General features: G+C 39.2%; 3 protein-coding genes across 4 annotated transcripts in view; 1 reads left to right on the top strand and 2 right to left on the bottom strand.

Annotated features, from left to right (window-relative positions):
* Window positions 1–42,313: 42,313 nt before the first annotated feature.
* Window positions 42,314–194,226, bottom strand: ARMC4 (armadillo repeat containing 4). 2 transcript variants are annotated; one of them, XM_012803301.1, is made up of 19 exons: window positions 194,003–194,226; window positions 186,058–186,215; window positions 183,755–183,947; window positions 182,745–182,851; window positions 181,741–181,877; window positions 179,199–179,315; window positions 169,846–170,069; window positions 167,907–168,014; window positions 166,951–167,098; window positions 145,178–145,324; window positions 144,581–144,790; window positions 140,176–140,418; window positions 139,012–139,122; window positions 137,083–137,237; window positions 134,223–134,465; window positions 109,890–110,004; window positions 91,109–91,297; window positions 89,325–89,546; window positions 42,314–42,744 (listed from the first exon to the last, which is right to left on the bottom strand). In XM_012803301.1, exons 1-19 carry the CDS (start codon window positions 194,224–194,226, stop codon window positions 42,631–42,633), a joined length of 3,165 nt encoding a protein of 1,054 aa, XP_012658755.1. In that variant the 3' UTR covers window positions 42,314–42,630. The 2 variants fall into 2 exon arrangements, with proteins under 2 accessions (XP_012658755.1, XP_003786779.1); XM_003786731.2 differs by having other exon boundaries at window positions 167,922–168,014.
* On the top strand, window positions 191,508–191,939 carry LOC100961297 (transmembrane protein 258). Its single transcript, XM_012803303.1, has one exon. It carries the CDS (start codon window positions 191,543–191,545, stop codon window positions 191,780–191,782), a length of 240 nt encoding a protein of 79 aa, XP_012658757.1. The 5' UTR covers window positions 191,508–191,542; the 3' UTR covers window positions 191,783–191,939.
* Window positions 194,227–244,396: 50,170 nt separating the features above from the next.
* The window catches only part of MPP7 (membrane palmitoylated protein 7), a 129,488-nt gene continuing 126,340 nt past the window's right edge, over window positions 244,397–247,544 (bottom strand). Inside the window, exons 14-15 of the mRNA XM_012803300.2 lie at window positions 246,556–246,699; window positions 244,397–244,582 (exon numbers count right to left, since the gene is read on the bottom strand). Coding sequence (XP_012658754.1) covers window positions 244,403–244,582; window positions 246,556–246,699 — 324 coding nt within the window. The 3' untranslated portion in view covers window positions 244,397–244,402. The remainder of the gene's footprint in view (window positions 244,583–246,555; window positions 246,700–247,544) is intronic.

Here is a 247,544-nt window from a genome sequence, read left to right as displayed (position 1 = left end):
GCTCACAGCAACCTCCAACTCCTGGGCTCAAGCGAGTCTCCTGCCTCAGCCTCCCAAGTAGCTGGGACTACAGGTGCCCGCCACAATGCCTGGCCACCGTCTTTTTTTTTTTTAAACATGGATGAGAGAGATGATATCCAAGCCCTGTATATACTGGACAGGAAATTGGACATCCTTCAATGTTTTTAATAAATAAGTTAAAAAATGCTATAAGAATGTGCATCTATCAGCTGGTTTTCAAAATCTGAATTTTATTTAAATCAATCACACCATAATTGTACAGAAGGAGATAGGTTTTCCTATCAGTGAATAGTACTTCACAAAATGACGACGATCTCCAAAGACTTTTTTTTTTTTACTACAATAGATTGTTTGCATAAAACAGAGAATAGAATATATAAGTTCAAGTTTACCCATTCATCAATAACTCCCTAAATCAAAAGCAAGATTTTTTTAAGTGTGTTGATTATGGTGTAGGTGGTAACAGGTAACCTCCACACATCCCTGGTTCAACATAAAAGACATGTGCTTCTCTCTCGTGCAAACAGTCTGGAGGGACAGGGTTGTCCAGGTTGGGTGGTCAAAAGACCATGTAACAACCTGGGTTCCTTCTGTGTTGTTGCTTCTATGGTGTTGCTGACATTGAAATTGGCTTGGGTCCTTGTCCACAATTCAGCCTGCAAGAAGGAAATTATGAGTGAACTTTTCTAGAACTAGAGTATAAATGTTTTAACACAATAACTAAGTAAATGACACAAATTCTATGTTAACCAGTTTGATGAAAGTATTTCAAATTGTATATGAAAACACTACACTGTACCCCATGTTTGCATTAATGTATACAGCTATCATTTAATTAAAAAAAAAAACAGAGAAAGCAATTTTGTTTTAACTATCTGAGGCAGAACTTCCAGAAACACTTCCATTTACTTTTCACCGGCACAAACTTAGTCCAGTGGTCAACTAGCCGCAAGGGAGGCTGGGAGTCATTCTCCAGCGGGGTGGCCTTGTAAAGGGAGGGGAGATGGAAGGTCAATTAGCTACCTTTAATTCTGTGTGTGTGTGTATAAAATAAGCTTGCCTAAAAGTTTTAAAATGCTGTTTTAAGTATGACAAATGAAAATCTTACACTAAATACACAGAAGGCACTCCAGAAAAGAGCCTTAGTGGTTTTATTGAGTTTTTAAAGAATAATCAATATGTAATCCTGATGCTGACTGCTCAGGAAGAATTTATACATAACCCAAATACAAAGCGTGTGTGTGTGTGTGTGTGTGTGTGTGTGAGAGGTTATTCATGTGAATCAGTTTTAGCATAGTTGGCTTTTTGAAGAAATATATACTCTAGCAGCCAAAAATAACCGTCTTGGGCTGAGCATAGTGGCTCACACTTGTAATCCTAGCCCTCTAGGTGGCTGAGGTGGGTAGATTGCTTGAGCTCAGGAGTTTGAGACCAGCCTGAGAAAGGGTGAGAATCAGTCTCTCCTAAAAGTAGAGAAACTAGCCAGGCATCGTGGTAGGTGCCTGTAGTCCCAGCTACTCTGGAGGCTTAGGCAGAAGATAGCTTGAGCCCAAGAGATTGAGGTTGCTGTGAACTATGATGATACCATGGCACTCTACTCAGGACAACAGAGTGAGACTCTGTTTCAAAAAAAAAAAACACACAAAACCTGAAACAAAAATAAAAAATGAAAGTAACTGTCTTAATCTGTTTTGTGCTGCTATAACAGAATACCACAAACTAGGTAATTTTTAATGAACACAAATTTAATGGCTTGTGGTTTTGGAGGCTGAGAAGTCCAAGATCAGGAGGTCAGCATTTCGCTTCCTCATTACATGGGGTCAGGAGAGAGAGAAAGAGAGATTTGCAAGAGGGGACAAATTTGTCCTTATATAAATAATCCACTAATTTAATTAAGGAATCCATTCATTTGTTCATGAGGAAAGAACCCACAAGGCCTAATCCCCACTAAAAAGTCCCACGTCTTGATACTGTTTTAATGGGAATTAAATTTCAACATGAACTTGAGAGAGGACAAATGATTCAAACCACAACAGTAACTTAATATTTTACAGGCATTTCTCAAGAAACATTAAAGGAGATTTGTGTGATAATCCGCAGAAATATTTTACAAAATACCATCTCTATTCCACACTTCCTTCAAAGTCTACATTGGGTCCAAAGTCTCCTGGCCTTCCCCAGTTCTCCCCACACCAGTCGAGCGTGGCTTTTCTGTCTCCTCTTTCCTGCGCACACCTAATGCTCTTTCTGATTCCTATCATTTTAGAATTGGGCTTCTTTTTATAGTTTCATCTCTGCTTTGCTCATCAGGTGGATTCTCCACCAAAAGAACCCAGGGCTGACCCAGAAAGCAAATATCCTCTCCCTTTTCTTCAAGCATCTCTGGCTCTCCCAATCTCCTAGGGTTGCATTGCAAAAATACCAAGAACTAGACTGGCAAAGAAAAGAATTCTTCAGATGGTGGAGGATGGGCAGAATCCACGCAGACGGGAACACATACTTACATATTAAAACGTCTTGTTTCCATCATCCATATATCATTAAGGGCTCAAGTGAGGATAATGTGGGCTGCTATAACTCCAAAACAGATGGAAAATCTCTCAGTTTAAAAATACTCGCAAAGCTGGATTTATACAGATGTTCTACCTGAAGGCAGAGCTGTACAAATTAATGCTCACAGTGGACTAAGAAACTCTAATCTATAAAGTGAAACGGGAAGGGAAGGAACTGAAAATTATTGAGCACTTACTCAAGTACTGTGCTAAGCTCTTTAAACAATGTCATGTCATTTAAAACCCCCAATAACCCTTCAGATCAACGTTCTCGGCTTGGGGATCTACAGACCATATCCTCAGTAGTCTGTGAGTGGTAAGATTTAAAAATGCTTGTGTTTCATGTTAAAGATGATATTAAAGTGGTTTACGTGAGCATATTCTGGATCATCAGGAAGATTATTTTATAATCGAACACAACCAGAGAGTCACACAAAGTAGCCCATTGTGCTATTTTAATTGAAGTAGGCTAATCATAAAGGAAAATGGGCAGACCCAATATGTAAATGACCCATGTATTCATTTTATGCATTCTGTTGATGGAAAAGTTAAATTATTTTTACTCTGTAAAAAGATTTAAGGAGGTTTATTCTGAGCCAACTTTGGGGACCAGACCCGGAGCCACACCCAAGAAGCCTTGAGCAAGTGGACTCAAGGTGGTAGGGTTACAGTTTTATGCATTTTAGGGAGACAGGGATTGCAGGTGATCCCAGTACATGAAAAATAATACATTGGTTTGGCCCCACAAGGTGGGACATCTGGAAGCAGGAGCTTAGAGGTGATAGGTGGGTTTAAAGACCCTTTAGCTGACAAGTGGCTGAAAGAGTTAGGCTCTGTCTAAAAGACCAGGAGTCAGTGAAAAGGAATACCTTAAGATAAAGGGCCTGTTAATTGGAGATAAAGTACTGGGCAGACCCAAATGGTTTGTGATGTATATTGAAGACCTGCAGGTAGGTCTTGCATAGCCTCAGGCCTGTTGGTGAGTCAATAGAAATGAGAAGAGAAGGGGAGAGGGGTAGAGGTGTCTGATCTCCTTTCTCATGGCCAGCAACTCAATTTTAGGGATCCTTTTTTTTTTTTTTTGCAGTTTTTGGCAGGGGCTGGGTTTGAACCCGCCACCTCCCGGCATATGGGGCTTGGTGCCCTACTCCTTTGAGCCACAGGCACTGCCCTTAGGAACCCTTTTGACCAAGAAAGGGTCTAGTAAGTCAGTAGCAAAGGAGGGAGCCTTAAGATTTTATTTTAACATAGTAAAAAAAAAAAAAAAGACTTTTAGTTCACAACTATGAGGCCTTTTTGCCAAGTAGAACTTATGGTATATGACATCAACGATGGCTTTGCAGGAATTCAGATTCAACTAGGGATAAAAGAGTTTAGTCATCATCTGGCATAGGTAGTAAAGTCATATTCCAAAGAAGATGCATCCTTGTGGTATCATAGTCATATTTTGAGCTATGGTTTGGTATAGCTAAGATGATACTACCGTATTAATACTATTTCGTGTAGTTTTGTTATTTTTATGAGTATTTTTACAAATTTTTGAAATTTATCGTAGTGTGGTTCATTAGGTTATTCTTCCCAGTTTTTTACTGTCTCTCTATTATAGATTTATACAGCTAAGCCCCTTGACTGTGACTTTACAGTAGGTCTCATTAGAGAAGATGGAATGTTACAGGCTGGGACAACGTATACCATGTGGCAGAGATTGAATACAACCGCCCTTTCAATTACATAGAAGACAAAACTTGTATCTAATGAACTTGTGGCATCAGGCAAGGAGGTTCTAAATCAGAGTGTTGATAAGGTGAACAGGCTGCAGTTTCCTACATTTAAACAAGTCTAACAAGAGATAACCTAGAAAAATCAGCCAGTGTGCAAGCAAAAATTGATAGGGGATGTAGGGAGCATAGGAATTCCAGAAGCTGTGGTGCCAATAAATCAAGCTGTTTTTCATTCTCAATCAGCGAAATATAAAAGTGGAGAAGAAAAGTACCTTGCATTTGAAAGACCTACCAAAATAACCTCAGGAAAACGACAAATTCCAGGCACAACCTCATTAAGACAAAAACCAACAGTAGATACTTTTCCCTGGACAAAACAACTTCGAGAAAAATAGCTGAGTAAGTGTTCTCACTGATGTCTGATGCTCCCAAAGTCCTTGTAATAAAGTTTAGAGAGAAAGAGACATGCCTTGTGAGGTATTACCAGTGTGGCTTTTGGCACAGGGAATTGCCTGTAATTAACTGCATGGAAAACCAATGGGCTTTTGTGAGAGCTGTGTTTGCAAAAGTGCTGCCATGCTAAATTAAAAGGGACTGACTTTGAGAGGCAGAAAAGAGCTCTAGGCTCCTATCTGGCCACAGGTAGGAAGGAGGTAAGAGAGCTGCTCCTACCTGCTCCAATACAGTCTGTTCTCCGTATCCACAGGTTCCACAAAGGCAGATTCTGTTGGGGTCCTGCCCTGGGGCAGGGTCTGCTAAGATCTGTGGAACTGGTGGTGACCGACTGAAGAACATTCTTCCTGCAGATTCAACCAACTGCTAATGGAAAATATTGGGAAAGAAAAACAACAGAAAATGAAAATACAACCATAAAAATAATAAAAAAGAATGTAGTCTATCAACTATTTATATAGCATTCATACTGTTTTAGGTATCAGAAGTAATCTGGAGGTGAATTTAACAGGAGTCCCAAAGCTCTTTGGCACCAGAGACCAGTTTCATGGAAGACCATTTTTCCATGGAAGGAGGAGGCATTAGATTCTCAAGGAGCACACAACCTGGAGTCCTCACACGTGGTTTATAGTAGGGTTTGTGCTTTTCTGAGAATCGAAGGCATCTGGTGATATGACAAAGGGGAACTCAGGTGGTGATGAGAGAGATGGGGAGCGGCTGTAAATACAGAGGAAGCTTCCCTCACTTAACCACTTCTCACCTCCTCCTGTGTGGCCCACTTCCTAACAGCATGAGCTGGTAACAATCCATAGCCCGGAGGTTGGGGACCACAGACTTAAAGTATATGAGAAGACATATACGTTCACCTGCACAGCTTACATGCAAATACAATACCATTTTAGACCCAAGGATTTTGGTAACCAATTCCCATGGATACTGAGGATATGAGTATACTCTTCAGATGTGGCCAGGAAGGCTCAAAGGAAAAGGAAGCTTGCGCCAGAGACGGAGCTGAGCTATGAACGATGATGGACTGGGGCATTATTCCAAGGAACATTCCTTGCCCCAGCAGGAAAAATGGTCAATACTTTCATAGTAGGATTTCATAATTCCCATGGCCAGTGACTACTAAATGCCTTTCCATCTTCCCTTTTTATATAAGGGTGCTCAACGCTATTCCCCACCCTGTTTCACCACTACACGTTGGGTGTATGACAGAATTTTTTGCCTTTTTAGTTTATGAATATCTGGATCAAGACGAGCTACCTCTGGCCCCAATATAAATCACGAGATCCTGAAACTTTGAGCCTCAATCACAATTGGATAAGGCTTTTGGCGCGTCTTGAGGGGCAGAGGGAATATATGGAATATGCTTCCATTACCAAAGCAAAGCGAATGATTATAGTCTAAGGGAAACTGTGATGGACTGAGCTATTCTCAATTTTTCCCTTCCCCCCATGTTTATAGCTCCATGCTCTTTACTGTGGGACTCTGCGGAACCTCTACCTGCAAAAGCACAGCATACTTCTGGGCCCCACAGAAGCTGGCCTTGGCTGGAATATTAAACATGACTCAAGAAGGGGGTTTTAAATTTGTATTTGTGATGTGACTTGGCCTCTGCAGTCCTGTACACAGGGGTCCCCGATCTCTGAACCATGCACAGATCAGTAATGGTCTGTATTCTGTTAGGAACTGGGCTGCACAGCAGGAGGTGAGTGGTGGATGAGACCGTGAGGCTTCATCTATATTTACAGCCGCTCCCCATCACTCACATCTCTGCCTGAGCTCCGCCTCCTCTCAGATCAGCAGCAGCATTAGATTCTCACAGGAGCAAGGATGCTACAGCTCTATGAGGTGGAGCTGAGGCAATGATGCCAGCACTGGGCCTGTCTAGTTGCAGGGAAACAAGCTCTGGGCTCTCACTGATTCCGCACTGCTGTGAGTTATATAGTTATTTCATTATATATTACAGTAACAATAATAGAAATAAAGTGCACGATAAATGTAATGGGCTTAAATCATCTTGAAGCCACATCCCCAAGTCCTCGTAAAAATTGTCTTCCATGAAACTGGCCCCTGATGGCAGAAAAGGTTGGAGACCACTGCTGTGATACGTCATTTACTGCAAACCCAAACACAAACAGCCATGCCTCATGTTGCTGGTAATTCCAGAATAAAGGCAGGGAGCAAACCCAAATCTTCCTGCAATTTGGTGCTAGTCCTCATGTAGCTCAGTTGAGATGAGCCAAACCCCACTGTGAAAATGAAATACTAATATTGGTGTTTGTAATTTGCTGAGATTTCTGGATGATCTCAGGATTGTCAGTTACACAGCATTATCTCCATAGTAGTTGACTGATACAACTGGTATAAGCATAAAGAATTCATATGTTTGTGCATAGCTCAGCAATATTAGCGTTAGGCTTTTTCAAAAAAAGTTTTCCATAATTAATTGAGTCTTAGAAATCCTGCTTTAGAATAGTTCCCCTTAATCCCATTTTATAGATGAGTAAACCAAGGCAATTCAGTGAGTTTTGTGGCTTCCTTAAGCCATAGAATCTGACTTGGCTTGCCTGACTTCAACATGAATATTCCCTCTCTTCCTCCCTCCCTCCCTCCCTCCCTCCCTCCCTCCCTTCCTTCCTTCCTTTCTTCCTTCCTTCCTTCCTGACAGTCTCTTTTCGTCGCCCTCGGTAGAGTGCTATGGCATCATAGCTCACAGCAACCTCAAACTCTTGGGCTAAAGTGATCCTCTTGCCTCAGCCCCCCAAGTAGCTGGAACTACAGCCACAACGCCTGGCTATTTTTAGAGACAAGGTCTTGCTCTTGCTCAGGCTGCTCTTGAACTCCTCAACTCAAACAATCCTCTCAGCCTCCCAGAGTGCTAGGATTACAGGCGTGAGCCACTGTGCACAGCCCCGTGTGAATATTTTCCTACTATACATTTTGCTATCTCTTTTTATCAGTTTTCGGTGGCTTCCCTTTTGTCTAGGTGATGAATAAATTAAAATTCTATGTAGGAGCTACAGAGAGCAAAAGAAAGAAAAACTTTTTTTAGAAAAAAAAGAAAGGAAAGGAAGATAGAAAAAGATAAACGGCCAAATTCAGGTGATAAAACCTCGCAGAATTACAATAAGCAAAACTGAGTGTCTAAATCCAGTGAGTTAGTTTTACCATCAAAGGACCGACAGACAAAGCTCGTGTGTCTGTGCTGTTAGCAGACAACTGCTTTCAAAATGCTTCAAAAACTTGCGACCATCCACCAATAAGACTGATATGAACATCAAAGTCTGCAGCCTGAAAAAAAAAAAAAAGCGGCAGTGGAAGATCCCTGCAGAATTAGGCCTAGAATGAAAGGACTTTTGGAAATAAAAGCACAGATTACAAAACAAGTAGATTCTTTTAATGTTCAAGGGAGCTTTTCTTTTCTTGTTTAAGTTTTCCTCATTGGAGCATAATTTGAGTAGTTTCAGATGTTAATCACATCACGGAAGGGAGGGAAAAACCCTCCTGAGTATTATTTTTTCATGTGGCTCAGTGTTAACAGCCCCTTTTAAAAACTAGAAGAAACTCGTAAGTTCCCCGGGGTAGTTTTTACACACCGTCCATTATTTGGAACCCTGTTGGCCATCCGGCCAGGATGGCGAGGGCTTTCTGTCCCTTCAATCATTGCCTCCTTTTGGTGGGGACAGACCCTGAATGTTGCAAACCCTTCCTGTCTGTGTAGAGATGGGGCTGTGGTGACTTCTGTGCTTCTCTCAGTGATCAGCAGATAACGAGAACGCGTTTTCTTACGAGTGTAACTTCCTCAAAGAATGTTGCAGGAGAACCAAAGTAGGAAAGAAAAGAGAAGGGAAAACTAGTAAGAAAAGGAGACTAAATTCTCTCCCTTGGCCACCTGTGCCCAGTGTTTTTGCTTCAGAAAACTACCTCTTGATTTCTGAAATACACGTCTCTCATAAGATGCCCGCTTCTTAACTCCTCCTGGGAAGAAGAAGCTTCCTCTTTCCTTTGACACACGAGGCCACAGTTGCTCTGAAATAATTTTTTCATCAGAGGATGGTTACCTTGTGGACAGGGGTACCGTTCAGGAATAAAAGCAAGGCTGTCAAGGCGGCCGTTGTAGATGCAGACTCAGTTTCCTTAGGAAAGGTCACTCTGTCGTTTCGAGATTCACTGATGGCCTTGGGGGATAGAGAGAGCAAGTGTTTAGAAAGGGCAAGATTTGTTCTGGAACACCATGAGGACGATAACACTTCGGACAAATGGCACTGGTAGCAGGTCAATCTAATAAAATGACAGATTTTGTGGTCAACGTTGAGACGCACGTGGGCATTTTTGTGATTGATTTCCGGGTTGATCCAGGGCTGTGGGTGAGGCCATGTCATTTTCATCTTTTCCTGCTCTCCATTCTTCTGACTCCTTTTCTTGGGGCACTGATCAGATCCCCTGTGTGGTGGGGTAAAGGCAGAGAACAGGCCAAGAGTTGCAAGTTTTGGAAGCAGGGGGGGTGTTCGTCTCCTCATTCCTGGTGTTGCGGTCGACTCTTTAAAGAACATCCTGAGCTTACAAGATATTTGAAACAAGCTGATAGGAGCAAAATGGGTATCAATGCTTATTTTGCCAATGTTGTGAAACATTTGAGTTTATTTGTTAAACGTCTAAATACTTTTGAAAGATTCAAAGAATGGCTAATAGTTTTTCGTTAAACTAGACTCTCTGTGGTCTCTAAATTTGGACGTGAACTGATAACTGATATACACCTAACAAACTGCGACCTGCTACAGAAACATAAATCTGAAATTAACACTAAAATCAGCTACGCCTTGTATAGATCACAGTAGCTAACCTTATCTTTAGTCATTCATGTCTGGTTAGCTATGACTCAATCTTAATTTTAAAATTACAGGCCGGGTGTGATGGCTCATGTCTGTCATCCTAGCACTCTGGGAGGTTGAGGCAGGTGGATTGCTTGAGCTTAGGAGTTCAAGACCAGCCTGAGCAACAATAAGACCCCATGTCTACTAAAAATAGAAAAACTGGCTGGGAATTGTGGCAGGTGCCTTTAGTCCCAGCTACTCAGGAGGCTGAGGCAAGAGGATGGCTTAAGCCCAGGAGTTTGAGGTTGCTGAGAGCTATGATGCCAGGGCACTCCACCTGGGGTGGCAGAGTGAGACTCTGTCTCAAAAACAACCTAAAAAACAGACAAACAAAAAAATCAGAAAAATCATTCTTTTACCTTGTATTTGCTAATTTATTTATTTATTTGGTTTTTTTTTTATTGAATTGTAACTATATACATTAATGCACTTCTGGGGTACAGTGTGGGGTGGGGTTTTCACACACAATCCGAAATACTTCCATCAAACTGGTCAACACTGCCTTCATGTCATTTTCTCAGTTAGCTAATTTATTTTTATTACAAAATAAAACCTTCTCATGGAAAAATTTCAAGTGATACAGAGATAAATACAAAGGCACCCTATAGAATTTTGTTATGGAAGCATAAATAGACTAGTACAAGAGTTTTCTTTAGAATTGATGAGGATTCTCTAACCTATAGTTACATAAAACCCAAACAAAAGTAGTAAACATTAAAGGCATTTAAAAATTTTTACCTTTCTTAAGAATTTTAGAATTTCCAAGAATATCAGGGCAAGGTAATGCAGTGCCTTACAAATGAATAAGGGGCCTGGATTCCTTCATTGTTTTGATCACCAACTCTTTTGAGATCTTCTTGTCTTTCCTCCTAATTTCAAAACTGCTGCCACATTTCCAGGTGTCTCATTCCCACAACTTTTTGAGGAAGAAAGGGAGGTATTTGTGACTTTTTTAAAGGAAGGAAGGTTGTTCCAATCCTCTGAAACATATATAGATTAATGTCTCACTGTCCAGAATTGTCATAAACGACATCAGCATCTTTCGTTTGCTTTGGTGAAGATTTACTCTTAGGTAAATAGGAGGAATGAGTTCAAGAGATCTGGTGTACAATATGATGACTATAGTTAATGTATTGTATTCTTGAAAATTGCCAAGAGAGTAGTTTTAAGTATTATCACTGCCACCAAAAAGCAATGAGTATATGGGTGATACATGTCTTAGTCGGCTTAATTTAGCCATTCCATAGTGCTCCAATATTTCAGAACAATATGTTGTACCTAATAAATTTAAATAATCTGTATTGGTCAAATAAATAAATAGATTTACCCTTGGAGCTGAGACATCCGGTTTTCTCTGGAAGGCTGGCTGCATTAGTCATCAATTACTGCAGACCACCACTCCTACTCGATGCCCTAAATATAGCAGATTAGAACAACAAACTTATTATGTGGAATACTTTGGGAGAGTTGGAATATGAGGATAGATTAGTTGGGCAGTTGTTTTTCCAAGGTCTTTGATGAGATGACAGGAAAGATATCAGATGTGGTGGCAGTCATTGGAAGGCTTGGCTGGGGTGAGGGGATCACCTCCCCAAATGGCTCACCTATGTGTCTGTTGCCTGGGAGCCTCGGCTCCTTGCTGGCTGCTGGCTGGGGCTGTAGCTAGCTGTTGGCTCAGGGAGCTTTAGTTCCTTGCCATGTGAGCCTCTCCATAGGGCTATGAACAACATGGCGGCTAACTTCCTCTCAGGCAAACTCTACTAGAGAGAGCAAGGCAGGAGTCGCACTGCCTGTAGTGACTTCTGAATCACCTACTGTCATTCCTGATTTTTTAGTCAGATGTGAGCTACTAATTAGGTTCCAGCTCTTGAGAGCTTATTTGGAGGTTGTAGCAGGGGGAACACAGTATTACTCGTATACCCTTGACTGAAGAAAGGTCCTCGTCTGTCAGGGAAGGTCCTCCTCTTTGAGCGCACAGCCCACCTCTTAAAGAGTATAAGAATTTGTGCATGTAGGCTTGGTGCCCGTAGCACAGTGGTTATGGTGCCAGCCACATACACCGAGGTTGGCGGGTTCCAGCCCAGCCCAGGCTAGCTAAACAATGACAACTGCAACAAAAAATAGCTGGGCGTTGTGGCAGGTGCCTGTAATCTCAGCTACTCAGGAGGCTGAGGCAAGAGAATCGCTTAAGCCTAGGAGTTTGAGGTTGCTGTGAGCTGTGACTCCATGGCACTCTACCTAGGGCAACATAGTGAGACTTTAGGCCTCTCCTTTATGTGCTTGAAGTTACAAGAAGTGGGATCTGGTAACTATCTCTCTCTGTGTCCTTTTTTTCTCAAAAAAAAGAAAAAAAAAAGAAAAAAAAAGAATTTGTGTATGTATTTCAAGACCCCCACAATCCTCATCAGAAGAGCAGTGAATAAAGGTGGGGTTCATTGTTTTTTCTACCTTCCGGTCCTAATTTGCTGAGCTTTTAAATTTTTAACTGTGCATATTTATCAAAAAAATTTCTCAAGTATAGACATAAGTTTTTCTACTTTAATCTTTTAATCTGTTTGATTAAATGATTAGATTTTTCTAACATTGAAACACCTCGTTATCAAAAGGATGTAGTCTTCGATGTTGTAATGTATTACTTTTTTGGTGCCTGGCTAACTTGATTTTGCAACTTTGTTCAAATTTCTTCTTTATTCTTCTACTACCCTCGACAAAGTTGGTATCTTAGAAAGTATGTTAGCCTTCTAAGATAATTTGGGCCGATTCCCCTCCTTTTTGCTATTCTCTGAAAAACAGGCCCTGTCGAGCTGTTTCTCTTGCTGTTTTTGTTACCCTGGTTCAGCATTATTTTTTGGCTGGGGGGGAACTTTTAATCTGGAACTTTATCTTTCTTAAGTGTGTGGAATGTTCTTCCACTACTTCCCCTCCCACCCTCCAATAATCATATTTAATCTTTGACTCCACAAGAATGCCACAGTTTTAGTTCCTCTTCTTTATTGAGAGAACTGGTTTTTAGGCTTTATTCTGGCGAGAACTACCACAGAAGCTGTGGTATTTTAATTAGGTTTCTCTCCAGGAGTGCCTGGCTCACTAGTAGTCCTGGGGGCTCTAACTGAAAGTTCTTGAAGGGAGGATGGTCCCTTGCTTTTTCTGGTGGGCCTCTCCTTTATGTGCTTGGAGTTACAAGAAGCAGGCTCTGGTTTCTCCCCCAAATCCCATCTCCTTTGTTTTGTATTCCACAGGATTTCTTCACAGTATCTGGTTTGTTGATGAATTGTTCTGCCTTGGTTTCTTGCACTGTTATGGATTCATTCCTTTTGCTGTTTATCTCTCTCTCTGTCTTTTTGTTTGTTTGTTTAGACAGAGTCTCACTCTGTTGCCCTGGGTAGACTGTCATGGTGTCATAGCTCACAGCAACCTAAAACTCTTGGGTTTGAGAGATTGTCTTGCCTCAGACTCCTACGTAGCTAGGACTACAGGTGCCTACCACAATGCCTAGTTTTTCTGTTTTCAGTAGAGACAGGGGTCTCCCTCTTGCTCAGGTTGGTCCTGAACTCAATCCACCTGCCTCAGCCTCCCAGAGTGCTGGCATTACAATGTGAGCCACCCTGCTGGCCCTGTTTATCTCCTTTGAAATTTCTTTTTTTTTCCTTTTCCTTTTCCTTTTTTTTTTGAGACAGAGTCTCACTATGTCACCCTAGGTAGAGTGCTATGGCGTCACAGCTCACAGCAACCTTGAACTCTTGGGCTTAAGTGATTCTCTTGCCTCAGCCTCCCAAGTAGCTGGGACTATAGGCACCCACCACTATGCCCAGCTAGTTTTTCTATTTTTAGTAGGAAAGTGTTCTCACTCTTGCTCAGGCTGGTCTTGAACTCCTGAGCTCAAGCGACCCATGCACCTCAACCTCTGAGAGTGCTAGGATTATGGTCATGAGCCACTGTGCCCGGCCGACCAATATTTTTAAAAATACACATTTTATTATGCTTTTCACCCCAAAAGTGATACATACATATGATAAAAAACTTAGAAAATGAAGCAACATAAAAAGAAGGGGGCAAGATCTATTGCCCAATCACCTCAAAATAATTTGTTTTATCGGCCTTGGAAGCTCTCCGATAATCTTATTCAAAATATATTCCATAATCATACAGTACACATATTTGCATATCTTTTTATTTAGTGCTACCCCATAAGTCTCTTTTGCTGTTATTACAAGTTTTTTTTTTTTTTTTTTTTTTTTTGCAGTTTTTGGCCAGGGCTGGGTTTGAACCCCCCTCTAGCATATGGGGCCAGTGCCCTACTCCTCTGAGCCACAGGCGCCGCCCTGTTATTACAAGTTTTTAACATAGTGCCAGTTTTGAAACCACTGTTTCCACGGGTCTAAAATCTTGATTTCTACCTGATCATGGCCTCTGTGTTCCTTATAGCGCACAGTTCTTCTGCTTTATACCGGGTTCTTTTCTAGTCCTTGGATTATGTTTCCTGTAACCAAAGCTGGTGCACTTTTTATCTCTCTCTGTCCTTCCTACCACTCTCTTTGCTGGTGTATTTATAGAGTGGCGATGTTGCTTCTTCACCATCTGTGGGTCTATTAAGCCTTCCTCTTTCATCTCAATGTTGGTGAATCATCTTGTTCCCTTCGTACTCGTCTGACACCTCGGAACGTTGAGGGCTGGGTTTGCTGTTCTGGGTGCTTTTTTAAGAGCTCGAGGTTCTAGTCCCAGACGGAAAGCTCAGTGAGTACCAGGTCAGTTCCCTTTAGTGCGTGAGTTCTGACTGTTTTTCTCTAATTTGATGTAAAGCCCTGCCGTGGAATTCGTTCCATCTGGCAATGGCCTTTCTGACTCCCTTCTGACTCCCTCCTTTTGCTTCAAATCCTTTCCCCCATTCAGGAATGGAGCATTTCTGCTCAGAGTCACTCCTGTCACTTCCCCCAGAAATCCTGGCAATTTTCACATGTTTCTCCCCCTTCTTTTTTTTTTTATTTTAAATAATAGGTTTATTGAGATATAACTCACACACTACAAAACTCATCCTTTTAAAGTAGTGAGTCAGGGTTTTTTGGTATATTCGCAGAGTCGTCCAAGCATCACCCCTATGTAACTTTGGAACATTTTCATCACCCCCAAAAGAACCTCTCCACCCTTCAGCAGTCACACCCACTCTCCCCTCCACTCTGCTCCTCAAAAGCTGCTCTTTTTCTGCGGGTTTGCCTACTCAGGACATTCCAGATGTCCTTTCATTTGGTGATTCTTGGCTTCTTTCCCTCCATCTGATGTTTTCAAGGACTATGCCTGCCCTTCATTTCTTTATTTTTGAATCATACTCCATTGTACGGACATACCACATTTGGTCTATGCGTTCATCTGTTCACAGGCATTGGGGTCAACCAGATACTCGTTGGTGAATAATGCAGCAATATCTCAGGGGTTTGAATGGGGAAAACAATCTCAGGAGTTTTGGTCCCTCTAAGAGGGAGTAGGGACAGGTGGGAGGGCAAGGAGTGGTGGAGATTGACTCCCTTGGGCTTCTCCACCCTCCTGGGCCTGCGCTCTGACTTGCCTTTGCTTCTTTCTCCTTTGCTCTCTGTTCTGGTGAAGGCTTGTTTATTGCTGAGCCTTTTTTCCATCCCTCCTAGTCTGGGGCCCTTTTCTCCGCAGGAGTTTGCTGCTTTTCTGTCTCCATCCTCTCCTCCTCTATCCCAGGGTGCCCCTCCCAAACGGAATAGGATTATGGAAACTGCCAAAGGTTTCATCTGCTCACCTTCTTTCTCCCTCTCACCTCTCACTGCCCTGAGATGGGCGTCAGGAGCTCACCTGAGTGACTTTTTGGTCTCTTTTTTGTCCTGACTCCCTGCTTCCAAGTACTGTTATAAGAAGTTGGCCTTCTCTCTTTGAGTGCTGGGATTTGGTTACTTCCGTTTTTTAGCTTTTTTTTTTAAGGTATTTTTGTTGTTGTTGTTGTTGATTATTTTTAAAGGGAGGGATATTTTGCGACTGGGTTTCGCTCTTTCCCCGAAAGTCTGTAGGGGAGTCTCAAAAATTATTACCAATTATTTATTTAATTGCTGCATAACAGTCCACTGAGTGAACATAACATGATTTATTTCAGCACTCACCTGTATTTTTGGGCATTAAATTTGTTCCCATTTTTGGCTATGATAAGCAATGATAGATGGAGAAATTTTGGCAAAAACTCTTTTTCATTTTGAGATCATTTTCTTGGGCTAAAATGCCAGATGTATAATTACCTGACCAAAGGCTGGAATGATTTGGAGGTCTTTGAAACATCTCTGGTAAATTGTGTCCCCAAAAGATTGCTCTAATGTGCCTACCCACCAGCATGGGGTTATGATCGAATACTTGCTTTTATTTATTTATTTATTTTGCAGTTTTTGGCCAGGGCTGGGTTTGAACCCACCACGCTGGCATATGGGGCCGGCACCCTACTCCTTTGAACCATAAGTGCCACACTGAATACTTGCTTTTATTAAGACAAAACAACCAAAAAAACATATAACTAACTGCTTAGTGTTAAAATTTAAAGCACTATGGGTTAGAATATAGTTATAATTGCCTTAAGCATAAAAAGTGTGAAAAGATACTGGCATCTTAAAAAAATCTATGTATTTTTTGATTGTTAGTGTTTATTTCAATCAAAAAAGTAGAAAGACACTTGTATCAGTATTATTGAGTAAGTTTGGATATAATTAAGTAGATTTTTCAGGATCTTGCCTTTAACTGGGCCATTTTTTGTTTTCAACAGTTTTATCAAGGTGTATATACATACTGAAGTACGTAACAGGCCAGGCGAAGTGGTTCACACCTGTAATCCTGGCATTCTGGGAGGTCAAGGTGGGAGGATTGCTTGAGGCAAGGAGATCGAGACTAGCCTGAGCAAGAGCAAGAACCTGTCTGTACTAAAACCAAAAAAAAAAAAAAAAAAAAATTTGGCTGGATCTGGTGGCAGGGAACTGTAGTCCTAGCTACCTGAGAGCCTGACATGAGAAGACTCCCGGAGCCCTGGAGTTTGAGATTGCTGTGAACTATGATGATGCCACTGCACTCTACCCAAGGTCACAGACCAAGACTCTTTCTAAAAGAAAAAGAAAAGGAAATATATACTGAATATTTTAAAATGTACCATGTAATGAATTTTGACATGTGTATACATGGGACATCACCACAGCAATCAAAACAATGACTATTTCCATCGCTTCCTCTTGGCCCTTTGTAATCCTCCATATCCTGTTTGCTTTTTATCACTGAAGATTCACTTGCTCTTCTAGAGTTTTAAATAAATTTAATCATAAATTAAATATTCTTTTTCTTACAGCCTTTCAATCAGCATCATTATTGTGAGAGCCATCTATGTTGTTGCATTTCCAATTTGGGGTCATTACAAAAAATTGCTATGAACTTTGCTTACAGGTCTTTGTATAAATGTGACTTTCTCGTCTCTTTGGTAAATCCCCAGAAGTGGGATGCCTGGGTCATATGGCAAGTACATGTTTCACTTTTAAAGAAATTGCCAAGCTGTTTTCCAACATGACTATGCTACATCCCATGTCATACCAGCAGGGCACAAGAGTTCCATTTCCCCCACATCCTCGCCAATACTTGATGTGGTCAGACTTTTTGAATTTAGATATTCTAATTCTAATGGGTGGGTAGCAGCGTCTCACTGGTTTTAATGTGCGTTTCTCGCCGTTCTATTCTGATGCTGTAGAAGCAGGAGGGTATAGTGGGACTGTTATGTGCCTTTATAGTTTGGTACCTTTTGATAAAGTATTTAATATCTCTATGCCTTCCTTTACTTATCTAAAAAATGAAGATAATGAAAACTGGACTACATATTTGGACATGGTTGTTAAAATTAATGGACTGTGAATGTAAAATGCTTTGCAGTCTATATAAGTGTTAGATATTATCACGATGGTGGTTAATTTGCTGCATGATTTTGGGCAAATCATTTCAACTTATTTGAGGATTCCTTTCCAGTTCTATAAATTGAGGATCTAAATAAAGTAACCTCTAAGTTTCTTTCAAGTACAGAAATGTTCTTGTCTAAAAAATATACTGATGTTTCAATACCACATATGTAAAACATATATATGGAAAAGTACTCTTTAATGTGAAAAAAAGATTGTTAAACATTAAAAACCCATGCATACTTCGTACTTTCTTGTTATCTTAGCTATGACAAATTTTAGAATTCTAACATAGAGCTGTTTTTCTGTGTCTAATGTGGAGGTAGTAATAGATCCTTTCTTTTGTTTCTATAATTGATCTGAAGAAAAATCAATTTTAACATTTACACAGGAACTCATCTCCTATATTTCAAAAATTTAAAACAATGAGATCATTTCCCTAAACCCCATGCAATCAGTTCAAAGCATTTTTGCAAAGTTAATAAACCATATATCTGGTTATTCAGATCAGGAGATAGGCCAAATTTGGGGGATGGCAAAAAGTCTAAGAATCAGTTTTATTTGAATTTGGCTGTTAATGAATTTTAACTTCAAGGAACGCTTAGCCAAAATTGAGAAGACCAAGGAAATTATGGTATAGATTTATTAGGAAGAGGCTGGGTTCCTTATTTTAATAACGTTGGCCTAAACATCTATTCATTATGTAAAATCAGGTAAACAAATAGTGAAATTGGGTAGAAAAGCATCTTGAAGTTGATTTTTTAATTATGAAGACACTTGAGAATACAGATGGTTGTACTGAATTAATGTATTTCTTAGTAGTTGACCCAAACACATATTTATTCCCTAAAAATTTCAGTCGATCTATTATGATACAAAACTGGTTGGTTTAAAATGTACTCACAGTTACATGATCTTTCTGCAGGTCTTCTTGAATGCCTTGCAATTTATCCATACTTTATGGGTTTAGCAGCCACATTTTAGGTTGAAAGTAGGAGTTGGTTTCTGCTTGCATGTTCAACTTGACAATGTCACACCATTGGTTTCCCATTTCTGTTTAAAAACTGTCTTTCTAACTTTTTATTTCATTGTATGGTTGTCTGTCTTTATTTCCTATAATCTATCTCAGGCCTTGAGGGTATGGTGTCTTCCCAGAAGTTTGGGACTACAACGATGACTCTAGTTCTTCCTCTTTCCCTATATTCAAACCTTTTGTCCTCAGTCTGCCAGTGGGTGGGGTGACTGCTCATCTCTCAGCCAGAGGACTTGCTCTGGCTGATGGGATTCTCCTGACCCAGCACAAGTGAGGTTGTGAAAAGGGCTTACAGGTGTGACTTGCCACTCTCTGCCACTACTGTGAGAACATCTCTGGGCTAGTCTACTGGAGGATGTGAGAAGTGTAGGCAGAACCGAGTCATCCCACTCATGCCTAAGGACTGGGATCAGAAGATGGCTTGCAGACCCCATTGTAGCCAAGAACATCAGGGCCACTAAGCCAGTCCTCACACCATTCCAGACCCCAAGTCAGGGGACACTTACCCCTCTCTGATAGAATTGGTGGTTGTTTGTTATGCAGTGTTATTGTGACAACACATAAGGGCATATTAACTAAATCCATTACTTAGAAAATCATTTCTAAGTAACTTCTCTTCATAGTCATAAAATTGTTTTTTTTAACTAAATGGAATTTAAAAGTATAGTAGTCTAGAACAAAAATCTATAACCATGATCTTATCAAATCTTGCAACTACATCCAAATCTCCTGTACTGTTGATAGTAAGAAAAATTTCCACACCTACATTGACAAGATGGATTTATTAATATTAGGCCTGGAACGATAAAAGCCAGAGTTTGGTGCTTTGCTGGCTGAAAAAAAAAATCAGATAGGTTTCGTATAGAAAAATGGAGTTTCTTCATTAGTCTGCAGTGCAATGAGAATGGATAGCTCTTAGGCAGTGTTTCTTAACCCTGGCTGCATATTAAAAACACTGGGGATGTGTTCTAAAAATATCTATGCCCAGGCCCATCTCAGACCAACTGAATTACCATCTCTGGGAGTGAGGCCCAGACTATAAATTGTTTGACAGCTTTCCCAGGTGTTCTAATGCACAGCCTGGGCTGGCAGATGCTATCCAAAGACGAATGATTACATTATATATAGGTGATAGCTTTAAACATTCCAATCTGACTTCAAACAGCAGGCTTCTTGCAAAAAATTTAGCACTGAGTTGACTTGTTTGCAATCACAAAATTCTGGTGCCTTTTCCCTAAGTGTGTTCCCCAAATGTGGATTCTAAGTAACTGGTGCTGGAAACTGGAAGCACCCATTGGGTGTCCCTGCTAGGGAAACTGAGAAGTTCCCATTTGGTGGAAACTAAAGAAAAGTTCAATCATGTATGTATGCATGCTAGCCACTATTTTGATTTATAATTGCATTAAATTATTTATGTGCTTAATATTAACCTGTTTAAGGAATTTGTGGTGTAAAACTCTTAGAAAAAAGTACTCCATGATTTTGGTGTTTTGTTTTATTTTGGTTCTGTTTATCACTGAAAGCCCTTATTGGAGACAAATTAATTATTTTTCTTTCTTCTTTCATGCCAACACAGGTGTAGCGGGATAATTTTTTTTTGTTTTTTTAGTTAACTTTTGTGATCATGGTAAAGACCAGAAAACAAGTTGAGTTAGAAACAGCTCTGATGGAGCACAGGCACTGTATATAAGATAGGTGTTTCTTGGCAGTAAAAGGTTACAACTAAAAGTCAAATCCACAATGCTTGATTCACAGGGAGTAGTTGGTGGCTACAGCAGATACTGCTAATTTTACTTAAAAGCATTCTTAAAAAAAATGGCATTAGACTGTTTTGGTTGCGCTCATGGCCACTCAGAATAAAGGAGATAATTTTCCAGCCTCTCTTGCAGCTAGGTCTGACCATGTGAATGTGCTGAATTGGGTGGGAGATATGTAAAAGTGAGATGTGTAACTTCTCAGATTTGTGCCCTCCTTTTCATTTTTCCTCCTTGCCATGAGATCATGGATCTTGTGAGTGTCTTGGAATATGCAGACAAGGGCATTACTCTAAAAATGGCACAACACCACAGAGAAGGTGTGTGGATACGTGATAGTTTTGCAGGGTAGAGTAAGTACCAATTTGGAATTTTGTGCATTGGAAAAAAAAAAATCTCCCAGATTCTGTATTCTAATTTTACCTTCAGCAGGATCTATGCTTTGTATTCTTGAATAAATATTGTGATCATCCTGGAAAATGGAAATACATGTGGAATCAAATTATAGCCAGTAGTCCTAAGCCATTCTGTGTGCTCAGTGAACAAATGACCATCATGTATAATATTCAGCTCTATCACATGTTTAAAATGAGAAAAGGCCTCAACTTCAATGAGAAATACTGTATCACATATTTCGGTTTCATTAAAAAAAAAAAAAGTGCCAGAAAAGACCATTTCTAAGATTTCAAGTGGCTTGCTCCAGTAGCATGTCTTGGCAGTATTTTTGGCTTTGTTAGTAGCCTGATTCTAATATATTAGAGCCAGAAATTCACTCAATTTTTAATGTTGGAGAGAAGAAGTTTTCTTTAGAAAATAAACTGGGTGAAAACAATTTATCGCTCTGTGTATGACTTTTTAAAAACACCAAATACTCAGTTTTCTTCCTCATTTAGAGAAAAAATAACATCATGTTTTTGTTTACTATTCTGTAAAATATAGAATGCTCTCCAGAATCAAACATAACCAGAGAACAGAAACCATTTACTACTATCTCCCAAGTCAAACCATGCAATTGTCCAGCTTTTAAGTGGACAATTATAATAAGAAATTTCTTAGCAGGAAATTTCTTCATAATTTCAATCCAAATATCCGGAGCCCTTTGTCAGAGGCATAAAACATTCTCTTACAGCTCTGATGATTTATAATGGTGCATTAGAATTTTCTTATCTAATGAAAAAGAGAAGAAAAAATTAAATTATTTATGTGCTTAATGTTAATCTGTTTAAGGAATTTATTTCTTAAACCATTTGGCTATGGCAACTGATCTAATGCTTTAGCTGTCTATTTTTGAGATGAATTTAGATTTTTAGTAAGAGGATGGCAAATGTTTAAAATCTGTCTAACACTTACATATGATTTTTCAAAAAAAAATTCTCATAAATCTTTTTTAAAAAAATTACTCAACATAGATAGTCCCTACGGACATAAAAGGTTCATTAAGAGGGTTTTGTATTCCAAAAGTTAAAGAAAAACTATTCTAAGTTATCCTTTCTCTAGGATTTGCATTTTCAAATGTTTTAGGGTCCGGGTTCTCTCCTGGGGTCCATGAGTCCACTGAAATGATAGTGAAAATTTTGAAGCGTGTATCTTATCTTTTTTTTTATTATTATTATTTTTGGATGGAGAGCCATAGTTTTTATCAGATGCACACAAGTGTCCCTGACCCCAAAATACTTTAAAGAGTCTATAAGATACAGAATAATAGATACTAAATAAAAGCTTAATATAACCTTTCTCTGTGGCATTAGAAGATTAAAACAGCTTAATCCAATCAGAATCACAAAAGCAGAACATTTGTTGCAATAGTCTATCGTTTTCAAAATCTTATTATTTTTCCTTATTTCTGCAATCTTGCCTGTTTTCTGTGATTGGGAAGCCAGAACCTTGTAAAGGGTGCTGCATGAAGAGTATAGCTCAAGACTGGAATAAGAGTTTGATGTTTACTGCATCCAAGTCCAGCTGTAACTATGCTACACTCAAGAGATGGAGCAATATAATCTTTTTAAGCTTGAAAAAACAATGATGCATAGCCAAATACTTTGAACTGTTTGCTTGTTCAAGAAGAAATCTATTTCAAGATTTGATTACCACTAACTCAGACGACTTTTTCATCACTAAGTCCTTTCAATTCCATATCATGTGTTTCAAATTTTGTCTGCATAACTTATTTTTGTTCTACTTTTCTGTCAAAAACAATGTGGAAATCCCAGGTTATATAATTGAGGTCTTGGAGAGGCAATATACATCTAGCCAACCAAAATAAAACGAAAGCTATTATCGTGAAACATGCTTAGGGAAGTCTATCCTTTGTTCGGTGGAGAGTGCCAACATTTGTGATCTTAGACTGAAGTCAAAGGGAACGAAAATGGGTTTTCCTTAATGCCACCATGTGCAAAATCATTCTTTGCCATCACAAGATGATCTGTAAAAATATTTGTGCATTTCTAAATACCCATGAGAAGAAATCAACTTTCAATGTAATAATAAGGTATTACTTTTATAATTTACCTGGAAGCTGAAATCATTCTACTCACCCTTCATACTTGGGCTTATTATCGTCCCTTTTAGACAAGTAAAAGCTTTGTTGCAAACTCTCTGTATAAAGGATCAATGTTGAAATGTTCATTTCTTCATTCTTCTTTCAGAGCAAGTTGAGTATACAATTCATTTGAGTTACTGCCAGAAGGGAGATTTTGTGTGGCTTTGAACTCATGTCTTTCCTTTGTATGGGTTTTAACTTCATGGATGAGGGGGTTCTATCAAGAAGAAGTTGCTAACATGCAGAATTGTGAATCTAGTGGTAGATCTTCTAGGACCTGGGTTGGCAATACTTAGAGAAATTTAGATTTCTTTGTCAAGTGGGCGGTGGGGGTGGTGGGGGTGGGTAAAGCCTCTTCTGACAGCCACCTGACTAACATAAAGAAAATGTCTCTCTGTGGGGTTGTAGTGCCAAAAGGCTGACCATTACTGGTCTGGCTATTTGTATAAAACTGCCACAAAAATGCTTAATAAAGAGAAAATGAATGGCATATGGACTCTAGCTGAGACTTCATGAAAACATCCAGGGAAAGATAGAACAAAGGGCAGTCTTCCTAATATCCCGTGGAAGAAGTGAAATGTTTTCCTAAGTTTTTCTGTCAATGTCAACATTTTGGATGGAAATATGTTGTGAGAACAAAGACAAGCCCTAGTTTTCTCAGAAGGAATTTTCCCTTCAAATAATCCTGCATGAGTTTTTAATATGTAGGGTTTATATTGTCAATCAGTCCTGTTTCATACTTTTCGATATGATTTCATTTATGACCCGTGAATTATTTAGAAGTGGGTTTTAGAATTTCTAAGTGGCTGGTGCTTCATTGAGGATTGCATTCAATCCATAGATTGCTGTGGGAAGTAAAAAAAAAATAAAAAATTAATAAAATTTCTAAGTGGATTGGTTTCTCGGCTATCTTTAGCTATCGATTGCATTTGTAATAGTATTCCTTTGCTTTCGTTGAGTTGTGTTTTGTGGTCAAGTATGTGACCAATTTTTATAGATGTTCAAGATGGGCTTAAAAATATGTATTTACTATGTTTTGTTTGTAGGACTATGCATACACACAGTGTATCTATGCAAATCTATATCAATTATGTCAGGCTTAATAATTCTGTTTATATTTTCTCAATTATTACTAAATTTTGTTCTGCTCAATCTGTCTTTGATGAGGACATGTTTCACATCTTCCACTATGACCTAAAAGTATAGATTGTTTATATTCTGTATTTATATTTCTGTACACATATATATTTAGAGACTATTTATATTGTATTTATGCTTATTTTTTTCCATGTATTTTGAGGCCATATTTTTAGGCAAATACAGAATCAGTATAATCATGCTTTTGTGGTGAATTTATCATTAAGTAAAACAAGTCTTGGTCCTTAATAATACTTTCTTTGTCCTTCAGGTTATTTGTCATATATCAACTTTCCTTTGGTCAACATTTATCTGGTGTTGTTATCCACAGGGGTTGCCCACCCAGAATCCATTTATCCCCTATCCTTCCCGTAGAACCTCAGTTTTGTTAAGGTAACCCCCTCTTTCCCACATAGCCAATTATCTCAGGTGAAGATTTCCTTGGTCAGAGGGTGACTCCATAACATTTTTTGTTTGTTTATTGGGTATGAGGGCAAATGCTGGCCAAAAGGAAGTATGCTGGTAGGTAGAAAATTTCTGGAAAATTTCCTTCATCTGAGCAAGCGCCTTAGTCTCCCTCTCCACTCAAATAGTGCTATTTCTGCTATGACACTTGAAATTGCTGTAACCATCTTGCTATAAGCCAAAAATGAAACCAACATGGGTCATGTCAGAAGAGAGGGAAGGGAAGAACTCAAGTCTTTCATGCAACCATTACTTAATTTACTTTTGCATATCTTTTATTTCCATGTGTAACTCTTGGTACCTTATGTAAACGTAATACAGTTGAGTGGCTTTGGACCCAATAACATTTATATATTTGCTCTTCTGTCATCTTATTTTGCTATTTTCGACTTCTTTGCCATTTTTTTTGCGTCTATCTTTGTTACCCTTGGTTTGGTTTGCTTTTTTTCTTCATAATTTTCAAAAATTACAACCTTCACTCTGCAAGTCGTTGCCTTTGAAAATAAGAAACATGTTTGATAGTCAATGCTGTTTTCATAAAAGGGAAAACTGATGCAATCTAAATGTTACCAAGAATTAAATAAATCATCGTGCATACCGATATTGAAATGTTTATAAGCAATTGAAGTGGGACTATTGATGTTCACCTGGAAAATTTTCCAAAGCATACTTCTCGGTGATAAAAGCAGTGTGTAAAATGGTATTTACAGATGACCTTTCATGGTTTCCTTTTGCTTGTTTCCATTCCCATTATGATGAACAGAAATGCTACATTTCTGCCGTGTGGACTCTTCTAGTTTCCACAGCTAGTTTGAGCTTTCTCTAATTTTTATATCCCTTCACTCATATAATTGGCCACGGTGGTCATGTAAGAACTAGGGTTTCTACCTTCCCTGCAAGCCCTTTTTTCTTTGTACATCCACATTATATTTCATTCAAGTGTTCCTTCAATAAATACTAACAATCACTTAAGTGTCAGGTGTCTAATTGTAAGGCTAACAGTAGTATACTCAAAATCACAAAAGGGAGACAGGGAGATACATGGGTCATTACGAAGGCTTTGAGATACACGAAAATCAGGAAATGTAAAATCCACTCAGATGGAGATAAATGAAACCCTCCCAGCAACACGGACAAGCTGAGCAAGTTGAAACTTGCATGGGCGCCGCAGAAAGGACGCTGTCAACTGGGTTTCCTAGAAGTGAAATAATGGACCATAACGTGATCTGTCTCAAAACCTTCATTAGTGAGTTACGTGGAACTGTCAAGAAAATGAAAACACAGTAAGGTAGCTTTGACTGTGAGTGGAGAGCAGAAATGGTTTCTCATTCATGTATTTGTTGAGTTTCAACCAAATAAGTAGGGTAGGAACCATGATACCGGAATTTCGTCTTCTCTCCTGGTTGGCTCGCCAAATCTGATACTGGAGTTTCAGGTTCTTGGTCTTGGTGATTTGAAGAATAAATCCATGGACCACAGATCAGTGGTAAGACAGAATTTATTTACAGAAAAGAATATAAAAACACTAAAGTTCCTAGTAGGGCGAGAAAACCCAAGTCGGGAGAGAAAAGCTCTCTCTGTTTCTCTCTCCCTGTCTCTCTCCATCTAGGGGTATATATAGGTGCATGGTTCCTTCTATATGAGGCCAGGAAATGAATGGACACAGTCCCTTCCACCGGGGCAAGTGAATGAATGTATTAATAAATGGACACAGTCCCTTCCGCTGGGGCAAGGCAAATGAATGCATTTATGAATGGGCACAGTCCCTTCTGCTAGGGACAAGGTGAATGAATGCATTAATGAATGGACACAGTCCCTTCCGCGGGGGCAAGGTGAATGAATGTATTAATAAATGGACACAGTCCCTTACACTGGGGCAAGGCGAATGAATGCATATGAATGGGCACAGTCCCTTCGCTGGGGCAAGGTGAATGAATGTATTAATGAATGGACACAGTCCCTTCCACTGGGGCAAGGTGAATGAATGCATTTATGAATGGGCACAGTCCCTTCACTGGGGCAAGGTGAATGAATGCTTTATGAATGGACACAGTTCTTTCAGCTGGGGCGAGGTGAAGGAATAGATTAATGAATGGACACAGTCCCTTCCGCTGGGGCGAGGTGAATGAATGCATTTATGAATGGGCACAGTCTCTTTCACTAGGTTAATGAATGGACACAGTCCATTCACGGAATTGAGTCTTAGGAAACTTACATGAAATTGACCTAGGCATAGGAAATGGGGTTCCGTATTTAGTCCTAAGGGTAAAGGGAAGGAGACACCAAGGCGCAAGTGTCTCCCCAGCAGTTGTCTGATCCCTTTGGCTACTGGAGCCTCCAGTCTGGGAGGGAGGCTCCCCTTGCCCCCTCTGCTCCAGCCCGCTGGTTCCTCTGCCGGCTGCGGCTGCGCCAACACTGCCAAGGCGGAAGCTGCGGGTCCTCCAGCCGAGCTTGGCTGAACTGGCTGGGGCGCCACCTGTCCTGTATCCATCAGAGAAAAGTTTTAGCACAAGATTAGGAAATCCAGAGTTATTTTTAAAATGTGAATCTTACTCAATAACTTACCAAGAGAAAAAGATATAACACTTTAAAACCTTAGAAAACCAAAGCCTAATTTATTATCTCTCTGTACCTTCTCTGTAAAATGTGGTGATAAATATCAACTTCTAGGTCTAGCCTGAGGACTGGGTGAATATCAGTAAAATGTAGTAATAAAAATATTGTTACGTAGTATAATGACCTGACATATTACCTATAAAATAAGGACATATCAGATATGCCTGATACTGCTGTACTTAGTTTTCATATGTTAGCTCCCACTGACACCTATCAAGTAGGTGTAATTAGTCTTATTTTGCAGATGAGGTTTTGAGGCTCACTCTAGACGTTTCCTCTAAGATAGAGAAATGTTTTTCTAGACATTTCAGAGACATCAAGGGTAGGAATTATAAAGAAAAACTCTTTGCAGAGCAAAAATCAGCTTTTCTTCCTTTAAGAGTGTAAAAGGCATCTTCCACATTTATTATCAACCGCCAAATTTTATTAGAATGAAAGTAGAATTTATTCTGACCATAATTAATATACAGAAGACCTGAATTTGCCTTGAAATGTTTTCAGTGGTATGAGAGACAGGTGGGCATTCACATCCCTATGAATCCAGTGATTACATTAAGTTAGAACGCAGATGGCCGCAGAGAAACTATTTGCACTTTTAATACATAAAACTGTTGCTTTTCTTTCAGGCAGAAGTTGGATAGATCCCGGCTGATGTTCACTCCTTAAGAATGTTTTCTTTCCTTTCTTTAGAAAAAAAATCTTTTTTCTTAGACATTCATGGAAAACTGAGAATGTTTTCAAACCTGCCACACTTTGCTACATAGTAGCCTTGTTTCTGACTATTGCCCTGTGTATTTGCCCAACCCAGAAGAGACTCCTAAAAAGGTCCATTCCTGCTTCTCCTCCATGGCCCAGAGGCATTTTACAGACCCCTCTCCTCCGGACACTTAATCCATTAAAAGTATCAGCCATCTGGTTTGGGTGAGATAGAGCCCCCCACATTCCAGTCTCTGTATCTGCAGTTCCCAAACCCTGGGCTGCAGGTAGGTACCATGTTCCGTTAGGAACGGAGGGCATAGTGGGAGGTGGACAAGCAAAGCTTCCACTGTATTTGCAGCTCCTCCCCATCATTCACATCAGCACTTGAGCTCTGCCTTGTGCTGCGTCAGCAGAGGCATTAGATCAGCGGCTCTCAACCTTCCTAATGCTGCAATGTATTTTCATTGTTAAAAAGGGGTCGTAACCCACAGGTTGAGAACCGCTGCATTAGATTCTCATAGGACTGCAAACCCGCCTGTAAGCTGCATCCATGGGAGGGATCTAGGTTGTGCACTCCTTATGAGCAACTCCCCACCCCCTTTCCATCTGTGGAAAAAATTGTCTTTCATGAAACTGGACCCTGGTGCCAAAGGGTTGGGTTCTGCTTCTGTACATAGCCTGAGTAAATCAGCATAAATCCCCTTATCAGTGCCTGTTTTTTCAGGAAAAGACTCACCTAGGCTTAACTCAATCTATGTGGTAATGATCTGAGTCAGTTTATTCGGTGTGAAGACCAGACAGTGTGAAGGTGTGAGATCTGGAATTGCTGCAGCCATTTTGTGACCATGAGGAAGCCAGCTGAGAAGAAAACCAACATAGACAGAAGGACATGGCCAAGATAATTTCAGAGAAAGAGAATTTCAAACCCTGAGCAAACTCTACCTAAAGATCACTTTATCTTTGGTTTGCATGAACCAATAAATCATTTACATGAGCCAATAAATCCCTCTACTCCCCCTACCCTTTTTAAGACAGGGTATGACTCTGTTGCCCCGTCTGATGTGATTACAATTCACTGCCTCCCCCATGCTCTTGCCTCAGCCTCCCAAGTAGCTGGGACTAGAAGCATTACTACAGTGCCTGGCTAATTAAAAAGAAAATTTTTTTTCTTTTTCTTTTTGTAGTGATGAGGAGTCACTACGTTGCCCAGGCTGGTCTCAGTTCCTGGCCTTGAGTTATCCTCTGGCCTCAGCCTTCCAAAGGGCTGGGATTACAGGCACGAGCCACTGTGCCTGGACAACTTCCCATTGCTTTAAAATCCATTTTGAGTTAGGGTTTCTGCATTTTAGTTGACGCTGATTGTGGAGCCAGGCAACAGGCCTGCGAAGAAATACTGTATGTGAAATCCAGGACTGGTTATTATTCAACTGAACAGCAACGCTGTCCGTAGTAACTGGGTTTTTATTAGTGCTGCTGATTAACAGCTTCCCGATGCCTTTCATGTCTCCCCCACGCTGCCCTGATTTTCTTGCTTTTGATGTGGTCCCTGCACCTTTGGGTCCCTTCCTTTTGTTCATCCTTGGTGATCTGGTTGGACATCTTTTCATGGTTCTCTAATTTGCTTTTCAGAACTTTGCACAGTTCTGCTTCACTAATTTGGCATCCTGTTCCCTGTCCCGCACTTCCCATATGGTTTGTTCACCTGCCAAAAGTGTTTGTTTAAAGAGCATCCAGATCTCTGGACTTCTCTCTTCCCATTACGTCTTTTGTAATTTTTTTTTTTTGCCAGTGCCCTAAAACGATTTGTTTCCCCAGATCTGATTATTTTTTCCTCATCAGCGTCTTTCCTTTTCCCAAGGAAAGAAATGCTGTGCCTTTTTTTTTAATTATGACTTTCACAGAGGTTCAATACTCTTAGTTGTTTATGAACTCTGCTATTATTGAAAATTGAGTTAAAAAGTTAAAAATTGAGTTAAATGCCTTGTGAGGCATTTTGTAACACGTAATCATCGCCAGTGCTTTAAAGTCTATTTCACGGTTTGTGTTTTCCCAGCACATATCAGCGTAGTTAGAGAACTGTCTGATCACCACCACGTAGGATGCATGTTCTTATGTAATTTTACATGGGATGAATTAAAATAAAGCAGAGGTAACTACGCATTTATATCGTTTGCTTATCTCAAAGACAGTATAATAACAAGTTTCGAAGATTAAAAAATTAAATGACCACCGTAATTCCAGGAGCAAAAATGATTATTTTTTAGCACTTGTCCACACCAATCAATGAAAAAAGCAAGTGGGCTGATAAAAGAAACTCCTAATCTAACCTCAACACACTCACGCTTTTTCTATATATTCTGGGGAAGAAAAAAAGCCAGAAATTCTAAGAGGTGGCTGCAAGACTCTCCTGAGGGGAAAAGACATGTATTTTTAGTAAAACTAACTTAAAGACTATTTTGGTTGCGGAAAGAGATTGTCTAGGAGTTGTCCTGCAGGTCCTCGCCCCAAATCTACCATATGCACACTTCTTTGCAAGGTGACCGGGCTGTAGCTCCCTCCATCAGGTGCAGACACTATGACTTGCTTTGGTTGATAGAGTGCAACAGAAGGCATGATCTGCCAGTTGTCCCCAGGGTTCAAGAATCCTTGCACGCTTCTGGTTGTTCCCTTGGGGAACCCAGAGCGACCTCCACAAGCCCAGTCCAAACTCCTGGAGGATGAGAGAGTGCATGGAACGGATTCAAGTCAGCACAGGTGTCCCAGACAGGGCCCCACATATTCAAAAGCCCAACCAACCAAGCTAAGGGAACTCACAGATGACAGCAGGTGCCCAGCTGAGTCCAGTTCAAATTGCTGCACAGGAGCTCAACAAACAGCTGTCTGTTGGCAATGGCTCATTAAGCAACAAGAGCGAATCAATACAGAAATACTTAAATCTCTGAGGATAGCGTTGTGGAGGGTGCTGGGGATGAGGAGAAGGTGTGCAAGAGGAAAATAGATGGTGAGGAAGAAAGAGCCCAGTGACGAAGTCAGTGAGAGGTGCTTGGTTGTGAGAATGGCGGAAGACAGGAGCCTGGTGTGGGAAGAGAGTCAAGCTTTCTTAGTCCTGCTCCAAACCTTAGATCATCATTAAACTCCTACTTTGGAAATTAAACAGAAAAGGGCAGTTTCATGCCTGAGATCACAAGGTGATGAAGGGAGGGAGGAAAAGGGAATACTTGGAAGAGGGGAGATCAGACAGAGTTGGAAGTCTGATCAGGCAATAGGCAGGCTCGTGAGGTACCGTGGAAATATACGTCCTTCCCAGCAGTGCCTGGAAATACCGGGAGGTTGCTGCATTTTTCACTCTGTGTGGGTTCAAGCCACGTTACTGAAACCTTAGCAGATAAGGTCACGCCCACAAAGCACGGGACTGGGAGCTGACATCAGCTGACCCAGACCTTCTCTCTTCCACACATTCTGTTCTGTATTTTCACTTGTATCTCCATGGAAGCTGGCTGCCAGGGCAAACGTGTGGCCCACCAGTTGGGTTCTGACCATCACAAGTCATTGTCATCGCTGATTTTGCTTTTCAGAAATCTGGAATGAGGGGAGAAATCACAGACGCTAATCAAAGCCGGGCAACAGCCAGGCAAGTCTGAAGTTAAAACTCAACTCTGGGACTTAGCTGAGGGGAACAAGACAACCCAGACGAGATGTGGCAGCAGGATGGTTTCGCATACTCGTGGAAGAGAAACCGTTTGGTTTGCAGGATTGTAACAGGCAATATTTTGAAATACCATCTGATGTATTTTTTTTTTCCTCCTTAGTTATTTCCAGAGTTGGTTTGCTTATTTGTTAGTTTGGTCAGTTGGTTGTTTTTAAAACCTTGCAGGCTTCCCTCTGTTTAAGCCAAGAAGCTGAAGATAATTTTTTGCAGCCAAAAGGGAGACGGGATGCCACCCAGAACAAAGAAATCCTTGCTCAGCTGGGAGTTTCAAACGAGATTTTCCAAACAAAGTGTGCAAATAAATACTAGTTTCCGAAAACGAGACTTGCAAGCAGGAGTAGAAAGTTTTTCTCTGACCTCGTAGAGCAGAGTTTTTATAGAAAGAAGCGGGGTTTGGAGGATTGGCCTCAGAGGAAAAAATGAAAGAGGAAAACGGTTCAGAAAAGTTCCTGCCACGCAGAGGGGTGAAAAAATCCTCTGTGTTGGGAGGAGACGCCTGGGAGGGCGAGAAGGGAAGGAAAGGGGTTGGTTGCAAGAGGATGGCCTACTTTGGAGCTGGAGGAAATACAAAATACAATATCAGAAGGAGCCTGGAGGGGTTTAAGCCTCCCAAGGAAGGTCCAGTCTCAGCATAGTACCATGTCTGGCCTGGCTGAGGGAGATTTCTAAGCCAGTGAGCTTAAAGCTGCCTGTTAAGTGCCCATGCATGATTTTGTGGGGCAGGGTGAGCAGCTAGCAGCTCCCAGCATCCTGGGAGAGCCAGCAGTGTTGAAACCACTCAGACTCCAGAGGGGCTGGCGTCTCAAAGACAGGCATCCGAGGTAGGGGCTTCTAGGCTTAGATCCATGAGTGACACCAGGTATCAACACAGGTGCCCTCAATGCACTCCAAACACCAGCTGTGTGTCCTCAGCCACCAACACAATGCCCTGTGCCCAGGAGTGCCCAAACGGCCTTCAGGAAGGCCAGGAGGATGAAGTTGCAGGCTAGTGATGCGAGGGCAAGCAGGGTAGCAGAATGTTCTCGAAGGTTCCTACACTTCCCTGTGCTCCAAGACGCCCCCGCCCGGGGTGGGGGGGCCAGGAGGGAAAGCGGCACGGAAGGAGAGAATACTTGCTAATACTTGGCAAAGGGAGAAAAACTCCGAAAGATGTAAGCAGTCAGCCAAAGGGAGCTATTTTTAATCCAAAGAGGCTAGACACTTTTAATTGGCAAAGTCAAGTTTTTCACCCATCGGTGGAAAGACGTGTAAAAATTAAAGGAAGTTACGTAAATTTTTTCACATCTGAGTCAACATATGTGAATTCTTTCTTTCTTTTTTTTTTTGGACCAGACTATGTGTAGAATATATTTGAAGGAGAATAGTGGGAGGTAAAGACTGGGGAGGTGGGTTGAAATTGGAAGGAATTGAGGAAAGGGAAATCAAAGACATTCATGTTAATTTCCTCGGATCAAGTGAAAGCCCAGGACGCCATCTGATAAACTGCGAATCAAGCGAAGGTTTTTTTTCAGTGCTTCTAAGGAGTTCCTCGTTGCTTCTCTGTAACACCAGTCCTCTGCCTGAACAGCCTAAATAATAATAATAATAAAACTTTCTGAGAAAATTATTAATAAAATTATCCCCAAAGGGAAAACCCCATATAGAGACAGTGCAGGGAAAGTCTGTTTTGGCTCCTGAGGGCCCTAGAGTAGGCTCTGCGTTAGAACTCCGAGTAGCCCAGCCACAAGCCCTGGCTGGAACCCATCTGCCTCCCACATCTGCCTTGCATATTTCGTGACACTCACAGGCCGAGAAGAAAAGACCCTCCTTTCCTTTACACCTTCCAGTTTGTTGTTTTAGCTCCTGATTAGTTCAGTGGAAGAGAATAATCCAAATAAATCGGCCTCGGAGATTAAAACCCATTAGCTCGTCTTCTGTTTTAAATCCACATCAGCAGCTGTTTATTGCTTCAAACAGGACCAAATAATCAAGGTGATCCCTTAATGTTTTGCACCTTGCCTTGGAAGATTAGGGACGACCATCAAAGCGCGAGAAAGCAGCACATCTGCTGCAAAGAAAAATCTGGGGCCAGCCGTGAGATCGTCCCCACATGTGTGCAACATCCAAGCAAGATGAGGTTCGCTGGGCGCCACAATTTTCTCTGCAACTGAAGATGGTGGATAAGCAGACAGCAAGTATTTGCAAGCAGTCAAGGGACCGGTCTGGCTATCCTTATTATTGGGTAAGTCTGGATTCGGTGCACAATGCAAATTGAGTAAATTCTCATGGCAGCACCGCACCGGAGAAATATTTCTCACAGCTCAAGCACGGTCTTTTCAGAGGGCTTCAGCCTCTTTTTTGAAAAGTGCTTAATGGCACACAGGAGTTGCAGAAAATTCATATTTGCCTTTTAGCACAGTCTAAATGTCAGGCAGCAGAACTCTTGAGAGTCAAGGTCGTTTTTTCAGGTCATCTGGGCATTTAGGAGTGGCACAGTTGCAAGACTTTACTGTGGTTCCCAAAGCATGACTCTCCCTTCTGAAATTCCTAATTTTCATTCAGTGAATCACCCACTGGGAAAACTTGGCTCATTCAGAATTCAAAATAGACTGAACTGACTGAAGAAGTGTGTGGGGATTGTCTCAGGACTTCAATACCCTTGGAATGACAAAATGGTTGGTCACTGGGCATCACCCAAAGAAATAACGAAAACGCACATAAAGGAAGCAACTGTGTTGATAAAAGAAATCCCTAAGCTAGTCAAGTGGATAGACTAAGACTTGTCCAACATGGTACCCACTGGCCATATCTGACTGCTGAGTAGTTGAAATGAGGCTGTCAAACAGGGAGTTGAGCCACCCAGTCTACAGTATTCTATTATGGCCCCCTAGTAGACTAATCCAGCTGCCATATTGAAACTTTGGGAGATGGACTATAAAAAATGAGTTTCTATTGAATAGTCATAAGATCTGGCAACAACTGTCTGAAGTTGAGTAGTAATTTGTCTGTGTTCTCCAGTTTGCCACAGTCTCCACCACTCCCATGTGTCTCCCAGACATGGAGGCTGAAAGTCAATGGGCAATTGTACTGCTCACTATTTGAACTGTGCTGTACATTCAAAATACATGCCAATTTTCAAGACTTAGGGCACAGAGAAAATGTATTATTAACTTTTATATTGATTCAATCTTTAGATTCTAATATTTTAGGTGCCCTGGGTTAAATGAATTAATTTCATCTGTTTTCTTTTTCCTTTTTTTTTTACTACGACTACTAGAACATTTTTAATTACAGCAGAGGCTCATTTTCTATTTCTGTTGGACGGTCCTGCTCTGGAGGTATAGCAGGGTTGCATGGAGGTAGAGCTCATTTCATAGTTGTGGACTCATTCTCTAAGGGGCAAGAAATCAACATTATTGGTTACTTTTAAGACTTAGTTATGCCAATTTTTTCCCTAACATTTTATTCTGATACTTTTTATTCTTATTCCTTAGTCTTGGCCCCCTACAACTTTAAACAAGGCTCAATGTAGCAAAATGTTTATTGGTCTCATTTATTCTCATAATCTATTCATTGTACCCCTACCAGGTTAACTTTTAGGAACTCTTTGAATAGTTTTTTGGTTTTTTTTTTTTTTGTCCTCATGCTTAAAACCCAGTGACTACAGTCTGAGGAATTTGCAGTTTTGGGCTTCCCAGTGATTTGGATTCAGTAGATTGGGACAGGGCCCGGAACTTTGCTTTTTAACAGGTACCTAGATTGGTTTTATGCAACAGGTCCAAAGAATACTGGCCTGTAGGATTAAGCTCAGGTTTCTCAAAGTAATTCTCGAGATGTTTTTAACCTTCTTTATCTGGCCTCGGTCCAATCTGTCTTAGGGAGGATGAGAACATCTATTCTGAGAGAACCTCTGGAAGCAAATAGGCCACTGTTCTGAGCCGTTCTGGTACTTACCTACATGAGGCCAGGAGTTGGCCTGAAAGACGTCTCTGCTTCTGTGAATCCTCTGACCCCAAACTTACCATTATGATTGTTTGCATTTCAGAAGAATTTTTCTGAACTTCTACTGGATTCGGGCCAACCTCCCCAATGCCTTATTTTGTAGCACTGAGATCATATTGTGCATCTACACGGACCAGGATAGTTTTGACACATGTCCTTCTTCACAAATTATGTTCTTCAGTGTTTCTATTGATCAGCTCCAGGTATCTTTAGGGATGCTAATGTCAGGACTTAAACCCTTACTCTAATAAATAAAGGCGATAACATTGCAGACGGGGGAAATTGAGGCCATATCAGATCCAGAGTTGATTTTCCTACGTGGTGGCTGTTATGCCAAGGAATTCTGGCCTATAGGATTGTGTTCTTTCAAAATATATTGAAGCTCTAACCCCAATTTGACAGCATTTGGAGACAGATTTATCTTAAGGTGGTAATTAAGGTTAAATGGGGTAATAAGGAGAGAGCCCTATTTTATAGGACTGGTGTCTGTATAAGAAGAACGGATATCAAAGATTGATATCTCTCTCTCTCTCTCTCTCTCACACACATAGAAGTCCAGGTGAAGATGCAATTAGGAGGTGGCTGGCTAAAAGCCAGGAAGAGAGGTTGCAGCAGAAACCAACCTGCTGGCACCTTGATCTTGGACTTCTCACCTCCAGAACTGTAAAAAAAAAAATATTTTTCTGTTGGTTAAGCCACCTACTCTGCAGAATTCTGTTATGGTACCCTAGTAGACTAATCCAGCTGCCATATGGAAAATTTGGGAGATGGATTATAAAAAATGACTTTCTATTGAATAGTTGTAAGACCTGGCAACAACTGTCTGAAGTTGAGTAGTAATTTGTCTGTGTTCTCTAGTTTGCCTCAGTCTCCACCACTCCCCTGTGTCTCCCAGACATGGAGGCTGAAAGTCAATGGGGGATTGTATCACTCACTGTTCAGAATAAAAACCAAAAACATGTCTAGCTTTCTTGTCCTAGATTATTTGGCTGGTACTTGTGGACATTTAGGTTTGTAACTGCAAATGTAAATAACTTAATGGCACAGGTCAATTTTTTTCCAAATAGTGAGAAGGGATTTGCTTTTAACTCTCCACACTCTCCTATCTAAATTCCTTTATGATATACACACAGTTTTCCTTTATGAGCAAGCCAAGCAGCTACAGCTTCTTCAAGTCTATAAGAACCATACTGATATACACTAAGATGTCTTTCAATCATGAAAATAAATTAGGACATAATTCTAAACTGTAATGACAAATCTTAACTCTGAACCTCGCAGGCCAATTATGTAATTTGTAAAGGATGTCTTTTATCAAGTAATAAATCAGGGTGACATGAACGAGCAAAAGAAAAGCTTCCTTTTGTCTTGACAGAGGCAAATAAAGAATAAGTCACTTTTACTTGAAGATTTGAAAAATAATGGATCGGGAGTAGAAGGATTCCATTTGTTAGAAGATTTCAAGTCAGCCACGACCATTACACATCAGCAGCATATTGAAATTATCAACTTTACATCTTGCACTTATAGAAAGAGAAGCATAAAGTATTTTAAGAGTCAGAAAATATAATGACTATTTGTCAGAGAAAACGGAAGGGGAAGCTGGAGACTTCCAGCTTTTATAAATGTGGGAATGAGGGGAAATTAATGTGATGATTAGAGCATAAAGAAATAGCACAAAGGGCAAAAACCAAGAGGTTTCAAAGAGAACACGAGTCGGTGATTCTGTCCTATATTTACTTACTAGTTGGCACATTTTGGTTGGGAGTGTACTTCTCTTGGATCTCTCCAGGCAAAACATAGCATGAGACTTAGTGAATCACAATATTGTACATCGTAGGCATCCACACTGGAATACACAAACGAATGGGTCAAAAAAGTTTTGTTTTCTTTAAATAAATATTGTATGATGCAATCTATTGACAAAAAACAAAGAAGGACATGGTTGGAATTTACGTGGGAGACGCTGGCGTCTGTTTCAATTGTAGGGACTTTGCTATAAGTAGTTGCAGTTCAAAGCTATTAAACACGTGTATTTTATAGATGCAGAATATTTTGACGGTGTTTCAGATGTGGAGCTGTTTTTCTCATATCGAAGAACGAACTCTTATCTTACGTATGCGCTGTGTATCCCATTTTCAACCTGAAGATTTCCTTTTTAAAGCTAGCGTTAGGAAATAGGAAGAATGTCTGCCTTGGAAGTTTCCAAATGATAAGAAAATAAAATTAATTGGGAGTGTTTTTATTTTAGGAAAATCCAGGTTCACAGTGAAATAGATTAGGAGACCCAGATAAACAAAAGAGGAAATAAAAATCTCATTCCACCTTTTAGAAATAATCACTCATTTACACTTTGGCGTATATGAAATCAGGTCTACCCTTTTCTCTGTGACTAGCTGTGGCATATAATTTTTTAGATGTGCTTGTGCTATATATACTGCTTTTTTTAATTATATAATTCCATTTATTTATTTTTTTATTAAGTCATATACACATAGATCATGAATTACGCTGCTTTAGAATAAGCTCTTCAATGTAACAATATATTCTGAAAAGTTTTATGTCATTATCATTCTGCAACACATTTGCATTATGTGTTATATTGTATCGTCATTGAATTAACCCAAATTTTCCTAACATTTTTACCATTATAAACAATAGTGCGGTGGATCCCACTGCAGATAAATCTCTGGGTATAACCCAAAAGGCACAGAAAAATTAAAATGCTTTTGATATGCACTGCCAAATTGACCTTGCAGAATGATTCTGCCCTAAATGGAACCTGGTAAGATATGAGCATCTGTATTTTATCATTTCTCCTGTATTTTAAATGCGATCATAGGTACAAAATACCTAATATAATGCATGCATATAGTAGCATCATATAAAAGTGAATTTATTTCCTTTGTACTCTAGTCTTATTTAGGGCGAGTTTCATGGTTTACTCTTAAGTACATGTGGACCCATTTGATTTTGGGGGGACATTTAATTAATGTGAGGCAGCAAGAGTCTTAAATAAGTGAATTTCCTTATTGTTTTCATTGAATTACAGGAATAGACATAGCCTATTCCATTCCCAAATCTTTATGAAATGAGATTAAACCCTTTAAATGCAATTTGGACTAGAATATTTTCTTTCTCTTGTTAGCCAAATCCCATCAGGTTAGAAAAAGAAAGAGGATTTACTTACAGCTCTGAGTTGGCTCACCTACCACCAAGATTCTCATTTTCCTAAATCGAAGTAAAGTTTCCAAATATTTTGAATGATGGTCTCTCAGTCTCATGTGGATGCCTTAGCCATGGATAATGGCAATGCTGGACTCTATCAGAATAGGGCCCTAAAGACACAGCTAACTTGACATTGACTTTCGGAGATGAAAAAAGATTTTGTCTAGTCTTTATTTCATTTCATATCTTTGTTTACACACATCATTGCATAGAAAATTATAAGAAAGCTAAAAGGTATTAAAAATTATCTCACTATTCACAGATAACTCATTAATCCAGCATATATATATAAATCAAATCAAACAGATTATAAGCCTCATACCTATTATCTTTCTACCTTGAACTCTTTAAAATCTATGTAAAAATAAACGTGTATTAACATTAGTTGAGTAGTGCAAATCTCATAATCAGTTTCCCTTCCATACATGTCTGTGTTTTCTAACTTTATGTAGATAAAATTGTTATTTTATAGTAAAAAATGGAATTATTGATAAATGGGTATCAACAAAACTGAGCTAATATTAGCAAAAGTAGCAGCAGAAAAAAAGTAAGTAAAAATGTTAATCTATTTGGGCTCACATAAATTTCAAATATGTTTTCCCAGACATCTTGACGTTGGTTACAAGACAACATAATAAGAAAAAATAATTTTGCACATATGGTACAGTATTCATGTATTAAGTGGTCACAAAATTGGTTAGAAAAACCACCAGACATAAAAAGATAAGAAAGAAAAAAGAAAAAAAAAACCGAACAATTTCCCCAAAGCGTATTCTATTGGTCAATAATATACTAAAAATGCTTAACCACCTTAGTAATCAAATATGTGAAAATTAAAGACATGTTTTTGCAATTAAGGTAACAGCATTAAAAATAACAATCATGCTTGATTTTACAATTGGACCAAGATTTTTTTTTTTTAAATTTTCTCTATACATGTACATGTGTTTATTTGGTTTCCACTTTTTGCCTTCACAAAATTAAAGAGGCTTCAAATGTAATAACAATAACAATGTTTAAGATAAGGACTAGAAACAAAAACCTCGCAAAGAACAAATGAAGATAAATACATTCAGAAAAGAAATCAGATGATTGCTGCAACAAAATATTGAGCAATAATAATAATAATGCAAAAAAAGTAACATTCACATTGTCAGATTAAAGTATGTCTGTCTGAAAGAGGAGGAGGGAGGGGTGAGGGAAAGGAAAAAATAAGAAAAGAAAATAGTGACTAATTCTCACATAAATTGGATTTAATTTTGACCAAAGTACATTCTTTGAACAACAATTTTTAATTCAACTTGTTAATATGTTGTTTAGGATATTGCATCCTCATTTATAAGTGAAATATGTTTGTAATTTCCCTTTATAATAATATGTTTTTTCCCCATGTTAATATCAGGTATATCCAGATGAAGTAGAATGATTTTAAAGTATTTCTTCTTTTTCTATTGTCTATAAGATGTGGCATGATCTGTTTTTCGGAAAATTATCTTTTATTTTTACTTATAAAAATAAATATTCTCTATTTTCCGAGACTTAAAAAAAAAAAGAGAAGTTAACTGATGACTCTATATGGAACCCCAGAGTCAAAGCATTCTATGAAAAAAAATTCTTTAAAGAAGTAAGTCATTTTTAGGACAAGCCATCCTGATAGTAGCAAAAGAACATTGACTGCAAGTAGGAGGAGGATTGTGGCAAGGATTTCTAAAAGGAATCCTTGTAAACTAAAGAGATTGGAAGATCAAAGAATATCTATTTAAAATTCCTTCCACCTTAAACCCCTTTCAAACAGAAACAGACATCCATTACCAAGAAAGTATATTGTATTCTCTGAGTGTCTCAGGGAAGAATAAAGCCTAAAACTTTATTCAATGAAAACTTACGAGGAATTAAGGTCATCAGTCTTAAACAGATCAACATAAATATAAACACTTCACACAGAAACTAATGAAAAAACAGCAAGGGCGCCCACATCCTGCGGCACCAAAACAATGGTGTGATCTTTCCTGGGTGTGTATGTGTGTCTGTGAGATTTGAGATTTTTCTAGCAAGAGCGTGCTACTTCATAAGAATAAGCCCCAAACTTGACCTTGAAATTCAGCTTCTCATTTGTTTACTCGAAAGATGATATATTTCTGGTGTTTAAGAATGAAAAACAAATTCTCCCTTAGAATAGACAAGACAGCCTTGACGTTAATATTCTCTGTTTCCAAGTGCTGAGATTCTTTTAAAATGGCACTGCGGCCTCTGTGTTATGCATTTATGAATTATAAAAACAGAATCCCTACGCTTCCTTCTAGCAAGCGCTTTGGAAAGAAACAACCCCCCCCCCCCAACATTCTCAAGGTTCTTTTTGTTGTTGCCTGGTCTTGGTTTTGTGTCCTTTTATTCCTAAGACCCACTCATTCAAGAATATTTCCAAATCTGAGGACAGTGATAGAATCTTCCTTTAATAATAATACAACCGGAATGTGTTTATTCATGTCCCAGGGCTGTCATCATCTGTGGTTTCTGATGGACTTTTCATGCTACGGAAACAAAGCTAAACGATGATTTTTAACATCAGAAATGTCTACGGTTGAACGTTAAAGGATTTCCTCTATTGGAATTGGAATTCATCGCTTAGGGAGCATAATACCATTTGCTTGTTCATATTATCCTCTTTCCTAAGCTCCTTTGAAAGGCAGTGAAGATGAATTGGTGTTTTATAAAACCTATGAATTCTTAGAAGCACTTTGCCTCTTTTTAATTGGAGCCTCCATCCACTGCTATCGTTTTCATCTGGTTCAGCCTTTTCGTTTCATACAAATTATTTATATTGAATTCAATTAAGCTTATTATCTTCTTTGAATTATGACAAACATGCAGGATCTAATATTTTTCAATAAAACCCCTGTGATGGCTTTTTAACGCATTTACAGAGATTTTTCAGTTTATGGAGCTGAGGCACACGAAACGATTTTTCTGGCTAGTATTGCCATGCCCTGGACACAGAGTTCCCAAACATTTCAGCACACCGAGGTTACGTATGTGATTCTTTTAAATGGGTTCTCATGTTTCTAGAACCTGATAAAACGCTATTAATCTTTTGCAGCCACGTTTTAAAAAGTACTTCGTGTGCCGAAAAGAAGTTCAGAAATTCAAAGCAATTGTACGCGAAGCGATATTATCCTTTTTAAAAATTATTTTTATTTTTTTGGATATGATCCTTACATCCGCATAAATTTAATTTCTTTCAATAAAATGCTGGTAAATCTCCGCAGGAAATAAACTTTTAATAAAACTCGTGGCTCTGGGAGTCCACGAGTCGAAAATGTCTTTGCGTTGCGTGATTTGGGACAGTGACTGTTAGACATTATCTCCTGAGATGTTTGGTAGTATTTAGGAGAAAATTGGGGTGACCTCGGGATAATCTCTCCAGGTCCAGCTGCTTAAGTCTAAATCCTGTTTAATAACAGTTTGTGAAATCAGCACATCTCGGCACTCTGTCGTGCATTGCGAGGGATCAACGGCTGTGATGACAGGACAGTTAGATAGGTTTAACAGAAAGGGAATTCTAGAGACATCCGTGAGGGGTGACGAAACAGCAGATGTGAAGGTCGTATCCTTTATTAAAATCACCACAAATGCAAAAGCATCACCGAAATAGATGGATATCCCGTAGACATGCTTAGAAAATGATCGCGCATTTATTGGCTTTACATTTTATTACATAGCAGATTCCCGAAACATTAAACAGAACAAACATACCCGTGCAATTTTCACACGAAAAGCATCGTTTGCGCTTTCAATTGGTGTGTTTTCATTAAGACGGTTTAAAGGACTTGCTAAAGATGGTTTGGGATTTAGGTTTCCAGGCCACGTCCTGTGTCGTGTAAAATTTGGTAGCTCCGTAATGTCAAGTTCACATTTCAAGTGTATCTTGCCTTTTCTGTGGCCAGAGCCAGCCTGCGGATGTTGGATATGCAACCAGCCGCAGCTTCCTGGAGTTCCTGATCGGGGGACCCGACCATAGCCAGGAGCAGCTGTCACCCATAAAAGAGGAGGAGGAGGAGGAGAGAAACAAGAATAAAACCATTAATCCACAGACATAGAGTGAGGCTCTGAACATAATTTTTAAACAGCAAACATTGTGAAAAGCCACCAATTCCAGGCAGGCAAGTGCTTAATCAGCTGCAGGATTTCTCATGCAATTCTTACCTTTTTCATTTTCCGGCCCATTTCCCACTCTCCCTTTTCTTTGGGCATCTAACTGCTATGGGTTCTGCTTCTGAATTTTCCCTTGCATCTTTCCTGGCTTTCCCCCCTTCCCAGGGTAACCTGGTGTGAGAGAGAGATGGGGATTCACATCCCTGCGAATTCAAAGCTTCTGCTGATTTCCATCAAACAAGATGCCGTTTCTCCTTCTTGGGGGGCTCTCACAGCCGTTTACTCAAAGGTCTGTTGTCCCACTTGTATTTCCCCCTTTTAAACAAATATTTGGGATATTTTCTGCCCAATGTTAAGATTGTAAATGCTTAAAACTTATAATACAATATCCAATACACAGCTGATGCCAAATAAATATTGAATCCATGAATTAGAAGGTTTAAAATCTAGCAATGCTGGATCTAATGAATAGTTCTGCCAAAAGTTAATTTGAATCATAGACTTTTTTTTGATACCGTAGTATTTGAGGACAAATGTGGATATTACCAGCCAATGAAGATGATTTGATAAGCAAAAGAAATACGGGAAAGAGAAATAGTGTGAAGAGCCTTAAATATGCCAGGTGTAGGAGTTTGGCTTTTGTTCTGTACATAATAAAAAAGAGGTTATTATTTAGGCACTTTAATCAGGGAAGTGACATGGTTATATCTGCATTTTAGAAGGGTAAGTTTTTTTTTGGCTGGGGCTGGGTTTGAACCCACTACCTCCAGCATATGGGGCTGGTGCCCTACTCCTTTGAGCCACAGGCGCCACCCTTAGAAGGGTAAGTTTTACAGCCATTTATAGAATATGGACCACAGAGAAAAGCAGTCCATATTCTAGTGTGACTAAATTAATTTAGTTAAATCAATTAACTAACGTTATTATCATTACTATCATTATCATTAATTCACACTAGAGGTGGTAAGGATGGAATAAAATCTAAGGATCGTGAGGAAGGAAGGAATTCAAGGGGTATTTGGGGACTAAATACCTACTCAGTGCATGGCCCAAGAACACATCATGATTATCCAAATAGGAGGAAATTAAAATGGTAACTCACATCCTCAGCGCTTCTAACACAAACTCTGCCTCTCTCTCCTGACTTTATCTTTCATCTTCCCTTTTCTAAGAACTCCTTTCCATCATCATTGAAACACACCTTCTCCATGTTTTTAAGAAAAAACAGAAAGACATCACTTTGACTCTTTTTTGTCCCTCCATAGGCAAATTTCTTTAAAGAGCAGTTGTCTGGCCTCACGATTGACAGCCTTAAATTCCATCCAGCTGTAATCCCAGCTACTATGGAGGCTGAGGCAGGAGGATCACTGGAGTCCAGTAGTTTGAGGCTGCAGTGAGCTCTGATTACAATCCTGCATCTAGCTGGAGTGACCCTGTAAATAATTAAATACATTTTTTCTACCCAAACATGGGTTTCCCCCATGTATTTTCCTGTATTGATAACAGACGTCATCCCTTGATTGCTCATGCTGGAAATCGTCCTGCCTCACACTCCCTTCCTCATCTTCCCTCCATCCAACTCATAACTACATTCTTGCCTTTCAGCTGCCCACACATGTGTCAAAGCCATTCCCTTCTCTCCCCTGCCACGGTCATCACCCTGTAAAGACTGTCCTTGCACCCTGTCTTGTCTAATTGGCTATTCATACAGTATCTAGAGTAGCTTCCTAAGTTGTGGAATTCACCAACAAGAGGCAAATGACTGAGAGAAAAAAGGAAACAAGACGTGATCAGTCATCTGAGCTTCAAGAGAAAGAAATGGACTGTTCTGTGTGAGGGAAACAGGGCAGCGTGGGGGAGCTCGTGCCTTGTGAGTTTGGGACTGTTTGTCTCCAGCATTGCTGGACAACCTTGTAGGGTTGTGATTTGCTTGAACAGCCACGTGGTCTGAGCTGGGCGGGAAGGGAAGTAAAAACAGGCTACTAATAATTGGGATAATTGAGAAGAGAGACCTCTAGGGAGCAGGGAAACAGTTTTAGTAGATCAGAGCATAGGAAAAAAGGGCGAAAATAAACGTTCTAGTCTAAGAGTGAAATGTCTGGAGTTGAGGATTTTACAGATAATGTCACTCTGAGCATTGACAGGGTCCAGAGTGTGGCCCCTGGAATGTGGGTCAGCATATGATTGTTAGGCAATTTTATACAGATGCTCGCATGCACACACACTTATGGTCTAGACAGCGGACCCTCCATAGCTGACCATTCCCAGGTCTCCTTAGGCTGACCTAATTTGCAGAGATCAGCCGTGCACCACCTGTACGTATCGGCACAACAGGCCTCATTCCTTACGTTGACCACCTTGGTTGCCCAGTTTGTGATAGTCCCTTGGGTGGTCAACTTACAGAGGCTCTACTGTCTTCTCATTCTTTGTCTCTCTCTCTCTCTCTCTCTCTGCAGCAAGAAGAAATAATGAAGGAACAGTGGGCAGGAAAGACAGAGTAGCCACTTTCTTGGTTACCCCAACACGTGGCTTAGATGTTTTTGCACAGCAACCCACGCTTAAGTCCCTTTCTTAACTTGCAACCTGTAACTCATGATCCACTTGTAACTCACGATCAGTTCAGTATTTTTATTAATCCATTTGTTTATACCTTGCTTTACTATACAGAAACTTTTTAAAGCAGATGTAACTATATGAAGTTGAGACTATTTTTCTTAAACATCTATTTCACACAGTTCATCCAGCATTTATTTTTTTCCAGTTTTTGGCTGGGGCTGGGTTTGAACCTGCCACCTCTGGCATATGGGGCTGGCGCCTTACTCCTTTGAGCCACAGGCGACGCCCCATCCAGCATTTTTCATACACGCACAGCTTATGCACTGACATCCACTTTGCTCATGTCCGCCACTGTACCCTTTCTTACCCCCATGCACTGGGTGCTAACATAATCCTGGAGAATTCATTCGTCCACATCGTTCTTTAACGGTTCAATGTGAGCAGTCAAGGGAGCCTGATAGTAACACTTCTCTATTCCCAGCTGGGCCTAGCTTTTCCTCATGTCTGCTCTCCAATCTTTAAATTACTTCTCATACTGAAACCAAACATTCCAACCAATTTCTTGGTACTTTATATACTTAATCCCTTGAGGGTTCTTGCAAGTTATTAATGATTTCCTTTTACATGACTCATTTTGTCCCTTTTTCCCTTGAGTAGATGATTCATAAGGGTTTGTGGGTCCTCTCATTGGCTCCATTGTCTTATAAAACGTAGCACCAAAATTCTCCCTGAAAGTCTAAATCATTTTTGTGGATAATCTTACTACGTTAATTTTGTTACTATAGCCAGGCCATCACAAGGAATGTCAGTTGCCTGGAGACCCTTCTGGGCCCTGTATTCGAGGGCCTGCTGCTCCTCTAAAAGCTTGATTTCCACAAGCAACTGGGCTATGGAAATAATCTCATCTCTGATTGCCCAATTCAGGGTGGCCATAAATTCCGTGTGCGACTCTCTGGTCACCCTGTATTTGCTTTTCAGGTAACTGAAGGAAAAACATTTGCCAGCAACAGCAATTCCACCTACTGACTACCCCCAGGGCCGCCCTCCTTGTTTCCACTCTGGTCTCTAACACCCTTCACTGACAGATGTCATCAGTGTGTTGATTCTGAAGCCTTGGAAGAGGTGATGTGGAGTCCTACCTGCAAACCCCAGCTATCTGAGAAGGGAGCTAGACTAGTAGACCCTTGTGCCTTTGAGCTCCTTTCTGGAAAAGCCACTGCCAGACAGTAGTCATGAGTGTAGGTTTTGAGGCTACGACATCTTGGATGTGGGTCCTGCCTCTTCTGTGTACTGGGCCAATTATGGACTTGCTTAACCTACCTGCTCATGTGTGTGTGACAGAAACACCTTCCTCTGAGCAGCACTGTGAAGATGAATTCCACATACACCTGCAGTAAGTCAATGTCGGAACACCTGCATTCACAGCCTCTTCCCAGCCTTATGTCCTGTGGACTTCCCTCCCCTTCCTGCTCTGTCTGCTTATTTCCTAAGCCTTCCACATTCTACAATGTGTGAAAGAGATGAGTGGATGGAGAATTCGCACTGGTGAGGGCAGAGGATTGAAAAGAACAACAGAAGGGGAAGGAAAGGAAAAGGAGTAAAGAGGGAAGAGCTTCCAGCCAGTTTTGAAGAAAGAGTTTGAGGGGCTTGGAGTAGAAAGGTTATGTTAGGAGCACTCTGGGGTGAGAGAGACATCCTGAGTGTCAGAAGGATAAGGAGATTTAAGAAGTTAAGTGGTGTATGATGGCGCTATTTTCAAGGTAGTGTGGAACACAACTAGATTGAAATTATTTTCAATTGCTATTGGGCTGCAGGCTTTTGTCTCTCTGCCTGTGTTTCCATGCAGGACTTGACCTTGAGGCCGCCTGGCTGCCTATGGGTTATGCCTTTGAACTGCATAGCACGGTTCCCCAGAGGCAAAGCAAGAGTTGGGTGCGTGGTATTCATTCTCACAGTGATCATTTCACAGTTCTCAAGTCTGGATCTGGCATTTATTTCCTGAATAGTTTGGGAGGAAGGAGAAATTTTGGCCCTGTGGTCAGTCAAGCTCCAGGCCCCACCTCATCTCTGGTCAACCTCCCTGGGTACCAATGACCCAGGCTCCAGGTGGCACTGGCTGTTGCCACAGCACCCTTGGAAAAGAATCCTTGATGCGATGCCTGTCAAAACCAAACCTGGTTTGGTCCATTCCCTTCAGACCTAGTTGAGGTTCTTTGTTCCCCACTTGGGCTTTCCAAGAGTCAGTTGTGTTTATTCCCAAACTCTTGATGCCAGTTACATAATTTCACATCACTCATTGAACCATGAGTGTCAATGAACTATGAGCATTAGTCTTAATGTTTGGCCTACAAACAAGGGTTGTTGGGGAGACCATCTTCTGTACATTCACATAATTTTTGTATTAGAAGAAAACGTTTCATCAGCGCAGGTCACTTTTTTGTGACTCTACCAACAACTTTTTCTTTTACCTGACTGACATAGTCTTGAATGTACCAAGAGCACTACTCCTCTTTGGGGAATTTATTTTGCCTAAGTTTCTTGCACTGACCACGAGGCTTCATTCAACATCCCGTTAGGGTGGCTAGTGAAATTTCAGTTTAAAAATTAAACCAAGACAGGCCAGGAGTCCACTGTTTTAAACACTGAAAGGGTGGGCAATATTTTAAAAAAGATAAATAGATAAAAGGAGCAAACACGTGGCTTAGAACAGCACAGGTGGTGGGCAGTGAGAGTTGCTTCCTTAAATTTACCTTGAATGACTCATTGGTGTCAAGCCCACAGCTTACCTAACATTTGCATAATGTGAAATGATTTTATTAGCTACCAAGCTAACTATGTACCAGGCACTGTGATTTATTCACTACAGCTGAATTTAGCCTGCTATGTCCATTTTATTTAGCCAGGAATATTCTCAATCAAGGGTATAGAGTTGGAAGTCTAGAATTTTCTGTGTGCTCATGGGATGAATGGCTTGATATTTGAGATGTACTTCCAGGACCCTCTTTTGGTTTCACTGCAATCTAAATTTATTGTTTTTCCTGAGTTTTACTTTATTGTTGATGAATGTTATTTACTGCTTTGTTATCTACCCAGAGGCTATGCATTTAATGCAGTTTTACAGATAGAATAAGGATACACTGCTTTCTCAAATCACTGTCTAAACAATATGTACTATATATGAGACTTGGTTTTGAATCAGCCCTCAGGAATATGTTTTTATTTTTCTAAGAGCTTCATAAGCAAAGGAAGGCACACAGAGGAATGCTTTAAAACTAGTACAAACACCCACATAACAGAAACTTAGTACCAAACTTGACTTTGGTGGGCAGAGAACAGGGAAGAACAGTACATGTTTTCAAATCAGTAACTTACGGAGCAAGGTGAAGGTCAGGTGAACTCTATTTGTGATAATTATTAATACTTAAAAGGATTAGGTTTCTTTTTCTTTCTCTGTTTCTTTTCTTTTTCTTTCTTTTTTTGAGACAGAATCTCACTCTGTCACCCTGGGTAGAGTGCCTTGGTGTCATAGCTCACAGCAACCTCAAACTCCTGGGCTCAAGCCATCCTCCTGCCTCAGCCTCCCAAACAGCTGGGACCACCATGCATGGCTAGTTTTTCTATTTTTAGTAGAGATGGGGTCTCACTCTTGCTCAGACTGATCTCAAACTCCTGAGCTCAAGTGATCTATCTGCCTCAGCCCCTCAGAGTGCTAGGATTACAGGAATGAGCCAGCACAGTGTCAAGGAGTCAGTTTCTTAAGAAAGTGAGATGCAAATTTGGTACAAGTAAATACAGTAGAACCTCTGTAAGTTGACCACCCAACGGACTGTAACAGACTAGTCAACACATGGAGGTGGTCAACATAAGGAATTAGGCCTGCTGTACTGATACTTAATGTGTAGTGCTTGTCTAGTCTATGAAAATTAGGTCAACTTAAGGAGGTGGTCAGTGTAGGGAGGTGGTCAACTATGGAGGTTCCACTGTATGGAATTGGTATATATTTTCTTTAGCATCTATCCTTTGATCTACAGACGTATTTCCAACTCTAAAGGCTTTTTAAAATTTAATATTACAAGGGGGGAAACACCTTGGGTTTACCTCTTCCAAGTGACTGTTCTTTTCAAAAACTTTCTTTTTAGTCCTCAGGTGAACACACCCAAGGACTTCACATTTATTAGGAGTTTCATACATACATTGATGGAAAACTAGCCCCCCTGCCTTTTAAAACTTAATTGCACAGAGCACTTTAAAACGTCATTCAAACAAATAACATTTTACAACGTTGGAGGGAAGGAGAGCGTGGAGACGGGCAGAACGAGCGGTTTGTGGACTGGGCTAACGCGAATGCTTCCGCATGCGTGGGAAGCTTTGATCTTCGGGTTCATGCCCTCGGTATGCAGCTGTGACCCCCAGTTCACATCTCCTGGAAGGTGAGACAAAGGTAGCCTGGGAATTGGGGCCTGCATTTCATTTTTCCTTTCCCATTTAACAGTTTACGATTTTATGTAATACTTCAGTTGTATGAAAAAACATGTACCCATTTGAGTGATAACAGATTTCCTTGTGGTTTGACTCGACATTGTTTGGGTGAAACACAGACTGGAAATATGAGTTTTAATTAGAGCCGGATGAGCTTGGAAAGACCTGCACACCCAGGTTTTTTAGGGGGTGTTCCAGAAAGACCTGGAGTTCCTAGAGCTCACGTGAACTCTGAACCCTCCAGCATCAGTTCTCCGGTTTCCAAGGCATCGGTGGTGTGGTTGCAGCTGCGCCAATGCAGAAGCCAGGATCAAGAAATGCACTGGACTCTGCCCATGGAATGGCTCCCCAAATATTCGGGTTGGCTGGGGCTCTGCCGCTGTTCCAACGGAGACTCCACCACAGTTTCGTTCACATCCAGACTCTGGGTCTTGGTAATTCATTTCATATGACAGCTCACTAAAGCCAGGGCCCTCAGATCATATTTAACATTTGCTGGTCGGGGCAAAACCTTGGATTCTGTTTGGGCCAGAGAAAGGAATCCAGGGGCTCGCCTTTCAGTGGTGGCTGTCCTCCTCAAGGTGACAAGTGTGCACACCATGCTTATATGCCAGCAGAGGTCCATGTTGGCAAAACGTGGAAGTGGGTTCTGATACTCGACCTACTGTGTTTTCCCCAGAATAAGACCTACCCCAAAATAAGTCCTAGCAGGATTTCAATGCATTTGTTAAATATAAGCCCTACCCCGATAATAAGACCTAGTGATGGGCGTGGCTATGCAGTATATCTATGGGCATGGCTATGCAGATACGCTGCATAGCAGATAGCTGCTTAGCCACCATGCTTTTGCCCACTGAGAAGAAGATATCCCCTGAAAATAAGCCCTAGTGTGTCTTCTTGAGAAAAAATAAATATAACACAGTGTCTTATTTTCAGGGAAACATGGTAGCGGCCTTTCTGTGCAGACGGTCACTCGTGTTTGACTAAGTGCGTCCTCTGGGTTTGCCCCTGCTTGTTTTGTCATGAGCCTTCCACTAGGGAGCTTTGGTACCCAAACAGACCCACAGACATGGGATTGGAGTGCCAGGTCTGTAGTACTGGGCGAAGAAATGAGATATATAATAGAAATAGCACTACTGACCACCTTCTAAATACGCGAGGAATGGAGAATGATTTCATCACCAGGCCGAGTCAGGACTGTGCGACTCTGCTAGGCAGTCTACATTAGAGGAAAAGGAAGGGACAAGTTTCTGCATGCCCAGAACAGAAGCTGATGGTATCAATGGGAATGGATTCAGGTTGCTCTTCAATTTTTAATTCTATCAATCCAAAGAATTGTGGTAGATGACACGTGCATACAGGGGTTTCCTGGTTAAGAACACTAAAGAAATGATAGAATAAGGAAGGATAAGAAAGATCTATGTGGACAAGGTTGCTTAAAAGTGCTTTTTTTGAGAGAGAGAGTCTCATTGCGTCATCCAAGCTAGAATGCAGTGGCATCATCATTGCTTGCTGCAATCTCAAACTCCTGGGCTTCAGTGATCCTCCAGCCTCAGCCTCCTGAGTAGCTAGGACTACAGGCACTTGCCACCATGCCTGGCTAATTTTTTCTATTTTTAGTAGAAATGGGGGTCTCATTCTTTCTCAGGCTGGTCTCAAACTCCTGAGCTCAAGGGACCCTCCTACCTCGGCTTCGCAGAGTGCTAGGATTATAGGTGTGAGCCACTAAAATTGCATTTTGCCATTAGAGACATCAACATGCTGACGACAGAATATTTTTTCCCCATAGATTATGCCACATACTGATTATGAGTTCATGCTTTCAGTTCAGTCTGAGTTCGAACCCTGACTTTACTTCCTCCCAATTGTATGTGATCTGGGGGTTGCTCTTTCTAAGCCTCAGTTTTCTTATCAGTAAAATTAGGATTTTTAATAGAACCTTCTTAATAAGATAGATGTGCAGATTAAGTGACATATTTGATGTAAAGTGCTTGTGCTGCATGCTTATCAATGATAGTTATTATTACTCTTGTTGTTGTTATCTTGAATTGGAGGTTATTGTTGAATAGAGACATCAAAATTTGCTGCCAGCTCATTTTTTCTCTGCTAAAATTGAATTGGGTTGATTCAAATAAGCAATTTTAGTCTAGTTATACTTAAAAGTAATATATTAACAGAAGGCTTGTGGTATCCTGTTAAGTGGGCAAAAACCAAAGTCAAGGCATTAGAACACATTTCTACCTCCCTGCTAACAGATTGGTAAGTTCTTATTCAAATTAAAGTTTTCCGGATCAGTCTCTACTCCAGAAGAACATAAGATGCTGCTATGTTTTGAATGATTGTCCCCTTCTATACTCCTGTTGAAATCTAAGTGCCATTGTAATACTACTGAGAGGTGGGGCCTTTAAGAGGTGATTAAGGGCTGGGCATGGTAGCTCATGCCTGTAATCCTAGCACTTTGGGAGGCCAGGAGTTCAAGACCAGCCTGGGTAATAGTGAGACCTTGTTACTATGAAAAATAAAAAAAATTGGCTTGGTGTTGTGTCAGGTGCCTCTAGTCTCAGGTACTCAGGAAGCTGATGTAGGAGGATTGCCTGAGACCAGAGTTTAAGATTGCAATGAACTATGGTGATACCACTGTACTTGGTGACAGGGGAAGACCCTATCTTCCCAAAGGGGGGTGGTTATTAACTCGTGAGGGCTCTGCCATCTTGAATGGATTAATGTTGCTATACAGAGAGTAGGCTTCTGATAAATGGAAACATTTGGCCCCTATCTGCTCCCTATCTCATGAGCTTGCTCTCACCTAATCTCTTTCCACTATGGGATGATACTTGCCAGAGAGAGATCAACCATGCTTTTAGACTTCCCAGACTTAAGAACTGTGAGAAATAAATTTCCTTTCATTATAAATTATCTAGTCTGAATGCATTAGATTTGGAATGTCTTTGCAATGGGAAATAGAAGAATAGGTAACTGTTTCTTCCAAAGATTTATTTGTTTGTTTTTATTTGTTTTGGTCTCAATCTTCCAAGTTCCAGATGTCCTTCTGAGGTCAGTTACTTGTTGGATGACTGGAAATTCTGAACACCTACAGAGAACTTGTTGACTTTGCACTTTACGACAGGGTGCTCTGGGTGGTCTACAGGCTACTCACAATTGTATTCTCTATGGAGACGCCAGGTTGAAGGCTGCATAAAGCAGCCCTCACTTGCTCATCAACTCAGGAACACTGGTTGGGGCTGTCTCCATCTGGGAGAAGGGACACCCTTTTCTTCCCACAAAATCTTTACCTTTAGTAGAGCATCTATGAGTTTGGACAATTAAGTTTGCGAGCTCATCCTAGAAAAAGTGCTACATACTCTACTGCTGAATATCACTAAGGTCACCTTTGAAGTACTCCCCTTAGGAAGCTATGCACTGACACCAGCACCTAGTCCAGCCTTCAAAGCAAGAACTTTTTACTAGGATGAGCTCATGAACTTAACTGTCAGACCTCTCGTACAACAACGACTCTGATGACTATTCTAGAAAAAGAATTCCAAAGTTGCTTTGAATGGTGGACTAAAAGTTGGCATTGGTGCATAGCTCCCCACAGGAGTACTTCAACAGTGAGGTATGTAGGTATGTATTCAGCAGGGAGGTATGTAGCACTTTTTCTAGGATGAGTTTAAGAACTTAATTATTCAACCTCGTACACCTTGGAGTGGCTGCTCTATAGACAGATGCTGGGTTGGGAAGGGGGGTATTTGTCTGTGTAGAGCTGGGGAAGGCCCAGCCTTCCTCCTTGTAACTTTGACCTTCAACCCTAGCAATCAGCACTAAAGTGTTCCTATGTGTTTTGAGGCTTCTGTAAATTTGTTTGTTCTCAGCTTTGGCCACTGTTGACTTGAATTTTGATTCTTCAGGTCTGCTAGGTAGTTGCCATTCTTCCATTTGAAAATTTGCAATTTTTTTTTTTTTGAGACCCAGTTTCACTCCGTTGCCCTGGTAGAGTGCTGTGGCATCATAGCTCACAGCAAACTCAAATTCTTGGGCTCAAGAGATCCTATTACCTCAACTTCCCAAGTAGGTGGGACTACAAGTGCCTGCCACAATGCCCAGCTAGATTTTCTACTTTTAGTAGAAATGGGGTCTTGCTCTTGCCCAGGGTGGTCTTAAACTCCTGAGTTCGAGCAATCCACTCATCTCGGCCATTCATGAAAATTTGCAAAATTTTGTTGCTATTGTCTCCTCTACAGTCTTTCAATCTACCTGTCCTTGTCAGTCTGCGTGGTTTTTAAAAATTTATTTCTTTGTTTGCAATGCCAATAGATTTCAGAAATAGTAAAATTAGATTCAGGAGTTAAATTTGCTGCTTTATCTGGAGCAATGCATAAGTTTCCTGCAAACTCCAGGAAACATGCCCTTTAGATATCAACTCTGGATGCAAGTGCCTGTACTTAACTTAGGTTTTCTCCCCTTCTTGACAGATTGAAAGTCTATTGGATTTTCTGTGGTCTATTGTTAGATTGGTTTTGTTGAGAGAATATTCAGGAATAAATTTCTTGGGGGAAGGTTGTATATATACAGGAGTCCAACAGAGGAGAATGAGGTCAATTTAAACGTGACTCCTTCAACATTTACATCTCCAGCCATCAGCTAAAGTGAAGACCATCTAACTGCCTGCTTGCCATCTCCACTTGCATATGAAAACGGCACCTCAAATTTCACATGGACAAAGCTGAAGTCCTGATCCTTCCATCCATACCTGATTCCCCATAGTCTCCCTTTCTTAGGTAATGCATTAACTGCTGTGCGAGTTATATTTAACTCATGCTCGTTTTGAGTCTCATGAAGCATATAAAATTCACATGTCTCTTGACCAATCTTGACCTAATAAACCATTGCTGCCCCAAGGAAAAACCTTTTTTTCCCCAGTATGGCAGTCAGTAATGGTGACTCTTCTTCACACAGATGCTTGGGCTGAAAAGCTTGGCGTATCTCAGCACCTCTCTTTCTCTCGTACCCCTTATCTAAGCCATGAACAAAACCTGCTGGTTCTACCTTCAAAATATACCTAGAATCTGACTTTTTCTCATGACCGTCATTGCTGTGGTCTGAGCTGTTATCATCTCTTGAACTGAATTTAATGAGGAGGCCATGTTTTTGATATACGAGAAGATCTGAGGCTGAGTTTAAAGGTATGGCCTGGAAAAAACTAAAACACTGAGAGTCAGAATGTCTGAGAAACTTCCCTTCTAGTTAAGGAGAGAGATCAAAGAAGAGAAAAGACAGCTAAGTGGTCTTCCGGGAGAATGGAGGCCTGGTTCAGAAACGGTCTGGGGACTTTTTAAAAATGAAGACGTCTAATATTCAGCTTGGAAGCTGTTGGCATCACTGCTGTGTATTTCTCTGTAGTCCCTCCAAACGTTTGATTTTTTTTTTTTTTTACTTTACATACAATGACCTTATAAAAATGCTTCTGTTTTGGTTTGTTTGCTGTTTTCATGATGAGAAGCAGTTAGTGAGGAAGACTGATAAAAAAGGATTGAGTTCCAAATTTAGGCCAGCTCCAGGCAGGACACACACCAGGATGGGATAATCCATAACGTGGGTCAGGTTCTCAGAAGGTGGAGATGCCTTGTGGTGTATCTCCCCTTAATTATACTTTGCCTAGGAAATGGGAGGTAGAGGAAGACTTGAACCCACGTTTCCTATACACTAAGGGAAATAGTAGCCTTCATTAACACCTGAGTGCTAAAGACAGTAAAATCTCTGCAAGTTGACCACCCAGGGGACTGTAACAAATTGGTCAACATGCGGAGGTGGTCAACATAAGGAACTAGGCCTACTGTAGTGATAGGTACCTGGAGGTGCATGTCCGGTCCATGAAAATGAGGTCAACTTAAGGAGCTGGTCAGTGTAAGGAGGTGGCCAACTGTGGAAGTTCTATTGTGTATGTTTTTCTGAAATGTGAATAAAACTGCCACTCAAAAGTACATCTCATTCTTACATAAAGCAAGACAAAAAACATATTAACCCCTGACCTTCCCAATTCTGTTGATCTTTACCTCTACTCCACATTAATTAGTCAACCACTCTTAGGGTTTACCTGGACCTTACAAATACCAGTGGTGGTCCATTCCTGTCCCTCATTGCTGTCACTGGAAATTCTTGGCTATGGGATCAAGTACATAGAACATGCTGATGTGTCTTCACTGTCTTCCTGCCTGGCCTGCACCCTATGGTCCGCCAAGTCAACTGGCTTTTTGTTGCCGGGTTTAACTCACAGTTCTCTACCATTCTTCTAGCCTACTAAGAGTACAGATTGAAATCCTGCCTCTCAATTAGGCTTCTAGATCACACACACAAGCTGGGCAATGGCACATACATTCATAAGCTCCATTCGCATTTGGGGCCCTCCGCTCTGCCTGGCAATCCACCCAGGTGTCTGTCTCATCAGCTTTCACTTTCCCAAACCAGCTATTTAAAATCTCCTCTACTCTCCTTAAATTACCTAACCCACCACTTCAGTTCCTTCAATCTCAGCATATGTCTTTGCCTCCTACTTGGTGGGGAAAATAGAAATCACGAAAAGGGAAATGGCCCAACTCCCGGCCGCCACACGTACAGATTCCTAGCGCAAGTGCCCGCATCCTTTCCGCCTTCCCATCTGTCATGTGGAAGAGGTGTCTGTCCTCCTGGCCAAACTTGTCTCCTTGCCCTCACACTCTGCGTTCTCCAGCCTCCCTCTCCACCTCCAAGGGAAGCTCACGCTTTCCGGCATCTTCACTGCCTCCCCTCGCCTCCTTCCTGCTCTTGGCCACCACTTAGCATTTGAACACGCCGTTCTCCGCAGTCTCAGAACAGAAACAAAACAGAGAAACAAAAGGAGAAGCCACCAACACCTCCTTCACCTCCCCTTCCAGCTACCAGCCTTGCTCCCTCCTTCTCAGCCAAACTTTTCAAAGCGTGACCTCCACTTGTTGCCTCCACTTCCTCACTTTGTTTTCAAGGTCATTCATCCTCCCTTTGCTATGCTCTGAGGGGACGCTTTTGGTTCTTGTCTTACTTTCCAGTAACACTTGCCCCATTGGTCATGATCTTGCAATTAAAATACTCTCTTCTCTTGACTTTATTAAAACAGCGTTTTCCTCAGAGAAGGTTCTGTTCATGTCTCTTGCCCACTTATAAATGGGGTTGTTTGCTCTTGTTGATTGGTTTGAATGCTGTATAGATTCTAGTGATCAGCCCTTTGTCAGATTTAAGGAGCTGAAGAACGTTCTCTTTAGTAAAGTATTACAAGAATGGAAACACAAGTATCCAATGTACTCAATACAAATATGAAACCGACAGATAAGCAACTGTACACCAACATGAGACAAAAACATAATAACTCAAGTGGGGGGAAGAGGAGATGAGGGAGAAGGGAGAGAGGAAAAGGGAAAGAAATTAGTAAGCTCTCACCTATGGCCACGATGTAATCGTTTTCCCCTGGGTGAAGGGCTCAACTACAACCTGGACTTTACCTAACAAATGCAAACAATATAACCTAATCATTTGTACCCTCATATTGATCTGAAATTAAAAAGAAAGCCTTACAGTAAACAAGGAAAAAAAAACACATTTTCCTAATTTATTGGTTTTAAGATTTCCCCCCTTTAACTCTAAATGCTTCTTTTGTGGAATCCTTTTTCTGAGCCCACCATGTCCTTCTACCTTCTTGTTTTTTCTCTACTCTCTCAAGGAAATGTCATCCACTCTCATTATTTCATGAACCATAGCTCTCAAATCTGCCCATGGCCTATTAAGAACCAGGTGCACAGCAGGAGGTGAGCAATGGGCGAGTGAAGCTTCATCTGTATTTACAGCCACTCCCCATCAGTGGCATCACCGCCTGAGCTCTGCCTCCTGTCACATCAGAGGCACTGGATTCTCCTAGGAGCAGGAGCCCTGCTGTAAACTGCACATGTGAGGGATCTAGGTGTGGATGAGGGATCTAGGTTGTGGGCTTTTTATGAGACTCTAATGCCTGATGATTTGAGGTGGAGATGTAATGTGCTTGAATCATCCTGAAAACATCCATCCCTGCTCCATGAAAAAATCATTTTCCATGAAATTGGTTTCTGCTATGCAAAAGGTGGAGGACTGCTGTCTTTAAGGAGATGTGCACCTACCAAGCGTGTGTGTGTGTGTATATATATGTGTTCCACATCTCTGTTTTCCAACATGTGCAAGCAAAGCCATTGTGTCCCAGATGACCTCCCCTTTCCCTCCACAAGCAGATTCCTTCTATCATCCATAAATCCAGGGTCCAAGCCAGACATTTTGGCATCTCTCTGCTCTATTCCTCATTCTTCACATACGCAAAGTCACCGAGGCCTATTGTTTTTACTTCTCAACTGTTTCTCGAATCCACCCATTTATCTCCATCTTTAGTCATATGACCTTAGTTACAACCACTATCGTCTCTCCCTGCACTACTGCCTAATTTATTTTCCAGCCCCATTCCCACCCATTCTCACACCAGAGTAACTTCTAAAAGGCCAATGGGACCCACTGACTCCCTGGTTCAAAATATTTCAATGGATCTCCAGTGCAATTTCTAATTCCCTCAATGGAAGCACAGAGGTCTTCTTCCCCAGGCTCCAGCAGATATTTTCCCCTTCTGTACATCTTTACCTCCAATTTTTTTTTCTGGTGAACATACATTACTTGTGCTACTTTAAGAGTTATAAGAAATGGGTGGCCAGAAAACAAGAGGAACCTATGAATGAGATGAAGAATCACCAGAGAGGTAGAGGGAAGATCAGGAGATCATAGAAACAGAAGCCAGAGAAGAGTGCTATTGTGAGGAAATGGGATCCCTTGCAGAGATTACATAACTTGAGGACTGAAGAACATCTCTTAGATTTGGACATTTGGAAATCTTTGAGATTATTGATAGTGATGTCACTGAGGTTACTTTTTTTGAGACAGAGTCTCAGTATGTTGCCCTCAGTAGAGTGCTGTGGTGTCACAGCTCACAGCAACCTCAAACTCTTGGGCTTAAGCAATTCTCTTGACTCAGCCTCCCAAGTAGCTGGAACTACAGGCACCCACCACAATGCCCAGCTATTTTTTTGTTGCAGTTGTTTAGCTGGCCCAGGCCAGGTTCCAACCTGCCACCCTCCGTGTATGTGGCTGGTGATATAACCACTGTGCTACGGGTACCGAGCCAAGTCTCTGAAGTTTTGAAGTCAAAAGCCAGGTGGCAGTGGGCTGAAGAGCTAGGGCAAGTTGGGACAACATCTTCAGAAGACGCTACTCCTCCAATATGGTGGATTATATATGGAAACAGAGAATGTGAACAATTGATAAGTAATTAAGAAATGAGCAAGTGGGCAAAGAGAGATTAGAATTGAATACTCAGAGGTTAGAGGGAATAGTCAATGTCAGAATTTCCAGCCTCCAGAGAAGACAAAGAGGGAATCACCAGTACACAGCGAAGGGATGGCCAGGAGAAGAAATACTCAAAAGATCAGCAGAAAGATGCTTAGGAGGAATGTAATTACAGACAAGATTTGCAGGAATGGGACAGGAAATTGAGGTATGTTTTTCTTTTTGCTTCAATTTCTTTCTTTCTCTCTCTCTCTCTCTTTTTTTTTTTTTTTTTTTGAGACAGAGTCTCACTTTGTAGCTCTTGGTAGAGTGCTGTAGCATCACAGCTCACAGCAACCTCAAACTCTTGGGCTCAAGCAGTTCTCATGCCTCAGGTGCCTGCCACAACGCCCGACTATTTTTAGAGATAAGATCTTGGTTTGGCTCAGGCTGGTCTCAAACCTGCAAGTTCAGGCAATCCACCTGCCTTGGCTTCCCAGAATGCTAGGATTACAGGCATGAGCCACTGTGCCCGGCCTCAATTTTCTTTTTTAACATTGAAGGCAAGTTCCTGTGAGTAACATCCCCACTTAATGCAGACATAGGTTTACAATTGATTATTTAACATAAATATTTTTAAAGCAATAAAGAGATGTGCATTACTTATTGGAAAACAGTTACCTTAATTATTTAAAGAAGTTTTCCATGGAATCATTTTGTATAACTTTGGTCTAGGAAATGCTAAGAATGTATATAATACGATATAACAGTAAAATTAAATCTTATCGAGCTAAGAAAAAAAAATTAAAAAATTATTTAATAGAAAAAGGAGGCCAGGCAAGAATTACATAAATCTGTACATATGAAAAATGAATAATAATTTCCATAATATACCTTAATATTGGAACAAGTCTGAATTTCTTGATGTCATGTTTGCCTTTGTATTTCTCTCCAAAAATTGGCACACGATTAGAAGGAATTCAAAACCAGAGACATGCCAATATTTAAAAATACACTATTAGATATAGAAATTATCCCCTGTGGGGGTAAAAATAGAATAAATAGTACGCAGAAGAGATGAAGCCAAAGAATTGAAAAGGAAAAACAAACCTCGAGTTAAGCTGCTTTCCCAGTTTTATTTTGATTTCGTGTCAGCTTTCAAAAGCAGATTAATGTGGAAAAAATAAAGCCCAAGGTTGCAAAGGAGAGTCACCGTTTTTCTTCTTCGATGTCAAAGAAATTGCTTTCCCTGCTCCTACTAAATTGGAAGTAATTTCATAAGGATGAAAATAAATGACTAATTTCTTGGGAAGTAACCTTAAGTGAAAGATTCTTTTGGTCCAATAAACTGCTTTTCTTAAACTCAAGTTGGCTTCACCTCGTTCTCAAGGCTTCTTATTTTGCACCCTGTTTTGCACCCTTCTTATTTTGCACCCTTATTTTGCACCTTGTTTCTTATTTTGCACCCTGTTGGTATCAAGTGTACCTTACGAGTCTGTCTCGCCCTTTGCTACCCATTTGGGGAATGTTTTCCTTCTCTCGTGTAATTCGTGGGAAGGAGTGTGCCAGATATGGTTATGATTTCTCTTTAAAAACTCATTTCTAATAGGACTTGTCTAAGAGCTTTAAAAATGAAACCTAAAATACATTACAGTTAAGATTTCACAAAGCGACGTGTCTACCAACACTAAAAAAAAAAAAAAAACAAAAAAAACCCCACCCAACTTTGATAATCCCCTTAAAAGTTGTTACTAAGTAATTAGGTATTAATTTTAGTCTTCTTTTCATTACAATGATATAAAACGATGCTTTTCGGTTTCTCTCATAAGAACTTCAAATTTCAGGGAAAGAAACTGAATGAATTTTAGAACAGAATGATCCTTTTTCCTTTCTGGCAAAGACCGTGTTCATTTCAGAGCCCATCCTGCATGGTTTTTGCCAAGTTAGCTTTTCAGAACTACAGGGCTGGGCCTTCAGTGAGGTATCTAGGCCAGTGATTTAAAAATTAAAAAAACAAAACAAAACACTTTTAAGGAGTAGAACCCTTTTCCTGTTTTCTCCCCCTCCCAAACAAAATCTTGATTCTTCTATGAAATTCATATATATATGAACATACATAAGATAAAATGGAAACGCAGAACATAAAGTGGGGCCTGTTTGTACTTGACCTGTTTAATCTCCATAGAGACCCCCAAAGTAGGGGCTAATGGTTGGCCTCCTCACCTCTTGGTTTCTTAAAGTATCTGTCTTACTTGCTTGATGATGCCTCCTTAACTGGTGACAGTAGCCTGCCCGCGGTCCATTCATCCCACACGTATCTGCTCCATCCACATGTCACCTTCCGACAACTGCCCCAAACCACTACCTGCACCAGGGTCCTGAACACGCTCCGTGTCTCACTCGGAGAGTCTCAGTTCAACATTTGGAAGACCACTGTTTAAACACATACGTCCTTACAGCCTTTAAAACTCACGACTGACTTGGACCCAGACTTGATTTTATTGTGTATGCTCGCTTTCAAATATCTTTAAATTGTTCAACAAGATTATTCCTGGTACTGCTCCTTGAAGAACACTGCCAAGGAATATGTCCTCGTGTTGCTGGCTGCCTGTGCTATCTCTGATTCCTTGTCTCACTGCCAGGTTCCCTTACCATCCACAAGCTCAACTTCTCCCCCCACCCGCCCCCCACATATCGTTATGACTCATCCATGCAAACACAGACACACGCTCACACGCACACACATTTCCTTTTAATTACTTTGGTACAGAACGTTGTCAAAAAATATCCCGGAAATCTACGTAAATGACCTGGCATGCTCTTTGGGGCGGGGGTTGGGGGCTATTGCAGTAAAAGAAACCCTGAGCTAGCTGTTAGCGCATTTCATGAATTACCAGAACACACGAAACCAGTCATGCTATTTCCTCCCCTAAGTTAGGTTGCTTAACAAACACGGCAAAAGGACCTCATGGTGCAATTTCGACAGGACACATCTCCAGTGTGAATCTCACTCGTCACGATCCCGGGGTATGTGAAAGCTCGTATGTATTAGAAGTAAACATCTCTTTTCCAGCATCTGACTTTACTCTCACCGAAGCAGTTGCTGAGAACATTATCCTAGTGATCAGTAAAGGAATAAGTTAAAGAAATAAGTTTGAAAACGATTTCGGTAACGCCAGAGGATGCAAGAACAAAGCATTAGTGCAATCTGGCTTTTCTCACTTGGCAGCAGCAGGTGGAATCTGTGATGAAACGTTCACCTTAACTCCACAGACTGGCTTGCTCCCTGGCCCGGCTGTGCTTTTTGAAGTTCTTCATATACCACAAAATACAGAATAAAGTGCATTTTAATGTACTCCGAACCCCGGCTACATGGCCGTGACATATTTGGAGGTGACCCTGAGGTGCATTCCTGGATACGGTGCCGCGCTTTCTAAATTTACAGTCTGCTGTCTCGCTGCCAGCGGCGACTGCCAAGGCTTCTGACAGTGTGGCCAGTTTGTGGTGTCCCTAAAAATCTTCAGCAATTTGAAAACATTAGCGCCCGGCAATAGTCATACTTTGCAATGATGGCCTGTATTTATCACTTTACCTTTCCAGCGCATAAACTGAAAAAAGAAAAAAAAATCAGAGACAGAAACTTAACTTCTCTAGCAGCAGGGAAAATAAACAGTTGAAAAGAAAACACGTTATAGGAACTCAGGGCCTCTGTATTTTTTGGGAATTAAAATAAGCAACTCGACCTCTGTGGCTTATGTGACTACATAGAAGAAAGATATTGTAAATATGGACATAATACTTTCTGTCGTCACATTTGCAGAGTTTTTTTTTTCTTTTTTTCCGAGACAGAGTTTCACTCTGTCGCCCTGGGTAGAGTGCCATGGTGTCATAGCTCACAGCAACCTCAAGCTCTTGGGCTCACGTAATTCTCTTGCCTCAGCCTCCCAAGCAGCTGGAACTACAGGTGCCTGCCATATCACCTAGCTATTTGTAGAGACGGGGTCTCACTCTGGCTCAGGCTGATCTCGAACCTGTGAGCTAAGGCAATCTACCTGCCTCGGCCTCTCAGAGTGTTGGGATTAAAGGCGTGAGCCACCACGCCCGGCATTTGCAGCGTATTTTTATATTAGCATATTATGGTTATGTGGCAGGACACAAGATAGGGAGAAAAGTCCCTCCCTTCATTCAACAAATATTTGCTACGTTCTGCTCTGTGGCAGACACCGAACTAGTTCCTGAAAATGCAGGGGGCAGAAAGGCCTGGCTTGGGGACCTGGCAGTTTATAGAGAGGCACAATTATATCAGTAAATTAGGGCAGGAAAGATGTGTAAGTCCTTGGTGAACAAAGACAGGAAGGAAAACAGACCCTCTGATGAACAAGAGTGACTACACGGGTGGCACCTGTGGCTCAAAGGAGTAGGGCGCTGGCCCCATATACCGGAGGTGGCGGCAGGTTCAAACCCGTCCCCTGGCCAAAAACTGCAAAAAAAAGAAAAAAAAAAGGAATGAATGTGAAACCTGAAAGTTGGACGTGAGCAAAGCAGTGTGCCATGTGAGGATCTGGAGAACATTCCAGGCCTAGGAAGATCAGCGGTGAAGCCCCCAACTGGGGCCACCTTGCAGGGATTTGCAGTGTATGCTCTGCACCAAGGTACTGACCAAGGAGGGAAGGAGTATGGAGCTGCACTCTGCTTTATAGCTTGGGCCTCTCCCCTACCCAAAAGCATGTTTTTTTTCACCCCAAAGTAGCAAATGATTGCCAAGGCAGGTCCCATGAGTATGTACTGATTTGAGTCCAGGATTAACTATTTTAACATAAAGACACCAAAAAGTACTGGTTGGAGTGACCTAGAAGTTTGGTCTCCCTCCTGTCACACTGCATGGGCATGTGGTCCAGGGCTGGCAGCGTCACTCTGCCATTGTCAACGTGTTGGCCAATCTCTGTGAGTTCAGAGCTGCTCCATGGGGGACCTTCCCTCAGGCTTTCAGAGTGGGACTCTTGGATGCCCAGCTATCCCTGACATGGGGCAAGAAACACAAGTATCAAGCATCACTTGTCACTTCCCATTCCTGAGAGCTTACACCAAGACTCGGGAGGTTAAGAAACATCTTCTCTGGCTGGCCGCCACGTGCTGTCATCAGAGGGGAAGAGAGATGATGAGGGACATCTAGCAGTCTGTGCCACAACAAAGGATGGAGATGGAGGGGTGAGATGACGTCAGAGAGGCAGGCAGGGGCTGACCATGCAAGGGCTTGTTCAAAGCAAAGGGAAAACCATGCTAGTGTTTATAAAAGTTCAGGGACAGATTTATGAATATTTCCTTGCAGAAAAGGCTTGATTAGGGTTGCTACAAGCCAAGGTTGCTTACTGATAATGTCATTTAATGATCATGTTTGCCTGTTTACTGACCACCTAAATTTTGCAGGCAGAAGACACCTGTCCGAGTCATGTGGTCTCTGAAGAAATTACCTGGGAGCTTATATTTTAACAGGAAGTATTTCTAAAGCTGTGGATGGAACCTGAAATATCCTGTGTTATTCAGCTTTGTACTGTCAGGGAACCTAGGAGTGCTCTGAGTTTTCACACAGTCACCCAGAAGGTGGCTGAACTGGCACACCCGTGTTTATAAACACTGTGGTGTGGCCCGTGCCGCCAGCCAAGCCAAAGGAAAAACCACACTCTAGGGTGGCAAAATCTTACCAGCAGGCCCTTGGAGGGGTGTCAGCTCCCAGCACGGACACAGGGCACGTCCGTGTGGCTTCCTGGCCCTGAGGAGACATGTTGCTGAGAGCCAGTGGCTCCAATTCCAATGTCTGTAATTGACAACATGGAGCCGAGAATTCAATCCCTGCTGTCTGGATTGGTTCAATGTACAGGAACCAGACTAGGATCCAGGAAGGTCAGGTGGGAGGACGAGCAGCTTAGAAAGTCACCTGTCTCACATCTGTATTCTTGGATGTGACAATTCTACCCAACAACTACATTCAAATGCGCCTTGCATGAGGCTCTCTCTCTCTTTCTATATGTACAGGGTGGCCATAAAGTTTGTGTGCAATTTCAATCATTGTGACTATTTAAATTGCACATGAACTTTTTTTTCTTTTTTAGAGAGACAGAGTCTATGTCACCTTCCATAGAGTGCCATAGTGTCACAGCTCACAGCAACATCCAGCTTTTGGGCTTAGGCAATTCTCTTGCCTCAGCCTCCCAAGTAGCTGGGACTACAAGCACCCACCACAACACCTGGCTATTTTTTTGTTGCAGTTTGGCTGGGGCTGGGTTCAAACCCACCACCCTTGGTATATGGGGCTGGCACCCTACCCATTGAGCCACAGGTGCCGCCCCCTAGCTATTTTTTTGTTGTTGCAGTTGTCATTGTTGTTTAACAGGCCCAGGCTGGGTTTGAACCTGCCACCCTTGGTGTATGTGGCCGGCGCCTTACCCACTGAGCTACAGGCACCACACACACACACACAAACTTTATGGCCACCTTGAATACACACACACACATACACGCACACACACAGAGACATATAACATGTATATAAACACACACATACAATATACATACACTATATATACACACACACACACACACACATATTCAACTGCCCTTGAACAGCAGGAGAATTGGGGGGACCAACCTCCTGTGTAGCTGGACATCTCCCTGTAACTTTGACCACTCCAAAACTTGACTACTAATAGCCGCTATTGACTAAGAGCTTCGCCAATAACAGAAACAGTCGACAGACATATATTTTGTATGTTTCATGTCTTCTATGCTGTATTCTTACCAGAAAGTAAGTCAGAGAGAAGAAAACGTTACTGGGAACAGCATAAGGAAGAGAAAATCTATTCAGTAAGTCGTTAAGGGGAAGTGGGTCAGCCCAAGCGTCCTCATCCTCACCATCTTCATGTTGCTGAAGGAGGAGGGGTTGGTCTTGCTGTCTTGGGGTGGCAGGGGTGGAATAAAGACATAGAGACGTGGATCTGTCTGCACAGTTCAAGTTTATGTTGTTCACTGACCAACTCTGTGCATGTACATTCAAGTATGTGTGTCTGTACATACACACCGTTTTGTATGTATATAGACATGTCTGTATAGACTTCATGCCCACTCTGTATACATACACACACACACATATACACAAAGGAAGGTATTTCATTCTTCCTGTAACTTTTTGAGAAAAGCATTATCATCCTCATGGAACAGATAAGGACATGGAGCCCAGGGAGGCTGGGTGACCTGCCAGCAGTACCCGCAGCCAGGATCCACGCCAGCTCATGTGACAGCACACACCTGCTCACCTCTCTGCACTTGTCTGGTTTATTTTATTACTGTGTTCCTCTCTACTACGAGAGTTTTCTAAATTGGATCAATGAGATCATGTTGTTACATCTGCCTAAATTATAGGTAAATATATGTCTCTACCATCTATTTTTTTTTGAAACCCGTCTGAATGTGCAAATAAGTCATTGCCATGTCCTATGAAAAGTACATCAGATTCTTTAAAAAATTTGCCCGTGGCAGCTTTAGTGCATACGGGCCTTGAGATCTTTGTCTTTATAGTTCACTATTAAAGCATCTTTTTATGATAGGAGGTAATTTCTCTTAGGTTTTCAAGGAGTATGAAAAAGTACAGTAAAGCCATATTAGTGGTTTTGATTAATTGATTAGTAATGATAACCCTAATAGGTTAATAATAAAGTATTGGGCTTGGTGTGATGGCTTGTGCCTGTAATCCTAGCACTTTGGGAGGCTTAGGTGGGCAGATTGCTTGACCTCAAGAGTTGGAGACCAAGAGCGAGAGCGAGATCCCATCTCCAAAACTACCGGGGCATTATGCTGGTGCCTGTAGTCCCAGCTGCTCAGGAGCCTGAGGCAAGAGGATGGCTTGAGTTCAGGAGTTTGAGGTTGCTGTGAGCTACGATGGTGCCATGGCACTTTCACCAGGGTGACTCTCTTCTGTCTCCAAAATCAATCAATCATCATAATAATAAAGTACTGGATAATAATTAAATAATTACTAATTTAATGGAATAATTATCAGAGTAGAAACTTGAAATCCAGCTGAAACATAGAGGACTGATTGAATAAACACCAGAGATTCTAGTTCGTGAATCAAGAATAAGGTTCAAGGATGTGAAGAGACTTGCTCTGGCTTTGCGGAGAGGAGCTGAATTGAATGTTGGGTAAGTCAAGACTGTGAGTCCCCCTTGCAGATTCCAAACTGCCCACCGTGAGTATTTCCAGGACTTATACAAGAATCACTGAGGACAGGTTTTAATGCAAGAAAGATGTATTCATCCCAAAGGATTATTTGTTGTCAACACAATTCCACTTCAAAATAAGCCAGCATCTTTGCCAGCTCTCTGAGTCACAGCAGGCATGCCCACCTTTCCACCTGTGCTGCCCTCTGACCACACGGCACCGGCTGGTGGCGCTTAGGGTGGGACACGTCATGGAGCGATCTGGCCACACATCTTAGATGAGTGTTTCTACCCTCCCTTGGCAAAGATGATAATTTTCAAGGAGTTTTTTTTTTCATTTTTACTTTCCTGCATGCAAAAGTGGAATGAAAAATATCGGGTTGACATCGGGCAAATCATTTTGCAGGCAAGTGACCATCAGAAAAAAAAATCTTAGAAATGGATTTTCGCAGAAATTCGCTCAGGAAAATCCCGGTCTAGTGAAACTCATCAGCATTTGCAGGAGGGTGTGTGTTTTAAATTCTTACAGAAAGGCACCAGAATGAAGGACGACTTTCATGACTGTCACTAGAACATTAGGATGCTTTTGAAAGCTTTGCCCCTTCAGGGACTCAAAATGTAAACTTGGGTTATAAGGAATGATAATATAAACTTTAGGAATATTTTTCTTACTTTTGCTCACGGGTAAACAGAGATGGAGAGAAAGAAATGCTTTTCCCCACGAGCATATTGTAAACTCTGACAACATAAACACATCTCCCTTGTGAACCATAAAAATAAACCATTGCCTTTGATCCCTCCCCAGCCTCGCATGTAGTGATTCTGATTTAAATTTGCAAAAGCTGTAATTAATTGTATTTTTTATGGCAACTTTTGTTTAGGGCCTGTACTTTTATTAAATTTGTGGCCAAAGGCATTTCAAAGAGAGTTGTTCTACACCCAGCAAGGAGCTGGGAAATACAGAGAACCTGGCTCCTTGGAATCTGAGAGTTTTGCATTTTTATTTTAACAACAAAAACTGACTGATCCTGAAGAAAGTGAAAAAAAGGAGTCTTAGAAGGGAATGTTAATGCATGCATATTTTTGGTACATTAAAGACTCCAATGTGCTAATTCAAGCACTGTTTACTTTTTGTATATAACAGGATTGCTGTTTTCAAGGGAAAAACAGAAGATATTTTCTGCATGCCAAAAAGTACTTACTCATGAAGTCTGAAGTCCCATTATTATTAGCGGTAATTCTTATGCTGAGCATCTGTGAATAGCTTCTTAGATGAGAACACTATTTTGGGTCAGCTGAAGGCCAAAACTAAAGAGTTGGCCCCCTGCCTTTGCATATCGAGTTAAATAGCGGCCAATTAATAAAATTGATATTTTGTTGTTTTTGCGGGTGCCCCGAGGATACATTTCAGAGAAAGAAAACAAACAGTTGTTGATGTGTTCCATAAATTTCCAATGGAATATATTTCTCACAAGTTGAAAGACTGCAAACGCTGTTAAGTAACCAGACAATTACGAGAAGCTGCTGGTGTATTTCTGTGGTTTAGCAAAAGGGCCAAGTCGGAAGGAAAAGACATTCCCAGCATTTTCTAAAGCTAGATAAATACAGAAACGAAATATAGATGAAAGATGGAACTGCTCTCTACAGCGTCTGCCAGATTCCTCGACTTTTTGGCATGCGGATTGAATTTGGCAAATGTAACCAGTAGCAATCTTTTCCATTCAAAGGAGCAGCATATACTTTATTTGACTATACTGTTTGTGCATTTTTGACCCTCCGAAACTGTTTTTCTTTTGTAGGGGAAGATTCTTTCTACAGACTTGGCTGCAATTTCATGTATTTGAATGGATCACTTATGACCCAAAGATGGCTGCGGGGCATAGCTACTGTGGAACAGCTCCAAGGAACCTACAGATGGGTGGGAAAAGCATCTTTTGTTGAAACCAGAAGATGCTTTGACATGCGCCAGCACTATCTCATGCCAATCTAAAGCTTTGACATCCAAACCTGTTTAGATTTGAGAAATCCTAGACTATAAATTTAGATGAGATAAGCTCCCCTACCACTGTCATTTTCTTCCATTTGTGATCAGAAAAACTTTCAAGGAGCTCAATAGTCCTAATTTTGAGAACATGATAACGTTAAGACTATGAATAACTCTCCAATTCAAAATTAAATTTTCATGGAATCCAATCTCTCGTCACCCTAAAAATTTTTTCTTAGCTGGCGGTGATTCTATAGTAAACTTATTAGAATTTATAGGCAACAATCTCTAAAATTATGGTGTTCGTGAGTAAGTAACGAGGCGATGTCTGTGGCTTCACTCAACTTGGGAAACAGACTCACACCTGATGTCTTTTATGTCACACAGATGGAAATGACTTTGTGTTTTTACCTTTCATTAGTTTCCTCTAAACCCAACAAAAACAAACGATGAGGAGTGTGCACCTGTTGCTATGGGTTTTTTGAATGCAACACGATGGACAGAGATTCGGTTTTCAAACAGCCCAACATTCAGGCAGAGTTTGTACAGTTGGCCGCAGTTTGCACATATTGTTGTTATTAACATTACTTGTCATCTCGCGTGCTCTTTCTTTTTTTTTATTAAGTCATTTGTACATAGATCATAAATGCATTTATGCCATTATAGGATTCAATGTGGTGACCATTTGTACACATTGGAGTGCTTACATCCTACTAATCAACAGAGCCTTCACCCCGTTTATCCAATTACAGCATTAAGACATTTGTGTTCTCTTTCTTAATCATTAAGGAGCAGCTGATTTAAAGGAAAGGAAAGGCATTAGCAGGGTGTGAGTGCCAGACAAACCCCATACTTTTAACATAAAAGTTTTGGGCCAGCAGTGACAGATATAAAAATCAGAATCTGTAATTTGCCAAGTCGAAAAATCCCCAAACCGACATGTGAATGCTTCATCTGTTTATATGTGCATGAAATGGAGACTGTTTTGTACAGATCTAAAATGGTGGGGAGAGTGTCCTTTCTTAAACTTCGGTTGACAGTGTAATAGTACGCCTCATGTAATCACAAAGTATTTGACAAACAAATAAAGGGAAAAAAAAAGAGCTAGTTGTTATTCTGTTTAAATTTCAGAATGCTGAGTCCATACCAGGAGTTGGCAGAAGCTAAGTCTGGAATATTTTCAGTAAAAATTATAAATGATTACCTTTCACATTTTATAATTTATTTTTACATCCATTTAACTCACAAAGTTTGCCTTATGAAGGCACTCTTTAATAAAAATAAAACAATAATAAGAAATAAGACTAGCCAAGCTGTCAGCAAGAATTTGTTATTTTAACTAATAAGGCTGAATATTCTAGAAGTTAAATATTGGGTAAAATGTCCTCCATACACCTTTTTAAAAAGTTTTTTTATTGATACATCATAGTTGTATTATATAGATGCACATCTACATCTATATATATATATCTGTATATATCTCTTAAAAGACCTGCCATAATAACCTCATGAAAAAGGCATAGATATGAAAAACTCTGAAACGGCTAAGCTAGCAGCATAACAAAAGAACATCAGTTCAATTTGAGTCCAGAAATTTATATTCTGGCCTGTGACATCCATGTATATCACTCAGAGCATCTTCTGCTCACTGTGATTGCCCCTGATGGTGCCTGTATGAGTTTCAAATCTTGCAGGCCACCTTGTAAAGTACCAGTTTCCTTGTCCACAGTTGACTGGACTACTAGAGCTGGGCACTTTTCTTAAACTAGGCCAGTTGGATTCCTTCCCCAACGTTTTTGAACTGAAAATGAAAAATATCATGTGGCCTTTAGACGAATGGATGCATAAACCCCCGAAAAGCAAAGAAGACTGTGGTGAAAGAGAGAAAGCCAATTGGTAGAGAAAGAATCAAATGAAGTGGAGGAGAGATGACATGAAAAAAAAATCGCTAAAAACCTCTGGAGTCCCCTGTCCCAGCACCTACTTAGGGCTCCAATGCTTTCTCTTTCATGAAAATTCTGTGCATAAGCTTCCTTCAGTTATTTATGTTCTTGTCAGTTAGTTGACTCCTAGTGGATACCACATTGTATCCAGGGGACTTTGGACACATCATACAGACTATTGAGCTAAAGCTTTCCAGTCTTCAATATGGGGAGAATAATATCTGGATGACAGCAATTTACAATTGCCAAGACGTGGAGATGTGGATACAACCTAAATGCCCTCCAACCCAGGAATGGATTAACAAACTGTGGTATGGTATAGCATGGAATACTATTAAGCCATAAAAAGATGGTGACTTCACATCTTTTGTATTAACCTGGATGGAGTTGAAATCCATTCTTCTCAGTAAAGTATCACAAGAGTGGAAAAGCAAATATTCAATGTACTCAATATTAATATGAAGCCAGTCAATGATCTAGTTGATGCACATATAGGAGAAAAAGTCATTTCAATTCAAGTTGAGGGGAGGAGGAATGAAGGAAGAGTGGGGGGAGGGAGGTTTGGGGTGTTCCCACTGAATGGGGACATGTCAGGGTGTATGGTACACCTTTTGGGTACAGGACATAGCTATAAGAGGGACTCTACCTAACACATTCAAATATTGTGATTTGGTTGTTTGTACCCTCACTTTAACCTGAAAATTAAAAAATATATATCTGCATCACAGGAGACTAAAGGACACAAGAAATAAGCCCCCAGCCCAGTGGTGAATACTCAGTAATTGATTGTTTTTCTTTTAAAAACAGATTAACCTGGCTGAGCAGGGTGGCTCATACCTGTAATCTTAGCACCCTAGGGGGCTGAGGTGTGGGGATCACTTGAGGCCACATAGATTTACTTAAAGTAGAAGCCAAAAAATAATTTCCCACAGTAAAATCTTTGAATAATTTTAAATGACAAAGTGAAAGGAAATGTCAAATAAGTTGACTAAAATTTTGAGCAAAAATCATTTATCCAAGTTTTGTATTTGAACTCCCATCAGGCATGAAATCAATGTAGTAAAAATAATACTACTAAAAGTAATTATACATACACCCTCTGACTCAGCACAGTCAAAATCAATCATTGTTTATATGCACCAAAATGCGTCAAAAATGCTCACAGCAGCACTATTTAGAATAGACTTAACTCTAATTTTTCTAATATGCAAAGCAGTGGTCCCCAACCTTTTTGGCACCAGGGACCAGTTTCATGGAAGATAATTTTTCCATGGATGGGGGAAATGGAGACTTTGTCAGGAGACAGAGCTAAGGAGGTGATTCAAGCAATGAGGAACAGCTGTAAATACAGATGAAGCTTCATTAATTCACCTGCTGCTCACCTCTTGCTGAGAGGTCCAGCTCCTACCAAGTCACGGACCTATACCAAGTCCACAGATGTAGAGGATTCTAAAACAAAAGTTTCGTGTTCAAATTACCTATTTATAAATTTCTCAGAATGTTGGTAAAATACTGTGTCAGTATAATTTGTAAGTCTGTGACTCTATATGCGTATAAAGTAATATATTCTCTGGAATAAACTAGAATATTTATTCTAAAATAAATTATAAAACTGTATCTGGAATAAATTATGGAAACTGGTGTCAAAGTTTAAAAAAAAAATATGCTGAAGCCCTTTATTGTACAGTCCCTTCATAAAAAAAACAGCCTACCTACACACAAATTTGTACATGAAAATCCTGAAGATTAGGAAAAGATCCAGCTGGATCTACAAACCATTCTGGTATACATGAAGTTTGAATACAGCCGTAGTGGATGCTGTAGTGTGCTACCCAGCCTAACTGAGCAGAAAGTGACTGATGGAGAGGGACTCTATGTGTTCATGATTAACTGATAGGGAACTGTAGCATTTAATACTGAAAATTAATAAATTAATTAAGAATACTAATAGGCTAAGTGTGCACAGTAGAAGATTTATGAGTCTTCCTGTCCCAATGAGGTTTTGGGATGATAATATGAAATATTTTAGAAGGGTTTAAAAGAGTTATAGTGACCACATTTTCTGATCTCAAATTAGGATGGTTAGCAATTTATATTAAAAAAATTTTTACAAGAGTACAAAAATTAAATGGCATTAATACATTTAAAGTATAAATTTGAACTGCATGGGTTCACTTATACACATATTTAGATTTTCTTCTGCCTTTGCCACTCCCGAGACACCAAGGACAACCCATCCTCTGCCTCTTTCTCCTCGGCTATTCAACACGAAGATGGTGAGGATGAAGAGCTTCATGATGAACCACTTCCACTTAATGAATTGTAAAACTAACAATGTATATTACAGAAATGTGTTAACTACCTGTTTATGTTGTCAGTAAGGCTTCAGCTGCAGTCCAAAGTTATACAAAGATTTTTGACTGTGTGGGGATGAGGGGCTCAGTGCCCCTAACCTGTGTTGTTTAGGGGTCAACTACACATCTCAATAAATTTTGTAGAAAAACTTAAAATTATAAGGCATTGAATGGCTAATAAAAGGAATCATGGAAGGAATATTTTGATGTAGTCTGACTTCCTTTTTCGATGTTAGAGTAGAGTTTACTCCCCAGTCCAGGGGTTCTCAATCTTTACTGTGTATATGAATCGCCTGGGGATCTTGTCACAATGCAGATTCTGATCCAGTGGGTCTGGTACAGGGCGTGTGGTCTTCCATTTCTAGCACACACCCTGGTGATACAGTTGCTCTCAGTGGTCTGGGACCACACAGTGAAGAATGAATTCTTAGCTCTCAGGGCAGCTGAGAGAGCCCTCAAGCAAGGAGAGCCCAAGGCCAGTTGCCTCCAGGCCACAAGCAGTCTTGTTTTTTTATGTCAGTGTGACACACACACACACTGACCCAAAAAATGGTCAGGCTGCTCTGTTGTAGAAGATAACCATGTACTATCTGACATACTGCCTTTGACACTCTTTCAAGGTAATAACATGAATTGGACTTCCCAGGGCTCCAGCACCCTAGTTCAGATCTTATATTCCTATTTTCAAAGCTGACAGCTTTGCAGATAGTATTTTAGACTAGGTAACCTGCAAATTCAGCTGCCTCTCAGCCATAGTAAAACACAGTTTTCATAGTACTGTATTAGCAGAAATTACCCTTCCTTTTTTTTCTTTTATGAGTAACAAATAAAGTAACCTAGACAGACCGTCTTACGTTCACAGTGGCATTGCAAATCCAAAGTCCACAACTCGCTACCTATGGTAATTCCACATGGGCCAGAGCCATGTTCATTCTGCTTAACACAAGGTGACACAGTGGAGCAGTCTAAGTCTACAATCCATAGTTGAGTGCATTAAGCTTTCCATTGAATGGATTTATCATCACTAGGGATTCTCTAACCTTTTCCTTTGAAAAGGTCAAGTTTTGTTTCCCTGGTCTGCACCAGGGTTGACTAGTATAGATGATGGTCTTGACTCTCCCATGGGTCAGTAGTTCTCAGTCTTTGGTGTGCTTCCCAGACACCTCAGGAGCTTAGTCAAAATATACATTCTTGGCGCTATTCATAGACACTGTGCCAGTTCATCTAGAGCATGACCCAGCAACCAACACATATATATTTTTTACATAAGCCCCATGTTACTTCTAGATTGGTTGACTGTTGAGCACGCTTCAGGAAACACTGTTATAAATGAACCACAGCTCAACAATGTGACCTAAGATTAACTGCTAGCATTGTTCCATAATAGTCAGAGTGTTGTATGACTATGTATGACAATTATAACTCACAAGAAGTTGTATGACTTTAAGAATAGATACTATTTAATATCATTCATGATATGCTAAGAGGCATGCAGCATTTTGTCCCAGGATTCCAATTTGAACTGACAATTTCAATCTAATTTCTTTGGGTAGGGTTTTCCTTTATATAACATATTATTAAGGCTATTAATAATACTTAGAAATACGTCCTTTGGTGGTCGGAAATGTTTTTAAAAGGGAAAAAAGATAAATAAATAAAAGATAACTAGTTATAAGGATCTTGGACTTTTGGAATATAGTTCATACAAAGTAGATTTAAAACTTGATATAAAATGGTGAAAAAAATTTGAATTATGCTCAAAGCTTATGCATTGTTTTGGTTTCAATTTTCTTTATTTCTTCTTTTTCTTCTTCTTCTTTTTTTTTTATAGTGGTCATTGTTTGGCAGGCCTGGCCAGGTTCAAACCCACCAACCCTGGTGCATGGTGCATGTGGCTGGCGCCCTAGCTGCTGCACCAGGGTTGCCAAGCCAAGGTTTCAATTTTCTTAACTCTAAAATTATCAAATATGTGTGTGTCTGTGTGTGTGTCTGTGTATACACATATACAGCATAAAATATCACCAATATTAACTCAGTGAACTAATGCTAACAAATATTCATCACTTTTGGAAAATAAACCTACTCTTTTTAAAGTCTATATAATAGATGTAAATATAATGTCTTTTTTAAATTATAAAATCATTGGTTTTAACTTCATACAACTCTTATGAGTAATAATGTTAAATTGGTATAAATTAAGAATATACAATATTATTATTTTTCTATTAAATCATAACTTTGTACATTGATGCATTTATGGGGTTCAGTATACTGCTTTGATATACAATGTGATCTGCTTATAACACTGAACTAAGTAACACACCCATCATAATTATACTCATTTCTTAATAGTTTTGAAATGAGCCATTACATCATGCACATTAGGTGAGGTTCCCCCAAATACCTTCCCTCCCCCCATGTCCACCCTGCCCTCCCCTCTCCCTCCTCTTCCCTTCTACTTTCTGGACTATAGTTATGTTTTGCCATTCATATGAATGTGTAGGTAATTATATATTGATTTTATAGTAGTATTGAGTACATTGAATACTTTTTTCCCCATTCTTGAGATACTTTACTAAGAAGAATATGTTCCAGCTCCAAAATTCTTATCTTTCCTTATGAACTGGGTAATTTGGAGTAACTTGTTTAGTCTCTATGAAACTTGGTTTCTTTATCTCTAAAACTGAGGTAGTCATGGTTCCCAACTCACTGGATTACGGGGAAGGAGGAATAAAAGCATATGTGTAAATGTGCTTTAAGAACAGTGTCTATGACACATTAGGAAGCTGAATACATGAAAATGGCACTACTTTTGTTATTATCTAGCACCTTGGCTGTGCTTAACAGACAGCTTTCTTTTTCATCTTTTCTCACCTCTAGGTCTCAAGAAGGGGAGGGAAATTTATTTGGCAGAGGATGGGGTGATGGTGAAGAACTTGGATTAGATTTAGCAGAAGTAAGGTGGAGTCATTCTAGTGAGGCAAAGATAGATGCTCAGATGAAGGAAACAGGTATTCTATAAGCTCAGACCCTCCTAGGCACATTCAATTGTTTCCAAGTGCTCCCTGGATATTTTAGAAAACCACTAAATAACTCAGAGGCTTGGGGCTCTCTATGGAAAATGTAAAGAGACCAAAAAAAAAAAATAAAGTTGCTTCAAGGAGTCATTCCTGTTTAATTTAAAAAATGGAGGAAAAACCTGTAAAACAATGATGTTTAAGCTATTGGGCCTCAGACAACAAAAGACAATGATTCCTAAGAGAAGGGAGGCATTAAAAAGGTAAGCCCTAAGATCGTTCCAGGAGGCTCGGCACCTGTGGCTCAAGTGGCTAAGGCGCCAGCCACATACACCTAAGGTGGCCGGTTCGAATCCAGCCCGGACCCGCCAAACAACAATAATGGCTGCAATCAAAAAATAGCCAGGCGTTGTGGCGGGTGCCTGTGGTCCCAGCTACTTGGGAGGCTGAGGCAGGAGACTCGCTTGAGCCCAGGAGTTGGAGGTTGCTGTGAGCAGTGAAGCCATGGCACTCTACTCAGGGGGATAGCTTGAGGCTCTGTCTCAAAGAAAAAAAAAGATCATTCCAGGATGCAGCCTACAGAGAGGTCACAGGCAAGCGCAGCCAAAACAAAGCATAAGAATCTCCCTGAGAAGAAGAGACAGAGCTGGAAATCTCGGGGAGCTACCATGACAATAGTTTTCAGTGCAGATTACTGGAGAGGAGAGAGCTGGACAGAGAACCCCAGGTTCTGTAACAAACAGGTGTCTCTTGAATCCTCAGCACTGTAATCAGCACCTGTGTGAGCAGAAATGGCTCAAAGGCAGGAAAAAAATCACCTGAAAAGATTCCATGAATCTCCTTTAGAGCAGAAGATGTCACACTGCACAGGGATATCAGGTACGGTACCCAGAAGCATTTTGCCTCAGTAGTGGGTGAGGGGTTCAGGGGTAGGTTTTGGGGGAAGGGTCTATACAAAAGAGAGGAGGCCATTCCCGGGATCAAGGAGGCTTTATTAGAAAAAGGGAGGAAAAGAACAGAGAAAGGAAAGAACGTGCAGAGTGGAGTCTGACGAAGAGTCAGCTCAGCTCTCACACAGTTTCAATAGGCTTCTATTATCATCCCTGATCAGTAGAGTTGATTGGGAGTGGGGGTTCCCAAAGGGAGTCATCCCTTTTGCAGAGGGACTAAGTTTTGCACTCAGGGCAAATCTAGGAGTTACTCCCTAACTGGTCACCAGCCAGGGCCAGAATAAAAGTTATTGTTCTGTTGTTTCCCAGGATCAAGCAGCCTTCAGGCACCCCAGGGGGTCAGCAGGTTTGCTGTTATCCTGAATTTTGGTTTCCAGACTGCTTTCTCTCACCAGCTGTCTCCCAAAATGGCTGTACTCCTGTCAGAGCCGTGAGGATTCCTTCCCACAGTGGGAAAGAGCTGGCCTACTCTAGTTTTGCTAACAAAGCCTAAAAGCAAGAACTGAAGGAATCAAATTGTTTTAAAGTGACCTAACTGCATCCTAAAAGCAAAACTCAAGAATATTTATAAATATAACCCTACCCCCCAAAGAAATCAACCCCTACCACTCCTTAAAAATTCACTGTTAGGCATTCAGTGAGTCATAATAGGGAGAAATATCACACAAGTGAAAGCAGCCCAGAAATGAGATTTGAACTGGATTACATATGGTAAGAAGCTAAGAGGAAAGCCTCCATGTGTTAAGCAGAGATGTCAAAATAGAAAAGAAGACCCAAACCAAACTCAAGGAGATGAAAACTATAGTGTTGCTGATGTCAAACACATTGGACGCAACTAAAGGCAAATTAGTTCACCACAGAAAATAATACTGGTGAATGTGAAGACAAAGAAATAGAAATATCCAAATTTAAACTGCCCAGAGACGGCAAAAATGAACACAGCCTCAGGAAGCAGTGGCAAAACTTTCCATAGCCAAATACAGGTGAAAACGGATAGTGGGGACACAATACAAAGAGAAGTGGACAGGAAAATAATAGATGAGATATTATTTAAAGAAATGATAGATGAAAATTATTTCTATTTGATGAAAAACTGTAAGCCCACAGATCGAAGAAGTTCAACAAAACGGGCTGAGCAACACATTGCTCAAAATCAGGGAAAATGATAAAATCCTAAAAACAGCCTATGATAACAGACATAGGACATACAGATGAACAAAGAGAGGGGTGATAACACAATTCTTCCCAGAAACAACGCAAGTTGTTGTGAGATGGAGAGTGAGATGGAGCATCATGTTTAAAGTTCTGAAAGGGGGGAAATAAAAGGTCAACACAAAATTCTACACCCAGCAGAAATATTTTCAAAAATGTAGAAAAAAGAAAAGTCTTTTTAGACCTATAAAAGCTGAAAGAATTTATCATAAGCACAACTGCAAGACAAGAAATGTTGAAAGTCCTTAAGGCAGAAGGAAAATTATACCCAAAGAAAAGCTGCATTTATAGGAAGGAATAAATAGTGCTAGAACTAGTAACTACGAGTGTAAATATAAAAGGGGTTTTTTTTTTTCACGTTCCTTTAAAACTCTGTGAAAGATAATTGACTGTTTACAGGCAAAAACAAGAACAATGTATGGTGGAGTTTATAACATTTGTAGGAATCAAGTGTATGAAAACAATAGCACAAATGGCAGAAGGATAGACATGGAAGCATACTGTTGCATGATTCTTAAATGTTTATATGTGTATAACATTACCCGAGGGTACATTGTAGTAAATTAAATATGTATACTATAAACTGGTTAAAATGAAATTCCTGAACCACATCCAAATACCCCAGATCAACTCTCCAGGAGAAGGACCTGGGTATCCATTCTGTTAAGAAGCATCCTGGATGGTTCTTTCTACTGGCAAGTTCGGGAAATTATACCAACTCAACCAGTCACAGGCTCAAAATTACAATCTATGGGCTCAGGTACCACCCAGCCTTTGTGCTTTGCTGCCAGGTACCCTCCCAGACAGAAGCATCATGGGGACTGAGACCCAAGGTCACAACAGCAGGCTTACTGGTAGACCAGGTCTCAGAGCCCAGGTTTCCCAGACTCCAGCTCAGGGATGTCCTTGCTCAGTGAGGTGTCCCAGGGCCTCAGAATGGGGCCAGTTGCATAGAGACGAGGCAATCTGGAAAGGGCAGGGACCTTCCCTCAGGAGCCCCAGACAGGCAGGGCCAGCCCTGACCCCTTACACCAGCTTCCCAAAAAATACTCTCTCTGGGGTTCTGGTGGAATGGCTGTGGTCACGTTCCCACCAACGGACCCAGAGTAGGAATAGGAAATGAGAGGATGTGGGGATGAGGAGGGAAGGGAAAGAGATGGACTGCTCTCACCTGCCACTTCTGCCTTCCTTTTGCTAAGGTCCTGATACCAACTATCCCATCACCATTGGTGGAGGATCGCCTGCTTCTAAGACAGCAGCAACCACAATGTCCAGCAAGATTGGCTGGGCGGGCTGGAGGCTCCTGCAGGTCCATGCCTGCCCAGTGAGGAGGTAGCTAGGGAGGAAGATAGTGCCGAGGGGGTGCAATCACTGTATACCTGAGTATTATTCACATATGATATCATTATTACTTTCTAGAGTTACACTTTTAACACGTAAGCATAGATAAAAGAATTAACATTTATATAGACACTATCCATGTAATGCACATCCTTATTTTTCTCTTAAAAATTTGGATAAAAGAGTGCACGCCATACACATGGCAAAATATGGTAATTATTTTTGTTGCCACCTAATAAAAACCTCAACAAAGGAAAGCAAATGACCCTAAAGGAAACAGAGGACATAAGAAAGATCACATTGGAAATCAGTGAAACAGAAAATAGAAAAACAATCGAGAAAAATCAACGACACCAAAAAGTGGTTCTTGCTAAGATCAATAAAACTGATAGCGTTCTAGCCAGAATTTTTGCCTTCTCTTTGATTAGGAGCAAAGAGGAGACTAAATGTACCAATATCATGAATGCAAGAAGTGCTATAACTCTATATTCGTTATATAATAAAAGGACAAAGTATTATTATGAACACCTTTGTGTCAATACAATTGACCACTTAGATGAAATTAACTAATTCCTCGAAAGATACAAGCTACCAAAGCTCACTCAAGAAGAAATAAATAACTTAAACAGCCCTGTGTTGGTTAAAGAAATTGTATATTTTAATTTAAAACCTTCTCAAACTGAAAATTTTATGTCCAGATGGCTTTACTTGTGAATTCTACCAAATATTTAAGGAGAAAAAAAAAATGCAGTACTATAAAGTTCTTCCAGAAAATTAAAGAGGAAGAAACATATTCCAATTCATTCACTGACGCCAGCATTACCCTGATACAAAAACAAAGACATTACAAGAAAAGAATACGATAGGCCAGAACTCCTCATGAATATAGATGCGAAATTCTGAACATTTTAGCAAATCTAGTTCCATGATGGATAAAAAGAAGAATACATTTATTCCAGTTATACTGAGTTGGTCTAACATTTGAAAACCAATTAATGTGAGTCATGACAATAAGAAAGGGAAAAAAAAAGGCAATTTCCAGAAAACATATTTGACAAAAGCCTACAACTATGTCTGATAAAATAGTCTCATCAAAGTAGTAACTGAAAGGAACTTTCCAACCTGATAAAAGTCACCCATGAAAAGTTTACAGCGAACATTAAACTTAGCGATCAAAAATTGAATGCATTCCTCACAGATAAGAAATATGACTTAACTATTTGCTCTCACTACTTCTTTTCAGCCTTGTAAGTATTTTTAATAATTTTATACATGAAACAAAATTTTTGACTGTGTTTTCACCACAAACTATCACATGAGGTCGAATCTAGAATTTTCCACCTGTGATGTCATGCTGGAACTCAAAAAAGTTTTGGATTTTGGAGCAATTTGGATTTAAGATTTTCAGATTAGGGATGGTCAACTTGTGTAGGAGTTTCCAGCCAGTGCAATATAGAAAAAAAACACACAACCCCCCCTGCACCCCGCAAAAGCCATCTAGGTTGAAAAAGAAGAGAAACCATCTATTTACAGGTGACATGATTATTTACTCCTATGGGACAAGCTGGAAAACGACAATCAATTTTTGCATTGCTCACAAAGAATGGTTTTTAAATTTTTGGATGTTTGCAAATAATAATGACAACAGTTACAACAAAACAGAGAAGAATCTATAATAGACATTTTACGTACCCTGCAAAACCTAAAATCTTACTATCTGACCTTTTAGAGAAAAAATTTGCTGACCCCTGGTCTATGAAGAAAATTTGATGGAATCTCCACAAACCTACTAGAAACAAATAAGTGTGTTTAAGTAAAGTGGTAGGCTACAAGATTACCATACAAAATCAATTCTATTTCTATGTTGTATCAGTAAATAATCAGAAATGGAAATTTCACAAATACCATTTGCAATAGCACTAAAAATGTTAAACGCATACACATAAATGTGACAAAGGGTTTGAAAGACCTATGCAACAAAAACCATAAAGAAATATAGCTGAGATACATAAAATAAGACTTAATGAAGATACTCCTTGTTTATGGGTAAAGAGACTCAGTATTTTTAAGATGTCACCTTCCCTCCTAGAGATTCAATGTCATTCCAATTTCAAACCCCCAGGAAGCAATTCCTGCAGGAATTGGAAAAATGATTTTGAAATTCCTATGGAAATGCAAAGGAATTGGAATAACCAAAACAACTTTGAAAAAAGAATAAGAAGGGAAGATTTAAATGACCCAAGATTATAAATTGATACTAATTACAACAGTGTGGTATTGGGGTAAATATAGACAAATATAATCATAGAACATGACAGATATGGTCAATTGATTTTTCCAATTGCGAAAGAAACTCGGTGAGAAAAAGGCAATATTTTCAGTAAATAAGGCACAGATGGTCCCATAACGAACTTCAATTCATACTTATGTCACAATCAAAAATTTACTTCAGTGGATCATAGACCAAAATGTAAACCCAAAAGTTATAAATGTTCCAGAAGAAAACATGAAATCCTTGTGACCATGAGTTAGGCAAGTATTTCTTAAATATAACACCAAAGGCATAATCCATTAAAAAAATAAAACTTTATCAACATTGAGAATTTCTACTCTTCCAAAGACACAGGAGAATGAAAGGGCTAGCTACAGACTTCAAGAAAATGTTTGCAAATTGTAAGGAAGATGCATCAAGAATATACACAGAATACACAAAACTCAATAAAAAGAAAACATACAATCCAATTTAAAAATGATCAAAAAGTATGAGCAAGGGCAGTGCCTGTTGCTCAAAGGAGTAGGGCCCTGGCACCATATGCCAGAGTGGCAGGTTCAAATCCAGCCCTGGCCAAAAACTGCAAAAAAAACCCAAAAAAGTGTGAGCAGACTCTTTTCCAAAGGAGTGAGACAGCTGACATATTTGCATAGAAAATGATGTTCTACATTGTTAATCATTAGGAAAGTTGGAATTTAAATCGTGAGATAGCAGGATGTACCTATTAGAATGTCTAAAATAAAAAAAACCTGTCAATTAAAATTATTACTGTAACTGTGTTATTACTGTAACCAGGTGTTGGCAAGGATGCTTCCACATACTGCTGGTGGGAATATAAAATGTCACCATCATTTGGAAAATAGCTTGACGCTTTGTTAAAACGTGAAACTATGTGATTCAGCCATGTACTCCTCGGTACATTCCTAAGAGCAGAGGAAGCGTATGTCCACCCAAAGACTCGTGCACGACTATTCATAGCTGCTTTATTCATAATAACCCCCAATTGGAAATAACTCAGATTTTCATTAACAAACAAAAAGTTAAGCAAATAGTGATACACCCATAAAACAGAATATGACTCAGCAATAAAAGAGGGAATGATATGGTTAAAAACACAAAGGAATGTTAACCTGTGTGAAAAAGCCAACCCCCCCATAAGTACATACTGTAGAGACCCATTTTTATTAAGTTCTAGAAAATGAAAACTTACGTATATTGACAGAAAACAGACCAGTAATTGCCTCAAGTTAGACAGAAGCAGGAGAGAGAGATTACCAAGGAAGGGGTGCCAGGAAACTTGGGGGGATTGTTATCTTGGTTTGGTAATAATTTCACGTGTGTGTATGTGTATGGGTGTGTATACACATATGTGTCAAAAGTTATCAAATCGTATACTTTAACGATGTGTGTGTGTGTGTTCATTATCCCTTTATAAGGCTCTTAAGATTTCTTAAAGTTAAAAAAAACAACAAAAAAACGAAATAAGGAAAGCATTTGATGTATAGATAATATTAAAGTCAGGCATGATAAACTAAAATCTACCTTACTGGACCCTTTAAGTAAATATAAACTTCTCTCTCCTTTTCAAGGAGAAATACAAAGGAAAAGAAAAAAGTCAACCAGAAATAAGTCTGTATATTATTCACAATATAGTATGTAGTCACTGGTATCCATTAGTCCCACTAAGTTAGTTAATGGCATATGACCAAGGGGACCATCCCCAGCATTCCAGAGATTATCTGAAATGGGAGAAAAGTTCTCAAAACCACAGTTACAGTAATCATTTTAATTAACAGAAAATATATTTAGCTGAAACATTAAGGCTAGAGATACATAATGGGAGTTCCTGGGTGACTTTAGTCTCTCAAATCCGTTTGCTTGACTAACAAATGTTAGTGACTTTTTTTTTCCTGTGCTAGGCTTCAAAAATGATGGGTGTGTTTGCCTCTGGGTCCATCTTCCCAGCCCTCTGGAACGCCACTCCACTTACTGAGTCGAGGAGGCAGCCAACGCTATCCTTTTGGCTGTACCAACTGCTCTCCCCGCACTCTGCCAATGCTGGGCATATTTCTAGTGGTGTTTTTCTGCAATCTCTTCCATTTCCTGCCTTTCAGAAAGTTATAGGCCATAATGTAGCCTTCACTTGCCTGGGATACACATTTGCAAAAACAAATCCAGTGTCACCATGGGGAAAGGAACTTAATGCCTTTGGTAGGTGCCCATCATCTTTCTTCCTGATCACTTTTTCTGTCTTAGGAAAGAGCTTGCCTTGCTCAATTTTTTTCCTGTCATCTCTTTTCCTCTTTATATTCCTCTCCTGCATTACGGTTTTATTATAATTAGCAAACCACTTTGATGTATACCAGACTTCTCATATTTTCAGTACTGTTTCCAACAACTCCATGTGCACATTCACAGGAGTTTTCAACAACACAAGTCCCTGGGCTGATAACTTTTCAGAAGGAGGTCTGCATCCGATCATAAAGAGGACACAAATTGGATTACTCCTATCACATTGTAATGTAAGAGATTGATTAGTCCATGCGGAAGAGATTATTACCTAGAAGGGCTCTGACCCGGGATTATTTTTTCAACATAATTGAATCAGGAAATCCTTGTTGACCTCTTAGCAGTGTTGAAACACAAACCCTCTTGAAATGTGTGCTCCCTTTGGCTCCTCCAACTCCTGGTTAACCTCTGAACTTCTGAAGTTTACTCTGACAGCTCTTCTTCCTAGTTTATGTGCCCCCGAAGTGAAAATGTAGACATTGCCCGGGCCTCTCTGAACTCAGTGCCTAAAACATCTTATCCTCTCTTGTTAACAGCTTAATACCTCTGTGCTGATAATTCCCGAATCTGCTCCACCTCCCCTAACCCCAGCCTCTAGGCTGGTGCTGTCTGCTAAGGAAACCACTATCCACTAGTGAGTACTTAAAACGTGGCCAGTCCAAACTGAGATACACTGTAAAATAAACTGGATTTGAAAGCTTTAGTATGAAAAAAAAAAAGAAAAAGATAATGTAAAATCTTTTTAGTAATTTTTATACTGATCGTATGTTGAAATAATATTTTACATACACAGTTTGAACTGCACGGGTCCACTGATACTCAGACTTTCTTCTTCCTCTGTCACGTCTGACACACCAAACCCAACTCCTCCTTTTCCTTCTCCCCTTCCTCCTCTTCAGGCTACTCAGTGTGAAGGAGATGGGAATGAAGACATTTACGATGATCCATTTCCACTTAATGACCAGAAAATATATTTTCTCTTCCTTGCAATTGCCTTAATAACATTTTCTTTCCTCTAGCTTACTTTATTGTAAGAATACAGTATACAAGGCCAGGTGCAGTGGCTCACACCTGTAATCCTAGCACTCTGGGAGGCCGAGGTAGGTGGATTGCCTGAGATCACAGGTTCAAGACCAGCCTGAGCCACAGCGAGACACTGGGCATTGTGGTGGGTGCCTATAGTCCCAGCTACTGGGGAGGCTGAGGCATGAGGATCACTTAAACCCAAGAGTCTGAGGTTGCTGTGAGCTGTGACACTACAGTCTAAGGGAGTTAAAAGTCATCTGTGAATTTCAACTGTGTGGGGCATCAGCACCCCAACCCCCATGTTGTGTAAAGGTCGATTATATTGCATTAAATAAAAAATATTGCTAAAATCAATTTCACTTTTTTGGTTATCTTTTCTGAAATTGTGACGACTAGCAAATTTAATATTACATGTGTGGCATAGGTGACATTTATAGTGGGTAGCATTGCTCTCCAGCTAAAATGCAAACTGAGTATTCAAATGGAACACATTAGAAACTGAACTCATTGTATTCCAAGACTCTTAACTCTACCCCTTTACTGATAGGATAGAGTAAATATCAACCGGCATGAGATAAATGCATTGCATATTATATTGGCCACTTCTGTCGAGGACTTCACAGGACAAAGGAGCTAACCCTAGAGTTACTTATGAACAGAAGACAGGATGGCTCTGGCAATTGTCAAAGAGCCTGTCAGCATTTGCTCATCAGCAACTTCAGCAGGAATGTTCGCAGGACTCATCTTAACACGATGGGCATTTGACTTGAAAAGGGCAGCTAATTAGGAACAAAACCAACCAAGGATTTGCCAAAAATGTGAATAAAGCTTATTGACTCCAAAGTCAGACACATTAGCAGTTATACATTTAACTGTGACACATTCACTGCAGGTAGTGAGCCATTCCAATGTGCCAAATATTTGTGCATGTGTGTGTGTGTTTGTGTGATCTTAGCTAACAGAATCTTCTTTATCTAGCCTGAAATCTGAAGTCATTTTCTTCAACTAGACTCTTTTCTTTATTTCTCATATCCAAACAACTATCAAATCCCATTTATTATTCTACCAACACCCGGTATACTATATCCAGATATTTTTTTCTTCCTTAAAGAAAACCAGAGAAAGGAAACACAAGTCCTTATGCTTCTTCCACATTCCACAACTTAGAGCAGGGTAGAAAAGAGAAAGGGAGAGCCAAGCTCCAAACCTCTATGCTGGACATGGGCTCTGGTGAGCCCCCTTGATAAGGCCCACCTCAGCATCCTTCACTCTTCCTTACAATTACCGTCCGGCAGGAATACCAGTTAGTAGTCAGGGATGCACATGGATGAAGCAGGAAGGCCCCCCAAGATACCTACAGAAGACCTGGGAGAGGCTCTAGAACCCAGCAAACACAACTTTTCTTCTTTTCTATCCCTTCACCCTAATTTTTCTTTTTGCCTTCTTTTTCGTTTTTTATTGTTGGGGATTCATTGAGGATGCAAAGAACCAGGATACATTGATTGCTTTTGTTAGATAAGGACCCTCCTGTAGTGCCCTGCCCCCAAAAGGTATACCACACCCCTTGACCTCCCCACCCCCTCCCTCCTTCCCTTTCTTAACACTCCCCATCCCCCACCCCCCACTATGTACTTGTTTCTCCATTCTTGTGATGTTTTATTAAGAATAATGTGTTCCACATCCATCCAGGTTAATACAAAGGATGTGAAGTCTCCATCTTTTTTAGTGGCTGAATAGTATTCTATGGTATACATACACCTCAGCTTGTTAATCCATTCCTGGGTTGGTGGGCATTTAGGCTGTTTCCACATTTTGGTAATTTTTTTAATATGTATAAGCTTTGCACATAAATGAACACAGTTTCATCATTTTATGTGATAGCATAAAATTTATAAATGATTTTGGTTATCAATTGAGTTGCATTAGAAAAAATCATTGAAAGTCTCACAGACACCAGGCATTTAGGTCAACAGAAGCATAACTTATAGCCTTATTAAGTTGTAAAACTTTTTGAGCAGTCTAGATATATTCTTCTTAAGCTAACTGGCAATTGTCTAAACAAATGGTATATGCAAGATGCTTTACCAAGCTATTTATATTTTATATCTTTATTTTTATAAAGTCTGTACTTAAGGCATCTTAGGGTGTGCAAATCCTTATTCAATAATAGAATGCACAGTTTTAAATTAGAAATCATCTTCTTTTTGAAATGTGAACATAATGATATTGAAGCAGAAGTCTTTTTATCATTCCTGAACAACTTAAAGTTAACATTCCAATCCATTTTTTTTAATGATTTACTTTTTAAAAATTGTTACTTAGCTTTAAAGGTGCTTTTTATGCCAGATTTCTGCTTGAAGAAACTAATTTGCTCTAACTTATATGGCATAAAAACAAGATTTCTAATGGAAAGGTTGACACATTTAAATGTAAATGGAGTTTAATTTCAGAAAAAATTAACATCAGATTCTTCAACTATTATAAGTTTGAAGGATACATTAAAATAATCACCTCAAAAAGCTATCAATTGGTATTTTAAGATTATTATTCTTCCTAAGATGTTTCATGCTTGGCATATCTAGATTTGACTAAATTAACTGGAGATCTTTAACTCTTGTCCAGGCCTGTTTTGGGCACACATTTTAAGATATAAAGGCAATTGGTTGGCACAGCCTCCAAATTAAGGCAACAAACAGAAAAATTATATTGTACAGGAAAACAAGCTATAGAAAAAAAACCTAATATTTTAAGTCAATTTTTCCTAAAACACCTAAGATGTTCATGCGTGCAAGTATTTTTTTTATTTGTTGCCATCAGAATATTCTAGAAGGTTTCCAATGGGTAGATGCACAAATGTTTATTTAAAGTAAGTCTCCTAGCTGAATATTGGTTAAAGGAAAAGAAAATCTGATACACAGATGTGAAGAAGAAGGAAAAAAAGGCTAGCTAGAGTACAGTGGTATCATCAAACTCTTGGGTTCAAGGGATCCTCCTGTCTCAGCTTCCCAAGTAGCTGGAACTACAGACGCCCACCAGGATGCCCAGCTAATTTTTTTTTTTTTTTTTTTTTTTTTTTTACTTTTAGTAGAAACAGGTCTTGCTCTTGCTCAGGCTGGTCTCCAACTCCTGAGCTCAAGTGATCCTTCCCGCCTAGGCCTCCCAGCATGCTAGGATTATAAGCATGAGTCACCACCCCCAGCCAGAAGTGCCATACGTTTTCTTTCACCAAATTCAAGTTACAGAATGGGTACTTCTTTTACTGAGTACATTTATAGTCTTTGATTTAGAAAAATTCTATCTCTGTACAACTTTTCTATAGCATTAACCATGATACCCAGTGACTCCAATGCAGCCATACCCCAACGAGGAGGCAGTTTTATGTTTCTAAATACCTCCTTTAGTGAAATCTCAGCATCACTTAGGTTTCTAGGCTGCATTCACCACACTTGGACTAAACCAAACCTTTGTCCACCCATACCTTGACTGCGCCATTCTCATGCATGGTGATGCAGTTGTCGGCATCTTCCGAGAGCTGGTACAAGGCCTGAGCTGTCGCCCGGTGCACGTTGGTGTCATTCGACTTCAGGTAACGCACTAACGGAGCGACTGCTTTGTGCTCCCCAAAGGCCACTCTGTTCCTGCCCCACATACAGCACCGGGATACCGCTTCTGCCAGATGACGCCTCAATTTATCATTATTCTGCACAAAAGAAAATGAATTGTGGTCTCTGTGTTGCCATGATCCTGAGAAATCATGTTCATGTACTTAGCGATCATTCTCCACTAAGGAGCCAGGAGGTCTAGAGAGAGGGGCCAGCTGGCTGCTTAAGATGTATCTTGAAGGACCTAGTCTTTTGGTGGGTCATCATTGGACCAAGGTTCAATCCTGAGTTTCCCTTTTTATGAACTGAATGTGGCCACTGGGGACTAGGGGTCTGACATCTGCCATTTGCTTTAGGCTAGACTTCCTTAGCATGAGTCTACTGACAACACAGCATCACCCATCAGGAAGTCGTTTGTAATATGTGTACCAATATTTAAAGACTATTGAATGGCCTCAGGAGAATACTTCACTTAATTGAGGTAAATGAATTAACTATTTCTTCGCCCTAGGGATATTTCCACGTAGTAATACAGGCAGTCCCCAGGTTCTTAACTTGAATTTGTATGTAAGTTGAAACAGCTACATTTACCTATTGCCTGGAATAGTCTCAGTTCATAAGTTCAAATTGTACGTCAGTTGATTGTTAGAACTCAGGGACTTAGTGTAATAGCCTCCATTCACAAGTGCAAGTTTCACGTGAGTCGGATACTTGTAACTTGGGGATTGACTAGAAACCTTAGTTACCAAAGGGAAAAAGGGAATGCAGCAAATATGACACAATTTGGGTCTTCCAGTTCCCTTTCTGTGCTTTTTTTGTTGTTGTTGTTGCAGTTTTTGGTCGGGGCTGGGTTTGAACCTGCTACCTCCGGTATATGGGGCTGGCGCCCTACTCCTTGAGCCACAGGCACCACCCCCGTATCTGTGCTTTCTTTCAATATGAACTATCTCTTTTTTTGTAGGTAATTGCCTCCTATAGCTATGATATAACTTAATAGGACAGTTTTCTGGTTTTTAACCGTATTCTGCTTGAGGCAACAACCTGCTGTCCTTCACCCAATCTGGCACATCCTCCTAGGAACTTGAAATCTAGACCCAGCATCTGAAGTGTGAATTCTGCTCTAGATGTTTCTGCCAAGTGGTAGTCCAAGTTATGCTCAAATACTTCTGGTGCTGGTGAAGTCATTGTCTCTTAAGACTGCTTATTCTATCTGGCATGGCTCTAAATAAACAATACAAGATTGCCAAAGTCTTCTAGCTTAAGAATGCCGTGGATCCAAAGGACGTGCGTTTAACATCTAATATTGGCAGGAACCCCTATCTTAAGAAGAATAAGATGGATGGTGGAGGTGAGGGTGATAGTTAACACTTACATAATAACATGTATATTTGCCATCACTTTCTTTGCCAGTGGCAAATAAAAAAAAACAGCCTTTATTTTATAAGGATCTTGCACATTCACATTTTACGGTTTAAAATGCACTTTTGCATAAATTAGACTCAAAGAAATTAAATGAGTTGGCCAAAACCTCACACCTCATAAGCAATGGACGTTGAACTTGAATCCAGGTTCTGGGCTTTGGAGCTCCCTGTTTTTGCCACTACATCATTATATCTTATGACAATATGCATTTAAAATGTTTTTAAAAAGTGTTACTTACTGTATTTGCCAGTTTAGACAATAAGGGAACGACTCCGTGATCTGTAATAACAGCTAAATTTTCTTGATCTTTTGCTATATTGGTAATAGCAGCACACACACTTGCCAAAACTTCTTTGTTATCTGATTTCAGTAAATTGACAACAAGTTCCAAACCACCAACAAAGGAACGGACCATTTCTCCAGCGTCCTAGATAAAAATGAAAAAGATGGCATCAAAGGTAAAAATTTGCTTCTTCTAACAAAAAGGCAAAAATAAAAATAGGGCTATGAAGTATACCTCCGAAAGATAAATTCAGTTTAATTTATTTCTGTATTGTGTATCATTTCTATGTATGCAGGTGTAAAGTATGAGTTTGTGCACATGTGTATAACTATATAACACATACACACAAAACACAGTTTCAACAAACATTTATTAAAAAACTATTATGTGAGTTTCACTGTGCTAGCTACTGAGGACCTGGCCATGCAGATTTAGAAGGTCTCAGGATAAAGACTGAAGCAGCGAGTGTGGAGTGGGGAGTGAAGCAGGAGTGGGTTCTGTCTGCTGTGCCGCGTGTGGGCCAAGGAAAGGAATTTGTCAGAAGATCCTGAAAAGAGATGGTCAAACAGAAATCCCCACCTCCTCTAGGTTGTATGTGGCTGGGTGTGTAATGTTAACCAATGATGTGATCTAACTTCCTCAAATAGTAGAAATTAGCATCTTTTATCCAGGCACTAAGGTGGCCACCTGTAGTCCCAGCTACTTAGGAGGCTGAGGCCAGAGGATCACTTCAGTCCCAGAGTTGGAGGCTGCAGTGACTATGATGGTGCCACTGCTCCCCAGCTTGGGCAATAGAGTGAGACCCCATCTATTAAAAAAAAAAAAAAAAAGCTCTTTTTGAAAAGAAGCATTTTTTAAATCCCAACTATCGATCAGGCAATTCAGAATGACATCCCATAAATTATCTCAGTTAAACCTCACAGGAGCCATGAAAAGTAGGCATTGTTATTTCCATTTTGGATTTTTTTAAATGATGCTTGAAGATATTGAGCCTTACAAACTAGATTCCATCCCTCATGAAGGCAGAGACCATGTCTTACTCAACCTAGTGATCTTTATAAATCATCAGTCCGATGGGCTCATCTCGATACCCCCAAATTCTACCAAAGCTTCTCTGCTGTTACAATAAATTCTAAGCTCCACAATGTGGTTCACCAGCCCTTCATGGTGTGTCCCCTGCTTATCCTTTAGCCTCAAACTCCCTGCCTTACCTCCCCTTTCTCTCATCCGCCTCCCCACACCCTGAGCCAGTGGCTCTCCCAATGAGCTAATAATGAGAATCTTGGGACTCATTCCCTGAGAATGTGATTCATTAAGTCTAGGGTGAAGCCTATAAAAAAATTGTATCTTTGGGGTGGTGCCTGTGGCTCAGTGGATAGGGAGCCAGCCCCATATACTGAGGATGGTGGGTTCAAACCCAGCCCCGGCCAAACTACAACAACAACAATAAAAAAAAATAGCTGGGTGTTGTGGCAGGCACCTGTAGTCCCAGCTACCCAGGAGGCTGAGGCAAGAGAATCGCCACATACTTGGCCCAAATGAGGTCATGCATATATAAACTCAAAAGCAAAAGCAATGACTCTTTCTCAGAATTTCAGGGAACTATGAAAACGCAGCTTCTAAGCTCAGCTTCCCAAAGTGACATTACACGTGTCAGTACTCTAATACATTTGCCAATTGCAAAATTAAAGAACAAGTTTTTTATTCAAGAAGAACTGAAGGAATTCCAGAAAGAAGAGAGTGGCAAAGTTTTTAAATCTCCCCAAATCTCCATATAAAAACAGAGCAGCTAAGTATAGCAAAACAAAACAAAAACAAAAAAACCCACAAGCAATACTGGATGACAAGATATCCCCACTGACCCTTACACACAAGCACTCAGGGACAGACTCCCAATCACACTGAGAAGGTAGAAGGATTTGTGAAGGCCCTGGGAGCCAAGGGACCCCAAGTTGCCTTTAAGCTTAGGAACAGCAATGGAAGCTGGAAATGGACTCTCCAGGTTCTGATGAGATAGATGCGACTACAATCCCGCAAGTTCTGACAGTGCTGGGGCATCCTGCAGGTCCAAGTCCTGTGAATTCTTAAAACTACCAACTGAAGCCCTCTGCTTGGAAAAATCCCTGCAGTTAGGAGAAAGTACTGAGATTTTCACACAAATTGAACAGGGCAGGAACACTAGAATGAAGGAATAAGACAGTTCAGATAAAATGGGAGGAGGGAACCATGGCCAGAATTGCTCACCCTCATCACCGTGCAAACAACAAATGGAATCTTGAGAACCATGAGACCAGCAGAGCTGTCCTGGCCCACGACAACCTTCTAGAAGACTAGAAAAACTCAGTTCACTTAAAAATGAGCAGAACACAAAGACTACAGTAAATTTCCATATGGAGTGATGGTGAGAGAGAAAAAACAGAAAGGACAAGGAACAGAGTAACATCCAACAAAGATAGCAAGTTAGAAAGACATGCCTACAAAACAGATGGAAACCATCACATAAAATTTCAAAAGGAGCTAACATGAGATCAGAAAGGCAATGAAAGAAAAGCATACATTAGAATTATTGAAGTTTATAAATTAGATGATTAGTTAACATTTTTAAAAGAGGTGGCAGATAATCATAAAGAATTAGAAATAAATTCATTTTGGAAATGAAGAATAAATGAGAAAGAACACATGAATGAGTAAACATAATGAATTATTACCTTTTAAATAAATATAATATATGATAACTGCAAAATAATGGAAAAAGAATGTAATAATATAAGAGAAAAATAGAGAAGAACTAACACATGTATAGCAGAGTCCACAAGAAGGAAAACAAAATAATGCATCAGAGAAAAATTTGGAAACTACATACTTCAAAATCTCTCTACTGAAACAAAACCTGAGAATACGTAGAAAAATTGCCTTCCATGCCTGAGGAAATTGTTCTAGCATGGGCTAATATAAAGATTTATTTTAGTACAACTGCAGGACTTTAATTTTATTATTTATTTATTTTTATTAAATCACAAACACATAGATCATGTACACATTAATGGATTTATGGGGTATAATGTGCTGATTTAATGTAGAATTAGGAATGCTTACATCACACTGGTTAATATATACCTCATCTCGTTTACTTAATTATTGTGTTAAGACATTTATACTCTATACTAATAGATCCAACATGTACCTTTGCATTATGCACCATTGGTGTGATCCCACCATTCACCCTCCCTCAATCTGACCTCCCCCCTCCCCTCCCATCCCTTCTCCTTCCTCCTTCATCTTGGACCACAGTTGTGATATATTCTTCATATGAAAGTGTGAGTAGTTGTAAATTGGTTTCATAATAGTACTGAGTACATTGGATATTTTTTTCTTCCATTCTTGAGATACTTTACTAAGTAGGGTATGTTCCAGCTCCATCCATGTAAACATAAAAAAGGCAAAGTCTCTATCCTTTTTTAAGGCTGCATAGTATTCCATAGTATACATACACCACAATTTATTAATCCATTCGTGGGTCAATGGGCACTTGGGTTTCTTCCATGACTTGGCTATTATGAATTGAGCTGCAATGAACAATCTGGTGCAAATATCTTTGTTATAAAGTGATTTTTGGTCTTTTGGATATACACCTAGTAGATGAATTACAGGCTCAAATGGCAGGTCTACTTTTAGATCCCTGAGTATTCTCCATACTTCTTTCCAAAAGGGACATATTAGCTTACACTCCCACCAGCAGCGCGGAAGTGTTCCCTTTTCTCCACATCCATGCCAACATCCGTAGTTTTGGGATTTTGTTATATAAGCCACTCTTATGGGAGTTAGATGATATCTCAAAGTGGTTTTGATTTGCATTTCTCTGATGATTAAAGATGATGAGCATTTTTTTCATGTGTCTGTATGCTGCTCTCTCAAACTCCTGCAAACTCCTACCCAGTCCTGCAAACTCTGACTTATCTTTTAGATGAAGAGAGAAGAGGAAAGAAAGGGGTGTGGAGCGGAGGAGAGGGGAGGGGAGGGGAGGGGAGGGGAGGGGAGGGAAGGGGAGGAGAGAAAATTCTTTGGTCATCTAAGCAAAAAGATCAAGTCACTTCTAAGGGAAAGTATAAGATAGTATCATTAGACTTTTTAGGCAAAGTTTTATGTGGGAAAGGGAATAACACTTGTAAGCTATTCAAGGAGAGGAAATGTGAATCAAGGTTCTAAAATCAAGCTAAAATGACTTTCAAAGTGTACAACTGGTATAAACACGAAAAGCTGTAGGTAATGTTAACACAGGCCCTTCCTGAGGAGCCCATGACTGAGAATGGGATGAGAATGAATCAATGTCAGACCTCCAAAATCACTAGGAAGACGTTGAGAAAAGGACTGCTGATTTCTCAAAGCCTCTCCTGGCTTTAGTTTCCTTTGGGACAATGCTTAAATCAATGACATTCAAGTATTTTCCCAATCTGGTCTCACCTTACCCTCTTGTTTTATTTCTCAGGATCCTCTTTGGCATAAACTATACTCCAGCCTCCCAGGATCATTGTTCCCTAAAGTATATGTTCTGTATCTTTGAATATTGGTATTTTCTTTACCTGGATAGTCTCTCAAACTCCTACAAACTCCCATCCAGTCCCACAAACTCTGACTCATCTTTTAATAGCAGGCAATTATTTATTTAGGTGCCAATTATGGCCAGTGGGGTCTAAAATGATGTCTCCTCAGAATCTTCCACAAAAATGTCCCTGTGTAGAAGAAAGAATTATCACAGGTGACACTGAGAATGGCAGGACAAAAAGAAGAAAATAGCCCATCCTTTTGTGACACTGTGGAGCTCCTGAAGCAACTAATCTTAAAATCAGATCTAGCCACAGCCAAAGACATTGGTAGCCTTTTGTTCATGATACTGTAATGATTTTCTTGTGGGTCCTTTTCCCATCAATTGGCGAGCTGTTCAAGGACAGAGATACCTAGTTTTTGTTCTTCTTTGATTCTCCCTCGGGACATAAGCTTTTGTATGTCACTCAGTGGATGTTCAATAAATGTTTGTTGAATTATAAAAGTGAGAATAAAAATAATGAAGAGACTAGAACTTTAAGATACTTAGCCATAGTCTCAAACACTAAAAAGAAAATAATATTAGCTATGTATGATGGAGTATAAATCAATAAGATCACTTCAACAAACCAAATTCCAAATCAGTCTTGGTCCTCTGGAGTAGACCTCACAGAGTCTAAGGACTTCATGATTCTCTTGCTATTTCATCAGTAGGGATGGTAAGTCACAAGCATGGGGGCCATACTGGGAAAAAGGACAAAAGTGATCACATCTACCGCTGATCCAAGAACTTTCTAAGGTGCATGGTATGAGATGCAGGGAGCCAAAGTTGCAATGAGATCTTGGGCATAGCTCACCAAGGTCTTGTAACGTTGACAATCTGTGATACAGAGGAATGTCACATTCAAAAACCTACAGGCCCCTCCAAAGTTTATTTGTTTTGAAGGTGAGATTTCTTTCTTTTCTTTTCTTTTTAGGTTTAAAGATTTTAAACATATGACGTCTTGCCTCGCATAGTTTCTATGGAAAGGGAGGCAGTATATTTGAGGATGGAAAAAGTAATTAGTCTGCCAAAACTGTCTTTTACTAATGCTCAACGACTGGGCAAATTCACCACATTTTCCACCTTCTCACATATCTTAAAAACTAATCTTTGCCAGTTTCACCACTGGTACAATATTGGTTCTGCACAATTCAAATGTTCATCTGCAATAGGAAAACTCTTAGTATAACTGTAATAGTAATAATAATAACAGCCTAATTTTTTGCAGTTTATAAAGGGCTTCCACATACATTATTTCATATAATCCTTACCACACTGCCATAAGCATGCCATCCTCATTTTATAGACACAGATGTTCAACACTCACGAATAGTTAGCAACAAACTAAAAATTAACCTTTGATTTTCTGATTTCTTCTTTAGTGTCCTTTCACTATACACTGTGCACTTAAGACTCAGAAAGCACCCACTAGGATATTTACAAGATTAAACCTAGTTGATAGAGAATCAAAAGGATCTTCACAATTTAGGGAATTAACACTGCCAAAGAGATGCAGTTATTTTGCCAATGGCATTTCCTAAACCAAACAAAAAGTCATTGAGAAAGAGAATAGGAAACACCTTCATAATTCTATTAAAAGTGGAATGGCTGAATAAGTAGAAAGAGGCATCAAGTTCAAATTAAACAAAGTCAAACAGAAGACACAAATGAAATAAAAAATATAAAACAGCAAAATACTAGCATTTAGTCGAAATTCAACTAATGGGAAAATATTAAGATGTTATTTACAGATAAATGAATAAAACAGAAAACGGGGTATTTTGGCATAGAGCAACTTAATTAGTGGGTATGAAATTCCTTCTCTTGCCTACAGTGAAGAGAGCTGGCAGTTTTCTGATGAGGTGAGATATGCATAATGCAACTTTAAAGCACATACAAGGCAAGCGTAACATGACTCAAGACAAAAATTTTTAACCAGAAGAGCTATAAAAACACTGCTCTGTGCTGTATGGAGACCATAGGATACATAATACAGTATTTGAAGAAGACTTAAAAATAGCAGACAGCATATGAAAAATTTCAAAAATCCTTCATTCACATTAGAATAGTATGCCAGAGAAGGAAGCCAAACTGAACAGGCAAATCTTGTCCTAAAAGTGTATTTCATAAATTCAATCCTCCATCCTCTTAAAGTTCTCAAAACAACCTACATATACTCAAAAAGAACAGAGAGTTTGTTTGTGTTGGTCTATCACAGTAAGACCTTTGTTCTATTCCTAGTAATTAACAAGTACAACAGCTTAAAAAATTATTACTGACTTATAATTACCTTATACTCTTAAATGTATTACTTTAAAACTCAAAATTAGGATATTGATTATTACCCTTTTCCCCACGAACTAAATGAAATAGAAATTAGTTTCAGGTAATAGAAATGATACCATCTTTACTTAGAGTCTAGATTTACATAGTAAAAAATGCATTACACTAGGAGGGTATAGCCTGATCCAACTGAATAACAAGAAAAATAAAGAGAACAAATTGAATGGCTCTGATTTTTATTTTTACGTGCCTAGCCTAATGCAATATAATTTTCTTAAATTGCAGACAACTGTGAGTTTTCCATTTTACCATTCCCTGTGTTGATTCTGCTTTAGATGCAATATTCCATTAATGAGGGGTCTAAATTGTGAGGTGCCTTTGTGTACCCAGAGGCTTAGAGAGTTAATTATGTGACATTCTTAACCAATGATGTATTTAAAAGGACTTTAAAACAAATGTAAGGTGTGAAACAAATATAAGTCCTATTATCATAAATAGCCATTGTTTATAAATCTGTGCATGTCTACCCTGCATATACATTTTATATATGCATATATATTTAAAAAATTTTTAAATATGCATATATTTAAATATTTCCCTGCTTTTGTTCAGTAACCTATAGTTTAAGATAAATAAAGCAGTTTCCTGTTTAGATTCAGACACTTCTAAACATAAATTGTATGGATCTGGCTAAGAACAATACTTTATAAACATAATCTTGACAGAAAAATAAAATCTAACAATACAAAGTTTCACACTCCAAAAACAGGAAGTCTCCAATTCATGAAGAGATCATTTTCCCAAAGTTCATTTGGGTCTGTTACACTAAATTTTCCTATAAATTTGTGGCTAGTATGCCGATTCTACAGATAAGAGTCTATTAACTCATAATGGATATGAATGATAACACAATATTTACTGTAGCTAATCTTTATTATCATAAGTGCTTTCCTAACATTTGAAACCAGTCATCTGGTCTCCCTCATCTTGTCTGCTGTTTTTGAACCAATTTTCTTATTAAATGGCTTTCATTTATTTGCTCTCTCATTCGTCAAAGTGTCTCCTAAAATATCCAGAGATTAATACAGGGAAAAAAAATCCACAACAAAATACTAGCAAGCCAAATTCAACAGCAAATTAAGAGGATTATATACCATGACAAAGGGAGATTTCCTCCTGTGATACAAGGATGGTTTGATGTAAGAAAATCAATCTGAGGCTGGGTGTGGTGGCTCACCCTGTAATCCTAGCACTCAGAGAGGCTGAGATGGGTAGATTGCCTAAGGTCATTGGTTCAAGGCTAGCCTGAGCCAGAGTAAGACCTTGTCACTGAAAATAGCTGGAAAGTTGGGGCAGGCACCTGTAGTCCCAGCTACTTGGGTGGCTGAGGCAAGAGAATCACTTGAGCCCAAGAGTTTGAGGTTGCTATGAGCTATGATGCTACAGAACTCTACCCAGGGTGACAAAGTGAGACTATTTCAAAAACCAATCAATCTGTATGATAACACCACATTGACAAAATGAAAGTAAAAAATAAAAACCTACATGATAATCTTATTTAAACGTAGAAAAGAGTTTCATGATAAAGAATAAAAAAGCTCAACAAACTGGAAATAGAAGGGCGGTATCTCAAAATAATAAGGATCATACATGAAAAACCCATAGCTCACATCATATTTAATGGAGAAAGACTGGAAACCTTTCCTCTAAGGTCAGGAACAAGGAAAGTATGTCCTGTTTCACCACTTCTATTTGACCTCGTGCTGGAAGTTCTAGTCAGAGCAATTTCTAGTTTTTCTAGTCAGAAAAACTTTTAAAAATCTAAAGTAGAAAGGAAAAAGTAAAATCATCTCTGCTCACAAGTGATATGATCTTATATATAGAAAAACTTAGATGCCATAAAAGAACTCTTAGAACCAATGAAGATATTCAGCAAAGTCACAGGATACAAAAACCATCACACAGAAGTCAGTGCCCTTCTGTACTCTAACAATACACAGTCTAAAATGGAAATTCAGAAAACAATTACATCTTTTATAGCATCAAAAAGAATAAAATTTAGCCGATGAGGTAAAATACTTCCTGTGTTCACGGAGTTGAAGACTTACCATTGTTAAAATCTCAGTACCATCCAAAGCAATCTACAGATTCAATGCAATCCCTTCAATGTTCCAACAACTGTTTTTTGCAGATATAAATAAATCTTCAAATTCATATTTAATCTCAAGAAACCCTGAATAACTGAAAAAATCTTGAAAAAGAAAAAGTTGGAAGCTTTATGCTTCCTAATTTTAAAATTTACTATAAAAACTAGTCATAAGAACAGTGTGGTCCTGCCATCAAGATAGACATGTAGACCAGAAATGAACTCTCCTGTATTTTGTCAAGTGATTTTCTTTTCTTTTTTTTTTTTTATTATTTATTTATTTACTTATTTTGTCAAGTGATTTTCAACAAAAGTGTCAAAACCATTCCATGAGGAAAGTCGGTCTTCAACAAATGGTGGTGGGAAAACTGGGTATTCACATGAAAAAGAATGAAGATGGATCCCTACCTCAACACCATGTACAAAATGAACTAAGGACCTGATCGAAAGACCTGAAACTATAGAAATCATAGAAGAAAAAATACAAAGCACAAGGTAGCTGAAATTCTAAGCATGCTGAATTTAGATCCACAAACAGGCCTTTAGTTTAGATTTGATAGGAGAATAAAATAAAAATATTCCAGGAAGGGAACCCAAATATAGCTCATTTCTTGAAAACAGGGCCTTCCACATTCAGGAAAAGAGGTGGAAAACATTACTACTAAAGGCTGCATGTGGTTCCTTCTTTTATCACGCTGAGTTCTGAACAAGATAAAACTGTGACCCAAAATGGAGCAATAGGGAAAGATTTAACACTTGGAGCAGTTGCTAAGGTGGCAGCTTGTTCCCTGGAAGAAAACAGTCACAGTTTTACAAACTCAGCATATCAAATTTACATCTGCATAATCCCCAAATAGAGAAGTTCTGCAAGTGATTCTCTCCTATAAGAACTATGCTCAGTCAGAAGACTGGAGGCAAGGCTGGAAAACGGAAAGGGATCGCCCAGTCTCACAGTCTCTTAATCTCACAATCTCATGGGCTCTCTGCTGCAGTTCCACAACCTCAAATTCTCTGCAGTACCATGGTCTTTACAGTCCCACTGTCCTGGGTTCTGGTCTCCCTTACTCTCAAAGTCTCCCAGCCTTGTACTTTCAGAGTTTCCAAATGATCACACCCTGACGAATAAGCAATCTCATGGCCTCCAGGTTTCAAGATCTTGCATTTGGAAGTCTGACGATCTCTTTGTGTTTCATCCCAGGACCTCCTGGAGGAAACACCTAAATTCACTTGTAAAGTACGGAGCCAGAGATGACCTGAATCAAAAGGTCAACCTACCCTCTGCCCAACTCAATTTTTGATACAATCAAAAACATAAAACCTCAGAGCATCTCATGTAGTTGGGGGATGAGCTGAACAATAAAAACAGATAAGCCTAGACTTTTACTCTGTGATTTCTAAGGTCTAATGGAGGGATAAAGCTGTTGTCCTTCTCCTAATAAACTCAATTCCTAATTGCATCAAACTGACGAACCCCCTTTTTCCTGCTTCCTCTATCATTTTTTTAAAGGTAACATCCAGCACACACACATAAAAATTAAAAACCCACAAGATGTTCAAGAAAGTGCATGGAATTGTAGTCTAAGAAGAAAAGAGAGAATTCCCATTTCTTTTAAAATAATCATCTAACATTTTCTAAATTTGAATGAAAAGAGCAACCAACAAATTCATAAAGTTCTATGAACCTCAAGCAGAGTAACTATTAAAACAGACACACACACACACACACACACATACACATATATCATGGCCAAAGTAAAGCTCATAAACCATGTTACCATCAAGATGGGTACAATGGAAAGAGAGTAAACGGACTTGAAGGTATCTGGAATGGAGCAAACATAAGGACTGATTGTGGCATCTAAGTGTGCTATGAGGGGAAAAAAGATAGGAAGAGGCTGATGAATTAAAAATAAAATGGGATGAATGTGTGTGGGGCCTGATGAGATTGAAGTACATTGGGTTGGGGGAGAGATGTCTAGATAATGAACTCTAAGAAGAAGCCATTTGAGGTCCCAGTCAGATGTCTCAGTCATGAATTTTGTGACAGCACCATTTCTGATGGTGACAAAGTACACTGTGTGATCACAGGCATCATTGGCTGAGGTGGACGTAATGTGAGTACTTTAATAGATGAAACTAACAATTTAACAAAATAATTGGTTGGTAATAACCAACCATGCTTTCAAAACTAAAAGGTGAAATAGTTTCATAAGTGGCTATCGGCTGGCACATAATTTTGTTCATTCCTGTTTAGGATAGCCTGTGTCTTCAGTTGCTACTTTAAATTTTGTATGCTGTATTACTCTTCTGTCAAATCTATCCAGCCTCGGCTAGCAACCTCCATCCTAGCCCTTTGTGGAGTAGGGAATGAGAGAGCAGGAGTGGGGAGGCAAGGAACTCAGGAGAAAGCAATGGATGTGGCCGCTAGCTAGATGGTGGTCCTCCAGCTGTGCTCCCAAGAACAGCTGCTCAATGCCCTCACTTTTGTTTTGGCCCTTCCTGTCCTCACTTGAAAATCTGGCATGCAAAAAGAAAAAAAAAATTTGCGATCCAGTTTTTTGGTTTAATCTTTTAGGATTTTAGGAACTGGGGACCAGATGAGGTACACATCTAAAACTACATGGAGACTAAACATGATGGCAGGCCCCCAAACAGGCAAGCAGAACACGAACCCCCATTTTAAAGAGTTTTAAGATTTTTTTTTCAAAAGCCATGTTGATTCTTTGGCACGCTATTAAACAGCTAAACATTCAGAGGCTCAAACATGATCAAATCGAAGCTCATAAACCATGTTTACAGCGGCATTCTGGGTCTGAAACTAAACCCCTGCACACACGCCTTCTCAATGTTCCCGTTGGCCTCCTGATTGGGTTGGGCATGGCTCATTGGGCAGCTGAAGTTAAACAGAGGGTGATGTCAAATTCTTGTCCTGTTTGATCAGCTGTGTTCTGTCACACCTGTGGTTGGGAAGTTGGCTTCATCTATACTCAGCGCTCGGCATTCCTGGCTAAAATTGCCCAAGCGTGTATTCCAACCTCGCAAATTAATTTCTTCTCTTCTCTTTTAGGGAATCATTCTCAAATTTCTCTGATTGGCTTCTCTGAAGCAGATCTTTCAAGTCGCTGGTTTTGAAATTACTAGAGTTGTGTGTGTATTTTTTTCCTCCAAAATCCAAACCAGACATTTTCTAAACAAGTAGCAAAATTAAGTTTAAAAGGTTATAGGCCAAAAGACCTCATGGGTATGTATTACTGATTTGGAAGAGAGACTGAGTTTTCTTCCTAAATGCACAATTTACTTACTATACATTTCAGAGTATTTATTTGAAAACAAGAATACCTATTTCCTTTCTACTGCATAAGAAAATGGTTTTTATACGTTAATATGAGTTCTGATAATCATTCCTTATGAAAAGACAAATAAAATTAAACTTCTGTTTTTTTCTTAATAAATATTTCCTAGGACTCATTAATGAAAAAAAAAAAACCAGAATTAAGGAAATTACCTTAAATACTACCTTGCGACACACATACAAAATACTATGAAAAATGCAATGATATTTTAAGAAAGAAACAATTCTCATAATTGCGCAAAAGGCACACAAGTGATGGGAAGTGATATAATTATACCCTTTTTACATGAGTTCCTATATTTTTCAATATCTTACTGTTCATGGAGCATAAATTTGAGTCAACTTTCTGCAGGAGAGTTTTGCTTCTTAAGAACAAAGAATTTAAGACGTGGATTTCTGCCAGATTCGGCTGTTGCATTCTTTATAGCCCAACTTCATAATAATGAACACCTGTTCGACCACTGTTTTTCTCCAAAAACGTGCTTGATCGTTCAGCTTGAAAGAAACAGCTTTTCACTTCCATTTACAAATCTCTCCCATTTTTCACAAAGCAGTTATTAGTCGGCAACCTGACTTGCAGGGCATGAAATTCGCTATATAACATCACTAACAAAGGCCAAATCTTAAAATCTCTGTTCATTTTAGCAATCCTTATAAAAAAAAAATGAACTATCCGTGAACCTAATACAGAAAAGATCTTAAATGATAAACTTTTAAATAAAATCTCACCTAATGTGAACAATGCCAGGGTACATTTCAAAATAACTAAGAGTGTATTATAAATGTTTTACCATAAAAATAAGTAAGTGAGGTGATAGTTATGTTAATCAGTTTGACTTAAGCATTCCACATTGTATATCGAATTGTCACATTATAAAAGTTTTAAAAAGTCCTTAGAAAATAAGCAGAGAATTTTTTGTAATTAGTCTAGTTTGATCTTCTGTTCTTTAATTCTTCTTCTCTTTTTCTGAGACTTTGTTGCCCTGAGTAGAGTGCCATGGCGACATAGCACACAGCAACCTCAAACTCTGGGGCTTGAGCAATCCTCTTGCCTCAGCCTTCCAAGTAGCTGGAACTACAGGTGCCTACCATGACACCTGGCTATTTTTAGAGATGGAGGTCTTACTCTTACTCAGGCTGGTCTGGAAGTCCTAAGTTCAAGCAATCTACCTACTTTGGCCTCCCAGAGTGCTAGCATTATAGGCGTATTCTTCAATTCTTGACTTAAAAACACTATGTAGCTAGGTGGCACCTGTGGCCCAAAGGAGTAGGGCACCGGCCCCATATGCTGGAGGTGGTGGGGTCAAACCCAGCCCCAGCCAAAAACTGAAAAAAAAAAAAAAAAAAAAAGAAAAGAAAAAAAAGAAAGAAAGAAAGAAAGAAAGAAAAACTATGTAGCTTTCTAACTGAAGTACTTATTTCCTCTCTTAAATATTCTTTCAAGTTTAATAAAGACCATAAAATAGATTCACATTTCACACTCTTGATTTTCCAATAATACAAAGAATCAACAGATGATTATTAAATTGGAAAAGATGTATCTTTTCACCTAGCATGTTTTTCTTAGCACTAATAAGCTATGGAAAAGGATGACATACTTTCTTTCTTCAAAATGAAGTCAAGTTTTAAACTTCCTAATTGGGACCCTGGTCTACTGTTGGTAAGGCCAAATTCCTTACTACAAAAATCTCACAGTTTACTTATTTTATGCACTTAACAACAGAATAATGCAAAGGAATACCAGCTTATATCATTCATCTTTATTTCTCTCAATTATCGCATAATTCATTACTGAAGTCTTCAGTTCCAATGTTTTGTTACCTGGCTCGTTTACAGGCATAAGGTCTGACAATTAAGTTCAAGAACTCCTCCTAGAGAAAATGTTATCTATATACCTTATTGCTGAATCACCAGATGGCCAAAAGGAATACTTGAAAGATAACTGTAGTGAAATTCAGCAATGAGGTATGCAGCACTTTTTTTAGGACAAGTTCACAAACTTAATTGTCAGAACTCATAGCTATAAACACAGGGTCTGGCAGAAGTAATAGACCTTTTCAGCCTGAGTGTGATATTGTTATATTACAGAATTACTGTAACCTGTATTTCCCAACAAGAAAAGATATAATAGCTTCACTAGAAGCAATTTTCACATCTTATTTTCTTACCGGATAGATCTGAAAATATGCTCTAATGTGTATGCTGTGAACAATATAAAAAATGGATAACATCTGTTTGGAATAGTTGACATTTCACCATATTCAAACAACATGGAGACACATATACGCGGCATACTTAAGTTTCGTGATGCCTGACAGAAACGGCACGGACCCCGAAGTGGCAAAAACTTATCTGAAGGTTTTGGCTGGTGCTTTCTTCCCTGTGTGTCTCTCAGTTACAATTAACAATAGCTATTTTCTGTGGCATTACTGTTGGTGCCATTAATTCAAAGAAATTATTTATTTCAAAATGATGCCAAATCCTAAAATTCACAATTAGTAACCGAAACCTGTGGAATACAGCAAAAGCAGTCTTAAGAGGGAAACTTATCACATTAGATGCCTACATCTGAAAAACAGAAAGAGAGTGTATCACCAACCTAATGAATCGTCTTAAGGAAAAGGAAGAGCAATCCAATCCCAAACCTAGCAGAAGAAATAACCAAAAGTAAATCAGGAATAAATGAAATTGAAAACAAAGGGATCACTCAGAAAATTAATGGAACAAAAAGTTGGTTCTTCAAAAAGGTAAACAAAATAAACCTTTGGCCAGATTAACTATAAACAGAAAAGTAAAATGTCTAATAACCTCAAAAGAAGTGAAAAGGGGGAAATAAAAACAGATACAACAGAGATACAAGAGATTATCTCTGACTACCACAAGAAACACTACACCCAGAAATTTGACAATGTAGAAGAAATGGACCAATACCTGGGATCACACCATCTCCCTAGACTTAACCAGGAAGAAATAGATGTTTTGAACAGAAGAACTTCAAGCACTGAGATTGAAGAAACAATAAAAAATTTCCAACAAAAAGAAAGCCCTGGACCAGATGGCTCCACACCAGAATTCTATCAAACCTTCAAAGGTTTACTTGTACTTACTTATACAGCAGAATCTATTCCAAAGCATTGAGAAGGAAGGAACCTTCCCCAACATGTTCTATGAAGCAAACATCACCTTGATTCCAAAACCAAGAAAGGACCCAACTTAAAAGGAGAACTACACACTAATTTCACTAATGAATATTGGTGCAAAAATACTCAATAAGATCTTAGCTAATATATTACAGCTATACATTAAAAAAATTATACATCATGATCAAGTAGGCTTCATCCCAGCGATGCAAGGCTGATTCAACATATGCCAAATCTATAATTGTAATTTACTATATCAATAGAAGCAAAAACAAGACCATATGATCCTCTTAATAGATGCAGAAAAAACATTTGATAAAATTCAGCATCCTTTTCTAACAAGAACACTTAAGAAAATAGGCATACGTGGAATATTTCTTAAACTGATTGAAGCCATCTATGACAAATCCACAGCTAATATCATACTGAACACAGTGAAACTGAAAGCCATTCCACTTGGAGATGGAACCAGACAAGGATGTCCTCTATCACAACTACTATTCAATATAGTTCTAGAAGTTCTAGCCAATGCAATAAGGCAAAAGAAGGATATAAAGGGCATCCAAATGGGTGCAGAGGAGGTCAAAAACTCTCTCTTTGCCACTGACATGATCTTATGACTCAACTACCTAGAGACTCCTGGAAGTTATCAAGAAATACAGTAACATCTCAGAGTATAAAATCAATGTCCACAAATTAGCAGTCTTCGTGTATACCAATAACAGCCAAGTTGAGAAGCTAATCAAAGACACAAGTCCCTTCATAGTAGTTTCAAAGAAAATGAAATACCTAGGAATATACCTAACAAAAGAGGTGAAGGACCTCTACAAAGAGAATGAGGAAACCTTAGAAAAAGAAACACCAGAAGACATTAACAAATGGAAGAAAATACCATGCTCTTAGCTGGGAAGAATAAAAATTGTTAAAAGCAATCTAAATATTGAATGCAATCCCCTCTAAAATACCATCATCATATTTTGAAGAACTGGAAAACATAGTTCTTCATTTCATATGGAACCAGAAAAAAACCTGTATAGCCAATGCAATTTTTAGTAATAAAAACAAAGCCAGAATCAGACTTTAGGTTATATTACAAGTACACAGTGATCAAAACAGCATGGTATTGGCACAAAAATAGGAACATAGACATGTGGAACTGAATAGAAAACCAAGAGATGAAACCAGTCTCTAGTGCCATCTGATGTTTGATAAACCAAACAAAGGCATACAGTAGGGAAAAGAATCCCTATTCAACAAATGGTGCTGGGAGAACTGGATAACCACATGTAAAAGACTGAAACTGGACCTGCAGCTTACAACTTACAAAAACTGACTCAAGATGGATAAAAGATTAAAATCTAAGACATGGAATGATAAAAGTCCTAGAAGAAAGTAGGGGAAATGCTCTTGAGGATATCAGCCTGGGGAAAGATTTTATGAGGAAGACCAGTGGTAATTGCAACAACAAAAACAAATGGGACTTAATTAAGCTGAAAAGCTTCTGCACAACTAAGGACACACCAATTAAAGCAAATAGACAACCGTCAGAATGGGAAAAGATTATTTGCAAATTACTAATCTGAAAAACGGTTGATAACTAGAATCTACAGAGAATTCAAATTAATCAACAAAAAAAGAGCAAATAATTCCACGTATCACTGGGCAAGAGATATGAACAGAGCCTTCTCTGAGGATGACAGATGAATGGCTAACCAACATATGAAAAAATGTTCATTGTCCGTAATTATCAGAGAAATGCAAATCAAAACCACCCTGAGATATCATTTAACTCCAGCAAGAATACCCCACATCACAAAATCCCAATGTTGCAGATGCTGCTATGGACAGAGAGAGAGGAGAACACTTATACACTGTTAATGGGACTGCAAAGTCATACAGCCTCTTTGGAAAGAAGTATGAAGAATCCTCAAAGAACTCAAATTAGACCTCTCATTTGATCCTGCAATCCCATTACTAGGCATCTACTCAGAAGAAAAACAGTCACTTTATCATAAGGACATTTGCACTGGATTATTTATCACAGCTCAATTTACAATCACCAAGATGTGGAAACATTCTAAACGCCCATCAAGCAAGGAATGGATTAACAAGCTGTGATGTATGTATACCACAGAGTACTTACTATTCAGCCATAGAAAAGATGGAGACCTTATATCTTTTGTATTAACCTGGGTTGGAGTTGAAATACATTCTACTTAATCAAGTATCACAAGAATGGAAAAGCAAGTAGCCAATGTACTCAATTCTCATATGAAGCCAATACATGATCTAATACACGCCCACATAAAAGAAAAACTCAGTTCAATTCAACTTGGGGGAAGGAGAACAAGGGAGGAGGGAGAGTAGAAGAGACAAGGAGATTGGTGTGCTCCCACTTCATGGGCACAGTGTAGGGGTATATGGCACACCTTTTGCATGTGGAACACAATTACAAGAGGGACTCTACCTAACAAAGGCAAATATTGTAACCTAGTTGTTTGTACCCTAACATTGACCTGAAAAAAAAGATTCTATTTAGGAAGGCACTGAGAATCTTGTTAAATTTATTATAGAAATAAAATCCTTTATATAAAATATTAAACAGAGAGAAAGGGGTTGGGCAACAAATACAAAGTGAATCTGTTAACCTGTGGGAAAATGTTGAGGAAAGGTAAGAGAAATAGGGTGCGAGACATCCTGAGCGAAGACAACAAAATTTACAAACGAAGAGCTAAGATAGACATCAGAAACTTGTAGTCTGGCGAGTTGAGACTCGGGGAAATCATGCAACCTTTTCAGAGTAACACAGAACATCACGAACTTTCTCTGCATTGCAGATAACACAATAGGGGTAGTCACACTTCCCACGTAGCCTTCACTCTCTGTAAGGGGCAGGTGAATGCAGACAATTTTTTTTTATTGCCCATAACCTAAGAACAGTCACTCTTACCGACCCGGGGTACTTATCTCTATTGTATTGTTCCAACCAACAAGAACTCGGTAAGTGTCGCCATCTTGGACTAGTTTTGTTTGTCTTTTTAAAGCTGACCAGGAAAAGGCATTGCTTAAAAATTGTTCTGGCACAAACATTGTTCTACTAGGCACTCTTCTCCACCAGATAAGTCTGACCCAAACAGTAAGTCAAAGCAATTAGTAACCTTTTGTGGCCATTATTCAATAGAGTGGGTGTTAGAGATTCTAGAACGGTTGAACTTGCAGTCTGTTCTTACCTTTGCATTTTGGATGCATGGACAAAGGGCCCAGGCTGCACTGGCCTTCACATCTGGGTGAGGGTTTTTCAGCAAGGACCACAGCAAGCGAACTCCATCTAAGCGATCAATTATCCTGGAGTGGAACACAAGATGGAGATATAAACTGTAATTAGTGAGTTACAATGAAAATTTAAACAGCCCACTTATTTACACAACTCTAATTATTTTTTTTTCTTTTGACATTTTGCTTTCTTTCTTTTTCTTTTTTCCTCAAAACTTCCACAACAGCAGGGATATAGAACACGCTGTCGGATCGTCAGCCCTCTGATTTCAGTTTTAAGTTCACTACACAGAAAGCAGGCTGCATGATCATTACAATTCACATACACTGAAAATCAAGCCACGTAATTTTTTAATGAGCTGAACACAGACTGTTACCTAAATGTAAAAATACTGGTTTCTTTCACATAGTAACATCTAAATACTTTCCAAAACAAATATTTGTGCCTCGAAACCTCGCAGTTACCTTTTTTATTTGGTCTATGTTTAATTGACTTACCTTACTGTATGACATATTTTAAACTCTTTCAGCCCTAATCTAGCATTAGGAATTAAAATCATTACACCACAGTGTGTCCTTTGTCGGGCATGAATAACACGTAACTTGTTTGCCATGTGCGCCCTTCCCAGTAAGACTAACATTGCAGACTGTGTTATAATTACTTAAACACACTGTAATCAAAATATCTTCATGACTAGCTGAAAAATGAATTATCATCAGAGCCATCTCTACACCATCTGTCTTCTGTTTATATATCAATCAGTCCAGGGAGCATAACCCCACAGTAAAGTCCACTGAGTACTCACAGTTGAAAAGAAGGCCAAACAGAACTTAATATCCTTTACAAACATGGCTTTGTTCAGAAAGGTATATTAAACTCAAAGCAGATGAAAAAAGATAAAGCACATCAAAATTCCTTTGCTTTTTAATTTTGAGTTGAATTAAACGCATGTAACATTTAGCCACCGATAGAATAAATACTACTAGGTTAAAATGCCATTCAAGGGTGGTGCCTGTGGCTCAAGGACTAGGGCGCTGGCCCCATATACCGGAGGTGGTGAGTTCAAACCCAGCCTTGGCCAAAAACTGCAAAAAAAAAAAGAAAAGAAAAGAAAAGAAAAGAAAAGAAAATGCCATTCAAATTCTTCCTTGAAAATTGACATTTTAAAAAATCCTACATTTCTTGATTATCTGAGATGAGTTTGCCAGGAAAAAAAATATCTTTCCAAAAATTCCAAGTAGGATATCAGTTTTTGCATAACCCTATAAAATTGGTGGTACAAATACCTATTGTAAGATATAAACTTTCTCTATTTAAAAAAGTGACTTCTACTAAGAAAAAATGCACCGAGAAAGTATTTTACAGCAAAGCTTAAGCAACTAGCTTTTCAAACTGAAAACTTTCTGTCAAAATCATGCTGAAAAAAAGCAAAGTTTTATTTCTCAATTTATGGAAACTCTAAAAAAACTTACTGGGCTCTTCACAATGAAAACATTGCTTTTTCAATGCACATTAAAAAGGCTTACTGTCTTACATATGCTACTAAAAATATAATTAATGTTGACCCCTGGTCTCTATGTATATTTTATACAAAATGTCATGATAAACAACAATAAATAATTGTCTAACTTTCTTGCAAATTTAGCATTAATAATATTTTTAATATACATTGCTGGCCAGACATACCTTGTCACTAGAGAGGAAGTCATTTGGATGGTACACATTTCCAGTTTCAAAGTGATGGCTCATGCCTATAATCCTAGCACTCTGGGACGCTGAGGCAGGAGGATCACTTGAGCTCAGGAGTTCAAGACCAGCCTAAGCAAGAGCAAGACCTTGTCTCTACTAAAAATAGAAAAAATAGCCAGGTGGTGTGGTGGGCACCTATAGTCAGAGGTACTTGGGAGGCTGAGGCAAGAGGATTGCTTGAGCCCGAGAGTTTGAGGTTGCTGTGAGCTATGACACAATGGCACTCTACTGAGGGTGACAAAATGACACTCTGTCTCAAAATGCAAAAGGAAAAAAGGTAATTCAATCTTCAACCTCTTCTCCAAGACAAAATTTCACAATTAGCTATAAAAATTCAATATTAATCGTAAAACTAGATGTATTGTTCTCCACTTTCTCCCCAAACCCTAAGCAGTTCATCAGTTGCTTAGTTAGTACGAATGAGGACTGTGGCCCCACTACAGGCATCTTAAAAGAAGACTCAGCAGAGTATAGAGTCTTCTTCTATGAGGAAGACATTACAGAAGAACATTTGCAAATGCCAGAACTGACAAAGTCAGGGGTAGCAAACTTCAGAGTTGAATTTTAGCCCTCCCGTCTCCCTCATCCTCTGCTTGGAATCATTTATTGCTTTCCTGAAACCAGTAGGTGAACAATGACACACCCACACAAGAGAAAAGCACAACCACATTCAAGTGGGAGAGGGGAGGAGGCTGGAGGTGGAAGAGAGCAGAAGGGAGGGGGATTGGTGTGCTCTCACCTAATGGGCACAATGGGTGTACAGCACACCCCCCAGGTGTAGGGCTCAACTATAACTTGGACTTTACCTAACAAATGCAAACAATGTAACTTAATTATTTGTACCCTTCCTAATGGAGAAAAAAAATCTTTCTTCCTTCCTTTCTTTCTTTCTTTCTTTCTTTCTTTCTTTCTTTCTTTCTTTCTTTCTTTCTTTTTTTGAGACAGAGTCTCACTACTTTGCCCTCCGTAGAGTGCCATTGTATCACAGCTCACAGCAACCTCAAACTCTTGAGCTTAAGTGATTCTCTTGCCTCAGCCTCCCAAATAGCTGGGACTACAGGGGCCCACCACAATGCCTGGCTATTTTTTTGTTGCAGTTGTCATTGCTGTTTAGCTTGCCCGGGCCGGGTTTGAACCCGCCAGCCTAGGTATATGTGGCTGGCACTATAACCACTGTGCTACAGGTGTCAAGCCAGAAAAAAAAAAATTTAATTAAAAAAAGAAATCATTTACTGCTGATTTTTACTTCATAATAATTCCAGTATCTTTCCCTGCTTTCCTATTGCCTATGTAAGCACTCTAACCTTGGCCTTTACTACCTCTATCAGAATGCTACATTGGGTGTATAACTTGATTTTGTGGCTTCAGCTTCTCTCAATCTCAATACAACCTATAATAGATCCTATATATCTTTCTAAAGAAACTTTTAGAGCTTCTGCAATAGCTCCTTGATAGCAGGGTGCCAGGGATGTTCATTCTGTTCATGACATCACCTAATGTGTTCAATCAATTATTGTTGAACAGTTCACAACCAAAAGATCACTCTTGGGGTAGGGGGAGCCTCCAGTGGCTTCCTACTGCCCACATGATATTAAAACCCCAATTCCTGGATTCAGTATCAAATTTACATGGAACTGAAATTGTTCATAAGACTCCTTGACCATCCACAAAACTCTAAGCAGCAGGCATCCAGAAATAACAGATACGGTCAATTCTCATTATTAGGGGTAGTTATGGTGTCTTAAGTCATGAGCAAATACTGAACCACAGCTCCAGTGGAAATATAAAGTTGTGTTCCTGTGTGCTTCTGATCTAAATACTTTTATCAAATGGTCAATATATAACTTTGTTTCATGTGTATTTCTCTTTGAAGACACCCTATTTAAAATATATTGTTGAATCATTATTTAACTTTGTTTTTTTTTTTTTTTTTTTTGGTTGTGCAGTTTGGCCGGGGCTGGGTTTGAACCTGCCACCCTCAGTATATGGGGCCGGTGCCCTATCCACTGAGCCAGAGGTGCTGCCCTTGAATCATTAACTTTGGACTTATGGCCAACTACTCTACGATTCATAATTGAATGAAACTTATCAAACACATGGATTTTCTCCATAAGACACACCCCAGACTTCTTATGCCTTGGCACTCTGAACAGCATCTAGGCACCATGCTCAGGGGCCATTTGAAAGAGCAAAATCATCAACCCAAAACAAAACTGTGAAAAACCTGGCACTTGGCAGTAGACCTTCAAGTGGACACCTTGTTCACAGTATGAGAGGTGAAATAAAAAGGCTAAGTGTAACCTTTTTGGACCCCAGCTGGAAGCATGTGCATGGCATGACTCAAATTTTTTCACAGCTCTGCACCTAATGGGCACAACTTTCATTCCACAAGTCTCCAGAAATAATAGTGAAAGTGATATGAGTATTGATGTTTTGGCTGGGGTGGGTCGGGGTCTACGTATGAATTCATCAATAGAGAACCTGCAAATAATGAGGAATGACTGCATTTTAATTGTCCTTCAGGAAACTACAGTGTAGTCAGGGAGATAAAGAGATAATTATAATCTATTAAAAGTGCTGCAACAGATGTGTACATCCACGTGAAGATAGAGAGAAGACACTAGTTTACTCATAGACCACAGAGACTCCTCCCTTTATGCATTTTTCAACTATACATCTTTGTCCATGCCATGTCCACCTTTGACTATAATCATCCATCTCTTAAGGCCCAAAATCTTTTCCACAAATCCTCTTGCTTCCTTCTCTTTTAAGCCTCTTTTACATTTTGCCTTTTCCTTTCCTGGCACTCGTGCCATGTGTGTGCTTCTTATCTCCCCAATTACTGTGTAATTTCCTTGACAGTAGTAATCATATATTACCCACCACTCTTGGGGGCATGCTACACACCAGCAAATATAGGTTAAATGCATCTGAAACAAGACAGTCTTTGCTTATTTCTTTTTCAATGAATCACAAATCTCTCTAACACAAATACATTCTTTTTTAAACCTCATTGTTGCAAAATAAATGTGCAAATTCTAAATCTAAGCAGTAAAGTTTTCATTGGAAGCTGTTTCTAGGTTGAAAGTATATTTTCACGGAATTCGTTTACAACTTAATTGCTTTTTGTAGATACAGCGATGGGCTTAGAGGTGGTAGTAATTTACATTGTCCGCTTTCAATGGGTCTGCCCCACATTTGTTTAGCTCTTTAATTTGATTAGAACTTTGCTGGGAATTCATTTCCAGCAATGATGGTAGCTTTTCCCATTTTTATACCAATAGAATTTTACATTAATTTCTTAACATTATAAAGACAAAATTGAATTATATGTTTTCAAATTCTTGAACTTTCAAGTGGAAATGAAACAGCCTGCCTGGCAGAATAACAGCTCTAGAAAGAGGAATTTATGTTTGTATTCTGGTTATTAAAAAACAAGCAAATCAAGAAGATGCAGCTGCTTCCTATGTGTCTCAGTCTCTTATATTAACATTTTCCAGGACTGTTATGAAGTCTGGCTGCCTTGTCTGCCCACTGAGGCCACATATATGAATAAATATGAACAGTTTCTGCCTATGTTGTGACATGGGAAATGTGGTAGGGTTTCTTTCTGGCAATGCCGATATATCTATTTTGAAACCATAATTTTGCATGTTTTCTAAAAATTTCACAGTATTTGCTGAAAATTACACTGATAAGTAGTATTGTATGACAATGGCCCAAACTAAGTGCGGTTAGCCTAAAAGAACATGACGTTCTTAAACCACAACATTAAAAGATGCAACCGTAATATGTAGGTTTTGAAACCAAGTTGGCAATTCAGTAAAAAGGGAAACATAAATGTACGTCAGAATTAAAGCGATCCCTGAGAAAAGAATTTTGCCTTGAAAAAAAAATCATTGGCTCAAAAAAAATCATTGGCTCAGTGTGGTAGGAGGGGCTCATGCCTATAATCCTAGAACTTTTGGAGGCCAAAGTGGGAGGATCACTTGAGCCTAGAAATTTGACACCAGCTTGAGCACAAATGAAATCCCATCTCTACAAAAAATAGATAGATAGATAGATAGATAGATAGATAAGCTAGTTGTGGTGCCACATGCCTGTAGGCTCAGCTACTTAGTTGGAAGACTGAGGTAGGAGGATCAGGGAAGCCCAAGGGTTGGAGGTTGCAGTGAGCTGCAATGACACCAGTGAACTCTAAGCCTGGGCCACAGAGTGAGCCTCTTATCTCAAAAAACAAACAAACAAACAAACAAACAAACAAAAAAACAAATCCTTGAAGTTTTTATGTTTCTCTATCTATTGTTCTAAAGAGGCTATGAAAAAAAATTGAAGGAAAGATAGGAATGTGACAGCTGCTGGAAAGGTATGTCAAGAATTCCTTGGCCTTGAGAAAGCAAAAGGATAATCTATCCTCTTAAGGTTGGTATAAGCAGTATGATTAGAAAGACACTAGAAAATTTTGTGTCAGAAAGATGATTCATTCATACAGTAAATATTAAGTGAGAGCCTATCACATGCTAGGCATTGCAACACATCAAGAGACACAAAACATCCAGTTGTCCAACTTTTTAGCAATGGCAAGTTTGGTCATTTAATTTTTCTGGTGATCCCCAGATCTTTGCATTGCGAAGATGTTGTTTTCCCTTCTCATTAAATAACAATCTGTGGGGTCACACTATGTGACCCTGAGAAGGTCTTATCCCAATAACATTTTGCTACTATAAAGTTTAAGCGTCCATGAATTATCCTTCCCAAAGGAGCCTGACAGGAAACATGTTTAATCCTTTGACTTTAATGACCAGTTTGTGGTTACCATCTCTATAGACAAAGGAGACTTTTTCCTCTTTCTCTCTTTTTAACTCTTCCTAAACACTTAAAATTTTCTTTAATTAAATCTATCAGTGATTTCCTCTATGATTTTGACCTTTATCTTATGCTTAGAATAGCCATCCACATTCCAAGACAATAAAACTACAATATATCTATTGGCTTCTTGCAATTTAGTTTATTATAATTAAATATTTTAATTGCCTGAATTTTTTTGTAAAAAGGAAAGAGGGGTCCAGTTTTCTTTTCTTCATGGACACTGTGATTACATTCTAAATTTTGATAGATAGTTATATAGATAGCTATAGATATAGATATTTAATATATCTCTGGTTTCTCTATTGTATTCCATTGATCTGTCCATACCTGCACTATTGCTGAGTTGTTTTAAATTGTATATATATGTATTCTAATGACTGATGTGATTTGCTAAATGGATATCCTTTAATTACATAAAATAAATTTGTGTCTTCTGATCCCAAGGCAATTTTCTAAACTGTTTATAAAAGAAGGGAAATTCTGCAACATGAAAGCTATATCTATATCTACATTTAGATTTCAAATAAAAAATGCTAGACTTGAAAGCTATATTATCAGAAATGAGGAATTTATCAGATGGGCTTAAGAGCAAACAGGACACAGCAAAGAAAAAGGACCTGTGAATTTAAAGAGAATAAAAGATAACCAAACTTAAAATAATAAGAGAAAGAAAAACCAAAGTCTATGGAGTATTAGTAAATGAAACAACATATGTGTAATTAGAACACGAGAAAGAAGAAGAGAAAGAGACCAAAGAATATTCGTCAAGGCAATAACCAAGTTCTTCCCAAAATTTGAAAGACATTAATCCATAGGTCCAGGAAGCTCATGGAACCTGCAATAGGATATATGCAAAGAAAACCACAGCTACACAAGGTGGGTGGATTTCCTGAGCTGGTGAGTTTGAGATCAGCCTGAGCAAGAGCAAGAGCAAGACCCCATCTCTAAAACTAGCCAAGAGCTGTGGTGGGCACCTGTAGTTCCAGCTACCTGGGAGGCTGAGGCAAGAGAATCATTTAAGCCCAAGAGTTTGAGGAAGCTGTGAGCTATGATGTCACAGCACTCTACCAAGAGTGACAAAGTGATACTCTGTCTCAAAAAATAAATAAAAATAAAAAACCCTCACAGTTACATACATGACAATCAAATTGCTGAAATCTAAAGGTAAAAAGATCTTTAAAATAGTCAAAGACTAAGACATTATGTCTTAGTCCTTAAAAACTGTAATAACAGAATGCATTGACTAGGTGGCTTGTAAACAATAAACTTTTTGTTGTTTGTTTTTTACAGTTCTAGAGGCTGTGAAGACAAAGGGATGGGCAGATTTTATATCTAGTGAGGGCCTGCTGCCTGGTTCATAGTATTCTCAGTACAACCTGACCTGGTACAAGGGGTGAGGGAGTTCTCCGGGGTTACAAGGGCACTAATTCCATTCATGAGGGGCTCCCACTCTGCTGAAAGTCCCACTTCCAAATTCTCTCACATTCTGAATTAAGTTTCACTGTATGAATTTTGGGAGAACAAAACATTCAGACTAGAGCACAGTAGGTATGGGAAATTATGAAGCAAATGACGAATGACTTCTCACAAGAAACAGTGAGAGCAAGAGGACAATAGAATAGCATTTATAAACTCCTAGAAGAAAAAATAGCCATCAACTTATACTTCTATACCCAAGTGAAAATATCCTCCAGAAATAATAAAAAAAAAACCTTCCCCCTTGCCCCAGCCTTAAAGCCATTATGAGGGGAAGAGCAAAACAATATGTGGATAGAACTAAGGATGCATCCATGGGAGGAGGCAAGGTTGTTTTTAGTGGGTCAGCACAGGGTCTTAGAGCCAAGGAGGATGAAGAGGGACTCTCCAAAAGTATAGAGAGAAACAGGTGGAAAGTATCAGAGCCTAAATAAAGTGATTAAAACAATCTTTGGAGGTATGACCCGATGTGGGAAGTCAGACCCCTAGCAGAATGAGGGAGATTTCCCTGCTGAGAATCAGCCTAGGGTGTGGAAAAGACCACTAAAGAGGTCTTAAAAGACCTCTAAGACCACTAAAGAGGGTGAGGAGAGAGTTAACACAATGGAGCAGCCTGCAACAGGAAATCCAAGGCTGAGCAGTGTGAAGATGGAGACATATGAGGAGCAGGTGGCCCAGCTCGGGGTACCAGAGCCTGAATAGGATAAAGAGAGCATCCAGGTGGCTGGACAGTTCAGCACAGTGAATCAGAGACAAATAGGGGTGAAGGGAGCATCTGCAAAGGGGAGAGGACAGGAAGGAAGATGGCAGACTGGTTACACCTAAGGAGATAAATTGAAGTCTGCGTCTCACTGTCAATGAAGAGAATTGTAAAGACAGATGACCCTTCATCAACATGGGTTTAAACTGCATGGGTCCATTTATATGTGGATTTTCTTCCCGCTTTGCGACCTCTGAGACAGAAAGGCCAATACTTTCTTTGCGTCCTCCTCAGCCTACTCAGTGTGAAGACAATGATGATGAAGACCTTTCTGAGATCCACTTCCACTTAATGAACAGTGACTATATTTTATCTTCCTTGTGATTTTCTTAATAGCATTTTCTTTTCTCGAGGTTATCTATTGTAAGAACACATATGTAATATATATCACATACAAAATACGTGTTAATTGACTATTTATGTCATAGTTTAGTTAAGGCTTTAGGTCAACAGTAGGCTATTAGTAATTAAGTTTTCTGGGGAGTCCAGTTAGACACAGATTTTTGACTCCACAAGGAGTTGGTGCCTCTACTCCTGTGTTGTTCAAAGGTCATCTGTACAGAGAGAAAACTAGAAATAAGTGAATATTAAAAACCATGACTGAAAATTTTTATACCCCTTTCTTAGAAATTGACAAATTAAGTTTTAAAACATGGTAAAGATAGAAAAGACTGAACAACACAAACAACTTGATTTAATCTACATTTTAAAAACACAGCTTCTGCAGTATACACATTGTTCTCCCCAATACAAATGGAACATTTGCAAAAACAAACCGTAAGGCTGGGTCATAAAGCCAAATATGAAAGAACTGAAATCACAGAGACTATTACCTCTCACCTATGGTTTTAAACTAAGATGAGTAACAATGTGGTATCTGGAGAATACCAAGAGTTTTGGAAATCAAGCAACATTTGCAAATAGTCCATGGGTCCAAGATAAATCATAAAAAAAGGAAATATTTTTAACTAAATAAAAATTAAAATATAACTTATATTTGTGAACCTAAAATAATGCTTACAGAAAAATATGGCCTTAAGTAATTATATAAGAAATGACCAATAATATCAGTGATCACATCATTTACCATAAAAAGCTAGAAAAAGAAGCAAAATTTAAACATGAAATATATAAAAATAAAATAATAAAAATAAAAACAGAAATTGATGAAATGGAAAATGGACAAAGAAAGAGAAAAGAGAAAGTAGTTCTTTCAAAAGATGAATAAAATTGATAAGCTATTAGAGCAAGAATTGACAAACTTTTTCTGTAAAGGGCTAAATAGTAAATATTTTAGGCGTTGTGGATAATATAGGATCTCTGTTGCATAGTCTGTTTTGTAAAACCATTATAATGTAAAAAACATTATTATTTCATAGGTTTGTTTTGATTTTTTTTCATTTTTGTTTGTTTTTCTATTTCTGTTTGTTTGTTTGTTTTGGAGATAGTATCTCACTCTGCTGCCCTGGCTAGAATGCCTTGCAACCTCAAACTCCTGGCTTCAAGCTATCCTCAAGAAACTGGGCCTACAGGTACCCACCACTATAGCCAGGATGCCTGGCTCATCTTTCTATTTTTAGTAGAGATGAGGTCTCACTTTGCTCAAGTTGGTCTTGAACTTCGGAGACCAAATGATCCACCCACCTTAGCCTCCCAGATTGCTAGGATGACAGGTGTGAGTCACCATGCCTGGCTTTCACAGGTTATTTTTAAAAATGACTATGGGGGCTTCCAAAGGAGACTGATGAAGAGAGAGAGAGGGAGAAAAATGCCTTCATTATAGAATCCATAAATGATAAAAGAATGATAAACAGTTAATACAAGGATGTTATAATAATTTTATGCTACTAAACTAAGCTTAAATAAATGAATATATTTTTTGAGAAGAAAAATAATCAAAACAGAACCAAGAAGAAATAAAAAACTTACATAGTGCCATAACTATTAAAGAAATTGAATTTGTAATTTTTTGGGGGGGGGGACAGAGTCTCACTCTGTCACGCTCCATAGAGTGTCATGACATCTCAACTCATAGCAGCTGCAAACTCGTGGGCTTAAGTGATTCTCTTGCCTCAACTTCCCAAGTAGCTGGGACTACCGGTCCCTGCCACAATGACCGGGTATTTTTTTTTGTTGTTGTTGTTGTCATTGTTGTTTAGCAGGCCTGGGCAGGGTTCAAACCCACCACCCCAGGTGTATGTGGCTGGTGCCTTTACCACTGCTATGGGTGCTGAGCCTGAATTTGTAATTTTTAAAACTAAATAAACAACAACAGAAACCTCTTTCAAAAAGAAAACTCCAAACTCAGATGGGTTTGCTAGTGAATTCTATCAAATATTTAAGATAGAAATAAAAACTTAATACATGAAACGGGAAATGAACCGTGATTAGTATGATTTTATTCAAGGAACAGAAGGTTGGCTCAACCTTCTAAAATCAATCAATGTAATTTCACTTTATTGAAACAGAACAAAAGAAAAATCATCTGATCATCCCAAGAAGTGGAGAAAACACATTTTATAAAACTCAAACCCCATTTATTTAAAAAAAAAAAAAAAAAAACAACTCAGAGAAAACTAGAAATAGGTGGAAACTTTAATCTGATAAAAGGCATTTACAAAAAAAAAAAAAGACCACTAGCATCACACCTAAAGACAAAAAATTGAGTGCATTCTCCCTAAGATCAGGGATAGGATGAAGATATTTGCACTTACTTCACAGTGATAAGAAGTCATAGCCTGCTTATTATTAAAGAAAAAAAAAAAAAGAAATAAAAGGCATAATGATTGTGAGTAAAGTAAAATCTCATTATTTGCAATTTACATAATTTTTCATGCAGAAAACCCCATGAGGGCGGCACCTGTGGCTCAAAGGAGTAGGGTGCTGGCCCCATATGCTGGAGATGGCAGGTTCAAACCCAGCCCCGGCCAAAAACTGCAAAAAAAAAAAAAAAAAAAAAAGAGAAAGAAAATCCCATGGTATCTAAAAAAAATGATTAGAAAAGGTTAAGTTAGAAATGTTGCAAAAATACGTGAAGATATATTTGAATATGCAAACGTATATTCAAAAATTATGTATGTATCTATAAATTACAACAAACAAATGGAAAAGGAGTTAAAAATAATTGCCAATCACATTAGCCTAAACAAACAGATAACTAGAAAAACTATAATGCAAAACATAAAAGACTCTACATTGACAACTACAAAATAGTACAGAGAAAAACTGAAGACTCAAATAAATGGAGATATATACCACCTTGATGGATCGGCAGTCTCAATATCATTAAGATTTCTAGTTTCCTTAAGTTGATCTGCAGATTCCTATTAATACAGTACTTATTAAAGTCCTATAAAGCTTTTAAAAAGATTTAGATGATTCTAAAATTTATATGAAATACATATCACCTAGAGTAGCTCAAAGTATCTCAAAAAGAAGATTTCTATTACTTATTACAAAGCTACAGTATAGTAATCAAGATAGTGCAGGATTGGCATATGGATATAAAAATAGATCCACGTCAAAAAGAAATCAGAAGGGGTGGTGCCTGTGGCTCAAAGGAGTAAGGCGCCGGCCCCATATGCTGGAGGTGGCAGATTCAAACCCAGCCCCAACCAAAAAAAAAAAAAAAAAAAAAAAGAAATCAGAAATTAATCTACTAGTTTACAGTCAGCTGAATTTCAACCAAGGTAGCAAGTGGATCAAATGGGAAATAGTGTTTTCAATAAATGATACTGGAACAATTGGATATTGTATGAGGAAAAAAATAACTTTGACCTCATTTCATTCCATTTTTAAGATCTACTTTGATCATAGACAGGACTTAAAACTCATTAGCTGAAAAATAAAAGTTAATAAAGTGAACTAAAAGTTTCTGCTCAAAAGGCAGCCTTAATGCTTATTAAGAAAAAAAACTTTACTGTACATACATCTATCTCATAAGGGATATATACAGAAATTGTAAAGGACTTCTTTAAATCAATAAAAAAGATAATCAATCCAATTAACAATGGGCAAAATACTTGAACAGAACACAAAAGAATGTATGCACAGGAGCAACAAAGACATGAAAGGCTGTACAACATCATTGGTTTTCAGGGAAATGAAAATGAAATCTACAATGATGTACCATTACACCCTATGTAAATGACTAAATTTTTTAAAACTCTGACAACACTAAAATTGCTGGCACTGGGTAGGAGTGTAAAATTATATAATCACTCTGATGTACAATTTGAAAGTTTCTGTAATAATAAAGTTAAACACGTAACCCATGACGCAGAAATTGCACTCTAAGGATATACAAAGCTAATCTATAGTGATGTAAATCAAAAAAAGGGTTGCTTAGAGCAGAATGTCATGAAAACTGATTAGGAGGTAGCATGAGTGAACTTCCCTGGGTGAAGGAAATGTCCTATAATTACTTTTGGCTGGTGGTTTACACGGCTATCTACAATTGTTAAAACCCATCAAGCTTAGTACTTAAGTGTAAAAATAACTCATAATTCTGAGCAAAAAAAAAAAAAAGTCAGACAAAAATGAACACTATGCTTCCATTCAGAAACACTGCAAATAGAAACAAAACTAAACTGTAGTTTATAGGGTTGCATTCTCAAGTGTAAAATTATAAAAACAAAGCAAGATCCTAATTACTGTAAAAGGCAACAACAGATCTATCCCCAGAGTACAGAGAGGTGGCATTGAGTAGGCTTTGATAGAAAAGACTTTTCTTTGATAGAAAAGCCCCCTCTGGCAAAGTAATGGTAATATTCTATTTCTTGCTTGGGTGGCAGCCAATCAGTCTTTCTTTTCCAATAATTTACTGATGTGTTTATTTACATTATGGACCTTCTTGTATATGTCGTATATTTTGAAAAATTAAAAGTTGAAAAAGTTGTTATTTCATTGTGAGCATACACATACACATATACTCTCTCACACAGGAAATGGTAATGAGCAGCCCATTTATTCAGGTATTAAATTGAATGCATCTCATAACTGATTGGATGAGATGTATAAGGTGGAGAAATAAAATATACATAATCTTCCCCTCAAAAAATCCCTAGAGCTTGTTTTAAAATAAGAAAACTAACATTCAGAAGGTGAAGTGATTCACTTCATTATTTTTCAATTAGCCTTTTTTGGTATCTCGGTTAGATCTTAACATTTTTAAAATCATACAGATAAAAAGTAAATAAAAAAGAAAATAGGAAAGGAAAGAAAATGTTCTCGTTGACACAAACATATAAGGCCTATATTCTATTTCATGTCTTGCATAAGCCCTACAAGGTCGCAAAGATTGAGTCTGTGGTAAAAGACGTATCTGGGTGGCCACAAGGAGATTAAATCTCTTGTGTATACAAACAAGCATAGCTTTTTTTCCTTTTTGAAAAGAACAAATAAACCCCATGTAAAAACTGGAGGAAAAAAAATCTATGTAAATGCAACATGATTATGTTTAAACCACAGAAGAGAGGAAATTTAGAGTTACAGATTCCATGGTAAGTTTTAATTCTATCCTTGCGCATATGTTTTATAAAAGAGTCTTTCATTACATGATCACATAACACTGGACCATGTAACAATCAGTTCAACAAATATTTATTTTACGATGTGTGGAAGGAAAATATTTTATAAGATAAATTATAGGAGATTAGCATGTTATTTAGGTAAATTGTTAGGTAAAATTTCTTAGAATTCTGGACCTTTATAAAATATTAATAGAAATACTTTTTTCCTGATTATCTTCTGAAGAACAAGAAATTTAACTCTTTTATAGGCATGCACTGACTTACATTGAAAACTGATCTTTAAATTTTAAGGTTATTTTGAAGTAATGGAAAACTTAAAGCATTAGAATCTCAGTGTGTTTTGAATCATGTATGCCAGGCATTTTATATTAAAAAAAAAAACTAATAAAGACTAAGTAAATCAAGAAGATTCATGAGATCAAATAATGTTTTCTAAAATAGTGTTTATTATTCTTGTAGTTTGCTGGGATCCCTGGCAACTCACATGTCAAAAATTTGATTTTTTAAAAAAGAATTAATCATTTATTCTGACTTTTCTGTGTAAGCTAACTTTCAGACTAACCACATAGTTAGTGATTGACTCTTAGGCAAACCTACCAAGGTTATTAGATTATAAAGATAAAGAAAAAATCTTCAATGCCCCCAGGTAAAAAGATCAAATAGCTTACAAAAAACCAAAATAATATTATACATGCATCAGACTTTTCAAAAAAAAAAGTTATGAAACAAGGCAAAAATGGACAGAATTTTTAAAAAAATAATTCAATGAAAGAAAGTGGGAACCAAGAATATTATATCTAGCAAGGCTATCCTCTGAGTATTTATAGAAAAATAGTTTTAACATACAAAAATATAGAAAATTCTGTACCCATGAACCATTCTTGAAATTTCTAAGAATGAGCTCCAAACTAAAAGATGACCATGAAACTGAGAAACTAAATAGTGAATGATTAAATAAGGAGAAAGAGGGCAGATAAAAAATTATAAGTACAAAGATAATCAGAATAAAATACAAACTTTTCTAAATAATAGCAACAAATTACAAAGCAACAAATTAAAGAGCAAAGACTACAAATCTTATACCAAAATGTAAATAATTATAAAATATTATGACATTGTCAAAACCAAACATTGATCATGTCAGTAAGCATGAATGGGTTTAGCTTACTAAAACAAAAACTACTTTAATCTCCCCACAAAGAAACACCCATTTATGTACTGTATTCAAGGGCACATAGAAAACAAAGTGATTCAGAAAGACTGAAAAATAAAGAGGTAGACCAAAATATACCAAGCAAATGGACATAATAAGAAAGAAGGGGTAAAGATTCTGATATCAGACAAAGCAGAAATCAAGCCTAAACACATTACACCTGACAAATAATGGCACTTGGAATATTGTAAGCCACAATTCATAAACAATTATGTACCCAATAATGCAGTATCTGTCTTCAAGAAGCAAAAGTACATGAGATATAAGAAGGTTTAGACAGAAGTACATTAACAAGAAAAAATATTTTTACAGCCTTTATAGCATAAGACAGATAAAGTTCACAAAAAAAAAATAAGTAACCTAGAAAACCTAAGTAACATAATAAAGTAGATCTTCAGAATATATATCAAACTCTACACGGTTGATAAAGAATTCCAAGTACTTGTAGAGCATGCACAAAAATTAATCTTCTATTAGGCCATAAGGAATCACTAAGTTCTATAAAAGTTGAAATCCCACAATCAACACACTCCACACTCTGACCAAAATGCAATATAATGAGAAATAACTACCAAAGCAAAAAGTAAAATTCCTTGTGGAATTAAGAAAAAACATTTTAAAAACACAGATTCTTTGTGGAGTTAAGAAAAAAACTATATTAAACTCCTGGGCTGAAAGGGAAATACAAACTGAAATTTAAAAAATTCTTAAAAAAATGATGATGATAATGAAAGTGCTACATATCAGATGTTACAGGGTATGTTTAAAACAGTGTCAAAGGAAACTTCATAGTACAAACTACTTTCATTATATTTAAAAAAAAATAATTTTAAAAAATAGCTACAAAAGAAACCAAAAGAGAGTGAAAGGAAGGAATAAAGATAAAAGGAGAAATTTATGAGGTAGAGAATAAAAGAACAGTATACCCAATTAATAAACTTTCTTCAGAAGAATGAAATCATACCTCTGGCAGCAACATAGATGGAACTGGAGGCCATTATGTTAAGCGAAGTAAATCAGATGTATAAAGACAAATAGCATGTATTTTCACTTCTAGATGAGAGCTCCATAATGTGTACACAAGGAACTAGAATGTGGAAGGATAGATGATGGGAGGTTTCTTGGTGGGCACTACCTGTGTTGCTTCAGTGACGTATACACTGGAGGCCCTGACTTCACCATAGTGTAACATAGCAAGGTAGTGATAATGTGCTGGTTACCCCAGGAACATACAGAAATGAAAAATAAATTGGAAAACAATAATATAGCATAAGCCTTTTTCAGAAAACAGTCAAAATAGAGAAATGATCATGCTAACCTGACCAAGGGAGAAACTGGGAGAAAGCTAGTTCACATATACAAAAATTAAAACAAAAAATAATCATTGAAATAGACAAAATTTTAAAATCAGAAGAGACTACTTTGTAGGCTACTATTCAAGAAAATTTGAAAACCTAAATGAAATTGATAATTTTCTAAGAAAAGGCAGATTGCCAAAATTGACCCAGTTAGAAGACATAAATAGATCAATTTTCACAGGACTAGAGAAAGCTATTAAAGAACTAAATTTTTTCAAAGTAGGCTGATATTATGACACAGGAGACTTCTACCAACCTTCAAAGCCCACATAGTCCCATTGCTCAATAAATTATTTCAGAGTATAGAAAATAAGAGAAAACTTGCCAATTCTTTCTGTGAAGTAACATCAATACCTAGATTTGATAAAGACAGAAAAAAAAAAAAGAAAACAGAAAAATCACAAAGCAATATCACTAATGAATATCATTACAAAAATACTCAGTAAACTATTTGCAAACAGAGTCCTCTACCACATTAAGATAACATATATGCAAGTGAAATTTATTCCAGGAACGCAAGGTTAGTTCAATGTTTAAAAATACATTGATAGCATCTACCATATTAATAAATATGAGAAAAATCATAATGAAACACATGGAGCATAGTCTGCACAAATGTTCAAAAAGCCTTTGACAAAACTTAACATCTATTCCTGATTTAGAAAACACTTTAAAAATATAAATTGATACTTTTTGATATTAAATATAAAATATGTATACCTTAGATCTAAAGCCATTATTTTACTTCACAAGGAGACAGAGGCATTTCCACCAAAAATCGGGAATAAGGTAGAAAGATTCACTCTTTTTAGAGAATTTGATGGAAGGAATCAATTTAAAGTATAAGAATTTGTGAAGGAGTAAAACTTTCTTGAGAATACCCCAGGGAAGAGTACAGCCAATTTTTCCGTAAAGAGCTAGGTAGTATGCATTGTAGTCTTTGTGGGTCATCGGTTCTCTGTTGCAACTACTCAACTGTGCCACTGGAGCAGAAAAGCAGCCAAAGACAACATTTAAATGAATGAATGTGACTAGGTTCCATTAAAACTTTATGTACAGGCTGGGTGTGGTGGCTCACAGCTATAATCCTAGCACTTTGAGAGGCTGAAGAGGGTGGATTTCCTGAGCTCAGGAGTTCAAGACCAGCCTGAACAAGAGTGAGACCCCATTTCTACAAAAAATAGAAAACTTAGCTAGGTTTGGCGGTGCATGTGTGTGGTTCCAGCTACTTAGACTGAGGCAAGAGAATCGCTTGAGTCCAAGAGGTTGAGGTTGCTGTGAGCTATGACGCCATTGAGTTCTACCCAGGATGACAGAGTGAGACTGTGTTTAAAAAAAAAAAAAAAAAGATTTTACGTACAAAAACAAGATATGGCCCACGGGCCACAGCTCGTCAAACATTGCCCTGGATAATAAACAATAAAATGGACTCAACAATGAGGGAATTACATGAGGTACAGGATATAGAGTTGACATACAGAATTCAATAGTGTTTATAAAATCAATCAGGATGAAAGACGTAATGGTAGGGGGCCAAAATATTTACATCATCAATAAAGATTAAAAACTTAGGAATAAAGTGAGCAAAAATGAACTAAATCCACAGGAGGAAAACTCTAAAATATACTTCAAAGTGAAAAAAACAAGACTTGAATCATGGAAGGTTTTTGTAATTTTACTAAGATTAGGTAAGATGTTAAGATTAAGGGAAGCTGAAGGGTATATAGGAACTCTGATTTCTGTACTTTCTGTTTTTACAACTATTCGGTAAGTCTAATGTTATTTCAAAATAATAATTTAAACTTTTTTTAAACAAAGATCCTCAGGTGTGGAAAATAAATCATATTTTCTGTGGCTTTTTAGCTTCAATGTTTTTAGTTGTTTAAAATTTTATGATGTTTTATTAGAAAATTACATCCCTCAAACATAAGTTATTAATGGTTTTTTGCAGTGTTGGTGTAATTTTATATACTTGAAGGCCAAATTACCTCCAGATGAATTCTGTACCTATCAAAGAGACATTAGAAATCAACCATAAATGAAAATACAGCATACATAAATCTACTTTTTCATGAATTTAATATTCTAGGATACCTATTGTCCCATTTTAGATTTCTAGGAAGGAGTATAATTAAAACAAAATAACTTAGGTTGAATTTTTAAAAGCAGTAATCTCGAGTACTGAAAAAAGTCTACAGAAACTTAAAAATCTATTGGTTCCTTAAAAATCATGTTTAACTCAGTAGCCAAACTACTATCATTAAGATGACATTTCTACAAGAAATATACTAGGGAAGAGATTTGCTATTCATTCTACTGCATGAAGTTAATAACACTGTACTAAAGAGTTTATGTTTATCCCTATATGTGACCTAAGTTTTAGCCTCAGCCACAGCCACAGCCAAATCACTAAAACATAAAACTACTAGTCATTAAAGCAAGTTCCTAACCCGTGAATTATGTAAGACTTACCTAGGGGAGAGGTATTTGTCATTTCCTTACCGTCTAACTAAAAGCTCAAAGATGTAATAAACCTTACAACCCTCAGAGTAACAGCCATGTCTGAAATTTGATGCCAAGAGTAATGATGTTTGGGTTCTTACCAAACTCGAAATACTGTTTTCTGAAACTACCTTGCTGTGCTTAGCAAAATTCTTGTGGGAAAAGCCATAATCACAAGCACAAAAGGATTCACCCAACTTCTTTGCACAAAAGACAGTTTAGTCATTATCTTCCAAGGCTGTGCTATGGAATTTGAGGCCTTTGATCTTACTCTGTCTTTTAAATACTCTTCCCTCCAGCTCCATGTTTACATGGATGGAGCTGGAGAATATTCTTCTTAGCAAAGTATCTTAAGAATGGAAGAAAAAGTATCCAATGTACTCAACCTTACTATGAAACTAATTTATAGCTTTCATAGGAAAGCTATAACCCAATTTTAGCCCAAGAATATGGGGAAAGGGGAGAGGGAGGGGAGGGGAGAGGAGAGAATGGCGGAGAGAGGGTGATTGGTGGGATCACGTCTATGGTTTATCCTATGGGGGTACATGTGAGTTTTTCTAAATGTAGAATATAAATGTCTTAACACAATAACTAAGAAAATGACATGAAGGTTATGTTAACCAGATGGATGAAAAGTATTTCAAACTGTATATAGAACCAACACTCTGTACCCATGATAGTATTAATGTACACAGCTATGATTTAATAAAAAATAATCTTCCTTTTGCTTTTTCAATAAGTCTCTCTTCTAATTCCCCTGACAACTCTCTGATTGATCTTTCTCAGGTTTGTTTTTTTTAGGTACCTGAAAAAGATTGGGTTCAACAGGCTCTTTTCACTCTTTCTCTCCCTCACAGTGTCTTAAACCATGCGCAATGTCTGCACAGCCATCACGGACTCACCATTCATTCTTTGCACAATAAGTGTTTGTTGAGAGTCTACCCAGAGCCTGGTACTGGGTTGGGCATTGGGGGTATAATGATGGACAAATTGACCAAGCCTCTCCCCTCCTGAAGCTGAGTCACCAGCTCTCCATGTCAACTCCCTGCATCAGTAAGTGCTACCATTATCTAGCTAGCTACCTAACCTGAATACCATCCAAGACTCCCCGCTCTTCTTTATAACTCATGTTTGATCATAACCATCCTCTTCTCTCATAGCCCTTTCTATTGCATTAGATTCCACAGGCTTGGTAAGCGTGTAATCTGCAGTGATTCCCTAACGAAGTTTCCAGTCTCAATTCATGCCTGAAACCTTTCAGTGACTCTCAGTTGACTTTAAAACAAAACCCAGATTTATTAGCCTAGCACACAAAGGCCTGAATTAACATTGCCTATTTACGTGTCTACACCATACCCTCAAAGCTCCCTGACTATAGGTTAGAGTATAAGGCTAATTATTAGGGCCCTCTTGTTTCAATTATGGCCAAATGACATGATTAACTTAACATAAGAGAAACACATGGAATTAAGGACAAAATTCTCATATACAGATGAGTACAGATACTAGACAATCTGACTTTCATTTTCCATTTATATATTATCTTATTAAACTGATATTAATTGAAGCTTCCTGCTCCATCAACAATATAGTCAGCATTTATTTTTTTCCTTTATTTTTAATATGCAACTTTGTCAGGATATGTGCTGCTGTTGGCCATTATGTACCAATATTACTAGGGTCTTTTGGGGTCTTTTTGACCTATAGAATCACAGAAAAGTTTTCTTCTGTTATATCTTCAATAAAGATCATGTTTCACTGGTTTCTGCCTTTTCATGAGAAAAACCATTTAGATTTGTACTAGATCTTCTTGGGTTCCATATTTATCAATTTTTCTATTACCATATATATATATATATTTTCAATTTATTTTGTATTTCATATATACCATATTCCTGACTGTTTTCAGTTGTGTATATTGTATTTCTTTTTCTTCTATCTAGGCTTTTAGTTTAGTAATTTTTCTATTTCATCTGAGCTCTGACCACTTGCTTTTTAAAACTATTTTTTAACGTCTTTTGCAAAACTTTGTATGATTTGGGGAACTATTTTATTAAGAAAGAATATATTATTTTAATAGTCTTGTGACTGTGGGGAAGCTATTTGTCTGACTTTATCTGCTTACTTTTGTAATAAATGGCCTCAAACACAATACCATGATAATCTATGATTCCTTTTGCCCTGAGACCACATCTCCATTCACTTTTGAGCTCAAACAATAAACCTGGTTCACTCCAAATCTCTAAAAGTTTCTCATAGTTTCATTGTGTTCCAATCTGACAATCATTGTCTCTTGTACTCTTTTCACTCCAAAGTGTCTCCAGCAGTCTCCCTGGGCTAAAAGTCTTTTATTAGACAAAATAAAATGACATGTCCATGTGGCTTTTCCTTAGACTCTATTTCTCCTGATGTCCTATAACACAAACTGGGTCTCTGATAGCAAATCCCCACTTCTTCCAGAGCCCATTCTCTCCCCTCATCTCACCTTCTCTATGAAAATGAAAATGTTGACTATGTTTTAAATGACCATGACATTTATTTGGGGGAAAATGTTGAGATCTGAAGAGGTATGTATTAGCTATCAGCGTATTATTGACAGGTTAATAATTCACTGCATTTGCAACGGTGTTGTAAAAGTTTAGGATTGGGTAAATATAACTTTTTCTACTTTTGCTCTCTTTTATAGTTTTCATACCATTAACCACAAGCCAAGCCTTTTATAAAATTTTATAAAATTCCAAGTCTTTAAAGCATTTATGAGCAAATGCTTATTTACTGTCATCTCATCATCTATTAGTTTTCAATTCTACTATTAGTTTTAATTGTACTGGTTTTCAATTATTACTTCACTTGTCTGTCTTCCCATCTCAATCCCATCTTTGGGGCTTGCTGTTTTATCAATGGATTTTTTTTCTATATAGTTGTTTCAAAACTTGTTCAATTTTTTAAGATCCGGAATAAGAAAAGCATAGCTGTTTTCTCAGGCCTTTTTCTTTGAATGGATACAACTGGAAAGAAAGTCAATAAAAATAATACTGTCCTTAAAAATACAGTAGAACCCTGATAGTTGCCCGCTTCCTTATGCTGACCACCTTAATTTTCATAGACCAGACATGCACCAATGTACAGCAGGCTTCATTCCTTATGTTGACCACCTCCACATGTTGACCAGTTTGTTATAGTCCCTTGGCTGGTCAACTTACAGAAGTTCTACTGTGGTTATGTTAAGTAACCACTTCCCAGCAGTCACTCTCTTTCAAGCATAATGTTTTCTTTTCTTCATAGATTGTAACACCGTCTGAAATCATTTTATTTGCTTATTGATTGAGCACACAGTCTGTGTTCCAATAGTGTGTAAGTTCCAAAAGAGTAGGAATGTTGCTTTTGTTACCACTATAAATCCAGGGCTTAGCTCAAAAGATGCTCAATGAATATTTGTTGAATGAATAGAGGAATAAACCCATAAGAATGTAACTACCCACAGTTAATACTTGCAAGTAAAAGATGAAGGCAGAGAGGCAGAAAGCAGCCAGAAGGCAAATGCTTTGTATACCCAGCTAAGCAACTTAGGTTTGGTTTTTAAACCATTTAGAAATCACTGAAGGTTCTTGGGACCAAGGAAACAATATTATTAGACATGTAGTTTAGGAAAAGAATTTCAATGCTATGCAGGAAGGTATTAAAATGGAAAGAGAAGACTTGAGGTGATGCCAACTAAGACCCATTTCAATAGTCCGAGTAAAAGATGACAGAGCCCAACTGGGAGCAGGAAGGAGGAAATGTGTTCCAAAAGTTTAGCAGTAGCTGGTGGCCAAGTAGATTTGAATAAGCAAAAAGTAAAGGGGAACCAAAGATCAAAAGAAATACACAAAGCCATTTCTGACAAGTGTTTACCAGGTTCTAAGGAATACCACATGTGTTTTGAAAAGATAAATACATTAGAAAATTGTTTGCAAAGTCCACCCAATATTCTTCCCTTAAAGTCATCATGTGTGCAACTTGCATTCCTTAGTGTCTGAAATCCCCAAGACTAAGGGACCTATAACAAAAGTCAAAATAAGTTATTGGAGGCATTAGTATTTGTGTATGAGATGTGTGGTTAGATGAAAGCATGCACATACACACACACACATACACACATCTTGGCGGTTCAGTTTCTCTGTAGAACCCTAATGTCGTAACTTTAACCCATTTGGGCTCCTCCCACTTTAACTGTAACATATTATATGTGTGTGTGTGTGTGTGTGTATATATATATATATATATATTCTTGCTATCATTCTTAAATTATACCACTTTTCTTCCAAATTAAATAATAAATTGCTTAAGGGACAAAATCATAGCTTAAAATGCTTTGTCTTTTCCCCTCACCAGTTCACAGCTTTTTTAGGTACTCAAATTAATTGCTGAATTGATGAGAAACAAGAAGGACACAGAGAATGCTGCTTAGAACTACTTAGGACCCTAGGTGGATGGATGGATGGATAGATAGATAGATAGATAGACGGACAGATAGATAGATAACTACTGAGTTAAGAGGCAGAGAAAATAATTGTTGATTGAATGGAGGTTTCCACATGGGAAATTGATTACTGAGTATCATATATTGTCCCAATATGCCCAGGTTGGCCCTCCATCTCATCCAAAGTAACATCTAATCTCTGTAAGTGGTGATTTGGCGATCTTGTGAATATTTATGTGATAACACATTTTACTTTTTTTTTTTATCATTTATATACATCAATTCTAAGTGATGACACTGTTCTGGGCCTACACACGTGTTTCCCCCAACACTCTCATATAGACTCTTCCCATCTCCAGGGCCACTTACGTCATACTTTCAGGTTCCAGTGCACAAGCCCCAACTGCTTTTGTGACATTCACAAGAAGAGCTTGATTTATTCCAACGAGGAGGTTCACCAGTGGCTGAATGCCACCACATTTCCGGACAATGACTCGGTTTTCATGCTCTTGGCAGCATTCCCCCAAGGCCCCAACCACGTTCACAAGTACTTCTTCAGGTTGGTCAGTTAAAAGTCCCACCAAGGTTTCAATGGCTCTGTATTCTCGAAACCTAATGTACAAAGAGAGAGAAAGAAGGGGATGGGGGTGGGAATAGCATTGCTTTTAGTATAAAGTTAGCTAATAACTTTAACAATAACGGCTAAAACATACTAAATACCAACTACCTGTTATTCAATGCTTACGACAAACCTGTGAAGCAACACTATTTAATTCCTATTATTGAACTGCTCATCTGAAGCTTGGTAAATGGTAGGGTTGGCATCCACGCCCACTATCTGCCCCAGACCTGTGCCCTTAATCACTGTGCTTTAACAGTCTCTACAAATAGGGCTTTCCCCAAATCTGAGTGTCTATCATTCCACTCTGTTAAAGGTATTTTCCCCATCTTAGGGAAACTGTTTCACAAAAACAAACTGTTCTATTGACTTGTGTTTTATTTTATTCTATTTATTTCTAGAGATGAGGTCTTGCTCAGTTTTCCACAGGCTGGTCTTGAACATCTGGCCTCATGAGATCCTCCCACCTCAGCTTCCAGAGTAGCTAGGACTGCAGGTGCACACCACTATACATTTACCTTATAAAGTATTCCAAATGTTTAATGAAACCTAAGCTAAGCAACTTAAGTTTGGTTTTTAAACCTTGAAAAGTCACTGAAGGTTGTTGGGGCCTAAGAAACAATATTATTAGACATGCAGTTTAGGAAATAATTTCAGTGCTATGCAGGAAGGTATTGAAGTGGAAGGAGAAGACTCGAGGTGATGCCAAATAAGACCCATTTCAATAGTCCAAGTAAAAGATGACAGAACCCACCTGGGACCTTAGGTTTAAAAGCCTATTTGCTTTTAAACATATCAACATGACTTTATTGTACCTATTTGGGTTTAATAAGTCTCTTAAAATAAATAGTAGCTTGTGCCACCTGGCTAAAAAGTCTGTCATCCTCAGATGCCGTTGGTATCAACCATTAATAAATTTTAGCATCTTGTCATACAATTTCACTCTGATCTTTTTCACCATATATATGTAAATATATATACATATATTTGTGTGTATGTGTGTATATGGAAAAATGTATATATATACACACACCAAAAGGAAGTATATGATACATAAAGATAAATATTTGAAAGGCCAGTCACGTAGGCTCTTGCTTGTAATCCTAGCACTCTGGGAGGCCAAGGTGGGTGGATTGCCTGAGCTCATGGGTTCAAGACCAACCTGAGCCAGAGTGAAACCCCCATCTCTAAAAATAGTCAAATGTTGTGGTGGGTGCCTATAGTCCCAGCTACTTGGGCAGCTGAGGCAAGAGAATCACTTGAGCCCAAGAGTTTAAGGTTGTTGTGAGCTATGACACTATGATGTGGCTGAATTTTTAAAGTTATTTAAGAGGAATTAAGTAACTTTTAATTAAAAGTTTAAACAGCTGAGGTTACTTTTAATCTCATCATTACTTCACTACACATTTGTTGTTTACTAAACTTATTTTGTGTTAAATAGATGTGAATTTCTTATTAAAGGAAATCATCAGATGGAGATAATTCAGATTGCTTGGAATACCCACCACTGAGAGCATGTACTGTAAAAATACATAAAGAGAAAGATTTGAAAATTAAAATAATTTAAATGATCATAAAATTTACAAATACTTTAAAATAAAACTCAAAGAAATCACATTAGAAAATGACTAAGAGTGACTCTTTAGTTGACATTTAGCTGATTCATTTTGCTTTTCCTCATGAAAAGGAAAAAGAATGAGATCACTTCCATTTCTAAAGATCTGGTGGGAAATGTAGCCCTTCACCTTGAGAGTTCTCCACAGAAATATCAGAGACATTTCTAATTAAAATGAGTGCTCATATGTGAAATAGCCTGTTTGCACAGCAAGACCATGTCAGCAAGCCTCCTAGACCTACTGAGGCACAGAAAATCATTGCCAGTTGGTGGGATGGGCAGAGAGTGCTTTCATTTCTAAGGATCCCTTCATTCTGCTAACTTCAGTGAAAATGTACATCTGCACCAAACACTAAAATCAACTATTACAATAGCATTAAGTTAGCAGTCCCAATCTTTTGGACACCAGAAACCAGTTTCATGGAAGACTATTTTTTCATGAACTAGGGGGATGGGGAAAATGATTTTGATATGATTCAAGCCCATTACGTTTATTGCAGACTTTATTTCTATTAGTGCTACATTGTAATGCACACATATAATGAAGTAATTATACAACTCACCGTAATACAGAAATCAGTGGGAGCTGAGCTTGTTTTCCTGCAACTAGATGGTCCCATCTGGGAGTGATGGGAGAAACTGATACCTGAAGTGTGTTGCTCATGTCCTTAGCTCCACCTCCGTTCACCAGGTGTTAGATTCTCATAAGGAGCCTGCAACCTGGATCCCTCACCTGTGCAGTTTACAGTAGGGTTCATGCTCCTATAAGAATCTAATGCTGCCCTGATATGACAGGAGGTGGAGCTCAGGTAGGGATATGAGTGATGGGGAAAGGCTGTAAATACAGATGAAGCTTTGTTCACTTGACAACTGCTCACCTCCTGCTGTGTGGCCCAGGCGCTGGGCCAGGAGGGTTGGGAATCACAGCAGTAAATTACAAGAATGTGTTTGGGTAGTCACATTTTTATTACAGAATACTGAGTGCCTTCTCTTACTTGGTCACATTCTCTTTGCTGATGGAACACTTCCATATTGCCCCGGTGACAGCAGCTAACCGTTCTTTATTGTCAGTGTTATTGAGCAGAGTGGCCAGGGGTTTAAGTCCTCCATGCAGCCTAACCAGGTCCCGGGTTTCTTCATCTTCAGCACACTGCACAAAAGTCAAATCGGAGGTGTTAGCAATCAAGAGGTATCAAGCTTTCAGTGATTGCTAAAGTGGCTGCCATTCTAGGACCTGGGTGACTTCCAAGAGCATCATTTTCTGAAGGTAACCCAAAGTAAAATGTAATTCTCCTCTATACTGGAAGCTACCTGACAGGTGTCTCTCCCTTTAAGTGGTTTCTATATACACAGTGATTCTCCCAAGCCAGTTCTAGATTTCTTGCTGACATCTGCCTCTATAGAGGAAGATTTCTGGAACCCAGAATCTTGGGAAAATGTAGCAGAGAAGACAGATAAGTGACAGGGACTTGGTCAGATCTTCAATGACCCCTGAAATCTGGAGATGAAGAATTTCCCTAACAGGATTGCTATGCCCAGAGCAGTGGCTTTAGCAAAAGTACCTAACATTTAATTCAAAAATATTTATCCAAGTTTGTATCATCCTTTGAAATAAATACTAACTGCATGTTCCCACCTGAGCATTCTCGGGTCATAGAGCCAACAGATGACAAATCTTGCATAGACAATGATCCCGAGCTATGGTTGTCTTCTGATGCCATGTGATGCAGACATGTGACCTTCATCTTGCATGAGGGACACCAGAAGAAATCCTCAGCATAATATGTCATAGAGGCACTCGCCTCTTTCTCTTCTCTGTGTGATTTTTTATTTCATTTCAGAACAACTTTTAAAAACTACTCACTATTTCTAATCTACTCTGTAGTTAATATGAGGCAGATATACAAATCAAAGCTATCTGTCATTGCTATGGGCTGAGTTGTGTCCCTTCAAAATTCTATGCTGATGTCGTAACTTGTATTCCCTCAAAATGGGACTGTATTTGGAAACAGGGTCTTTATAGAGGCAATGAAGGCTAACTGAAAGCAGTAGGGTGGGTCCTAACCCAGGAGGACTATTGTTCTTATAAAAGAGATTACAGCACTGACATACACAGAGGAAAGGCCATTTCAAGACATATGGAGAAGACAGTCATCTACAAGCCAAAGTGAGAGAGACATCAGAAGAGTCCAACCATGACCTTGAACTTCTAGCCTGCAGGACTGTAAGGAAATAAATTTCTTGTTGTTGAAGCCACCTAGTCTGTGGTACTTTGATATGTCTGCGCTGGCAGTGAAGTGCAATCCTCTATGGAGATAGATTCTTCTTCTGACGTTCCCTCACTTTGCACCTCCTAAGTTCATTCCTGTAGGAAATCTACTTTGATTAGGTACAAGCTGGCGTGGTCAGTAACCACCCACATGCGAACTTTCCAAGGCCATTTTTCTCTCCTTACCATCCTAATCTGTTTTCTGATATACTATGAAATTTATAACGCACAAAAAGTGACTGAAGGTTAATATAAATTAACTAATTAAAAGATGAAAACAACACACCTTCATTCACCCACCTTGTCTTGATACTAACAGCTACATTTCCTGAGATCATTGTGTTTGAATAGGACACAGAGGCGAGGGCACCATGTACTTATTTATCTATTTTACACTCAGTAAGTTCTTTTAGGAGACAAGGATATATGTACGTGTATTCTAGGAATGTAAATAGAATCACACATGTGGAAGCAAGTTTCTCTGACATACATACGTATCTGTCATTACCACAAGATAGCACTTCTCAGACCTACGTATGCCTGAAAATCCACTGTAAGGCTCCGGAGTCCCATCCCCAAAGACCACATGTTTAGAAACTCTTTCATAAACTACACAAGAAAGAACATCAACAGCTGCCAGAATAGTTTGCCATACCTGATAGATGGCCATGGCGCAGTGCTCCTGAAGCTGCTCATTCTCACTGTTCAGGTTCTTGACGAGATTTTCAATGATCCTTTCTGCTTTGATGGCAGCTCGGTAGTTTTCCTAGGAAGAAAAACTTAAATATTTATGGGTGATCAACATGGGTAATAAAAACTTAAATATTTATTCGTACAAGGCCAAAATAGAAGTTAGTCTATTTACAGTTATTAATAATTATGTTGAACACACTTTCTTAGTAAACAAACCCCAAAGGCCAAGCGTAACTCATCCACACACAGTAAGGGAATTAGTCAATGTTAAAGAAATACACAGGGTGTCTGTAAAGTTCATGTGCAATTTAAAATGGTGAATATTTTAAAATAGTGAATATTTCAAATTGCACATAAACTTTATAGACACCCAGTATATCACATAGCTTCTAACTTAATTAATGCCCCATTCATTTGATCTTCTCTTTCTAATAGAATGCTGACTTCCTGAAAAAGGAAAAATTCCTTGGGCGGTGCCTGTGGCTCAGTGGGTAGGGCGCTGGCCCCATATACCGAGAGTGGTGGGTTTGAACCCAGCCCTGGCCAAACTGCAACAAAAAATAGCTGGGCATTGTGACAGGCACCTGTAGTCCCAGCTACTTGGGAGGCTGAAGCAAGAGAATCACCTAAGCCCAAGAGCTGGAGGTTGCTGTGAGCTGTGACGCCACCGCACTCTACTCAGGGTGATAAGAAGAGACTTTGTCTCTAAAAAAGAAAGAAAGAAAAATTCCTTGAGCAATCATGACACCCTTAAAAGTGATTTTGTTTTCTTTTTTTAGAGAGTCCCACTTTGTCACCCTTGGTAAAGTGTCGTGGCATCATAGCTCACAGCAACCTCAAACTCTTGGGCATAAGCAATCCTCTTCCCTCAGGCTCCCAAGTAGCTGGGACTACAGGCACATGCCACAGCACTGCACTATTTTTCAAAGATGGGGGTCTCACTCTTGCTCAGGCTGGTCTCAAATCCTGAGTTCAAGTGATCTGATCCACCTGCCTCAGCCTTCCAGCATGATAGGATTATAGGCATGAGCCACCTTGCCCAGCCCTAAAAATGATTACTTTCTTCTTTTTTTTTAACTAAAGAAAGTCAAGGTGAGAAAGCCAGGGAAGCAAGTGGTGTGGGTACCTCAGATGCACATTCTTGCAGTGTCCCCACCACCGGAATTAGCATGTTTTCATGAGACGTCTTCAGTAAGCGAGCCAACAAAGGAATGCCCCCAGCTCTGCGGATCGCCTCTTTATTGGCGTAACTCTTACTGCAACTCCACAGTGCCAGGGCCCCGCAGCGGGCCACTTCCACATCTCTGGCCTCATATAGACTCGACTGAGCCGGTTCTGTTGAATTCTGTGCACAGTCAAGTAGAGTCACCTACAATTATAGAGAAGTGAGACATAGCCATTAAAGTAAAACTTAATGCATCCTTTGAGAACTATGAGATTTCCACAAAGCTCACCACTGCCAAAAATAAGAATGCTCTAAAACATAGTTAGGTAAATGAATAATATTTGATAGCACAACAAATTGAGTAGCGCCAACTGTGAGTCATAGTATATACTTTAAAATAACTAAAAGAGTAGAAATGTAACATTCCTAACACAGAGAAATGATAGATGCTTGAGGTGATGGATACCCCAATTACCCTCACTTAATGGGTATGTGATGCTTGTAATCAAGCATACACATATGCTTGTAATCAAACATCATACATACCCCATAAATATATATAACTATTATGTACCCATAACAATTAAAAATAATTTTTTAAAAAAAACACTGCTTTAAAAAAAAAAGAATTTTTTTTTTTTTTTAAAAAGCTTTCCTACCATATAAAAAATAGTGACAGCAAAGAAACAAATAAAACTTTCAAAACACTTTCCTCTAGATTTGGGAGCTTTTATATTTCCTTCCCATAAGAAATTTAATCCCTGGCTCAGAGCCTGTGGCTCAAGCAGCTAAGGCACCAGCCACATACACCTAAGATGGCGGGTTCAAATCCAGCCTGGACCCGCCAAACAATAATAATGGCTGCAACCAAAAAATAGCCGGGCATTGTGGCAGGTGCCTGTGGTCCCAGCTACTTGGGAGGCTGAGGCAGGAGACTCGCTTGAGCCCAGGAGTTGGAGGTTGCTGTGAGCAGTGAAGCCATGGCACTCTACCCAGGGGCTCAGCTTGAGGCTCTGTCTCCAAAAAAAAAAAAAAAAAGAGAAGGAAAGAAATTTAATCCCACAAAGATAGTGTTTTCTTAATATGGGTCTAGGAACAGATTTGTACACATCCTCAGCCCTAGTATTTCAGAAAACTAGCTTCTCCAAAACTATAGAACTTTCCAATGAGAAATGAATGGGTTGTACACCCCTAAAATTACCAGACCTCTTTGAAGGATGGAAGCCACCACACATTCTACCAAAACCAACCAAACCAAGATGGCACAGCTGCCAGCATACACGTTTTTCTTTGCAAAAACTCAAGTCGCTGAAAATCTTAAGGGAAAAAAGGCAATTTCCTATGAGGACAAAGCAGTATGTCAGGTTGCCCCATGGAAGAGGTGAAGCCAGGCCCCCCCCCAGAGATGCAACTGATCATTAGGGGAAGCTGTCAGCCATTCTTGTACATCTGCTGCCTTTATCTGAGGACTCAGAAGTCATCATCAATGAATATCTACTCCATTCTTCTGTCCCTGCAGGCCAAATTCCATGGATACCGCCCACATAGTCATAACCACCAATCCCAAATTTAGAAGAGAATAGCGCAGGTGAAGTGGAGTCTTTCAATCTCAATTCCAAATTCTTAGGAGAGAGATCCAGTGGACTACCTTGAGTCAGGTGGACACCCATGGTCTAATTGGCTATGGTCCAAGGAAAGACAGGGACAAACAGTATTTATGTGATTTACAGATACCAACTGCAGGTAGGAAAACAATGCAGAAAAAGTTCTAAGATGATGGGATTGAACACAGGGCAGACAGCCTAGGAGTCTGCCTTCATTAGTCCCTCATTATCTATGAAGTCCAGACTCCTGAACTCATTTTATCTGTCTGGATAAGGACCTGTGTGACAACATGGTCCTTCATCTCCATCTCCCAGTTCCGCCCATCTCACCCTAGATCTGGCCACATCAAACTCAATGCTGTTTTTCAGCTCTGGGTCTTTATCAATGCAGATTCATCTTCCTGAAATGCCCTTTCCGGGTCTCCTTTCTAGAGCCTCTTCCTTCAAAGAAAATCAATTGAGCATCCTCTTCTATTCCTCCACCATTCCCAGTACTGACTTCAATGAAATACTTCCATTCATTAAATACCACCATTACACTTAATAGTTCCATCTATATCCTCCCTGCCCCTCACACTCCCACCATCACTGTGGTCAGGGACATGGTCATTTTTATTTTTTTTATTTATTTCTTTTTGAGACAGAGTCTTGCCATGTCACCTCAATAGAGTGCTGTTGCATCACAGCTCACAGCAACCTCAAAGTCTTGGGCTTAAGCAATTCTCTTGCCTCAGCCTCCCAAGTAGCTGGGACTATAGGCGTCCACCACAATGCCTGGCTATTTTTTTGTGGTAGTTGTCATTGCTGTTTGCCAGGCCTGGGCTGGGTTCAAACCCACCAGCTTTGGTGTATGTGGCTGCCCTAGCTGCTAAGCTACAGGCGCCAAGCTGGTCATTTCTATTTCTGCCACCTCGTTCTGTGCCTGACATATAGTGCCACTCAGGAAATGTTTGGCATGTTTTCCTGTGCAAGGGTAAGGAAGCTATCTATGGACACAGCCACAGTACTGACACAGCACTGGTATGAGCACATAGTCACCTGGATTTTGCAATATTTCCCACCCTGGATGTTTTCTTTCTGCTTGCACTGACCTTACATCTGCTCAGTCCTCTGTCAAGGGTGCCTCTCAGACATCGAGTCATCTCCTTCATTTCCAGTTTTACTTGGGGACTCCTGCCTATATGCTGCCTACCCCAGGCACCCCATGCATAGCAAACCAAAACTCCATCTCCATTCTTCATCCATCCCAGATGAGTTATCAACCCAGCAATTACAAGTCTATTACCGGTCTACCTACTACTGGTCTTTCCTGTTCCTAATTTAAAGTTGTATTAAAACTTATGTCATTATCTTGATTAGGTTAAGAGCAATTGTCCAAATATAGCAAGTTTTTGTTGTTGTTGTTATTCATTGTTGTTTTATTCAATGTCATTTCATTATAATGTTGACGAGGAAAAAAAATCAATTCCTGATAGGGGCCACGATCTGTGTGAAGTTGGCACATTGTTCCCATGTCTGCATGGGTTTTCTCTCACATTCTACAGATGTGCACAGTAGGTGAAATTGTCTAAATTGTCCCTGTAAAAGGAAGTATGTGTGTGTGCCTGTGTGTGTGTGTGTGTGCGCAAAGGAAAACTGTCCTCTCCAAGGTTGGGTTCAGCCTGACACTCAAGCTGCCAGGACAAGCTCCAGCTGCCCACAACCCTGAATTAAAATAAGCAGGCTGGAAAATGAATAAATGAATGAATGAATGAATCAAAATGACAGTACAATGCAAGTTCCTAAGGCATACGGTAATTATGCAAATACACAACATTGACCAATGAGGTAGGACAGAAAGCACTCAGCAAGCCCACTGCATTTCTCACTGTTTTGGAGCCGCACGGTGGAAGGAGATACTCCTTCATTTTTGCTTTACAAACATTTGTTCCTCGATTTGATCCAGCACCACTATGACACTCACTGATTCACCAAAAACAGAGTAAATAATTCTCTTACTCTTTTTTATTCATCTTTTTAAATGCACGAAGAGCTTCTATTTAATGTTTAATATTAACACCTAGTGTTTAGGGTCTTTATTTAAAAGGCTTGGTGATTTTTTTTATAACCAGAACTATGATAGGAACTTAATTCTTGTTTATATCCATTGACCTATGATAAAGATGGGTTTCATTATACATTGTCTTGCTTAAAATTGCAGTTTCCAAGAAACTATCCTCGATGGCAAGTGAGGACTTACTATATTAGGTTCCCCCAAATGATGCCTAAGACTGTCCTAAAAACATATTTTAGTTTTAGGTTTTCAGATAGATCTCAGTCTTCCAGCTAACAAGGAGATGACTAAGAACCCACTGCTCAGAATGTCCCTCTGGGAGAGAGTCCTCACAATGAGTTCACCGCATTAGAGGCCTTGAGAGACTTTCCACTGGGCAGTTCTCACCATCTCTTACTGCCCCTGGACATACGTGTGCTCTCCTTCCTCCCAATGTCCTAGGCAGTAACAATCACATCTAGTTTTCAAATTTTCTATTTCTTTGAAAAATGAATTTGAACAAGTTTCTTGGTCACTTACTAATGTAAACATGCAAAAAACAAACAACAACAACAACAAAAAACTAAGAACATGTGATTAAAAAAAAACCAAGAGTCCCAGAAGATGCCCATACAGCTGTGGCATCTCTGGAGAGACCAGGAAGGGGCAACAGGGAGGTGCCCAGCGGCAGAGGCTGGTGTGCCCAGAGGGTGGTATTAGTCATACTCACCAGTTTGGTGATGCCTCCGTGCTGCCTCACCACCCGCCGGGCTCTTCTAAACTTGGCAACATTAGCGATGGTCTCAGCTGCCAAACATTTCAGCCTCTTATGTGGAGAATCAAGTATATTCACCATAATCGGTAAGCCCCCAAGGTCAACAATACTACGTCTGATTTGAGAATTCTGACTGATTTCCTTCAGGATTTTTAATGAACCAATCTGCATGAGGACAAAGAAAAGTTACAGGTGAAGGAGTGCTGAACATACCACCAGGGCTGTGTTTTTCGAAAATTCCAAGGCTACCTAAATTCCTTCCCCAATTAAGTTTTGTTACAAAATAGTTTCCACCCCCAGTGGTTCCGCACATGCTCCATATTTGTCCTTCGTGTAGGTAAACAAACATTGTTAGAGATGAATGGAGAAGAGAGAGAGGAAAAGCAGAGAGAAGAGAAAGCACAGCTGATAAAAGTAGCAGGTTGCTTGCCAGCAATGATAGCAGATAAAAAAAAGAAACAGGTGGCGAGGAGGGCAGACCCCTGGGGCTGACATGAGAGACACAAGAAGGTGGCTACGAGACCCTTCGTACACCGGGGTGGAGTCACTCACCTTACATTTGACCTCATCTGTATCAAGCAAATTTATTAACACTTCCAGGCCTCCAACATCTCTGATGGCCAGCTGGCAGGTCTCTTGAGCTAGGTTGAAATCCTTCATTGAGCATAATGCAATCACTGTAGCTGTCTGGTTCCCTCCCTAGAGAGACAGGATGTCAGAGAAAGGTGAAATACAACCATGTTCCCATCGAAGTGTGCTAAATAGTTACAGATCCATGGACTACTGAGTGGGCTCTAATTTGTTCAAAGAATCATATGGAGCTGAAGCCCAGAAAAGCTGCAGAGAGCATCGTAAAACATTGTTCCAATTAAGAGTCAACATTAAAAGGCAGTCTCTCCTTTAAACAGCTATGACATTTGATGGCTTTAGAATTTTAGAGTCAAGTGGCAAAGCCTGAGAGATGGACTGAGGAACAGAGCTGTATATAGTGGGAGGGGATGGTCCTCTCGCACCACCTGCTCTTGATCAGTGTATCATGTAACGCAAACCATGCCTGCAAATTATTCTTACAGATGTAGGTAGAACATTCTAGAACAGTAAGAACCTGGAGAAAGGGAAACAAGGCAGGAAACTGTACAGTAGTCCAGACTGGGGCCTCAAGCAGGTGTGGGGAGGGCTGTGGGGTTTGGAAAAAGATGGCAATTCCAGTAAGACCTGGAAGTGGACTGCAAGGGCAGATACAAAGTGGAAAAAGCTTTGCCATGGTGAAAAAAAATGCCAGCCCCAAGTAGAAAATCACAGCAGCCAATGTCTGCTTGGCCAATCACCACGTGTAAAGAGTAATGGTCAGTTGCTTCTTTAAAGTAAACAACAAAGGCTCAGCACCCATGGCACAGGGTTACGGCGCCAGCCACATACACTGAGGCTGGTGGGTTCGAATCCGGTCAGGGCCAGGTAAACAACAATGACAACTGCAACAAAAAAAAGCTGGGCATTGTGGTGGGTGCCTATAGTCCCAGCTACTTGGGAGGCTGAGGCCAGAGAATCACTTAAGCCCAAGAGTTTGAGGTTGCTGTGAGCTGTGATGTGACATCACTCTACAGAGGGTGACATAGTGAGATTCTGTCTCAAAAAAAAAAAAAAAGATAAACAACAAAGTCTGAAAGATTAAAAAAAATTAATGATTGATCAGTAAACCAGACTTGTCAGAAAATTGATTTTTATTTTGTTTTATTTTCATTTCAGATTAATATGAGGGTTCAAATTTTTAGGTAACATTATTTTCGTTTCTAAGGTGAAGCTCAAGTTGTAGTTTTAAATCAGAATATGCTGCAGCAATTCTTAAGCAACGTCCACAGGTCACAACCACCTTGAAAATCTTCCAAAAAACGTAGCATAGAGCATATTGCTGCTGTGGCTGCAAAGATGGGCTGGCAAATAAGAGTGCCAGCCTAAGTACTGAGGGCATTCACAACTCACAAAAGCAGTACTTCTGTTGGAATTGAGAGTGAACTATTTTTGTAAGTGGTGCTCATCCTTTAATCCCTGCCTCAAAATGGTACCGATGGCCCCCAATTACCCTTTCTTTTAAGAAAAGATACCTTCAAATTATGTTTATTTTCATTTGTTAATCATTATTTTATATGCCATTATCTGTTTTTGATATATGAAAAATTGTACACATAGATAATGTATGAATAAAATAGAAACTGTTACCAATTATATAGGGTGGCCATAAAGTTTGCATGCAATTCAAAATAGTGTAAATAAGGTGACAATAGTCACCTTGTATATAAAATATGCACATTACTTATTTTATACACCCACACACACACCCCTATATATCCAGAGTGTTTCAAAAAAAATGTATATGCAATTTAATAAAGGAAAAAACCATATGAAGATTGTAATATTCAGGTCATGCTTGACTTCTGCAATTGTAAGAGATATAAGCTTACAAACTTTTCAGTATAGAGTGTTACAATTTTAATACAGAATTTTTTCCTTCTTAAAATGCGTATACATTTGTGCCATCTTCTGTATTTTGTGTTTAAATATAATATTAAAATTTAAAAATAGATTATGATACATATGTATCTATTAAAATATTTATATCGATATAAAAATATTTATACCATACTTACTACAACAGCCACCCATATCATAACTCATCTGAGGAATTACTGAGAATAAGATATTCTCCTGGCAAGCGTGGAAATCTCTTGTCACTTGGAAGGCAAGCCACCAAGTAACTCAGTAATCCTGGAGGAGCAAAGTTCAGTCCTGTAGTAAGTAGTAAGGCTTAGCCGCACCTCTTGCAGCATGTACTGTCAATCTGTGTCTCGCGTGATCATTTATGCGGTCGTGACATTTTTAGATATAATTAGGGTGACCAGATTTTAACATTGGTAATGCGGGACAACATGGCTGGGGGTGGGGCGGGGCGGGGCAGGGCCTGACAACAAGGCAAACTTTGATAAGCCGTTCTCCACAATCACTTCTCAACAATTATTTGTTATTATTACAGTTTAACATTATAAAATTAACAAAAATAGTATAAAACTCATATCCTGGCAAAATAGCCACATGGCAGTGAAAACCACATATTCCTCTCCTGTTCTCCTGCCGGATCGTGCATTCTTTCCAAAAATTGGGACTTCTTTAAAACGCTGTGGGATGCAGGACAAATTGTTAAAAAGCAGGATATCTAGTCACCCTAGATATAATAGATAATGTGCACAATGACTTAGCACAGAAATTGGAAAGTCCATACAACTGCCCAAACCCCTACTCCTTCATATCACACACAGGCGCACCAGCAAATCCTTTTATGAATTCAACACAATATTGCTTTTAAAATAAGAAACTGTAATGGGATTATTAGAGGAGCTCGAGTGAAGATGGAAAGGTTTAGCATTCAGCCTTTTCTCATACCCCTGTTAGGAAATTTCCTTCCACATCTCTAGAAATGCTATGAACAACTATCCATGGAGACTTCACTGACGATTTCCATTTTTCACATGAATTCTCGCTGCTGTCTTCTCTATCCAAGATCAAGTTTAGAATGCCCTGAGTCTTAATTCTCTATTATTTATATTTAAAATAATAAATTGTGTTCTTACAGCTTTTAGTGTTTCTTTCTCCTTCCTAATAAGAGAAACGGTACCATAGCAAATTTTCCTTCCAGTCATTTCTAAAATATAAAATAATAAATCCTTCCTCCCTAATTTGGGGGCATGAGACTCATACATGCCAGCACATCCAGTTCCTTTTAGAAAATCAAAAGGCAGGGGTGTGCCTGTGGCTCAAAGGAGTAGGGTGCCGGCCCCATATATTGGAGGTGGCGGGTTCAAACCCAGCCCTGGCTAAAAACTGCAAAAAAATAAAATAAAATAAAATCCAAAGGCAGATATTCTGCAAACCACAAAGAAAGATTTACATGCTAACCAGGATGCATTAAAGGATATTATATAATGCACAAAAAAAGAAAGAGAAAAGAAGATAAGAAAGGCCGTTAGCATTTGAGCAAGCCCCCCTCCCTTTTTTCCTTCTGAATTTAAATAGTGGAAAGGACACAGAAACGTCTAGGATGGAGGGTCGGGGGTGTATCTCTGCTGGAACAAAGCTGGGTTTCTCTGTTACGAGTTGGACAATCCAAACCCAGAGCTTCAGATAGACAGAACTCTTTAGTAAGAATGACTAGAAAGTGAGATGTGGAACGGGCTGGGTGCTCCAGTTAAGCCTAGAGCCTCCTCCCACCCCCAAGTCTAACTCCCCCGAGGAAGAACGTACTGTCCTGACATCCCTTGTGCCTGAGCAAGGATTTTCCTGACTGCTATTCTTGCATTCTAATATTTTCTTTGGTAGCAATTTTCAGCTTATACACTCAGCACGATCTTTGTTCCCTATTCGAAGCGTCTTAACTTTTCTAGGCTTTTTCCAACCTCTGGGGCTTTATATCATTATTTACACTAGAACCAATGACATAAACTTTTTAAAGGTCGTTTCATTCCAGCAGATGCAAAGGTAAGAGTTTATATTTTCCTGAATTATCTCCAGGCCAGTTTGGAAGTCAAAAGAGTGACAATGAAGAAGTTAGATCCTTAGAGGGATTAAAAAAAAAAAAATTTTTTTTCTGTAAATCATCTTTTTTTTTTTTTTTCTGAAAATCTGGAAACATATTCATAGGCTGGAGGGATTTTTTTAGAACGGTTTTATATTAGGGAAAGTTAGTTTTTCCACATTTCAGGATTTAGTTTTACTCTTGTCACTGACCACACTCCCAAAAGGACTATAAATCTTTCAGAATGAATACCAGAGGCCTAGAGCCAAAATATTCAACATACAGAGCCACAAATGTTAGCCAATTGCTATTCTTTAAATACCAGCTATGTCAAAGGATTTCGAATGTTTGGCCTACCCCGTCCAGGTGCCATAAACATCTAACTGAGGAGAAACAGTGCAAATACCCTCCTTTTCAATTAAATCCCCCCCGAGAACATCATTAGTTGCCAATACTTATTTTCGCATTTTATCACGCATTTGCATTTGTGGGGTTTTTTAAAGAACTGGAGAAAATACAGTAAAACTAGCCTCTGAAAGGTTTTGAAAGATGCCCCCAAATAAGATTTTCCACTTCTTAAATTAATGCAATTCTCTTCCTAGTTGTCCTCCCGCCACCCGTTTCTTCTCAGACATCTCCGGGCTCTGTCAGCCTTTGGGTGTTTTGCACTTGACATTCCTTTCAATGACCAGGAGACCCTTCTTAGTTCATTGTCACCATCAGGTGGCGAAGATCGAATGGATGTCGCTTCCTCTCACTTTTATTAAAATTTCTTTTTAAAAAGACTAGATAGGCTCAGCGCCTATAGCTCAACCGGCTAAGGCGCCAGCCACGTACACCTAAGGTGGCGGGTTCGAATCCCCAGCCCGGACCCGCCAAACAACAATGACGGCTGCAACCAAAAAATAGCCAGGCGTTGTGGCGGGCGCCTGTGGTCCCAGCTACTTGGGAGGCGGAGGCAGGAGACTCGCTTGAGCCCAGGAGTTGGAGGTTGCTGTGAGCTGTAATGCCACGGCACTCTACCCAGGGGGACAGCTTGAGGCTCTGTCTCAAAAAAAAAAAAAAAAAAGAAAAAAGACTAGATGAATGGAGGCTATTTTTCGAAACCATTTTTTTTTTTAATGACTTCGAATAAAATCTTCGAAATGAAGTAGTTCCCTGTCTGGTAGACAGAGTAATGCCTCTCCCCAACTGCTGATAAGGAAGAAGTAACATTTACTAGGTTGAGATGAGTAATGTATTCAAGAGTCAAGTACGGAGAATGCTGCCTCCAATCACATTTTCATTCTTTCTTTCTACAAATTTGCTGTGTGCTTGCTATTTGCCAAGCCAGAGAATGATAGGCGTTGGAGACTTGCTGGTATACAAAAGCACATATGGTCCTTGCCTTCATGAAGCTCAGCGTGTAGTAGTGGAGAGAAAAGTTTCTAACTTTTCAAAGCTCACCCAAATAAATGAAAATTTTAATTCTGAGTAGTGCTATATCACAGGTACATGGGAGCTGTGGGTGCACATCTCAGCTATAATTAAGCCTGGGGTATCATCCCCAGGGGAAGAATGGCTGAGCTGAGACTGGAAGAGAAAGTAGAGATTTCCCAGGTACAAGGTCAGACAATTAAGTGGACGAACTCATCCTAGAAAAAGTGCTGCATACCTCACTGCTGAATATCACTGTGGTCACCTTCAAAGTGCTCCCCTCGGGAAGCTGTGCACTGATGCCAGCACCTAGTCCACCTTTCACAGCAAGTTCAGAACTCTTTTTCTGGAATGGCCATCAGACCCATGAAGTCAGACAATTAAGTTCAATAACGAGTAGAATATGGCATTTTAAGACCTAAGGAAGGCCAATGTGGCCACAGCCCAGAATGGGAAAGTGATACAAAGATGGGCTGAAAAATTAGCTAATAGGCTGCAGCTTAGAGGCTGCAGTGAGCATTTTCATCTTTATTTCAACATTGGCTAACATAAGCTGATGGCATTTTTAAAAGAGCATGCTGGCTGCAGAGACCCCTGGCAAATGGAAGGGGGACAAGGGTAGACTTGTGGAGACCATTCCAGTGACTGCAGAGACCTGGAGATAAGAGGATGGCTTAGGACAGGAGGTTGAAGGGACTCATGACATGCCATAAAGGGACTCTGGAAATGAAGGGTTTCTATCAACTTTGTTCAGGAAAGGTACCACCAGCTAGCAGATAAACTCTGCAGGGTCATCGTCTGAACTTATCATCAGAGCTCCCCATGACCTCAATGATGCAGGAAGGTAGGCAGAGGATTGATCAGGAGTGGAAGGGCCCCACTCCATCTGCAATCAAGAAGCGGCTGGTGAGACCTGGAGAAGCCACATAGCCCTCATGCAGCCATCCAGCTGGCTCTGACAGCCGCAGCATTTTTTCCTACAAACATGCAACTCGGAGAGCAAGAGAGGTGAACCCCTGCCAGGGACTGTTCGTTCGTGATTACAGAGGGCCTGGTGCCCAGCATAGAGGTTGGCTTAGAGGTATTCTTCCTCTCCCAAGCTTAGAAACGGTAAAGGGTAAGAGCTTACAGTGAGTGGCATGGAACCATGTGAGTCAGGTAGTAAAATATATTGCCCTGCCTTCTGTTTATTTGCAAATGTATTTTATATTGATGACTCAGCAGCACTTATAAACCTAAGATGCTACAGAACCCCAAAGAAAAAGAGAAAATACTGCTTCCAGAAGAAACAATATGTACACAAAAGGTGCCAAAAATGCGTATACACATTTTAAGAAAGGAAAAAACTGTATTAAAATTGTAATACTCAGCTGGGCATGGTGGCTCATGCCTATCATCCTAGCACTCTGGGAGGCCAAAACAGGAGGACTGCTTGAGCTCATGGATTTGAGATCAGCCCAAGCAAGAGCCAGACCCCATCTCTAAAACTAGCTGGGCCTTGTGGCAAGTGCCTGTAGTACCAGCTGCTCAAAAGGCTGAAGCAGGAGGATCTCTTGAGCTCAAGCATTTGAGGTTGCTGTGAACTATGATGCCATGGCAACAGAGTGTCTCAAAAATAAAATAGAATAAAATGAAACTGTAATACTCCAGTCACATTTGACTTCTGCATTTACCTGAGGTATGAGATACAATATACAAGATAGCAAATGTTTAGGGTATATATTGAATATAACAATTTTAACAGTTTTGTCCTGCTTTTTAACAACTCAGGTTGTTGTATTACAAGCCTGCTAAGAATGTTGATCAGGAATGAAAAGAAACAATGCAAGGATTGTCTACACATTTTTTTAAGTAGCCATGGAACATTTATAGAAATTGGCAATTTACCGGAATGCCCTAGTCATTACAATGAGGAAAAATGTGTAGCAAATGTAATTGTCTTCCTAAAAGGATTCAGAAGAATGAGCTGAATAATTATGGCAATTCATAAAAATAGTTCAGTAAAGTGGTTGGATCCAAGAGCAACATTTAAAAATAAGAAACTCTTCATACACTAGGAATAACAAGTCAAAATTTATTTTGAACAAAGTTCTCACACCAGTATTAGCAAAATAATAATTAAAATATCTATGACTAAATCTCACAAGAAACATTTCACATACATATAGGAAAAAGCGATTAACCTTTACTAAAGTACATAAAAGATGAATGGTCACACCATGTTCCTAAGATAACTCAATGTTATTAAAATAACAATTTATTCAACAAATGTAATTTATGAATTCATATAAGCCAACCAAAATGCCAAAATTATTCTGGGGTTTTCTTTTTAATTTAATTCTCAACTCTTTCTAAAGATAATCTGGAATGGAAAATTCACCAATAAAGTTTAAAAACAAATTTTTTTTTTAAAGATGAGGTCTTTATTTGTTGCCCAGGCTAAAGTGCAGTGGGGTGACCAAGCTCACAGCAACCCTAAACTCCTGGACTCAAGAGATCCTCCTTCCTCAGCCTCTGAAGTAGCTAGGACTATATGCATGCACCATCATGTCCAGCTAGGTTTGCTTTTTTCTTTTTTAAGAGATGGAGGCTCACTATGTTGTCTAGGCTGATCTCAAACTCCTGGCTTCAGGTGATCCTTCCAAAGTGCTGGGGTTACAGGTACGAGACATGTTGCCCAGCCAGTTAAAAAACTTTTAAGACACCTAACTGGTCTACCAAATAGTAAATACCAAAGTAATGACAATGAGATTAGCATGGGATCTTTAATCATCAGAGAAATGCAAATCAAAACCACTTTGAGATATTATCTAACTCCAATAAGAGTAGACCATATAACAAAATCCCAAAACTATAGATGTTGGCATGGATGTGGAGAGAAGGGAACACTTCTGCACTGCTGGTAGGAATGCAAACTAATGCATTCCTTTTGGAAAGAAGTTTGGAGAACACTTAGGGAACTAAAAGTAGACCTGCTGTTTGATCCTGCAATTCCTCTACTAAGTATATACCCAGATAACCAAAAATCATTTTACAACAAAGAAATGTGTACCAGAACATTTATTGCAGCCCAATCATAATTGCCAAGTCATGGAAGCAGCCCAAGTACCCATCAACCCATGAATGGATTAACAAATTGTGGTATATGTATACCATGGAATGTTATGTAGCCATAAAAAACATGGAGACCTTACCTCTTTTATGTTTACATGAATGGAGCTGGAACATATTTTTCTTAGTAAGGTATCTCAAGAATGGAAGAAAAACTATCTAATGTACTCAGTACTATTATGAAACCGATATATAATCACCCACACTTTCATACAAATAATAAAACACAACTATAGCCTAGAATGAAGGAGGAAGAGGAGGGTGTGGGGAGGAGAGGGGGGAAGCTGGGTGGAGGTAGAGTAATTGGTGGGACCTCACCTAATGTGCCTATTACAAGGGTACATGTCAAATCTATTAAGAGTAGAACATAAATGTCTTAACACTACAATTAAGTGAGGTGAAGGGTGTGTTAACCAGTTTGATGTAAGCATTCCAAATTGTATACAAAATTAGCACATTGTACCCTATAAATGCATTAAAGTACACAATTAAGATTTAATAAAAAAAAAAAAGTAAATCCTTGTGATAAGAGAGAAAGAAATTAAATAGCATGGGACTGGTATGGGAACATCCAGATAAATCCATGCAACTGAAGAAGTTCCAGAAACAAACTCTGTCATGTGACATTACAGAATTTGATAAAGGTGGCATCCCAGATCACTGGAGGGGAAAGTGGATGAGCCAGGAATCTGTGTCGACACAACTATCCATTGGGGGCGGGGAGTAAAGTTAGATGCCTACAATACACTATACATAAAGTGAATTCCAGATCAATATGTGAATTTAAAAAAACTATAAAACTACCAGAAGAAAATAAGAAAATATTTCTGTCCTCTTGAAATTGCTGTAGAAAAAACTTCGTACTTCCTGAGGTATAAAACCCATAAGCCATGAAGAAACAGTTGATATTTATTAATATACAAAAGGGTAGATAAAAAGACATGTGACAAACTAAGAGGAAATATCTGTAATTAAAGGTTAATGTGCTAAAAGGTTAATGTGCATTATCAAGAATAGAAAGACAGGGACTGCAAACTAATACAACCTTTTTGGAAGGAAGTACGGAGAATCCTCAAAGAACTCAAATTAGACCTCCCATCTGATACTGCAATCCCATTACCAGGCACCTACCCAGAAGAAAAAAAAATTATTTTATCATAAAGACATTTGCACTAGAATGTTCATAGCAGCTCAATTTACAATCGCCAAAATGTGGAAACAACCTAAATGCCCATCAACCCAGGAATGGATTAACAAGCTATGGTATATGTATACCATGGAATACTATTCAGTCATAAAAAAGATGGAGACTTCACAACCTGGATGGAGTTGAAACACATTCTTCTTAGTAAAATATCACAAGAATGGAGAAGCAAGAATCCCACTATTTGCTATAGTGTGATTTATAGCAAGAATTGATTGAGAGACAAGCTAAGAAGTTATCAACAAGGGAACTGCTAAATAAATTAATGATATATACCAATAATGAAATACTATGTCCTAATTAAAAGGACTGAGGCAGAAATGAAGTATTATAAAAACATATTAAATATAAAAAGAAAAACATAGATTAAGAAATGGAATGATTTATTTATATATAAATTATTAATATGCATGTCTGTGTACATAGAGAAATATCTGGAAGGGAGCATTTTTTTTCTGGACATCAGGTCTCACTCTTGTTGCCCTGGCTAGCTAGAATGCCATGGTGTCATTGTAGTTCACTGCAACCTCCAACTCCAGGACTCAAGCAATCCTTCTGCCTCGACCTCTCACGTAACTAGGACTACAGGCATGTGCAAGCCAGTGAGCCTGGATAATTTTACTATTTTCAGTAGAGACGGGGTCTCTCTCTTGGACCAGAGGCTGGTCTCAAACTCCTGAGCTTAAGTGTCCCCCCGCACCCCCGCCTCAGCCTCCCAGAGGGCTAGGATTCCAGGCAGGAGCCACCTCACAGCCCTGGGAGGGGACTTTTAATTCTTTTGCAAAGCTCAGATTTTTATAATGAACATTATTAGCATACTGTTTGTGTAACATTTTAAGATTTTTAAACACAGAAGGAAGTTAGAGAAAGACCAGAAGAGCAACATATGCTTCTGCTATGCCCTTGCATGTCACAGAGACCCAGCAGATGGCCACACCCATCTGGAGCTGCAGTTCTCCAGCAGGACCAAAAGGGGGCATGGACTTGAATATTTTCCCTACAAATCCGTAGTTTGTAATAATGATCACCTATCTGTGGATCTATAGACAGAGGTAAGATAAAAGATCATTTATACCAGAGCTGGCCTCTGTTACCCCTTAACTCATATATTCAGAAAGCCTTCCTTGAACTGGACATGAGCATGTGTTTATAAACAAAAAAGCAAAGCAGCTTAGCACATTATGTAAACAGGGAACGGGCCATTGCTACTTTTCTCTGATCTATTTAGCTTTCTCAAATAAACTTTTTGGGGAAAGCATACTCTGAGAAACAAACAAAAAAAAAAGTAAATGTTGCTGCAAATATATTCAGCAGCAAACTCCCCCCCTAAAAAGAAGTCTATCCATAAAACTGCCTTAGATATCACAATTCTTTCTCATTAAAAATCTTATGAATAATTAACAGATATGTGTATTATATGATTATGCACTGGCTGAGTCATTTCTGAGCTCATAGAATACTAGTTAGTGGTAGTATAAGCTGGTTTGAGTCATCAGCAATCTATTATTCTCATCTCATTCTCTCTACCTTTGCTTTTTCTCTATACTTATTTATTTACGACAGCCAACAGGCAAGGAAATTTTAAAGCTCAAAAACTTACAAAGTTACTATTTTATTTGTAGAGTACAGATTCCCCTTTGGAGATGAGGAGACTCTCTATCCCTTCCACCATTTCCTTTGTAATAAAAATAAAAGGGGGTGAATTTATTCTTTGGTGGGGATTATAAACACACAAGTAACACATATTTCAAGTAATCCAAATACTTGAAATGCATTCTCTCCTTATGCTACCACATTTACGAAAACATAAATACGGACTCCACTGAGTAGGAATTGTGTTAGCTGATAGAATGTAAACATCGTATAATTTCCAACAGGTTAATTCTCTTTAAGTCACAAAAGCCCTCCTCCTCATTTTGCCATGGAGACGTTGTATAAAAGTCAACCCCCATCAATGTAGCAACACTGGATTAACTTAAAGGATGTTTCCGAGGAAAGTTGGGCTAATCTTCCTTTCTAACTGCTGAGGTTGCTGTGGGTGTATAAATGGTGACCATCGTTTTCCATTTTTGAAAGATTTTCTTAAACAAGAATAACTCTGCATGTGATGGTCTTCTTAATCTCTTTAAGTAAAAATCTAGCAAAAATGCACATTCTGATATTGCTGTCCAAACATGAATATTGAGTTTCTTGATAAGAAGGCTGTCTGTTCAGTCTCTCATTCAAATCAATGTAAGGGGGAGGATGGGAAGGACAACAGAAAACTCTGCAGGCTGCCTGGGCCCTGAATTTCTTGACAATGGGGCAGAACAACCCAGGCCGTGGGCAATAAAGATAGAAGCCTGGGCTCAGTCCCAGCCTGCAGCTGCCTCTGTGTGGCCTGCAGGGAAGTATTTCTCAGGTTTTCCACCCAAGAAATAAGAATTAAACTACCTGCCACTCCATACCGCACACCCTACTAATGGAAAAGGAATTTAATTAACTGTAATTGATTGCAAAGTACATCAAATTCCTGCAATGAAAAAAAAAATCATATAACTCCCAGTAACACTTGGAAGAGCTCTTTAATCAGTGAAGGTCTGTGTGCGTTAAATCAGTTCGTGTAAGATCATTAAGGAATTGAGACTCTTACCACTGCCATTTTTACCAAAGATTTTCAAGTCTGCAAAATGTCCCTGCCAAGATTCCCCTTCTAGAAAAGAAATCCAAAATGCGCAGGGAGAGAGGGCCCCAGGCATCTGTCTGAAGCTTGCAGCCTGGTGGTGTTTCTAATGTGTGTGTCCTTCCAGTGCCACTCTGGAGTAGCATACTGGTGGCTGCTAAGCTAGGGGAACCACCAGCATCTTTACTTTTTATAGTCTGAAAATTCTGAACTTGGGAACAGGAGAATGAACAGCAAACTCCGAGGGAAGGTGAAATCAACACCAGTGTTTTGAGAGTTTGATCTTACAGAATAAACAAATCAGCCGGCCCTTCACCACCCCATCATGGAAGCAGGGAGCAGATAAAACATGCTGGTGCCCACCTCTTCACATGTGCAGTCTCATCCCGCCCTACTCAGATTCACGTGGCTTAACCATCTGCTCCTGAACTCATCTTTCTAAATCAATATTTTCATTATCTCTCACCCCACTCCCCCAGCTGGACGTTGATGAAAATCTCAGGTGCGGAAATAGGTATCCTGCAGGGAGGAAGTAGATTGGAGGCAATGGCCCTGGGAATTAACCCCACATTCCTCTGTCCTTGCAGCAAGTACTGGGGAGTAAGACCAGCTGAATGAAACAATTCGGAGAAGGGGCAGCCGCCTCCAGCCTTGCTTGACTATATCACCTTAGCTGAGCCTGGAGCTGGCTGGTGCCAGGATGGTGCAGGCATCTCAGCCTCCAGTGGAGCCCTGGGCTGAAGATGCTTACAGGCAAGAGAAAGCATGATTCCAGACCCAGACCCTGAGCTCCCTTCCAAACTACCTAAGAGCTGACCAACCATGTCCATGCCATTATTCTAGTCTCCCTGATTTTTCTCTTGGATTTATTGATCCCATAGGATTAAATTCCATACCCAACCCACCATCCATCCACACAGAAATGGATTTCAACAGGCTTGTAACCTTGGGTTCAGACATTTATTCTTCAGTTTAAAGATACTCTAAAGATGTATAAAATGCAGTTCTGCTTATAATTAGGAATTGTCAACATTTTACCCCACTTAACTGAAGAGTACCCATTTGTATTCATTTATACTATTACAATACTGTGACTAACAAATCCACATTTCCAAACAAACAAAATACCCTACAATTCTCCTTCTATTTCACCAAGGGGATCGTCACATACCTTATTTAGAAGTGAGTGAAACTTTACTGTGTTTTAAGAGAGACTCATAGGATTAGCGTGAGACACAGATATTAACAAACCAGCTCCTCCAATCGCTGGAATTGATCAAAAGTAAAACATTATCCTTATGAGATTTTTAAAGCAGTCCTGGCCAGGGGAGAAAATGGCGCCCATATAAAGCTAGTAAAGGCAGCCATAAAACAGAATTATCTTCAAGGAGGAAGGGAGCAGGAAGGGGGAAGGGAGAGGTGTAAGAGAAGTTGGAAAACATCAATGGCAGATGGAAAGACAGGGTCAGCAGCAAGAAGGACTGCTTTCTAAGAGCAGAGGGTGAAAAACAGGGAAGTCCTGCCCCCCTTGGGTAGAAGCGGAGGGGTGGCTTGTGCTCATCAGCAGGATTCCCTGCAAGATGCAGAAATGAATTAAACGTGGTCTCTGTACTCAGGGAGTAGCTGAGGAGATGGACCACCTGAATCCTCAGGATGGCAGAAGGCAGAACATATTGCTTAGCGTAGGACAGCTGAAAGGGGGCTTTATGGCTCCCTTTAGAATTACAAGACAGAGTCACCAGCTGTGGGAGAGAAAGACCTTGGAAAGTTGGTGTGTCAAAATGCAGAATATTCATTAACTGAAATATTAAATTGTCCTCAAAATCCAGAAGAAAAGAACGTGCACATTTATAAAACTTGCAAGTTGAAATGGACGTATGTCAAAGCTAAAAAATTAAATACAAACTCTGGTCACTTCTGCGCCAAGGTCTGAGCTCATAGTTCTGGATGATTAATAAGCTCTAATTCATTGACCTGTTCATGTATTAATGAGCTCATCAGATTTTTTTTTTTTTTCCGACCATCACAGACCGTACTCTCCTTGGAAAATAATAAATAGAAAATCAGGACGACACTAACATTTCTAGTTAAAGTCTACATTGAAGCCATAATTTTATCAATTAAAATGTCAGGTGTATTGACCTTGAGATTATCTAGAGACATTCAATTTTGCATTTCATAGACTTTTAATATCCTTTTGTGTCTCCATATAAAACATTCATCTGTGTCAAAAACCTTTAAATCATTTGGAGATAGACTTTTTTCTTCTATTGGCTATGTTAGGAATATTTACCTGTGGGAACTATAAGAATTCCAAGCAATTTACTGTCTGGCCAAAAGTATCACATTTGCACATGATTTATTGATGAATAACTTGTGCAAACTTAAGCAGCACTTCATCAATAAATGTTTTCCTTAGCTGTTCTGGGACAGAAATAGTGCATCTCTTTTTGGCCTGATATTACACAGATTTATCCTAAATAGCTGCAAAACTCAAGGCAGTTATCCAATAATTAGGTTATTATGAGAAACTCCTCGCCATGGTCACTGGGAGGCTGTTCACCCCTCACTCCATGTCTGCCCCATTAAATCCTAAGGGAGAAAATTCTTTCTGCTCTTACCACCAGGATCAGTTATACTCATTGGCAACTGGTTTATTTTTATTTTAGGCTGGTGAGAGTCTTTCCCTGCCTGTATTAACTCACTGTATTTCCCTCCTTTTATTGGTTGCTAGAGAACTGAAAGTAAAAGTTGAGGGCCACCTGGGCAAGCCGGCAAGACACCTCCACAGCACATGTGCTCTGTCGTAATAATCACAGGCAGCAGAAATAAGGATTGCCAGCAGTTACCCAGTATTTTGTGCTAAGCACTTTCCATGTGTTATATTTGGAAACTGGAGCTTAGAGGGGTTGGTTGACTCACCCGAGGCTACTGAGTGAGTTGAGTCAGTGGCAGAATTCCAGCTCACCTGAAGTCCTGCCAACATCAAAGATCGTGCTTCTATTTTGTTATTCCGCCTTCTGGCCCATGTTATGTTTCTGCCCTGCTGCCTCTCTGTTCTCTTCTACTAATGAAATGAAGATGGTGGACCAGGACTCTTTGGAAAAACGTCAAGAGCTATTCCAATTCTTCCAAAAGGCCACCATGTCTGAGCCCAGACAGCCCTGTCTAGCAAGAGCTGTCCTCCACGGAGAGAGTGGTAGGTAGTGATGTTCTTTGCTCCAGTGTCTTCCCCCAGATGACACGCTTTTTTTTTTTTTTTTTGAGACAGAGTCTCACTATGTTGCCCATGGTAGAGTGCTGTGGCATCAAGGTTCACAGCAAACTCAAACTCTTAGGCTCAAGCGATTCTCTTGCCTCAGCTTCCCACATAGCTGGGACTACAGGTGCCCGCCACAACACCCATCTATTTTCTGGTTGTAGTTGTCATTGTTGTTTGGTGGGCTGGGGCTGGGGCTGGATTTGAACCCACCAGCTCTGGTGTATGTGGCTGGCGCCCTAGGTGCTGAGCTACAGGCGCTGACCTCAGATGACACGCTTTTTAAGAGTTGGGGAGAGGTGACCATGGGCGGCTCTGTGGTTCAGTAAAGGAGTAGAGGCACTCGGGAAGGTGTCCCGAATGACCCAAGGCTGGACCTTGCTATTCTGCAATGCTAGGGTGGGCTGATTGATTTGCTGGTGCATAGACACCTGCCAAGGGGTTGTACACCAGCCTATATTCCTTGCTTGTGTTTTCACACTCTCAAAAGATATTAGTCTTCAAGATTCAGGAATATGAAATCAGAATTTCTAGGAATTTTTAGGAATTCCCCAAATCATAAGGTGCTCTGTTTTTCTCTAACATTTTATTTTGACATAGTTTTAAATTATGATGAGTGACCATAGTAACAGGGAATTATTTCCATAATTCTAATTCCATAACACTAAAAACGTCAGAAATTTTTCTGTTTAAAAAACTATAATATGAATGGTTTATTATTATTATGAGCCAGAATATCTGACACAATTATATATTGCAATAACATGTAAAAATGATCTCCACCTGGGCAGGGTGGCTCACACCCATAATCCTAGCATTCTGGGAGGCGTTGGAGGGTGGATTTCCTGAGCTCACAAGTTCGAGACTAGCCTGAGACAGAGTGAGACCTCAACTCTAAAAATAGCTGGGCATTGTGGTGATGCCTATAGTCCCAGCTACTTGGGACTCTGAGACAAGAGAATTGCTTAACCCCAAGAGTTGAGGTTGCTGTGAGCTGTAGCACCATGGCATTCCACCAAGGGTGACAAAATGAGACTCTATTTCAAAAAAAAAAAAGATCTCCACCTGATATAGGCATTTTATAATTAAAAATAATAAATGAGGGGAACATTAACACAAAATAAATGCCAGATAAAAACCACTTAAAATGGAATAATAACATAATAATATTTAATATTTATAAAATATTCTTAAAATGAAAATTTTTTTTATTATTTGAGATTCATTAAGGGTACAAACAATTAGGTGATACTGATTGCATTTGTTAGGTAAAGTCCCTCTTATAATTGTGTCCTGCCCCCAAGAGGTGTGCCCTACATCATAACCCCCCATCTTCCTCTCTCCGCCCCTCTTCCCACTCCCTGATTCCCCTACCCCACCCCTTGTATTAGCTCATCTACTGCCTTCATATTAGAATTGAGTACATTGGATTCTTGCTTCTCTATTCTTGTTATACTTTATTAGGAAGAATATGTTCCACCTCCATTCAGTTAATAAAAAAAATGTAAAGTCTCCATCTTTGTAAATGGCTAAATAGTACTCCATGGTACACATATACCACAGCTTGTTAATCCATTCCTGGGTTGGTGGGCTCTTAAATTGTTTCCACATTTTGGTGATTGTAAATTGAGCTGTGATGAACAGTCTAGTGCAGATGTCCTTATGATAAAAGGATTTTTTTTCTTCTGGGTAGATGGCTAGTAATGGGATTGCAGTATCAAATGGGAGGTCTAATTTGATTTCTCTGAGGATTCTCCATACTTCTTAAATGAAATTTTAAAACATGCAAAACATTAACTATCCTATCTAATAGTTTTTGATGTTTGTTTAATGACAAATAGTCTAGACTAAAAAAAATTTTTTTCCTTTTTTTTTTGTTATTTCAAATTAATATGAGGGTATAACATGTTTAGGTTACATTGTTTTCATTTCTAAGATTTCTTCTTGAGCTTGAGATAAAGCTCAAGTTGTACTTGAGCCCTTTACCCTGCAGGTGGACTAAACACCCTCACATCATGGACATTAGGTGAGAACTGGTCCACCACCTTCCCTCCTTCTCTTTCCCCTCTACCGCCCCCTCCTCTTCATTAGATTATACTTGTGTTACTCTTTTGTTTGGGCATGTAGTTGTTAATATATTGGTTTTGTAATAATACTGAGTACCCTGAATACTTGCTTTTCCAGTCTTGTGATACTTTACTAAGAAGAATGTGTTTCAACACCATAAAGAAATTTTTCATTTTGCTTTGATGTTGGTCAAATCATTAAGAACTTCTGGAAGGATCACCAAGTTTAGCATCAGGATTTGGTGCATATAAGCTCATGTACTCTTTTAAATATGAACATATTTTATTTATTTTACTTTTTATTGACAAAGATAATTGTATATATTATTTATTTATGGGGCACAATGTTGTGTTTTGATATGTGTTTACATTGTGAAATGATTAACTCAAGCTAATTAACAAATTTATCACCTCAATACTATTTTTTTGTGATGAAAACACTTAAAAATCTCTTTTAGCAATTTTGAAATAAGCAATACATCATTATGACTATATACTATAATACTATAATACATAGTACTATAATACTATAGTATATAGTGACTGTAATACTCACCATTCTGTGCAATGTATCTCTAAAATGTACTCCTTTTATTTAACTGAAATTTTGTGCCCTTTGAACAATATCTCTTCTTTCCTCATCCACTTCCCTCGCCCAGCCTCTGGTAACCACCATTTTGCCCTATTTCTATGAGTTCAACTTTTTCAGATTCCACGTTTAAGTGATGCCACCCATTATTTGCCTTTCTGTGCCTGACTTATTTCACATAACATTCTCCAGGTTTGTCCATGTCATAAAGGACGCATCTCCTTCTTTTTTAAGGCTGAGTAGTATTCCATTGTGCATATACCCCCACATTTCCTTTGTCCATATATCCAGTAATAGACACCTAGGTGCATCTTAGTATTGTAAATAATGCTATAGTTAACAAAGGAGTACAGGTACATCTTCAGCATACTTATTTCAGTTCTTTTAGATATATGCCCTGAAGTGGGACAGAGTGTCACTATGTTGCCCTTGGTAGAGTGCCTTGGTGTCACAGCTGACAGCAACCTCAAACTCATAGGTTTAAGCAATTCTCTTGCCTCTGCTGCTCAAGTACCTGGGACTATAGTCACCTGCCATAACTCCTGGCTATTTTTGGTTGCAGTTGTCATTGTTGTTTAGCAGGCCCCAACTGGGCTCAAACCTGCCAGCTTTGGTGTAAGTGGCCAGAGCCGTAACCACTGAGCTATAGGCTCCAAGCCAACTTTCACCTTTTTGATAACAGTCATTCTAACAGGTGTGAGATGACATTTGATCATGGTTTTAATTTGTAGTTCCCTGATGATTAGCGATGATAAGCATTTTCTCATATACCTGTTGGCATTTGTATGTCTTCTTTCAAAAACTGTGTATTTAGGTAGGTCCCTTGCCCATTTTTAAATTAGGTTCTTTGTTTCCTTGCTACTGAGTTGTTTAAGTTCCTTATATATTTTGGGTATTAACTCTTATCAGATGCATGGCTTGCAACTATTTTCTGCCAATCTGTGGGTTGTCCTCTTCACTCTGTTAAGGGGTTTCCTCTGCTGTGCAGAAGCTTTTGAGTTTGGGGCAGTCTCATTTGTTTCTTTTTGCTTTTTCTTGCCTGTGCTTTTGGAGTCATACCCCTCAAAAATCTCTGCCCAGGCCAATGTCCTGAAGCAATTCTCTTACGTTTTCTTCTAGTAGTTTTATAGTTTTGAGTTTTATGTTTAAGTCTTTTTTTTTTTTTTCCTGAGACAGAGTCCCACTCCCACACTGCCACCCTGGGTAGAGTGCCATGGCATCACCATAGCTCACAGCAACCTCACTCTCTTGAACTCAAGTGATCCTCTTGCTTAAGCTTCCCATGTAGCTGGGACTACAGGTGCCTGCCACAATGCCCATATAATTTTTTTTATTTTTTAATAGAGATGGTGTCTCACTCTTGCTCAGGCTGGTCTCAAACTCCTGATCTCAAGGGATCCACCCACCTTGGCCTCACACAGTGCTAGGATTATAGGCAAGAGCAACCTTGCCTGGCCTATGTTAAGTCTTTAATTCATTTTGAGTTGATTTTCATATATGGTGTGAGATAAGGATCCAATTTCATTCTTCTGCACATGGATATCCAGTTTTCCCAGAATCATTTATTGAAGAGATTATCCTTTCTCCAATATGTGTTAAAATTAATTGACCTTAAATGCCTGGGTTTAACTCCGGGCTCTCTGTTTTTTCTATCAGTTAATGTGTCTGTTTTTATGCCATCACCATTCTGTTTTGATTAATATAGGTATGTAATAGATTTTGAAGTCAGGAATAAATACAAAAACATTTTACTTGTTTCCTTTGATTTTGACTTGGCCATTAAGATCTATATTTTTACTAATTCATATTTAAATCAGTTTCTGGTTTCATGACGGAGTGTTATACAACTGACATTCACATTTTCTTCTCTTTGCATTTCTTCTGTTAAATTCCTCACAAATAACAAATTATAACTTACATAATATAGGAAAATATTCAAACGCTAATAAATGCCAGCAAATATTATTTGGTGTATCCAAGTAATGTGACATTCAGATCTCCTAGAAAGCTTGACAAGTCTACAAAACTCACAGGTGGAAATTGTAATCACAGGCCTAATTTCAGATTGAAGGACTTCATATACTTCCAGAATTTCTTATTTCTTAGATCACTACTAATAGGATTTGTATAACATATGCTATGTATATAAACCTGTTAATACTTCTTTTTGAGAGAATGACTCACCATTAGCAGCAGACACACATCTGCAGCATGGCAAGAGCTACCAGCAAGGCTGCCTGATTAGATTTCAACCACTTTTCTCCTACTTGTTCCCGTCTTGGTTCCTAGAAATGCCCCCCTTCCCCTTGACTCTGACATCAGCATTTTCTGTCTTGTTTTCCACTATGCCTGTGGAATCATTTGAACTAGTGGTAGATCTATGTTGATTATCAATCTTTATTTCTCAAAGGAGAATTAGAATACTTTTCTCCATTTCCCAATTTTTCTTAAAATTCAGGTAAACATCTTTTTTTTTCCTGAGAAATGCTCGGAATTCCAATTGAGGTCATTGTCCATTGACAATGACCATGGACCATGTCCAGGTAGGGAGAATTTTTCTTTTTGCAGGAAAAGCAATGTATATCGGGGCTATTCCACATGCTACCTTAAGGTCACCCCTAAAACACGGGGAAGAATGCACTCAAGTAAAGGAGGAATCACATAAATGCCTCTAAATACGCAAAACCACTAGCAAATGCCCTTGGTTGATTTGAAGAGACACGGAAAAGTAGGAGGAAAACATGAAGTAAATCAAAATGCTTTTTTTCACAAGTACTTTTGGACTTCAGCTTTCCACAGGGCCTAGATATCAGAAATGAATGTTAATCTGGGATTTAATGAGTCATTTCCTTACCCTACCCCCAATGCAAGTACTTAGTGCATTATATGGACCAGTTATCATATAAAATATTCTCATATGTGTTACCTGACTTAAGAGAGAAATAGAAATAGTCCAGAACATTTTATAAGCACCTATAATGTGTCAGATACCATACTACATGTTTCAAATGCATTTTCTCAAATCTTAAAATAATTCTGTAAAACTAGTCTTACTAATTTCATTCCATGGATTCAGAAAAATTAAGGCTTAAAACCATAACTTTGTAACAGCTACATTGAGAGATACAGTCCAAAATTTAACCTAAGTCCAGCTTCAAAAACCCGATGCTGCAAATCATAAAATGATAGCCAGTTACAAGATCTGGTATCTGTCTTGCCTGTGTCCACTCCTCAGTCAGGACGGAGGGCTGGCACCGGCAGCCTGGCTGCTCCATGAGGATTAACCTTGGATTCCCCAGGGAAATAAGACCTCCTGTGCGCATTTAAATAACAACAGGATTGTTTCCTACCCTTATTTGAAAGAAACATACAGTAAACTTGGAAGCAGAATATATATTTTGGGGAAAGCATTTAAAATGAACATTCTAAACATAGTAAAAAAGATCTTTCTTACCTTTAAATATTTCACCAGCTTCTGAATTTGCCAGTATTCCGATGGCAAATCTGCATTTGCTTCCTGACGATGGTCAGTGGGTTCTTCATCTTCCTCAGTGTCAGAGGAGCTTTCACTAATAATTGCCTCGATCTTTTCAACACTTTTGCTAAGAATAAAAGCAACAACAATAAATACATGCATATACACTATAACAAGGAGATGGTTATACGATAGTATTTCAGCAACATGGGCTTAAGCAATGGATAAAATTACCAACGCCTTCTTAGTTCTTGAAGTTCTCTGTTAAGATCTACATGAGATGAATAAACCCATGTCTCTATAGCAGGTACAATTCCATATTATTGGTCTGGGTGCCATTTGTCCCCATTATCACTCTGAAACTCTCTAATTAAAGTGGCTGACTTCCTCCAGACATGCCACTTGTGTTGCCAAATGCCCATTTTTAATTTTCAGACTCACTCTTCCAAATAGAGTCACGAGGGTCAAACACCCCTTTTTGAAAATCGGGCAAGACGTTTCCTAGTTGGCCTTGTAGTAATTGCCAGTTGTTTTCATCAGAAACAGTACGTATCCCTTTAGAATTGGAAGAGACATTAGTGACCAGAAAAGGGAGGCCCAGGCAGATGACAGAACTTTGCCAGGACATGAATGTTCACAGGCAAGTGACAAGTCAGGAATCCAGTGTTCCTAACACTCAGTTTGCTCCTCTTTGCATTAAATGCATTTCTTGTCCTCGATTCCACTAATACCAGTAAATCACCGTATTTCAAGTAACTCTTCAGTAGAAGTATAGCATGCAAATATATTTAAAGAAATACAGTATTTCCCTTTTTTGCCAACATTCCTAGTAACCGTCAACACAAATATCTTGGGGATCAAAAGTGCCTGTGAGAACACCATTAGCATGCTCTCCAGCTCACTGTGTGAAGGTGGCTTTGGGGAACTGGTCACGCTAACCAGAAACATACCGTAGTCTCCCAACTGAAATAGACGGTCTTGACTTCTCAAGCCTTCCTCCAACTTTTTCCTCTGAGTGGATGTCTCTTCCTGTAATTTTGCGGCTAGAAACAAACATAAAAACTAGGCTTATAATTTTATGCTACTGAATAGGAAATAAAAAACGGAAACATATACCTATAGTCCATATTTTCATGCACCCAAAAGATGCGTGCTACTGACCCTGACAGTGACTCTGAGTGCCAGCCTCACGTGCCACTTGCAGCTGTTCCTCAAACACAGCCGTGTGTTTATGTATTGAAAACACATCTTGTCCAGTGCATCTCGGTACCAGGAACAGGTGTTTACAGGCTGCCATTGTCATATGAATCTTTTATGTCTCCTCTTTTCTTCCCACCCAGCAGGCAATAGGGTCCCTGCCAGATTTCCCAGCTATTCTCACGAGAGCACAGTGTGTTCTTAAATACTAGTTAAGGAAATTCATAATTGAAAGAATAAGCATATTTTATTTATTGATTTATTTATTTTTGATACAGAGTCTCACTATGTCGCCCTGGGTAGAGGGCCATGGCATCACAGCTCACAGCAATCTCCAACTCTAGGGCTTAAATGATTCTCTTGCCTCAGCCTCCCAAGTAGCTGGGACTACAGGCACCTGCCATAACTACTGGCAATTTTTTGTTGCAGTTGTCATTGTTGTTTAGCTGCCCCGGGCCAAGTTCAAACTTGCCACCCTCAGTGTATGTGGCTGGTGCTGTAATCACTGTGCTACGGGCGCCAAGCCAGAATAAGCATATTTTAAAACTCACCTCCCAGTTAACAGTGTTGCCCATACACTTATAATTTTTCAGACTCACTCTTTCAAATAGAATCACAAAGGTCACTCCCAAATCAATGAGGATCTATCTGTCCCTTTCCATAGGACTCCTTCCTTCTGGTATGTGGGTCATTACAAAAGTTTTGAGATACACAGAAATCAAGAAATACAAAATCCACATCATGGACAGAAACAAATAAAGTCCTCCCAGAACCATTGATAAGCCGAGTGAGGTGAAAAAATTGCACGGGTGAATCAGAAAGGACCCTGTCAACTATGTTTCTTGGAAGTGAAATAATGGACCATAACACAGTCTGTCTCAAAACTTTCATAGTGACCTACATAGCTCTCTGGGCTTGCTTCCAAGACATAATCACCCTGTGGTTGTCAGAAGCTCTGAAGGCGACAGTCCCCATGTGATCAACCAGAAGACAGTTCTTAACCCAATCGTGTGAGAACACGGGACATTAAATAGGGGCTGAGACTCGTAAGCTGTTGGCTGAATTTTTTAAAAGTGATCTATGTGCTTCTGACTGTGTCAGCATTTAGCAGAATTGTCCCTTAATCTTTGGTTGGCCCCTATTTACAGAGGGAACTAGTTTTGAACATTTCATATATTCATCAAACTAGTGTCCACTTTACGTAGACCTGCTAATATTTTTGAGACTTGAGCCTTTTTATAGTATTATGTAGTAATAAAGTTCTGTTAATAGAGAAGACAGCATCTGTATGATGGTTTCCCTAACTAACACCGTATAATCTGAATCATTCCACCTCCTCCCAGCACTTCCCTAACTGGGGCCCTACCACTATGTCACATTTCCCATGTGGCTTCTCCACACGTTTCATCATCTTTTCCACATGTCAGTTGTCCTGACTCACCAACCATGTGACCGTGAATTGGGTTCTTCCTTTCCCTTCACGGTGCTTCAAACACAATCTCTGCTGCTGTCCAATTTTTCTGCTTGGAATATAAAGAGTGGCAGAAAGGAAGCAATCTGGGCTTCAAAGGGATGTGTCAATATCTACTCTTCATTTTTCTACTCTAAAATAAAGTTCCGTGAAAAGTTAAGCAAATAGGTATGCATCTACAAACCCAGTATGCTATGTCTACATACTCTTTGTAATCGACAGTGGCCTTCCAATTTAAGCTTGGTTCCAATCTCTTGGCCATTTGGCTTGTCCCAAAATTAATTTGGCTCTTCTCGCGTGGCTTTTTGTCTGATTTGGAAATAGCTTTTGTGTAGGTGGCTTCTTCCTCCTTCTGCTCCTCCTTGTTCACCTGATCCACTTCCTTTAGTTCTCCTACTTCTTCTTCTTCTTCTTCTTTGAAACTTATCGCCTTTATAAAAAAAGAAATAAAGAATTTTTTTTACAGTGATGTCATTTGTGAATCATCTAGTTCAGCGGTGGGGAACTCGCAGCCTTAAGACCTTTTGACTGAATCCAAATGTTACAGAATGCATCCTTTTTATTTTTATTAATACATTATTGCTGGCCTTTATATTTTTATTTTAGTTTTTAAATGATAATATTTACAATACCAAAGAATAAAATATATGTCAATGAAATAGTCCTCCCAGATTGACAGGCACAATTAGAACATTAGTTATCCATAAGGGTTAAATTGATGGCTGCTACGCTTGTGATTTAGTTCCAAATTCCCCCTCCTGACTGGCACCAGTACTACATGAGGTTGCTTGGAGAGATTATGAGGGTCAAGTACACCAGTCTCTTATCAACTTTTGACAATGCTACACTATGCTTCTGTGTACAGTGGAATTTGTGAATAGTTGCACAGCTCGACAGTTTTTTTTTTAAATTCTGTCTGTGCAACAACTCATCATGGCAAAGAAGACTCAAAAAGAACACTGAAGGAAGGGAACAGACTTTTTTTTTTTTTTTTTTAGAAACAGAGTCTCATTTTGTTACTCTTGGTAGAGTGCCATAGCGTCATAGCTCATAGCAACCTTCAGCTCTTGGGCTTAGGTGATTCTCTTGCCTCAGCCTCCCAAGTAGCTAGGACTACAGGCACCTACATAACGCCTGGCTATTTTTTGTTGCAGTTTGGCCAGGGCTGGGTTTGAACCTGCCACCCTCAGTATATGGGGCCAGCGCCCTACCCACTGAGCCACAGGGGCCACTGGAAACAGACTTTTTAATGAGGATTAGGGATTGCAATATCGTCTTGTTTCCACTAAAGATAGATGATTTTTTTGCTTTGTGATACAACAACATCAACATTAAAGAAATTCAATGCTCATCAGCATTGTGATACTCATAAGGACCACAGATATTTTAAATCAGAGGCAGAGACACGAATGGTTGTGTTGCAAAAGTAGAAAGATGAAAAGCAGAAGCAAAGACAATGCTTTCAAGCAGTCATAAGGCCTCGAAATAATCCCACAGAAGCCACTTACAAAGTAGCTTATATACTCAGGAAACAAAGGAAAGCCTTTCAGTGATGTAGATATTGTGGAAGAATGCATTGTCAAAGTTGTAGGATGCTTAGATCCCAATAACGTTTCAAAGTAAAAACCACTGCCTATTTCAAGGAGAACCATAAGTGATCAACATGATGAATTAGCTTTCAGCTTGACAGAACCACTTGATGCAATACTTCAAAAAGAAAATATATATTATTCAATCACTTTGGATGAATCTACTGAAACTATTGACTTGGCACAAGTCATAACAGAAGACTTCTTTACTGCAGAGAGTAACTCACTTTGGGCACTCTTGTGAAAAGAACACAGGAAATAGATATCTTCAACCACTTTCCAGATTAATGTTGTAAACTGGACTGAATTTGGTAAATTTAGTGTGTGTGTGTGTACAGAGAGTGCACCTTCCATGACAGGAAAACATAAAGGGTTTATTGCAGTGATCTCCAACCTTTTTGGCACCTGGAACCAGTTTCATGGAAGACAGTTTTTCTACAGAAGGGTGAGAGGTTGAGGGAGAGGATCTGACAGAAGACAGAGCTCAGGAAGACAAGTGGCTATAAATACAAATGAAACTTCCCTTGCTCCCCCACTGCACACCTTCCACTATGCAGCCTGGTTCCTATCAGGCCATGGACCCATACTGGTGCACCGCCCAGGAGGTGGGGACTGTAGGTCTATTGCACAGATACAAAAGTATTAACTGATACAGATACTCTCATTTCTTTTCACTGTACTTTGCATCAGTCGAATTTCTGTGCTAAAGCTACAATTTTAAGTGACACTTTGCAACAAGTATTGTTACTTGTATTCAGGCAAATGCAAAATGGCATGCTCAGTTTTGTCACATGCTGAAGTCGGATAATGAGGTATTCAGTGTGGATTTGCCATAGTTTGCCATTGCAGGGACAGGTGGTAGCCAAAGTTTCATCTCTTCGTAAATGGTAATTAAATTTTATGAAGAACAGAATCAGCAATGTGAATTATTGAAAGAAGATTTCTATAGGAATACATTATATCTGTGATATCATGTCAAATTAAAACAACTTGAATATATTTTTGCAAGGTAAAACTAAGTCTATATATAATAGGTGGCAAAAAAGATCCAAGCATTCTAAAAATGCTATCTCTTTTAAAAACACTTTTTTTTCCAAAAGAAATTTTGGATGAACATTTTCCCCAGTTAGCAAAAGCCACTGATGAGCAGGATGAGACATGCAAATCATATGAAGAATACATAGTTGTTATAGACCCATTATATTAATTGGAGAACACAATGAAAGGTTCACTGACTTTGAATCATGACATCACACTCAAACTAGCATTTCAGCCTTACCTGGTTGATATCACCAAGGCATCTAAAGAACTACAGATGGACTTGATTGAGCTCTTAGTAGACAACATTTTAAAGCCATTGTTTGATGCTAAAATAGAGCTAGTCAAAAACTCAGAACAATACCAGCAACATGCCCTCAAAAATGCTTCCCTGCTTTTTGACCATTTATTCCTGTGAATTTACATCCTCCCACCTAACCCAAATCAGGATGCCCTTAAGGTCACAAATGACTGACACCCATCTAGAGGATCAACGGAAACTGTGGACCTCCATGCTGCCACCAAATAGTCAAATGCTGGGTGGTGCCTGCGGCTCAAAGGAGTAGGGCGTGGCCCCATATACTGGAGGTGGCAGGTTCAAACCCAGCCCCAGCCAAAAACTGTACATAGTCAAACACTTTCCAACAAAAAGTAGACACAACAAAATAATTAAAAACATATCTAAATTTCAAATTAACAAAGAAGCTTCATTTTCTGAAATTACTGAGTACATAGTAGTTATATTTTTATAAAATGATGTACATTTTTCAGTATATCTAATTAAAGTTGCTTGAACGTGGCCTTATTTAATTACAGCTAAATTAATACATCTTTCCAACCTGAAAAGGTTCCCCATACTTCTGATCTAGTGCTCTCTGAAGATTAATACTGCTGATAAGTTCAGGAAAGGAAGTGTCAGACATATCTAAGTTGTGTTGCTTAGCTGTTGTGAATAAGGACAACTTCAAGACCAAGGCCTTTACTGGGGTTAGGCAGACAGTAAGTAATGTTTCCAAACTCAGTGGCTGCTGCTGCACACACAGATACAATGGCAGGGTTGGACCTATTCACTCCCACCTCTACAAACTTTGTATTGACTGCAACAGACCATGTTCAAACCAAGTCTTGAAGGCAGTCAGAGATAAAAGACCTATTACATACAGGTAATAAACATAAGAAGTTTTAAAGACTTCTCATCAAAAATGATGCCATTACTGGGCATTTACCCAGAAGAAAACAAAACCCTTTTATCATAAGGACATTTGCACCAGACTGTTTATTGCAGCTCAATTTATAATTGCTAAACTATGGAAACAACCTAAATGTCTACCAATCCAGGAATGGATTAACAAGCTGTGGGATATGTATACCATGGAATACTATTCAGCCACTAAAAAGATTACATCTTTTGTATTAACCTGGATGGAGCTGAAGCACATTCTTCTTAGGAAAGATGCTTAGTAAAGCATCACAAAGGCTTGGCGCCTGTGGCTCAACCGGCTAAGGCGCCAGCCACATACACCCAAGGTGGCGGGTTTGAATCCAGCCTGGGCCCGCCAAACAACAATGATGGCTGCAACCAAAAAATGGCCAGGCGTTGTGGCGGGCACCTGTAGTCCCAGCTACTTGGGAGGCTGAGGCAGGAGACTCGCTTGAGCCCAGGAGTTGGAGGTTGCTGTGAGCATGATGCCATGGCACTCTACCCAGGGGGGTAGCTTGAGGCTCCATCTCAAAAAAAAAGAATGGAGAAGCAAGAATCCAATGTACTCAATTCTGATATGAGGATTGATGCTAGTACATTGTGGGGGTGGGGAATGAGGGAGCCCAGAGAGGGAAGTAGGGGAGGTGGGGGTCACGGTGTGTGACACATTTCTTGGGGGAGGGACACAAGTATAAGATGGACTTTACCTAACAACTGCAAGCACTGTAACCTGGTTCTTTGTACCCTTGATGTTTCCCCAACAACAACAAAAAAATGATGTAAGCCAATACCAGGCATGGTGGGTGGCTTGGTAATCTCAGCACTTTAGGAGGCTGAGGCAGTAGGATCACATGAAGCTAGGAGTTTGAGACAAACCCAGGCAACATAGCAAGACCCTATCTTTATGAAAAATTAGCTGGGTGCAGTAGTAGGCACATGTACTCCCAACTACTTGGGATGCTAAGGAAAGAATATCACTCAAGCCCAGGAGTTTGAGGTTGCTGAGCTATGATGATTCCACTGCATTCTAGCCCAGACAACATGGTGAGACTGTGACCCACACAACAACAACAGCAAAAAGAAAAAAAAAAAAGGAAAGAAAAGAAGCAAACTAGAAGAGAGTGATATCTTTAAAAAAAACTGTCAACCCAAAATTCTATACTGAGATTTTTTTAAAAAACTTATAAAAATGAAGGCAAAATAAAGACTTTCATAGATGAACAAAGTAGAGAAATCACTGGCACAGACCTGTGCTAGAAGAAATGTTAAAATTCTTCACCTGGGAATAATACGTATACCAGACAGAAACATGGGTGTATACAAAGAAATGAAAAGCTGTAGAAATGGTAAAATTAAAGGACTTTTTAAATTATCTTTAATCACTTTAAAATATAATTGACTATTGAAAGCTAATATAGTAACAACGTTTAAAGGGGTTTATAGCATGAAAATAAAATGTATGAAAACAACAGTACTAAGGATGGGGAGAGGCATTAGAGATACACTGTTGTAAATTTCCTAAACTGTTTAAAAATTGTATAATTTTACTTAGAGGAAGACATGATAAATCAGAGTTATATATTATCAGCCTAAGGGGAGTAACAAAGGAGCTTTTAAAAAGAAGTATAAATGATAAGCAAATAGCATAAATAAAATGGAACCCTTTTTAAATGATCAATTAACTCAAAAGGAGCAGAAAAAAGGGGGAAATCACAGAACAGATGGGACAAATATTAAATAATTAGCCAGATAGGAAACTTAATTCAACTTCATCAGTCATATCAAGGGAAATTGGTTTAAAAACCTCAATTAAAAGAGAAATTGTCAAATTGGATAAAAAAGGAAAACCTAACTATTTTTAGTCTGAAGAGATTATGTATAAAGATGTAAATATATTAGAAGTAAGAGGCTAGGAAAAAAAGAATTCATGCAAACAATAATCAAAAGAAGACAGGAGTAGCAACATTAAAATCAGACAACATAAACTCCAAAACAAATATTATTATCACAGATAAAGAGGGATGTGCATAATGATAAAAAATTAGCACAGTCCTAGCACTCTGGGAGGATGACTTGAGTAGAATGCCTGAGCTCGGGAGTTTGAGACAAGCCTGAGCAAAGCAAGATCTTGTTTCTACTGAAAATAGAAAAACTAGCTGAGCATTGTGGTGGGCACCTATAGTCCCAGCTACTCAGGAGGCTGAGAGAAAGGATCACTTGAGCCCAAGAGTTTGAGGTTGCTATGAGCTATGATGCCAGGGCACTCTACCTATGGCAACAGATTGAGACTCTGTCTCAAAAGAAAAAAAAAAAAAAAAGAATTAGCATGCATTGACTCTAAATGTGTATCCACCAGTGACATAACCTCAAAATACATGAAACAAAAAGAAAACTAAAAAGAAAGGTAAGTAAATCCACAATTAAGAGATTGCAAAACTCCTTTCTTAGTAATTAATACAAAAAAAGACAAAAAATCAACAAAGATATAGAAGACTTGAGCGAGACTATTAGTTAACTTGATTTAATTCACATTTATAGGACACATCAGTCAGCAACATCACATGCACAGTCTTCTCAAATGCACAAAAGGAAAAATTAACCAAAATAGACCATATATGGGGCCAAAAAATGAGTATTAACAAATGGAAAAGAACTGTTAGAAAATCATGTAAAATATCTTTTCTTAATGCACTGAAAATGACCTATAAAATAGTAAAAGATATCTGGAATAGCCTCAAATGTATTTATTTGAATAAAAACATCACATATCAAATATATGAAACACATTTTATGCAGTGCTTACAAAGAAATTCACAGCATAAAACTTTACAGTAAAATAAAGGTCTCAAATCAATGATGTACACTTCCAGCTTAAATAGGAACAAATTACAACAAAGGAAGCAAAAGGAGAGAAATCATAAAATCAAAAATATAACAGAAGGCAGACCAAAGATCAATAAAACTGATATGTTTCTATTCAGATTAGGAGAGAGAGAAGATATAAGTGGCCAATATTAGGAATGAAAGTGAGTTCATCAGAAAAAGAGCTTCTAGATTTTAAAGAATAATAATGGAATATTACCTATGATGCCAGTAAATTAGATAAGTTGGACAAAATGTACAAATTCCTTGAAAGACAAAAATTGTCAAAGATCAACAAGAAAGAGAAATCCAAATAGTTATACACCCATGAAAGAAATCAAATTGTCAATTTAAAATAACCCTTCCAGCAAAAAAAGCTCCAGGTATAGACGGCTTCACTAGTGAATTCCATCAAACACTTAAGAACTGAAACTCTACACAAAGAATTCTGGAAAGAAGAAAAGTAGTGAATACCTCCCATTCATTTTATGAGGACACATTACCCAGATACCAAAACCAAGGCCTTAAAAGATAACAGCCAGACCTTATTCTTCACAAATGTAGATGTAAAAATCCTCAGAAAATTGCCATAGGCAAAAAATTAACACAAAACAAATCAAAGTCTTAAACTTATGAGCTAAAACTATAAAATTCTTTGAGGAAAACACAGGGACAAATCTTCATGACCCTGGATTTGGCAATGATTTCTTAAATATCAGCCCCCAAACACAGGAAATAGAAAAAGTAGATAAGTTAGAATTCATCAAACATCTGTACATCAAAGGACGTTTTGAGAAAGTGAAAAGACAACACACAGACTGAGAGAAAACATTTGCAAATCTTCTGTCTGATAATGGGCTAGTGTCTGGAACATATAAAAACTATAACTCAACAATAAAAAAGACAATGCAATTTAAAATATAGGCAAAGGACTTGAATAGACATTTCTTCAAAGCAGGTATACAAATGGCCAACAAGCACAAGTGGATAGGCTTAACATTAATAATCATTACTGAAATGGAAATCAAAACCACAATGGGATGCACACGTACCACTTCACATTTAGAAGGACGTCTACAATGAAGCAACAAAACAGAAAAAGTGGTGAAGAAAGTGGAATTCCTGTACTTTGCTGGTGAGAATGTAAAATGGCACAGCCAGTGTGAGGAAAAACAAGTTGTCAATTCCTCCAAAAGTTAAATACAAATAACTATACGACCCTCAAATTCCAATTTGGGGTATACACCAAAAGGAATTGAGAACAGGATTTCAAACAGATATTTACCCACCAATATCTGTAGCAGCATTATTCACAACAGCCAAAAGATGGAAACAACCCAACTGTCCATCAACAGATGAATGGATAAACAGAAGAGTGAAAATATGTGTACACAAGAGTGAAATAGGACTCAGCCCCCAAAGGAATGCAATTCTGACACACATTATGACATGGAAAGACCTTGGAAACATTATGCTTCGTGAAAGAAGCCAGTCACCAAAGGACAGATACTGTGTGATCCCACTGATGGGACATATGGAAAATAGGCACTGAAAGAAACAGAAAGCAGATTAGGGTTTATCCATGACTCAGGGGGGAAGGAATTGGGGGTTATCGCTTAATAGGTGCAGAGTTTTAGTTTGGGGTGATGGAAAACATTTGGAAATAGACAACAATGGCAGTTTTACAATGTAGTAAATGTAATGAATGCCACTAAATCTGCCCAAAAAAGATTAAAATGGCAAATTTTATGTCTTATCTATCTATCTATCTATATTGTTTTTTTAAAGAAAAGCTGAGATCCAGGAATCCTGTGTTCAAACACCAGGAAAAAAGTCACAGAATGATGACACAAAGGAGGTCCAGGACAGGAATAGCAATAGTCTAGTAACAGAATGAGGTACCCCAGAAGCGGCAGGGCCAGAAAAGAGACGGATATTTTATTGGATTGAAACCTATGGGTCTGACACACACCTTCTTTTAATTTTATTTATTTGTTCATTTGTTTGTTCATGGATTTATTTATTTTAGGGACAGGTCTTGCTCTGTCACTCAGGATGGAATGCAGGGGCCACAATCGCAGCTCACAGCAGCCTCATACTTTTGGGTTTAAGCCATCCTCTTGCCCTAAGCAGCCGGGACTACAGGCACCACATACCACCACACCAAACTAATTTTTAAAAAAATTTTTTTAGCAATGGGGTCTTGCTATGTTGCCCAGGCAGGCCTCCAACTCCTGGCCTCCTGCAACCCTCTTGCCTCTGCCTCCCAAAGTGTTGGGATTACAGATGTAATCCCACAACACTCAGTTCCTTACTCACTCTGGAGAATCACCCTGGAGCTTACATTAGTATTTCTTGCCTAAATTGCATATCCTTTCTTATCACCATCCTCTTCAACCAAACTTTTGTTTCATAAAATGTTATATTGATTGATTTCTTTGTCCAACACTACTTCAAAAACCACACAAGATGCAAAAGAAGCACAGTTCTTGTGCACATACAGCTGGCGCACTCTTTAGGACAATCTGATTAGGCAGTAATCATGGGAAGCTCAGACAGGATAAAAAATAATCAAGACTTTTAGGCTTCATTCACAGGGATGGGTTTTCTGTTCTTATTCATAACCATTCAGAAGGGAAGATGAAAAAGTATTTGGCAAGCAATTTGAAGTATTATGACTGTTACCTAAAGAAAATCAGAAACATTTTTACAGTACCGTATTTACAACACATATTTTATATTGTGCAGTGAAAAGCACTACTAATCGAAAGCAGTGTCCAAAAATAGGTCAAATTACTGTATTATTTTTTCACCCTAGGAAGTTCTAGTTGAGTAACGTAATGAGTTCTAAAGAGATCATAAAACTTACCTGTTTAGATATATTTTCCGAAAACTTCGCTGACTTTTCTTTTAAAAATGTGACAAGGTCTTTGTAAATTTCACCTTTTCTCTCATAATCAATTTCTCCCTCTTCCTCTGTTTTACCCTTTGGGGAAAAAAAAAGTTCGGTGCTATGATTAATGTAACAGTAATGTAAAAAGCTGCTCAGCCCATCACAGCCTAAGCACACATAGCGTTTTCCTCTCTAAAAGATCCATACGGGAGACTACATTCCCCTTAACTGAGTGTTATGTCTCCTTCCTGTGTCCATTCATTCATTCATTCACTCATTCTTTCCTTCATTCAGCAGTTACTGAGTACCTCCCATGTGAGCTTAGGGCACTTGGCTCTTTCAGCAAAGTAAGAGCCTCCTCTCTCTGTTCTTCTCTGCTGTGCAAATGCATATGACTTCAAGAGCTTTGTCTGATGAAGTCATAGAAGGCCTCAATATTAGAATGTCACGTAGGAAATCCTATGGTCCTGTTTGTCACACTCTGCTTTTGTTCTATGTGGAGTATGGTTGCCATAGGCTCACTTACTAGGGTTCCAATCTCTATAGAACCACCTGTACCTCCACCCCTCTGTCTCATGCTCTTCCTTTTTGTGTCTTTCCTTTCCTCATTCCCTACCCCAGTTACCCTCATTCTCTCCCCTTATTATTCTCCCTTGACAGATTATAAATATTTACACCTATATCACATTACTGGACATACAAAGATGTATGACTATAGTGTGCTACATAAAACTACATAGAAGAGACACATATACATATAACGGTAGTCTGTTTTCAATTTTGTTGTAATTATTGAATAGCTATATGGTCCTTGTCTTTCACTTTTTAAAACTAAGAAAACTTGGATGTTTCCATATTAAATTGTAGGTGTGGGCATCACTGGTCTTTGATGGAAAGAAAGACTCCCATTCCCCTCTAGCAGGTCAAACAGCATCATTCCTTCTTCTTGTCTTTCATTTTCCAATTAGAGTTCGTTTTTCTAAAATATAAAGACAAACCCAAAGCAAATTATATTTGGGTTGTTTACCTCTTCTATGTAGAAATAACCTATAAGTAATGATAATAAGAAAAGCGCCAAAGGGCAAGTCAGAGAGGTGCCCACAGGGAATTAAGGAAGAGGTGCCAGCATTTTGGTACCAACCCAAGGCAAAAAGTTCCCAGGGATGGCTGAGTCCCCATGAAGCATCTAGAATTTGTAGACTTATTTGTAGAATTCTGTAGATTTCTGCAAATTCTATTCTATTCCAAATTGATGTTGAAGTTACTAAGGGCAGGAAGGTGCAGAGGTGAAGGCTAAACTCCTAGCTGTTCGGTGACTAGGGATGGCGCTAAGGAAGGTGTTTTAATCCAGAAGTCTCCGAAGGCTATGTGCTGTTTATCTCTCAGCTCAAAAACACCCACCCAGATTCCACCTTGTGCTACTAGGGCTGGGAGTCTGCAGAGCTGGGTTTCTCTCTTGTTCAGTCAGTAGAAAGCTAAAGGAAGCCTGCAAGGCTGGAAGAGGGAGGAGAGGCGTGCTCCTTCCTTCCTGTGGGCCCACTGTCCCAACAGCCCTGCACTCCTTGGTGGTATCAATTGGCTCCAGGAGCAGCAGTTGGTTCCAATTTCCAGGTTTGATTTTTTTACCCATGGTCCCAGCAACAGGCTTACCATGCCCCCTTAGAAATGTCATTATCCACCAACCACTGCTCCATCTTCAAAGGGCCGGGTCCCTGCTCTGCCAGCTCTGCAGGCTCCTCTCCTCTGAGCTCTGTCTGCACTCTGAGGGGACAGTCTGGATGTGGCCCCTGCCTAGAGGTCTGAGCCCCAGCTTCACAGGGCGCTTCCTCCCACTTTCTGCATTTGGATAAACTCCTCTGTGCCTTCCTCTGTCAGGAAGAAAGTTGCAGTCGTGACTTCTGTGTAACCACAAATGTTCCTTTCTTGCCCTTTCATTCCTTAAATTCCTGTGCAACTGTTCAGTGAATTGATTATGTTAGAGACTTTTAGTTTTATAAAGTGGAATGGCTCACTGTGAAACCCGTTTCTTAGAAGACTGGCTGAATGACCTCCAGTGAGGAATAATGGGCTAATTCCAAGGTCATTTTGGATTGGACCAGCAAACACACAGCACAGGAATCTGCCTCAGATCCGCCAGACAGTATTTCATCCTCTGTGGTCATCCAGACACAACCCTTGACACACGTCAGCCTTTACACAGACCTAGCTAAGAACTAAAGTCCACTGGCTTTGGTGATGCTTTTCAAAAATTACTTACACATCCGGGCAGTGCCTGTGGCTCAGTGGGTAGGGCACTGGCCCCATATACCAAGGGTGGCGAGTTTGACCCCAGTCTTGGCCAAACTGCAACAAAAAATAGCTGGGCATTGTGGTGGGTGCCTATAGTCCCAGCTACTTGGGAGGCTGAGGCAAGAGAATTGCTTAAGCCTAGGAGTTGGAGGTTGCTGTGAACTGTGATGCCACAGCACACTACCAAGGGCAACAGAATGAGACTGTGTCTCAAAAAAAAGCTACTTACACCATTTAAAAAGACTCCTTCTACACAACAAGTAATGCACAGGGTTTCCACATCGTGTGGTTTCACCATCACATAACAAATTTCGCCATAAATCTGTCTCCAAGGTGGGGCTCTACATCCATTTGAAAATTCATATTCTGAAACCAAGCATCAGACAATAAGTGTTCCTCACAAAAACTGTTGGTGGGACTGCAAACTAAAACAGCCTCTTTAGAAGGAAGTTCGGAGAATCCTTAAGGAACTCAATTAGATCCCATTTGATCCCACAATCCCGCTTCTAGGAATCTACCCAGAAGAAAAACATCATTTTATCATAAGGACATTTGCACTAGATTGTTTCTTGCAGCTCAATTTATAATCACCAAGATGTGGAAATAAGCTACATGCCCATCGACCCAGGAACAGATTAACAAGCTGTGGTATATCTACACCGTGGAATACTATTTAGCCATTAAAAAGATAGAGACTTCACATCTTTTGTATTAACATAAACAGAGTTAAAACACATTCTTCTTAGTAAAGGATCACAAGAATGGAGAAGCAAGAATCCAGTGTACTCAGTGCTAATATGAAGCCAGTAGATAATCTAATATACTCCTACATAAGAGAAATGGCTGGGGGGGGGGTGTGAGGGAACAAAGGACCAGGGAGAGGGGAGGAGGGAGGTGGATGTGTTCTCACTTAATGGACACAATGTTGGGATTTACAGCACACCTCTTGAGGGTGGGGTACAAATATAAGAGGGACTCTACCTAACAAATGCAAACATTGTAACCTAATTCTTCATACCCTAAAATTAACCTGAAACAATAATAATAAAAAATAATAAGAGTTATCTAACCTAGAGTTTTGTAAAATATATTTTGTTCAACAAAATAAATACTGTTGAAATCTGAAGTTTCTGTTTTCTCAAATTTTCAGTTCTAATGTGGTCAGCGAAAGCATTTTGAAAATACAATTATGAATGTGTAAATAACATAAAATGAATCTGAACAGATAGAAACCTGAGGTATATTCGATAGATTCCAGGACGGTTTCTTCTCCTTTTCCTGAGTAACGTTTGAGTAGGTCTATGTCCCTGGTAAAAGTCACCGGATTCAAACGTATTTCTCTGAAATAAATGTTTAAAACTTCAGCATAAGTTTTTTAAGACGGAATCTACAGGAGACACATGAACAGATTCCACTATCTCAGGGGAAATATCTTTTTTTATAATTAAAATTGCAGTTAATTTTAGCCATGTTATACTCTCATAATAACACTATTAAAAACATCAAGTAATTAGTGATCGTTTGTTTGATGTAACATTAAATATACTCCCTTAAATATTTACTTCTTTTCTTAATGATAATAATATAATACTACAAAATACCAGAAAAATGGACAATTGGGGGACTACACAAACTCTACATGGTATTTCCATTATAATTTAATAATTTACATGCTAGTCTTAAGTCCTCGAAAATAATAAGGCCATTGGATGTCTTCAGAATTGAATGAAATCCCACTAGACTGTGGCAGCAACGTCAACTGCAAATTTTTAATTTTTAGAAGTAGAGTAAATAAATCCCAATAAAATTACAATTTTATTCTAACAAAATGTAATGTTAAATTCATAGCAGTAACTTCCATACTTTATTTTTCTCATTTTTTCTAAAACTTGGAAAGAAACTTGTAAAACTGGTTTTCAAAGACTGATTGATTGATTGATTTCTTTCTTTCTTTTTTTTTTTTTTGAGACAGAGCCTCAAGCTGTCCCCCTGGGTAGAGTGCTGTGGCATCACACTCACAGCAACCTCCAACTCCTGGGCTCTAGCGAGTCTCCTGCCTCCGCCTCCCAAGTAGCTGGGACCACAGGCGCCCGCCACAACGCCCGGCTATTTTTTGGTTGCAGCCGTCATTGTTGTTTGGCGGGTCCGGGCTGGGGATTTGAACCTGCCACCTTAGGTGTACGTGGCTGGCGCCTTAGCCGGTTGAGCTATAGGCACCGAGCCTTTTTTTTTTTAAGACTCACAGTGAAATATGCTTTAGAGAATGGTTGAGTAGGTGAAGATCTAGTTCCTGGAGCAACATCGCAATCCTCATCTTAGCCTCACTTTCAGGATCATCATCTTCAGTAATTTTATCCAGAATATTTAATGAAATGGGGTCTCCTTTTGTTGCATTATAATCCGGACCCAGGATTTTTGCGACAGGGTCTCTGTTAGCTGACAAAATAAATACAGAAATAAAAAAATAAAACAAAATTATCCTCTTGTCTTCTAGTACAACAAACATTAAGACTTGCGAATCCTTCAAAGCTGACTCAGATGTGTTTCTTTCATTACGTCTTCTTTGACCCACCCAATGAGAATTAATCTCGACTTCTGAGGCTGCCTTATACTTAGGAACTTCTTTTAATCTCACAGGACGCTCTACTGTATATTGTAATTCATTTTCATGTGTCATCTTCCCCATAGGACAAAAGCCAAGACCTTCTCTCTCTTTTTATTGACTGTGGAGCATTGTTCTGAGTACACATTCAATTAATGTATTCAGAATTTATTCAAGGACAGAGAAATACAAATCTCCTTAGAAGAATCATCACTAGAACTATATGCACATGCGCGCACGAGCATATGTCATATATGTGCACGATATTCATAAATGCTTTCTTCCCAAAATAGCTTCCCTCAGCCCACAGACCCAGGGCCAGTCTTTCCCCACCTTTTCAAACTGCTTATATTCTCAGTGCCATTTGGTCTTAAAGTTGGAGAAACGTATGTAACCACTATTCACGTATATGCCAAAATTATAGCGAAACACTTATACATCAGCTTGTGATCATGGCTAACACAGATGTGAAAGTTGAACCTAGAGATACTGCAAACAGACTCTGGTAAGTGCCAAAAAGCAATGTAGTTGAAAATGAGGGAGAAAGGAGAAAAAAAAACAAAAAAACAAAAAACCTTGTTTAGAATAAAGAAATGGAAGACAGATGAAAATATATACGCGTTGGGACAAGGAGAGGGAAAAGCCTAGCAGACTAATTCAGAAAGCACGAAGGTAGTTGAGTGATAGAATCACTTCTCCAACAGGAAACGGGGGATGCCACCAGAAAATAGCACAGCCTTAGTGCTGAGGAGGACAGGACTGCACTAGGCGAAGGGTCAGCAGGGAAAAGAAGACCAAGGAGTCAACCACATACAGGACATCTCAACTTATCAACCTATGTCCGTTATCCCGTAAAGATTTATGAAAAGACATACTAGGTGAATTCCTGGGGAAGATGTAAACCTGACTGCCAAGTTGCCAGGTACCATGCAACTTGGACCTAAAACAAAGGGCTGTACCTAAACTCTTGCAGGAAGGGAAAAATGCAGCAAAGAATAAACATTTAACCACAGCAGATATACAGCACTATAGACAGTATTACGTCTGTCTACCAAGTTGAATTGAATGAACCATCGTGGACCTATTACCTATCTTCTCGAATTCTTTAAGACCTAATGAAGCAGAATAGGCAAGAGATTAAAAAGAGGTTGCTGTTCTGAGGTTGGCCTGTTTTTTGGGCTTTCTTTAAAGAGCAATCTTCCTTCCTCAAACAGAAATGGGCAGAACTCAGGTACTTTATGCCTGGGACCCACTGGTCCAAAAAAGCAAAATGTACACAACACATTGTTATTGATAATTACGTATTTCTACATATAGTATTTACGACACAATTATAGCAGGCAATCAATCCCATTCTTCTTTGTATGTTAGATGATTAGAGGAAAATAAGAGCATCTTTAATGAAGAGGAAAAATATTTCCTGCAGAGTTGAATGAATGTAACTATTAAAGGAAGCTATGAAGTCCACAGTAGAATATGGCTGAGAAAAAGGGAAAGGAAAATTATTAAGGGTCATCCTGGCTAAAGGAAGAGTCCACATTCATTTGAAAGGAACACATTTTCATCCATCATAGCACCATGCCAGGGAGAGGGTAGGTTCAGATGCTGGACCTTGCAGTCATCTCTTTTCCTGACGTGTACCTAATAGGTTACAGGCCACTGGGCTTTCCAGAAGCCAAGAAGGTTCTCTTTAAGCCATATGCTAAAATTAGAAACCTAGAAACTTACCGATGGTAAAATAGCAGGCATTTTAAAGCAGAAATTTGATATGAGCGTAACATTGTAGCCAAGGAAAATTAATTATATTTTCACGAAGTTGTACACATGACTTTGTAATCTTTCAGGTTGTAGAACTTTTTTTTTTTTTTCAAGAGACTAAAACATTGGATTTCCCCCTAGACTGTTTCTAAAAGTTCAAATCACAGGCTGCAGTATCAAGCTCACCTTCAATACACGCTTGTGCCTCCTTCAGGTTTGCGTCTTTGGCGATAAATAAAAAGTGTGACAGTTGCCCAAAGCTCCTAATTTTAATTTGTGGGATGGAGAGAAAGAGCAAAGGCTGTCCATTTTTGTCAACCTCTTCTGATTTGGCTGTGGTTTCACTAAAAAGTTAAAAGAAAAACAATTAAAAAAAAAAACTTGCTGTTACCTGCATGCCAGTAATAGTTAAATTGAAGACATTTAAATCAATTGTTCCTATGCTTCATTATAAAACACAGAAAATATCAATATCTCTGGTTAGAAGCTCATCTTTTTTCCCACTGGAACATTTAATTCTCTAACCTGTGAGCAATGGAGATTAGATGCATCCAGAAAGAAAACTGCAGGCAATTTCTTAAATTCACAATCAAACTCAAAGAATCGCACTTTTGGTTTTTGGTTTTTTAACAACATGTTGGTTTCAGACATCTTTTTAAAAAAATCACTGGGTCTGCAGGACCATTCATGCTTTGGGGATTTCTAATGTTATTTCATTCACAAAATCTTTACACCACAGTAATTAGTGGTTCCAACTCTTCTAGGCTACACCATATTTATGATGAAAAAAAAGCTATTAAAAAGGCAACTAAAGGCAAACGAGATCCTTTCTGTGGATTATTTTTCCCCTCTAAAGTCCCTGATTTGGTTTCCCATAAGGTAAAAAGGAGTTTTCCCTTTTTTTTTTTTGCAGTTGGTTTTGGCTGGGGCTGGGTTTGAACCCACCACCTCCAGTATACGGGGCCAGCACCCTACTTCTTTGAGCCACAGGCGCTGCCCCATAAGGAGTTTTCCTAAACAGGCTTTTCCTGATCAGTAATTATCCCCTAGATTCATGTTTCTGTCCATTTTAATGATTGTTTTTAGGTTGGCATTTAAAGAATATTATAATATTTTCATGGCAGTAATATTTTTATCACTTAGAACATTTACCAAAATTAAGCTTCTAAGTTTGCATGACATGATGATATCCCTGATAAAACTGTCCATATTTTAAGATCTGATCTGATCTATCTTAAATTCCAATGCAGATAAATAGATGTGAGAAGTTGCTAGGTCATCGGCAAGAGGAAATCTGATGGAGGCAACTTACTACTGACACTACTGTCACTAGAAATGAGAGCAACATAAGTGTTCATCAGTAAACGACTGATAAGCCCTGTGATATATACATACAATGCAATATTATTCATCATTAAAAGGAAGGAAATTGGGGCAGCACTTGTGGCTCAAAGGAGTAGGGTGCCAGCCCCATATGCCGGAGGTGGCGGGTTCAAGCCCTACCCCAGCCAAAAACTGAAAAATAAAATAAAATAAAATAACCAGAGTTTAAAAAAAAAAAAAAAAGGAAGGAAATCCTGGTACACAAATCTTGAACATAATCACTAGTGAAATAATCCAGACACAAAAGTCAAATAATATATTATTTTTCTTACCCACAATATCTAGAGTAGACAAATCTATAGAAACAAATACAATGGTGTTTTTCAGGGGGTCGGGACAGAAGCAATGGGAAGTATTATTGAAATGATATAGAGTGTCAGTTTTGCAAGATGAAAAGAGTTCTAGAGGAAAAAAATAAAACAAGAAATGAGAGGCTAGGAACTGTGGGAGGCAAAATAATGGTTCTGTGACTACATCACCCTACAGGGCAAAAGAGACTTTGCATCTCATCTCCCCCATGAGATGGGGAGACTATTCTGGGTATCTGGATGGGCCAAACTTAATCCCAAGTGTCCTGATAAGAGAGAGGCAGGAGATAAGAATCAGAAAAGGTGATGTGAGGATGGAGCTGCAGCCACAGTGGTGTGGCACCACTAGCCTTGGAATGTAGGGGACCTCTAGAAGCTGGAAGGAAAGAAGGAATCCTCCTTGAGCCTCCAGAAGGAACAGAGCCCTGCCCAAACCTGGACTGTAGCCCTGCAAGTTCATTTTAGATTCAATATATACCACCAACAAAAGATGAGTGCAAGTCATGTGAGCACCTCTCGTAATTGCAAAAGTCACTTGAGTATCATGTGACTTGAGTATTACAATTTTAATGCAGTTTTTTCCTTTCTTAAAATGTGTGTGCATGTTTTTGGCACTCTCTGTATCTCTACACTTGCCAGTGATATTCCTCATGTATAAAACACACATTTTCTCTAAAATTAAGCTTCTGAAGTCATTTCCTTAAGATTGAAGAATGTTCTTGAAGGCTTGTACCTAAAAGGTACTCATTGAAAGGGCTGCTCACTTATGCTAATTGGAAGATGACAGGTTAAGTTACGGGCTGATTAAATGTTCAATAAATATTGAGCTACTAAAAGGTGAAAGAGTTATACGGTCTAAAGAGAAACCAGAGTATTGGATCAATAAATTGTGGTATATGTACACCACGGAATACTATGCAGCAATAAAGAAAGATGGAGACTTTGCCTCCTTCATGTTTACATGGATGGAGTTGGAAAATATTCTTCTTAGCAAAATATCTCAAGAATGGAAGAAAAAGTATCCAATGTATTCAGCCCTACTATAAAACTAATTTATAGCTTTCACAGGAAAACTATAACCCAATTTTAGCCCAAGAATATGGGGAAAGGGGAGAGGGAGAGGAAGGGAGGAGGGAGGATGGTTGGAGGGAGGGTGATTGGTGGGATCACGCCTATGGTTCATCCCATAAGGGTACATGTGAATCTCTCTAAATGTAGACAACAAATGTCTTAACACAATAACTAAGAAAATGCCATGAAGACTATGTTAACCAGTTGGATGAAAGTATTTCAAACTGTATATAGAAACAGCACTCTGTACCCCATGATAGTATTAATGTACACAGCTATGATTTAATAAAAAATAAACAATGTTGATTCTTCCCCCACCCCCACCCCCCAAAAATAACAAAACAAAACAAAATATTGAGCTACTTACTCATCTCTGGAAAGTGAAAGTCCTGATGAGAAACTGGGTGGGAGGGCCTACAGGTGACACGTTTCACTGCCCCTGCTAGGTGACGCCTGCAACTCACCAGAGAACTAGGAAATGAAATCGAGGCTATGTAGAGGATGCTGCTGAAGTTATCTGTTTCCAGGCTCACGGTTTCTAACACCTGAAGAACGAGCTCTTGGAGAGAAAAACACTGTACTCAACCTTGCGAGGGTCAAGGATGGTGTGCAGTCATTGAAATGCACTGTCCTGATAGACTTCTAAACCAGAATTAGGGAAGGGGGCTAAAAATACTCACTTGGTACTATAATTAAAACAGGAAAATCTCTTTTTTCTTTAATCTCCAGTATTGAATTTATTGTCTTCTTACTCAATACATGTATAGCCCAATAGTTATGTAGGAAATAAGGATATAATTGAGAAACTACTTAGTCTTTTTCAGTGACAAAAAATAAAAAAAAAAAAAAGAGAGCTCAGTAACAAAATTTAGGGCCTCTGATTTTACTGTTGTGACACAGTAATCTTAGCAAAATACAATATTGTCTCATAAAATAGAACAGTTTTAAGGTTGATTGTAACCTTAGAGATCACGTAATTTAGCCTTTCATGATATTGACAGAAAATAAAGGCCAAAAAGGTATGAATTGAGCTTGAATTGTGTGTTACTGGAGGGAAGAGGGCCTTTGCTCAGGTGATCTGATTTCCCACCCATAGAATTCCAACGAGCATAAAATTTTGTCCCAGTACCTACACACCACTGGGATGCAGTAAAGTGAGATTCAAAACTGAAATACACACAATATTACAGCAGAGGTGATTTAAAAAACAGACTGTGTAGTTCTATCAGAGAAGGAAAGAACAAGTAATAACATTTTCACAACGTCATTCCAGATGCTCATCTAGTTTGTAAGTTTCTACATTATAAAGAATCAGTCTCGGCTCCAGGTATCACCAACAGGTGGTGTTACCATTGAGTGGTGTCAGTTGTCCCTAGTGGAGAGTGAATTTGGCTTCATTCTGAGGTCATGTAGGAAGATGATTAATCTCATCCTGTCTCGTAAGAACAGAAGCAATCACAAATAGTAATTCAGAAAAAGATCTAGGATTTCCATGAAAATGAAAGTAAAGCTGTTTCCCCCCAAAAACATTGAACGTGGAGAGGTGACATATATCATTACAAGATGAATATGTAGGCAATGATTGTAAAGAAAAAGATAAATCACGCAACATAAAAAAATACTGTGCTTATCTGTTCCATTAGTAATGAGTTGCCTAAAGGAGAGAAGATGGCTGATGAAATGAAAACTTTCCAGCGTGTGACGAAAGTATTAGCTGCAATATCAGATGTTGATTGCAGCCTAATTCAGAAAAAGGCAAAAACTTTTATTGACAGCTACAGAGAGTGCATTTGGAGACATGCAGCATCAAAGGTGAAGTAAGGCCACAGATAGAAATATATTCCTGGCAGTAGCTTCAGAGACCAACAAAAAGGGGTAGATTACCTGCTTCCACAGACTTGCCTTGTAAATAAAACTGATCTGTTTTGGAACAAGAGGCCTGAAAGAATGTATATTCAGAAGGAGAAACACCTGCCTTTCCTTTGGAACGTGTGAGGACACTCCTATTTGGTAGAAACACATCCAGGGACCCCAAGCTCAAATCCTTTGTGATGATTTTGGCCTTACACGTGGACACACAGACCTGAATCCTGTCTAGAAGGAGAGTAGCTTCCCTACTTTCAAAAAAATGTGCAAGTAAAAAATGCTCAGCAGCTAAGCCAGAAGGTGCATGTGAACCAAAGGGCAAAGAACGGGGCAGGTAGGATTGTCGCAACAATAAATTCCTCTGGCCATTGAGAGTATCTTTGGTTTATGTCACTTGTTATAATGTTAGGGGTAGCACATGTGACCATGGGTTGCTGAACTTTCTTCAATTTGGAGGATGGAATAAGAGGTTTGGTCAAGATCAGGAAGTGAAAGCATTTGATATTTTCCAATATAACCCAAATCTCAGCCACATTCTTTCCTTCTTCAAGGTAATCAATACCTATCTGGTTTATATTAGCACCACACAAGTGTGGATTCCTTCAAATACAACAGTGATATATCTCTCTCTCATCCCTTCCAATATGAAAGATATCATCAATAGGCCAGGCATGGGGGACTCACACCTGTAATCCCAACCCTCTGGGAGGCCAAGGCAGGTGCATCACCTGAGTTCAGGAATTCAAGACCAGCCTGAGCAAGAGTGAAACTTCGTCTCCACTAAAAACAGAAAAACTAGCCGGACATTGTGGTAAGCACCTGTAGTCCCTGACACTCAGGAGGCTGAGGCAAGAGGAGCCCTTGAGCCCAAGAGATTCAGGTTGTTGTAAGCAATGATGCCACCGCACTCTAACCAGGAAGACAGAGTGAAACTCTGTCTCAAAAAAATAAAAATCAATAACGGTCAGAAAGAAAAATGATGGGTAGAAAAATCAGGCTCAGCTTCCGGTCGCGGAGTGGCGGCTTACCCTGTGCGGGGCAAAATGGAGCTCGAGGCCATGAGCAGATATACCAGCCCAGTGAACCCAGCTGTCTTCCCTCATCTGACTGTGGTACTTTTGGCCATTGGCATGTTCTTCACCGCCTGGTTCTTCGTCTATGAGGTCACTTCTACCAAGTACACTCGAGATATCTACAAAGAGCTTCTCATCTCCTTGGTGGCCTCGCTCTTTATGGGCTTTGGAGTCCTCTTCTTGCTGCTCTGGGTCGGCATCTACGTGTGAGCTCCTGAGGGTACCACTCAGGCGGCTTCACTGAATCTCTGCTTTTGTAAATTAATTTTTTTTTTTTTTTTTTTTACTATTGCTGGAAGTGTCCCATCTGCTGCTCACAATAAAGGCAGATGTGTGACAGTCTTAAAAAAAAAAAAAAAAAGAAAAATCAGGCTCAGGAAAAGCTGCACAGTAGACGTAATAAAAGTACAAAAATTAAGGGGGTATTGTTTCAAAATACAGTGTTAACATGTCAAAACTGCTTAGGAGAGAACACTTACAACAATGGGACCCAGACATGCCATGCACAAACGGAAACAAAGCAAAAAGAAGTAAGAACAGAGAAGGAGAAACAGCGATACATTTGAGGAGTGTGTTACAGCTCCACCTACCTAGAGGGTAGATGTGATCATATTTTGTCCTTGGAACACAGAATTAGTACAGAGGCAAGAGACAGTATCTTATGTTGTCTTCTGCCATATGCTTTAAATCCAACCTGGCTAAAAGGAGTTACTATGTTTTTAAGTGGTTTTGCATGTAAGTTCATCTTTCAAAGGGCAGAGAAAAACACTTAGGTAGCACCAACACACAATGGGACAGTAGACAGGAAAGGACAAAGACATTGGGAGAAAGTGACCACTGATACAGTTAGAAATAAAATACAGCATTAAAAATTTTTTCAAAAACTTCAGAGTAAACTTCTTTGGTTCATAAGAACCAAAGAGGTCTTAAAGTGCAGTTCAAGAATAGTTCTGCAGGGTGGCGCTCATGCTCAGTGGGTAGAACGCTGGTCACAGACACCAAGGCTGGCAGGTTTGAACCCAGCCCCAGCCAGTTAAAACAACAATGACAACTGCAACAACAAAAATAGCTGGGCGTTGTGGTGGGCACCTGTAATCCCAGCCACTTGGGAGGCTAAAGCAAGAGAATTGCTTAAGCCCAAGAGTTGGAGGTTGCTGTGAGCCATGACGCCACAACACTCTACGTAGGTGACAACTTGAGCCTCTGTCTCAAAAAAAGAAAAAGAATGAGTTTGCAGTTCTAATCTTGAAGAAATGCTGATTTTATTCCCACAAATAATCCCCAAGAGAAACAAAAGAAAGGGCATCTATAGGAAGCTTTGGCTAGTTAGGGAACTGTTTTTCTTATGGTCGGACTTCAAAAGTTCCTATGTAGAACCAAAGAGGAATAGGGTGGTAATGAGAAGATGCCTGAGATGCAAAGGAAATTGAGGCTGGTCAAAAAGTTATTTATACACACCATTAATATCTGTTTATTTATTATGTAATTCTAATGCATAGTTGATTATACAATTATGTTTCTATAATTTGTGTAATCATATATTTTTAGCAATGTTCAAAAGACATCCAGTGATAGCTCACTATATGAGGTGGAAGTAGACTTCATTTGTTTTTTAATTTTTACATATACATGTGTTTACTAGGTTTCCACTTTTTGCCTTCACAAAATCAAAAAGGCTTAAAATTTAACAACAATAACAATGTTTTAAGAAAGGACTAGAAACAAAAACCTCGTAAAGAATGAACGAAGATAAATACATTCAGAAAAGAAATCAGACGATTGCTGCAATGAAGTATTAACCAATGATAATAATAGTTATGCAAAGAAAGTAACATTCACACTGTCAAGTAAGAGTATGTCTATTACAGAATGCTTTGATTCTGCGGTTCAGTATGGAGTCATCAATTAACTTCTTATTATTTTTGTCCCAAAGTCTGAGAATTCAAAAAATAGACAAAGAAGTAGAATTCTTTTTTAATCTCGGTTTTGGAAGGTTCTTATTTGAGGACAGCCCTAATCCTCAAGCAGTTTCTCCTGCCTATCAAGCAAACTTTACCACCCTCCCTGCAGCCACCCCGATAACTGAACAATTTAAATACCAAAAGAGATTTTGTCTATAGGAGAGGTCACAAAACCAGTGGTTCCTGGGTGGGAAGGCAGAAAGTAGAAACGAATGTGGGGAGTGTAGTGACCCGGCGCACGTGTCCTCTATCAAAAGAAATTTAAATTTAAATCTAAAAAAGCCATAGGTACCATGTTGGCCAAGAGTCACATTCTCAGATTTCACCTGAGTGCCTCTAGCTTGCAATTCTTGGTTTAAAGAATTCAGAGATTCAGAGAGGTTAAGCGACTTGCCCCCAAATCTGTAACCAATCAATTAAAATCCATATGATGAAGACATTACATCTTAGAAGCAAAGAACTACCTTACCTGACAATATAGCCTGATTCAAACGCTGAGGGAGCCAAACTTGTTTTCCATTCAAGCGGCTCCACAAAAACAAATTTTGCCTCTTTGGGATACTTGTAGATAAAACTCTCCACAAACATAATAATTTCTTTCAATATCGCTTCATTGAGAGGGGAAATTTCTAGGGTTGCGGCGCCGTAATTGGCAGCCGACCACTGCGCCAGTTTCGACAGAGCCGCGCCCATCGGATCCGTCACCGCTCCGGTCTGAGTTTATCACACCTGGCACATTGGAGAAGGAAGACAAAGAGACGATGACATCTTACTTTTCTCTTGGAGATTTTCCTTTTTGAGATTTTAAACTAGGGCTCCTCAACCCACATTCTGCTTAGTAATCTTAAAAGATTGACTTTTTCTAATTGCTCTTCAGTTTGATAAAGTACTTAACCATCACTAGGCAAAGCTGAGACTAGTATTTAAAGATTCTCCAATATCTATCTGCCTGCCCTAAAATTAATAACTTGTTTCTATTTCCCCCAGGCCTAAGAGAGAGAATTCAAAAGGGCTGGGCATAATCCCCAAACAAAAAACTCCTAGAGTGAAAAAAAGAATTGCAGGAGGTTGCTATCAAGGGCTTTGGTTCACAGATCTGCCAATGGCAGAAGGTTTAAGGGAAGAAAGTTCATCTGTGCTAGGCCACACATCTTTTAGAATTATGCAATTAAATGTAATTCCATTAGGCTAGGTAGGGTGGCTCACATCTATAATCCTAGCTCTGTGGGAGGCTCAGGTGGGTGGATTGCTTGAGCTCAGGAGTTCTAGACCAGCCTGCGCAAGAGAGAGACACCACCTCTACTAAAAATAGAAAAAAATATATAAAAAACTAGCCGGGTAGGTGGCGCCTGTAGCTCAAAGGGGTAGGGTGCAGGCCCCCTATGTTGGAGGTGGCGGGTTCAAACCCAGCCGCCGCCAAAAACTGCAAAAAAAAAAAAGAAATCTAGCCAGGTATTGTGGCAGGTGCCTGCAGTCCCAGCTACTGAGTGGGAAGGCTGAGGCAAGTGGATCACTTGAGCCCAATAGTCTGAGCTTGTTGTGAGCTATGATGACAGGGCACTCTAGCCTGGGGCCACTGAGTGAAACTCTGTCTCCAAAAAAAAAGAAAATGGAATTCTATCACCCTAACTTTCTTATAATCACAATATCTGCATCAGTACAATGATGACTGACAAACTAAACACTGAGAACTTTTAGGAGTTCCCAAGTGCCTTCTGAGTTAAAACAAACCAAAAAAATATATAGAATGAGAATGTTATCGTAAAATATAATTTTAATTTTTTCCAAAAATTGGCATGGGACACATTAATCCCCTTACCAGAATATTTGAGCAATCTAAACACTGTATTCCCTGCCCCTATACCCTGCTCAGAATAATATTTTATCATTATTCACAACTTTCTTAAGAGTAAATGTGATTGGTGTGCTCCCACAAGGTAGGGGTGTATGGCACGTCTTTTGGGTTTGGGACACAACTTCAAGAGGGACTCTACCTAATAAAGTCAAATATTGTGACCTGGTTGTTTATACCCTCACATGAACCTGAAATTAAAAAATAATAATAAATGAATATGTGAATAAATAAAACAGGTGATCATGGTGACTCAAAAGAAAAAACAGAGGGTAAATGTGAGAGGTGTACGAACACATGAAAGTCTTTCTAGCCTGTTTATCTAAATGAGTTATCTCACGACTCACAGTAAAATTTAAAACAGAAATTCAAATGAAACAAATTTCACTTTGGCTAAGTGGAACTGAGTCTCTAAAAGGAGATCTTTATTGACCCATTCATGGATCAATGGGCACTTTGAAACTAATTTATAGCTTTCATATGAAAGCTATAACCCAATTATAGCCCAAGAGTATGGGGAAAGGGGAGGGGGGAGGATGGGTGGAGGGAGAGTAATCAGTAGGACCACACCTACGGTTCATTCTACAAGGGTACATGTGAATCTTTCTAAATGTAGAATATAAATGTCTTAACACAATAACTAAGAAAATGCCATGAAGGCTATGTTAACCAGTTTGGTGAAAATATTTCAAATTGTACATAAAACCAGCACACTGTACCCCATGACTGCATTAATGTATATAGCTATGATTTAATAAAAAAATAAAATAAAAGCAGATCTTTAAAGAAGATAACATTATCTGCAACGTTAAACAAGTGGCAAGTTAGAAAACAAGTTCTGATGATTCATACTGAACATTCAAGGCTTTCTTTTTTTCAGATAATCTGTACCTATTGGGCATAACAATGAATATCAAAAACCTTTCTTCCAGAATATTAAAAGAATGGGTATGAATTAAATAAATAAATTGAATTAAATAAATAAATTAAATAGAACATATAAATAGCTCCTTTTCTCCCATAATTATTGTAATACAAGTACAAAAGTTTTACAGGAATGATTTAGGGATTTGACTTTCTTCTGTATGAAATCCTGAAATCCAATAATAGGGACATCTAGATCACTGACTCTCAATGGGGTAGTATTTCCCACTGAGAAACAGAGAAATATTATAGAGACATCTAGTTGTCAAAATGATAGGAAGAAAATACTTCTGGCATTTAGGGATGAAGGCCAAGGATATAAGATGTTCTGTGCAGAATAATACCCCAGAGAAAAGAATTCAGCTGTAATCTTCAAGTATCTGGTAAGTAACAAAAACTGCAGATAAATCATATTTGGGCCTAGGAGTTTTTTTCACTTTACAAAAATCAATATTAAAGTGTTTTTCACAGTTTTAATAAGCTCTGAATTTTCCAGCATGGTAAGTCCCAGATCAATGAAAAGAAGGTTGCACAGAGTATACAAGTATATTTTGAGTTACATGAAACTTTACTAAGATCTCAGCATTTTGGAAAACGACACCACTGATAGCAATATTATTCACAAAATTTTAGTTATACCAGCCTGCATTTGGAGATGCTATAGGGACAGAAAGTCCATGTAAATAAGGCCGCACCTGTGAGTACTTCCTAAAATAAGTCTGGTATCCTGGTATCTGAGCACTTACATGCTGGTGTTTTATTTTAGTACAATTATTTTCCTTTCATTTTCCTTCATTTTACTTCGATAGCACTATCAATATTTAAAAACTATATTAAATATGCAGGATTCTTATCTATAATCTGGATTTGAAGACAGTAAAGTGGCATCACAAAATATTTGTTTTATAAAAACAACGTACCCCATCAGAGAAGGTTGAGAACAACTGGTCTAGACAGACAGAAAAGTGCTGGGGAAGCCAAATGTATAAATGAGTGCACAGATTTGTTCTGTGCATTTTAGTGTCCCATCATTTTGTTTCTATTGCTAACTGATGAAAACTGCTTTAGATTCCGACACATAAACGTACACCAATGTGTATACTCTTTGGTTTCCCAGTATTTTGAGAATAAGTGTTAACCACGGGTAAGTGCAAACAGCTTTATTTTAGACAGAAAGGCTTAGGTGGACCGTTCTATTTTTAATCTTAAGCATAACATTTGTTTTGGCAATTGTATAAAGACAGCGTATACATCATTTCTGCCTTGGACCTTTTTAAAAGAAAAAATCTGAACTTGACATAGATTGCGTAAGATTGTGGCAGTCTAACCATACACAGGAGGGACTTCTTAGAAGACCCTTAAAAGGGAGCTAAGAAGTGCAAAAAGTTCTTACCTTCATTTTAATCAATCTTTACAGAAATGTCAATGTAACTTACATTTGAATCTATTCAAATTATTTTTCTGAATCTAATAAGCCAGGAGCCAAAGGAATGGACAGGTTGGTTAGCAGAAGGCCTAAATCAGAGTACCTCAGGGGAGCCTACGACAATCCAAAAAGCAGGTACAGTATTATTTTGGCCTAACCACCGCGGTTACAATGAATCCATATAAATACACAGTGCATACTTTTGAATTAAAGAAAAGAAGTTTCAAGATTAAGAGGAAAAAAGTGTTTGTGTATGTATTCGTTTACATAAACTGGGTTATCGCTTAGGGTTTGTTTTTCTCTACTGAGCCAATTAGATATAATAGAATTTGTTTTTCTTTCTCGGGGTCATTTTCAAATTTCCAGCATCCCTAATAAAATGAAACCCACTAGCAAATGGTTTCTGTAACACACCAGCTGAAGCAAAAGAGAATTCTTTAGGAGGCTGCGGAAATGCAGGCGGCCACGCTGAGATCCGTAGGTAAACATCCATCCGCGTCCGCGGCATTCTGAGAATGAAGTTGCTCAGGAAGACTTAGTAGAAGATTAAACTTTTAGAACTGGCACGAACCGGGCCCAGAGTAAAACCAAACCCAAACCCTGTGTGAAGACGCGGGACGGCGGCACCCACCAGACACGTTAGGAGAGGGAGGCGTCAGGGCTGGAGATGAGGTGGGTACCTGGGAGAGGTAGCGAGAGGGAGCCAAGATCAGATTAAGAACAGAAGGCCAAGGTGTAAGGGCAGAGGAGACAAAGATAAGGGGGGCAGAGACGCAGGGAAGCTACGGGAAGAGTGGAAAGCCCGGATCCCGGATAGGAAGGAGCCAGAGCTGGTGGAGAGGGGCGCGGTGTGGGGGGCGGAGGAGCGGGAGGTCCCCAGGGTCTCCGCGGGGAGGAAGAAGCTAGATCGTGCGGATCTCAGCGCCCAGGAGAAGACAGGAGCACAGCGAGAGAAGGAGCCGCGGGCCAGCGAGCGGCTTCGCTGTCTGGGTCACTCCGGACACCTGCGCAGCAGCCAGCGCGGCACACTCACCTGCAGCACCCGCTCCGCGTCCTCGTCGCCCGCGCGGGCCTGTTGCTAGGACGCGGGTAAACACCAGCTGGTGCCGCCAGCTCTCTCCGATCCCGCCTTCGGCCGTCCCGTGCGCGGCCACTCTTCCTAGTAGTCCCCCAGCTCCAGTGAACCGCCGCTCGGAATCCCCGCGCTCCGGGCGCTCTGCGCGCGCGCTCGTTGCCACCCGCACTCGGCGGCTCGCTGCAAGTCCTTTCCCGGGACACACTTCCATTCAACCCCTCTTGCTGGAGAACGTGAGCGCGCATCGCACACCCTTTACCTTAATTGCCTTAATTAAGGGCGTGAGCTATTCCAGCGGTTTAGCGACAAATTAAAAATAGAACAGAGAGCCAATAGGGGAAAATCGTTGGAAACAATGTTTTTGCGTATACTCCACGGGATTCCAGACAAGTGTGTTCTGTCTTACATCTTCACTGAGTCTCGCCCTCCCCAGGTAGCATAGGGCCTTCTCATAGGATAGTTGAGGCTTGTTTCTCTCCAAAAGTAAATATGGTAGGATACTCTGATATTCGCTGGGAAAGCAGAAATCACTCTGCAATAGAGGAGAGAATTGGGGTGAGATGAAACCCATCTCGCATACCTTCATCCATGAAGATGGGCTTGACCTCACCCTTGGGATGAGATGAAAACATGTCCACCCATCTCGCATACCTTCATTCATGAAGATGGGCTTGACCTCACCCTTGGGATGAGATGAAAACATGTCCACCCATCTCGCATACCTTCATCCATGAAGATGGGCTTGACCTCACCCTTCATAGACATTCAGGTAAAGCAAGTGGCAAAGAAAGAAATGGGGGGGTGGGGGGTGGAGAAAGAGAATGCAATATGCTATCTTTGAGGGTAGCGTGTTTAGGGACTGATCGTTAAGAGTGGTAGGAGCTAAAACTGGATTCTTTTCCTAGTGCCAAAGAGATGTGGAATGTTAGGATATTATGTCAAGATATTGGACCACCCCAGCTCAAACGCAGAATCTTTTCTGCAGATGTGTCCAGATGTGAGGTGTAAATATTTATCCTTTGGTTTGTTTGGGTTCTTTTCTTCTCTTTTTGAAAGTATAAAAGTTGTTAGAAGTGTAACAGTTTGCTTCACCTCTACCTTTGGAGAATCTAAACTTACAAGCTTTCAGAAGGGGGCCTTTGTCAATAGGTCTACAGGGGAGCCCTTCAAAGGAAATGGATGGGCTAGGTGTGGTGGTTCACTCTGGTCATTGCAGCCCTTTGGGAGGCTGAGGTGGGAATTGAGTCCAGGAATTTGAGGCCAGAAATTTGGGATCAGCCTAGGCAACATAGTGAGACCTCATCTCTACCAAAAAATTAAAAAGTTAGCAGAGTTTGGTGGCAGGCAGCTGTAGTCCCAGCTACGCAGGAGGGTGAGGCAGGAGGATCACTTGAGTCTGGGAGTTTGAGAGTGCAGTGAACAATGATCACACCATGTGATCCTGGGCAACACATGAAAGATCCTGTCTCAAGAAAAAAATTGATGGATTGCACACTGTGACAAGAATAGCACCATGCCATGGCCTCCTGCAGGTTGCAAACCAGTGAAGAGCAGAGTCCGCCCCAGAATCTACCATTGCTTAATTTGATGGCAAAATTTGAGTTTACTTTATGTGAGATTTTCCTAAGCAAAAACTATGGAATATTATTTGAATTTGAAGACATCCCAGCTGCCTCTCTCCAGTTTTTCCTTGCCATGATGAAACACTAACTGGGCTGATCTTCAGCCCTCAGGCCCAATGACTGTTCCTCCAAGAGACCTTCTCTGACCACCCAGCTGAACAAGCTCCCAGTCACTCCCCCAAGGACTTACAAGATGTCTTTGTCTTGTTGCCTATCTTCTGCCACTACGAGGTAAACTCCACAAAACAAGGGACTTTTTTGCATCCTTCAAGTCTGTATCCTTAAAATCTACAGGAGTGAAAGACCCATAGTAAAAAAAAAACTCATGAATTACCTAGTCAAAGATGGCTTGCTCCCTGATGTTTTTTGTTGAACCAGGTCCCAGAAAGTGAGGCCCACATTTTACTGGGCATGGTTGATAGAACCAGTTTGAAGATTCTAAGTGGCTTTGTTCTTGGAAACAGCCTTCACTCCTGAGAGCATGCCCAGGGTTTGCTGTAACAGAAGCCTTTCCCACCATTTCCCACTGTGGGATCATGGACACCTAACCCACGTCTATCCAGTGGAATCTAGAGAAAAATCTGTGAGGGAAAAGACTTGAAACTTTTTGATCCACCTCTACAACTTTATGTCATCTAAGATGCTTCCTATGAAATCTTCCACCCTGCCCAGGGCAAATCAGATAGTTAAGGGCAAGTCTACGTATTCATTTGCTACGGTTACCATAATAGGGTACCACAATCTGCATGGCTTAAACCACACAAATTGATTATCTTATAGTTCGGGAGGCTAAAAGTCCAAAATCAAGATGTTGACTGGACTGGTCTCTCCTGAGGGCTGTGAGGGAAGAATCCACTCCAGAATTTTCTCCTCCACTTGTGAGTGGTCATCTACACCTTCACACAGTGTCTTCCTTGTGTAACTGTCTCTATGCAAATATCACCTTTTTGTAAAGATAACAGTCACTTTGGGTCAGGGCCCACCCTAATAACTCATTTTAACTAGATTACTCCTGTAAAGATCCCACCTCCAATAAAGTTGCCCTCTGACATACTAAGGATTAGGACTTCAACATCTGGAGAACACAATGTAACAAATGTTCACAATGTGAACAGATGACTCAGCAGGTTTTCAAGGGCCCATTCATGTTTCTTAGACTAAGGCCAAATGCTGAGGCAGTTAATGAAGCACGCACAGGCCCTGACCAGGTAGAATGCAACAGGCAAGGTTGGTTTGATCATCCTGTACCTCAATCAGGAAAAGACAGACATGTGAAACCTCATAAAACTTTCAGGGAAGGACAGTCATTTATATTGTACAATAATGGAGTAAAAATCTCATTATAGGATTGCCTCTCTATAGAAGTTTTCAGAAGCTTCTAATAGGAATTTTAATGAGAGAAAATTGTGCAAAGTCTTATCAATTGCTAAAGACCAAATTCACCAGATCCTACCTTCTCTTACAGATAAAAGCACAATCATAGAAGTCTAGCCTCATCTGTCTCCCTCTGCCCTAGACCAATTAAATGGCTCCTTCTCTTTATATTCTAACCTCCTAGACATTCATTTACTCAATAAACACTTTTAGGATACCAGTATGTCCAGGCACTCTGTTGGCAAAACTGGGTTATCCAATCTAGGTCCTGGGGAAAGTGAAAAAGGAGTCCACTAAATGCTACTAAGAATTCTTGGAATAGAAAGAAAGTCAACAGCATGGAGCAGTCAGCAAAGGAAAGAGAAGAAGATAAATAGGGTGGTAGAATTGTGTGAGGTAGGGCCTTTAAGCCAGGAGGAAGATCGAAATATTATTCTTAGAACAAGTGAAAGTTCTAGAAGATTTTAAGCAGAGAGTGACATGCTCTGATTTCTATTATAAAAAAGCCATTCTAGTTATATGGTGGAAATAAACTATAGCAGCAGTTTCTAACCTTTTTGGCACCAGGGACTGGTTTTGTGGAAGGCAATTTTTCCATGGATGAGGCTGGAGGGGCTTTAGATTCTCATAAGGAGCACACAACCTAGATCCTTTACATTCACAGTTTATAGGAGGGTTCATGCTCATATGAGAAGCTGCTGCTGGTGCTGCTGATTTGACAGGAGATGGAGCTCAGGTGGTGATGCAAGTGATGGGGAGTGACTGTAAATACAGATGAAGCTTCCCTCACTCACCCATAGCTCATCTCCTGATGTGTGGCCCAGTTCCTAACAGGTCACAGATGAGTATGAGTCTGCAACCCAGGGATTAGGGACTACAGAACTATAGAGATGCAAGGGTAGAAAGAAAGAGACTATTAATAAGGCACTTTGGCTTAGATTACATAGAAAATAGACTGCAAGGTAGAGAAAGGCATGTGGGAAATGAATTAAGGCGTGCACTAGATGGGGTAGGGGGTAAAAGACATGAGATGAGATGAGAGGGAAGCTGACCTGCCATGTGGTCACAGCCATCCCATGGGGAGCCCTGGAGTTGGGATAGCCTGAGAGATTTCCCATATTGAGGCAAGGTGACTAGGATTTAGATCCCATATCAACTAATCATTATCAGCTGGTCCAAGGATGCAGGCTGTCCCCAGAAAGTGGGTATGTGCTCAGCCTTTAGGGAGAGAGCAGTCAGCTGCTCACACTTCCCAGCAGCTGAGGGTGGTAGTGCAAAGATAGGATGGGGCAAGAGATCTAGACAGTCCCTAGCATTCTCTACTGCCTTCCCTTGCCCCACTCAGAATCACTGACCTTGGGAGCAGCTCTTCTGGGATTCTGGTGGGCATCTTTTTCTGCATACACTTACAAGAGAAAGATATGAAATAAAATTGCAACCCTTGGCTCTCCAGCTGAGCTCATAGTGGAAACTAATACTCAGCATCTCCCACTTATCACTTCTCGCTCACACCTTTGCTAATCTGCATCAGTTCCCTGGTGAAGTGACCCCAGCCTTACTGCTGAGGGGTCTGAGTCTCTGGAATCACACCTTTCTCAAGTGGTACTTGCCTCTGTTTGTTCCTTTACCATGCAAATCTGGTGAGGAAATACCAAGCACTTATAAGTGGCTCCCTGGACTCCTGACCTTGCTATGTAATAGCAGCCCCTCTTCCTCTTGATGTTCTGGGTCACTTTCTCCTTCCAGGATAGCAACTCTTTATTTACCTGTCTGTCTCCTGCATAAAGATCCCAAAGTTGCAAAGTAACAGCCACAACTTAAAGTGTTTTATCCCTTAGTGGAACATCCCTTCTCTAGGAGCCAGGACTGTAAATGGACAGAGTCCAGATTTGCCATGTCAGGAAACACACATTCCTCCAAATGATGGGTAAGCATAGCCACTTCTTTCTTCTTTAGTTCCAGAACCCATGTCATTTCCCCTTAGGTACCTCCCCCCATCCCCATAGAATGGCTGTTGATTTACAGCACGCACTACAGCTGTGAGGATGGCACCCCACCTTCACGGGGTCTCACCTCCGAGCTGGCTTTTCAGCCCACCTTCAAGACGCCACAGCTCTATTAGGATGAAAGCTGACAGTAGCAATAGTAGAAAGCAACCACTTTGGAGATTATAAATGCCCTTTCACTGAAAGTGTTGAGACAGATGGAGAAGGTGGTGGGGACGGAGACCCAACATCATGAGTTCCCTCTTGCCAACACTCATTTATGTAATGCCACTGTTGATTGTCCAATCTGCCTACAGCAGAGGCTGACACCAAGCCTTTAATATGGTACTATTATCTGGAGAGACCAACCAGTACCTGGTAGCAGGTCAATTACATCATATTCCCATCATGAAGATGGGAAAACAATTCCTCCTCATTAGGACTGGTACGTACTCCCTATGTGGAGTTGCCATCTCTGCCCACAGGGCCTCTGCCAGCACCATAGTCAAAATGCCTAACTTATGAACATGATCTCCCTTGCAACAGTGATACTTCAGAATGACAGGCTCGTTTTATTTCATTTTATTTATTATTTATTATTTTTTTTTTTTGAGACAAGTACTTGCTGTTAGCCAGGCTAAAGTGCAATGGTCTGATTACAGCTCATTGTAACCTTGAATTCCTGGGCTCAAGCAACCCTTCTACTCCAGCCTTTCCAGTAGCTGCAACTACAGGTATGCACCACCACACCTGCCTAAATTTTTAAAAATTTTTTATAGCATTGTAGTCTGACTAGGTTTTCCAGGCTGGCCTCAAACTTCTGACCTCCCTTCTGATTGCCTTCTGAGGCAATCCTCCCACCTCAGCCTCCCAAAGCACTAGGATTACAGGTACGAGTCCAGACAGCTAAGATATGTGCCTGGTAAAGAGAGTCATTTTAGAGCAACAAAGATGCAACAATAGGTTCACGACTATGAGAACCACCACTCTTACCTTGGACCATATATACCACCCAGAGGTAGCCATCCTGATAGGATAGTGAAGACTTGTTGAAGGTTCAGGTAAGGTGCCAGTGTGGCACAACACCTTTCAGTGTTGGGTCTCCATCCTCCAAGATGTTTATGTTCAAATTAACAGTGGATGACATAGAATGCTGCTTTTCTTAACAGCTAGAATTCATAGGTAGGCAAAACAAAGAGTGAAGCTTCTCACCATAACTCTTAGCAACCTACTTAAGGAATTTGGGCTTCAAACCCCACAACCTTGGGTTCTGCCAGACTAAGAGGCCCTACTTACTATGGGGAGACTCCTCCCATCAGGGAATATGGTAGGAGTTCCACTAAACCTGAAGCTGTAACTACTGCCTGCCTACTTTGGGCTTCTCAAGCAAGTGAACTGGCAGGCCAAAAAAAAAAAAAAAAAATAGGGAGTTATTACACTACAGGTCATTGATTGGTCATGATTATTATGAGAGCTGTAAGAGCTACCACCAAAAAGGAGGATGTCTAGAACCCAAGGTCCTAGGGGATTCACTTGGTCTGTTCTTCTGTGCCTTACAATAACTATGAAATGGAAGTCACAGCAACCATGGCCTAACCAGGCCAAGGCAACTAAAGACTTGAACTCTGCATAAACAGAAATCTAGTTCGTCCCATCAGACAAGCATCGAAAGCAGCCAAAGTGCCAACCAAGAGCAAGAGACATTCAGAACGTGTGATCAGTTTCATCTTTCTAGCTTGTCTTTGTTATGTCTTCCCTGAGGTTTCACCTGTCCTTCAGGTGAGAAAGGGAAAGAAAAAAGTACCTTCTCAGTTTTCCAGCCCCGTCATTAGCTATCCTCCCACCTCAGCCTCCCAAAGCACTAGGATTACAGGTACGAGTCAAGACATTGCATACTCTGCGGGAAGTGTAGACTGGCTATTCCTCTTGTGGGTGTTTTTCTTACCTCTTCAGAAACCTTGCCTCATGATGCCCTTTCCCTTGTCCTTCTCTCCACCATAAATTAAGTGTCTCCATTCTGCCCTAGTCTTGGGAATCTGGCAAATCACTACATGTGCTGTGCTCTGAGGTCCTACATCTGCCATCCTCCCACCCTCGTCCCCACCAGCATACCTCCCTGCAAAGCCTAAATCTGGTCAGTGGAACGCACTCAGCATTATTTGCTGAGCAAACCGAGAAGTCCAGGTCAATTCTATTCTCCACTTTGCTGCAAAGCCACCAGCCACCATTCCTAGCCTGTCTCCCATCCCCAAGACTCCTCAGGTAGGATCCAGCCATTTCTCCGCTGTATCTGCCACCTCTGCCCCCAATGGCATGGGGAAAAGGATGCATATTTCATTCTCTGAGTGATTTCCTTAAAGTCCCTCTTTTCTCTTCTTCTTTGAACTGAGGTTAGGGGCTGGAGGGCGGTGAGTAGAGAGGTGATGACTATAGTGTGGCTCTCTCCAAAGAGCTCCTCCCTGGAAATCCATTCATTTCCCTTCTGTAACTTCAGTGTGAGTGAGTCAGGTAATTGACTTTCCAGTTACAGCTTTTGCAGTTTTATATCTCAGTCTGGAATGAACTGTCTGTTCTATCTGTACCAGTGAAGCAATTCTACCATCTTATTTCTTAGGTATATGTACCAACAATGAATGGTTACACAGCATGCTTTAGAAAGTGAATGGGTGGGGAAGAACTGATAATTTTTAAAAATTTATAAACCTTTTAATCTTTTAACATGTTGCAATATGGTAGTTGGTTTCTTTACTAAAAAAATGAAGATGGTATAAAAAACTATAGATGTAGGAAATGAGTAGATTTAAATTACATGTATTGATTAAAATTAGGCCATAGACTAACTATCAAAGTGTAATAGGTTATTTCATCTGCATCTGACAAAATCATTTTGATTCTAAAACAAAATTGTAGAATTGCCTTACACATGTTGGCATGAAGTCACTTCACTGAGAAATGATGTTCTGATTCTTATCTATTGTTTCCATATAATGCAGTTCACTGGTCTTTCTATTAGAAAACTTGAACCTGAAAAATAATCAAAATGACTAGAATCTCAAGGTGAATTTTGGGGGGAGAAATAGAAGAAGATAAGCCTAGAAAGGTGTATTTTCCCCTCAGTTCAACCACCTCCAGGTATGATAAAAGTGGTCTTGGGATTAATGGTATTTCAAACCCACATATATATCACTGAATTTCTAGTCAAATGCAGGCAGTGTACACATCCCCAAATCCACTACAATATTGCTGGGATAAGACAATGAGAGGAACAATCGATAATATAGGCAAAACATGTCCACAAGATATAAATATTAGAAAGCAGACACGTTGAAATAGCTTAGCAGAGATAAGAGACATCAATCAGATGGGTTAAAGCCAACAAAAATAGAATATTTGCAGATCACAGACCCTGGAAAGACTCAGAAGTTGGAGGTATCTCTGAAAGGCAGAATGTGGGTGGGCTGTAAATAGGAAGATTGCTTGAAGATGTTCTGCAAGGGCTAGCTGGACTCTGTACCCTTTTCCCCAACAGAAAGGTTCATAACTTGGGGCACCAGACACAGCTGTGAACACTGTGGTGAAATCAGGAGCATGCTGAGTGCAGAGAGCCCTCTCAGCCCCTTCTCCTGGTCACCCACCCTGCACTGGCAACCCTGAATACATCCTCAGGCAGAAGATCTGAGATTGACCAGCCAGCAAGCAAAGATCTAAAGGTGCTCAGAGTCTTCCCAATAAAATACACAGGTGCTGGAATGGGGGGAGCACATGGGTCAAGCAGGGAAGGAGTGACGGAACAGAGAATTATACCCCTTCTCCTAGAGTAAGAAATCAATAATAAAATCTAAAAAGGAAAAAATCAAGCAGTAGCAGTTTAAGTATATAAGTTAAAAATACAGACACATTGGAATAATACTAAAGACAGTGGTTAGAGCTGTTGCTCATCTCTATGACATAAGAAAAGAACAACCAGGAGCAAATCGACATCTCAAGAAGAACCAGGTCTAGTCATTTTTTTAAGTATTTATTTAATTATTTTAGAGAGAAGGTCTTACTTTGTTGCCCCAGTTGGAGTGCAGTGGTGTGATCATAGCTCATTGCAGCCTTAAAATCCTGGGCTCAAGAAGTCTTCCCACCACAGCCTCCTAAGTAGCTGAGACTACAGGTGGGCACCACCATGCCTGGCTAATTTTTTTTTAATTTTTTTCTGGAGATGGGATGTCTCACTAATAGTCTCACTCATAGTGAGTCCAGGCTGGTCTTGAAATCCTGGTCTCAAGTGATCTTCCCACCTCAGCCTCCCAAAGGACGAATTATAGAGCATGGTGGCTCATGCTTGCCCAGGGCCACTTTGTAGAAGGCTTATTCTCCATTATCCAGTCTATTATCATAGGAGTGAAAGCTTCTGTGACAGTCAACTATTGCTGCAATAATGCCACATAACAGATTGTCCCAAAACTCAGTGGCATCTACACTCACATGTGAGAATCTGTAGTTCCTTTGCAGTTTCAGTTGCTGTTTGGCGGATCTAGATTGGGCCTAAGAGGTTCTGCTTGCAGACTGTCTGTCTTCTGAGCTTGGTTCCAGGAACAGGCTGTGGACCTGTCTCATTTTGCAGCCCACATTCAGGGACACAAACTACCTGCAGCATGTTCTTGTCACAGTGGATCACTTTCAGGGACATTCCAAATCTTTGATATGCCCACTGATATCCCATTGATCAAGTCAAGTTATTTGGCCAAGCCCATAGTCAGAGCCTGGGGAACTATCATTTGCCCCATCATAAAACCAGAGCATAGAGCAAGTTCACAGCCAACCTGAGCAAGAGTGAACACTGTCTGTAAAACTAGCTGGGCATTATGATGGGCACTTTAGTCCCAGCTACTTGGGAGGCTGAGACAAGGGGATTGCTTGAGTTTGAGGTTGCTGTGAGCTATGATGTCACAGCACTCTACCCAGGATGATAGAGTGAGACTCGGTCTAAAAAAGAAAAGTATAGAGCAGCGATTTTCAACTGGTGTGCATGGCACCCGGTATGCTGTGAGAGGATCTTAGGTGCACCATGAAAATTTTAAAACATCATTAAATTATTTTCAAAAGAAGGTCAAAGCACAGTAAATATTTTTTTCACTCTTTTTGTTATCAACATAATTTCAGTGTGCTGCTGAAGACAAACTATAGGTTCAAGCGTGCTGTGAGATAAAATAAGGTTGAAAGGCATGACACTTCTACAAGAGAGTGAAGCAGTCTTTGGAGCTACTAATCCAATCTGCCAAGCACCCTTCTTCATCATATTGTTCAACCTATGAACGTGCATCAGTGTGTTCTCATCTTGGCGGTCATTCCCATTACGTGATCATGCTGGTTCAGTCTTTTTATCTCATTCCATCTTCTAGCAAGAATATCCAGGATGAAAAGCAGAATGAATAGCTAAGTATTCAAATTTGCTTCTTTCTTATGCAGTTATTTAAAATCTTTAATATTTTTATACACTGGTATAAAATCTCACTGATTGATTCTAAGCTCTCTCTTCTATCTAAATAAGGATACAAAAAGAATACAGAACACTCACTCTAAAAAACGAAATGTTTGAACTCATTTGATGCCCAGTGGCACTTGTGGGTTTTTTACAAGTAGAAACTCAGAGCAAAATAGCCTGGAATGTAGGGAAAGTTATTTGATATAGAAACTGTGTAGTCTAGCCAAGAAGTGATTACTCCAGAAATCCACATGGAGAATAAAGGATTTAATGTGAGACTTGATATTTTGGAAAAACAAACTGAGGATTAATAATATCCGGGTGATGTCTCCCAATGACACCAAAGGAAACAGCAAAGACGTCTTAAAAGAATGGCTTCCAGACGCCTAGTAAATCATGTGTCCATGCCAAGTGAGAACATGGCTCAGGGAGGATATTTCTTATTTTGAGAAGAGACACATTCTTTGGGTGACTAGGCGCACTTTAACTTCTTAATATTCTTAAAGAGAGAAAAGCCAAGAGCACTATGCTTTTTCAAATCATGAAACGATGAATAAACTGCAACAAAAATTCATTTTACCCTTCAGCGTGATTTATTTGTAAGAACATAAATTAGGGTTGATGGTGAGATGATTTGTTCATTTCATGGGCTGGAATATAGCTCCAAGTTTTATAAAATGGGAGAAGGATGATGATGAAAAGAAAGGTAGGGGGGGAAAAAAACCCAAAACGTGGGATGACACTTTGTGTGCAGGAAGTTTCTTAGATAAATACAGGGTGTCCATAAAGTTCGTGCGCAATTTTAATTAGTTGACTATTTTAAATTGCACATGAAAAATTTTAATAGTTGACTATTTAAAATTGCACAAGAACTTAAGATATAACCTGCATTTATAAAATTATACTCATAACAATATTATTTATAATATATTATTCTTCTAATATAACATAAGTTATGATAGTTCATTATACTTCTACAATATATGACATATTTATGTAATATGATATTGTACTATATAAATATTGTATTTACAATACATTTTTGAAAGAATCGAGAATCTTGAAATTGATTTTCGATAAACCATCTACACCCACATACCCTTTGAAAAGAACTCAGGGGTATTCCAGCTTGGAGACTGCTTATTTAGTTCATTGATAGAGTTCCCAAGCTTCAGGCCTTTCAAGGTCTTAAGTCATTTTTTTCTCACCCACTCCATTATGGATTAGCAATAGTCAGAATGCACCAGAACCCATTAGTTTTCCGAGTTGGCGTGATGAAGTACATTTAGTGAAGTCACTGGCTTTTAGTTTTCCATACTGAAATCTTCCTTTGACTAACCCTGTGGTTAATTTTCTCATCTCTACGTTACCTGGCAAGTGTTGGCCCTTGAGCGATTCTTCTCCGGGTCTTGTCACTGGGTTGAAAAACAACAGCCATAGCAAAAGCAGCAGCAGCAGCAGCAGCAGCAGCAAAAAAACTAGTTTCTAAGGAACGCAAACAGATTGTAATCAGATATTACAGAACAGAAACTTGAATGTGTGCATTCTCTGAGGGATATCCCTTTTAATCAATTAAATTTCCTATAGAGGATATTAAGCACAAATGGGCCACTTGGCAATTTTCATGGATATTAAGTGTTTGAAGTAGAAAGGCAAAAAAAAAAAGGAGGGGGGGGAGTCTAAATGAATCAAACTAATCTTCTAATTTTCTATTTCCTTCCTAACTAGCAAATCACCTGAAAGTAAGGGGAGGAAGCACAGATTAATAAACCATATGCCATATTGCCAGTGGTCATTTGAGGGAACTATTCTTTCTTCTGCCATATTGATTACCTAAGTGTTATAACAATATCTCAGGAGTGCTTTGGGATTAGGAAAGCCATGATGATTTTTTTCCCTTCCTCGGCAGAAAGGTCTACTTCCTTGGCTTCTGTAAACGCACACCGTATTAATTAAGATTGGGTTCTGGTGTGAGAAACAGAGACTCCCAAAACAGTGGCTGACGAAAGACAGAAACTACACAACAATCGTCTGGAGTGAGCTGTTACGGTCTGCAGCAGCCCCAGGCTCCTCCTCCCCTGTGCAAGGCCCACATTTCCAAGACCTGCTCTGTCTCCAGCCATCATGAGCACAAACCAGCCAGAAGGAAGGGGAAGCCGGAATCAAGGGGATAAAGGTCTCTCTGGCTTTCTTTCTGGAAATTGCCATACCATAATTCTATTTACAACTCATTGGCCAAAATCATTTATACAGAACATGTTTGCGTTTGCTATTTTAAAGCTCTCAATAGGTACAAAGAAATTTAAATTCATCATGTTTTCTTGTGATTTGACCCTTTTGCCATTATAAATTGACCTTCTTTTTCTCTAGCCATGATTTTTGCCTAAAAGTCGAAGTCATTGGATTTCATTTTATTTTAGGTTAATGTGAGGGTACAATCAAATGACAATATTTGAATTTGTTAGGTAGAGTCCATCTTGTAGTTATGCCCTGTACCCAAAAGGTGTGCCATACACCCCTACATTGTGCTGGTTCAGTGGGAGCACCCCAAACTCCCCTTCCCTACCCACTTCCCTCATTCCTCCTCCTCCCAACTTGAATTGAAATGAGTTTTTCTCCTATGTGGGTGTGAATTAGATCATTTGCTGGCTTCATATCAGTATTGAGTACATTGGATATTTGCTTTTCCATTCTCATGATACTTTCCTGAGATGTTTCATCTGATTTTACTGGCTTTCTTTTTGGTGTTTTCCTGGTATATCTTTCTCCATCTTTTACTTACATTCTGGAGACTTATACTTTAGCTATGTTTATTGCAAAAGACATGTAGTTGCCTTTAAAAAAAATCCAACCTGACAGTCTTTGTGTTTAACAAAGGTATTTACTTTATTTACATTATGGGTCATTTTATTTTATGCTACTTGTCCACCTTTTCCAGAATTCTTTTTCTCTCCTCTGTGGCCTTCTCTTTGAATTATTTTCTTCTAATTCCTTTTCCACCACTACTTCAGAAGACATGCATGCTAATAGTGTTTACTCAAAAAACTACATATATCATTAACTTAGCAAAACCTCCAGGTAATCAGTATCTTTTTTTTTTTTTTTTTTGAGACAGTCTCACTATGTCACTCTCAATAGAGTGCTATGGCATCACAGCTCACAGCAACCTTAAATTCTTGGGCTTAAGCTATTCTCTTGCCTCAACCTCCCAGTAGATGGGACTACAGGTGCCTGCCACAACGCCTGGCTGTTTTCTTGTTATTGTTGTCATTGTTGTTTAGCAGGCCCTGCAGAGCTTGAACCCACCAGCCCCAGTGCCCTAACCACTGAGCACGGAGACTGAACCCAGATAATCAGTATCTTTCCCCATCTTGAATAGTACCCGCCTCCCTATCAGAATCATATGCCATTTGGGACAAGATGTCATGCATTTCAATCCCTTTTTGAAACTAAACAAATATTGCTAGTGCATAGAATTATCTTATATTATTTACACGTATCCACGTATTTACCGATTTCTCCGCTCACTCTTTCTCGTAAACGGCACATAGTGAAACTGCACAACTTGAGAAGTTTTGGCACATGCAAAACAATCACTACAATCAGCAGAATCATTATCACCTTCACAAGTTTCCTCATGCCCATTTGTAATCCTTCCCTCCTGCTATTCCATTCCACTGTTTCAGGCAAGAGCCTGAATCCAAATCCCGTTACTCTATCTTGACTGTTACTGGAAGTCCCTCTCCATTTCTGTATGTGTCTCAAAACTGGACAAGAAAAGATCATTTCCCTTCTATCTCTAGCACACTCTAGATTTTCCTCTGGCAAAAATCTGCTGATGGCAAATTCCTCTTAGTATCTGATGGCCTGAGAATGTCATCATTTTGGCTTCATGCAGGAAAAAAAGAAAATTTTTTTTCTAAGTATGGAGCTTTAGGTTGAAAACGGTTTTCCCTTTGCACATATGTTATTCCACAGTCTCCTGGCTTCTTGGTTGCTGTCAAGAAATGAGCTATCAGTTTTTGTTCCTTTGAAGGAAATATAGGTCCTTTAAAGTCTTCTCTTCGTCTTTATTGCTCTCTTGTCTGCCTTTGATTCGTCTAATTGTGGGTTTTCTTTGTCTTTATTCCATGGGGTTTTTACTACGCTCTTAAATCTGGAGGGAGATGCTTTACAAATCAGTTCTGGGAAATTCTCAGGCATTTTATTCTTAAATATTAACCTCTACCTCCCTTTTCTCTATTTATTTAAATTTCAGATTCGTATGAGAGTACAGACGATTAGGTTACACTGTTTGCATTTGTTAGGTAGAGTTCAAGTTGTCCTTGAGCCTTTAACCCAGGAAGTGTGCAGTACACCTTACATAGTGCCCATTAGGTGAGAATTTACCAATCCTCCTCCCTCCCTCTCTTTTTCTTCCTGGAACTTCAGTTAGACACATTTCCACTGTATTCACCATTTTTCTTAGCTTTCTTTCCCATATTCTGCATCTCATTTCTGTGCAACATTTTGGGCAATGTCTTCATGCCTATTTGTCTTTAAGATCACTAATTCTCTGTTCAGCTGCATCTAATCTATTGTTAAGCCCATTCATTGAGGTGTTATTTTTCACTTCGAGGTACTTTATTTGGTTCTTGCTCAAATGTGACTGATCCTTCTGTTCAGCTTCTTGTTCTGTGTACAGATTTTCAAACTTTCCTTATATTTATTTAAACATGTTAAACATAATTATTTTGTAATATGTATCTCATTGTAACGATAACTGAAGTACTTTTGAATTTGTTTCTGTTATTCCTATCTCGGATCTTGATGCTTCTTACTGAAGGTACTTTGTTTCCCTGCATTTTGAATGATTTTTGGTTATGAGTTGTTAATTTTTCCTAGAAAATTTCTTTTTAATTTAAAAATATGAAGAAGGCACAAATGTTTTTATTAGATGGATAAGATAGCTTTTATAAGGCTTTAGTCAGGGCTATCAGTGTGCCCATCACCTAAACATTGGTCACTATCCCTGTTAGATAGGGTTTTTATCCCTCTCCTTTTCCCCACCCTTCTTTATTGATTTCCAATGATTTGTACTTCTTTCTGTGCCCATCAGTTGTTTCAGATTATTAGAGAGTACATGTGGTGTTTCTTTTTCCATTCTTGAGAAACTTCTCTTAAGAGAAATGGTCTCCAGTTACTTCCAAATTGCTACAAAAGATATACATTCATTTCTTTTTATGGATGAGTAATACTCCATGAATTGACAGGCACTTGGGCTGATTTCATGTCTTTGGAATTGTGAATTGGGCTTCAATAAACATTAGAGTGCAGATGTCTTTCTGATAAAATGTTTTCTTTCCTTTGGGTAGATACCCAGGAGTGGGATTGCTGGATCAAATGGTAGATCTAGTTTTAGTTTTTTTTTGTTTGTTTGTTTGTTTTTTTTAGTTCTTTGAGATATCGCCATACCATTTTCTACCAAGGCTGTACTAATTTGAAGTTCTACCAATAGCGTTTAAGTATTTCTTTGTCTCTGCATCCATACCTGAATCTTTTGTTTTTAGACTTTTTAAAGAAAGCCATTCTATAATAACAGGATAATAACTACAATAATGTTGTAGTTTTAGTTTGTATTTCCCTGATGATTAGTGCCACTGAGTGGAAATTTATTTTTCAAATCAATTCTTTGGGAACTGAGAAAAATACGCTTCCTCCAGACAGGATTGGCACTTGCCTCTGCCAGTACCTGGGACACTACATATCCAAGACTACTTTAAACTACTGGGATCATTTTTACATATTTGGCTGCAATTTTTTATTTAACAACATATAATGAAATGTTTGTCATTTCAAGAAAACTTATCTACTCATTATTTTTAATGACTCAATAGAATTCTGTAATAAGGATATAGTATAACTGATTTAACCCTTCCACTCTTGATGGACTTCTAAGTTGTTTTTACATTTTTGCTATTAGAAACAGATGTTCATTTTTATATACATAACCTTACATACTTGCATAATTATATCTATTGCTGAAAATGAAACTGCTATGGCACAGAATGTGAGTTTAAAATGTTTAATATTAATAATACTACACATGCCTTTTCAAAAAGATTCTACTTATTTCAACTTACCAATACTTAACCATGCCCTTGAAAGCACTATATGTCATCAGTCTTTAAATTTTGCTGTTTTGATGAGAAAATTATTGTCTTAATATGCTAATACATTACTACAGTAATGAAGCTGAACATATTTGTTTACATCTATTGACCATTTGCTTTTACCTGCTGTGAGACTGCTGTTCATTTACTTTGCCCATTCTTGTAATTTTTTCTGGGTCATCTTCTTATTAATTTGTAGGTACTCTTTCAACTTAAGAATTATAATGTCTTTCTTTCAGATATTTCATCCAGGAATAGCTTCTAAAACATAAATATGAGATACTATCATAAATTAGTGTTACAGTATTTTTCATAATAAATACTGTTCTTGGGCAAACATACACATTGTGTAATTGCTTTAAATAATGTACGTTGCCATAGTTTCTTTTTCAGTTCCTTGCTGTTATTCTCAAGTTTTATGCCATGAATATTATAGTGCTCTTTGTGACTACTTTTGGAATCAATACTTTTTCATTCCCTAGAGCACTTTACTTGAAATGTGTGGGTATTTTAGTTTAGGAAAAAGAGCTTACAAATTACTATATTGTTGAGAAAATTAAATCTAATTGCCTCCTCAATCTTTTAAAAATGTGTTGGAGATTCATTTACTAGTAATCATAATTAGGGAGTTATTTTTTAATGAGTTTTTTTTTTTCTTGAAACAGAGTCTTGCACTGTTGCCCCAAACTAGAGTGCCATGGCCTCATAGCTCACAACAAACTCTTGGGCTTGAGAGATTCACTTGCCTCAGTCTCCCAAGTAGCTGGGACTAATAGGAACCCACCACCACACCTGGCTAATTTTTCTATTTTTAGCAGAGATGGCATCTTGCTCTTGCTCAGGCTGGTTTTGAATTCTGAGCTCAAGCTATCAATCCACCCACTTTGACCTCCCAGAGTGCTAGGATTACATGCCTGAGCCATCACACCCAGGTTTTAGTGAGATTTTAATGCTTTACTAAAGAGATATTTATTTTCAAAGAGGCTTTAATTTTTTTTAATTTCAACTGCTTAGCATGTAACCAGTTTTCAGCAGATAGTTTCACATTCTCAATTTATCTAAAGCAGTTTTTGTTTTAATTAAAAAACTATTGATGGAAGGAGATATTGTTGGAATTTAAATTTTTTCTGTTTTTAAAACATAGTAAAACTCGCATTTTACTATTTTGGAAAAGTTTATTATGGAAGGCCCTCCACATCCACAATTTCTATGTCTATAGATTCCTTAGATCAAAAATATTCAGAAAAAATAATTTAAAATAGTTTAAAAAACACTAATAAGAAGTATGATAACATAGCAACTATTTACATAATATGCAACTATTTACATAATTTACATAGTTGCTTTTGTGTACATTTGTGTTTTTTAAACTATTTTAAATTAATTTACATAGTTGCTTTTGTGTACATTTGTTTTTTAAACTATTTAAAATTATTTTTTCCTGAATATTTTTGATCTAAGGAATTTATAGACATAGAAATTGTGGACGTGGAGGGCCTTCCATAATAAACTTTTCCAAAATAGTAAAATGCGAGTTTTACTATGAAAATGTGGACAGAAGACCCCATTCTTGGCAAAGGAAAGCACCCCCAGAAAAAGAGGAAAATTAAAAAGTAAGCTGAGTGAGTTGGAATAAAGAAAAGTCAGCTAGCTTACATTTAAGCTAGCCATTGCTAGCAAGCGTCCTGCCTTTTCTGAAATTCTAGCCTATTGGGGATATAGCTTACAAACACCCCTGCTGGGTCTGTGAGCACTCTGAGGAAAAGTGGTCACAGAAGGGGCTATGACAAGACCTAGAAAGATACTGGGTCATCTCTTGCCTAGTAAAAACAGGCAAAGCAGATACCCAGTGTGGAGATTTGCATTTGCCTGGGGCAGAGATCAAGGGAGTAGCTCAAGCCCTAAGATAAGGGCAGAAGAGCTTATACCCCTTATTACAGAGGAAGATCCCCTGTGGTGGTGATGGGAGGAAAATGCCTCCCTCCCACTGATTCCTCAGAGGAGATTAATGCTGGTGGCATTTTACTCCATAGAGAACTAGCGAAGTTTAATGCCTCCCTAGAAATCTGTGTGTGTGATCTCAAGCTAGAGGCTCTCCCAATACAAGGTTTAGATTTCTCCAGGCTAGTCAAACCCTTAAATAATAACAATAGGAGCTGATATGCTCACTCAGAAACTGCTAGCATCTTTATTCCCTCCCTCATCTTAGCTTCTTGGCAAATAGACTTCAATAAAAGCAGAGTAGAGCAAATACTAAATGCCATTGCTGAAATCTCACAAACGGGCAATGGACCCCTGACTCCCACTTTTAATTCTACTCTATGTCTCATGTCTCTTTCTTTAACATCATTTCTAACTATATTTCTTCAGCCAGTCACTGCCAGTTTCCACAGATCTTAGCAGACCCTGCACCTGGGGCAGGACCCTGACATTTGGTGCCCAACCACAACATAGCATTTAATTGTATTTAGTATTACAAGTAAACTAGACATGACACAAAGCATATGAGAGGACGTGTGTAGGCTATATGCAATCATCATTTTAAGTAAGGGATTTGAGCATCTGTGGATTTTGGTATCTGTTGGAACCCTGGAATACCCTACAGATACCAATAGACAATTAATATTTCAAATGATTTAAATCTCTCTTTCTTACCAAAATCAAGCTTGGCTTCCTTAGTCAATTTTTCTAGGCTATTAACTTCTTGCAAAGTTATTGGGAAAGACTTTATGTGATAATTAGAAAACATTTGCTGTAACTATTTCTGATATTTTACAAGTCTTTATGATGTAAAGGGAATTGGTTAACTTTGCATACTGAAATAAACTGAAATCTAAGAATATGTTTTCTTATTCTTCCCTAGGAACTCTCTTCTTAGTGGTAGACTATATACTATACAAAATGATACAACATCAAAAAATTTCTAAAACTTTTGATGTCATAGTATTTATATGTTGCATTTAAATCAGGAACATTCAAGATTACACAAACTCGAGTTGGATAAGCACTTAGGGACAAAATGTGGAATTGTCTTAAAAATTCAAATCGATATTTTAAGACGTAAACATGTTAACATTCAGAGTCAAGAATCAGAAGGATTTAGAAATTATATTTCTCAAATATTTCCCAAGCAACCTACTAATAAATATGCTAACAAATATATAAATTCATCTGATTCGGCATTGATTCAAAAGTAAAAGAAATGACAACTATATCTTAACAAAGTTTTCATTTCACTGAAAATCTTATTAAATCATTTTAATTAAACCATTTTTGGCATTTAAATATTAAGTAGTCTTTCTGATTCATTAGTTCAAGATCATATTTAAAATTATAAGAGTTTAAAGCATATTTTTAAAAATTCAGATCTATTTGATCATTCAAAATGAATAAGAAAAAATGTGGGGGTAAGAAAAAGATGATCCTGAAGTTGTAGTTTGACTAATCAGTACAGAAATGGCTTGAAAGAATAAATAATCAGTCATACTTGGCATTCTCAAGACAAGCTATTGAATGGTAAGCAATATCCATTGGGGATTCCTCGGTAAGGGAGAACCATATTAAACTGGTGTGCTATGAGAGATGTTAGTCCTTTCTGTTAAATTGTAAAAGCTGGTCATTTGAGCCCAGATGCAGCAGAGTCAAAATTCCCTAGCTAAATTATTAAACAAGCTCTGATATTCTCTGGATTTGGGGGAAGGGAATCAGCCAGGACCAAAAGAGATCAAGATCAGAAGGGGAACACACATAGCAAACAGAAGAAGAATTCAAGAATACTTGTGTAGGAATTGAGTGAAATCAAAAGTATAAATCTGGGTCCCTAAAATTACAACAGAATGTTAAGATTAGAGGGAAGTAGATAGGGGTAGCTTGTGAATTATGCTTCATCCCAGCACACAAAGGGATCAGGGAAAAACTAGCATGGAAAGAAGAGAGTGAAGAGTCCTAAAATTATGCTCCACTGTTAGAAAAACTGGAAATTTAAGCTTCATAATTGACCCTAAACTTTGTAACAATAATTGGGTAAGTCACATTAAGTAGTATGTGTGGGGTATATGACTATTTATTATTATTTATATATCATGAAGATAATCATATTTTTTAAAGCTTTATCATCTATGCTAAATATTTGTTTGAAGCAACTTCTGTGATTATTTACAATCCAGATATTAAACAAGACTCATGGTTTACTTGGTAGTAGGTAAGTGAATTGTTGTTTCTGCAATTCCCTTTGCTAAAGTATTTAATTAACTCTAATTAAATCAGCATAAAGCATAAATTCAATAAGCAAAACTACATTTGGGGACAACAACAACTTAAGAAGAAAATATTGTCTTATTCATCAAGCTGGCTTATATAATCAGATTGGATTTTTGTCTTTCATATGTCTATTAAAAATTAATTCAATCTAATTAAGAACCTAAATACTAGTGAAAGCACTTTGTTGGCATAACTGCATACATAACATCTATAAAAGCTGAAGTAGTAGATGTTTCCATTTTTATATCTAGAACTAAAAAGTGACAGCAATAGCCCTCAACAACTTACTTATTGTCACATTTTTGGTCTTCAAATACATCCAGGTAACACAAGCACTGACCTTTCAGCCCTAAGAATAGAATCCCAAACATTCACATTCACTGCAAACATACATCTATGATGACTTCTGGGTACAATAAAACTCGCCAATAAAAGTGAAAAATAAGAATATAAAGGGTTTGTTTCTCAATCTTATAATTTAGTTTATAAGTACACACATACCCATTAAGGTCCAATTTACAAAGCAGGATGAAAAATGATGTCTATACTATGATTACAACTATGTAAAAAATGCACATGAAGAAAAATGGATGGCCAAGAACCCAATAAAATTGTAATAGTGGTTCTGTTAAGATGATAGAAAAATTAGTGTTTTGCTTGTCTTGGTCTTGATTTTCCAAATTATATGTAATGTGACCAAACTACTGTTGCCTTATCTTCTTGGTTGAGCAGTCCCAAAAGAATTTACTCAAAAATTAAGTAAGGATACATATGCAGTTTATTGGCAACTTGGTATGGGGAGGAAAGATGTTCAACACTGATCCCATATAAGAAAATTTGGAAATCCCTTTGACAGCCTCTTTTCCAGAATCCCTTTTGGGCTGTAGTGCCAGGAAAACCATTCTTTCTTCCTCCTCCTGTGTTCCCCCAACACCCAACATCACTGTAAGCTCAATCTTTGACCTCCAGAATTCCCCCACCTCTCCCTTCAAGCTTCTCTGCCTTGACATTATTTGGAAAGATTGAACTGTGCCTTAGCTTCTGCCTCCAAACTTCCTTAGCAACTTCACCCCATCAAGGCATTCAGAAAACAATAGGATTCTGCAATTACCAGGAATCATCCTCTTTCAATACTTATCTTAAATGACCAAGTTATATAGCCTTAAAAACTAAAAAGAAATAACAGTAATTTATATGAACACTCTCACTTTGTTTGAATGAGTATAAATTGGCATCATATTCCAAGAAGACACTGCAGCCATAGCTATCAAAATGTAAAATGCATGTACCCTTTCACCCTCAGATCCCACTGCTAGAAATTCATTCTACAGAAGTCGTCAAGAAAAGTTGACCCAAAAAAAGTCCCTGGATATTCATTGCAGTGGTGTCTGCCATAACAAAAAACAAGAAATAGCCAAAGTGTCTACCAGCCTGACACTGGTTTAAAAACCTTCTATTGTGAAGGCCTATCATACAACTATTTAAAAAGTAAGAGAGATTATACAGACTGATAAAGTAAGCTCTCAAAAACATGTAGATTTTTAGAAGGTTCAGATATTAAATAACCTTTAGTATTTTTCAGAGGACGAAGTGCAAACAATTTACTAAACCAAAGACCCTAAAGAGAAATACAGGCAACCCAAAGGCAACAACTCAACAATTAAGTGTCTTAGTGTTTGCAGACATGGACTGAAGAGAGAATTGATGCCTGTGGGGTTTCTGAATCTTTCTGGCCCACCTGATGCAGCCATGTGGTCGCCCTTGGGGACAACAGTCTTGATGATACAAGTGGCTGATGTGACCACCATGGTAAATAGTCTCAAAAGTGAGGAGATCACTCCTGTACTTTGCCTATTGTCACACACACACACCCCCCCCACACACACACACACAGCCACTGAGGCCAGCACGAGGATTAGAGCCTGCCATAGAAGCAAATTCTGGAGAGTTCTGCCACACTGTATACTTTTCACTGGTTTGCTGAGCCAGGTGGCCAGATGGGCCTGATTTGTCTGTGCGTTGCCGTCAAACATGTGACCTCTGTTCTTTGGTTTCTTTCATTATATCCCTTCGAGATGCTGAAACGTCAACCCAGTACTTTAACAAATAGCACCTGGACTTTCTCATCTTGTTTCTTTCTGAAGCAATCACAAAACACTTTAGTAAAAAAGATTTATGACAACTTGTCTATATTTTTTCCATTTTTATATGTCTGCTAAATTCCATTTTTTAAACATTATAGAGCAAGCCACTGGTGGAATCACAATGTCTAGAAATGTTAACTTCTCTGTAAAAATAAGGCCACTCCGATCTTGTTAAACTGATATTGTATTCATTGTGCCTCTTAATGCCCACGTTCATTCCAAAGGACTTATAAAATGAAATCATCAAAAAGTTCCCAGCTGCACAAGTCTTTTGAAACTTTTCTGTCGTAACGGAGTCTGTGTTACACATTACAAAAACACGCAAGGGGGCTTAAAGATAGTTTAACAAAAAGACTAGAAAGGAAGAATATCCAGGTGGCTTTTTAAGTGTGGAACATAATAAAATGGTGTTTGGAAAGTATTATGCCAAGATGTAATAACTAGAAAACAAGAAAGTCCATTTATAAGTTGAAGTGCAATGTCAAGTCATAAATAGGAGAAATGTTCAGAATGCAAGGGGGAAAAATAATAACACGAGCGCTTATGAAAAGGGAAACAAATAGGCTAACCCCCTTCAGATATATAAGGTGTCCCAGAGGTCACTATATACAGGAAAAATTTAAAAACCTTATATTATATTTTATACCACATATGTTCAATATTTTTGTATCAACACATAGAGAAATATTTTGTAAAATTTTTCACTGAGTATTTAGTAAGTAAATGTACATTTAGCTACAATTTCACATTTTTCCCTATGCATGTATGTACGGCAACCTTTGGGACAATGTAACAGCATGTTTTGGACCCGTCCTTCTGAAACTCTGTACTAAAGCTTGGTGTTGTATACTATATTAGTCAGGGTCTTCATAGAGAAGAGAAACCACTGGAGTAATTAAAACAGAGGGGTCTAGTTTAGGAAACTGGTCATCCAAAGGAAGGATGAGCTGAAATGTTCAGCAGCAGACGGGAGACAACTCAGATGTTGACACCACCAGGAAACCACCACGTCCTTTGGGCCAGAGTGAAAAGGCAGAGAGAGGTAAGGTCATTGGAAGGGAGCTATGAGAGACTCAACCATTGCACCAGATGTTTCCAGGGATAGACAGGGAGCGAGAGAGATACACTCTTTTCTCCCTTCATCTCATACTCATGTCTGCCCCGGGGCCATTCCTGCTTGGGAAATGGTCTACAGCACTCATTCCTCTTGCGATACAGAGCAGGGCAGAGGAAGGGAGAGCAGTGGATCTAAGGACAAATGGGCCCAGGATGAGCACAGATATTATCTGAAGTAGCAGATGCACTACCCTATGTTCTGGAGGGGACATCCCACCAGATGGGACGTCACACCCAGAGGACCATGGGACTGCCTCCCGATACATAATGCCATTGCTCAAGGCATTAGCTCCCCCGACTGCTCCTTGCCATCTTGCCAGCATTGCTCTGCTGGGTGGCTTAAAGTAATATTTCACTGTATCCATGTACATTTTTTTTAAAAGGCTCATCAATCAGGCTTATAGTCTGGGCATCCTGCTGTCATTCTTCCACTGACCTTTGGGTGGATAAAGCAAACTTTATAACAACATCAGAGGCAGGATAAGTAGAAAAGTCTGTCCTGGCTTCTAAGTAGATAGATGTCCATGACACTAACCTACAAAAGGCAGTAAGAGATCTATGGGGCATTAAAACATCTCTGGAAATGTAGGTAGCTGGGGGGGGGGGAGAGGGGAACCTTGCATTTCTTAAAAATCCTCAAAGGAAGATATGCACCTTCTGGTTGGACTTTTTAACCCACTTTTAGACACTGTCTCCCCATTGCCCAAGCCAGAAAGCTGTTCTCTGTATATGTTTGGAAACAGAAAACCAAATCCAAACCACAAACCATGTTAGTTTCCATAATTTAAAAAAAGGGTTCAGGGTAAACTGCCAGTCTGGATCCATAGCCTAGGGATGTCACCAAAGTATTTTCCTCTTCACTGTTGTCTTCATAGGTTGGGGACAACTGCTCCCAGCAACATGGCCCAAGAGTGAGGGGCCAATGTCACTTTTCACAACACTAACATTCACTGGCTAGACTTGGGGCTCCTTTGGAAATACAGTTTCCTTGAAAATTCAGCAATTCCCCTTCCCTGCCATTCATCTGGTTTCTAATGCAGAACATAAGGTGTTTGAAATGAATAAGGGGAGGGCATTAGGCCTAAGTTATTAGCTATTATAGGTGGTTCCCACCTTCCTGTGTTCTCTGTTACCAACCTTAGCTTAAGAGAATTACATTTCTCCAACCTTGAAAGGCTTCAGATTGTTGGACCCTCGGGCACTATGGATGGCAACTCTTAGCAACAAAGCCAGACAGCAGAAACCTCTTATCCAACACTGTAGGACTGCCTGTCGGCCAATTTAAATTCAAAAAGAAACATAAAAGATAAACATTTTATTTTAACTCCTCTATTACTCACTAATATTTTGGTGTGAGGCCAGTGCTTTTTCTTCAAGTCTGGGCCTTTTTCATATAAACCTTACCCACAATGCATCACAATGCAACTATTTCTAGTTTCTTTTTAGAAATTTTGAAATGTGAAGTGAGAATTTAAAGACCATTGTGAGTATAAGAGTGAAGACTCCTTTTAAAATTTTATAACCCCCACCATTTTTGTTTGAAGCAATTCTTTAAACAATTAAGCTTTATCAAGTCTTTCTAAAACATTTAATTTTTTTTTTTTTTGAGACAGAGTCTCACTATGTCACCCTCAGTAGAGTGCTGTAGCATCACAGCTCACAGCAACCTGAAACTCTTGGCCTTAGGCCATTCTCTTGCCTCAGCCTCCCAAGTAGCTGGGACTACAGGTGCCTGCTATTTTTTAAAAAATGCTTGGCTATTTTTTTTGGTTGCAGTTGTCATTGTTGTTTTTAGCAGGCCTAGGGCCCAGCTCGAAACCACCAGCTTCGCATATGTGGCCAGCACCCTACTCACTACGTGATGGTGCCAAGCCAGTTAATTTGGTTTTCATAGGAAAAAATCCTCTATTTTCATAATCATAGTTGATTGGTTTCTGTAATTCTGTAATATTTAACTAAATTACATAATTCCAATAAGCGTAATTGGCACAAATAATTTAGAAAAGAGACAAATAAATTTGCTAGCCATAAAACTGAGTTGGTGACAATAGGTGTATCCTTAACCAAGAACATTCTAAAGACTGTGGGCTTCAGTCAGGATGTATGTCTTGCAGAAAAATGGAACATATTAAGTAGACAAGCAAGTTGTATTTTAGTCTCTCTGGCACAGTAATTAGTTTAGTGATGGGCTCAAGTGATCATCCCAACCAGCCTCCCAAGAACCACCTAGGCTGGGTCCAGGGGCTTATGCCTGTAATCCTAGCACTTTGGGAGTTTAAGACCAGCCTGGGCAACATACTGAGAATGTATTTCTACAAAAAAATAAAACAATTAGCCTGGTGTGGTGTTGCACACCAGTAGACCCAACTGCTAGGGAGGCTGGGGTGAGAGAACTGCTTGAGCTCAGGACTGCAATGAGCTATGATCACATCACTGCACTTCAGCCTGGGCCACAGTGTGAGACCTGTCTCTATAAAATAAAAATGCCTCCCACAGTCTAAACTTTGTATTGGTTGCATAAAACTTAACTCAAGGCCACAAGATGGATTCAGAATCCAAATTGTTTTTTCTACCAGATGTCTCAATCGTACAGCCTTCATAGAAATATGGTCAGACTGGAAAATCTCAAGTGACTTTCAAGTTTGCTGTTCCCTCTTCTGGTAGTTCAGATATGCTGTTGAGACCTTCTAGTGCATTTTTCATTTCATTCATTGTAGACTTTGTTATTTTTTAATTTGTTTATAATAGTTAATGTCAAGTTTTTATCTAGTGAATCAAACATCTGGGCTGTCTTAGGGACAGTTTCTAATCCTTGCTTTGGGTTTCTTTAATTTTATGATGATCCTTTAATTTTTATAAACTCTTATAATTTTTTGATGAAAACTAGGACATTTACTATAATGTGGAAACTCTGAAAATCAGGTTCTCTATCACCTCCCCAGGGTTTGTAGTTGCTGAAGTTCATTGCTGTTGTTGCTTATTTGTTGAGTGATTTCCTTTCCTGGACTAATTTTGTAAAATTTAGGTTCTTCCTCATACTTAGTGAAAGGTATAAGTGGTGGTACCCAGAGATGAGACCAGAGTGGAGATGTTCAGGCCAGGTTTATTGAAATTGAAAGGGGAGGATGAGCTGGGCTCACGCCTGTAATCCCAGGGCTCTGGGAGGCCAAGGCAGGTGGATTGCTTGAGCTCAGAAGTTCAAGACCAGCCTGAGCAAGAGAGAGACTCCTCTAAAACTGGCCAGATATTGTGGTGGGTGCCTATGGTCCCAGCTACTCAGGAGGCTGCGACAAGAGAATCACTTAAATCCAAGATTTTGAGGGCACTGTGAGCTATGACACCATAGCACTCTACTGAGGACGACAAAGTGAGATCCTGTCTCAAAAAAAGAAGGGAGGTGGGCGGGTGACCCTCCTGGGCAGTGCAAATGTGGCATTTGCATTTAAGGATAGTTTAGGTGGACAAATTCCACAGCTTGTCCAGAAAGTTAGGGTCTTTGGCATGAACTTGGTGGGGGAAGGGCTAGCCAGATCTTTGGTGTCTTTGTCTTAGGAGTAGAGAAGGAGGAGGAGGCAGGGAAATGGTGCACATGTGGTTGCGTTAGGTACCCCCAACACTTGGTAACTGAAGTGTCTACTCAGTTAGTTTAGTGCTCAGCTAATGATTGGACATGTGTGTTAAATTCCTTAAAGCTAGAAGCCTACCACCCTTTGCTGAAGGATTGTGTGTGTGTTGGAGTTTCTTCAATGATCTGGTATGCAGGTTTTAACTTGGCCTTAGCCCTCACTTCCTACTTATGCAGATCCTCAAGTTCAGCCCAAGTAAGAGATTAGGTCACTCTTCTCAGGTCCTTCCCTGCACATGAACATGATATTCTATGTTTCTAGTGATATCAAAGTTGTCCAATGCCCCCCTATAAACATCTCATTTTGCAATTTTTCCTTTTACATTTTTAGTTCAGGCTGTTATTAGTCCAAAATGGCATTGCTCATTCAACTATAGTGTTGAACAATCACCAATGGTTGTTCTATAAATACCCTGGGAGTAGAGCTGTTCATATTGAGTAAGTTCTGAATTAGGTTAAATAAAAACAAGATCCACAAACAGAAATTTTCAGGGAGCTCCCAGTGGGTCAGATAGCAACAATGATCTGGGCATGGGGTGTTTAGAGAGCTCTTACTCCAGTCTGCCCACCTCATCTGCCAAGTTGCTGGTTTTTACTGTAATTAGTTAGTTCCTGAGGTTGTTAGTTTCCAAGCTTCCACATAATTCCTGTGCAGTTGTCACTGCAGAAGTGGGAAGAGGAATGGGGATAACATAAAACACAGCTTGTTGCTTTTACCTAGATTCAGCTGTTTTCCTTGAAAAATGTTTTTTAGATTATTTGCAGCCTTTCGTCAAATTATAAAATTCCAGTAAAGTTGATTTTAATGATTTTTGCTGGTCTCTCAGTGTAGGTTTTGGGGATCCTTACTCTACCATTCTGAAAGTGGTTCTCCCTGTGTTATTTTGACATTTGTTCATTCTACCAAAGCTTTAACCATGTGTCACTTCCCATGTCTCCTCTCAGTAGTTGACCTCTCCTCCTACCTCACAGGAAATTGGATAAGAATTAATGTCAACCTTTTTCTTCCAGCTTACGAATTCTTCATCTTCTTCCTGCAATGATAGAAAAGATGTCTTTAGTCCCAAACTCATCTCTGCTGTGCTAAACCTTGCAATGGCTTCCCATCTCACTCAGAGTAAAATCTGGAGCCTTACCATGGCCTGAGAGGCCTTCCAAGATACAGCCCCCACTATCTTTCTGATCTCATTTCCTGATTCTCCTAACTTCATTGCTGATTTCCCTGTATCTCCTTTACCTCTCCCTATCTTCTGCTTGTCCCTTAAATGCAGGCGTCTCAGACTTAACCTTTTTTCTCCTCATTCTACTCATTCTCCAGGTGATTCTCTCTTCTCAAGTTTGCATTTGTACAGTGATGACTCCCAGATCTACATCTCCAGCCTGGTTCTTTCTCCAGAGCTTCAGATCTATCTACCCAACCATCACCTGCTTCCTACACAGAAACTTCAAACTTAACCATATTTAAACTTGAACTCATCTCCCCTCGACCCTCGTCAACCTGTTCCGCCATCACCCAGGCACCTTTGGTAATATCTGCTCTCTCCCCCTCACATGCACATCCCAACACCACCATGATCTGTTGAGTCTAGCCAAAATTCTCCAGTGTGTACCACTTTATACCATTCCCATGGCCTGGCTTAGGTCAACCAGCATTTCTCATCAGCAGTATTTCCTTTTTCCCCATTGCCTTTAAAAGCATGTTAGTCTCCTCATGAAGCCCAGCATGATAGGGCTCTTATCTCTGCAGTTTCCTCTTATGCTGCAACCCTTAAAATCTATGTCCTAGTCATGCTGTGGAAGAATTCAGCTTCTAGTCTTTTCTCCTCTGGTTAACTCTGCTGACTCTTTTCAGGTCTTGGTTTAGATTACCATCCTCCACAAAGCCTTCCCTGAGCCCCTGCATCTGGTCTGTGTACTGGTACAACATGCCATGTTATTTTACAAGGATCTCTGTGAAGCAGATCTTAATTGGGGTGGACGAGTGATAGTTATATGGAATGAAAACCTGGTGGGAGTAGGTTGTGAAAAGCCCAATTGAAGGAATCCAGACCCTGCTCTTTGAAATAAAATGTCATCAGCGTATATTCAGGTGGAATGGGGAGGCTGTGACTGAGGTTGATTGGCAGAAAATGGAGAAGATGCCTCAGATTGATGGTCAATGTAAGAATGAAAAGTTAAGAGGACCAGTGAAGGGGTCTGAGCGCCAGGACCAGGATCAGAAACAGCTAGTCTGTGGAACTACAGAGTTCCATGCACTTGAGTTTTGATTTGAAAATCTGGGGCAAGTAAACTTCCCAGTTGTCCACGAGAAGTTGCACTTCTAAGATAGCACCTGTGGCTCAAAGGAGTAGGGTGCCAACCCCATATACTAGAGGTGGTGGGTTCAAACCTGGCCCTGGCCAAAAAAAAAAGAAGTTGCATTTCTATGATCACAACAATCACAATGAAACCATAGGTTCTTTGTTCAGATTTGTCCCCATTACTAGATCCAACAGCCAAACTCAGGTCTTGCACATGGATTGGTTGTCTTCGTGTGCCCCCCTCTCTCCTTCCATTTAAGCTTTTGAGAACCAAGCCTTTGTCAGAAGTTGACCTGACCCCTACAGAAGTGACACTGGCAACCAGTTAAGTATAGACAGAGCTGCCTACTACTTCATCCATCATGCAGTGGCAATGACTCTGTGGGAGAGATGACATTAGCTTGACTTATATTTGAAAATGAAGGCTTAAAAATTATAATGAGGATGAAAGAAAATCTATTTAAATATGAAATAAAAAAATCTGAAGTTAAATTTGTATTAATTCATCTGGGGAGGAATATGTGTGTGTGTATGTGTGTGTGTGTGTGTTTAGAAGAAAGGACATTGATAAGAAATAAGCTTCTGGAAATCATTTTCCCAACCAGGATATTTTATTTTGGCCTGTTACATGAACTTGATGAAAATATAATGTTAGTGAAATACAAGATGACAAGAATAGAGGATACCATTTATAGAAATGTCAAAATGTGTGATTTAAACAGGAAACTTTTTTACTTGACTTAAAGAACAGAAATCCACACATCAGGAGTTTAACAACAACACAAATCTTTTCTTCGTTGTGCTGCCAACAATCAGCTTGCAAGAATTCTTTAAAAACCACAGCTGTGAAGAGAGCCACTGCCATGTCATTTGAGTCCCTGTACTGAGCTTTGTGCTTTGGCACATCTCATTGATGTATTGCTAACCACCTAAGCAGGTCTTCAATCCTGTGTGGAAGAAATGATGTTTTCCCAAGCCAAATATAGACACAGAGATTGGCTCTAGAGAGCAGAGAATGGGTAAGTAGACATTTCCCCTTATCGAGTAGCTATATGCTAATTGCCTCTAGATCAGTGGCTCTCAAAGTGTGGTCCCAGGACTAGCAGCATTGGCCAATTGTTAGAAATGCAAGCTCTCAGGCCTTGCCCTAGACCTGCTGAGTCAGACAGTCTGGAAAAGGGGCCCAGAATCTTTTAACAGCCCTCTTCAAGCAATTTTGATGCTACTAGCATGGAAAACCACTCCTTTCTCTACTATCAGGTGCTCCAGATCAGGAGTGGAACACAAGACCTGTGCTTATCTAATTAGAGCAGATGCCAGAACTTTATTGAAAAGCTCCCAGCCATCTTGGTATCAGTACAGGCAGCTTATAACCATAGATGGAGAACTTGTCTGAGAATGAAGCCTGAATGTGGAAGGCCAGAGAGATGGGCCAAGCCCTGTGACCTAAGGCAGGGAGAACAGGTGTTCATAATGTTGCTAGAGTCCCAACATCAAGCACTTCCACAGGACAGCTCCGCCCTGGGATATCAAGACACAAAAGCAGATGCGACTCTGTGAGAGTGAGTCAAGGTAAGGTTGTTTTGGCTCCTAGCCTAAATTTGAGAGCTCACTATAAGCAGAGAAACTTGCCTCTTAATTTATGAAAAAAATCAAGGTCACTTGGACAATGTTATCAATATTCTCCTTCCTCTCCTGTCTTGGGATCTGTCCTTAGCACATTGTTCTTCTCCTCTTACACGCTCTCTATGGATGATCTCAACTTCTCTCATGACTCACTTGCACCTGTGTTCTGTGCCCTCCTTAATATGGATACCCACACCAGATCCTTCCCTGAGCTTCAGACTCATACTTCCAACTGCCTACTGGACATCATATTGATGTCCTATATACATTTCACATTCAAGGTCGATGTCCTGTATGCATCCCACATTCAACAGTGATGTCCTACCTGCACCCTACATTCAACATTGATGTGCTGTGTATACATCTCACATTCAACGTTTCCAAAAATGAACTAATAACCCTCTCCAACCCCACCAGATCTTCCTTCTATATTTTCTCCTTTAGTTGGCAACACCACCACACTCACCTCATCCCTCATGTTAGAAACTTGGGACTTAACCTCTCTAATCAAACACACATTCTACGGATTTTTCCTTCTAAAGAGTTCCAGAATCACCTGACTTCTCTCCATCTTCACCTCTACCCCTAATTTGGATCTTTGTTCTTTTCCCCATAAATTAGGCCTTTCTTTTACTCTTCAAATACAGTCCCTTGAAAACTCCAGAAGGCCTAATACGTAACTATAGCAAAGCAGAGCTCCATGGCCTCCCACCATGCTCAGACTCCTTTATCACCTCCCCTGGCTGATTATAGAGTTTCTCAAACTGTCAATCAGGCTTACTGAGGTGCTGATGACAGCACTGATTCCTGCCGTGCACCAGTCTTACCAAACCATGATCTCCACCTGGTTCCTAGAAATCTGGATTTTCCTATATGCACCTCAGTGATACACACATTAAAGTTTTGAAATCTCTGGCCCAATAGTACACCAGGGTCCTTCTAATCTTAGCACTTGCTGCTCCAATCTCATTTCTTTCTCTTCAGTGCCTGACTTTAGCTCCATGCTTTGCTCATCCCCAAAGCCTTCATTTCACTACATTAAATGTGTCTCAGTTTCATGACTTTGCTCATAAGGCTACATGAAATACCCTCCTATTCCTGCCCTTCCCCTGCTCTTTGCCTGATTAACTCCTATTTATCTGCTGAGATTCAGCTCACATCCCCTCTCTTGCTATGATCCTCAATTGTCTACCCTCCTACCTTTCTTCTCTCCCATCTCTTATCCCTTCTGTTCAGTATCTCAGATCCTCTACTGAGCCTCCACATGCATCTTTATTATTGCTCATAACACCCAGTCTCATGATTCCCTATCTGTGTGCTTATTTCTCTCCCAACAACATGAGCACCTTGAAGTCAGGGACTGTGTCCTAGCCAACTCAGTAATCTCCATCCCAAGCACAGACTGGGCATATAGCAGGCACTCAATCAATGTTCTTCTGTAAAAGAAATGTGCACACAAGCCTTACCCATCCTTGTTAGCTCCTTCTCTGCTAAAATGAGAAACTTGTTAATAGCACAAACAGGCAAAGGCACAGAGAGAGGGCACAGATGGTGAGACAGCAAGGAGGAGGTAGAAAGATTAACAATGGCAGTATTAAAGAACAGAAAGGGAAAACGCTGATGGCAAAGGGGCTGTTAAGATCATCATATCAGTTGAGGAAGGAGACAATAACCCTGTGATCAAAGACAGCAGAACAGAAGGTTGAGAGGAAAGGATGGAGCTGAGAAAGTTCTATTAGGAGTTGATGGCTGAATGTTTGCCCGGAGTGCGCTGTTTTTCTACTGTGGTAACACATGACCACAAACTTAGCAATTTAGAACAATCTTCATTTGTTAGCTTGCAGTTCTGTAGGTCAGAATTCCAGGCATGGCATGGCTGAGTGCTGTGCTCAGGGCCTCACAAGGTTAAAGTCACAGTATCAGTGGAGGTCTCTGCTCACCAAGCTCATGTGGCTGTGGGCAGAATTCAGTTCCTCCTCTCAGTTGTGGGCACAAAGGTCCAAAGCTTTCTTGCTGAATGTCAGCCAGGGGGAGAGGGAGCATCTCAGCTCCTAGAGACCTCTTGTATTTCTTGCCATGTGGCTTCTCCATCTTCAAAGCCAGCAAAAGCAAATCTCCCTACACCAACTCCCTCTCACATGACAATTTTCTTTCTTCAGAAAAAAATCTGATTTCTTAAGGGCTCACCTGATTAGACCAGGGTAATCTCCATTTCTGAAAGTCAACTGATTTGGAAGCTTAATTGCCTCTGCAAAATCCCTTCCTAGCAGCACCTAGTGTTTGGTAGAATGACTGGGAAAAGGTGTCCTCCTTCACCAGAGGATGCAGAGTCTGGGGTCATCTGAGAACTCTGCCCCTGAGAGGCGGACAGGAAGTAGTGAAGTTAGACTGTGAGCGGTCAAGCAGCAAACCCTGGAGCAACAGAGGAGCCATTAAACTTGAAAATACAGAAGGCCAAAGACTTTTGCTGGGAAGATAAGTTCAAATTTAGATATTTAAAGTACAAAGCTAAAGAGAAAAATAATCGTAACTAAGTGACTTTTTGTATGTAAGTATAAAAGAATGTCTCCTGCTAGCCTGCTTTACAAGGGCTGAGCCTCCATGGTATTTTTTTTTCAAGAAAATAAAATTATTGATGGAAAAAAATAAATTGTTAAAGGAAACTTTAGGGAATACGAGGTGAATTATACTTTATAAAAATATTTTGCACAGCTCAGCTATCTGTGAGTTCTAAAGAATATCCTCAAACTCAGAATGGGTTATAAAATGTGCCTGAAAATTAAGAGTCAGATTTTTATTCTCTAATTCTTAAGAGAAGCTGGCCCTAAGTTTTCATTACAGCCAGGATTTCTCCCTCATGGCAGGAAATGGCAGTCTGCGGGATAATGGCCTTGCATATTTCCGGCAGCTGAAGACCTCAATGTAAAAAGTCACAGGGTAATTTTTCTTCTTCCTCACAATCTATCCAAAAGTCTGAAATATCAGCTATGCACAGCAGCACTTCCAGAGACTAGTAAATGGTCTTGCATTGTCAAGTTAAATAAATTTCCATCATTCCTCCCACCTGCCCATGCATTATCCAGATCCCAGGCATTAAAGGCAGGAGAAAGGAAAGGAATATAACTGAACACTGTCTGAATGTGTCTTGCAGAGATGGGGAGGCAGAGGAAGACCAAATTAATGGCACATAATTAGATGCCATTGGACACATGCTAATGGAGATAGGTGTGAGGTGCTGCGGCGCTCTCAGGATGGAGATGAACCTCAAAAACCCAGCCAGAGGATGGACTGTAAAACACTTGATACCAGGGTTGGGTTGTCTTGTCTCAGTTTGTTATGTACATGTTTGGGAACCAAATCTCTACACTACTTTTCCTTCTTTTTCTTTCAGAATTTGTATCTCATTTTTTTAAATATTACTGAGGTAAAATTTAAGTACAAGAAACTGCTATTTGAAGTGTATAATTTGATCTGTTTTGACACTTGTTAAAATCGTATACACTTGAAAAGTTATTGCCACAATTAAAATAACAGATACATCCATTATCCCCCCAAACTTTCCTCGTGTCCCTTTGTAATCCTTTCTCTTTCCACTCCCACCCAGGTAAACTGGCAATCACTGATCAGCTTTCTGCTATTTTAGGTTACTTTGAATATTCTAAAATTTTCTATAAATGAAACAATGAAACCATAAAGTATTCTCTCTCTCTCTCTCTCTTCTTGGCCTGTCTTCAGCATAATGATTTTGAGATTCCTCCATATTTTGGCTTGTTTTCATTCCTTTATTCCTTTTTTTTTTTGGCCGGGGCTGGGTTTGAACCTGCCACTTCTGGCATATGGGGCTGGTGCCCTACTCTTTTGAGCCACAGGCACCGCCCTTCCTTTATTCCTTTTTATTGTGGAGTTCTATTCCACGGTAGGGATATGTGTTTATCCTTTCCCCTATTGACATTTAGGTTGTTTCCCTTGGGGGGTTATTACAAATAATACGGATACGGATACTTGTGTACAAGTTTTTATGCAAACATATGCTTCTCTTTCTTTTCAGTAAATATCTTGGAATGGAATGGCTACATTATGTGGTAGAAGTATATTTAAACGAAGAAGCTGCAAAATTGTTTTCCAAAGTGGTTGCACCATTTTCCATCCTCACAACAACGTATGAGCATTCCAATTAATACACATTCTTGCCAAAAGTTGGCAAGCTCAGTCCTTTCTATTTCAGTCAACTTGAAGGGTGTGTAATGATGTCTCATTATGGTTTCAATTTGGACTTCCCTGTTGACTAATGAGGTTGAGCATCTTTTTAGATGTTTATGGAACACTTATAAATTTTTTTGTGTGTGTAAAGTATCTGTTCAAATCTTTTGCCTGGTTTTTATTATTGAGTTGTAAGACTGGAAGGATTCAAGCAAGAGAGTGTCATAATCAAATTTGTGTTTTAGAAAAAAACACTCAAGCAGGAAATACTGAGGGTGAAGACCAGGGTAGAAGCACAGAAAAGGGGGTTGTTGGGATACTGGAATAGGTCTGGCAAGAGATGGAAACGAGTGGCTACGGATGACAGCTGTGAAGCAGAAGTGACAGGTACTGGTGACCATTTTTGTACATAAGAGTTCACAAAGAGGGAGGAAATCGGATTCACTCAGAAATGAAGATCTAGAACACACGTCTATAATCCCAGCACTTTGGGGGGCCAAGGTGGAAGATCATTTGAGGCCAGGAGTTTGAAACCAGCCTGAACAATACAGCGAGACCCCCACCTCTACAAAAAGATAAGGAAAATCAGCTGGGTGTGATGGTACAAACCGGAAGTCCCAGCTATTTGGGAGGCTGGGGCAGGAAGATTGCTTGAGTCCAGGAGTTCAAAGGCTATAGTGAGCTGTGATTGAGCCACTGTACCCTAGCCTGGGCAACAGAGCAAGACCTCATAAAATAAATAAATATAAAAAATAATAAATGAATAAAAATAAAGCCAAATATCTCGAATATTTGTCTCCCCCAAAACTGATGTTGAAATTTGTTATTGTAATTATTGGAATCACTGGTATTGAAAGGTAGGTGGTATTTAGGACATGAGGGCTCTGCCCTCATGAATGGACTAATGGGAGTCCATCATGGGAGTAGGTTTGTTATCTCGGGATTAGTCCATCCCCCTTTGCATTCTTTTTCTCTTTCTCACCTCTTGCCTTCCACCAAGTTAGAAGATGATCCCTGCCAGATGTCACCCTTTCATCCCCTTGCTCTTCGACTTACCAGCCTTCAGAACTGTGATAAAATCAATTTCTGTTTATCACAGACTACCTTGCACAAAGTGGAGCAAGGCAGACAGCTGGTACTGGAAAGTGGAGTTGTTAAAACAAATGCCTGAAAAGGTAGAGGTGGCCTTGAAACTGAGTCATGAGTAGAAGCTGGAAGAATTTGGAGGAGCAGGTTAGAAAAAGCCTAGCCTGCTGGAACCCAGCAGTAGGGTGGCTACAGAATTCTAGGTTTTTACATCCATTTCTCCTCAGTATATGGTGTGTCTTTTGTCATCTACCATCCTACTGCAGGTAACATGTTTGACGCATAGCAGATTATTTTTTCATTTCTTTGTAGGTAACATCTCTCTCTTTCTGAGGTTTTAGGATTCTCTATTGCTGGGGTTCACAAATTTTAGGAAGAAGTATCTGATCTTTTTGCAACATCATAGCAGGGCACTGGGTAGGGATTTTGTTTAAATCTGAAGATTTACTTCATCTTTCATTTGGGGAAATTTATTCTATTATTTTATTTTATTTATTGTTTATTTTAATTTTCTCATGGGAAATCCTATTAGGTGGACATTGTATCTCTTGGATATAACATTCTTAGTGTTTATCTTATACCCTTTTAAAATTATGTTCTGGGGAGTCTATCAGCTTGATATTCTAATATTTAGGCCTGTAGCAACGTCCATTATTTTATTCAATTCTATTAGTTTTTTTTTTTTTTTGAGACAGAGTCTCACTTTGTTGCCCTGGGTAGAGTGATGTGTTGTCATAGCTCACAGCAACCTCAAACTCTTAGGCTCAATCAAATCTCTTGTCTCAGCCTTCTGAGATGCTGGGACTATCCATGTGTGCCACAATGCCCAGCTAGGCTTTCTATTTTTAGTAGAGACAGAATCTCCCTCTTGCTCAAGGTAGGTCTTGAACTCATGAGCTCTTGCAATCCACCCACTTCAGCCTCCCAAAGTGCTAAGATTACAAATAGGAGCCACTGCACTCAGTCTCTATTAGATTTTTTTCCTGGAAAACATTTTAACTTTAAAGCTGTTTTTTCAACAGTCTGCTCATAGCAGCAGTATCTCCAAAAATGCTCATTAATGTGGTTGCATATATAATACAATCAAATGTAACATTAAAACAGGACAAGCAGTGAACCCCAAAGGGTGCAGACTAGGTGGGATTTGGATGGGTATGAAGCAGTGAGACCCGACCCTACCCTACCCAGGGGTCCTTTTTCTGTAAGAGCAATATAGAAACATCCCTTTCGTGATTCTGAAATGAAATCTACAGAGAACATAATCTGTATGATTACAAAAAAAAAATTCTTTGTAACAGAAGTCAGAAACAAAGGGAAAGTCACTGAAAATAAAAATAAAACATATCTTGACATGTAAAGGTGCAAGGCTTTCACAGAAGACAATAAATAATCAAATGTACGTAGATTCTGCATATGACACAGCCAGGGTGTGGACAGACAGGCCTCATGGGAGACATACACACCACGAGTTGTAATGCAAATAATGACATGATGTTCCAGAGTGATGAAAAACTCTTAGTAAAGTTTTGAAAAAAGTGAAGTACAATCTTCCTTTGATTTACATGGCAGTGCATTTGTGGAAAAGTCAGTGTATATAATAACTCCGCCAAAATACTGTACTACTCATGTTTTTCTTTCCTGCATTGCTTGAGCCAATGTTTATTTTTATTTTTTTTCTTAGAAAAGTTTTTAAAGTGACAAATGTTCCTGAACTCAGTTTTAGTCTTATTATAAAGAGTCTGATAGTCTTAAGAGTTATTTTCTGGATAATCTGAGATTTCATTTTTATTTCCTCAATGGTCAGGATACTTTAAAAATTTTTTTTAGTTTATATTTGTTATTTGTTCCTAGTGCCATTAGACTATACTCATAAAATGTAGTTTGAGGTATTTAAATATTTTGGAATTTAATGGGCTTTTCCTTGTGGCTTACTTTAGAATTGTGTGTGTGTGTTTTATTACGTATCTGGCTTTATTTTCTTTTACATGTCTGGCTTTTAAAATGTGTATAATTCTAAGGGGGACAAGTGCAGTTTTGTTACATGGGTATATTCTGTAGCGGTGAAATCTGGGCTTTTAGGGTAACTATCACCTGAGTAATATACATCGTACCAATTAAATAACTTCTCATCCCTCCTCCCCATCCTTCCAAGTCTCCAATGTCTGCTATTCCTTACTCTGCATTCATGTGCACACATTAATTAGCTTCCACTTGTAAGTGAGAACATGTAGTATTTGTCTATGTCTGAGTTATTTCACTTAAAATAATAGCCTCTAGTTCCATCCATGTTGCTGGAAAAGACATGCCTTCATTCTTTTTCATACCAGGAAAGTATTTCTAGGTGTGGAATCATTTTACCATTCACCCATTGATGGGTGATGGGCCCTTAGCTTGATTCCAAATCTTTGCCTTTGTGAATAATATTGTGATAAGCATATGAATACAGATATCCTTTTTTTTTTTTTTTTTTTTTAGAGACAGAGTCTCACTTTATTGCACTTGGTAGAGTGCTGTGGCATCACAGCTCACAGAAACCTCCAACTCCTGGGCTTAGGTGATTCTCCTGCTTTGGCCTCCCAAGTAGCTGGGACTACAGGTGCCCACCAGAACGCCTGGCTATTTTTGGTTGCAGTTTGGCCGGGGCAGGGTTTGAACCCACCACCCTTGGTATATGGGGCCGGAGCCCTACTCACTGAGCCACAGGTGCTGCCCCAGATATCTTTTTGATTTAATAATTTCTCTTCTTTTGGGTAGATCCTAATGAACATGCAAAAGTCTTCAACAAAATACTAGCAAACAGAATCTAATAGCATATCAAAAATATAGCCCATCATGATCAACTGGGTTTTATTCCAGGGATGCAAGGATGGTTCAACATACAAAAATCAATGAATGTGATTCATCATGTAAACAGAAGGAAAAACAAAAACCATATGATCATCTCAATAGATGCAGAAAAAGCATTAGACAAAATTCAGCACCCTTTCATGATGAAAACTCTCAACGAATAAGGTACAGAAGGAACATACCTCATAATGATATAGGTCGTGTATGAGGTCAGACAGTGAAGTTCATGAACGCCATCTTAGAAAAAGTGTTACATACCTCATTGCTGAATATCACCTTCAAAGTATACCCCTTGGGAAGCTATGCACCAATGCCAGAGCCTAGTCCACTCTTCAAAGCAATTTTAGAACTCTTTTTTGGAAATGGCTATAGGAGTTTTTGTCATACGAGGTCTGACAATTAAGTTGGCAAGCTCATCCTAGCCTGGGATTCAGAGAGACAAAACAGAAAATTGCACATAAGGTTTTGTACACTTCTGATGATAGCCACAGTTTAAAGATTAACCCATTCTTACAGGCATAGATACATCAAGTTATATCTAAAGCAATAGTATTCTGAGGAAACTGCAAACTGTGTATGGGTAAGAAGGGCACTTACCCTTCTAGTTCAAATTATAGCAACACCAGTAGGCACAATGTAGTGAAAACAGCACAGGGCTGTAGGAAACCAAAGGACACTCACACCCTGATTCTGCTACTCATCCCCTGTGTCACCTGGGGCGAGGTACAGAAGCCCTACTCTTCTAAATATTAAGATAATATCTTTCATATAAGACAAGTGGCAGGGTTGAGATAATATATGGGAATCATACAGTTATTTCATTATTGCTAAGTACAATGTAGTTAGGCAGTATTTAGGCCTGTGTATGTGTACAGCTATTGTAAAACTCAAGTATTAATATTTCCTTTCTTCCAGAGAGGCTGAGGCTGGAGGATTGCTTGAACTGGAGAGTTAGAGACCAGTCTAAGCAAAGCAAGACCCCATTTCTACTAAAAATAGAAAAATTAGCCAGGCATTCTGGTGGGTGCCTATAGTCTCAACTACTCTGGAGGCTGAGGCAGGAGGATTGCTTGAGCGCAGGAGTTTGAGGTTGCTATGAGCCATGATGGCATGTGATCCTGGGCAACAGAGTGAGACTCTGTCTCATGGAAACAAATAAATACACAAAAACCCCCAGAAACTTGAAGTGTAACTGAGCAAGCATTTGCAAAAAAGAGCATTAACACGATTAAGGGAAATTTCTTTCAAATTAACAATTATATAGTATAGCCAGTGGTTTAAAAAAAATGGTTCCCTTTTCTATCAGAGATTAACTAGCTTTGTTCCTGGTGTAACACTTGGTGGGAAGCAATGAAATTTTTTGAAATAATAAAGCCTGTAACAAATGATTAGATTTACTAACAGGGGAATGTTTATGCAGGGTGATTAAGAATACTGATGCAGCCATTTTTTAAACTGTGTGATGAGATGAAAATGAGGATTATGAGACACGGAGGCTCACAATTACTGCTGATTCCTATCCCAGAGTTTGTTCCAAGTGCTTGATGAGATGAATGAATTCTTTCATTTCAGGCCCATAACAAACCTATGAGGTAATTGCTATTATCATCCCCATTTTTCTGAGGAGAAGATGAACACTAGAAAAATTCAGTGTTTTTCCCCAAAATTTCAAAGCTAGTAACAGGCAAAAAACCTGGATGTGAACTCAAGAATCCTGGCTCCAGATCCCATGTGCTTAAATGCTACATGGCACAGTCTTTCTGTGGAAGCAGAGCTGGAGCTACCAGGCTCAAGGACGAAGTTCAAGGTCAGGGCTAGTCTGTCTGTCTGTCTAAGCAGATGACAGTTTGTTCTCATAGGCACAGTGGAAAAAGTTTAGTTTTGCTGAACCGGAACTGAGGGAGAGGATGCATGTAACACTGTGGTTCCTGAGGGGGAGGTGAGGGAGGACGTGGAGGGGGGCTTCCCATCATGGATGGTCTTGGATCTTCCATATCCCACTGTTTCCCCCACATCTTAAAATTGCTGGACGCTTGGGTTACAGCAATGATTTTCGATTGGTGTGCCACAAAAATTTCAAAGATCATCCATTAAATTATTTTCGAAAGAAGTTCAAAGCCCAGTAAGTATACCCTCCTTCTTACTCTTTTTTTTTTTTTTTTTTTTAATAAACATAACTGAAGTGTGCCATGGAAGGTTAACTATAGGTCCAAGTGTGCCGTGAGATTTAAAAAAGTTGAAAACCACTGGGTTAGAGCAAGACTAGTGAATGCCATCTCTCCAACAACCTCAATGAAGGCAGGGTTTGACTGAAAAAAAAAAATAAGAAATTTAATTTTAGACATGGCAAGTGCAAATACATCGCTTTGTGTCACAGAAAATAGAAACTGTTCTACCACGGGAGACAGTATAATAGAACAGAGTAACAGTATAATAGAATATCTAAGTGGGGAAAAAACATTCAAGTGTACACGTCGTGTGAAGATACTTTATTAAGATCAAAGGGTTTTCATTACATTGACTTATAAATCTTTACTTGTCCAAACGAAAATAAATAATAAAAATCTGTATCTTCAGGAAGATTTTGACAACATAGTTTTGTAAGTCAGTGAGAAGTTTACATGTTTGTTAATTTTAAATTATAAAAATTTAGATACATTCGATCAGTCTACAATAGCAGGAACACTAGCCTTAAAGATACCCCACACTTCCCTGTTGGTGGGTACAATCGTGGTAATAAAACCGTATTTCAATTTCACCTTTTTATTTTTAACCAACTCTAATTTGTCAATTATGGGGATATGAAATTTCCTTTTAAATACATGAACTTAACAAAAGTGAACTTTCCTCTTCTGTCAAATAGCGGCGGACACTCCATCATCCTGGGGTCAGGCTGCTAACAGGGAAAAGCACAGCGACTTTCCTCCTTGCTGGAGAAAGAGATTGGCAGTGAAGACAGCACAGAATTACAGGTCTTTTGTTACGGATATCAAGGAACTGTTGGAGTTAGCCCTGCCTTCTTCAATTTTAATCAAATCTCTCTGTAAGCATCAAGATGGCCACATAAACCCCACTTTCAAGACTACGTATTCTACCTGATTCCTCACACTGCCAAAGTGCCCCTTTCTTTTTGTTATTTTGAAAATATTGTTCTGGAGTTGAGCTGGGTGGTTCACGCCCGGAGTTCCAGCTACTTTGGAGGCTGAGGTGGGAAGAGCGCATGAGCCTAGGAGGTAACGGCTGCAGTGAACTGTAATTATATCACTGAACTCCAGGCTAGATGACAGAGCGAGATCCCATTTCTTAAAAAAAAAAAAAAATTTTGTTCCAGCTCTGGTCTAATAAAGAAGGAAGGTCTGGACAGTTCTATTTTTTCACACCACCCCCACCACTTCAACGACCATAAAGCACTTAGTTTCCACTGTCTACTACCATAATCTCTGCCCCCACAGTAAAGAATTAAAGAAATTATCTGCCAATGGAGAAAAAAAAATCAATGTCGGTATTTCAGGATAAAGAATTTGAACTGTCCAAATTATTCAGATGATTGCCTAAATGATACATTGCCTATCTTTCTTTGTCCAAGAAGTCTTGATGTCTAGGAAATTTTAGCCAATGTTCAAAGAAGGGAATATTTTACCCAGACCAGCTACTTAAGACTTATACTCCTATTGGATCTGCTACTCAACTTTAAAGTACAGCTTTAGTATCAGATCTAGTAATCTATCTCCTCACTTTTTTTTTTTTTCCAAACAAAATTGCTTATTGTATTTAACCGATAAACTTAGAAATCACTGTTTGGGTTGTGTTATTACATAACATTTAGGCTGATTACCTAACTGTTTGGGGGTGAATGTGTATCGAGGCAGGGGAGTAGCTGTCTCTGTTTCTAATATGTAACTTGACACATCTCAGGGAAATCCAGGGACTAATGCTAGCAAGTGTGGGGTGTGCCTGTGATGCACCTGTGGGTCTATTTGTGTAAAGGTCAAGTATTTACATGGAATGTTGACCTTGACTTATAAAACTACTGTTTTATATTAGGACATCTTTACATACAATCAATTTATTTTATCAATATCCCCATTTGATATTTAAAAAAATATGCCTTTCAAATATTTCATAAATATATAAAAGTTCACTACATTCTATATTTCTTTAAGCATGACATCTAAACTCTCTTTATAAATCAACAAAATATAACTTTTTTTTCTATTTGAAAGTCACAGATGCAGTGATTTTTGGCAGGGCCTTACTGCATGCAAGAATAGCAGGCATGTTCCCTTGTACGAACTTACAGATATTTCTAGTATTCTGAACTATATATTATAATCCACTCACCAGAGATCAGTAGTATCAAAGAAAATGAGCGATCCCATCTAAATATTTACAATATGCGAGTCTTGCTTAAACTTCTTTAACACTGGCAAAGTTTGAATGGAACCTAGAAAGTGTTAAGAATCATTTTGGTGACAAAAAAACAAGTTAACATGACATAAAAAGTTTCCTTAAAGAGATCTTAGTGCAAATTTAAAGATATGGTGATGAGGCCAGGTGTGGTGGCTCATGCCTGTATTCCCAGCACTCTGGGAGGCCAAGTCAAAGAATTGCTTATGTTCAGGAGACTGAGAACAGCCTCAGTAAGAGCAAGGCCCTCTCTCTACTAAAAATAGAAAAATTAGCTGGGCATGGTGGTGTGCACCTGTAGTCCCAGCTACCCAGGAGGCTGAGGCAGGCAGATTGCTTGAGGCTTGAGCCCAGAAGTTGGAGGTTGCCGTTAGCTCTGATAATGCCATAGCACTCTACCCAGGGCAACAGAATGAAACAATCTTAAAAAAATAAAAAAAAGATGTGATGAATTGCACATATTTTTAAAAAAAGATTACATTTTCTTTAATAGTATCAGTAATATATAAACATGCTTACAGTCTTCAGAATAGGAATCACATTCTTACAACTTATTGGGAAAATCCAAATCTGGCTAAAAAAAAACTATTTGGTGACTCCAGAAATGTCTTCTGAAGATTTACAAAAACAGATGTTCTTTGTAATCATTTCTTGCCCCAGGACACTACCATTCTTACTACGATTAATGCCATAAGGAGAGATTTTAAGTTATATATAATAATTTTTAAAAGTGTTTTCTCTTATTAAATATTTGTTGAGTTGTGGACACGTACTCATAAGAAATTCTCAACCTATAGTACGAAAATTCACGCAAGGTAAATTTTCAGTTACTCCTTTAAGAAAGATGTTTAAAATGCTTATAAACTGAGAACATGTTGGGGCTCTATAAGGAAAAGTTTGCACTTTCTGAATAGCAAGAGGACTCCTTCTGTCCTCCCAGTTAAACCTGTGATGATCCACTGGGAAGCAGCAAAGCTGTCCTGCCCCAGGCTGCTGAGCTGATGCCAACCAACTGCCAACACACAAACTCCATGGCAGTATCCAGATCTGAGCCCAGGAGAAGCACAAAGTCTCTCTGTCTCTTTGAACAATCCAGTCTCATCTTGGAGACAGGGCTACATTAAAGACAAGTAGAAGGTTCAAAGTTTTGCTGACAATACGGTACTGTGCAAATTTTGATTCTGGATCTTCTACTCACCCATTGTGTTTGAAATAAGGCTGTAAAAAGATACAAGCAAAAGCGGCATTCAATGTTAACCAAGATTACATACCGATGACAGTGACACAGATTTTAAAACCCTACCACCAAAATGGCAACTGATTTAATCATGCACTTTATAAAAAAAAAATAAGATGATGTGGACATTTCCCTTAGTTATGAATGTAACCAGCTCACTGGTACCCAATGGGCCTCTGTCTCTAATTTGTCAAAAGTTGTCTTTAGCTCATTGAATGCCATGGTGAGATCATCATTTATGATGATTTTGTCAAAAAGGTGACCATATTGACTTTCCATGATTTGTGCAGATTTGATCATTTCTTGAAAGTCTTCTTCCTACAAAAGGAAGTATTTAAAAAAAAAAAAAACTTGGGTTAACTAGGCAATCACCTCACTTCACATCAATGCAAACACTCTACTATTAGTTCACCCAGTGCTGCTGAGGTCAGTCTTTCACCTCAGCCAGAAATAAAAATTATCCCCTTTAATCTTAGACTATTCAGATGCCGTAATTTCTAATATGATCACTCTGATTTGATTGTATTGAAATTGCTGCAAAAAGAGGCTGGGCCCCTGTGGCTCAGTGGTTAGAGCGTCGGCCCTGTGTGCCGGGGGTGGCGGGTTCAAACCTGGCCTGGGCCTGCTTAAAAAAAGAAATTGCTACAAAAAGAGTCCCAAGTCCTGCCTCAACTGAATCTCGGGATGATTAGTCACGAACTCATCATCCCCAAGTACGTCGGTGTTAAAATAGCTGCTAATGGGGGGAAGAAGAACAGTTTGCTCTGGTGCTTTGCTGCATCATTTATGCTTATTCATAGGAAGGAATTTATAGTATAAACTCCTTTTTCAGAGCTGGGAACATTTATAAAAGGAGAGGTATCATGTTCTTCCTATGTCTCACTGGAAGTGTTTCAAGGAGCACTTGATGGCTGAACTTTCTGAAGCCAGAAAGTATTTTAGTTGGCTTCATAATATAAATGTGAGCTGAATCCTAAGATTTGTTTGTTATCTCTTATTATCTTCACTGAGAAACCTTTACATTTATAAACAGTACAATTACTCTTTACACTGCAACACAATAAAATCATTTCAGCGTCTACATGTCAATGTCACTAAGATTTTGCACCAGAAAATTTAACTTTCCTGTTATTTAAGAGCCTTGAAGAACTAACGTCACAGGGCAGTACCCTGTGTATTCAGCCTGGCTATGTTTGCAGCGTGTTAGAAAAAAGATACTTATTAAATATTGGGAATCAAAAACCTGGTCTGTGTTTTGTAACTATTATGAATAGCTTACAAGTTAATACAGACTAAGGTTAAAGATGAGCTAATTAAGCGGAAGAGAAAATAAAAAGCTCTTGATGTTTAGTTTCTGGGCTTTTTTATTTTTGGTTCAAAGGCAAGATCAAGAACAAAAAGGATAAAAGGCCTTACCAAGAGCCATTATAGTCATTAAAACACCACAATCACTGCTTCTGATAACACTGACGTGAAATACAAATATTGTTGAATAATATTAGTCTATTTGTCCTATGAGGTTAGATAATGAAGTTTCAAACTCATCCCAGAAAAAGTGCTGCATAACTCACTGCTGAATATCACTATGGTCACCCTCAAGGTACTCCCCTTGGGAAGTGATGCTCTCGTGCCAGTGGCTAGTCTACCCTTCAAAGCAACTTTGGAACTGTTTTTCTGGAATGGCTATTGGAGCCGTCAGCATACAAGGTCTGACAGTGAAGTTTCCAAACTCATCCTAGAAAAAAGGTTTTGAAGGGTGGATGAGGTGCTGGCATCCAGGAATAGCTTTCCAAGGGGAGGACTTAGAAGGTGGCCATAGTGATACTCAGCAATGAGGTATGTAGCTCTTTTTCCAGGATGAGTTCATGAACTTAATTGTCTGAGCTCCTATGCCCAAAATGGGGCTTTTTCTTTTATGGTGCCAGATATCCAAGGAGATTAAGGATGGTAAATTATTAAATTTTTCATTAGACTATTATAAACTATATATTACTACTAATAATTACTGACTTTGGTACATTTAGCTTTAAAAATATAAAGTTAGTCTGAAAATAATTTGTCTAACTTTTATACACAGGATCAACCTTACAAAGTCTGAAATGTATGTATAACAGGGTACGAATTAGTTTTAAGACAATTTAACATGAAGATCTATTAAAAGAAGCACAAAAAGTACAATTGCTCAAAATGTATGTATGTAAATATAATTCGTTTACAGATTTTTGGTTCATGATTTCACCTGCTACAGTCTGTCTGATTTGCTGTTTATGTCTTATCATTGTCACACTTACTGTAAAGGGTTTGGCGGCACCCTGGTCATCTCTGCTTGATATAATCTTTGCATTTTTTCTTGTCTCTCTCAAACGCTCTATTGAAGGAGGCTTTATAAATATCACGTAGGGCTTAAATTCTAGTGTCCTTAAATGCTTGACTGTCTGTAAGGAAAAAAAGAACTTTTCTTGAATTTTTACCATAGCATCGTGAGTTACTCAATTTTCTTCCAAGGAGAAAATTCCTCACAATTATTCTCTAATTAAGGTCAGTAAGTCTTCTGATACATTATGATTTTATTCATTCAATGTTGCAAATACCCTTGAAAAGAAGTTGGAGAACGCAACTTGCACTTTAAAATGTTTTGAAATACACTGTATCATTAACATTGGACAGAGGTGGCTAAAAATATCACAAAACTGGTTTTTAGATTAAATACCTAACAGACGTGATGATTTCGATAACCTTCTGATCACGAGGGTCTTCCGACCACCCCATGTAAGGCCTCTCCCTGTCTCAAGCAGGAGTTCTGTTTGTGTTTTGTTCATTCTTTCAGAGTGTCCTTGCACGGAAACCTGCCCACATCCTCCCATCAAATATGTTATGTTAGGTACGCTGTGCTTTTCGGGACTCAGCTGTAGCCAAGGGTGAGAGTGAAAGGTTATTTTGGAGCTCTGTATCAGGGCTTTTTGGAGCATGAATATAAATCCTAACTCCGCTGACAGGTCAGGCCCAGTGGGTTACGTGTGTGCATGAGCAAGAGCGGACAGTGGTGGTGTTAGGGGTTTGGTGGGGGGTGAGGGGGGGTGAAGAGGCTCTGGGGAGGAAGGCAAAACAACAGTATGGGAGGCTGAGTGTGGCTGGACTCTGCACACCATAGAGAAGTGGCAGACAGGTGACAGAGAGGTTCTGCACAGGCAGGACCACCCTATCCACAGCTGTGCCAGAATTGGGAGTCAGCCTTTTTTTTTTTTTTTTTAATTTTTGCTTTCAATTTCTGCTGGCTTTC

Source organism: Otolemur garnettii, unplaced genomic scaffold (genome assembly GCF_000181295.1).
Source record: "Otolemur garnettii isolate 467f Iridium unplaced genomic scaffold, OtoGar3 scaffold00019, whole genome shotgun sequence".
Lineage (NCBI taxonomy): Eukaryota > Metazoa > Chordata > Mammalia > Primates > Galagidae > Otolemur > Otolemur garnettii.
This window is presented reverse-complemented; position numbering and strand designations above follow the sequence as displayed.

Coding starts and splice junctions, on each gene's coding strand:
- LOC100961297 (XM_012803303.1), top strand. CDS start 191,543: ATGGAGCTCGAGGCCATGAGCAGATATACCAGCCCAGTGAACCCAGCT.
- ARMC4 (XM_012803301.1), bottom strand. CDS start 194,226: ATGGGCGCGGCTCTGTCGAAACTGGCGCAGTGGTCGGCTGCCAATTAC. Junction 182,852..183,754: donor TCTCTAAAGCATATTTCACT/GTGAGTCTTAAA, acceptor CATTTATTTCAG/AGAAATACGTTTGAATCCGG. Junction 145,325..166,950: donor AGCTGGTGAAATATTTAAAG/GTAAGAAAGATC, acceptor CTGTCTCTCTAG/GGAGGGAACCAGACAGCTAC.